The sequence below is a fragment of the Pan troglodytes genome, chromosome 15 (genome assembly GCF_028858775.2).
Source record: "Pan troglodytes isolate AG18354 chromosome 15, NHGRI_mPanTro3-v2.0_pri, whole genome shotgun sequence".
Classification (NCBI taxonomy): domain Eukaryota; kingdom Metazoa; phylum Chordata; class Mammalia; order Primates; family Hominidae; genus Pan; species Pan troglodytes.
This window is the reverse complement of record NC_072413.2, coordinates 21,207,914-21,484,861: the sequence shown is the minus strand read 5'-3', so window position 1 is coordinate 21,484,861 and position 276,948 is coordinate 21,207,914. Positions and strand designations below refer to the sequence as shown.

The window sequence follows — 276,948 nt, the reverse complement described above, 5'->3', positions numbered from 1 at the left end:
GGATGGTGCCTAAGAAGCCGGGGGAGGTGGAGAGCAGGGTTCTCTCTGCCCCTGGATTCAGCTTCCCTGCCCCTTGGTCCTCCTGTCACCTTTACCACAGTAAGGTTGTCCCCACTGGGGAAGGAGATGACAGAAAGGAGCCCAGGGAAGGGCAGTTAGCCAAACCCTGCCTGGGGAAAGGCACCAGGACCGGGGACTCGATAACGTTTGAAAACCAGCAAATCAAGGTCCAAACAGCACACGCATGCAATCCTATTGCTTCAGCGCCCACAGCTCAGGCCCACTTTTCTTTCTGGAGCAGAACTGGGGAGCAGAATGAGACTCCTGAGCTGAGAGACAGGATCTTAGGCCACAGGGAAGCTGCAGAGGAGAAGACAGACTGTGGGGAGACACTGCAGAGGGAGGAAGCTGCCCAAGGTGAGTCTGCCAAGGTCAGTCAGCGGAGGCAGTGGCTTGTGAAAGCTGCCCCCAACCCCCCTGCTCGGTGCACACCTCCCCACCCCTCTACACAGATTGCCACATGCCTGGGCCCCCAGGGCCCCCATCCCAGTGTTGCAAGATCCCGGTTGGGGTTGTGGGTGGAAAGGGGCCTCTTCACCTCCACCCCCTACCGTGCTCCAAGCCAGTGAGGGGACTATGGGATGAGGGGGGCTGTTCAGGAGACGCTGAGGCAACAATAGGCAGGGCTGGCTGAGGGCCTGTGCGCCTCCTCTCGGACAGGCCAGTCACTTCCCATCACCCTCACCAGCACCTCCTGTCCCCCGCAGACAGACCCCTCCTCCCGACTCAGCATGAGCTGCTCCAAAATGGGAGTGGCCCAAGCTGGACAGAACCCCTGGCTGACCTCTGTCAGCTGCTTCCATAAGCAGGCCTGGCCTGGCCTCAGAAAACCTCAGTGGCACATGAGAAATTCTCCCCAAGGGGAGAGGGTGGGGGTTTTCAGAGGAAAATGGCTACAACTTAACTTTATCAAAATGGCCATCAATTCTGACTTCAGAGAGCAGTGGAAAGGTCCCAGGGCCTGGGAAGGGACAGGCTTCTTGATAGGGAAAGACCCACCACAGAGCTGTAGCCTCTTGCTTCTCTTTTATTATTTATTTATTTATGTATTTATTTTAGGTCCAGGGACAGACTAGATTTTTCCCTTAGGTTTGCTTCCCTTTTAGAAGAAACAGGGCTCTAGGGGTAGGTAGAGGCAAGCCACGCATAGAATGGATCCATCCCCTACGCCCCATGAGCTAAGCTTCACCCTGGAGTCCTAAACTGTCCAAACCCCTATTGCTCACCCCCGCCCCCCCGGCACCACACACACACCTAGCACTGTCACCCCTGGCCAGGCTATCCAACCTTGCTGCAATCGGGACGGTTTGCAAAACGCCTTCTAGCTCCCGCTTTGTCACCATCTGAGGTTAGGACTGTACTCAGGAGATAAGCTCAGGCCCCACCCGCTCGTCCCCAGCGAGACTGCTGGCCTGCTGCAATCGGGACGGTTTGCAAAACCCCTGCTGGCTGCAGCTCTGTCACCATCTGAGGTTAGGGCTGCACCCTAAGATAAAGCCTAGCTCCTCCCTCCAGCCCTGCCTTCAAACCTCACAGGCAGCATGGTCCCAAGAAAGAGAGCTCCTGGGAGCCCACTCAGGGTCTGGAAGCATTACACAGGTCCAGTGCAAAGACCCCTTCTCCTTGGTCCTCCCCTCACCCCTTCTCCCCTCCATCCCCAGCCTCACCTTTGCATACTGTCCTCATTACCATCCTCTCCTCACTCTCCATCTACTCACCTTCTGTCTTCTATCCTCACGCTTCCATCCCTCACCTCCCTCCTGCCTTCTCACCACATTCATTTACTCAAAAAATACATACTAAACACCTACTTGAAGCCAAGCACTTTGTCATAGAAGCTATGGGACACATAAGGAGAACAGTCCCTGCCCTTTGGGGGTTTATAGATTAGTGAGAGTGACAAACATAAGACCACAAACAAATTGTGGGCAGTGTCATCTAGCAAAAGTAAAGGGGTGACTGATGGCCGATATTAACATGGGTACCTGATTTAAATGTGAGGGTCGGGAAAGGCTTCTTTGAAGGGATAACATTGGCGGATAGCTAAATGATGAGTAGGAATTCATCTGGCAAAAAGTGGGGGTTCCCAACAGAAAGAAAAGTACACGCAAAGGTTCCCAAGCAGGTCCTTCTCATTCACTGACTGAAGGCTGGGGGTGCAGGGCAAGATGCTGGGAAGACGCAGAGAGGCTTGAAGAGGCTGAGGCCAGAAGCTCCCTTAGATGGGATTCAGAGCATCAGAGGGAGAACCAGCCTTCCAAGGGAAGAAGACATCTCCTCTTTTTTAACAAGAAACAGAGGAGATGGCAACAGAATCAAATACAAATAGGTTTGTAGCAAGCCGGGGCTGTTCCTATCTTATGGCTTTTATTTTCACCATGAAAGAAGAGATAACCAAAAGTCACTGAGCAGGAGGGGAGGCTGGAGGTTTGAAAGTGTAAAATCCAGCCGGACGCAGCGGCTCACGTCTGTAATCCCAGTGCTTTGGGAGGCCGAGGCGGGCGGATCACAAGGTCAGGGATCGAGACCATCCTGGCTAACACGGTGAAACCCCGTCTCAACTAGAAATACAAAAAATTAGCTGGGCATGGTGGCGGGCACCTGTAGTCCCAGCTACTCAGGAGGCTGAGGCAGGAGAACGGTGGGAACCCAGGAGGCAGAGCTTGCAGTGAGCCGAGACCGAGCCACTGCACTCCAGCCTGGGCAACAGAGTGAGACTCCATCTCAAAAAAAAGAAAAAAAAGAAAGAAAGTATAAAATCCTAGTTGGTGAGGGTAGAAGAGGGAGCTCACTGCTGAGATTTCTGACTTGAAAGCGCCCAACTGAAGCTGACGATGACCACTTTAGAGTGACCTCTCCTCTGGGATGATTTCGTCCAGTGGTCCTTAGGTGCTTGAGAGCAAGTGCGGAGAAGACAAATGTTAGGTCCATCTAGAGTTGAGACTTAACCAGGGAGATGAGATGGAAAGGACAGACAGGGGAGAGGCGTTGAAGGCATTAACAAAAGGGGATTGCAGTGGTGAGCCTGGAACCTAAGGCAGAGAAGGTGAGATGTGAAGACGGGAAGGGCTGTGGTTCCTCATGAGCTTAATAGAACAGCTGCTGGGAGCCAGCTTGAGCAAACCACCATAAGGAAAGGAGATTCTATCAGCGTGGGATGTTTGATTCCGTTATTTCATAGGTGCTGCAGTTTCTGGTGGTGATAAGGCTCTGGGTATGGCCCTGGGAGAGGCTCACTAGGAGAAATAGACGAGATTGTTAGAGACAGAGGGTGAGGGAGCTGAGAGGCCAGCCTGCCAGGGGGAGCATCCGTATGAATGATGACCCCACCTGGACGACAGCTCTCCTCCTACCAGCCTCTCTCCACAGTCGATATTTCTCTCATCTCCACCCAGTTCCTCATCAACATCCTCTCTCCTTATCCCTAATTTCCTTCCACCACACCCTTTTTCTCTTCTTCATCCCATCCTCTCTCACTTCTGTTCTTTTGTCTAACCTCATCCTCTCTTATCCTTCCATCCTCTCTCCTTATCCCCATTCTCTCCTCATCATCTTCTTTTCTCCTCACCCTCTTCCTCTCATCACTACACACGGGAGAAGCAGGATTACACAGTGGGTTCAAGCGCGTGCTCAGGTGCCTAACTATGTCGGTTCAACTCCTATACTGCCACTTACCACCTATGTACATTGCCTAATTTTGCTGTACCTTGATTGTAAAATTGGGATAATAATAATGCCTACCTCATGAGGTGGCTGAAAGAACTATATGAGTATAAAGCCCTTGGGCTGGGCATGGTGGCTCACGCCTGTAATCCCAGCACATTGGAGAGACAAGGCAGGTGGATCACTTTGAGCTCAGGAGTTCGAGCCCAAGCAATATGGCAAAATCCCATCTCTACTAAAAATACTAAAATTAGCCAGGTGTGGTGGCATATGCCTGTAATCCCAGCTACTTGCGGGGCTGAGGCTGGAGAATCACTTGAACTCAGAAGGCAGAGGTTGCACTGAGCCGGGATCATCCCACTGCACTCCAGCCTGGGTGACAGAGCAAGACTCTGTCTCAATCAATCAATCATTCAATCAATAAAATAAAATAAAGTGCTTAGAACAACATGTAGGCACAAAGCTGTGCCCCATAAAGTGAATATTATTCTCACTCTTTCCCTACCTCTTTGCTCCTTCCTCCTTCCTCATCTTCATCTTCTTACCTTCATTACTGTCCTGCAACTACTTCATACCTCTTTACAGAGGCAGAGACAAATAAGACTCAGCCCCTGCCCACCATCTAGCAGGGAAAAAAATACAAAAATAAATGTCAGGATAACATAATAAGAGAGCTCCTTCGAACATGTGAAAGAAATGCTATTGGAGAACAGAAGATTTGAGAACTATCTCTACCTGGGGGAGCAAAGAAGTCTCAACCAGCAGATAACCTCTGGGTTGGATCTTGAAAGATGAAGAAGAATTTGCAGGGTAAAGAGAAGAATGATTAAAAATTAGCTGGGCATAGTGGCATGTACCTGTGGTCCTAGTTACTTGGGAGACTGAGGCGGGAGAATCGCTTGAGCCCAGGTTGAGGCTGCAGTGAGCCATGATCGCACCACTGCACAGGAGCATGGGTGACAAAGTGAGACCCTGTCTCAAAAAATTAAAAATCTAAATTTTAAAAAGACAGGAAGGATTTATTAAAATGCATGAAGTTCTTCCACCCGCAAGTTTGAAGTTAAGATCAGCCCATACCGTGGCCAGAGCACACCCTGTCTCAGTACAGCCACAGGGGAGCAGCAGAGCATTAGGAGCTGCAGACTTAGGCCAGAAAAACCTAAGAAATCTGGGGGGAAAAAGACTTCAGACACTTAGAGAAAAAGACTAGGTTTGCCTTAGGGAAAAAACAACAGTCCTCTAAAGATTTATACACATGATCGCGCCACTGCACTCCAGCCTGGGCGACACAGCGAGACTCCGTCTCAAAAAAAAAAAAAAAGATTTGTACACATGGTGATAATAAAAAAACAGGCCAGCTGTGGTGGCTCATATCTGTAATCCCAGTGCTTTGGAGGATCACTTCAGGCCAGGAGTTCGAGACCAGCTTGGGAAACACAGCAAGACCCTGTCTCTACAAAAAATTTAAAAATTAGCCAGGCATCGCGGCACACACCTGCAGGAGGCTGAGGTAGGAGGAGGGCTTAAGCCCAGGAGTTCGAGACTGCAGTGAGCTACTATCATGCCACAGAACTCCAGCCAGGGTCACAGAGCAAGACCCTACATCAAAAATAAAAATAAATTTTTAAAATATGCCAGGCATGGTGGCTCACGCCTGTGATCGCAGCACTTTGGGAGGCTAAGGTGGGCAGATCACTTGAGCTCAGGAGTTCAAGACCAGCCTGGGCAACATGGTGAAACCCTGTCTCTACAAAAAAATACAAAAATTAGCTGGTCACTATGGTGCACACCTGCAGTCCCAGCTACTCGGGCGGCTGGGGTGGGAGGACTGCTTGAGCCCAGGAGGTTGTGGCTGCAGTGAGCTGTGAGTGCGCCACTGCACTCCAGCTTGGGACAGAACAAGACCATGTCTCAAAAAAAATAAAATAGTATAATAATAAATCTAAGTAAATAATAAAAGAACAGTTCTCCTCTGCATTGACAGTGTATACAATATGTATTCTTTTTTTTTTTCTTTTTTAAGAGATGGGTGTCCGTCTGGGAGGTGGGGAGCGTCTCTGCCCGGCCACCACCCCGTCTAGGAAGTGAGGAGCGCCTCTGCCCGGCCGCTGCCCCATCTGGGAAGTGAGGAGCACCTCTGCCTGGCCGCTGTGCAATCTTCCAAGTGTGAAGTGACAGCCTTTCTGCAGGTGTACCCAACAGCTCCGAAGAGACAGCAACCATCGAGAATGGGCCATGATGACGATGGCGGTTTTGTTGAAAAGAAAAGGGGGAAATGTGGGGAAAAGAGAGATCAGATTGTTACTGTGTCTGTGTAGAAAGAAGTAGACATGGGAGACTCCATTTTGTTCTGTACTAAGAAAAATTCTTCTGCCTTGGGATGCTGTTTATCTATAACCTTACCCCCAACCCCGTGCTCTCTGAAACATGTGCTGTGTCCACTCAGGGTTAAATGGATTAAGGGCGGTGCAAGATGTGCTTTGTTAAACAGACGCTTGAAGGCAGCATGCTCGTTAAGAGTCATCACCACTCCCTAATCTCAAGTACCCAGGGACACAAACACTGCGGAAGGCCGCAGGGACCTCTGCCTAGGAAAACCAGAGACCTTTGTTCACGTGTTTATCTGCTGACCTTCTCTCCACTATTATCCTATGACCCTGCCACATCCCCCTCTCCAAGAAACACCCAAGAATGATCAATAAATACTAAAAAAGATAAATAAATAAAAATAAAATAAAATAAAAAGAGATGGGTGTCTCCCTATGTTGCCCAGGATGGCCTCAAACTCCTGGACTCAAGCGATCATCCCACCTCAGCCTCCCAAAGTGCTGGGATTACAAGCATGAGCCACTGTGTATAATATGCATTTTTTTATTTAGTATTTACCATAAACCACACACTGTTCTCAGTGCTTTATAAATATTCACTTACTTCTCAACAACCCCAAAAGTACAGTCACCCCTATTTTACAGATGGGAAAACTGGGGCACTTGGTCAAATTTACATATACATTTCTACAGATAAAAAGTGGCAGTGTTTACCTCCAGAGTTTGGGTGCGTGAAAGCCAAGACCCTGGGCCCCTGGAGGGTCACTGAAAAATCAGACATGAGGCAGATCGAGTAATAGGAAAAAAGGCATACACATTTATTTATTCATTTATTTAGAGACGGAGTTTTGCTCTTGTTGCCCAGGCTGGAGTGCAATGGCGCCATCTTGGCTCACTGCAACCTCCGCCTCCCGGGTTCAAGCAATTCTCCATGTACATATGAGAAACTCCAGAATGAAGACCTAACCCCACCCCCATGAAGTACAGCTTATATATCATCTTGAGGTTACAGAAAGAATGGTGCCTTGGATCCTAGCAAAACAGGTTATAGGAGGGGTGAAAAACAGGAATTCTGTTGAGGGGCAATAAATAATTACTAAGGAGAATGAATGGATCTGGGAACAGAGATTAACTTGTAAACAGTTCTAACAGTGAAAAGGCCTGTTCAGGTGTGGTTACATTCTTGGTCTTAGGGGAAGAAGAAAAAAACTGCTTTACTTGTTGAGTCTGGATCTTAGGCAGATAGGGCCTGTGCTTTGGGAGAGATGAGGGGTGTGGGTGTGTGTGTATGGGGGTAAGGCAGGATGGTCAGAGAGACCTTGAGGCTTCTTCTTCAGTTCAGCACATCAATGCTGTATTTTGGGTTACGGTTTCTGAGCCCCAACAGGTGTCTCCCTTGTAATCAGTAGTTTCAACCACAGTTCTGGCATGTGAAAGTATAAAATCCTTGGGAAGTCAGCAGCCCTACTCTAAACTCTAGTCCATGTCGGTCACCAATTAGCTATTAAAATATACTACCTAAAACAGCTGTTTCTTCAAAAGTTAAATAATGGGGTTAGGTTCTATGTCTTCATCCACACACTGAAGACCAGGCCCGAAGGGCTGTGCTGAGTGGTGTGGACACAAAGACCAACAGGAAGCAGGCTTACCTTCAAGGACTTCAGGATGTGGAGGGAGAGCCACTAAGCCAACAATTATAACAGAGGATGACAGTGTTCTGTTAGGAGCTGGGAGGAGAGGCCCCTCCTGTGAGGTGGTTCCCCACCCACTGTGCCAGGTGTGGAATTTGGGCTGGGGGTATTAAGAAAGGCTTCCAAGGGTAATTACCAGAAAGGTAGGAATTAGCCAGGCAGGCCAGGGAGAGGGGGCGGGGGGGGGCGGGTATCCAAGCAAGGGAAACAGGATGTGAAAGCACAGCATGAGCAAAGAAAACAGAGTTCCTTAAGAGTATCTTTGAATATTAATGTCCATTTTAAGAGTTTCTTGGCCAGGAGCGGTGGCTCACGCCTGTAATCCCAGCACTTTGGGAGCCCGAAGCAGGTGGATCACCTGAGGTCAGGAGTTTGAGACCAGCCTGGCCAACACAGTGAAACCCCATCTCTACTAAAAATACAAAAAAAAATTAGCTGGGTGTGGTGGCGGGCACCTGTAATCCCAGCTACTTTGGAGGATGAGGCAGGAGAATCGCTTGAACCCAGGAGGCAGAGTTTGCGGTGAGCCGAGATTGCACCATTGCACTCCAGCCTGGGTGAGAAGAGCGAAACTCAAAAAGACAAAAAAAAAAAAAAAAAAAGTTTCTTTTCCCTCCTCTGCATGCCTATAAGCAGCATCTGTGAAACCTAACAGACCTAACACAACGGCCTCTTACAGGAGGTGTCAGTCAACTAACATGTATTTGTTGAGCACCCACTAAGAGCCCTACATAGGTGTAGGAGATCCTAGAAGTCTTGTAGTTTAGTTAGAGGCCACCCAGTTCTGAAACCGGGGCTAGTGAAGTGCAGAAGCCTTGTTTGGCCATGTCCAGTGAGGCCAGCAGGCAACTACAAAGCAAAGAATATCTCTGTCCCCCACTTCCCCTATTATGGTGACACCAGTTTTCTAGTTCGGTGAAGGTTCCAAGGTTTTCTACTCAGAAAGGCACAAGAAATAGGATGAGGGATGGAAAGGATTAGGAAAGAGTTCCCAGCCACACACAGTGGTTCACACCTGTAATCTCAGCACTTGGGGAGGCTGAAGCAGGAGGATCACTTGAGGCCAGGAGTTTGAGACCAGCCTCGACAACATAGAGAGGCTCCATCTCTACAAAACAAACAAACAAAAAACAAGGAAAGAGTTTCATCATGGAAAAGGCAGGCTCCTCTTTGGAAAGGTCAGCTGAGGCCTCAGAATAACACTTCCCCTCCCCCAGCACTCCGCCTCTGGCACCTCTGGAAGAGGGTGGTTCATATCCAACCTCCTGGCAGGGAACTGTAGACTGAGTCAACAACATTCAAATCTTGAAAAAATAAGCAAGAGTAGTGGGGGGCATAGGTGAAAAATAGTAAAGAGAGGAAAGCCAGAAACAGTGAGCCAGGGAACAAGGGGACAGAAGACAGGATCCAGGCTGTATCTACGGAGAGACACAGAAGGGAGATGCTGCTGCTGCTGCTGCTGCTGCTGCCACCACTAGTCCTCAGGGTTGCTGCAAGCCGATGTCTACATGATGAGACACAGAAGTCTGTGAGCCTTCTCAGGCCCCCTTTCTCCCAACTCCCCTCAAAATCTCGCTCTTCCTCCCTCACCCTCCCTAGCTCCCGTGATCCTCAACCCCTACGAATCCAAAGCTGCTATCTAGGAGATCGTATATCAGATGGAGCTTGGGATCCTGAGGGAGAAGGGATGAGAGGGGGATCCCGAGCCCTGGCCGCAGTGAGAGAGGCCACTCAGCGAATCCAGGCTGTTCTAGCAGGTGAGTGAGGGAACAGAGGTGTCAGGGAGGGTTGAGGAGCAGAGAGGTCCAGGGGAGGAAGATCAACCCAGAAAGAGAACTGGAATTCCAAGATATGGGAGAAACTGACTTCTTGTCAAGTCCCTCCAGTGCAAGGACCCCTGCTTCTGAGTCGAGACCCTGCACAGTATTGCCACGCTGTCTGGGGAGACCCAGATATCCCAAACTACCACAGGTGAGTTCACGTCGTTGACAATGTATGTAATTCTTTTTCAGGGATACCTAGAAATGTCCTCAGCTCACCTACAGATATTCATTCTTATAGGTGCAGCCTCTTGAACCCAGGATACAAAGGAGAGAGTTGCCTGGGGGCAAAGGTGAGATTGAGTCAACAACACTGAAATCTTGAAAAAATAAGGGTGGTGGGGGGATACGCAGAGAGATAGTAAAGAGAGGAAAACCAGAAATAAGTACACCAGGGAAGAAGGGGACGGAAGACAGGATCCTGAGCAGGCTCACCTCTCAGTCTCAGGGATCTGGAGATCTGCAGCCTGCCATGACCATTCCAAGACCACCACCATCAGAGTTACTTAGTGTGCTTAACGATGTAGATTCTTGAGCTCCTCTCCCTGCTAAAATTTATTAAATCAGAGACTGGGGGTGAAGGGGCAGAACTCTATTCTAGCCAGCTGCCTAGATAACACAAAGACAGACCAAAGAGATTCATTCTCCCCTACTCCTCATACCCAATTTCCTACTGTTCCAGCCCATCTGCTAATGCAACATTTCACTCCCTGCCAGATTCCTGACACCCATCTTCGCGGTTATGCCTTGTGGCCGGAGCAGGGTCCCCCACAACTGGTCCAGCCAGATGGGCCTGGGGTCCAAAACACTGATTTTCTCCTGTATGTGCGAGTTGCTCACACTTCCAAGTGCCACCAAGAGGTGAAGTTCAAATCAAATTTCCTTTCCCTGCTGTCTCTCTCAATCTTAAATCTCATGAGGAGGGTTAGGGAGCATAAAAGCAGTTTTGTTTTGTTTTGTTTTGTTTTATTTTGCTTTTGTTTTCAGACAGTCTCACTCTGTTGCCCAGGCTGGAGTACAGCGGCCCAATCACAGCTCACCGCAGCCTTGACCTCCTGGGCTCAGGTGATCCTCCCATCTCAGCCTCCTGAGTAGCTAGGATTACAGGCATGCACCACCATGTCCGGCTAATTTTTTGTATTTTTTTTGTAGAGACGGGGTTTTGTCATGTTGCCCAGGCTGTGTCTCAAACTCTTGGGCTCAAGCAATCTGCCCACCTTGGCTTCCCAAAGTATCAGGATTACAGGCGTGAGCCACCATGCCCAGCCAAAAGCAGTTTTTATTAAGTTGTGCTTATTTGGGATAACTTAGGGAATGCTAGTAACGTTTGGGTAAAGGCTACCCCCACCCACAGCCATCCCTTGATACCACTCCTGCAGAGTTCTGCAGAGTCCCCTGGTCCTCCATTTTCAGAGAACTTCTTCTACTTGTGCTACCCTATTTTTCTCCTTTCCGGCCCTACCCTGTCCTGGCCCATCCACAGCCCTCTGTCATAGCCTATGCTGCCTGCTGCCAGCTGGACTCAGAAGACAGGCCCCTCGCTGGTACCATTGTCTACTGTGCCCAACATCTCACCAGCCCCAGCCTCAGCCACAGTGACATCGTCATGGTGACTGCTGCATGATGAATAGGGAGAAGCAAACAGGTTGCAGGGTAGGGGGCCAGGTTACTCAGTTTCCCATTAAGTCAAAGAACCCACAGAGGATGGAATAGAAGGTGCCTCAAACTCTAGGAAGAGCTGATTGGGCAGAGGGGTTATAGAGTGTTTGGTCAATCCTGCTGCAAATTCGGCCCCCTTACTGGGCTGTCATTTGTCCTTAGGCCACATTACATGAATTGCTCCATGCCTTGGGTTTCTCTGGACAGCTCTTCAAGAAATGGCGAGACTGCCCCTCAGGATTCAGTGGTAAATGAGAGGAATGAGGTTAAGGACTTTCCACCATCAACCAGAGGAAATTCACTATCTCATAACCTCCTTCCTTCTAATTTTACTTCACCCTTCCTAAGTTTTCCTCTCCTCGTACTGCCTTCTTCCCTTTCTGCAGTTAGAGAGAACTGTTCTACAAGGCAACAAGTGACAAGGCAAGATGAGTGGGGACAACTGCTTCTCACCACCCCAGCTGTTAGCCTCAGCCTGGCCAAACACTTGGGAGTGTCGGGGGCTTCCCTGGGTGTTCCCTTGGAAGAAGAGGTGAGAATGAGAACACCTTGGGGTGATGGAAGAAAGGAGTAGCCAGCTAACAACCAGCCATCTGCCACCTCCTCCAGGAGGGCCTTCTGTCCTCGCACTGGGAGGCCAGACTACTCCAGGGTTCTTTAATGACTGCTACCTTTGATGGAGCCCAGCGCACTCGACTCGACCCAATCACCCTCGCTGCCTTCAAAGACTCAGGCTGGTACCAGGTCAACCACAGCGCTGCAGAGGAGCTGTTGTGGGGCCAGGGTGAGAAATAAGGGAGACCTGCAGAGAGGCACTCATGACCCAAGTCAGCTCTGGGGGAAGTGGGAGGCTGGAGGGGTGTCTGTTGCTGATGTATAATCGAAGCTGTGAGGATAGCTGGTGCTGAAGGATGTTTGGGCTTCATTTGCTGAGGGCTCTCTTTCCTTCTCATCTGTCAAGCAGGATCTGGCCCAGAATTTGGCTTGGTGACCACATGTGGGACTGGCTCCTCAGACTTCTTCTGTACTGGCAGGTGTGTGTGCTGAGTGGTTAGGGGACTGTATGGCTGCCAGTGATTCTAGTGTCACTCTACCATCCATTCCACACAGTGGGCTGGGCTGCCACTACCTGCACCTGGACAAGGGAAGCTGCTCCTCAGACCCCATGCTGGAAGGCTGCCGCATGTACAAGCCCTTAGCCAATGGGGTGAGTAGATAAGAGAGCAGACAATGAAACTGAGTGGGTCTGGAAGGCAGTCAACTTCAAAGGCATCAGAACAAACACTATTCTACTTCTGACCTGCCCTTCAGAGTGAATGCTGGAAGAAGGAAAACGGATTCCCTGCTGGGGTAGATAATCCCCATGGGGAGATCTACCATCCCCAGAGCCGTTGCTTCTTTGCCAACCTCACTTCACAGCTGCTCCCTGGTGATAAGCCCAGGCATCCTTCTCTTACCCCACACCTCAATGAAGCAGAGCTCATGGGCCGCTGCTACTTACATCAATGCACAGGGAGGGGAGCTTACAAGGTGCAGGTGGAGGGCTCGCCTTGGGTCCCATGCCTTCCTGGAAAGGTTATACAGGTGGGTACCATGAGAGTAGTAGTTGCAGCATACTGGCAAAAAGAAGTCGGGAAATACTTGTATGGTGGTACTGTCCAACCTGTTTTGATGTGCATACAGTTTTCCTAAGTACCCACTGAGTCCATGACTCTGATCTAGAATATACATTTTCCTTAGAAGGAAGACTTGAACAGGTAAGGCAAAACCATATCCTGCTACCTATTCCCTTGCAGATACCTGGGTACTATGGTCTTCTCTTCTGTCCCCGGGGTCGGCTGTGTCAGACTAATGAAGATATCAATGCTGTTACTTCCCCACCTGTGAGTCTTTCAACCCCAGATCCACTATTCCAGCTCTCTTTAGGATTAGCTGGGCCTCCAGGACACTCTCTGGGGAAGGAACAGCAAGAAGGGCTAGCTGAAGCAGTACTGCAGGCTTTGGCGAGCAGAGGCGGCACTGGCAGGTAAGAGCTTGAGTATTTATACAATGGGCCAAGGAGAATCCCTAAGTCCTTTACTTTATGACTCTCCTCTGAAGACTTGTTCATCCCACTCTTAAGCCTGCATCTGTTTCATGAGATATACTCTGCCAGGAACTATATCTCTATTAAAAGATTCAAATGTCCATTTAGGTGCTATTTCCATGGCCCATCAATTACCACTAGCTTGGTGTTTACTGTGCATATGTGGAAGTCCCCTGGCTGCCAAGGGCCTTCAGTTGCTACGCTGCACAAGGCCCTGACTCTGACTCTCCAGAAAAAACCCCTAGAAGTGTATCATGGAGGAGCCAACTTTACCACACAACCCAGCAAGTAAGATATTCCAAGTACTTTCCTTTCAAATCCATGGAGTCCGGATGTTTGAAATTAAATTTATTAAGCACTCACTCACGTGTATATTGTCCTAGACAGGGTTGCGTTTCAGAGAACAAAGATCCCTAACACGATCATCCAGTCCCGTCACTACCTGACTCCCTCCTCCCATACAATAACACATTCCCCCATCTCTAGGACATAGGGATCTTAGTCCCCTCCCCCCACCTTTTTCTTCTTCTTTTTTGAGACAGGGTCTCGCTCTGTCACCCAGGCTGGAATGCAGTGGGGTGATCTCAGCTCACTGTGGCCTCGACCTCCCTAGGCTCAAGTGATTCCCCCACCTCAGCCTCCCAAGTAGCTGGGACTACAGGTGCACACCACCATGCCAGCTAATTTTTGTATCTTTGATAGAGACAGTTTCACCATGTTGCCCCAGCTTGTCTCCAACTCCTGAGCTAAAGCAACCCACCGGCCTCTGCCTCCCAAAGTGCTGGGAGCCACTGCCACCACTCCCAGCCCCCTTCCTTTCTTAAGCACTGTTAGGGATTGTGTCTAGCTACCTAAAGAACATAGACTGACTCTTCCCTTAAGCCACTTCCCTCGCTGCCAAGTTAGGTCTTCTTCCAATAATATAAGATGCTAGAAGACTTAGATCTTGATCTTATTTCTACTTTAAGGTTCGATAGTCCCTCTTAATGATTTCCTGTTTAGCTTAATGCTTGGATGAGGCGGGGCTTCATGAGCTCTATCTTTAAGGGTAAAGCCCCTTAGCCAGACGTGGTGGTGCGGCGTGCGCCTGTAGTCCCAGCTATTCGGAAGATTGAGGCTGGAGAATTGCTTGAGCCTGGGAGGCAGAGATTACGGTGAGCCAAGATCACACCACTGCACTCCAGCCTGGGCAACAGACCAAGACCTTGTCTCCAAAAAAAGAAAAAAAAGGTAATGCCGCTTTATCTACTAAGGCTAGGCATTATTCCATGCCAAATATTACCTTCTATGTTCCTAGGTTGCTGGTTACTTCAGACCATAATGCCTCCATGACCCACCTAAGGCTGTCCATGGGACTCTGCCTAATGCTGCTAATCCTGGTGGGTGTAATGGGAACCACAGCCTACCAGAAAAGAGCCACTCTTCCTGTGAGACCATCTGCCTCTTACCATTCACCAGAGCTCCACAGCACAAGGGTCCCAGTTAGAGGAATAAGGGAGGTGTGATGTTGCCCAGAACATGACAGGGGGTAAGGAAGAGAATAATTTCTTGTGAGACAACTGGATGGAAAATCTATTGTGTATACTTAATTTCTACTTTCTTTGGAATGCCTCTTTCCCTGGTTATCAATATTATATAGCCTGGCAATGAAAAAAGGGTGAAGTTTTACAGTTCTAAAGATCCATTCTTTATTTTGGTAGAAAAATAAACTGTTCAACCTGTAAATTGTCACTTATTTTCATATTGTTGTAAAGCAAACTTACAGAATAGGAACACCTGCTACCAGTTCCAAGAATATCACATACATATGCCTTAGAAAAAGGCCAGGTATGATGGTTCATGCCTGTAATCCCAGCACTTTGGGAGGCCAAGGTGAGAATGGATCGATTGAGGCCAGCAGTTCAAGACCAGACTAGAAAACGTAGCATGACCCCCGTATCTACAGAATAATTTAAAAATTAGCCAGATATTGTTGTGCGGGCCTGTAGTCCTAGATACTCAGGAGACTGAGGCAGAAAGATTACTTCAGCCTAGAATTTGAGGTTACAGTGATCTCACGCTCACTGATGATCATGCCACTGCACTCCAAACTTAAGTGACAACCCATGTTTAAAAAAAAAAAAAAAAAAGTCACCGCGAGTTCGATTCAAACAGTGTGAAGGAGGAAGCAACTAATTATCTCCCTCTCCTGATTTTTCATAATTTTATTAAATCATCACTAGGAAAACTAATGGTTTGGGTATCACACAATTACACTACAATCTGATAGGAGTGGTAAAACCGGCCAATGGAATCCAGGTAAAGTACAAAAACGCCACCTTTTATTGTCCTGTCTTATTTCTTGGGAAGGAGGGTTCTACTTTACACATTTCATGAGCCAGCAGTGGACTTGAGTTACAATGTGTAGGTTCCTTGTGGTTATAGCTGCAGAAGAAGCCATCAAATTCTTGAGGACTTGACATCTCTCGGAAAGAAGCAAACTAGTAGACTGATGAGCTGGATTGCTTAGATTGATAACATTTACAAAGAGGAGTCCAGTTGACATGCTATTAATGTTGAAATAACCATGCCTGTACTGGTCAGTGAGTTCAGTCAGCTGGTTGGAATACCAGTTCCAGAGCTTTAGGCGACACATTTGAATTGAGTTATCATTGTAGAGAGTCATGGCTCCATCAGCTATGGTTATCTTCTTTGGTCTGAATGCCTATCAGTCCTTACCAGCTGTAGCAGCCACTGCTTGATAAAACTTTGCCACGAAGTCTGGCTCACTGAACTCCAGCTGTCTGACAAATTCATTGCGCTCCTGCTCAGCCCAGCCTCGAAACCACTGATCCCAAAGATGTAGCTGGCACTCAAAGATAGAAGGTGGTCGGTCTGCCCCAGACACACTAAGCTGCTCCAGACTATCCAGCAGTGGTTGTAATTTTTCTGGCACTGCCTTAGCTACCAGGTCCTCTAGGAAACGTTCACGCTGGGGACCTGACCAATTGGCAAACCAGTGAAGAATACACTTCATCTCCTGGGAGGTGATGTAAGACATCAGAGGAGGGGAAGGGTTAGTATTGTGTGGTACTGAGGGTAAGAGAGATGGGAAGGATAGTGGCATTGAAGAGGATGACTCCAGTGGCATCCTGAAACATAAAAGCACTGTTATATGCTCTCCAGGTAGAGCAACGAAAATACAACTTTCAAGCAACAAGACATCTTACCACACTCAATTAGCATCTACAGAGAAAATTACTTTTCATGAATTCAAAGACCCAAAATAATAAGTCCTTTATTTAGATTATTATCCAACTACCTTAGAAAAATCACCAAAAATAACTTCATTTCCTATTTGCCTGCCTTTTTCAAACCCATTCTTCCCCACCCACTGTCTCCCTCCATCTTTCTTATAAAGAACCTAAAAATAACCAATATATTTCTTGTTCATTCTCTTCCTCTTACTTCTATGTGCCAGGTTGGGTAAAGAAAAAAACAATGATTAATGTTGGTCCATCATATCTTCTCCAAAATGAAAAAGCACACATTTTAAAATCTAGTACGTGCAGCTGGTCAAGGCTGATGCTAATTGTTTTGCAGCTATCAACAGTGGGGGAAGAAAGAAAAAACATTATTTATGATGAAAGAGCCTTCAATGTGCATATAAGCCTCTGAAATACGCCAACAACTCCATAACATCCGTTACCTCCTTACATTTCCTGTAAAGCACCAGGAAAAGTTAAAAAGCAGAGTAAGGCCCTTGCTCAAAATAAGGTAACGCATGAAAGAACCAGAAGCCCGGGTGTTTGAGACGTTCTTAAAAAAGAGTCCAGTTGGTTTGTTGGCTTAGAGATCTAACAAGTGTTATACTATTTTATGACAATCCATGTCTTTAAACAATTGTCCTTAATATTTAGTATGGGCCAGACGCGGTGGTTCTTGCACTTCCAAAGTAATCTCAGCACTCTGAGAGGCCGAGGCAAGAGGATCGCTTGAGCCCAGGTGTTCGAGACCAGCCTGGGCAACATGGCAAAACCTCATCCCTACAAAAAATAAAAAAATTAGTTGAGCGTAGAGGTGCCTACCTGTAGTCCTAGCTACTTAGGAGACTGAGGTAGGAGCATCACCTGAGCCCGGGAGGTTGAGGCTGCAGTGAGCCCTGATCGCGCCACTGCACTCCAGCCTGGGTCAGAGTGGAGGGACCCAGAGTGGAGTGACAAAAAAAAAAAAAAAAAATTTTTTTTTTTAGTATGGTATCTATTGGTGCCTTGCAATTTTTTTTTTTTTTTTTTTTTTTTTTTTTGAGACGGAGTCTTGCTCTGTCACCCAGGCTGGAGTGCAATGGCGTGATCTCAACCACTGCTTCCTGGGTTCAAGCGATTCTCCTGCCTCAGCCTCCCGAGTAGCTGGGACTATAGGCGTACGCCACCACGCCCGGCTAATTTGTTTGTATTTTTAGTAGAGACGGGGTTTCACCATATTGGCCAGACTGGTCTTCAACTCCTGACCTCAAGTGATCCGCCCGCCTCGGCCTCCCAAAGTGCTGGGATTATAGGCGTAAGCCACTGCGCCCGGCACCTTGCCACTGATTTTGCATCATGAATGCAACGGAAAGATCAGCCAATTTGACTTTAATAGTTTTCAGTCTCTTAAATCTCTAACGTATCTCTTAAATCTCTAAACTATTTGTCTGTGACCTATTTTACTGTTTGTGTTTCTTCTGCATCAAGTTGGAGGATTGGTAGTGACAAAGATAGAAGCCCCTAAACAATTAATATTAGTTCAAGTACCAAAAAAGTTCAGGGCGCTTGCATTTTCCAGTTCTTGCCCTACAGGAAGCAGTTCCTCCAAGGGAACTTACTCTCTTCTGCGGAGCAAGGAAGAACTTTCCCAGAATCTTGCCACATGGCTTCCAAGGCAAACTCAAACTCAAGTTCAGCGTCATAGATCAGTTCATAGTCTGGGTCCGAAGACACGGCGATGCCTCTTGCGCACCCCCACGGAGCTTGTTATTCCGATTCCGCACCAGCCCCCCGCCCCTCCCCAAAAAAAGCCTAAGATGGGAGTGGCTATGATTCAGAGGACAGAGGGCAGAAGCTGTTTGCGTTAAGGAGTGGGGGGCTTGCCCTATTAAGGTAATCCGCAAACACCGAGTCTGACCCGGCCCATAGAGGTACTTCTACCCCGCTTACCTCCCCTTTTCTCTCGGAGGGCACCCGAAGATTGTCACGAGTCCTTAGACTCCAACTACTGCCGCAGCTTCCAAATTTCCTGAAAACCCTAAGCTGGGCCAGCCCGGCAGCCCACGCACTTCCGGCCTCGGACCCGCCCCAAACACCCAAGCGCCCCAGCGCCTCATCTCTAGGTCCGGAAATAAACGAACATCTCCGATTATGGTTATACCAGGGTCGAGGGTTTCCGAATATATTCGATTCAAAGCTTCGGCAAGACGAAGAAAACCGAGCCTGAAAGCAGGGCGAGAAAAGGGGCGCTGCAGGGCGGATGGAAAGAATTGATTGGTAACGATGTGGAGACGGAAACATCCGAGGACATCCGGAGGAATCCGGGGAGTTCTGAGTGGTAATCGAGGGGTAGAGTATGGCAGTGGGCGGGGTCATCTCGGTACGTTCGAAGGGCGTTGGCGGAAATTACCGAAGATGCCCGAAGCCGTCGGGACGGACCCGAGTACCTCACGCAAGATGGCGGAGCTGGAGGAGGTGACTCTGGACGGGAAGCCTCTTCAGGCGCTGCGGGTGACCGACCTGAAGGCCGCACTGGAGCAGCGAGGCCTAGCCAAGAGCGGGCAGAAGAGTGCCCTGGTCAAGCGGCTCAAAGGGGTGAGGAGTCGGCGTTGCTGGGGTGTCGGAGGAGAGCGGACCCGGTAGAGACGAGCCTCTGCCGCGGCGCAGGCGCAGTATCCGGGCTCGGCGCGAGCTCGCTCAGGCCGCCAGCGCGAGCCTCTGGATCCGCGCGCACGGTGGTTGATGAGGTTCGCGCTGGAATGGAGATCGCGCCGGTTCCCGCCTTAACGGCAGCAGCGCGAGCCCAAATGGGAGGGTGTGCACTACTCTCCAGGAGTGTCTTAAGCTCCTTCCTCCTTCCCCCACCCCCTCCTTGTTTGTATCTGTGGTTTCAGCGCATGCGCTGCAGAAGGAGTTAAATCCCACTACAACCTACGGCGTTGCTGGCCTGAGGGGGGCGAGTTGGGCTGGGTCGGAGTTAGGGGTATAGTTGCGCGAAGGGGTGGATGGGGTTGGTATCGGTATCTGCAGGAATAGGACTGGGGTAGGGTAAAATGTCTGCTCGATTAGATGAGGAGATGAAGAGAGACCTTTATTTGAAGGGACTTGATGAGAGAGAGGTCTCTAATTTAGTGGCATCTAGTGGCAATTTGGGTGGTTAAGAGTTTGGTGAATATTGGTGAGAGAGGCGAGGCAGGTTGATATATATTGGGGATTTTGAATCGGTTTGAGTAGATTAAGGTGGGATTGTCATGAGGTAGGTGTAGCTCGATTCAAGTGTATAGGTTTGGTTTATAGAAGGGAAGATGAGGATGTCTTGGTTTTAATTAGAGTTCAACAGGATACGTGGCAGGTTGTGCAGATTAGGTCTGGGTTGGCTCCAGGGTTGAGTTGGCAGACCGTTGCTTATACAGAAGCTGATAGTTTTGTGTGTGTGTGTGTTTGTGTGTGTGTGTTTGTGTGGATGGACTAGGTTAGACCACAGTTTACAGGGTCTGTGGTCATTTTCTTCTGTAGCTTCCTCTTTGAAAATTTTATAAATTTGATAAATCTAGGTGCCACAGTACTGGAAATTATACAAATTGACTCTGGTACTGGGTAACCCTTTGACCAAGTAATTCCGTCAGGCAAAAACCAGGAGCCCCATGGCTGGTTTGAGTATTTTAAGTAATTTTACATGCATGATCAGATTTAGAAGGGGCACTTGGCGAAAGTGCAGAAGATAATAGGGATTTTAGTACTGGTTCTATTACTGATATTATGACATAGCCAGGTCACTGATTCTGTGTGCCTGCATTTTATATCTGTACATTTAGTAACAGTAACCATGGCTACCTTTATGGGTCTTCTGAAGATGAATGAGAACAGTGTTAGTAAAGGGTTTTCAGGTCCCTGGAAAAGGAATACAGTTTAATTGTGTGTATTTAAGTCATTGCGTTTAATTAAGAGGTTGTGGTAGAGGTGGGGGTTTGTTTTTCTTTTTTTTCCTCATCATTTCTGACTTTTACCCTTCTCTATACCAGGCTCTAATGCTAGAAAATTTACAGAAACACTCAACACCCCATGCTGCATTCCAGCCAAATTCCCAGGTGAGAAAGAAGGTGTATTCAATGGAGTGGGCCCTTTGGATATCCAGACACATGGAAGGACGTGGTGTTGTATATTTGATGCTTAAGTCCTCATGACTGTTTTCCTAAGTTCTCTTAGTCAGAAATGTTCTCAAACCAGGACAGTTGAATTCTAATCAACCCAGTTGTATACAAGGGCCTGGAGTAAAGAACAGAATCAGAGGCACTGTTAGTTTATAATAATTGAAATGGCATGTGCAGAAAGGTGTGGCTTCCATTAATTACGTGTAGTACAGAGATCTGAAGTCATTTATCTGCCATGAATTTAGGAAAGGTAGTTGATGTCTTTGAGTATAGATATGAAGTAGATCACCAGTATGGCAGTGTAGGGAAATAGTTGCTGATTAAGAACTCTTGTTGATGTAGATTTTCCAAGGGTTCAATCCTGTGTAAGTCACCCACCATTACTAGTGTTAACTACTAACTCAATGCACTTACTCATAAACATTACTAATACCTCCTTTACTTAGGATAAGAAACAACCTTTGGAGGCCTTGGTCTTCTCCATTTCCTTATCTGTAATATGAGAAACAGACTAAACCCATGGGTTTATAACGGCTCTCTTAGGGTTTTGTGGAGCTGCTTTGGGGAGCTTCCTAGGGGAAATACCTTTTTCCCAAGTAAGCAAGGCTCATACTCCTCTCTTAAACTAGATTAGATCTACTTTTACCTGCTTTTTAACTATTGAGTTTCTGCATAAAATTTTTAAATTATTCCACAGTTAAAATCCAAAAATTATTAGGCTGCACAGTCTCTTAAAGTTTCTTTCAGCTTTTAAAAATCCCCTCATTATAATGTGTCATATACTTAAAGGAAAAATCCAAGTCTTTGTTAAAGCAATAGTGTGCAGCCTCAGTACTAGATGAAGTCTCAGGATACTGTGGAAAACAAGAGAGCCCTCCTACTCCTTTGTTATCACCTCATTAAGCTGTAAGTATCATAATCTAGCCAGCATTCAGAGGTTCAATTAAGTACTTTAACAAGCATAAGAAACTGCATAAGTTAATCAGCTTAATTGTATTCCTTTTACCCATTGCATTTTAGTCTTTGAAGCTTTGCTTGTATTAACACAGGGGTTGTGCAGCAAACTTGCCTATTCTGTAATACACATGCAACCCACCCTTCAACAATGTCCATTGAGTGCCAAGAGACTCATTTCTACTTTAGGTGAAAATAAACCTTTACTATGTTTAGGAAACATGACTAATAACATAGAAAGTATTCAGGTTTTTTTGCTTTTTCAGTTCTAAATAGGACTTGCTAAGCAAGAAGGTTCTAGGGAGGAGAACTTGTGAAGAGAAAGCTGGAGGTCAGAAGGGCAACTTGGGAATCTGTATTACAGAAAAAAAAAATAGGAAAAGGCGTAAGCTCCTGTTACCAAGGATTTCCTTTCACCCAGACAAAATGGAGTTATAACTTTGTCTAAATGCTGAATGGATATCCCTTTTCTTAGTCTCTTGATTTCATACTTTTAAATACTATACTTGAATTTTGGAGTTGTTTGGTAAAATGTTTCCTGGATATGAGGCCGGGCATTGTGGCTCACGCCTGTAATGCTAGCACTGTGGGAGGCCAAGGCGGGTAGATCCCCTGAGGTCAGGAGTTTGAGACCAGCCTGGCCAACATGGCAAAACCCCGTCTATACTAAAAATGCAAAAATGAGCTGGTTGTGGTGGCACATGTCTGTAATACCAGCTACTCAGGAGACAGGCAGGAGAATGTCTTGAACCCAGGAGGCGGAGGTTGCAGCAAGCCAAGATCGCGCCATTGCTCTCCAGCCTGGATGACAGTGATAGTCCGTCTCAAAAATAAATAAATAAATAAATGTTTCCTGGATAGGTAACGGTTGATCTTTTGGAGGAACTGGCTTTTTTTTTTTTTTTCTTGAGATGGAGTCTTGCTCTTTAACCCAGCCTGGAGTGCAGTGGCACCATCTCAGTTCACTGCACCCACCACCTCCTGAGTAGCCAGGATGACAGACTCACACCACAATATGCCCACCTTTTTGTATTTTTGGTAGAGACGGGTTTTGCCATGTTGCTGAGACTGATCTTGAACTCCTGAGCTCAAGCAGTCTTCCCACTTCAGTCTCCCAAAGTACTGGGATTACAGACGTGAGCCCCCATGTTTCAGTCTTGATACTACCAAAAGGAAATTTTAGATTACCCTTTAGATAATGTTCCACGTAATCTAGGAATTTAGCCTAAAAGATATAATTACAGGAATTTTAATTTAAGGTTATTTGTGGCTGGGCACGGTGGCTCACACCTGTAATCCCAGCACTTTGGGAGGCTGAGGCGGGTGGATCACTTGAGGTCAGGAGTTTGAGACCGGTCTGACCAACATAGTGAAACTCTGTCTCCACTAAAAATACAAAAATTAGCCGAGTGTGGTGGTGCACACCTGTAATCCCAGCTACTCAGGAGGCTGAGGCAGGAGAATCATTTGAAGCCAGGAGGCAGAGGTTGCAGTGAGGGAAGATCACGCCACTGCACTCCAGCCTGGGCAACAGAGTGAAACTGTCTCAAAAAATAAAAATAAAGAAAAGTAATTTGTATACCAGTATCACTCTTTGGGAACTGAATATTTAAATAAAAAACTTATGTGCAGCTCTTCTTTTTGCCCTTTTTTTTGTGTGACTCAAGGCTATTCTGTTCTTCAATATAGAACTAACTTAGAAAAAAGCCTTCCAACATTTTAGTTATCTTTCTTGGGCGCAACTATAAGGAGTGGACCTTTGCTCCATGGAATGTTCTTCTTTGCATTCTCCTGGTTTGTTTTCCTAGACCCTCTTTTTTCATTTCCTCTACACAGATTGGTGAGGAAATGAGCCAGAACAGTTTCATAAAACAGTATCTGGAAAAGCAGCAGGAGCTACTTAGGCAGCGTCTGGAACGTGAAGCTCGAGAAGCTGCAGAACTTGAAGGTAAGCCCAGATTGTCACTTTTAACAAGGAGTTCGTCATTCTTATCCCTGTCACCAAGTAGATAGGCCTGTCTAACTAGACAATTTCAGAAATAAGTGAGGCTGAGACTGCTACTTACTTGCTTTCATAGCCCATGAAGCCAAGTGGTTTATACTATTTACTTTTGTCAGGGAAGAGGACACTTAATTTGACTGTCTTGTTAGAAGAGGATTCCTGCCAACAGGAAGAGTTATAAGTAAATTAAGCTACCATTTAGATGAAGTAGAGCTGAATCCCAGGGAGTTTTTTCTTTTTATACGGTGCTCTTTTTGGTATGTATCTCTGTATCTGTGACTTTGCCTGACCTCCTTCACTCCTCTACATATTCCTACATGCTGAGTCCTTCACTCCCTCCCTGCCCCGACCCGATCTGTACTTTGCAGAAGCTTCAGCTGAGTCGGAGGACGAGATGATCCATCCTGAGGGAGTGGCTTCCCTGCTGCCTCCTGACTTTCAGAGCAGCCTGGAGAGACCAGAGCTGGAGCTCAGCAGACATTCGCCCAGTACGTATCTCCCTCCCCACTGCGCTGTTTTGTCAATCCTGCGTAGTTGGTGGGGGGAGGTAGTTACACCTCCTTTCATGCTAAGCCTCCATGAAAGTCCCAGGGAAATTCTGTGACATTGATATTTGACATCTGTTTCTCATGGAAAGTATACCCTTTTTGAAGTCTGCTTTCACCTATATATTGTGTTACCTTCTCAGTGTTTTATGAAGCAGTGTGATTTTTCTTCTCATCTGTACCTCTTCAACTCTTCTACCTCTGAATTTGGCAACAGTCAACTCTTTTTCATCTCTTCACCAGTTGTGTATATTACGTGTTAACACATTCAGTCACCCTCTGGAGTTGGGTATCTGCTGTGGTTTAATCAACAAATTTTTATTGTGTACTTGTTGTATACCAGGCACATGCTAGGCACGAGGAATATAGTAAAGAAAGAAACAAGTCTCAGCCCCAAGAAACTTAGTCTAGTGAGGAGATGGACATTAGTTACAGTTGTTTTGGCTACTGTGCAAGGCAACGCAGAGTATTATGTGAGCATATTATAGTAGGGAGCTCTAACCTCGTATATGGGATTGGTTCAGGCAAGATTAATTAATTTCTTCACATTATAGAAAATATTAAGCACCCAGACTGGGTGTGGTCGCTCACGCCTCTAATCCCAGCACTTTGGGAGGCTGAGGCAGGAGGATCACCTGAGGTCAGGAGTTCCAGACCAGCCTGGAAAAACCGTGAAAAAGCCATGGCAAAACCCTGTCTCTACTAAAAATATAAAAATTAGCTGGGTATGGTGGCAGGCACCTGTAATCCCAGTGACTCAGGAGGCTAAGGCAGGAGAATCGCTTGAACCCGGGAGGCAGAGGTTGCAGTGAGCCAAGATTGCACCATTGCACTTCAGCCTGGACAATAGAGCGAGACTGTGTCTCAAAAAATATATAAAATCATGATAGGCACCCAATTTTGCATAATATCTCAAGCAAAAGTCTATAAATATAGCCTTTGTCTTTTGGGAACTACCTTTCTAAGTCAGTATACTTTGAGGAAAATATGTACAGGTTGAGCATGCCTAATCCAAAGACCCAAAACTTTTTGAGTATTCACATGACACTCAAAGGAAATGCTCATCAGAGCATTTCAGATTTTGGGTTTTCAGATTAGGGATGCTGAATCAGAAAGTATAATGCAAATATTCAAAAATGCAAAATCTAAAACACTTGTGATCCCAAGCATTTTGGAAAAGGGATACTTAATATGTATATAAGACGTGGATTGTTAGTACATATGTTAAACCAATGTGTAACTTAACAAGTATTTTGAATAATTAGTAGTGTTGAGGGGGATGCGGAATCCACCATAATCAGTGTTTTTAGGATGTATGGAAGTTTCCAGCTCTTCTGATTAATATAGAATTCCTTCATGGACTACACTTGATTTTAGTTAAAAGGCTGAGCAGCGATAGACTCTTCATGGAAATAGATTTTTTAGGAGATATTTAATGGTGGGAAAGAAATTTTCCAAAAGGCTAGAGAAAATAGAGAGCCTTTGAGTCTAGTTTTAAGGTCCTGTTTTACTCAGTCCCTGTTTTTCTTGATCCTAGTCTTAGACCCAGAAAGACATTTCTAGAAATCTTTTAGTAAGAAAATACTGGCCAATACTTTGGAATTATTAAGTTCCTTAAGGACCTCTTTTCTCCTGAAATATGAGAGTAGTAGACCCTCAGCTGATCCACTTTGCTCCCTGCGCCCTTTCCCCCTTGATTTTAAAGCCAAGAGGAAAGAGAAAGCTCTTCTAAAATTGTCGGTATTTCTTCTCACATAAAACAAAAAAAAAAAATTTATTGAATTCCTACTGCATACATATCTCTGTGAGAGTATATTGGGAGTTAGCACAGCGTAAAGTCTGTTAGGAAGAGAGAACAATTACACATAAATCGAACAATAGAAGATAGTATGTGACAATGATACAGCAATAGGGAACCAAAAGAGTGGAAGAGCTCTGAGGACTACAGTGATTAGAGAAAGCCTCATAAGGAGATACAGGATTTGAGCTGAGCCTTAGAAATGGTTTGGCAGAGAGGATACAAGAAGATATTTTTAGGAAGGAACAAAGTCAGAGAGATAGGAATGAAAATGGTATTTTTAAAGGAGAGGTAGTAGACTAATCTAGCCAGAGTAGAGTATTTCACATTCAAGAATAGTCAGCAAAACAATTTAAAAGGTAGATGAGGGTGATACACAGAGGGCTTTAAATGCCAGGCCAGTAAGTATGAGGGTTTTTTTTTTAGTTCTATAGGTAATGGGGGAACCATTGAAAATTCTTAATAGGACCATGATTTGATAAGGACCTCTCTTTAAAAAGAGAGGCTGTCAGTTCTTAATATAATTCGAAATGAAAATGAGAAATGATTTCTGAAATAGATTTCAAAAGCAAACATTTAGAGTAAGGGTAGCCAATCTTTTCAGTGCTTTATGTCATCAGTAAGACCCTGCCCATGGCTAATGATTGATGGAGGAAAAAAAAAACCCCAGACTTTAAAAAAAAAAAAAAAGGTGAAAAATAAATTGGAAAATATGAATGTGGTAAATTGTAGAGTACTGCTCATAATTGCCGTAAATGCTCTTCAGTGTCCTTTATGCCATAAACTTTTCTACCTCTGATCTTGGCTTAGATAAGAATCCCATTATAGATGTTGTACAAAATTTAGTTAAGGTCCTGAATGGAGTGGCCATTTGGAATTCTATCAGTGCTTAGTTGAATCAGCATTAACCCTAGTGTTTGTCCAGAAATCAGATTCTTCCAGGTATAGAATCTCAGTCTGCCATATGCCAGTATGCCATTGCAATGGCAGCTTATTTGTTGGCTTTGAATGTTTTGGGGTTGTCTCTTGAATAACAAATTTTGATTAAGTTTCCTACTAACATTTTTCTAAACGCTACTGGCACCTGAGGGAGATTTTTTATTTGTTTTAATATTACTATGTTTAAGAATATGGATTCCTGGCCCCTACCCAAAGAATCTCAAGGAATGGGAGTCCTGGGGCTCTACATTTTTTAAAAAGTCCCTGAGTGGTTCTGTTGACCAATTCATTTTATGAATGACTAACTGAAGGAAGAGTTGTTCAGTGTTATAATTTATGAAGATCTTTGGTTTATATTCCAGCATCCTCCTGTTTATATGCTATTGGCAAAATCCCAAATAGGAAGGAAGAATTGGTTTGTCCAGGTGTGGTGTCTCACACCTGTAATCCTAGCACTATGGGAGGCTGAGGTGGGAGGATCTCCCAGGAGATTGGCCTGAGCAACATAGTGAGTCCTATCTGTACAAAAAAATAGAAAACATTAGCTGACTGTGATGGCACATGCCTGTAGTCCCAGCTACTCGGGAGGCTGAGGTGGGAAGATTGCTTGGGCCCTAGCAGTCAAGGTGGCAGACAACAGAGTGAAACCATGTCTCAAAGAAATAATTGGTTTATAAAATCCTGTCTGACTTTCCCTCTTATGTCTCCATCACTTTCTTCAGATATTTCTAAGGTGTTAGGACTCATTATCCACCTACCATAGTCATAAATTGTCTGAATTTCCTTCTATATCATGACTGTGTGTACAGAAATTCTTACCGTCCTTAATTTTTTCAAAAAGAGCTCAAACTAAGAAAATACATTTTAAAATGGATATTCAGAATATTGATTCTTTAACAAAGGTGATTTTAGCCAGCCTTTGGCTTATAGAGTATGCCCCTCATTCCGTTTTCTCCATATTAAAACCTGGATGCGGAAATTCTAGAGAAATGCTAGGTAACTTACTTACAGGTCTAACATGAGTCAGATTTAGGTTTGGCATTGTTTCCAGGTCTGTATTCTCTTCATTCCTGCTTCTTATTCACACCTAAGGTTACCTTTTAGCCACAGGCTTTTCTTCGATCTCTGGCTTCCTTACTTTGGTCCCACAAATCCTGCCCAGGAATTTGTTTTCTAGGATGAAAAACTATTTCCTCTATAACCCTTAAACATTCTGCACTTTAATATATCCTGCATTGTCTAGCAACTGCCTTTTCCTTTCTGTGAAGCCTTCTGGCTTTGGACTCTCGGAAATCTAATATTTACCCTGACTTGTTTTTCGAATCCTGAAATGTATTTATTAGCCTGTTATCAGTATCAGCTCCACCCTTATTTAGCTAAAGCGCTCACTGTCTACACGTGTTACTAACATCTGGCCTAAGACATTCATTGTGGCCATGTTCTTATAATAGAAGATATCACCTTTTTCAGAAGTTTGTCTGCATCACATCAGCTCTTTCCAAGGAATTAGAGATTCCTCATCTCTTTATATTTTGCATTGCTGACTAATTTCTTGTTTCATGTCTGAGGCGCCTCCAGTTTCTGCTTTTATTGCAAAACAGTGATGACCAGAACTTTCTGAACAGCCCTGTTCATTTCTCCAGATCTCTTTGATGACTTACTACAAGTTCTTCCAGAGGAGTAATCATCCAGAAATCCTATCACTGCAGTTTTACAGTATCAAAAATAACATTATAATTCAATAAATAGCATATAATTCACAGTAGGTAGGTAAAGAGGCTGTTTTGCTTGTACATACTAATTTTAAAATTGCAACTCAGTTATTTGACTTTGTTGTTGTTGTTGTTGTTGTTGTTGTTTTTGTTTGAGATGGAGTCTCGCTCTGTCGCCCAGGCTGGAGTGCAGTGGTGCGATCTCTGCTCACTGCAAGCTCTGCCTTCCAGGTTCACGCCATTCTCCTGCCTCAGTGTCCCAAGTAGCTGGGACTGCAGGCACCCACCACCACACCCGACTAATTTTTTTTTTTGTATTTTTAGTAGAGACGGGGTTTCACCATGGTCTTGATCTCCTGACCTTGTGATCGCCCACCTCGGCCTCCCAAAGTGCTGGGATTACAGGCGTGAGCCACTGCGCCCAGCGTTGACTTTAACACATTTATCTCTGACCAACCTTGCACTTGCCTTTTTTTTTTTGGTGTGTGTGAGATAAATCAGCTTCTTTCACTGATACTTGGGAAGGAACTTTGCCTAACATTTATGAAAACTTTTTATTTTGGTTTTACTTATTTTATAACTTAGCCTATTTCAGATCACTGAATTATGAAATGAGTATTTCATTTCACTGCACTACTGTCTTACAGATATCTTCAAATGTTTGCTAAAGAGTCTGGCCTTTCACTATATATTCTAATCATATATCCTGTATGAACAACCATAACACAAATCTTTCTTCACTTACCCAGATACGAAATGGTATATACTCAGAGGTCCTTTTAATCAAATGATCATGAAGTAAAGTTTTACAAAATATGTGTAGTCTTCTAATTGATTTCATTAGTTTCATTTTGGGTTTTTTTTTTTTTTTTCTTTTTTGAGATGGAGTCTCACTCCGTCGCCCAGGCTGGAGTGCAATAGCGCCATCTCGGCTCACTGCAACCTCTGCCTCCCAGGTTCATGCGATTCTTCTGCCTCAGCCCCCTGAGTAGCTGGGACTGCAGGCGTGTGCCAGCACGCCCAGCTAAAATTTTTTTTGTATTTTTAGTAGAGATGAGGTTTTACCTTATTGGCCAGGCTAATCTCAAACTCCCGACCTCGTGATCTGCCCGCCTCAGCCTCTCAAAGTGCTGAGATTACAGGCATGAGCCACCGTGCCCAGCCTCATTTTGATTTTTTAATTATTATTACAGAAGCATTCGCCTAGTTCATTTTAGATTGTAAGGATATAGAAATAAGAGAGAAGGCCGGACATGGTGGCTTACACCTGTAATCCCAGCACTTTGGGAGGCCAAGGAGGGGGAGGATGACGAGGTCAGGAGTTCGAGACCAGCCTGGCCAACGTGGCAAAACCCCGTCTCTACTAAAAATACAAAAGTTAGCCAGGCGTGGTGGCGGGCGCCTGTAATCCCAGTTACTCAGGAGGCTGAGGCAGGAGAATCACTTGAACCCAGGAGGCGGAGGTTGCAGTGAACCGAAATCGTGCCATTGCACTCCAGCCTGGGCGACGAGCAAGACTCTCTCTCAGAAAAAAAAAAAAATAAGAGAGGAGATCTTGGGTTAGAGCTGCATACCATCTGCTTTATTTGCGCTATTACTATACAACATGGTTTTGTGTACAGAACCTTTTGTGCTTGTACTGTATTAACATTGAGTCCAATCTAGCTGATTAAGTATCTGGAATATAATTATCTTCCTGCTATTTTCTAAACTGGTTCTCATTGATGTTAGTATTGGTACTGTACATAGTTGATCTTTTTTGTTTTTTTGAGACGGAGTCTCGCTCTGTCGCCCAGGCTGGAGTGCAGTGGCGCGATCTCGACTCACTGCAAGCTCCGCCTCCCAGGTTCACGCCATTCTGCCTCAGCCTCCCGAGTAGCTGGGACTACAGGCACCCACCGCCACGCCTGGCTAATTTTTTGTATTTTTAGTAGAGACGGGGTTTCACCATGTTAGCCAGGATGGTCTCGATCTCCTGACGTCGTGATCCGCCTGCCTCGACCTCTCAAAGTGCTAGGATTACAGGCGTGAGCCACCGTGCCCGGCCGCCTAGTTGATCTTAATTCTGGTGGGAAATTTGGAAATCATCTAGTGCAGCCCCTCCTTTTTCTCAATCATGACATTTGAGACTCGGGCACAGTGGTTTATACCTTAATCTCAGCACTTTGGGAGGACCGGGGTGGGAGGATTACTTGAGCCCTGGAGGCTGAGGCTGCAGTGAGCCATGATCATGCCACTGCACTCCAGCCTGGGTGACAGAGTAAAACACTGTCTAAAAAGAAAGATATTGAGACCCAAATTACTTAAGTGATTTACCCAGTTACCTTCCTTCATGGAATTTGAGTGAAACTTTCAGTTTTACATGGATTTATTGTGCAGGATAACCTAGATTGGTGGTTTCCAAGCTTTTTAATAGAACTTTTTTTTTCCTTAAAAAAAAAAAAAAAAACCTCACCTAGTCCGGGTGCGGTGACTCACGCCTGTAATTCCAGCACTTTGGGAGGCCAAGGCGGGTGGATTGCTTGAGCCCAGGAGTTCGAACCAGCCTAGGCAACATGATGAAACCCCGTCTCTGTAAAAAATACCGAAATTAGCCAGGTATGGTGGCGTGCGCCTGCAGTCCCAGCTGCCCGGTAGGCTGAAGCAGGAGAATCGCTTGAACCTGGGAGGCGGAGGTTGTGGTGAGCCTAGATCATGCCATTGCACTCCATCCTGGGCAACAAGAGCAAAACTCTGTCTCGAAAAAAAAAAGAAAAACATGTGAGCTCATGCCTGTAATCCCAGCACTTTGGGAGGCCAAGGCGGGCAGATCACTTGAGGTCAGGAGTTTGAGACCAGCCTGTCCAACAGGGTGAAACCCCATATCTACTAAAAATACAAAAATTAGCCAGGCATGGTGGTGGGCACCCGTAATCCCAGCTACTCAGGAGGCTGAGGCATGAGACTGGTTTGAAGCCAGGGGGCAGAGGTCGCAGTGAGGCGAGATTACACCACTGCATTCCAGCCTGGGTGACAGAGTGAGACTCCATCTCAGAAAAAAAAAAAAAAAAAAAAAAAAAATCTTGAGCTCTAATACATAAAACCTAATAGACAGGACCCAATTCTGAAACCCCATCCAGTTGGCTTGAAGTAATTTCAGGAACTTTAGGGCGCTGAAAAACATTCCTCTAAGTATTTATTTCTTGAGTTTGTTATTGTGCAAATTCATATATTTCATCATAATATTTTGGTTGAAATTAGAAAGTAGTAGTAATAGGCAATCCAAAAAAATGGATACAGAACATAATGAAGTCTTAAACTTTATTCAGAGTAAGAACACTTTGTAGAAATAAGTATACTTCGTATTTGTACATCCCTGCTAGACAGTTTGAAGCCCCTGGAAATTATTTTGCATTTATTTGAGTTATTTATAATATGTGAATTGGCTTCGAGGTGTTGAAAATATTCTAGACGTGCACACCAAGAATTACCAATAAGACCCTGACCTAGTTAGGGCTTTTTGTAGTCTTTTCTTTAGTGTAGAAGTCAAAGAAACCGATACAGATATGTCTTGATAGGCTCATATGCTATAATTGGTTGGATATTAGAAAGCCTGATTTTTAAAAAGCCATGAATGAGTCTTCACTTCATGAATCTGACTTGATTCTTTTTCATTCAATAGGAAAAAGCTCCTCAATTTCTGAAGAGAAAGGTGACTCTGATGATGAGAAACCAAGGAAAGGAGAAAGACGATCATCTAGGGTCAGACAGGTAACTCAGATACCTCCTAAAGCATTACCTCTTCAGTAATGCTTTGGATATCTTCTCTTCTTCAGACTTTTTTTGAGTTCGTATGTCTCTACATTTAGGGGTTTTGTTTTTCTTTTTTGGGACAGAGTCTGGCTCTGTCGCCTAGGCTGGAGTGCAGTGGCACAATCACAGCTTACTACAGCCTCGACCTCCTAGGCTTAAGCAATCCTTCCACCTCAACCTCCCAAAGGGTTGGGATTACAGGCATGAGCCACTGCCTGTCCTCTAGATTTCTTTGTGGTTATCTTCCTTCTCCTCTTTGTCATCTTTTTGTTGTTCGTTTTGTCTTTTTATTTAGATCTGCTCTGCCTTTTAGATTTCTAAGTGAATATTTTTTAAAAGTTTAAATTTGAAAATTAGCAGGCTGCTCTGTATTCTTAAAGCACATTATTAGACAAGATATGACATAATTAACCATTCAATCAAAGCTTTAAAGTTATATGATATAACACTAAGTGGGCAGAATACAAAAGTGTTATGTGTAGTGTAATTATGACTGTACAAAGGAAATGATTAGAGGAAAGAACAAAAAGAAATATACCAAAATGATAAAAAGATAATCGTATTAATTGATAGTAGGTTAGTTCCCTTCAGCCCCCTATCCACCCTTTTACTTTCTAGATGTTCTGCTAATATTTTACTGGAAAAAAAAAAAAAGGGGGTGCTTGAAGCTAAAATTTAAACTACATAGAAGTAGCTTCATTATGGTATTTCTTTTGGTCACTTTGTTTTGATTCCCCTAAGGGCCACGTTAGTCATGATTGTCTCCTGTCACTCCTGTTTCTGTTGCTGAAAGTATATATCATTGAATTTCTCCTTCCTAGGGGTGTCTTCATTAGATACTTTCTCTCCTCTGTTGACTGTGAGCAAATACATTTGGAGCCATTGTGTATCTGTTCTTTCAGGCAAGAGCAGCTAAACTGTCTGAGGGCAGCCAACCTGCTGAGGAGGAAGAGGATCAAGAAACACCTTCCAGAAACCTAAGGGTCAGAGCAGATCGAAATTTGAAAACAGAGGAGGAAGAGGAGGAGGAGGAGGAGGAGGAAGAAGATGATGAAGAAGAGGAAGATGATGATGAGGGACAAAAATCTAGGGAGGCACCAATCCTGAAAGAGTTTAAGGAAGAAGGGGAAGAGATGCCTAGAGTAAAACCAGAGGAGATGATGGATGAGAGACCCAAAACAAGATCCCAGGAACAGGAGGTGTTAGAGAGAGGAGGGAGATTTACAAGATCCCAGGAAGAGGCTAGAAAAAGTCATCTGGCCAGACAGCAGCAGGAGAAGGAAATGAAAACAACATCTCCCCTTGAGGAGGAAGAAAGAGAAATAAAATCTTCACAAGGCTTAAAGGAAAAATCGAAGTCTCCTTCCCCTCCTCGACTGACTGAAGATCGAAAGAAGACCTCACTTGTAGCGCTGCCAGAGCAAACTGCCAGCGAGGAGGAGACTCCTCCACCTTTACTAACAAAGGAAGCATCTTCACCACCTCATCCACAGCTCCATAGCGAAGAAGAAATAGAGCCCATGGAAGGCCCAGCCCCCCCTGTCCTCATTCAGTTATCTCCTCCTAATACAGATACTGACACCAGGGAGCTATTAGTATCTCAGCATACTGTCCAGTTGGTAGGAGGCCTGTCTCCTTTGTCAAGTCCTTCAGACACCAAAGCAGAATCTCCAGCAGAGAAAGTGCCAGAGGAGAGTGTCCTGCCTCTGGTTCAGAAAAGCACACTGGCTGACTACTCAGCCCAGAAGGATCTTGAACCTGAGTCAGACAGATCTGCTCAGCCCCTCCCTCTAAAAATTGAGGAATTAGCACTGGCCAAAGGAATCACTGAAGAATGTCTGAAACAGCCATCTTTGGAACAGAAGGAAGGCAGAAGAGCTTCTCATACCCTTCTCCCAAGCCACAGATTGAAACAGTCAGCTGATTCATCCTCTAGCCGGTCCTCCTCATCTTCCTCCTCCAGTTCTAGATCAAGATCTCGCTCTCCTGACAGTTCAGGTTCTCGGTCTCATTCACCGCTCAGATCCAAGCAGAGAGATGTAGCCCAGGCACGTACTCATGCCAACCCTCGTGGTAGACCCAAGATGGGCTCCAGATCAACATCAGAGTCCAGATCAAGGTCACGTTCACGTTCACGTTCTCGTTCAGCATCAAGCAACAGCAGAAAAGTGAGTATGAGAGAATCCCGGGTGTATTAATGTTCTGTCATACTCCAGTGGTTTTCATTTCAGCCCCTGGAGAGCCTGTCATGATTTCTGAAAGGAATAGGAAAAGCCTCCTTTACTCTCCTTCACTGATTACTTTCTCCTCATTTCAGAATCGAATTTTCAATTAACTGATTCCCGAAATGGGGTTCTTTTTCATTTTGAGTCCCTTGATAGAATGTTGAATTTATGTACTCATCTCCTCCACTAGATGGAAACTTCTTGAGGATGTGGGCATGCCCTTTTACGTGTGTGTCCCAGGATCTAGCATCTAGTTAAAACTTAATAATTTGTTAAATAAGTGGTCAAGGAGACCACTAAATGGGAATAAACACAGACAAAATGGGAGTAAACACAGACAAAAAGGTCCAGAGTATAAAATTTGGTCCATGGAAACTGGAAAACTCAGCAATCTACTGAATATATACCATATACAATAATTTTCCTTGTTATGTGTTTCATTTTGTTTTAGTCTCTGAGCCCTGGAGTCTCCAGGGACAGCAGCACCAGCTATACTGAAACCAAAGATCCCTCTTCTGGTCAGGAGGTTGCAACTCCACCAGTGCCACAACTGCAGGTCTGTGAGCCAAAGGAGAGGACTTCCACCTCCTCATCCTCTGTCCAAGCAAGGCGTCTGAGTCAGCCTGAATCAGCTGAAAAGCATGTGACCCAGAGGTTACAGCCTGAGCGGGTAGGCTATTGTGACCCCTCCCTATACAGAGATGGAGGATTAAGCAAGATCTTCCCTCTTGTCTTTGCTATAAAACTTAAAAGTTAAGTCTAGACAAGGTTCAGTAGAAATGTAGTGGGTACCTGTTAATCCTGCTTAACTCATTTCCAGCTCCCTGGTTCATAGAAGTTCTACATGAGGCTGAGCAGCAGGGTTATCTCCAGGGCCCCCAGGGTCAATTCTTCCTCATAACTCCTCCTTGTATCTGCCAAAAGGAAGTCAGCCTTTTCTCAGTTCTCTCAAAAAAGAATTCTGTCAGAACAAGGATCACCGAGGAAAAGGAAAAAAATTTAAAATTCTGATAAAATGATTACTGGCATAAATATTCTTTAAGTACCTATTTTTAAGCCATGTTCCTTTCCTTATTCTAAAATGAAATAACAGATACAGAGGGCCGTGTGTGGAGCTGGTACTGTGTATGTCCTGCCCTGCCTTTTTCAGGCTCCAGGTAGAAGAAAAGGAACCAAGCAGATCTAAATGTTTTGCTCTGTTCGTTTTTGCTGTCTCCTGACAGGGGAGCCCAAAGAAGTGTGAAGCTGAAGAGGCAGAGCCACCAGCTGCCACACAGCCCCAAACCTCAGAGACTCAGACCTCTCATCTGCCAGAATCAGAAAGAATTCATCACACTGTGTAAGTGATATATCTCGACCGGGGTATAACAAGGAACTATGAGTGTGCGATAGTTCTTCGCTCCCTAGGGTTCTTTGACTAAGCAGTCCTAGTTTCCTTTTAAAACATAAAGGCAGAGCTTTATCTGGACAAAGGCTAGACTTCAGTTACTATGTTGGGAGCTGCCACCTTTAAGGTAACCTGAAAAGTGGTCGTCAGGGCACAAGGAAAACTCACCTGGGATCATCCAGCCAAAATAGTCAACTCCTTTAAGATTTAGGCAATAGAAGCTTCTGCTTCCACACTCAAAACCATGTAAGGGAATTGACTCAGGGCATCTTAATCTTTAACTCATGTTTACCTAGGAACCCAGTTTAATAAAGGATATTGAGGGTCTTAATAAAGGCACAGCTGGGTGCTATTTTTTAGTTTGTGCATTTTCCCTAGTTCCCTAGTTACTACCTGTCATTAAGCTATCCTAGTTCTGCTAGGATATCCTAGTTCTTACAGCATACAGTACAGCAAATTATGAAGTTCCTTTCAAGTCAGAAGTTTGTTCCTGGGCCCTTAAGACCATTTGATTGAACTTAAAATTTATACAATTAATGTGAGTTTTTAAAATCTTTATATTAAGTCCTAGAGAAATACTCATATCAGGTTAAATTAGAATTAAATAGGTATGTCATTCATTCTTCTGAGATAGGTATTATAAATTAAGAAGCCAATGAGCCAGAATTCCTGGCTTCAAAGTCTCCTGGGAAATGAAAAAATGAAGCCTTATGGGAATAAGATTGCGTAGCTTTTAGACATCAGGAACCCTGAACTGCTTTGTAGAATGTCCTGTGTAGACTGTTAGCCTAAAGTTATTCTATACTTGTTTTTATGCCATATTAACACTAATGCTACCAGTATGATTTCCCCTATATGTAATTGTCTAATAATTTATACTCTTCTGAGAGCTTCAAACTGTACTTTAACTCTGACTTTTGGAGGGTAGTGGGCAGGTGACATGATTTATCTCATTTGCCTGTGACTTTAATGATAGTTTTATAGACCTTACTATATAGCTTTTACCTGGGGGTATACCCTTGCTGAGGGGTATAATCCTTGTCCATTCTGACAGTCTTACCTCTGCTGCCATCTTGTGGCTGTTAACATTTTTTGTTTGGCAGCCAAAAGTTCACTCTACTTCCTTTGAAATTTTTTTGTTTTTCCCTTCTGGAATGGGTACGCTATCCTTTGGAAAAGGGTTTTTCTTCTAGGACCATAAAGTGAAAACTCAGCGGATTCTGGAAGGTATTCAGGATTTCCCAGCTACATCATCGATGAGGAAATGGGGTGACATTTTCTCTTCCATATCCCTCAACCAGACATAATACCTGCCCCCCTCCTCCCAATTCCATGGAGGTACATTTTGCATTCCATTTTACAAAAGCATGTCCTTTGTGAAATGGCAGTTTTGAAGTGGGTATTGACAGCCTGCTACTAATCGGGCCTGAGGAACTGCTTCCGATGCACCTTGGGAAGAAAGTGATTTTCTGAAAAGCTCTTTGCTAGCCTTAAAATTCTGTGGGTTTATGAGATCCTAGCAACAGAAAGGCATTTTATTTTGTTTTGAAGCAGCTTTTTTTCTGGACATTCCCATGCAAGTCCAGGGCACATGAAGCTTGGAGTCATAGAGTTTCCTGTCCCCCCACTCCAGGTAAAGGTGGTTTTGATCTTCATTTTATGACTGAGATAATTTAGTCACATTGATTCTAATAAGATGATAGGCAAGTGGCATCTTGGGCAAATACTTAGATTGTCCATTGTTGCCTAGGCCCGCTTCAGTGGAGTAGTGTATAGAAGGGAAATGCAGTCTTCACTGAGGAGCAGTTCACACACATCACTCGTACCTGCTTTCCTTCTACCTGCCTGTCACATGGTTTGTTCAACATTCTAACAAAACAGCATGCCCAGAAGCCTAAACCCATAGGCATTGGATCTGGTAAATAAATCTTTGAGAAGGTTGCATACATTTCTGGAGGCCCTACCACAACTGATTAACAACACCCTTCCTGGTCTCTTACCCCTCCAGAGTGTTAAGTGTGCAGTCTGGCAGCCCTCTAGAGCTCTGGCCAATTTTGAAAGCGTAATCAACAATGCTAAATGGAAAAGACCATTTATGGCAAGGCCAGGCGTGGTGACTCATGCCTGTAATTGCAGCACTTTGGGAGGCCAAGGCAGGTGGATCACCTGAGGTCAGGAATTCGAGACCAGCCTTACCAACATGGTGAAACCCCGTCTCTACTAAAAATACAAAATTAGCCGGGCGTGGTGTGCACCTGTAATCCCAGCTACTCAGGAGGCTGAGACAGGAGAATCGCCTGAACCCGGGAGGCGGAAGTTGCGGTGAGCTGAGATCACGCCATTGCACTCCAGCCTGGGCAACAAGAGCGAAACTCCGTCTCAAAAAAAAAAAAAATGGAAAAGACCATTTATGGTCTAACCTTGGTTTTTCTGTCTGTCTCAACAAGAAGTCATATGACTTAAAAAAACAGAGCAGTAAAGTGTTAAAAAAAAAAAAAAAATTAGACTTCAAGGACCTGTCACCATTTGGAAGAGATTGACTGACTTTTTGCTGTGTTTGGTTAAATCCATTCTGATTCTGATTGTGCCTGAGGAATTCTAAATTTATGAGGTAAGGTGTCTTTTTCATTGCTTGGAGCAGGAATTTGTGGGTCCTCAGTCCTGTTTCCGTTGAGCGCTGTTCAAAACTCTGGTCTTCTGCCTTCTATGGGTATAACAAAAATGTCCCCATATAGCAGAAAATAATGGTATTCTCTTTTTACTTAAAAAAAAAAACAAAAAACAAAGGGGAAGAAAGAAAAGAGGGGATTTGTTTGTGTGGGCAGCTGTATCATTCAGCTGTAGTTAATTCAGACCTGGATTTCTCTAGATACAACCTTCCTGTATGCACAGACCTAGCAGGCAATAGCAGTTTTAGGCTCTTGGTACAATGCATGTTTGTCCTTCTGCCTGTGTAGGAGGAAGGTAATGGTTCCTTAAGCCAATATGATGGTGTAATTGATATTCCCCAGGGGACATACAATGCCAATATCCCAAATGATGCATGAAAAAGCAGAATTTGTTGTCATCAATAGAGTTTGCTCCACTGAGAAATTATCTAAGGACATATACCCCAAAATCTTACTGTTCTAGGTTATCTTGGGGCCAGTATGCTTCTGAGGGTATCTAGTCCCACTGTTTCTTATTAAATTTTCACGTCAGTTTTTCAGCTCCTCGTGAATTTTCTATAATAACTAAAATTTCAACATATATGCCTATAGGAATTTCCTTTTCCATTAGCTTCTCTGAATCTCATATTCACATATGAGTTGTAATGTGATATTATTAGCCTCCAAATAGTTGTACCCTTTTCTTCTGGGCTTCTTTGTGTACTGTTTACTTATGGGTAGATATCCCCACTGCTTATTCTGTGCAGTTTCACAGACTGTTAAGCTATGTTGGGCTCTGACACATGGTTAACAAGGTTTTGGTACTAGTCCTGCAAGTAGATAGAGTCCATTTTGGGGACAGTTTCAAGGATTCCTCTTTATCTTTTTTCTTTTTTGGAGACAGAGTCTCACTCTGTCACCCAGGCTGGAGTGCAGTGGCCCGATCTCTGCTCACTGCAGCCTCCGCCTCCTGGGTTCCAGCAATTATCATGCCTCAGCCTCCTGAGTAGCTGGGACTATAGACGCGGCTGCCACACCCTGCTAATTTTTCTATTTTTAATAGAGATGGGGTTTCACCATGTTGGCCAGGCTGGTCTCAAACTCCTGGCCTCAGGCAGTCCTCCTGTCTCAGCCTCCCAAAGTGTTGGTATTACAGGCGTGAGCCACCATGCCCGGCCCTCATTATTGTCTGAAAATAAAATGTTCGGAATTGTTGGGTCCCACAGAATTGATCATGGGGAAATAGAAAACACACGCCTCTTGTGTCTTAAGAGGGTAAAGGAGAACGTGGTAAGATTCTTATTCTTAAAAAAAAGAAATTTTAGGCCGGGTGCGGTGGCTCACGCCTGTAATCCCAGCACTTTGGGAGGCCGAGGCGGGCGGATCACGAGGTCAGGAGATGAGACCATGCTGGCTAACACGGTGAAACCCCGTCTCTACTAAAAATACAAAAAATTAGCCGGGCGTGGTGGCGGGCGCCTATAGTCCCAGCTACTCGGGAGGCTGAGGCAGGAGAATGGCGTGAACCCGGGAGGCGGAGCTTGCAGTGAGCCGAGATCGCGCCACTGCACTCCAGCCTGGGCGACAGAGCGAGACTCCGTCTCAAAAAAAAAAAAAAAAAAAAAAAAAAGAAAATTTCGGCCGGGCATGATGGCTCATGAGCGCCTGTAATCCCAGCACTTTGGGAGGCCGAGATGCGCGGATCACAAGGTCAGAAGATCGAGACCATCCTAGCTGACACAGTGAAACCCCGTTTCTACTAAAAATACAAAAAATTAGCCGGGTGTAATGGAGGGTGCCTGTAGTCCCAGCTGCTCGTGTAATGGAGGGTGCCTGTAGTCCCAGCTGCTCGGGAGGCTGAGGCAGGAGAATGGTGTGAACCCCGGAGGCGGAGCTTGCAGTGAGCTGAGATTGTGCCACTGCACTCCAGCCTGGGCAACAGAGTGAGACTCCATCTCAAAAAAAAAAAAAAAAAGGAATTTTCAATAACAAAATTTCTCAAAATCAGCCACTTCTGCAGAGGCATATTAGCAGCTGAGAGTATTTTAGGACAGTGGATAAACAGCATTTTATTTGAGGATGGCTGAAGGTAACATTTTCTGTGGTGTAACATTCTTTGTGGGGATTCTATTAAAAATTTTTTTTTCTTTTTTTTGAGATGGAGTTTTGCTCTTGTTGCCCAGGCTGGAGTGCAATGGCACGATCTCGGCTCACCACAACCTCTGCATCCTGGGTTCAAGTGATTCTCCTGCCTCAGCCTCCCGAGTAGCTGGGATTACAGGCATGCGCCGCCACGCCCAGCCAATTTTGTGTTTTTAGTACAGACAGGGTTTCTCCATGTTGGTCAGGCTGGTGATCCGCCCACCTCAGCCTCCTAAAGTGCTGGGATTACAGGCGTGAGCCACCACGCCCAGCCAAAAAAATTTTTTTTCAATAAGAAAACTTTTAGGTTAGCAAGCATTTAGTAAGTGTCCACTTGGTACCCACAATGATACCCTAATTCAGAAATAGTTAGGGAACATTACTTTGTGTTAGGCCCTGGGCTAGGGGCCAAGAGATGCAATCCCTACCCTTGAGGAATTATGCAGGGTAGAGATGGGGGGCAGATAAAGTAGCAGTTATTATACAGAGTGATAAGGGCATTGCTGAAAACCTGTCATGCCAATCACTGAATGGCTTTGCCTCAGAAAACAAGCAGTCTACTCTTTTGAGGAAACTCAGACCCCCAGAGGTGGCATCAGATGAGATAATGGCCTATTAAGTGTGCATGTATTTTACATGTATCTGTACCTTCACTTGGGGTGTCCTCCAAGCCAGACTCTTAAGAGCTAACACTTAACTACACTGTTCCATGAAATAGGTATTGTCACTATGCCCACTTTGCAGATTACAAGACAGATATACAGAACCAGGAACTTGCCTACTATCACACAACTTTTAACAGAGTGGGGCTAGCCAGTCTGACTCCAGAGTCTTCACTCTTAACCCTGAGCAGACAGGGACCACTATGTGAAAGGAAACATTTAAAGTAATGTATAAATATGGCCACTTTAGCATGCAGTTGGCATTGTAAGTGTAAGATTTTAAGCAGCGGGGAGAAAATTTCATTCCTAGCTAAAAGCTCAAATGTTACACGAGACACTGAGCTTTGGTTCTCAGAAGTTTATCTTAGTGTAAACTTCTACTGCCACTAGGACACAAAAGGAACATCTCTGCAGTCAACAAATAAGCATTTTGAGTATCTACTGAGCACTTTTTGAATTATTAGCATCTGTTTCCCACTTTGGTCTAGTGAAGATTCCCATGATTAATATTTTCTGCTTAGTTCCCAGTCGCTTTCTGCCCAGCTGATCTCCCCCGCCCCATATAGCAGCACTCTCACTTCACTGTCTTATCTACTTTAGAGCCTCACCTTGGAGCCCTTGCTTCAAGAAGTGGCCTTCAAGCTTCAGCTACCCAAGGTCCCCTTGCCCTGTTTATCCTTTCTTTTTCTGGCCCGAGTGGACCCTGGGGCAGGGTGACCTTATTAAAGACTCTATAAAACAAAGTTGTCTGTCATCTCTTCAGAGACACCAACCCTGCCCCCCTTCTACTGGTATTTGAAAAAAGAACTCTCCCTGCTATCCACTTCCCTCCACCATCCCTGGGAAAAGGACATGTTGGAGTATTAACACGTGGTCATTGCCAGGGTGAGCAGCCAGTTACTGTAGTGATTGGATAGTGACAATTCCCATCCCACCTCCCTACCTGCAGCATCTGACTGGTTGGTCTGGTTTCAGTGTTCCATGCCTAGATTACTGGATAGAGGATGGTAGGCACATAAAACATTGCTCATGCCCCACCCTCTATCCAGCTTTCATTACCATCCTTCTTTAATCACTTTTCAACTTTGGCTTTATCGTTCTTATTTAATCCTTTTTCACTCCCACCTCTACTATTTGCCTGCCTTCTATTCTCTCTATTTTCTAGAATCTTCCAATCAAGCAGCTGTAACTTTACATGTCCTCCACCCAGCCCCCTCCCCTGCCCCCTGGGAAGACCAGGAGGGAGCACTCCAGCCCTGGGGGGTTAAGCCTCTGTAGCTGCTGTAACTTGAGAAAAGAAGGCCAGGCCTCTGGAGCCAGCAGTCAGCTCCCTGTGGCCTGCCAAAGGATAAGAACCTTGCTCACTCAGCTCCCTCCCTCTTTTCTTTCCCCTCCCCTGCTGCAGCAAGGCCCTCCCCCATCCGCACACACAGGCTGCTGGGTAAGTGGCAAGATGGCTCCCCTGCATGTCTCCGGCTGATCGCTGCCGCTCCGCCAATACAATAGAGCCAGCCACTACCAGCAGCCTGGCCCTCTTCCTCCTTCTCCAGAGAGACCAATCCAGCCGAACTCGGGGTTTGCCGTGAGGACTTAACGCTTATCTCTTAAAAGCCAGATCTGTTTTAGCCTCCCCGCACCACCACCACCTCCCCTTCCATTTACCATTTTTTGGATCCCCGGTTGCTACATCTCAATTTTCTCTCTCTGGATCGGGTGGCTGGGGAGGAGGTGGTGGGATCTTGGAACAAGGAAGGTGTGGTTTTTTTTCTTTATTTTTTTTAGGATTTTTTTTGTTTGGTTTTTGTTATTTCTTCCATTCCAGAAAGGGATAAACAGCACTTCCAGGGGGAGAAAAAAAATCATGTTATCAGAAAGCAAAGAAGGGTGAGAGCTTCACATTTCCATGTATGCCTTTTCCCCACCGCTCTAGCTCCCTTCATCTTCCTTCTCTTCCTCATGGCTTTCATTCCGTCTTTCGTTTTGGTTTGTTTTCAGTCATTCTGCTTTCCCCCTTTGTCCTTCCTGCCCAGTTTCTAATTGGCCCCACATGCCCTTTCTGTATGGGAAATAGATATTTTTTTTTGTATAAGCCTTTTCTCTAGATGTAAGCAGCTAAATCTCGTGTTTCTGTGGGGGCCTGTTTAGCTGGGGGCACAGTTCCGATTTTCCCCTCCCCCTAACCCCCCTAGTGCATCCCTTCTTGACTGCTCTAGGGAGGTTCTTCTGACCTCTGAGTGTCAGTCAGCCAGCCTGTTGGGAATGCTGACTTTTCTGGTGGTGGTTATCGGCCTGGGAGGCTTGGTTTCCCCTCTCCTGAGCCTTAGGCCTCTGATCATCTTGATTTGATTTTTTTTGCTTGGTGTTTGGGTGGTAGAGGGGGTGAGATTTGAGATAGAAGTTGGGGACGAAGACAGAAATCAAAGGTGGAAAGATAGTTTATCTGAAGTGAATCTCTGGGATTCTTTGCCTGAAATGGGAGCTAACTTGTGAGATTAAGAGTGGGAGAGTGGGTTTGGTGTTCGTGGGGGAAGCTGCCTGTGTGGGGGAGGGTGTGTCCTGACTAGGAGGCCTGCTCTCTTTATCTCTTGGAAGTTGGAATGAGGGAGTGGGAGAAACTGGGTGAAAGCCGAATGTAGGAACAGTTTCTACACCTCTGAGCAGGTAAAAGTGGCCCTAATCTTCTCTGAGCTCTCATACTCAATTCAGCAGTTTTAATTTTTCCTTTTGAATGAGAGAGGGTCCTTGAAGCTTGAACCTTCACCAGGCCTGCTGCTTCCCTGCAGTTCCCACCCCCTGCCCCGCACCCCCCACCCCCCACCATTTTCTCCATTCTGGTGTCTCCAGATCCTGAGGATCAGCAGGCCTTTACTTATTAAGCAGTTGATTAAACACAGGTCAGGCTTTTTTGCCAAAGCCGTGGCCATTCTTTCTTGTCTTTTTAAGGGAATCGGGCTTCCCTTCGTTTCTCGTGCAATTTTGCCATATAAAGGTGCCTTTGGCCAGGGAGACTGAGGCCACAGGGTTGTGGGCAAATCACAGTCACTTTTGTGGGACTATTTTCAGAGGAGGGTTTTTCTCCTTTCATATAAGAGTACTCTGGTGAGTTATTACCTGAGAATAGTTGGAGTCCTAACCCCACAAAAGACAACTTTTAACTCATCTGGGCAATGGGTAGATGTGGTTGCTGTGATCCACGCTCTTTCCCCAAGGAAAATCTATTTCCCACTTTTCCCATTGGGACAAGGTCTCTAACCTTGATCAGAAAAGCAGCCCTCCTAATCCCACCCAAGTGATGAGGCAGGAGGGTTTCCTGACCCAGTAACTAACATCTTGCTCTCTCTTCCCCTTGGTTCTTTTCTGCCCGCCCCCCCACCACCACTCCCCCCTCCTGTCAGTGAGGAGAAGGAGGAAGTGACCATGGACACAAGTGAAAACAGACCTGAAAATGATGTTCCAGAACCTCCCATGCCTATTGCAGACCAAGTCAGCAATGATGACCGCCCGGAGGGCAGTGTTGAAGATGAGGAGAAGAAAGAGGTAAACATCCAAGCCACCTATTGGGGCGGGTGGGCAGGAATGGACCTAGGGGAAAGAGTAGAGCACTCTAGTGATCCCTCTTACATGGTGGGTTAACTTAAAGGAGGGATGAGGCAGGGACTTGGATCAGAATAGGGCCAAGGGAGAATTCGCTGGTTTAGCAAGGGAGACCCCTTGTGATGGGGACAGGGCTCATTCATTTTCCTTTCCTTGTTGGGGAAGTAGTGCCCAGACTCTAGACGTTTGTAACTAACGGGAAAGTCTGATAATGGCCCTTTATCTAAGATTTATGTTCAGCTTTTCCTGCTGTCTTCCCAAGCTTCTCCTGGTGGTAACTCCTTTAGCTTTCCCTCCTTTTTAAAAGCCTGATGGAGCCCAACGCCATCTAGTGGACATTAGTGGTTCTCACCAGACCAGCCATGCTGAGAAATTTTTGTTCCTCCTCTGCCCCCCAGTGGTCTGACTGCAGAGATGTAGCTACTTAGAAGCCAGCACTTGTGATCCGGAAGGCCCCTTCTCAGTTACCTGTGACCCCTCTACCTCCTTTTTTGGCATATGTTATCTTGTGTCCTGCACCCACTTCAGGGGGCTTCCCCCATCAGAGCCAGCGAAGTCTTCTTGGCTCTTAAAGTAATTGAGACAGAATGAGCTGGGTTTAGGAGAGGGGTAACAAGGTGGGAGGGACTGTTGTGTGTGTAGCCTTTTTCTGGTGTGTGTTGCGGGGGTGGGGGCCGGTGAAAGTGATTTGATGTGCAGAATATTATTTATTACAAGGTCCTTCTTCCCCGTAAAACTTTGTCCAAGTACCTCATGTACGGTAATCCGCCCGTAAAATATAACCCTGCCCAACTGGCCAATCGCTGATGCCGCCTCTTCCTCTGGACCCACCCGCTGCTACTGAGCTGCCCAATCAGAGCCAAGTCTGCTATCCAGGTGTCTTGGCCAGAGGGGGGCATGTATATGGGCTCCTGTGATGGGCCCCCTTTTGCCTCCCTGTCTTGCTTACATCAGGGGGCCAAGAAGAACACTGTTCTGGAGAGACTTGTATTGAGCAAGCAAAAAACATTTGGAAAGGGGTGGACTTGCATCATCTCCCTACTTGGGACACCCCAAGAAGAGCTTGTGCCAGTGCTGGGGCGCCTGCCCACATGCCCTTGCCCTTTTGAGGACTGTGGGTTGCCTTGTTTGCTACAGACTGTTGGGATCCCCATCTAGGGCACCAAGACCTCCTAAAGTTTGTGATCGCAGTGCCATGCTGTAAAACACTGAGTGGGACCCTCTACTTAAGCTGTGACGACTAGGAACCGTGCAGAGGAGTCTAGGGTCTGAGCCCCCGGGGATTTAATGCTGATGACAGCCCAGCCCATGTGTCACCACTTGCTCATCAGATGGACTTTCCTTTGGTCCCTGTTGTCCATGGTGAAGGGCAGCATGTTGGTTGCTCCAACTTCTCCTCCATCCCTGGAGGCAGGGACTCATTTCATCCACCTGACTGGAACCACTGTCTCAGCTGGAGTCCCTGAGGAGATGCCAGCCACAACTCTCCGAAGAGAAGTTTTCTGACCTTGCTGCTGAATGTCTGCCAGGTCCTGGGGTATTCACCTACCCCCAGGCTACCTTCATCAGAGGCTCCATGATCCCACTCGGTGAGAGGACCCCCTCCCCAGTTACAGGCAGAGGAGAAAGGGACTCTGGAGTCATCACCTGGATTCCAAGTATTGGGTGGTGTTATTGCTGCAGCTTGCCACTGGTGGACATAGGGTCCTGCCTGCCTCTCACGATAAAAGGCAAGGATCATTCCTGCTACTCACAGGCCATCTCATCAGGGACTGCAAGATGATGTCCCTACAGGGCCAGGACTGATGTCTCTGCCCCTTTCCCCCCTCTATCCCTCGCTGAGCCTGGCCACCGCCAGTGAACTGTCTTGACATCATGGAAACTGGGCAGCGTCCCCCCACACGTTTCCCTCCCGCCCCCCCTGCGCCCCTGGGAGGACTCTGGCAGTGCCGTGCTGACTACCACGCCGTGCGCCCACCTTTTTTGCCAACCCAACCCCCCACCAATTGCACAGCGCCTAGCAGGGAGGGCTCATTCTGATTGGACCGGCGGTTGACTAGATACAGTACACAGTGAGGTGCGATTGGCTGAACTGAAGATCCCAGGTGTGAGATGGTACCTGGAACATTTGTCATATTCCTAGTTTATTTTCTTCTTTATTTTCTTCTTCTTTTTTTAATATTTTATTTTATTTTTTTCTATATCTTTATTTTTTCTGATTTCTTTTATTTATTTATTTGGTTCATGTTTTTCCTGTTTTAATTAAGACCTTTTTTTTTGTTTTGTTTTTCTCACTAACTTACCCATCGAGAGCGGCCCAGCTAGGGGTCAGGCTGGCCCTTAACAGAGACCAAGGAGACTTGGTTAGACGACACAAACGGGGCTGCGGGTGGGGGTGGATGGGAAAGGGATTTCATCACGAGGTTTCTGCCCTACCCTTTAGAAGAGTGGTAGAGTGGTCTTAGTTTTTCCAGAAATAAGCACCTACACTTAAAAATACTCTATTCCCTTTTTCTCTCTCACTTTTTTTCTCCCCCCCCCCCCCCATTGTCTTTCGTCATTCACCCACTGAGTGTTTGGGGTAGAGACTTGTCCCAAAGATGTCTTCTGGTCTTTGGCAGAGCCCCTAAGGCTTGAGCCCTGGTTGGAGAGGAAACAGTAAGACTCTGCTGGAGCTCCCTGCGGTGGCTGGAAAGTCTAAGGATCTCCTTGGGGACAATCTGCCCTTCATAAAAACCTTCCTTTATCAAAGACACCTTTGAGTTTTTTTTTGCTAGCACTTGGCTCAAGAGCCTCATCTCCAGTGGGTCTGGTGCTGCCCTTTTCCACAGTGTGGTGGGGGTCTGGGCAGTCTTGACATGACAGTCTGCTGTCCAAGCATCTCAAAGCCATTGTCAGTGGGCATCAGTCTGGCCATTGAAGAAAGGAGGGTTACCTTGTTGAAGTTGCCATCCAAAGTTGGTTTTCCTTGTTTCCTCGAGTTAGCAAGGAAGGACCTGGGAGGACTAGATGACCCAGTTTGGGGCACAGTTTGTTTGGCTTGGTGTCCTCTCGACTCAGACGGTGAAAGAGGGGGCATGACCAACATCTTTAAGGGGCTGAGAGGCTACTGAACTCCTCTTCCAGCTTATTTCTGGTTAAGCTAATACACAGGTGTGATACGGAGTAGATGACTTTTCCCTGCTCTGATGTTTAGTTTTATTTTTTTCTCTAACTTGCATTGATTCTGCTTCGTTTTTGCCGTTTGCCGCTTCTGTTTTGGTCTCTGTCTGTCTCTGTGTCTCTCTCTGTCTCTCTCTCTCACTCTATCTGTGTCTTTGGAGGCTAAGCTAAGACTGCCCCATCTAACCTCCTTCCCCCCTCTCTGTGGGGTGTCTCTCTTTCTCTTTTTTTTCCCCTTTTTCTTCTTCATACAGAGCTCGCTGCCCAAATCATTCAAGAGGAAGATCTCCGTTGTCTGTAAGTCTAGCCCCAAATCCCTGATAAAAGTCAGGAATACCATAAAAACCAGCATTCATTGAGAACCAGAATTTCATTCTCAGTGGCATTCTTGGGTCACTCCCTCCTGCCCCACCCCTTGTGCCTAGCAAATCTGAATCCTTTCCTATGTAGGGTTTCATTTTGGAATTCAAAACTTGAGACAATCCCCATCATATTGCTCCAGTCACATTTTAATGAGATACAGTGTGAGGTGTCTGAGACCATGTCCCATTTAGCCTTAGAGGCATTTATTCTTTCAGATACCTGAATACTCAACAAGGAATGAGTTTCAGGGACTCCTATGTGATGCTTAGCAGTTTATGAATTATTCTGGGTATTTTGTTGTTGTTTTTTTGAGACAGAGTCTCCCTCTGTAGTACCCTAGGCTGGAGTGCAGTGGTGCGATTTTGGCTCACTGCAACCTCCGCCTCCGGGTCCCAGTTCAAGCAATCCTCCTCAGCCTCCTGAGTAACTGGAATTAGAGGCATGTGCCACCATGCCCAGCTAATTTTTGTATTTTTAGTAGAGATGGGGTTTCACCATGTTGGACAGGCTGGTCTTGAACTCCTGATCTTGTGATCCGCCTGCCTTGGCCTCCCAAAGTGTTGGGATTACAGGCGTGAGCCATCGTGCCTGACCTTGTTTATGCGTTATTCTAAGAGAGCACCTGAGGAAATGAAAGTGCCCCACACCTCAAACTAACAATTTTAACATTTTCCCCAATGAGGAACTCTAGATTACAAAAGTATAATAGATGTTTATAACTTAAATATCAATCTGTAGTGTGAAAATTAAAGGAAGACCAGATCCCATCATGATCTTAGTTCTGCCTAGATGTTAGTATCACAGTGTTCTTGTTTCTTCTGCATTTACATGTCCTTCTCAGTTTTTCTTCCACACTACTTAAGATATTACTGTCTACCATTAAAAGTTTAAACGGCTCATCAAACTAGCTACCCCTCCCTTACTGCTTTTAGATCAGTGTTCAGTCTGAAGCCATGGTTTCCCCAGTTCCCAAATATGATTTCTTTTCTTTTTTTTTTTTTTGAGACGGAGTCTCGCTCTGTCACCAGGCTGGAGTGCAGTCAGTGGCACGATCTTGGCTCACTGCAGCCTCCGCCTCCCGGGTTCAAGCAATTCTCCTGCCTCAGCACCCTGAGTAGCTGGGATTACAGGCGTGCACCACAACGCCTGGCTAATTTTTGTATTTTTAGTAGAGATGGGGTTTCACCATGTTGGTCAGGCTAGTCTCAAACTCCTGACCTCGTGATCCACCCGCCTCGGCCTCCCAAAGTGCTGGGATTACAGGCGTGAGCCACCACACTCAGCCTCCAAATATGATTTCTTTAAGTTAACCTTTTACCAAAACTCCAGCCAGAGGTAACCTGTAGGTATTATGGTTTGAACTAGCAGAGGTCCTGAGACCATCTAACTGTTGGGTCTATTTCTTGGGGACAGCAGCTACCAAGGGGGTGCCAGCTGGAAACAGTGACACAGAGGGGGGCCAGCCTGGTCGGAAACGACGCTGGGGAGCCAGCACAGCCACCACACAGAAGAAACCTTCCATCAGTATCACCACTGAATCACTAAAGGTGAGGTGGGAGGAGCCAGGGAAGGGAGGATGAGACCTGTTAAGGTGGGAGTAGACATGGGCCCAGTGTAACGGGGTGGGGGGTATCTGTGTCCCAGAGCCTCATCCCCGACATCAAACCCCTGGCGGGGCAGGAGGCTGTTGTGGATCTTCATGCTGATGACTCTCGCATCTCTGAGGATGAGACAGAGCGTAATGGCGATGATGGGACCCATGACAAGGGGCTGAAAATATGCCGGACAGTCACTCAGGTAAGGCTTCTGCACCCCAGTGTCAGGGGAAAGGTGGGAGCAGTAGATGCAGAGCAGCTAGCTGAGGAGCTGAGATAAAGTCTTTGGAGGGAACTTCCCTGTCTGTGCAGAGGGTTGGGTTGACTGACACTTTCAGGGGTCAGACTACCAAATCCAGCTGGCTACCTGTTACAAATAAAGTTTGATTGGAACACAACCACACGAGTTCATTCACTTTTGTCTGTGGCTGTTTGTTCACTACAACATCACCGGAGTTGAGTAGTTGCAACAAACTATGTGGCCTGCAAAACCTGAAGTACTGCTTTGCTCTACAGAAAAAATTTACTAACTCCTGCCTTAGTTTTCCTCAAGGCAAAGTTGAGGCACTAACAATCCCAGGATCTGGTAGAAGTGAGCTGATAACGAAATACCCCTAGCGGAAGGAACATGCTAGGTTGACTGCTACTCTCACCAGGGAACCAGAGGCTGAAAAGAATATGCCAGTTTGGTGTTTAACAGACCTGCTGTGTTCTCTGACACCTTGATAGGTAGTACCTGCAGAGGGCCAGGAGAATGGGCAGAGGGAAGAAGAGGAAGAAGAGAAGGAACCTGAAGCAGAACCTCCTGTACCTCCCCAGGTGTCAGTAGAGGTGGCCTTGCCCCCACCTGCAGAGCATGAAGTAAAGAAAGGTGAGTGACATATTGTGAGAGAAATGTAATGCGGCTCCCTGAATTCTCAGAGCACCTCATTTGGATCGCTGAAAGCTTTGAATGTTTCCTGCCTTTCATTATATTTTTTCGTATATCATATCTTTCTCCTACATATTAAGTAAGCTACTTGAGGGCCAGATTTGACTCTGTTTAATCTTTGAATCTCCATGATGATGAGGTTAGCCTAGCACAGTACTTTGCAGATTATAGGTGCTCTCCACGTTTAGATTAAGGAGTGGCTGCTTGGTATAAAAGAAAGGGAACCGTGAGAGTTACATTGAGGGTGAAAAGAGCCAGTATTGCTTCCTACCAAAAGCTGTTCTTGTGGTCTTCTTGATAGTGACTTTAGGAGATACCTTAACTCGACGTTCCATTAGCCAGCAGAAGTCCGGAGTTTCCATTACCATCGATGACCCAGTCCGAACTGCCCAGGTGCCCTCCCCACCCCGGGGCAAGATTAGCAACATTGTCCATATCTCCAATTTGGTAAGTCATTGTTTCTCACCATCCCAGCTTGCTTAGTGGTTAAGTTTGAGCTTTAGGCTTATGCCTCCTAGGTTCCACTCATAGTTGAACTGGTCTACCAATAGATTAAGTTACTCACTGATCTTGAGTGAGTTACTTAACCTATTTACCCATCTAAAAATGAGGGGGAAAAGCTGTTGCCCTGCAGGGTTGTTTTGAGGACTTGCAGAAGGCCTCACATACAACGTCTCAATTAGTGCTGGGAAGCACCACCACTCTTCTCACATTCTTACTGCAAGGTTCCTAAACTCTCTGCCCTCCCCCAAACCTTGAAACTATACTCCTGTGACAGCAGCTCGGGAAATCTAAAGATTGGGTGGTGGTCTTGCCTTCTTCTAGACCCTGAAAGTCTATTTTCATTGGCAGGTCCGTCCTTTCACTTTAGGCCAGCTAAAGGAGTTGTTGGGGCGCACAGGAACCTTGGTGGAAGAGGCCTTCTGGATTGACAAGATCAAATCTCATTGCTTTGTAACGGTGAGGGGAAGAAGCTGATTCTATAGGTCATGGCATATATTTCCTTTTGTGACCAGTGTGGGCAGGTTTAAGGGTGTTGCAGCAAGTGGGAAGGGTTGCAGACACACTGTGACCCTCCATCTTCTCCCTTCCTCCACCAGTACTCAACAGTAGAGGAAGCTGTTGCCACCCGCACAGCTCTGCACGGGGTCAAATGGCCCCAGTCCAATCCCAAATTCCTTTGTGCTGACTATGCCGAGCAAGATGAGGTAAGAAACCTAGGGAGAGGAAAGAGAGGAGGGGCAGGGGAAGCCATTATCTGCTAGATTTCAGCTGAGATCCTTGCCAGACCTGCAGTCTCTGAGCTTCTGTTCTTTTCTCTTCTTCCTTGGCTTTGGTTCCTTTAATTGTACCATGGGCCTTCAAAGTGGTACCTGGGCTCCTTTTTTTTTTTTTTTTTTTTTTAAGACAGAGTCTCGCTGTCTCCCAGGCTGGAGTGCAGTGGCGCGATCTCAGCTCACTGCAAGCTCCGCCTTCCGGGTTCATGCCATTCTCCTGCCTCAGCCTCCCGAATAGCTGGGACTACAGGCGCCTGCCACCACGCCCGGCTAATTTTTTTGTATTTTCAGTAGAGACGGGGTTTCACTGTGTCAGCCAGGATGGTCTCGGTCTCCTGACCTCGTGATCTGCCCACCTCGGCCTCCCAAAGTGCTGGGATTACAGGCGTGAGCCACCGCACCCGGCCATCCTGGCTCCTTGAGTGGGAGTGATATCACCTCTATCCTAACTGTCCTTGTCCCTCCTCTCCCCACAGCTGGATTATCACCGAGGCCTCTTGGTGGACCGTCCCTCTGAAACTAAGACAGAGGAGCAGGGAATACCACGGCCCCTGCACCCTCCACCCCCACCCCCGGTCCAGCCACCACAGCACCCCCGGGCAGAGCAGCGGGAGCAGGAACGGGCAGTGCGGGAACAGTGGGCAGAACGGGAACGGGAAATGGAGCGGCGGGAGCGGACTCGATCGGAGCGTGAATGGGATCGGGACAAAGTTCGAGAAGGGCCCCGTTCCCGATCAAGGTCCCGTGACCGCCGCCGCAAGGAACGTGCGAAGTCTAAAGAAAAGAAGAGTGAGAAGAAAGGTAGGTACTTAGCTATGGGGTACGCATACCCACTAGTAGGTGGGAAAGGGACCCAGATGGGATGGGACAGAGGGTCAGATGCATCAAATCTGGTTCACTTTTTTCCACCTCAGAGAAAGCCCAGGAGGAACCACCTGCCAAGCTGCTGGATGACCTTTTCCGAAAGACCAAGGCAGCTCCCTGCATCTATTGGCTCCCACTGACTGACAGCCAGGTGAGTGCTCTTCTTCGTGCCCTGCTCCCTAATGGCACCGAGGCTTGAGGTCAGGGTGAGGGGAGATTCATGTGACTGCGAGAGTGAGTCGGCCCAAGTACTTCCTAGCTTTAGGATAAACTAAGCATCACAAAAAGGCAGTTTTCAGTTAATTGGTATAACATAGAGAAACCAGACTCAGGAGGGTAAAGATAGACACGCAGATAGCAGCTGAAGTTTGTGGATGTCTGGGAAGCTGGCTGTGCCGACCAGGCTTCTTAGCACTTGATTTTAGGCCGTGCGTGGTGGCTCACGCCTCTAATGCCAGCACTTTGGGAGGCTGAGTCGGGTGGATCACCTCAGGTCAGGAGTTCCAGACCAGTCTGGCCAACATGGAAACCCTGTCTCTACTAAAAATAACAAAAATTAGCCGGGTGCAGTGGCAAGCGCCCGTAATCCCAGCTACTTGGGAGGCTGAGGAGGAGAATTGCTTGAACCCGGGAGGCGGAGGTTGCAGTGAGCAGAGACCGTGCCATTGCACTCCAGCCTGGGCAACAAGAACAAAACTCTGTCTCAGACAATTAAAAAAAAAAAAAAAGAACTTGATTGTATTTAGCTGAGAAATCGTGTTTTATAAATTCATTTCCCTGCTTTTTAAGAGTTTTTGCATCTTTAATTTAGTTTCTTAGTAATGGGCCTTTTGGGAATTTTAGGCTTATGCTACTCAAAAAAGAGATTTGTTCACATCTACGCTGACAGTAGGGAGCTAGGGAAATACCAAGGGCCAGGCATGGATGGTGCCAGTACCTGTCAATGTGTGTAAAAGTTGAAACGTGGTGGCCAGGCATGGTGGCTCATGCCTGTAATCCCAGCACTTTGGGAGGCTGAGGTGGGCGGATCATCTAAGCCTCCATCTAAGCCAGGAGTTTGATACCATCCTGGCCAACATGGTGAAACCCCGTCTCTACTAAAAATACAAAACTTAGTGGGGCATAGTGGCAGACACCTGTAATCCCAGCTACTAGGGAGGCTGAGGCAGGAGAATCACTTGAACCTGGGAGTCGGAGGCCACAGTGAGCCAAGATAGCACCACTGCACTCCAGCCTGGGCGACAGAGTGAGACTGTCTCAAAAAAAAAAAAAAAAAAAAAAAAAAACTGGCCGGGCGCGGTGGCTCACGCCTGTAATCCCAGCACTTTGGGAGCCTGAGGCGGGCGGATCACGAGGTCAGGAGATCAAGACCATCCTGGCTAACACGGTGAAGCCCCGTCTCTACTGAAAATACAAAAAAAATTAGCCGGGCGTGGTCGCGGGCGCCTGTGGTCCCAGATGCTCGGCAGGCTGAGACAGGAGAATGGTGTGAACCCGGGAGGTGGAGCTTGCAGTGAGCCGAGATCGTGCTACTGCACTCCAGCCTGGGCGACGGAGCGAGACTCCGTCTCAGAAAAAAAAAAAAAAAAAAAAAAGGCTGAAACTAGGAGGGAGAGAGGTGCTCTAAGAAAGACAGGATGCAGTTGTTGAGCCCCCAACCCCTTCCTGTTTAACTGAAAAGCTGACCCTGAGCTAGGAGGCAGGGTCCAGGCACAAATGGAGGCTGTGACCAGGACTGAGCTGCCTATTCTCTGCCTTTCCTACCTGGCTACAGATCGTTCAGAAAGAGGCAGAGCGGGCCGAACGGGCCAAGGAGCGGGAGAAGCGGCGAAAGGAGCAAGAAGAAGAAGAGCAAAAGGAGCGGGAGAAGGAAGCCGAGCGGGAACGGAACCGACAGCTGGAGCGAGAGAAACGTCGGGAGCACAGTCGGGAGAGGGACAGGGAGAGAGAGAGAGAAAGGGAGCGGGACAGGGGGGATCGAGATCGGGATAGGGAAAGGGACCGAGAACGAGGCAGGGAAAGGGATCGCAGGGACACCAAGCGCCACAGCAGAAGCCGGAGTCGGAGCACACCTGTGCGGGACCGGGGTGGGCGCCGCTAGGTGGGAAAACACTAGAGCTGCAGGTACCAGCCACTCGGCCCCAGGGGGTTATGGCCACAGAGGGATAGGCACAGTCTCCACCACCCTGGAGCCAAGGGTCTTTCACATCACCTATCCCTACATACATACCAAATGGAAAAGTGGCCATCCTTTTCCCCCCAAACACACCCCCTTAACCTATCTCTTGGGACTTAGCCCGACCCTCCCTCTCATTTCCCATTAAGTCTGAGAGGCAAGAGCTAGGTTAGGCAAGGAGGTGGTTGGCCAGAGATGGGGAACAGCCAGGTGCCCCAGTCCTCTGATTTTTCCTCCATCCTGCTTACCACCTCCCTGGGTACTTACAGCCTTCTCTTGGGAACAGCCGGGGCCAGGACTGGGTCACCTATGAGCTGAATCAGCATCTCCTCCTGAGTCCCAGGGCCCCTGCAGTTCCCAGTCTCTTCTGTCCTGCAGCCCTTGCCTCTTTCCCACAGGTTCCACTTTCTATCCACCTTTTCCTTTTGTTCAATTTTTATTTTTATTTTTTTTATTATTAAATGATGTGGTCTATGGAAAAAAAAATAAAAATCTGACTTAGTTTTAAACTGTGTGAGTGGCTTTCGTTGGGCAGGTTAAGAAGCCACTGTGGATATCTGAGCGTGGACATCTGAGGATATCTGGGGTAGGAGTTGCTCTCATTCCATGTGTTCCTTTAGGCTGACTGCTTCCTGCTTATTGAACTTCCCAGGAAGTCTTTTATCCCCTGCCTTGGCCCTGACCAACCCAAAGCTGTGGACCTTCCTCATTCGGGAAGGCATGGAGCAACCTGTGTCCGTGGCGGCACCCCAGCAGGGCTAGGAGGGTGGGTCCTCTTCTGGTTCCTGGTCCTGTGCACGGTTAAATTAGGGATTTGGTCACCTGCCTGCCACCTTGGTGCCTCCCACAACTACCACCAGGGGGCGGCAGCTCCTCGCTCTGTTGGCCCTTGTAACCGAGCTTCCCAAGAAGGGCTCCACTGCCCGCCTCCGACCTCCCGCCGATGTCGTGCCTCTGTTCCCGAGCCGCTCCCTGGGCCCGGGCCTCGGACTCTCTGGACCCTTCTGCCGTCCTTAAGTGTCCCCCAGCTGACCTGCTACCGTGCTTTGCATGGGCTCTCAAAACGCTGCCGCCTCGCAGCTGGGATTCCATCCACACCAGTCCCAAAAGCCAGCCGGGAACCGGGAGCCCGGAGCCGGGTCTCTCCGCAGTGGGCTCCGAATTCCCCACCTCACCGCGCGCTCGCCCGTTTTCCGCTGCGGGCGGGGACTGGCAGCTTCGCGCTCCCGGGTGCACCCGCCCCGCCAGCTCTTCGGAAATGGCCTGGCGCCGTGGCCTGGACGTCCTCCCGCCCGAGTGCCCTGCCGGGCGCTGCGGGCCCGGTCCGGGAGGGGCGCCGCATCTGTATGCGCCCCGCAGCCCAGGAGCGCCGAAGGGGCGGACGCGCGGCACCGCCCCCGCCCCCGCCCCCGCCCCCGCCGCGCGGGCCCGGCTGGCCGGGGAGGGTCGGAGGCTGGGCTCTCCTCTCCCGCGCGGCGCGGAGCCGCCTCGCTCCTCCGCAGGCGGAGCCTTCTTCCCCCGCCCCCTCCGTCTCGCTCCCTTGTTCTCGCCGGGGCCGCTCAGACCTGCAGCGGAGCCGCGGCGCCCGCTCCAATCGGCTCGGGGCTGCGCCCCCGGGACCCGGCGACGGGGGCGGACGGGGGCGCTTCCCGCCGGCCTGGGCCCCTCGGCAGTGCCAGGTAAGGGCGCCTGCCCCGGAGCAGGGGTCGGGAATCCGCGGAGGGGTAGGAGGGGGCCCGCAGCCTGCGGGGGTCTTCGGAGGGGTGCGCTCCGTGGCTGGGAGCCCGCTGCCGGCTCCCTTCTCCCGCGCTCTGCCTCTTTCCCTTCTCCCCTCGCACCTCTCTCCCTCTTTCTTCTCTCGATTTCTCTTCACCCTTCCTTCTCTGCCTGTTTGCCTTCCTTATCCCTTCCCTCTGTCTCCCCAACCCTTCCCTCTCCCTCTTGTCCTTTTTCCATCTCCTCTCCCTCTTTGCCTTTTTCTTTCTCTACCTTTCTCCCCTTTCCTGTCTTTCTCTTTTCTCTTTCTTGCTCTCCTTTCCCTCCCTCTCCTCTCCCCTTCCTGCTATCCTGTTTCCCACTCCTCTATCCCCTTCCTTCTCGCCTCCTCATCCCGCCTTCTCTCTGGTCCCCAGCCTTCCTCCGGTTTCCCCCTTCCCTCGGGAGCAAAGGGACTGTCAGGTGTGTGTCTGCTCTGAGGGAGGAGGGGCAGAAGCCACAGCTACCTGAGGGGTCCTCCCCCCCGCCCCTAGGAGAAAGGAGAGCAGTGGGAAGGGTCTCCTCTCTAGCTCCCTTCCTGTGGCCCCTCCCTGCCTCCACCCCTCCTGTCTGCTCCTTCTCCCAGAATTAAGTTCCCGAGGCCTGGCTTGACACCCCCGAAGCTGAGGTCTGCCCCTGCCTGCCCGGAACTGCCCCGGGTGACCCGTTTCCAAGCCTGGCCCCTAGGACTCCTCTCTGCCTTCAGACACCCAGGCTGCTGCCCTGGTCTCTCTCATTCTGTCTCTTGCCACTGTTCTGTTTCTGTCTCTCATCCAGTCATTTCTCTGCCGGACAGTCCCTGAGTCAGTCTAGCCGTCAGTCATTATCTGTCTCTAGCCTCTGGGTGGACCTCTCTCCCCGGTCACCTCCCCCTGTCCCCCACCCTGTATCCTCTTCCTTCAGCTCTGGCTCCCAACTCCTGTCTCACGAGCCCAGTCCCCCTTCAAGGACTGCACTGGCAGCGTGGGCTGGAGACAGGGCCTGGAGAGTGGGGCTCCCCCTTGTGGGGAGGGACTTTCACAGACTCTCAGCCCTGCCTGAGGCTGCACTCCTTGTCATCTCATGCTGACCCTAGACACCTTAAGGCCACACCTCCATGAATCCCAACTCCGTAATTTTAAGCCCTTTCTCTGGTAGCCCCGCCTCCTCCAATACCTGGCTACGTGCCCAACCTGGGAGGACAGAGACCAGATTTGGGATTCCAAGCCCTCCCAGCATCCCCTCTCCTGTGTTCCTCCCCAGTTCTCTACTCAGAGTTGACTGACCAGAGATTTATCAGCTTGGAGGGCTGGAGGTGAATACATGCAGAGCCTGGGTGGAGGAAGGATCAGCCTCTCTGCTCTCTGTCTTAGTCTGAGTTCTGGGCAGTGGAGTGTCTGGTTCCTTGGAGGTCTGGTCTTCAGCATCTAATTTTGGGGGGAGGAGGGCTAGGGGTTTCCTTGAGCCTGAGCAGCTGCTTGTCCTGCAGGTGTGGATCCATGGGGTAGCCTCAACGCATCTGCCCCTCCACCCCAGCCAGCTCATGGGCCACGTGGCCTGGCCCAGCCTCAGCACCCAGGGCCAGTGAACAGAGCCCTGGCTGGAGTCCAAACATGTGGGGCCTGGTGAGGCTCCTGCTGGCCTGGCTGGGTGGCTGGGGCTGCATGGGGCGTCTGGCAGCCCCAGCCCGGGCCTGGGCAGGGTCCCGGGGACACCCAGGGCCTGCTCTGCTGCGGACTCGAAGGAGCTGGGTCTGGAACCAGTTCTTTGTCATTGAGGAATATGCTGGTCCAGAGCCTGTTCTCATTGGCAAGGTAAGGATGACCCCTCCCATGTCTACTCTGACACCAAGCCCTCAGGCCCTGCCCTGCAACTTCATCACTTCTGCAATGACCTTGGTCCCTCAGGACTCCCAACGCTCTACCCAAACCTAGACTCTTTAACCCTGTCTCTGTACTTGGAGCCCTCTGCCATCTTTTCCTGACCCCTGCAGCTGCACTCGGATGTTGACCGGGGAGAGGGCCGCACCAAGTACCTGTTGACCGGGGAGGGGGCAGGCACCGTATTTGTGATTGATGAGGCCACAGGCAATATTCATGTTACCAAGAGCCTTGACCGGGAGGAAAAGGCGCAATATGTGCTACTGGCCCAAGCCGTGGACCGAGCCTCCAACCGGCCCCTGGAGCCCCCATCAGAGTTCATCATCAAAGTGCAAGACATCAACGACAATCCACCCATTTTTCCCCTTGGGCCCTACCATGCCACCGTGCCCGAGATGTCCAACGTCGGTGAGCACCCCAGCTCTGAATGCCCCAGTTCCCGTCTTCTGGAGCTCTCTCACCTCTCCTTCCCTTCTTGTTGTCTGCCCCAGAACCTGCCCCCTTCAATTCAGCCTCCCTCGTATCTGCATCCCCCCCATCGGTTGTTCTTCCCCATCCTTCCCTGCTGCTGCTGAATGGCGTGCTGGCATCCCCCACAGGGACATCAGTGATCCAGGTGACTGCTCACGATGCTGATGACCCCAGCTATGGGAACAGTGCCAAGCTGGTGTACACTGTTCTGGATGGACTGCCTTTCTTCTCTGTGGACCCCCAGACTGGTGAGGATGGATCCTGGGAGCCCGGTGGGGCAGCCAAGGGGACAGACACCCTCTGACCAGCATCTCTCCCTAGGAGTGGTGCGTACAGCCATCCCCAACATGGACCGGGAGACACAGGAGGAGTTCTTGGTGGTGATCCAGGCCAAGGACATGGGCGGCCACATGGGGGGGCTGTCAGGCAGCACTACGGTGACTGTCACGCTCAGCGATGTCAACGACAACCCCCCCAAGTTCCCACAGAGTAAGGGGCCATTGCTGCCACCTGAGCCATCCTTTGATCACCCCACCCCTACAGTGTCTGGAGAAACCTTCCCTCCTCGCCTCCTCCCCAGCCAGATCCTGGGAGAATAAAGTGCTGTGGGGAGGGAGGAGGGCTGGGGACCTCTCTGAGAAGGTGTCTCCCCTCTGTCATCCCAAGGCCTATACCAGTTCTCCGTGGTGGAGACAGCTGGACCTGGCACGCTGGTGGGCCGGCTCCGGGCCCAGGACCCAGACGTGGGGGACAACGCCCTGATGGCATACAGCATCCTGGATGGGGAGGGGTCTGAGGCCTTCAGCATCAGCACAGACTCCCAGGGTCGAGACGGGCTCCTCACTGTCCGCAAGGTTAGCCTCCTGCCTGTTAATGCTTTCTCTTAGACCTGCCTCCTGCCGACCCACAGGGCACATAGTTAACTGTTCTTCTAGAACAGACTCAGGATCTCTCTGTTGGAGCTTAGAGATCATGGTCACCTCCTCATCCTTCAGATGAGGCCCTGGAGCTTAGAAAGAAGAAGTGATAGCAAGTCTATGAGGGAGCTAGGGGCAGACCTAGAGTTCCTAAGTAATCTGCTGTGCATCCTGACCACCAAGGCCACTGTCCCTCCAGTGCCACCTCTCCTCACATGAGGACTGAGCACTGCATGCATGTGAGGAGGGGACTTGTCACCTTCCAAGAGCCTGGGACCTGCCCTGGTTTCCACATGCCTCGCTTTTTCTCCCTCTCCCCTCACCATAGCCCCTAGACTTCGAGAGCCGGCGCTCCTACTCCTTCCGTGTCGAGGCCACCAACACGCTCATTGACCCAGCCTATCTGCGGCGAGGGCCCTTCAAGGATGTGGCCTCTGTGCGTGTGGCAGTGCAAGATGCCCCAGAGCCACCTGCCTTCACCCAGGCTGCCTACCACCTGACAGTGCCTGAGAACAAGGCCCCGGGGACCCTGGTAGGCCAGATCTCAGCGGCTGACCTGGACTCCCCTGCCAGCCCAATCAGGTAGGTGAGCTGGGGTGTGGGCTGGGGAGCCAGATGGCAGGCTCTTCCCACCCAGAGAATGAGTAAATGTGCCCCCTACCTTATAGCAAATCACTCATGTCCCAGCAAAAGCCTCCCTCCCTACAGCTGGGCTTGCTGGTCTGCAGGCCTGGGTGCCAGGAGAGAGCCGGCGGGCCTGGCTGACCACTCCTCAACCGTCTGTCCACCCCTCTGGGTAGATGATGGTGGCCCCTCCCAGTGGCAGTGCAAGCGGATATAGTCTCATTTGATAAGTGGATCTCTATTGATCATTCCCAAAGTGCTTCACAGTTTACCCCCTTGCTGACACTGAATTCTCACAACAGCGCTATGAAGTGGGTGTTCTCATCACCACTTGTTTTAGAAGCCAGCCATAAGTGGTCACACAGTTGGTAAGTGGCAGAACAGCCACTCTTTCCCCCTCCCCGGCCAGCATCCCTGTCACAGCTCTGTGAGGGAGGTACTGGTGTCATTCCCACTTTTCAGTTGAGTAAACAGAGGTTAAACAATTTGCCCTAAGTCACATAGCCAGTCCAAGGCAGAGCAGGGCTGAAACACATGTCCCTGGGTTCTCAGAACAGGGCCCAGAAGTCTGAGAGTCAAGGCCTGTTTATCCCGCTTCTACTCCGTTCTGTGTCTTCTCCCCCTCCCCCCGTGAAACCCAGTGGCCCTGAGTCTTAACAGGTGTTTAATGGTGGTGATCCCCCAGGGATATATGCCTTTTAAGGGGACTCCAACCTGAATTATGGCTCTGCCCAGAGGAGTCATGAGGTCTGACAAGGTGAACAGAGGGAAGAAAGAAGAGAGGGGGTGGAACAAGCTGTGGTCCCGCCCCAGATCAGCCCCAGCATGTCTCTCCCTTCCCCAGATACTCCATCCTCCCCCACTCAGATCCGGAGCGTTGCTTCTCTATCCAGCCCGAGGAAGGCACCATCCATACAGCAGCACCCCTGGATCGCGAGGCTCGCGTCTGGCACAACCTCACTGTGCTGGCTACAGAGCTCGGTGAGGACTCCAGGGCCCACAAGGCGGCAGCAGCCTCCTGGCCGAGGAGCTGTCCCTGGGTGTGGGGGTAGAGAAGGGTGCTAACTGCCATTGCGTTAGCGATGCGGCCAGTGTGCGGCCACTGAGTCCTAGCCTGGATCTGAGTCCTAGCCTGGATCCAAGTCCTAGCCTGGATCTGGGTCCTAGCCTGGATCCTTGCTACCAGGCAGGGCGGGCCTCCTGGTCTCCTAGTCCCCTAGGCTGGGCTGGGTGGGCACAGTGGGTGTGCCTGAGCATTCTCCTGACCCTCAATTCATTCCCTTACCTGACTTGCCCCAACCCAGAAATAAACTAGACCTTACATAGCCCCCAACCTGTGTACTGACAGACCCCATCCTGCCCACTCTCTGCTTCAGGCTGGAGCTGGGGGCCAGAAAGGGGCTGGGTACCTCCTCTGGTTGCTGAGTGGAGTGCACCAGCAGCCCCACCCCAGAGAAGCCCTGTTGGAAGCCCTGTGGGAATCCCCCAGGTAGGGGAGTGGACACCATAAGGAAGGGGAGGAGTGCCAGCTCCATATGCGGTCTCCCCCATCAGTCAGGCCAGCAGCGGGTTCAGCTGCCTCTGGGCAGCCCTAGCCCATACAGACAGGGAGACCTCCCTCCCCATCTTCTGTGAATGGTCCCTTATACCCCTGCTTATGCCTCAGGGGCTCCTCCACTCTTTTGTCTTCATACTGCATATGAAAACTGCCCTTGTATATGTGGATATCTGAATGTGTCAGTGAAGGGCTATATGAATGTGTACATGTGGGTATGTTCTCAGCCATGTGTATAATTCCAAATGTGGGGAAAGTATGTAGATATACACAAATATATATTTGTGGGTATATATCTGTAATGGATATATATGTGTTTACAGTTGAGTGTACAGAATTATATTTATATTAATTATGCATATGTGTGATTGATATATACAGTGGTATGCACATGTAGCTGTTTGTATGTGTTTTGTGTATGTGGGTATTTGTGGACAGATAATTTATTACTTATTGTTTATCAGGCACTATCCATCTTCAAAATGGATTCATTCATTTAATCATCACTACAACTTTATGAGGGAAGTATGATTATTTCCTCATTTTTAAACAATAAACTCAGGCAAAGAGAAGTTAAGTAACTTCCCAAGGTCACATAGAGATTAAGTGGTGGAGCTGTGAGACCCAGTCAGTGTGCAGAGTCTGAGCTGTTATCCCCACCGTACTGCCTCTCAAATGTGTTTAATGCTATGTGTCTAGGTTTATGTTTCTATACATGCAACTGTGTGCATAGTAGATATGCACAGATACTACCTGGCAGTGCACGTGTTATCTGTTAGTGCATGGATGTCTGTGTGGATGGCCGTGTGTGTGTCCGTGTACACACAGTATGTTTTTGGCTGCTTGTATATACACAGCTTTGTGTGCGTGTGCGTTTCTAGTCACTGTCTTCTCATTCTCCTGCCAAATCCTGCTCCTACCCGCACCCAGACATCAACTAGCAGCGCTGGGCCCTTACTGCAGGGAAGAAGTAGACCCCCTCCCCATCCTGTCTCTGGGGTATCCCAATCCTTTTAGCCAGGCGATCCACTCAGCCTCCCCTGCCCATGCTGCATCCTCAGCCCCTTTCACCAGGCCTAGTCAGCTATCCCTCTGCCTAGGGGAAAGACTAAAGGAATTGGGAGACCTGGCCTAAGAGAGGTGACAGGGAGACACACTTTGCATTCTCTCTTGGAAGGCACTGGCAGTGAGAAGCAAGGTAGGGTAGTGGTCGGGAGTCACCTGATGAAGGGATGGGTAAAGATGGGGCCTCTGTCTGGCTGTGGTACCCAGGCTGGCCTGGGCTCTGCACCCTGTAGATCATGCAGCTCCTTTCTACCCAAGATAAGTGATGCTCACTGCTGTACTACAGCCTCCCAGACCTCTGATGGGATGTGTGTGTGTGTGTGTGTGTGTGTGTGTGTGTGGTGTGTATATGTGTCTGTCCACCCCACTGGTGCTGTGCATGGCCTCTATGCGTGAAAATGCATTCTATGGGCACTGGGTGTTGTCGGGGGATGTGGCACCACATTCACTATGCATATCAAACATCTGCTTCATGTACATTGCATTTGTTTTAAATGTTGAGTGTACATTGGATATATGGTATGAATGTGTTTTGTATATTCATGGCTGTTGTCTGCATGCAACTCGTATGCACCTTCCCTCTGTCTTTCATTTATGCTGCATGTGCCCTGCATGTGGGTTATTGTATATGTGTATCATGGGTGCGGCATTCCTGTTGAATGTCTATTGTGTATCGCACATATCTTGGGAACTACATGAATATTGTATGCACTTGGTATTGTTCCATTCATTCTGCAACATTGTTTTCTACCTGTACGTTACATGCATATTTCATGTGTTTCTTGTGCATGCTATATGCTGCATGTGGCATCCATGCCCATGCACCACATATGTTACGTGTAAACTGTGTGGTGTGTGTGTGGCGTGTATGTTTTGGTGTTCTGCCTTCAGACAGTTCTGCACAGGCCTCGCGCGTGCAAGTGGCCATCCAGACCCTGGATGAGAATGACAATGCTCCCCAGCTGGCTGAGCCCTACGATACTTTTGTGTGTGACTCTGCAGCTCCTGGCCAGGTGAGCAACTGAGGCAGAGGGGTTGGGACGTCCAGGCCTCCAGCAGCCCACTCCATACAAGGCCTCTCTCTTCTTCCTCCCAGCTGATTCAGGTCATCCAGGCCCTGGACAGAGATGAAGTTGGCAACAGTAGCCATGTCTCCTTTCAAGGTCCTCTGGGCCCTGATGCCAACTTTACTGTCCGGGACAACCGAGGTAGGTGGCCTCCTACAGCCATGTCCATACCTGCCTCTGTCCCCCTCTCCTCCTCCTCCTCCACCCCTAGCCCAGCCTGCCTGACCCCTGCCCCACCTGCCTGGGCCTTCTACCCAACAGAAGATGGGTGTGGACTTATACTCATTCATTGGCTCTTTGTAAACCTTCCCCATGGGAAGCTGGCTCTATGGGCTGGACCTATGGGCTGGCTCTATGGGCTGGCTCTATGGGAAGCTGGCTCTATGGGCTGGACCTATGGGCTGGCTCTATGGGGGGCTGGCTCTATGGGAAGCTGGCTCTATGGGCTGGACCAACCCTACCTGGAAAGTGTCCCAGAAGATACCTCAACACCTTCCCTCTCCCACAGATGGCTCCGCCAGCCTGCTGCTGCCCTCCCGCCCTGCTCCACCCCGCCATGCCCCCTACTTGGTTCCCATAGAACTGTGGGACTGGGGGCAGCCGGCGCTGAGCAGCACTGCCACAGTGACTGTTAGTGTGTGCCGCTGCCAGCCTGACGGCTCTGTGGCATCCTGCTGGCCTGAGGCTCACCTCTCAGCTGCTGGGCTCAGCACCGGCGCCCTGCTTGCCATCATCACCTGTGTGGGTGCCCTGCTTGGTGAGTCAGGCCACAGTGGGACATAGCTGTGCGATCTGGGCCTGCAGGGGTGTGGAGAAGAACCAGGCCTCTGGACACAGGGAAATCCACCTTAGGGCTTGAACGACCCTCATACCTGGATTTTCCCACCACCTGATGCATCCAAGAGAAAAGCTCTGGCCTCTATCCGTGACCTGCCAATCCATAATGACAATGACAAGCCATAACAATGGTTTATTGAGCCCCTACTCTGTGCCAAGTATAGTGCTGGGCACGTCACTTGTGATATTTCATTTTATTATGTCAACAACCCTTTGAAGTAGATATATTTTCCCTATTCTCCACATAAGTAATCTAAGGGGCAAATTGAGGCTTCAGAGAAGTCTAGCAACTTCCCATGGTCACATAGCGAGTAAGGGCTGAAGTCAGGATTCAATGCAAGGTTTGCTAGATGTCAGCCCCTAAGCACAGGGCTTCTGTCACCTGATGGGTCAGCCTTTCACATGGAGACAGGCCGCCCGCTCCCGGCCCTGCTGGCTCAGGGCCTGTGTGCGCGCCTCTCGCGCAGCCCTGGTGGTGCTCTTCGCGGCCCTGCGGCGGCAGAAGCGAGAAGCACTGATGGTACTGGAGGAGGACGACGTCCGAGAGAACATCATCACCTACGACGACGAGGGCGGCGGCGAGGAGGACACCGAGGCCTTCGACATCACGGCCTTGCAGAACCCGGACGGGGCGGCCCCCCCGGCGCCCGGCCCTCCCGCGCGCCGAGACGTGCTGCCCCGGGCCCGGGTGTCTCGCCAGCCCAGACCCCCCGGCCCCGCCGACGTGGCGCAGCTCCTGGCGCTGCGGCTCCGCGAGGCGGACGAGGACCCCGGCGTACCCCCGTACGACTCGGTGCAGGTGTACGGCTACGAGGGCCGGGGCTCCTCTTGCGGCTCCCTCAGCTCCCTGGGCTCCGGCAGCGAAGCCGGCGGCGCCCCCGGCCCCGCGGAGCCGCTGGACGACTGGGGTCCGCTCTTCCGCACCCTGGCCGAGCTGTATGGGGCCAAGGAGCCCCCGGCCCCCTGAGCGCCCGGGCTGGCCCGGCCCACCGCGGAGGGGGGCAGCGGGCACAGGCCCTCTGAGTGAGCCCCACGGGGTCCAGGCGGGCGGCAGCAGCCCAGGGGCCCCAGGCCTCCTCCCTGTCCTTGTGTCCCTCCTTGCTTCCCCGGGGCACCCTCGCTCTCACCTCCCTCCTCCTGAGTCGGTGTGTGTGTCTCTCTCCAGGAATCTTTGTCTCTATCTGTGACACGCTCCTCTGTCCGGGCCTGGGTTTCCTGCCCTGGCCCTGGCCCTGCGATCTCTCACTGTGATTCCTCTCCTTCCTCCGTGGCGTTTTGTCTCTGCAGTTCTGAAGCTCACACATACTCTCCCTGCGTCTTCCTTGCCCATACACATGCTCTGTGTCTGTCTCCAGCCCACATCTCCCTTCCTTCTCTCTGGGTCCCTGTGACTGGCTTTTTGTTTTTTTCTGTTGTCCATCCCAAAATCAAGAGAAACTTCCAGCCACTGCTGCACACCCTCCTGCAGGGGATGTTGTGCCCCAGGTCAGTGCCCCTAGACTGTGGGGCAGGGCGGTGGATGAAGGCTCCCACTCCCCACTGCCTCTAACGTGGCTCCCCTGTCCTTACAGACCTGCCTGCATGGTTCCATCCATTACTCATGGCCTCAGCCTCATCCTGGCTCCACTGGCCTCCAGCTGAGAGAGGAACCAGCCTGCCTCCCAGGGCAAGAGCTCCAGCCTCCCGTGTGGCCGCCTTCCTGGAGCTCTGCCCAGCTGTCAGCTTCCCCTGGGCATCCCAGCCCTGGGCATTGTCTTGTGTGCTTCCTGAGGGAGTAGGGAAAGGAAAGGGGGAGGCGGCTGGGGAAGGGGAAAGAGGGAGGAAGGGGAGGGGCCTCCATCTCTAATTTCATAATAAACAAACACTTTATTTTGTAAAGCTGGAGCCCTGCTTCTGTTTTTGCACTCAGGTTTCTATACAAAGCTTCATCGTCCCAAAGGACGGGAGGAGAGGCCTAGCCTATTGCCTCCCAGTTCATTCTCCTTTCTCCTTGGGGGAAAATACACTTCACCTCCTTCTAGATAGGGGAGGACTTGGGTTAATTCCATGAGGGAGTAAGGAGATGATGACTCTACCCCACTCTCACCACCAACTTTCTGGGTCCTCTGTTGGTCTCCAGCGGTCCAAGAAAATTAAGATATAAGGATTCAGCCAGGCGCGGTGGCTCACGTCTGTAAATCCAGCAGTTTGGGAGGCTGAGGCGGGTGGATCACTTGAGGTCAGGAGTTCAAGACCAGCCTGGCCAATGGTAGAAACCCCATCTCTACTAAAAATACAAAAAATTAGCAGGGCATGGTGGCGCATGTCTGTAGTCCCAGCTACTCAGGAGGCTGAGGCAGGAGAATCACTTGAATCTGGGAGGCGGAGGTTGCAGTGAGCCAAGATCGCGCCACTGCGCTCCAGCCTGGGCGACAGAGCGAGACTCTGTCTCAAAAAAAAAAAAAGATATGGGGATGGGTCAGAGGGCAAGATGGGCAGGAGAAGTAGAGGGTGAAGTGTGAGAGCTGCTGAGAAGAGGGCCGGAGGGATAAAAGACTAAGAGAGGAAGGGGGATTCTGGACTAGGAAAATAATGGGGGTGGCAGGCAGCAGCGGGGATAAACCAGCCTTTCCTGGGGCTCGTAGTGCCAAGTGGGGAAAGGGCGGACCAGAGTGAGACAGTCACATTGAATCTGGGCCCGCTGCTCCCACCTTTAAGTCTCCCCTAGGCCATGGTCTTAGTCTTTGCAGAACACAAAGGAGGAGGGAGAGGACCAGGGAGGCAGGCTGTTGACGGACAGAAGCAGTCAACTAGGTGGGAGCTGAGCCAGAACTGCAATTATCTCCCAAAGTCCAGAGAAGGCGTCCACCCAGGAACCAGCATGAGAGCTCAGGCCTCTCAACTCCAGGGCTCCAGAGGCACACACAGGTAGGCGAGGTAGGATAGGTCCTTGTGACTCCCACTTCGTATGGGGTACTGGCAGCTGGGGAAAGCTGCTTCAATGTGAACATACCTTCCCTCATACCTTCCCCACCTGCTTGATAAGGACAAGCAGGAGGTAGGAGAACAAGGCCCCTCCCTCCAGTGCTGGAATTCAGGTCATTTACTCTGCTGAAGGCTGGAAGCCTGGACCTCTGACAGTCCAAGGGCTTGTGCAAGAGTGGGCTATCCCCCCGAACTCTCCAGAGACTGTGAGGAGGTAGGCACCACCCCAAGCAGGGCATCAGAAGGACAAGGTCTTCTGGTTCGGGGCAGGAAGGGCAAGATCTCCGCCCCTTTGGTCTCACCGTGATATCTGTATCAAGCCTTCAGGAATTAGTAGAGAAATGGGGGAAATGACTCATGGGCTACTCTTAGACAGTGAGGGGTGCATTGGAATGGGATGTTGGCCTTTGTCTGCCCAGCCCTCCCTAAGACTCTCCTAAGGTCCTCCCCCAAACTCATTAAAAACATAGCGGAAAATAATAGGGCAGAGGGAACCAGGCTTGTCAGCAAGACCCATGGGCTCATCTCTGGCCTCAACTACCTCAACCTCTGGAAGGACAGGACCTGTCAAAGGGAGTGAAGATGGGTGGGACTATGGAAGGAAAAGAGAGGAGGGTCCCCCCACCCTGAGTTCTGCCCTCCTGGTCTGGTTCTGCCCTCTTGGTCTGAGTTCAATTCTCCTGCTTGAGTCTGGGAATGGGGGTGAGGCGCCAAGCATCTCAGGGGGAGACAGCTGCACGCAGTTCACAGCCCACCTTTGGCTGCGCTCAGGTGGCAATCCCAGGCCCCAGGCCACCCCTCCCTGCCTGTCTTTTCTCACTTCCTGAGAGGCTCAGGATAGGGCTGGGAGGATGAGGAAGTAGAGAACTGCTGGCATGAGCCTGTCCCCCACGTCCTCTTTACTCTGGAGCACTCCCCAAAAGAAGTGATAAGGCCTGGCAGTCTTCCCGCTGAGAGGCTGATCTCCTTATTCAGGTGTTGCTCTTTCTCTTTCAGTCTGTTTCTTGTCTCTGCACACGGGAACTGCACACGCATCGCCTGCCACACTCATGTGTGAAACCCATCCTGTATCACTCACCTACACCTGGGCACAGAACTACATACACCTGTGGACATGAATATGCACCCTCTTATGCCGAGTCAAACACCTGAACGCCATGCAAAAGCTGCCCCTCCTCACATGCTTCCTCCAGGACTAGGCCGCTGGGAGCCCTGCCTCCCAGTTAGCAGTCCCAGAGTCCCACATCTCCTCCCCTGAGGCTGGGGAGTGAGCAAGGGGTAAAGAAGGGTGGCCGCAGAGGCCACTGGCCAGATTCCTTGAGCCTGGCTTGAAGGCCAGTCCCCCTAAACTGGACACCTTTCTGTGGTGTCCACCACAATTCCTCCCCACTGTGTCCTTTCTGGGGTTTTCCCTTCTGGAGCCCCCTGACCTTTCCTCCCCCACCCCAGTCACCCGCTCTGCACCAGAGTCTGGAGGTCTGTCTGCCCAGCTCCTGCCTGGAGGAATGCTTAATCTGGGGTGCAAGATTAAGGCTCGGGCCTAGGCTGGAGCCAGGGATGAGGGGTGTCCAAGAGGGAAGGCAGGCGGCTGTTATTCTTGGGACTGGAAGCTTTAGGATTGGATGTGAGGAAAGCAACTTCAGCACCCTTCCTTCAGGCCCTATCTCGTAGGTTAACAGTGCTTTCTCTCTCATTTGGCCAGGGCACAGCAGGGCAGTGGCCCTCCTGGAGGTGTTAGTCTGGATCTTCAAGTCTGGGCTTCTAGGGGAGTGAGAGCAGGGACAGGAGGGGCAGGAGAGGATGTGCTAGCCAGACAGTTCCCACTGGCACAGCCACCTCTCTCTTGTCTTCATTCTCCAGAGGGAGCATCAGGAAGGAGGGGCTGGAAAGAAGGCAAAGGGAAGAAAGGAGGAGGGGAAGTCTGGCAGCGGCGCCACCAGGCCCAGAAAGCTGGAGAGCAAGGGTGGGCTGTGGGGGATGGCTCCAGGCCTGGAAGATAAAGCCACATGAGCCACCAGGCAGGGGATTGGCCTAGCTACTTTCTCCCTCCACATCCCTCTCCGGAAGCCTGCAGGGAAGAGAGGAAAGGCAGGGCAGAGGGCCTGGGAGGGAGAGCTGTGCTGAAAGAGCATGGACCCTGGAGGAGAAGGCCTGGATCTAAGTCTCATCTCTGCCACTTACTGTGTGACCCTGGCAAGTCACATAACCCTTTGAACCTGATTCCTCTTCTGTAAAGAGAGACTCATTTTTACCTCAAAGGGTTGTGATGAGAACTGCATTCAGTAAAGGGATAATCATTCTAGTCATTATGGTCAAGTCAGAGAAGGAGAGCAGATAAGACAAGCCCATCACCATCCAAAGGGTGTCTATCACTACGCCTCGTTCTGAGAGGGGCTGCTCCCTTCCCGGGTGCCCCATCTTACCATGCTGACAAAGTGATCAGGAGAAAAAGACAAAGACGCTGAAGCTGAGACACATAAAGGACCGAAACTAAGAGAAACTAGGGATGAGATGATGGAAAAAAGCAGAGAAGATGGCAAGAAAAGAGGGTCTAGCACCTAGCATGCGTCTGGCATGCAGTAGGCACACTGCAAGTGTCGAATGAAAGACGGACTTGGTGCCAAGAAGGAGGCTGGACCAATCCACTGGGAGTCAATAGGAACTTGTTGGGCAGAGCCATAATAGCTCTGGCAGTCATGAAAGGACGGAGACTTGCAATAAATGAAGCCAGCAACCCATACAGGCTAGAGCCAGACGCTGTGAGGCTGCTGCCAGCGGGACCCTCCCCCTGCTGCCCATCCTCCCACCCACTCCCCAGGCCTACACCATCCCCAACCAAGTCCTGCTTCTCACACCGTCTCAGTCCCTGCTGGCATCCTGGAGTCTCCTGGTGTCATCTCCCCTGGCCCCACAGAGAGCTCTCTATCTTCTGCAGCTCTGTGGGCAGTGGCAGGCTCAGGATGGGCATGGCTGGCATCCTCCTCTGGCTCCGGCTCCAGGAGCTTCTGTAACTCCATGTACAGCACACAGGCATCACTGCGTGACACATGCTCCCATCCACTCTCCCGCACGTGGAAAAGGTCTACAGAGCCCCCTGAATAGGCATCACGGTGGGTGGCGTGGGCCACGGCGCAGCGAGCCAGGGCGTAGGCTTCCTGGGTGCTCATGTCGTAGCGATAGCCACGGTCTAGCACGCCGTAGGCATAGGGAGATCCAGAGCCCACAGAGAAGATGTCCCCCTGCAGGCGGGTGCCGTCGCTATAGACGTAGAAGAGCTCAGGGCCAGAGCGGTCCCAGCCGCAGAGGGCAGTGGCCACACAGAGATCCAGTCCCCGGTATTGAGACATCATGGCTGACAAGAGCTTGGCAGCACTGGCCACACTGGGCAGCTGACCCTCCCTCAGTTCCCGAAGCCGCAGCTCCCGCTGTAATACCCGATACCAGGTAGCACAGTCGGCAGAGGTGCCAGAGGTGGTACCCAGGAGGTGCTGGTGCACAGGGATGACCTTGCATGAGGCTGGACACGCCACATAGCTGCCACAGGAGGAACGCGTGTCAGCTGCAGCAATGACTCCATGACGGAAGCGGAAGGCCAGAGTGGTAGTGCCGTGGGCCAGTCTGGGGCCATGGATCTGCAGGAAGGTTTGAGGGTCACAACCCCGGGGCACAGCCCAGCCGCCAGCCCGAGGCAGGTGAGGTGATGGTCCCTGGGTGTCAGGGGACTGCCACTTGCACACATCCTGCAGAGCCATCCCTGGGGCTGAATGAAGTTTGGAAGAAGCAAGCCAGGAATTTGTGGCTGGGGTCTGGTGGGATAGGAGGGACGCTACAGAGAAGCTGGGCCACAGCCAGAACCGGCCAGGAAGGTGTGTGAGCTGACGCTTCATTTCTCCTCAACCCCCAATTCAGGCTTTGGGATTGGCTGATGGAGCAGCCCCCTTCATCTCAGAGGACAGCTGAAAGGAGACAGGATGAGGGCTGTAGAGTCTCCAGCACTAGGAAGACGCTGCCTTCACGGTCAGACCTTCACCTTCTGCTGCCCATGACGCATCTGAGAGTCACCCAAAGAGTCTCCTGTCTGTCATCCTCCAACTATCTGGAGGTGGGGGCGGGGGGCTGGGGTAATGCAAAGAAACATGGGCACAAATGGACGGAGCAGGGCTGGGCTCCTTGTTTCTCCCATGCGGGGCACTGGGCACATAGAGACAAATAAGGCCCTGTCCCTGGCCTGAGAGGGCTCCCAGCCTAGGACGAGGTAGACAATTCAGTGGACTGATGTGGTCAGAATACAGCGCTGTAACCCCACTGAGGCCGGAGACCTTGGTGCTGGGGACTCCCTTCAGAGATATGGGAGCAAGGAACTCAGCTCATACTTCAAACTCAAGGGAAAGATGGGGAAAGAAAAATGGACTGAGGCTGGGCACAGTGGATCACACTAGTAATCTTAGCACTTTGAGAGACCAAGGCAGGTGGATGGCTTGAGCCCAAGAGTTCGAGACCACCCTGGGCTACATATCAAGACCCCCATCTCTACAAAATATATATAAATTAGCCTGGGACAGGCTCGGAGGCTCATGCCTCCCAGCACTTTGGGAGGCCGAGGCAGGTGAATCACGAGGTCAGGAGTTCGAGACCAGCCTGGCCAATATGGTGAATCCCCATCTCTACTAAAAATACAAACAAAAAAAAATTAGCTGGGTGTGGTGACGCACACTTGTAGTCCCAGCTGCTCAGGAGGCTGAGGCAGGAGAATTGCTTGAACCAGAAGGCGGAGGTTGCAGTGAGCTGAGATCGTGCCACTGCACTCCAGCCTGGGTGACAGAGCGAGACTCCATCTCAAAAAAAAAAAAAATTAGCCAAGCATGGTGGCACATGCCTGTAGTCCCAGCTACTCAGGAAACTGAGGTGAAAGGATCACCTGAGTCCAAGAGGTCAAGGCTTCAGTGAGCCGTGATTGTGCCACTGCACTCCTGCCTGGGCGACACAGTGACACCCTGTCTCAATAAAAAATAAAGGAAAATTTAAAAAAATAAAAATAAAAAAGGCCGCACATGGTGGCTCATGCCTGTAATCCCAGCACTTTGGGAGACAGAGGCGGGCGGATCACCTGAGGTCAGGAGTTTGAGACCAGCCTGGCCACCATGGTGAAACCCCCGTCTCTACTGAAAATACAAAAAAAATCAGCCGGGTGTGGTGGTGGATGTCTGCAATCCTAGCTGCTTGGGAGGCTGAGGCACGAGAATCGCTTGAACCCGGGAGGTGGAGGTCGCAGTGAGCTGCCATTGCACTCCAGCCTGGGCAACAAGAGCGAAACTCCATCTCAAAAATTAATTAATTAATTAATTAAAAGTGGACTAAAGCAAAGACAAGAGAAAAAAGAGCAAGAGAACTTTGTAACAGCGGAGAGGAGAAAGAGGCTGAAATATCTTCCACAAAGGCAGATTGCTGAGGAATGAAGGAAACTAGAACCTGAAGGTCTCTTTCTCCCTTGCTTTAGAGATAAATATGTCCTTCTATCTGTATACAGAGAAGGCATTCCTGACAGTTCTCTGGCAGTATGTCTTTGACTTGTGTTGAAGTCCAAAGGATCTAGTGGCCTTCTAGCTCCTGCTCCCCCTTCTGCCTAATAGTTCACAATGGCAACAGAGTGGCTTGTAATTCCAGGGCAGGAGAAACAACTGATCTTAACTCCATAATGTTGAGTCTATAAGTCTTAGACCAACCAGGGGTGTTAGAGTGGTGGGGTTGGTGGACCCTGATGGCTGACCCTTCAGAAAGTCGAAGTCAAGGCCAGGTGTGTTGGCTCACGCCTGTAATCTCAGCACGTTGGGAGGCCAAGGCAGGTGAATCACTTGAGCCCAGGAATTCGAGATCAGCCTGGGCAACATGGCGAAACCTCACCTCTACAAAAAATACAAAAAATTAGCCGGGTGTGGTGGTGTGTAACTGTAGTCCCAGCTACTTGGAAGGCTGAGGTGGGAGGATCACTTGAGCACTCACTGAATGAGGCTGCAGTGAGTAAGATTGTGCCACTGCACTCCATGCACTCTAGTCTGGGCAACAAAGTAAGACCCTGTCTCAGAAAAAAAAAAAAAAAAAAATAGCCAGTTAATTGGGGCAGAGTGACAAGCTGCAACTACTCCAGCAACATATGCCGTACATATATTATACTAAACATTGCAGCTCAAGGTGGTGCTGTGGAAATGGATTTATTTGAAGAAACAGACCCACACACAAAGGAAAGAGTCTGGACCCTCCAGACATCAAGATGGTGGGGCTGTGGCATCATAGCTTTCTGGGGTCTCATTACTAAGGAAAAGTGTAAACCTGGCCATGGGAAAGTTGGAGAAACTCAAAGAGCATGCTAAGGTCCAACCAGTCCTTCTCTTCTCCTTGGTGTAGGACCACCAGGAAATCTTGCTGAAAGGTAAGAATATATCTTCTTTCTTTCTTTCTTTTTGAGACGGAGTTTCGCTCTTGTCATCCAAACTGGAGTGCAATGGCGTGATCTTGGCTCGCTGTAACCTCTGCCTCCCAGGCTCAAGCGATCCTCCTGCCCAGCCTCCCAAGTAGCTGGGATTACAGGCACCCTCAACACACCCAGGTAATTTTTGTACTTTTAGTAGAGACAGGGTTTTGCCATGCTGGCCAGGCTGGTCTCGAACTCCTGACCTGAGGTGATCCGCCCACCTGGGCCTCCCAAAGTATTAGGATTACAGGCGTGAGCCACTGCGCCTAGCCTAGAGTATATCTTCTTTCTAAAGGCTAAGTCTCAGACTCTTTATAGATGGATTGCCACCTCCCTAGATCAAGCCATTATCAAGTCAGGTCTGGACAGTTGAATGACCTCCTAATTAAGCACTCACCAGTCTCCCATTGTAATCTTACCCTCTACATGGACATGTTTTCCTAAAGTATCACTCAAATCCTGTGTTTTCTCTGCTAGAAAAACTTGGAGGGTTATAAGATAAAATCAAAACTACCTCTTCTATCCCAAGCTGGCATGTAAGACCCACTATGGTCCAATCTAAATCTATCTATCACAGGCTCTTTTCTCTCTATTCCTAACACATCTCCCACCTCCCTTTCACCTGTTTGAATCCTATTCCACAGTCTGGCTTAAGTACCACCTATTGTGAAATTCCTTCCCAGGTATGGGCTGAGAAAGGAGAGGCTGTGAGTGGACCAAGTCAGATTTAGAAAAATGAATCCAGACCTTGACAAAGCCATCCTGGACCTACAGCCTCTTTCCAATCTATATTGACTCCCTCGCCCACCTCTGAACCACAGCACTTATCATTTGTACTTCTCCTTAATGAGGTCCCCAGGAATAGGGACCCCAGAGCAGAGAACGCATGTGAGGTAAGTTGGGAATGGATTATGGAAGGCCTTGAATGCTATGCTGAGGAGCTTGAATTCACAAAACTTTTTTTTTTTTTTTTGAGACGGAGTCTCACTCTGTCGCCCAGACTGGAGTGCAGTGGCACAATCTCTGCTCACTGTAACCTCCGCCTCCCGGGTTCAAGCAATTCTCCTGCCTCAGCCTCCAGAGTAGCTAGGACTACAGGCGCGTGCCACTACGCCTGGCTAATTTTCTGTATTTTTAGTAGTGACAGGGTTTCACCGTGTTAGTCAGGATGATCTTGATTTCCTGACCTCGTGATCCGCCCACCTTGGCCTCCCAAAGTGCTGGGATTACAGGCGTGAGCCACCGCACCTGGCCCACAGAACATTTTTAAGCAGGTGAGTGTTAAGATCGAGATGATGTTTTAGGTTGGGCGGGGCGGCTGACGCCTGTAATCCCAGCACTTTGGGAGGCTGTGGCGGGCGGATCACCTGAGGTCAGGAGTTCAAGACCAGCCCGCCCAACATGGCAAAATCTTGTCTCTACTAAAAATAGAAGGAAAAAAATTAACTGGGCCTGGTGGCGCACGCCTGTAATCCCAGCTACTCGGGAGGCTGAGGCAGGAGAATTGCTTGAACCTGGGAGGCAGAGGTTGCAGTGAGCAGAGATCGTGCCACTGCACTCCAGCCTGGGCGACAATAGCAAAACTCAATTAAAAAAAAAAAATGGTGTTTTAGGAAAACGAATCTGATGCTGTGCAGAATGAATTAGAGAGTGACAATTTAGACCCATAAATCAGTTAGGAGAAGGCCAGGCACGGTGGTTCACACCTGTAATCCCAGCACTTTGGAAGACTGAAGCAGACAGATCGTCTGAGGTTGGGAGTTCAAGACCAGCCTGGCCAATATGGCAAAATCCCATCTCTACTTAAAATACAAAAAAAAAAATTATCCAGGCAATTCATCCTGGCTAACACGGTGAAACCCCATCTCTACTAAAAAATACAAAAAAAAACAAAAATTAGCGGGCATGGTGGCGGGCGCCTGTAGTCCTAGTTACTCGGGAGGCTGAGGCAGGAGAATGGCGTGAACCCGGGAGGCGGAGCTTGCAGTGAGCCGAGATTGTGCCACTGCACTCCAGCCTGGGTGACAGAGCGAGACTCCGTCTGAAAAAAAAAAAAAATTATCCAGGTGTGGTGGCACACACCTGTAGTTCCAGCTACTTGGGAGGCTACGGCAGGAGAATCACTTGAATCCAGGAGGTAGAGGTTGCAGTGAGCCAATATTGCGCCACTGCACTCCAGCCTGGGCGACAGAGCGAGACTCCATCTCAAAAAAAAAACAAAATAAGGAGAATATTTCAGCAATTCCAGAATGAGGACATAAGAAGCCAAAGGTGGTATCAGTTGTAATGAAAAAGAATGTGAGAAACACTGAAGTGGAAATAATCAACAGGACCATGCAACTAACTGGATATGAAGGAAAGAAAAAAGTTGTAAAAGATAAGCAAGGACTTCAAGCCTTTGTGACTAGAAGATCACTGCTGTCATTCTTTCAGGTGTTCATTTGGCAAATATGTATTAAGCATACAGTGGGTACAGAAATGAATAGTAAATACTTGTATTTAAAAGCTCACAATCCGGTAGGAGATAAATGTAATTTCTAACCAGGTAAAATGTAAAAGGGCCTTAAGAGAGGTACACATGCTATCAGTGGCAGAGTGAAAAACCACTGGAAGAAGGCAGAAAGACTAGTTGCACTGCAGGGGTGACTGCAAAATAATATATGCTCAGTAAACAGACGCACTCTGCATTTTCCACATCATCCAAGTGTGAAACACAAAGATCTCCTGTTTAATTCTATTCTGATGATTGGGCTTGGAAAGGGTTGCCAATTTCAGCATTAAAAATACAGCATAGGCCAGGCGCAGTGGCTCACACCTGTAATCCCAGCACTTTGGGAGGCCGAGGTGAGCGGATCACCTGAGGTCAAGAGTTTGAGACCAGCGTGGCCAATATGGTGAAACCCCATCTCTACTAAAAATACAAAAATTAGCCAGGCGTGAGGCCGGGCACGGTGGCTCATGCCTGTAATCCCAGCACTTTGGGAGGCCGAGGTGGGTGGATCACGAGATCAGGAGATCAAGACCATCCTGGCTAACACGGTGAAACCCCGTCTCTACTAAAAACACACACACACACACACACACACACAAATTAGCCTGTCGTGGAGGCAGGCGCCTGTAATCCCAGCTACTCGGGAGGCTGAGGCAGGAGAATCGCTTGAACCTGGGAAGCAGAGGTTGCAGTGAGCAGAGATCGTGCCACTGTGTTCCAGCCTGGGGGACACAGCAAGACTTGGTCTCAAAAAACAAACAAACAAACAAACAAACAAAAACAATACAGCATATGCAGAGTCTGCTGGGGGAAAGATGGGGCCGAACTGGGCATCAGAGGAAAGTGGAATTTCGGTGTTGATAGATGTTGCTGCTAGAATCCAACAAGGAAGGCCAGAGACGGACTTCATAGAACCATAAAGCAGGAGGCAACATTTCATACATATGCACACTTCCTGGTTTGTTATAGTTCCCAAAAGATTTGAAAAATGAAGGTGGGTGGAGGGAGGAAGAGGCAATGAAATATAGTATGTTCCTGAATAAAAGGCATCATCTTAGCAAGTTGAAGTTAGAGAATCTCTTGGTACATATTTATGCAGTCTCAACCGTCCTCCCGTCTCTGAGATGGTAAATTACTACTGACACTTATTCAGGTCTGAACTGAGAATCTAGTTTGTGGATTAACTGGACCCTTTGCTTTTTCTTCTTCCATCTGCCTTTTAGGCAATTCATTACTTATTCGAATCTCCACCAGAAGGTAGGAGTCAAGAGAACGAATATTGGATATTAATAACCGGTTACTGTTAAAGAAGGGTTGCTGTATGGCGACTGACAAGAGGTATAGCACTTTTATTTTGTTGCGTTTTTTTTTTTACCACTAATTGCTGTGGTTTAACTAATATAGGGAAATGGCCTCAGAACGGATCATTATTTTACCCAATTTTAGAAGGTGCCCTTAAACAAGATGGCAACCTCAGGCGCGTTAACAAGGTGCTGAAGCAGCAGCGATGTAACCTGTTGCTTGGACACCAGGCTGGAGTGGGAGGACTCACCGCTAAGGGTTCAGAACCGATTTTCAACCAGTCACGCCCTTCTCAAAGATGGCCGACCTCACTTCCCTTACGCAACATGGACGTTTTCAGTCACTTCCTGTGATTTTGAGGTTATTCTGATCCAGGACTACTTGCATGACCAAAGCCAAGATGGCAGGTACGTCCTTTTAGAATTTAAGGTTAGTGAAGCCATCTATTTCCCCGACCCCCTTCAGTTAAAATGGTCTTTCGCATCTGGCTCTTCTTTTTGGAGGCGTGCTTGCCAGCAGTCAAAATGGCTCCTTTCCGGAATAGATTTAATAGGAAGTGAAGCTGTGACGGCGAGGCGTTGCCCGGCCTATCTTTGCTAGGCGTTCTCGGAATTAGTTCTTTCTGCCCACACTAGACATGGCGCTTGCCAGCGTGTTGGAGAGACCGCTACCGGTGAACCAGCGCGGGTTTTTCGGACTTGGGGGTCGTGCAGATCTGCTGGATCTAGGTCCAGGGAGTCTCAGTGATGGTCTGAGCCTGGCCGCGCCCGGCTGGGGTGTCCCAGAAGAGCCAGGAATCGAAATGCTTCATGGAACAACCACCCTGGCCTTCAAGGTGTGGAGCCAGCCCCCTTGCCAGGCTGAGTACTGAACGCCCGCGACTTGCCTGGCCTCCCAGCCTGACCGGAGTTTGCGGTGGCCTTGGCCACCAACCCAGGCGGAGGCTGGGTCCTCTCGTTCGGACCGCAGCAGTTTTGCTGTCTCATTGGCCCAGGAGGCCCCTGTCTTTGCTCTGGTTGGAAAGGGTGGCGGTGGGGCCGGGGGTAAGTCGGGGGAGGAAGGTGAGGCCTCTTGGGTTGATTCCTAGGCGACCCCAGGTTGCTGCTGTTCAGGATCTTCTAGCTGGGAAAGGCCGCAACAACAATGAATCTTGGCCGAGGAAAGGCTATTGTAACCGTTTACCAAAGTTTTGGAAACTGGGCGGCCCCTCAAGGCAGGGGTAACTGAAACTGGCATGAAGGGGAAGCGTGGTGAGGGTAAGCATTGTACTAAGAATCAGACATTTGGGGTTCCTTGCCCTGCTCTGCAATAACTAGCTCTAGATTGAGAAATCATTTGATTTCATTGAACCTGTTTCCTCATCTATAAAATGATTTGTTTTGTTGTTTTTTTTTTTTTTGAAACAGGGCTTTTCCCTGTCGCTCAGGCTGGAGTGCAGTGGCTCCAGAGCCTCAGCCTCCAGAGTAGCTGAGACTATAGGCACACACCACCACGACAGGCTAAGTTTTTTTACTTTTTGTAGAGATGGATCTCCTTGTGTTGCCCAGGCTGGTCTCCAGCACCTGGCCTCAAGCGGTCCTCCCGCCTTGGTCTCCCAAAATGCCTGGGTTACAGGAGTGAGCCACCACGCCCATCCTATAAAATGAATTTAATATGGGTTATATCCATGTCAAGGGATTGATGTGAAGCTCGGGTGACATTAATATATGGTGAAGTATAGAAGTATACTGTGAAGTATAAAAGGACGGAGAAAGATGTGCTGGGTTTGGATTGATGCAAAAAGAAGTATGTAGGAGTGTTTTTGTGGTCTTATGTGGCCTGTTCTGTGTTTTCCTCTGATCTTAACAGTTCCGCCATGGAGTCATAGTTGCAGCTGACTCCAGGGCTACAGCGGGTGCTTACATTGCCTCCCAGACGGTGAAGAAGGTGATAGAGATCAACCCATACCTGCTAGGCACCATGGCTGGGGGCGCAGCGGATTGCAGCTTCTGGGAACGGCTGTTGGCTCGGCAATGTCGAATCTATGAGCTTCGAAATAAGGAACGCATCTCTGTAGCAGCTGCCTCCAAACTGCTTGCCAACATGGTGTATCAGTACAAAGGCATGGGGCTGTCCATGGGCACCATGATCTGTGGCTGGGATAAGAGAGGCCCTGGTGAGTTAAGCTGCAACCACATGATCCTTGGGCTGACACTACAGTGAGGAGGGGTTGGATGGACAGATGAATTAAAGGGCTTGGTGTCAATGCTGAAGAAGTGTAATTAGGTCCTTAGCCCTTCCTTCTCTTTTTTTTTTTTTTCCTGTTTTTTTAGACTGTGTCTCATTCTGTCGCTCAGGCTGGAGTGCAGTGGCATGATCTCAGCTCACTGCAGCCTCCGCCCCCAGGTTCAGGAATTCAAGACCAGCCTGGCCAACGTGGCGAAACCCCGTCTCTACTAAAAATACAAAAATTAGCCCGGCGTGGTGGCGGGCGCCTGTAATACCAGCTACTCAGGAGGCTGAGGCATGAGAATTGCTTGAACCCAGGAGGTGGATGTTGCAGTGAGCAGAGATCGCGCCACTGTACTCCAGCCTGGGCGACAGAGTGAGACTCTGTCTCAAAAAAAAAAAAAAGAATTTAAGAATTCGTTGAAGGCCGGGCGTGGTGGCTCACTCCTGTAATCCCAGCACTTTGGGAGGCTGAGACAGTGGATCACGAGGTCAGGAGATCGAGACCATCCTGGCTAACAAGGTGAAACCCCGTCTCTACCAAAAATACAAAAAATTAGCCAGGCGTGGTGGCAGGCGCCTGTAGTCCCAGCTACTCAGGAGGCTGAGGCAGGAGAATAGTGTGAACCCAGGAGGCGGAGCTTGCAGTGAGTCGAGATGGTGCCACTGCACTCCAGCCTGGGCGACAGAGCGAGACTGTCTCAAAAAAAAAACAAAAAAAAGAATTCGTTGAATCCCACATGTGGCAGTAGTGCTATTTCAAGTGTTCATTGGCCATGTGTGGCTTGTGGCTACTGTATTGGACTCTAATATATGGTTGTCCCTCAAAAGTTAGTCATTTCTCTTCTGTTTTTTTCTTTTTTTCTTTTTTTGAGATGCAAAGTTTCACTCCGATCGTCCAGTCTGGAGTGTAATGGCATTGTTTCAGCTCACTACAACCTCTGCCTCCTGGGTTCAAGTGATTCTCCTGCCGCAGTCTCCCAAGTACCTGGGATTACAAGTGCCCACCAGCATGCCCAGCTAATTTTGTATTTTTAGTAGAGATGGGGTTTCACCATGTTGGCCAGGCTGGTCTCGAAATCCTGACCTCAGGTGATTCACCCGCCTCAGCCTCCCAAAGTGCCAGGATTAAAGGCGTGAGCCGCTGCACCTGGCCTCTTCTCTTTTTTTCTTTAGAGAGTCTTTGGCCTAGAAGGGGCCTTTTGGGCTCCTCTCTTTTTTGGGGGGGTGAGGATGGAGTCTCGCTCTGTCGCCCCGACTGGAGTGCAGTGGCGGGATCTCAGCTCACTGCAATCTCCGCCTCCCAGCTTCAAATGATTCTCCTGCCTCAACCTTCCATGTAGCTGAGACTACAGGCATATGCCACCATGCGTGTCTAATTTTTGTATTTTTAGTAGAGACAGGGTTTCACCATGTTGGCCAGGCTGGTCTTGAACTCCTGACCTCAGGTGATCTGCCCACCTCAGCCTGCCAAAGTGTTGAGATTACAGGAGTGAGCCATTGCGCCTAGTCCTGGGCTCATTTCTTTTATTTCTTTGCTGGTTATAATCACCCTTACAATCATGCTAGGTCCGGTTCTGTCATCTCTGAAAATAAGTTCCTTAGCCTGTTTTTCCTTTGCAGCATTTAAGAAACTTGCCAGACAGTTCAACTTTGTATTTAATGTCATTTCCTCATCAGCCAGTTTTGAATTGCCCATTTAGTAAAGTTGGAGTATAGCTAGTCACCTTCTAATTTTCCCTTCCATATGCTTAAAAATAATTATTCTTTCCTCCTTTTGATTTTGCTTCATTCATTTACCTGCTTACTAAATACCTAGTTATCTTATAGAACAATTATAGGATACCTACCACTTTTTCACTTGCTTTCAAACGAGAATAGAAAGGGCTCTAGGGAGTATCCGCTTACTACCCAATGGAGGATGAAAGGAAATTAAAAACCAGATGTGAGAGAGGAGCTCAGTTTGTTACTTTGGAAATTGAGATGCTTTTCTCTGAAAGGTGGGAAAAGACAGTTCCATACATTTTACGTGATCCAGGGAAGCATTTTGGAAATGTTGCTTTGAACCTTTAGCTGGCGGATTTGTTCTAAGTGATGGAAACAGTGTAAAAGAGTACAGGGACCGGGTAACAAGGAAAATCCAGGGAGATTGAGCATCATTTAAACAGTACCTTCTTCAAGAGGCCTTCCTGATGACCCTGTCCCATTCATTGTGAGTCAGCCCCTTGCCTCATATTACAGTCGGCCCTTGAGCAACATGGGTTTGAATCACGCAGGTCCACTTATACGCAGATATTTTTCAACCTAATTCTGATTGAAAATACACATTCCCAGAATTTGAAACCCAAATATACAGAGGGCCAATTTATTTATTTATTTATTTATTTATTTATTTATTTTTGAGATGGAGTTTTCCTCTTGTCACCCATGCTGGAGTGCAATGGCGCGATCTCAGTTCATTGCAACCTCCACCTCCTGGGTTCAAGTGATCTCCTGCCTCAGCCTCCCGAGTAGCTGAGATTACAGACACCCGCCACCCTGCCAGCTAACTTTTGTATTTTTAGTAGAGACAGGGTTTCACCATGTTGGCCAGGCTGGTCTTAAACTCCTGACCTCGGGTGATCCACCTGCCTCAGCATCCCAAAGTGCTGGGTGGCGTAAGCCACCATATCTGGCCAACTTTTCATATATGCAGGTTCTGCAGGGCCAACTTTGGGACTTGAGTGTGCATAGATTTTGGTATATGCAGGGGTCTTGGGACAAATCCCCTTCATATACCAAAGGATGACTGTACTTAACCCAAGGCTGAATAAGATAAATACCTTTTTTTTTTTTTTATTGAGATGGAGTCTCGCTCTGTCGCCCAGGCTGGAGTGCAGTGGTGCCATCTCTGCTCACTGCAAGCTCCGCCTCCCGGATTCACGCCATTCTCCTGCCTCAGCCTCCCGAGTAGCTGGGACTACAGGTGCCCGCCACCACGCCCGGCTAATTTTTTGTATTTTTAGTAGAGACGGGGTTTCACTGTGTTAGCCAGGATGGTCTCAATCTCCTGACCTCATGATCCACCCGCCTCGGCCTCCCAAAGTGCTGGGATTGCAGGCGTGAGCCATGGCTCCTGGCCTGATAAATACCGTTTTTAAAAGAACCAGTTGGCTGGGCGTGGTGGCTCACGCCTGTAATCTCAGCACTTTGGGAGGCCGAGACGGGTGGATCACCTGAGATCAGGAGTTCGAGACCAGCCTGACCAACATGGTGGAACCTTGTCTCTACTAAAAATACAAAATTATTGGGAGGCCGAGGCGGGTGGATCACGAGGCCAGGAGATCGAGACCATCCTGGCTAACACGGTGAAACCCCGTCTCTACTAAAAATACAAAAAATTAGCTGGGCGTGGTGGTGGTCGCCTGTAGTCCCAGCTACTTGGGAGGCTGAGACAGGAGAATGGCGTGAACCCAGGAGGTGGAGCTTGCAGTGAGCCGAGATTGTGCCACTGCACTCCAGACTGGGCAACAGAGCAAGACTCCATCTCAAAAAAAAAAAAAATACAAAATTAGCCAGCTGTAGTGGCACATGCCTGTAATCCCAGCTACTCAGGGAGATGAGGCAGGAGAATCTCTTGAACCCTGGAGGTGCATGCCTGTAATCCCAGCTACTCAGGAGGCTGAGGCAGGAGAATCAATCACTTGAACCTGGGAGGCAGAGGTTGCAGTAAGCTGAGATTGTGCCATTGCACTCCAGCTTGGGAAACAAGAAAGAAACTTTGTCTCAAAAATCAGTCAGTCAATCAATCAATAAATAAAAAGAACCAGTCAAATGCGGAAGGAGTTTTGAGGAGGAAGAGATTACTTATGATGGGAGGAATTGGGGAAGACTTCATGGATTGGTGGTGGTTGTCCTGGATGTGAAAAAGGGAAAGGGAACATAACAAAGAAAGGGAGGAAAGAAGCACGAGCTTTTGAGGAGTAACTGAAAGTCCAGTTTAATTGGAACTAAGTGGGTGAAGGGGAATAGTGAGCCATAAAGCCAGAAGGGTACTTTGGAACCAGATGATGACCCCCCTCTAGGCAAGAGAGCATGGCACTGGGGCTGAGAAGGGGCCAGAGAAAGGAGTAAGGTAGACATCAGAATCACCTGAACCTGAAAACCAATAAGGGCAGTGGTGCTCAAGCTGGCTTGCATTAAAATCACCTGGGGGACTTAAAAAACAAGTTCCATACCTGTTTCCCACCCCACACCAGTTATAAAAAATACCTAGGGTAAGTCCTGTGCATTTTTGAAAAAAATCTTTGTTAGATGACTCTAGTGCACAGTGAGATGTGAGAACCACTGAAACAGGAAAAAGAGTAGTGGTGCTATTGGCAGAATTTCAGAAGACAGGAGGAAGCGTGGGTTGGTGGCGCACAAGAGAGATGAGTGTGGTAGGTAATGGAGAACCACTGGTATCTAAGTTTAGGAAGTTTGAATCTGCACATGATGACAAAGACATCCAGCTGGAGGGATCCAGTAGGCAGTTGGGATTGAACACTTTGTCTAAATTTTCATCTGTACCAAAAGTCAGCTAGTTTTTTCATAAAGGGCCAAATAGTAAATATTTTAGGCCTGCAGGCCTAAATCTTTGTCTCAAATACTTAACTCTGCCGGTGTTGCACAAAACAACCATAGACAGTATGGAAACAGTGGCTCTGTTCCAATAACATTTTAATTACAAAAATAAAGGCAGTTGGCCTCGCCAAACCCTGGTCTATACCAGCAATAGAAATATAATGTGAGCCATATATGTAATTTTACATTTTATACTAGCTATGCTTTTAAAATTAAAAAAAATTAATTTCAATATATTTTGTTTAACCTAATAAATCCAAAATATTATGTTAGCAGGTAGTACTAGTTCATTTCAAATGCTCAACTAGTCCTATGTGGCTAGTGGCTACCATATGGACAGTGCAGGTCTTTACAATGTGATTACAAACTCTAGGCTTTATTATCCTCCTGTGTAAAGTATGTCTTGTTCTCCAGATAGTCTAAACTCTTTGAGTTCTGGCATTATGGAGTTTGTTTTTCTGTCACACAGGCTGCAGTGCAGTGGCATAATCACAGCTCACTGTAGCTTCAACCTCCTGGGCTCAAGTGACTGGGATTATGGGGTCTTTTGATGGGGGAGTGGGGATTATGTTTTGTTTGTTTGTTTGTTTTTTGAGACAGAGTTTCACTCTTGTTGCCCAGGCTGGAGTGCAGTGGTGCGATCTCGGCTCACTGCAACCTCCACCTCCCAGGTTCAAGTGATTCTCCTGCCTCGGCCTCCTGAGTAGCTGGGATTACAGGCATGTGCCACCACGCCTGTCTAATTTTGTATTTTTAGTAGAGACAGGGTTTCTCCATGTTGGTCAGGCTTGTCTTGAACTCCTGACCTCAGGTGACCCACCTGCCTCGGCCTCCCAAAGTGCTGGGATTACAGGTTTGAGCCACTGCGCCTGGCCGGGGATTATGTTTTAAATGTTACCTTTCACAGTGTCTGAAGTTCTGTGCTTGAAACCTAAGTCATTTGGAATGTACTTGTTTTGTGGGTGTGTGAGAGGATCGGCAACATGGCAAGGTAGTTATTATAATATAAGGTGAGATGGGGTGGTATGTTGTAGAATCCTGGAGTCTTAATATTAAATTTTATTCCTTCAGGGTTTTTTTTTTTTCTGAAGACAGCATCTCAGTCTGTTGCCCAAGCTGGAGTGTGGTGGTGTGATTATAGCTTACTGCAGCCTGCAAGTCCTGAGCTCAAACAATCCTCCTGTTTCAACCTCCCACAGACATGCACCACCACACTCAGCTAGCTTTTAAAAAAATAATAATTTTATAGAAGTCCTATCTTGTATTTATGTTGGCTTCCCTGGGTTTCTCTTTTATATATATATATATTATTTTATTTATTTATTATTATTATTATTATTATTATTTTATTTATTTATTTTTTTTTGAGACAAAGTCTCGCTCCATCTCCCAGGCTGGAGTGCAGTGGCGCGATCTCGGCTCACCGCAAGCTCCGCCTCCCGGGTTTACGCCATTCTCCTGCCTCAGCCTCCTGAGTAGCTGGGACCGCAGGCGCCCGCAACCACACCCGGCTAATTTTTTGTTTTTTAGTAGAGACGGGGTTTCACCGTGTTAGCCAGGATGATCTCGATCTCCTGACCTCGTGATCCACCCGCCTCGGCCTCCCAAAGTGCTGGGATTACAGGCGTTAGCCACCGTGCCTGGCCTATTTATTATATTATTTTGAGACAGCGTTTCACTCTTGTTGCCCAGGCTGGAGTGCAATGGCGCGATCTTGGCTTACCGCAACCTTTGCCTCCCAGGTTCAAGTGATTCTCCTGCGTCAGCCTCCTGAGTAGCTGGGATTATAGGCATGTGCCACCACGCCTGGCAAATTTTGTATTTTTAGTAGAGATGGGGTTTCTTCATGTTGGTCAGACTGGTCTCAAACTCCTGACCTCAGGTGATCTGCCCACCTCAGCCTCCCAAAGTGCTGGGATTACAAGCATGAGCCACCGCGCCCGGCCTATTTTTTTATTTTTTTAAATTTTATTCTAGGTTTTAAGAGAACTACTGCTGGCCGGGCGAGGTGGCTCACGCCTGTAATCGCAGCACTTTGGGAGTCCGAGAAGGGCAGATCCCCAGAGGTCAGGAGTTCAAGACCAGCCTGACCAACATGGTGAAACCCCATCTCTACTAAAAATACAAAAATTAGCTGGGCGTGGTTGCGAGCGCCTGTAATCCTAGCTACCTGGGAAGCTGAGGCAGGAGAATCACTTTAACCCAGGAGGCGGAGGTTGTGGTGAGCCGAGATTGCGCCATCGCGCTCTAGCTTGGGCAACAAGAGCAAAACTCCATTCCAAAAAAAAAGAACTACTGCCTTGGCATATGAATTAGATATCAAAAGGGGTGATCTTTTTTTTTTTTTCCTGCTAACCTCATCTCCCTTTCCAGGCCTCTACTACGTGGACAGTGAAGGGAACCGGATTTCAGGGGCCACCTTCTCTGTAGGTTCTGGCTCTGTGTATGCGTATGGGGTCATGGATCGGGGCTATTCCTATGACCTGGAAGTGGAGCAGGCCTATGATCTGGCCCGTCGAGCCATCTACCAAGCCACCTACAGAGATGCCTACTCAGGAGGTGCAGTCAACCTCTACCACGTGCGGGAGGATGGCTGGATCCGAGTCTCCAGTGACAATGTAGCTGATCTACATGAGAAGTATAGTGGCTCTACCCCCTGAAAGAGGGTGGATGCAGCTGCTTGTGTTTCTTGGGGTGACTGTCATTGGTAATACGGACACAGTGACCCATCCTCCATCCTATTTATAGTGGAAGGGCCTTCAATTGTATCAGTACTTTTTTTTAAGCTCTGGCACATTGACCTCTATGTGTTACCAGTCGTTAATGAGCTGCTGCAGAGGTGACTATTTGTTTTACTTTCTTGGATGTTAACATTACACTACTCACTACTCAACCTCAGCCTGTGTTGCGTCTTTTGTCCACACTGTCCCTCCTCCAAGCACTTTTCAGTCAAATAAGCCAGGACAGTGGGAGGGAAGTGACTGTAATTACAGGAAACAGTGGTGTGAAGACATTGTCTAGTGAATACATTAATGTCCCCACTCATGAAGCTAATAACGGAGAAGGAGAGAGAGGCAGGGAGGAGGGAGACACTTCTCGATTTGGTTTACAAAGAGATGAAAAGTTGATGAGGTGGAAAGATGCACAGGGCTGTACCAGGCAGGGCTCCAGCGGAAAAGGCTGTCACCCTGTGGTGGGGGAAGGGAGGCTGAGGCTACATGCAGAGCGGAAGGGTGAAGAGGGTAAATCTTGACTCTTAAACCAACTGGGAAGGGAAGGCTTGGACCCTGGGAAGGGGAGGACAAAGAAGTGGCTGTGAAAGCAGTAGTAACCACAAGCTTGGTGATCCTTGTCCTTTTGGTCCTCCAGTGCATATGTGTGGAGGGGAGAGGGTAGTGATGGTGATTTTATAGCCTCCTGGTCAGGAAGCAGCACTAAATTGTCACTGGAATGTGTGGGTGGGGAAGAGGCCCTGCTGAGAGCAGAGAGATGGCTGATTTATCACACCCAGCACTATTGGGGCTGGGGGGAGTTCCCAAGCTATGGTGGCAGCAGATGGCAAGGCCTTCTGTTAAAGAGAAGACGGGGGATAGAGGAGGTTGATGGGAGAAACCTTTAAAAAATGGGAGCGGAGGACACAAACAATACCACCTTGTATTTAGTCAGAAGGCAGAAAGTGGTTGGTGAAGGTGACAACCCAGTGTCATGTTTTGAGACTGAGAGGTTTGGAGAGGTCATTCACAGAAGAAGAGGGGGTAAACCCTCCTCTCCTGTACTGCAGCTACCTTCCCTTCCCCCTCAGCCTTGTGCAGTCTTTGTATTGATTGATGAGGGCTGTCGGCCAGGAACTGATCGAGGCTTGTTAATTGCATTTGTCAAATGCAGGGAAATTGGGAATTAGTGAAATCGGAGAAGGGGGTTTGGAAAACAAATGACTCGTGCCTAAGGAAATTTTTTGCAGGAAAGTATCTCAGGAGCCCCTGCAGTCAGGGAGCTGCTGGTGTGGACTCAGACTACATGGTTGAAACAGGCAGGAGCTGGGCTGGGCTCAGTGGCTCAGGCTTGTAATCCCAGCACCAGCACTTTGGGAGACTGAGGCGGGCAGATCACTTGATGCCAGGAGTTTGAGACCAGTCTGGCCAACATGGTGAAACCTGTCTCTACTAAAAATACAAAAAATTAGCTGGGTGTGGTGGCAGGCACCTGTAATCCCAGCTACTTGGGAGGCTGAGGCAGAGGTTGCAGTGAGCCGAGATCGTGCCATTGCACTCCAGCCTGGGCAACAAAAGCAAAACTCCATCTAAAAAAAAAAGAAAGAAAGAAATAGGCAGGACCCAAGCTACATCTTCCTTCTCGTAGACTGTTGGGAAATGGTTAGCTGTGTGAGAAGCACAGGTAGGTCATCTTCTCCCACTTAGGACATTGGTTTGCAGATCTTTAAAAAAAAAAAAAAAAAAAGCACTCTTAGGAGAAATCCCAATGCCTGAAAAAAAATCAGAGGTTGAAATTGAGCTGAGAGTTCCAGAGCCTCCACCATTGAGCTTCCCCATCCAGCCACTCCCCGCAGCACCCTTTGTTAGCCCCATACACATACATAGTCCCTGGCACTTCTTGGAACCTCAAGGAACACAATTTGAACACCTCTTCCCTGGGAAACAGCCTTAAGGATAGAAAGAGAATTGAAGATTGGAATTTCCTTACATGACCCCAGAGAGCATAAGACCCCAGCTTTGGTCCATGAACAGAAAATTCATTCTGGAGAGAAGAGATGATCGTGAAACAATGCAACCCTTTGCCCTGTTTCTGTCTCACACTTTGCTTTGGCAGTGGTTTAGCTGTTTAACGGAAACACCTATTCTGCACTGGCAGAGTCCTTATGTTAGAAGAGAAAATGCATGTTCTGTTCTGGCATATCCCTGTTGATCTACCTTCCTGGGTCCTGGGTAAAAGACTCATTTAATGGAAGAGCTCGATTTGTGGTAGGTTTTTCTGGGAAGAAAGTAGAGCAGAGGTAGGGAAAAACTGCAAGTCTGTAGGCTAGTGGTATCCACCCTGTGCATTTGTGATTTCTTGCTGATGGTTACTGGGGGGAAATTGGCTTTGCAGCGATGTGTGTCTCCGCTTGTGTGGGAATGACGGATGCCGCATAGGATTGGAGAGATGCTTTTGAGTGGAGTGTACCAGTTCAGGGACTCCCATCAGATTCATTTCCCAGTACAGTCCTCTTGACAAAGGATGATGGAAAAGAAATCGCCTTAAATAGCTGGAAGATTAATTTCTCTCGGCAGTTCCCAGGCGTCCAAGGGACTGGGCTCTTTAAGTGATGTCTGACAATTTCTCTTCCCTCAACAGATAACTCAGTAAAACCAAAATCTGGCTCCTCGGGGTAGGTGATGGGACTAATCTGATTAAATAGGGAGCAAATACTCCTGGAGGCCCCTTGCTTTCTCTTGCTAGCCTTCCAGCATCTGCACACCAGGCAAGGGAGGGCTGTGGGGAGTAGCAGTGCACTGCGGGGTGAGTAGAATGTTCATGAAGGAAGGTGAAAAGGTAGGTGAGGATGTGGGGGAGGAGGGAGGAAGGGCACAGTTAACGCAAATCAAAGACTGAAGGATAATAGTTACTGAGTGTTCCTCTTTAGGCAAAACCAGAAGGTCAATGTCTCTTGATATCCTCCTCAGCTAGCAAATGAGAAAACTGTCAGAGCCATTTGGGGAGTGGAAGGTCACATCCTCCGAGGGGAAATAAAATAACTGATTTATTCTGGCCCACGGATTCTATGTGGTCTGTTAGGGGAAGGAAGAAAGAGGTGGGATGATAAGAGAATAAAGTAGAAAAAAAAAGGTGGATGGAAATTTTGAGGGGAGCATTTCCCTTGTGTCAGGAGTAACAAGGATAGGATGATTGGGTTAGGAGAGAATCTACATGACCATATCTAATTTTCGGTGGATACATTTAGGTTTTTAATTTTCTTTTATTTTTGTTTCTTTTGTTAGATCTTCCCCTGACCTGCTCCCAGGGCTATAACAGATACGGACTTTGAAACTGTATAGAGTATAGAGCAGTGCTCTATAATTTAAAATATACATATATTGCAACCAAGCACCTCTGCTGTTTTGCGTTTGTTTCTTGTTTGTTTTTATAAATTCTAGTTTCCCTTCAGGAAGCCAGAATCATACTGGGAATGCTTTAATTATAGTGGGCAAGAGGGAGCTCAAACAGCAATCAGAACTGCCCTGATCAGCAGCTGCTGCCACCTTCTACCTGACCTGGGCCACCCCTCTTTTTCCCCCCAAGTCAGCCTCCCATGCTCCCCAGGCGTGGCTTCAGAGCCAAGTTCTGGTTTCCAGGAGCTCTGCCCCCACTGAAGCATTTCAATAAAAAACATTTCTAAAATGTCCCCTTTGCAGTTGTTAGTGGGTCAAGCAGAAGAAATTCTACCCACGTCAGCTTCTTGGGCTTATTTGACCCAACTCATTTCTCCCAGAAGCTTTTGCCTCTGAGTTAGGTGCCAAGCTTAAGCTGGTATTTAACTCTTTATGGTCCAGATTAAGCTGTCATCAGCCATAAAGATACGACCCAGTTTATTTGAAAAGAAATAAGACACCATGGGTTCGACACGTTCTGATGCTTCCCATTACTTATCCCTGGCCTCATCTTAGGCTGTTCCTCCCTTTGCCTCGTTCCATGTTTTCTCTCTGCTCTCTCACTTTATAAAAATTCTCTTTCCTTTGCAGAGTTTAAATAAAAACCAATCAATCAATAAACCAAGGGCTGCTTATAGGCTTTACTGTAACAAGAAAAGGTTATCATTAGCTGCAGGGTACCCAAAAAGCTGGTATTATAGAGGAAGACAGATGGAATGGCAGAAAGTGAACTAGAGAGAACAAGAGACAAACCAGAGACAAACAGAAAAGCGACTCCCAGGCAGCAAGCGCGAGATTGAGCAAAGTGCAGAGGGAGATGTGAACGTGGCAGAGAAAGATGGATGGAGATATTGACAGGCAGAGCTGGACTGTGAATGGGGGGAGACAGGGAGTGGGAAAGGAGACTAAGAAGGACAGTGATAGAGAGAGTGGGCAGAAAAACAGGGAGGAAGGAAGCGGCTCGAAGCTAATGCACAGTGAAACATGTCCCCCTGGAGACAGATAATTTCTCCAGCCATACGTAATGAACACGTGCCTCTCTGTGTGTTGCCCCTGTACTGTCACAGTCACTTAAATTCTGCAAGAATCTCTCCATGTCTACACCACTTATGCGAGGTTGGAAAGAAGGTTTGGGCTCTCATAACCCCCATCTCAATCCAGCCAGGCCGAAGACAGAAAATTAGAAACCTGTGTCGTAAAAGTAACAGGGTGAGTGAGGCAGGATCACAGATCCAGTACCTTTGAAAATGTGTTTTTAGGTTCACTAAGAAGCCTTCTCTCCCCACACCTCCATACTCCCTGGCAACACACATCATACACACATAACTCATCCTCTTTTCTGCAAACATGCCTGCAGATCAGGGCCTAGGGTGCCTAAGTCAGGAGAGGGAAGCCACTACCTCCCAGGAAGACTGAGGAATAGCACATGTCAGGTAAGACGAGAAATAAGTAGGTCCAAATAGAAGTAGGTGTAGCCTACAAGGCACCAAGGTAGAGGGGATGTTTTTGCACGACCGCAGCTCTTTTCTCATTCTAGCCTCAACACCATCACTATCCCAGAGACACCTATGCACTCTAAGCCTCCCCATGCATACAGAGTTTCACACAATACACAGGCTTTTTTTTCACAGCAGCTTATCTCCAGCGGTGATGTGTGGTATTGTCTGATTAGAGGGAATCCTCTGAGCACCATGGTTATGTGGGAGGGCTCATAATCACCATGTCTCCCTTGAGTCTTGAGTTTGCGCTCATAGCTTAGTCTTTAGAAAAGAAAGCAATGGAGCATTTTAAACCAACACAACATATTCAGCATAGTCCTGCATTTCCAAGCACCTCCTAAAGAGGAAAAATAGGCATAAAGGTGGGTCAATCCAAGTGCGGTCCTTGGCTAGGGGTCAGCACTGTTCTACATCTCATTTAAACAGCCTTAGGGCCAGGTGCCATGGTTCACACCTATAATCCCAACACTTTGGGAGGCCAAGGTGGGAGGATCACTTGAGCTCAGGAGTTCAAGACCATCCTGGGCAAAATAATGAGACCCCCATCTCTACAAAAGATATTAAAATTTAGCCAGGTGTGGTGGTACATACCTCTAGTACCAGCTACTCAGGAGGCTGAAGCAAAAGGATCACTTGAACCTGGGACATGAGGCTGCAGGGAGCTGTGATTGCACCACTGCACTCCAGCCTGGGTGACAGAGTTAGACCCTGTCTCAAACAAAACAAAACAAATCAAAAAACAGCCTTAGGCATGTGCCACATCAAACAGCATCTATGTAGTGTCTCTGGTTGTTTCCTGGCATGTCTGCCTGCTTTTTCAGTTAAGCACTATAGTGTAGTTTTTACTTGTTCCCCCACAGTGTCTAGCATGCTGTTGGCTAGTCAGGAAAGATATATAATAAATGTACTTTTAATAAATGAATTAATGAGGCTAGGTGCATTAGCTCACGCCTGTAATCCTAACACTTTGGGAGGCCGAGGTGGGTGGATCACTTGAGGTCAGGAGTTCGAGGCCAGCCTGGCCAACGTGGTGAAACTCTGTCCCTACTAAAATACAAAAATTAGCTGGGTGTGGTGGTGTGCACCCGTAATCCCAGCTACTTGGGAGGCTGAGGCAAGAGAATCACTTGAACTGCAGTGCAGGCTGCACTGAGCAGAGATTCCACCAGCCACTATACTCCAGCCTGGGCAACAGAGCGAGACTCCACTACAAAAAAAAAAAAAAATACAGAATTAATGAATGATTGCCAGGCGCGGTGGCTCACGCCTGTGATCCCAGCACTTTGGGAGGCCGAGGCAGGCGGATCACCTGAGGTCAGGAGATCAAGACCAGCCTGGCTAACACAGTGAAACCCCATCTCTACTAAAAATACAAAAAAAATTAGCCGGGCATGGTGGCAGGCGCCTGTAGTCCCAGCTACTCGGGAGGCTGAGGCAGGAGAATGGTGAGAACCCGGGAGGCGGAGGTTGCAGTGAGCAGAGATAGCGCCACTGCAGTCTGGCCTGGACGACAGCGAGACTCCGTCTCAAAAAAAAAAATAAAAAATAAAAAAGACCAGCCTGGCCAACACGGTGAAACCTCGTCTCTACTAAAAATACAAAAATTAGCCAGGCGTGGTGGCAGGCACCTGTAGTCCCAGCTACTCGGGAGCCTGAGGCAGGAGAATCGCTTGAACCTGGGATGTGGAGGTTGCAGTGAGCCGAGATTGCGCCACTGCACTCCAGCCTGGGGAACAAGAGCGAGACTTCATCTCAAAAAAAAAAAAAAAAAAATTAATTAATGATTTCACTCTGGTGTCATTTTGCCAGTGGTTCCTACCCTTCTTAGCACTGTGACTCCCATATTGTTTAATTTTAAGATGCCGTTTGCTGCTCTTAAACATACTATGGGCCAGGCACGGTGGCTCATGCCTATAATCCTAGTGCTTTGGGAGGCCAAGGCAGGTGGATCACCTAAAGTCAGGAGTTTAAGACCAGCCTGGCCAATATGGTGATGAAACTCTGTCTCTACTAAAAATACAAAAATCAGCCAGGTGTGGTGGCATGCGCCTGTAATCCCAGCTACTCAGAGGCTGAGGCAGGAGAATCACTTAAACCTAGGGGGCAGAGATTGCAGTGAACCGAGATTGTACCACTTCGTTCCAGCCTGGGTGAAAGAGTGAAACTCTGTCTCAAAAAAACAAAAAAACAAAAACAAAAACAAAAAAACTATGAAACGCATATTAATTTTTAAAATTAAGACAAATTAAAATTACTTGTTTTGTGAATTTCTTTTTTTTTTTTTGAGACGGAGTCTCACTCTGTCGCCCAGGCAACATTGGCGCAATCTCGGCTCACTGCAAGCTCTGCCTCCCAGGTTCACGCCATTCTCCTGCCTCAGCCTTCCCAGTAGCTGGGGCTACAGGCGCCCGCCACCATGCCCGCTAATTTTTGTTTTTTTTTGTATTTTTTAGTAGAGACGGGGTTTCACCGTGTTAGCCAGGATGGTCTTTTTTGTTTTTTTTGGACTTTTTTTTTTTCTTTTTGACACCACTGCACTCTAGCCTGGGCGACAGAGCGACACTCCATCTCAAAAAAAAAGAAATAACATAAATGTAAAGAAGATAATGAAGAAGGCAAAGAGGAGAAAAATGAGTAGATAGATGCCAGCTATTATATGTAGAAGAAATAACAGAATTTGAAAAATCACCATTTGGCAAACCCCAATGCAAAAATAGGAAGGTGCAAGGTTGTGGGAGAACAGGATATTCACATTATCTAAGATAATCACTGTATTAGTTTGCTAAGGCTGCTATAACAAAACACCATAGTCTGAGTGGCTTAAACAACAGAAATTACTTTCTCCCAGTTCTGGAGGCTGTAGGTCCAAGATCAAAGTATCAGCAGTGTTGATTTCTTCTGAAGCCTCAGTCCCCTTGGCTTGCAGAGAGCTGCCTTCTCACTGTATCCTCACATGGTCTTTCCTCTGTGCACCACAGGTATCTCTTTGTGTCCAAATTCCCTCTTCTTATAAGGACACCAGTCAGACTGGCTCTACCCTAAGTGCCTCATTTAACTTAATCACTTCTTTAAAGACTCAGTCTCCAAATACAGTCGAATCCTGAGGTACTGGAGGTTAGGGCTTCAGTATATAAGTTTTAGGGGAACACATTTCAGCCCATAACAATCACTCTATTTATTATTAGTTTACTAATTAATTACAAATGGCAAATATACTTCTACAATAGAGACGTCTAGCAGACATGAATAAACTTGCAGTCACCAATAATAGAACAAACTGACATTATATGCCTCTTGATGTGATACAATAAGAAGTATATAAAATTACCTAAGTAATATTCTCGCTAAAAATGTTTAACCTTGGCCCTGATGTGGTAGCTTATGCCTATAATTCCAGAATTTGGGGAGGCCAAGGCAGGAGGATCCCTTGAGCCCAGGAGTTTGAGACCAGCCGGGGCAACATAGGGGGATCTTGTCTCTACCAAGTAATAACTTTTTAAAATTAGCAGGGCATGGTGGCATGCACTTGTAGTCCCAAGCTACTCAGGAGGCTGAGGCAGGAGGATGGCGTGAGCTTTGGATGTCAAGGCTGCAGTGAACTGTGATTACATCACTGCACTCCAGCCTGGGTGACACAGCAAGACCCTGTATCAAAAAAGAAAAAAAAAAAAAAAGCTTAACCTGAACCTAATCACAAGAAAACAGATAAATCAGATTGCAAATAATGTCCTGACTCTTCCAGTAGAAACACCACGAAAGATTCACACACACCCACATGGCAAAGGAGCACAGCACTTAGGTGCAGTGCTGCAGAATCCTGTCCCACGCATTGCAAATGAGCTTGTTCTCAGTCTTGGGACACTTGTAGATGTACCCTGTATCTTCACAGTACTTGATTTTCACAGTAACTGGTTGCCAAGGAGAAAAACCATAAAGGCACCTATAATCCCAGCACTTTGGGAGGCCGAGGTGGGTGGATCATCTGAGGCCAGGAGTTCGAGACCAGCCTGGCCAACATGGTGAGACCCCCGTCTCTACTAAAAATGCAAAAATTAGCCGGGACTGGTGGTGCATGCCTGTAATCCCAGCTACTCAGGAGGCTGAGGCAGGAGAATCGCTTGAACCCAGGAGACAAAGGTTGCAGTAAGCCGAGATAGTGCCACTGCACTCCAGCCTGGGTGACAGAGCGAGATTCAGTCTAAAAAAAAAAAAAAGTTAGTTGGGCGTGGTGACGGGTGCCTGTAATCCCAGCTACTCAGGAGGCTGAGGCAGGAGAATTGCTTGAACCCGGGAGGGAGAGGTTGCAGAGCCAAGATCATGCCACTGCACTCCAGGGTGGGCAAGAGACTCTATCTTAAAACAAACAAACAAATAGAAAACATAAGGGGTACAATTTCACAAAATCATTAGGTTTTAAGATGAGTGTGTGTATTTGAAAGTTTTGTGATGATTGTTTCTTTTCTTGTAGGTTGAAAGAAGCTCAAAGGCAAGAATGTTACTTTTGAATTCCCAAAGTTTCAATTGTAAACAAAAATGACTAAATAAAATATCATTCACAGTTTCATGTTTGTTTGTTTGTTTAGACAGAGTTTGGCTCTTGTCGCCCAGGCTGGAGTGCAATGGCACGATCTTGGCTTGCTGCAACCTCTGCCTCCCAGGTTCAAGTGATTCTCTTGTCTCAGCCTCCCAAGTAGCTGGGATTACAGGCACACACCACGAAGCCCGGCTAATTTTTGTATTTTTAGTAGAGACGGGGTTTCACCATATTGGCCAGGCTGGCCTCCAACTCCTGACCTCAGGTGATTCGCCCACTTCAGCCTCCCAAACTGCTGGGATTACAGACGTGAGTAAGCCACCGTGCCTGGCCTGTTATAGCATTTTAATTTATTTTGTTTTGGTTTTTGACACTTTTTTTTTAACTGATCTTAAGATGTTCCAGTTGCTTCTACAATTTTTATCAAATTTTTGCATCTAACAATCAAATTCAGAACTTTTTTCTTTAAAATCGAATCTACTTTCACTCCTGCTGCAATACAAACCCCTTCTCTCTTCTTTGAGGGCTGTTCTCTGCTGCCTGCCGTCTTCCTTTTCTGTTGTTTCCTTTGCATTACCTTCCACCTTTCTGTACCCTTTCTCAACTCTGAATCTCAGCTCTCTCATACTTTCCTCTCCAGTGTCTCTTAGGACATATTCTCAGCTAGCTGTAGGATTTCCTTCCGCTCCTATTCTAAGATGCTCTCCCATGTGTTAACGAATGACTGTCGGAAACAGCTTCCCGGCCTCACTCTAGGGGAAGTTACATTTCACTGCAGGGGAGGCCTCTTTCAGATCTCATTGAACAGAAACAGCTTAAAATAAAAGATCTGCTTGATTCAAAGCCAAATTAGCAATTTTCCTCAATCGACAAGTCATCTGTAAAGTCTAACATTTGAAATTTCAGATGTTTTAGAGTGAAAATTGTAATTTTTAGGTGAAAATGGTATATTTTCTCCCTATTCTCATTACCTAACAGCACACAAGTTCATTACTCAAACCTTCTACTCAAAGATTCTCCTATGACCATGGGGAAAATAGAAATTTAGGCCGGGCACTGTGGCTCCTGCTTGTAATTGTTTGGGAGGCCAAGGTGGGAGAATCACTTCAGCCCAGGAGTTCGAGAACAGCCTGGGCAACGTAGTTAGACTCTATCTCTACAAAATATTTTAAAAATTAGCTGGGCATGTTGGCACACACTTGTAGTCTGAGCTACTCGGGAGGTAGAGGCTGCAGTGAGCCATGATTGCACCACTGCACTCCAGCCTGGGTGACAAAGCAAGTGATCCTGTCTCAAAAAGAAAAAGAAAAAAAAAAGTCCAGGTGCGGTGGCTCAGGCCTGTAATCCCAGGACTTTGGGAAGCCGAGGCGGGCGGATCACCTGAGGTCGGTTGAGGTCGAGACCAGCCTGACCAACATGGAGAAACCGTGTCTCTACTAAAAATACAAAATTAGCTGGGTGTGGTGGTGCATGCCTGTAATCCCAGCTACTTGGGAGGCTGAGGCAGGAGAATTGCTTGAACCCGGGAGGCAGAGGTTGCGGTGAGCCGAGATCGTGCCATTGCACTCCAGCCTGGGCAACAAGAGTGAAACTCTGTCTCAAAAAAAAAAAAAGACATGGCTTTTCCAACTTAACTTTGACCTTTGTAGTAATGGACTCATAATTAAAAATATATCCCAGGAGACTGTATGGCAGTTATGAACATTCCATTGATCATCAAAGTGAAGACAGCTTGTCTTTCATGGACAGAACGAGAGCAAAAGAGGGTAACAGCAAGGCAGAGTGGGTTTCAATTTAGACAGAGACTAATGAATAGTCAAGAGCACAGGTTCTGTAGTGAGCACACCTGGGTTCAAGCTATGATTCCACTAGTGACCACCATTGAGTTAATTAGCTCAACAACCTCTAGGTAACTTACCAATCCCCCTCTGAGTCTCAGTTTTCTCCTCAGTAAAAGAGGGAGTATAATAGTACTTATCTCACAGAATTGATTAAATGAGATACAGAGTGCCTGGTACCAAGTAAACTCTCAATAACTGTTGATTTTAATAATTATTAACATTTCTGTTTTCCCTTTATCCTAACATTTTTGAAAATATATCACCTGTGGCTGGGCACAGTGGCTCATGCCTGTAATCCCAGCACTTTGGGAGGCTGAGGCAGGTAGATGATCTGAGGTCAGGAGTTCAAGACCAGCCTGGCCAACATGGTGAAACCTATTTCTACTAAAAATACAAAAAGTTAACCGGGTGTGGTGGCAGGCTCCTGTAGTCCCAGCTACTCTGGAGGCTGAGGCAGGAGAATTGCTTGAACCCAGGAGGCGGGGGTTTCAGTGAGCCGAGATTGTGCCACTGCACTCCAGCCTGGGCAACAAGAGCGAAACTCCATCTCAAAAAAAAAAAAAAAAGAAAATATATCACCTGTGCATTTGAGAATATGAGACGTCCTAGTACATTCTCATCAAGAGTTAATATTTAATATTTTCCTAGTGATCTCATGGCTTTATTTATTTATTTATTTATTTTTTGAGACAGAATCTCACTTTGTCACCCAGGCTGGAGGGCAGTGGTGGAATCTCGGCTCACTGCAACCTCTGCCTCCCAGGTTCAAGCGATTCTCCTGCCTCACCCTACTGAGTAGCTGGGATTACAGGTGCACACCACCACACCTGGCTAAGTAGCTGAGATTACAGGTGCACACCACTACACCCGGCTAAATTTTGTATTTTAGTAGAGACGGGTTTCACCATGTTGATCAAGCTGGTCTCGAACTCCTGACCTCAAATGATCCACCTGCCTTGGCCTTCCAAAGTGCTCGGATTACAGGCATGAGCCACCACGCCCAGTTAGGCTTGTGTTATTTTTTAGAAGTTTAAATGAAAAGCATATAAAAAGAAACACATGTCGGGCACAGTAGCATGCACCAGCTATTGGGGAGGCTGAGGCAAGAGGATCCCTTGAGTCCAAGAGTTTGAGACCAGCCGAGGCAACATAGTGAGGTCCTGTCTCTAAAAAGAGAAAAAAAGAAACACAGAAAGTCTATAACCCTTGAGAAAGTAAACACTAGCACCTCATTTTCAGGTAAAAGGCAAAGCTATTGCCTAAGCTAGGGTGCTGCTAGGGTGAAAACAACACTGAAGGCATTAGGCCTTTCTGCTGAGAACTAGATCCTACCAACAATGCCCTGGACGTTGAGAACCAACAATTTTATGGACGAGACCTGACTGATGGCCAGTGTCAAAATGTGTGTGTGAGTGTGTGTGTGTATGTTGAACAGCTTGATAAGACAGCTGGCTTGGGGGTTCAGGTCTGTCGCCCATTAGCTATGTAAATTTGTAGTAAGTACTCTCTGAACCTGTTTCTTGTAAAATGGTGATGCCACTAATCTAACTTTGCTACAATCAAATTATCTAATATCCAGGCCATATTTAATTTTCCCAAGTATCCTGGTAGTGTCCAGGATAGCATTTTTTCTTCTGACCCAGATCATACTTTGCATGTAGTTGTCATGTCCCTAGATTATTATTATTATTTGAGACGACGTCTTGCTCTGTCACCCAGGCTGGAGTGCAGTGGCACCATCTCGGCTCACTGCAATCTCCGCCTTCCGGCTTCAAGTGATTAATGTGCCTCAGCCTCCGGAGTAGCTGGGACTACAGGCATGCACCACTACACCCAGCTAATTTTTGTATTTTTAGGAGAGACAGGGGTTTCGCTATGTTGCCCAGGCTGGTTTCCAACTCTTGAGCTCAAGGGATCTGCCGTGCCGCTTCGGTCTCCCAAAGTACTGGGATTACAGACATGAGCCACTGCGCCCGGCCACAAAAAATTTATTTTTAAGTGGCACGATCTCAGCTCACTGCAACTTCTGCCTCCCAGGTTAAAGGGATTCTCCTGCCTCAATGTCCCAAGTAGCTGGGATTACAGGCGTATGCCACCAAGCCCAGCCAATTTTTGTATTTTTAGTAGAGACGGGGTTTCACCATGTTGGCCAGGCTGGTCTTGAACTCCTGACCTCAGGTGATTTGCCTGCCTCATCCTCCCAAAGTGCTGGGATTACAGGCATGAGCCACCACACCCGGCTTTATTATTTTATTATTATTATTTTTTGAGATGGAGTCTCGCTCTGTCCTCCAGCCTGGAGTGCAGTGGCGCAATCTTGGCTCACTGCAACCTCTGCTTCCTGGGTTCAAGCAATTCTCCTACCTCAGCCTCCTGAGTAGCTGGGACTACACGTGCGCATTACGATGCCCAGCTAACTTTTTGTATTTTTAGCAGAGACGGGGTTTCACCATGTTGGTCAGTCTGGTCTCGAACTCCTGACCTCGTGATCCGCCTGCCTGGACGACAGAGAAAGACTCTGTCTCGGAAAAAAAAAAAAAATAATAATAATAATAATAATAATACCTAAATTGATGCACATAAAGTGTTCAGAACAGTTAGTTCCTGCACAATAAGTGTTCACAAATTGCTACTTACTATAGAAGGGAAATTCTTGTGAGATGTGAGTTTCAGAATCTGTGTTTTAGCTAGAAAAGAAATTCACTTATTTGATCATAAATGATTTTTGGCCGGGCACGGTGGCTCACGCCTGTAATCCCAGCACTTTGGGAGGCTGAGGCTGGTGGATCACGAGGTCAGGAGATCCAGACCATCCTGACTAACACGGTGAAACCCCGTCTCTACTAAAAATACAAAAAATTAGCCGGACTTGGTGGCGGGCGCCTGTAGTCCCAGCTACTCGGGAGGCTGGGGCAGGAGAATGGCGTGAACCTGGGAGGTGGAGCTTGCAGTGAGCCGAGATCGGGCCACTGCACTCCAGCCTGGGCGACAGAGCGAGACTCCAACTCAAAAATAAATATAAATAAATAAATGATTTTTTTGGTCAGTGTTTACTAAATATCTACAATTATGCCAGCTACTGCAGTAAGAATCAAACAGTTCCTGGATGGAAAAACAATTTTAAGATATGATCACTGACCTCAAACAGTTTACTGGAGTGAAGTTACTAAAATATGTGAATCAAGGTAGAGTTACGTGCCGCTAACTGGAGTACACATGAAATTCATGCTGATGGGAGCGGAGAGAAGGAAGTAAGCGGTCTGTGCTGAAAGAGAATGGATAAAAATTGACCAGTCAGGGAAGGGGAGACGCATAATTCAGGCCAAAAAAAAAAAAAAAAAAGCCACTTGAGTAAAGGAATAATACAAGATTGATAAGACGAGCGTAGAGGGAACTAAGAACAAATATGTGCCCAGGCGCGGTGGCTCACGCCTGTAATCCCAGCACTTTGGGAGGCCAAGGCGGGAGGATTACTTGAGGTCAAGAGTTCAAAACCAGCCTGGCCAACATGGTGAAACCCCGTCACTACTTAAAAAAAAAAAAAAAAATAGCCGGGCGTGGTGGCACATATCCGTAATCCCAGCTACTCGGGAGGCTGAGGCAGGAGAATCGCTTGAGCCTGGGAGGTGGGGGTTGCAGTGAGCCGAGATCACATTACTGAAAAAAAAAAAAAGGCAGGGTGGGCACATCACCTGAAGTCAGGAGTTCAGGACCAGCCTGGCCAACATGGCAAAACCCTGTCTCTACCAAAAACAAAAAAAATTAGCTGGGTGCAGTGGCGCACAGCTGTAGTCCCAGCTTCTTGGGAGGCTGAGGCAGGAGAATCGCTTGGGCGGGGTGGGGGTGGGGGTGGGGGTGGGGGCGGAGGGGCGGAGTTTACAGTGAGTGAAGATCATACCACTGCACTCCAGCCTGGGTGACAGAGCGAGACTCTGTCTAAATAAATAAATAAATAACAAATAGGTGGGTGGGACCAGATTATGGGCGGCTTAAAATCCAGGTATACCAGCTGTCTTCCTGGAAATAAAGAGGAGCCATTTTAGTTTTGAGAATCTGGTCTGAGCCAGGTAGAGAAACTGGGAGCTCGGGCTGAAGTGTAAGACTTCCGAAAGATGTTCCATACGTGAATGTTCATTTAAACGTGGGGGTGTTAAGCAACACACGTGACCCAGAGACATTTCACCTGGAAACCGGAGTAGGGCCCACGCACCAAGTCCCTGATGTTTAATTGCAGTCTAGAATGTTACTGACTAGTTCACTCAATTTAACAAAGTGTCCGGAGGTCGCTCACTGGATTGTTATGCTGGTGAGTGGGCCTTGTTTCACTGAGAAAAAAAGACGGGAAAGGGTGACAGGACGGTGAGAAAGTGAAAGGGAGAGAGGTGGGAAAGGGGTCTGCCAAGGTCCAGGCGAGGTTGGGGGTCGGGGGTCCGGCGGCCCTCAGGGCCCCACCCCCCCACTCCGGGGTTGGCGCCTCGGGCGCGGCGCGTGTGCTTGCGGGCGGGGCGCCCCGCGGCCGCGGACGGCCAATCCGGGAGGGCGTCCGGGGAGGGGCGGGGCTTGCCGGCTCGGGCTCCGCGAGTCCTCCTTTTTGCACACACACGAATACAAAGAGCCATACGACCTTCGGGTATCCTTTTTCCATTTTTTTTCCTCCTTAATCTTGTGTGTGTTTTCAAATTTTTAAAAAATAGAGATCTGTAGCAGTGTTGGGGTGAGGAAACTGTTGCTAAGGGGAATTTGCTCTTTCCCCCATTTCTTTTTCTGTCTCTCTTCCTCTTTCTTTTTCCTGGTCAAGGTTTTAAATATACCAAGAAGTTGAGAAGCAGGATGGCCGTGTACAACCGTTTCCAGCCAAATTTATAGTTTTTTTTTCTTTTTTTTAAATCACATTTTAAGAACTGGTAGATTTTTGTGGTTGAGGGACTTTAAAAATTTAGCCGCTTGGGAAGTACAGAATTTTTTAAGCGGGCTGAAGGGATAATGTAAATTTCTGCCACAGGCAACATCGAAGGAAGCAGAGAGATTTGAGGCTCCCTCATAAAGCCGTTTGCGTGCTTTTTACACACCCACCCCCCAGAACCAAAACCAAGTGGCTGGGATGTGGCACTTGTCCAAGGCCAATAAGTTAATATTGGGATATTATAATGGAGACATTCATTTCCCTAGGGAAGGGGGAAAGACCTTAATTACAGTGTGTCTTTCACACACATTTTCATTAGAACATTTGTGTGTGTGTGTGTGTGTGTTTCTTGAAACAAATTTGTAAAGTTATAACTTGGGGTTATTTGTGTATATGTACAATATGTGTGTATATGTGCCATATCAGATTTTATTTTCAAAAGTGATAAATATATCTGGTTTTATGTGTGCAAAGTATCCCCTAGGATGTGAATTTTTTTTCCGTTGTCTTCCCAAATGTGATCAAAATATTTTGTGTGCAAAGCAGAGCTTAGAAGAAATCCTATGCTTAGCATACTTAGGCACTTTCTATGTGCATTTACTATATTTTTCTGCTCCTAAAGGATCAGAATAATGAATAATTAAATAATTGCCAAGGAGTATATAGTCCATGTGGCAAATGAGAGTAGGCAATTTATTGAATCTGTGGTTCAAAGCCTTCAGTGACTGTTTTGCCTAAGTGGTTTTGCTTTTTATTGTCTCACGTTCTTAAGTGTACAGCTGTGTATATTTTGGCCTTTATGTGTGGTTTGGTTGGTGTGTTCAGAAGGGAAGTTCTTTCTTGGCTTTTTGACAAAATGGTCGTTTATTGGTTGGAATATTCGAAAAGCTCCACAGCTGGCAAAGTATCAGGAAAAAAATCCAGTCAAGTGTAATTCTCAAAAACTGTTCATGGTGATGGTGATGGGGAGCCAAGAGGATGCAAAGGCAAATAATAGAAGGGATAAGAAATGCCTTTTGGTTATCATGTTGCATTTTTAGAATGGAAAGCTTCTCATTTCTAAGAGTCACAGAAAAAAGTATATGAATTAGAGAAAAACAGGCTCGCAGAGCAGAACCTCCTGTTATATGAGCCCTATTTTCACTTCATTCTGTTACAGAATCACTATCTCCTCATTAGAAGTTGTATGAAAAATATCTGTATCCAAATTTGTATTCGCAGATTGGAGTGAAAGCATAGGAGGTATATGAGGTGCTGAGGGAGAAACTGGAATGTCACAAATGCAGTGACAACCAGGAGACAAAAAAAAAAAATCTGTAGAATTTAAATTTCATTACAACAAAACTTCTGTATAATAATGCATTTCTATTACACAGCTAGCATCCTACTCTATTTCAAGCAGTATTTGACTCCTAAATACCGACTGCAATAAAGTTACTTGTACAAATTTATAACAAAAGTGGCCCTGTTTGGGCTTTCTGGGTTTCTTACTTGTGCTGAGTGTATTTTTATTCTCTAACAATTCAAGTCAGACCAGTGTTTAATAAATACTGGCTCGACTGTGGATTATTCCACAATTTCAGACCTGCATTTCTTTGAAATCTAGTCACATTTTAGTGATCTTTGTGATCACAACAGTGATGGGAGGTTTTTTTTTTTTGAAACGGAGTTTCGCTCTTGTTGCCCAGGCTGCAGTGCAATGGTGCGATCTTGGCTCACTGCAACCTTCGCCTCCTGGGTTCAAGCGATTCTCCTGCCTCGGCCTCCCGAGTAGCTGGGATTACAGGCATGTGCCACCACGCCGGGCTGATTTTTGTATTTTTAGTAGAGACGGGGTTTCACCATGTTGGTCAGGCTGGTCTCCAACTCCTGACCTTAGGTGATCCGCCCGCCTCTGCCTCTCAAAGTGCTGGGATTACAGGCGTGAGCCACCGCGCCCGGCCAGTTACGGGAATTTTTCATGGAGTTTTACGCTTTTTAGCTCTTTTCCACATCATTACAGGTCATCACATATACTTTTTACCTTACTTTTTAGCTTCTCAAAAAATAGGGAGAGCTCTCCCTGAACAGTGCAGAGCCCGTATCCCTGATTTCCTAGGCTATTTGATTTCTACATCCAGGAACGTAGGGTCATATCCAGTGTTCTTGCTTTTTCTTCCTAAGAAAGGAGAGAATTCCTCGCACATATATATCGTTGGCTTGGCCTTCCAAAGCAAAGCAAAACTAAACTCTGTTGATTTTGCCTGGGAATCCTCGGGGCCCCTAGTATTGGAAACTTCTTTGAACTGTGAGGAGCTGCTCATTTGCAGGTGACATGTGAAAGAAATGTAACCGAGGCCAGCAGTAACTAAAAGTCGGCCACCACCCAACGTGTGACGCTGATTTGTGGCCACTGTGCTTATAATCGTGTACACACAGGTTTGTGAGCAGCAGAGAACAAAAGCAAGTAAACAAAAACAAGCTAAAGATGGCGTCTGACGGCCTTGAAAAAGCCTCACAGTCTTGTCCCTCCCTGAGGAGGCCCCTCCCCTACCTGACTTTTTGAGTGACTGTTGTTTGCAGCCAATAGTGTCCGTGACCCTGCTCCCCAGCCATCGTCTAACCGCCAATCACCGGGAGCCAGAAGGCAAGCGGGGCGGTGTCTCCCCGCGTGCGCGCGCTGGCCGGGTACACGGGCAGGCGCCGCGGATAGTTCTGGCTCCCGCGCGCCCGCCTCCGCCTCTGCCTAGCTGAGTCAGCCCGTGCGGTAGCGCCAGGCACACGCGGTAGAACATCTGTAGGGCTGCAAAGCTGCACCTCCGCGTCAGTTCTCACGGCGAGCGCCGCCTTCAGCCCAAGTTCTCAAAGCTCTCGGGGCTACGTAGTCTACCCTCCCCGGTGACCCGGCGAGATCCCTAGCCGCTCCTCCGGCCGCTCTGCTCTCCGCATCCCTCGCGGGAATGACCCCCTTTACCCGGGACTCCCAGAGCGCACTGTATGGTAGGGCACAGTGGCGAGTCACCCTGTCCCCTGAGGCCTCTTGAGCAGTCGCCGATCTCTGCTTCCCGCGTCGCTGCGATGGCCTTTCCCGTAGCTGAATCACACTGACCCATCGGAAACGGTTCTGCCCTCCCTGGGGTCCACCTTGTCATCCTTGACTAATATTTAATCAACTAACATTTACCAAGTTCTCGCTGGCACGAGTTCTAGGAGCTACTTTTTCATTTTTCAGTTTCTCCATAAATGCAGTGGGTCCTTTAGGCAAACCTGAAATCGGAAATATTAATCTTACCAATGTAATCTTAGCAAATGTAAATAAAAAGGACTGTGCTATACTGGGTTAAAACTTCTCATCCTGCTATAGAAATATACGTGGAATTTTCAGATTACGTGGAATCCTTTAAAGACCGCATTCGGCCTTCTGGGTCTACAGCTCTCTTTTTTACCCCTAAAAATAAGGTCTTGGATTTTTTGCAGACCATTAGTCGAGTCACTCTTTTAAAATGTGGGAAAATAGTATTTTGTGGTATTTACTTAGCTGCTCTTGTGTGATAAGGAGCTCATTTCTGATAAAAATAGGTTTTGAGAGAACCTTTTGACAGGTGAGCCATTTTGCACCTTGAAGTGGAGGTGTAGGACTGACCAACACAGCAGAAGCTTTAAGTGGCCGTTTTCCTTATTTATTTCTTAAAATGAAGATTATGATATGAATTGCCATGCTTTCAGTAATCACATTTAAGGAAGTCTATTGCCAGCATGACCCTGAATGAGTCAAGCACCCATTATAAAAACATATATCATCTGAGTGATACCATATCATACACATCTATTAAATAGTGAGAAAACTTTTATTTTTCATAGTTTGGAGGTGAACTCAGTCATGCAGAAAATTCAAACTCAGAATGGGGAGAAAGCAAGCAAGGGAACTGCCAAGAGTATGATATATTTAGTCCTAACAAAAATGTGACTTGGGAGGAAAGGGATAGTTAAAATTATGGACAGTCTTACCCTGAACTGTCTGTCTAAAGGAGATGAATTGTCTTTTTTATCTAAATATTTATGAAAAATACCAAAAGTACTGGAAAGTACATTTTTAAGGCTCGTTTCACATGTATTTAAATTAGACCAATACTGAAATGAACCCCAAATGCTTATATTTTTTGCAAACCTAAGTGTGACATCTACTGTCATGTTGTGTTGGCAACGCGTCCCAAGATTGAAGATCTTTTTCTCTTTTTTAGACCTAGTCAGTTGTTTTCAGGACTTTCTACTTAAACATGTTGCCATCATTTGAAATTTAAAATGTTAAATAAATACACTTCTTCTCTAATATACTGGTGTCTCCTCTTTTTATTTATTTATTTTTTAGAGACTGGGTCTCGCTATGCTGCCGAGGTTGGTCTCAAACTCCTGGGCTCAAGCGATCCTCCTCCTCCCAAAGTGCTGGGATTACAGGCATGAGCCACCATGCCCAGCCATGGTATTTCCTCTCAACTGCCTCATTTCTGTCATTCTGGTGGTGGTGGTGGTGGTACCATCCTGTTACTCTTAGGCTTATAACCTTGCAGTTGTCTTTAACCAATTATCTCTATACCCCATCTCTATAACTCTGTCAATTCTCCTTATCTTACTATATAAGCGCCTTTGCTCTGACCTCTGACATGTACCCTGTTAAGTCCTGTAATTTTTTTTTTTTTTCCTCTAGAATGTCTTACTACCCTATCAGTTCATCCTATACATTGCTCAAGGCTCAACTGGAAGCTTTTCTTCTGTAAGAACTCTTTCTCAGTATGATTTCATTTTGTTAATGTTTCCATTATTTTGAACTAACGCCTCAGAAATTTTTCAGTCTATACCATATTATTAGGACTTGTGTGTATTTCACTTTGTTATTTATTTGTTTATTTATTTTTGAGACAGAGTTTCACTCTTGTTGCCCAGGCTGGAGTGCAGTGGTGCGATCTGGGCTCATTGCAACCTCCACCTCCCGGGTTCAAGTGATTCTCCTGCCTCAGCCTCCCGAGTAGCTGGGATTACAGGCATGTGCCACCACACCCAGCTAATTTCGTATTTTTAGTAGAGACAGGGTTTCTCCATGTTGGTCAGGCTGGTCTCGAACTCCTGACCTCAGGTGATCTACCTGCCTCAGCCTCCCAAAGTGCTGAGATTATAGGTGTGAGCCACTGCGCCTGGCCTCACTTTGTTTTTTAGATAGTCCATGTTTAGAACATCCCATGTTCTTTAGACATTCCCATCTGAAATACACTTTAAGTGCCTTATAGGTAGAGACTTTGTCTTCCTTTCATTTGAGTAGTGTGCAATGCATTTTGGTGAATCATCCTTTAACATGGACTTACATATAAAAAACTTTTGGGCCTGGGCACAGTGGCTCACACCTGTAATCTCAGCACTTTGGGAGGCCAAGGTGGGCGGATCACTTGAGGTCAGCATTCATTAGTCAGGTGTGGTGGTGCGCACCTGTAATCCCAGCTCTTCGGGAGGCTGAGGCAGAAGAATCGCTTGAACCTGGGAGGCGGAAGTTGCAGTGAGCCGAAATCGTGCCACTGCACTCCAGCCTGGGCGACAGAGTGAGACTCTGTATCAAATATATATATATATATTTTGGCCGGGCACGATGGCTCACGCCTGTAATCTCAGCACTTTGGGAGGCTGAGGAGGGCGGATCACAAGGTCAGGAGTTCAAGAGCAGCCTGGCCAATATGGTGAAACCCTATCTCTACTAAAAATACAAAAATTACCTGGGAGTGGTGGCATATGCCTGTAGTCCCAGCTACTCTGGAGGCTAAGGCAGGAGAATTGCTTGAACCTGGGAGGTGGAGGTTGCAGTGAGCCAAGATCGCGCCTCCACACTCTAGCCTGGGCGACAGAGCGAGACTCTGTCTCAAAAAAAAAAAAAAAAAAAAAAAAAAAAAAAAAATATATATATATATATATATATATATATATATGAATATATGAGCCTAAAAATATCTCCCCCCACTCACCAGCTCACCTTCTTTTTTTCTGAGCCGGAGTCTCGCCCTGTCTCCCAGGCTGGTGTGCAATGGTGTGATCTCGGCTCACTGCAACCTCTGCCTCCTGGGTTCAAGCCATCTTCCTGCCTCAGCCTCCTGAGTAGCTGGGATTACAGGCACGCGCCAGCATGCGCGGCTACTTTTTTTTGTTTTGTTTTTTGTATCTTTAGTAGAGACAGGGTTTCGCCATGTTGGCCAGGCTGGTCTCGAACTGACCTCAGGTGACCGGCCCACCTCAGCCTCCCAAAGTGCTGGGATTATAGGCGTAAGCCACGTGCCTGGCCCAGCTCACCTTCTTTAATGGGGGTATATGCAGCTAATGAAATTAATGTTTTGTTTTGAGTCATTTATCCAGCACTTAAGTAGTTACCTGGTTAGTAAATATAACGTGAAATACTCGTTTATTACCTGCTGATCCCAATATCTTTCCATATCTTAGAGTTTAGGTGAGAGACTATAGCAAGAGGCTGGGAAATGAAGTCAGCAATAGTGTCCATGGAAACCAAAAAAGAATTCTTTGAATGCCCATTGTGCTAGACCACACTGTACCTAGTTTTTATAGGCAGGTTAATTCAGGAAAACACCTATTTGTTGCCCTGAATGTGATGTTTTAAAATGGACATAGTATGGTAACATACAAAGTAGAAAAACAGAAGAGAAATTGAGGAACAAATTGAACTCACAATAGGAAAATACATTTAGCATTAAAAACTAGCATAAAATATTATCCTTAGTCTGAGACCAGGTCATGATAGCAGGTAAATTCCAAATACTCAATTACCTTTCTAATTTGCGTCATAGAAGGTTTTGTACCTATAAATGCATCCTCATAGACTTGAGGAATGTGTTGTTTGTTAGAAATTCAATATTAAATTTGGGGGCAAATTTCCCCAAATTATATTTCAAGCCATTGCATTTTATTCAAAATTAGGGAATCAGGAATCAAGATGGTGGCTCTCACCTGTGATCCCAGCTACTCAGGAGGCTGAGGCAGGAGGATGGCTTGAGGCCAGGAGTTGAAGACCAACCTGGGCAACATAGCAAGACCCCGCCTCTTAAAAAAAAAAGATTAAGGAATCAGGGTGGGTGTCCAGGTTGGGAACACAAAATGTTACAGGAATAACCATAATATCCAGCCGTTACTAGTGGAGCACTGACCATGTGCCAGCACTCTATAGGTGCCTTACATATATTACGTATAATCTTCACAAAAACCACTCAAAGTAGATAGTGATGAAGAAACTTGGTCTCAGAAAAGTGAAATAATTTACTAATGTTCACGCAGCTCATAAATGGTGCAGCCAGAGGAGAACCTCATTTTTTTTTTTTTTTTTTTTTTTTGAGATGGAGTCTCGTTCCATCACCCAGGCTGGAGTGCAGTGGCGTGATCTCGGCTCACTGCAACCTCTGACTCCTGGGTTCAAGCAATTCTTCTCCCTCAGCCTCCTGAGTAGCTGGGATTACAGACAAGTATCACCATGCCTGGCAATTTTTTGTATTTTTAGTAGAGATAGGGTTTCACCATGTTGGCCAGGCTGGTCTAGAACTCCTAACGTCAAGTTATCCACCCACCTCAGCCTCCGAAAGTATTGGGATTACAGGTGTGAGCTACCACGCCCGGCCACCCTTTTTTTTTTTTTTTTTTTTTTGAGACGGAATCTCGCTCTGTCGCCCAGGAGTGCAGTGGTGCGATCTCGGCTCACTGCAAGCTCCGCCTCCCAGGTTCACGCCATTCTCCTGCCTCAGCCTCCCAAGTGGCTGGACTACAGTCGCCCGCCACCACGCCCGGCTAATTTGTTTGTATTTTTAGTAGAGACGGGGTTTCACTGTGTTAGCCAGGATGGTCTCCATCTCCTGACCTCGTGATTCGCCGGCCTCGGCCTCCCAAAGTGCTGAGATTACAGGCGTGAGCCACCGCCCAGCCCTTTTTTTTTTTTTTTTTTTTAAACCTGCAGTACAGTGCTGTTTTGGAAAGATGACCAAGGAAGGACGACCAAGGAAAGACTATTTAAAGAAGAGGGAGCTGGGCGCAGTGGCTCACACCTGTAATCCCAACACTTTGGGAAGCTGAGGCGGGTGGATCACCTGAGGTCAGGAGTTCAAGACCAGCCTGGCCAACAGCGCGAAACCCTGTCTCTACTAAAAATATAAAAATTAGCCATATATGGTGGCACGTGTCTGTGATCCCAGCTACTTGGGAGGCTGAGGCAGGAGAATCACTTGAACCCTGGAGGCAGAGCTTGCAGTGAGCCGAGATCTTGCCATTGCACTCTGGCCTGGGCAACAGAGCGAGACTCCGTCTCAAAAAAATGATAAACAAAAATAAAAGAGAGGGGAAGAGCTTGAGGCAGGCTCAACACTGGTAGGGGTAAAAGCCTCTTGCAAGAAAGAGTAAGTGCGTGAGGCAAGAGAGTTTGGTACCAGAAAGGAGTTAGACAACTCAGCCAGTGTCCCAACCTGATGCATCTTAATTACTGATTTTACAAATACTGAACCCAGCTGGCAAGCATTTGAATACTATTATTTATTATCACCAAAACATTCTTTTGCCCGCAGCATCTATGTTTAAGAGCAAACTCCCTGCATGATGTAGGTTAAATAAAGAATTAAAAAGAAAAAGCTCTGCAGGAGCAGTGTAGGCCCTTATTTAGGAAGGAAAAGAATACATAAGTGATTCATCTATAAATTGACATAGAAGTGCTTAGTGCTTTCCTTTAACCTTTAGTTTTAATTTGGTTTAACCTTTAGTTTCAGGTTTAGCTGTGTCTCCCAGTGACTATAATGACAAGGAAGCTGTAAATGTATTTGAGTTAAGTTTTTGCGAGAAGTAAGTATCTGGCACAGAAAAAGCCATTTCTTCGATATAATGGGTGGAAAGAGCAAATTAAAGACTATTCTTTAATAACCACATGTAATTAAAATGCATTGTCAGATTTATGTTTTAGTACCTCAGAGGCATTGATATTGCCTGTTTCTGAAATGAGATTGCCTATTCAAAAAGAAAAAAGAAAACCCTCAATATATAGAAAATTCTCTTAACCTCCTACTCTTTTTTTTTTTTTTTTTTTTTTGAGGTGGAGTCTCGCCCTGTTGCCAGGCTGGAGTGCAGTGGCACCATCTCGGCTCACTGCAACCTTTGCCTCCCGGGTTCAAGTGATTCTCCTGCCTCAACCTCCCGAGTAGCTGGGGTTACAGATGCCCGCCACTACGCCCGGTTAATTTTTGTATTTTTAGTAGAGACAGGGTTTCACCATGTTAGTCAGGCTGGTCTCAAACTCCTGACCTCAGGTGATCGGCCCACCTCAGCCTTCCACAGTGCTGGGATTACAAACGTGAGCCACCATGCCCGGCTCCTCCTCTCCTTTTAATTGTGATGTTTTAATTTACAGGGTAAGAGAGAAATGCATCTCTCAGGGAAATTGTAAACATACTTAAGGTTTTGACATGGAGCATCAGAAGGATTTTTTTTCTATCATCAAGTATTATTTAGAAAATTACAATATTTATTAAGTTCCCGGGAGTGTTCTCAGTGGTACAAATCAACTTCTTTACCCCTTTTTTTCTCTCCTGGAGTAGTTTAGTTGCTTAACTACAGTAATTTAAAAGAAAGGCAGTTTGGTTTATCACTGACATTCTGGTTTCTCCTTTAATGGGGGCTGGTCATGCAGGCAAAGTGACAGCATAGCTGTTCAAACATTCCTGTTGAATTTTGGATCCACCCTTAAGGAGCTTGAGAAATGAAGATAAGGGGCCCCACGGGTGATTTCTCTGGGCTCCTGGCTGGAAGATTCAGGACAGCTAGTTTCCATTACAGAGGCTCATGGCCCAGGTACACGACTATGTGGGAAAGGGGGCTGTGCAGCCCTGGGTTACCCCAGCTCAATTCCCTGATCTTTTCATTTCATTTCCCTGCCCTCATCCCCAAAGCATTAATGATATAACAGTGAGAAGTTGGTGACATGCTGAGGGCTGCAGTGATGGATGTATTCCTTATTTAGGAGTGTTACTCTGAATGCATTTGTATGAAAATTACAGAGAGGGTAGAATCATGATTGTCATGATTGTTAATGTCAACAAAAAGTGGTATCAGTTAAAAAAAAAATACAACACTACATTGAAAGTAGCAATAACTGGATTCTGCTGTTATTCCTCTGACCTTGAAAAAGACATATAACTTCTCCGCATGTCTCTTCTCTGGACCTGGAGTAATATGTGTTTCCTAGTGCTGTTGAGTAGATGAGGTAACTTATGTGAAGTGTTCTGAACACCTTAAGGAACAATGTCAAAGCAATGAAATGCAGTACCATTATTACAGTAAAGATGGTGAGGAGGAGGAGGAGGAGACAGATCTACATTTTCTTCCTTAATCTTCTAATCTTTCCAGATGCCGGAAGGTCCTTCTGAATCCCTTCCCTGTTCCTTAGGTTGCACTAGTCGGGGGTTCCATGCTGGGGGGCAGAAGGAATGCTCTCTACCCTCTGAAACCGTTCATCAGGAAGGCCTTGATTTGTGATGTGCTAGGAGAGCACAGGATCTGCAAATAGAAGGCACCTGTCTTCCTTCTGCAGGCCGAGGAGAGGCCGCCATGGACTGTGTGCTTCTTCATGGCTTGTCTACTCTTCTTTCACAGACCCTACAGCTTGGGGCCTGGGCTCCTCTGACCATCCTCATTGAGAAAGGAAAGTGAGTCCAGAGAAGTCGATGCTTCCTACCTGTTGGAGCGGCCCAGCAGTGTAAGCGTGGTTGTTACTGCCCCATCCGCCATGTCCTTCAGTGCCACCATTCTCTTCTCCCCTCCCAGTGGCAGTGAGGCCAGATGCTGCTGCTGCGCCTGTAAGAGTGAGACTAATGGAGGCAACACAGGCTCCCAGGGTGGGAATCCTCCTCCCAGCACCCCCATCACAGTGACTGGACATGGCTTGGCTGTTCAGAGCTCAGAGCAGCTCCTGCATGTTATCTACCAGCGGGTCGATAAGGCAGTGGGTTTGGCTGAAGCTGCTCTGGGTCTTGCCAGGGCCAACAATGAGTTGTTAAAACGTCTCCAGGAGGAAGTGGGTGACCTGAGGCAAGGGAAAGTGTCCATCCCTGATGAAGATGGGGAAAGCCGGGCACATAGTTCCCCACCTGAGGAGCCTGGGCCTCTCAAGGAAAGTCCCGGGGAAGCCTTTAAGGCTCTGTCTGCCGTGGAAGAGGAGTGTGACAGCGTGGGCAGCGGCGTGCAGGTGGTGATTGAGGAGCTGCGGCAGCTGGGAGCAGCCTCAGTGGGGCCTGGGCCTTTGGGCTTCCCAGCAACTCAAAGGGACATGCGGCTCCCAGGGTGCACGCTGGCTGCCAGCGAGGGGGCCCCCCTGCTCAATCCCGTGAGTATGGCAGCAGAGGGCTGTTCCTCCTAGGTGCTTTTCCTGGCTTTTCACTCTTTTTCCTTTCTGTTCTTTTCTTTCCATCTTTAAACCTTTTGTTTGTATTTGTGATAAAGCAAAACAGTACCACGTTTCCTTTTCAGGGATAGTCAGCTCTATTTTCTTCCTGAACCATCAGCTTCTTTGGCAGAAGGTCATTTTTTGCTGTGTGTAGTGATGGGGTGCCCTTCCCTCTCTCTCAGTAGCTCCGCATGGCACCTTCTCTTCCACAGCTGTCTCGGCTGCTCCATGGACTCTGCCTCTCCTGGCGAGGATGCCTGCCATGCACAGACGGCTCATTCATATTTTATCGCAGGCCCTCTGCTTGCCAAGAGGAATTCAGTACAAAGAGAGATGGGAATGTACAGGGGAGAGAGGCAGAGGTGGAGAGAGGAGGAAAAAGTGAGAGGACAAAGATAAAGATAATAGAAGACAAGTATAGGGAGGGAAAGAGACAAGTAGAAATGAAGGGCTGAGGGAGGAGAAAAAGTGAAAAAAGGGAGCACAGAAGAAAGGTGAATCTATGTGGAAAGAGAATCTACACCACGGGAGAGAGACTATGAGGTAAGGCGAGGGGGAGGCAGAGGAAAGGAAATAAAATGGGAAATGAGAAAAAGAAATGGCCAACTGATTGTTAACAGTAAGAGAATAACATATAGGGAGAAAGAGGGAAGAAAAGAAGGAAGCAAGCAAGCATATCTTGTGAGCAGGAAAAGACATAGATGTACATTGTGCTATTTCAGTTTCTTTACTGCTTAAGGGCCATATGAGCAGGAAAATCCTGGCTGAGTAGAGTAAGAACTGCAGAATGTCACACATGGAAGTATGAAAAGGAGATGGAGCAACTATAGAGATCTTAGAGACAGGAAAATAACAGATGTGGTGCCACTTGAGAGACGGTTGGAGTTCTGTCAGCTCTCCACCTTATTCTCCGTCTGTCCTCTCTTTTTCTCCTCCCCCCACAACAAGACATAGACACCCAGTAAAGAGTAAAGGAGCAGAACACATGGAGTAGATGGGAGGGATGAAACTCCCAGCCCATCTGCTGGATCTGAGAAATGAATACATAAACCCCTCTCTCCCCCTCCAGTGTAACACAGCAACTGGTCATTGCTCTCCTGAAGGCACAGCCATATGGGTAATGGCCACTGCTGCTCACCCGAGTCTGTGGCTGGTCAGGACTCTCAGTGGTTCCAGCTCAAGGGAGGACCTGGAAGGTGGGAGGCAGAAAGGTACCAGGCTAGGCATTGCCCTGAGCTGTGGGTTCTTTGAGGCAGGAAAGGCTTCCAAGCTGACAGGATGGAATTAGATTTCACAGAGCAGAAAGCAGCTCACAGGTCTATAAATCTCAGCCTCCTCCCCCGCATCTTTCTGTGTGTGTGTGTGTGTGTGTGTGTGTGTGTGTGTGTTTCCCCACTTTCAGTATTTTGTTTTCTTGACTGCAGAAATCCCCCCTCCTTTCTTCCTCCCTCTCTCCCTTGCTCCCTTCTTCCTTTCCTGGCTCTGTATGTCCTTGAGTGAGGGCACAGGCAGTCAGGTAGATGTCAGGGGCTATGACAGTCGAATGTGGCCGGGGCAGGATCAAGGTGAGGGCATGGACTGACTCTGGGAATGGAGGATAGGTGAGGGGAGCTGTTGCTGCCAGTCTCTCTAGGGATTTCTGACTTTATATCTTCCTCCTTTGCTCATTTTTCTTTTATGTCTCCTCTTTATTGCTGTTACTGTTTTATTTTCTTACTCCTTCTCTTGCTTGGTTTCTTTCTTGTCATCACTTCTTCACCCAGTCCTTTCAGACAAAACACTTATCTAGCTACATTTCTTATATCCAAGAGCTATCCATAAATGACTACTCACAAACAGTGTCAGAAACATGCTTTCTCCTTGTGAGCAGCCCTATGGTAACAACCCAACATGAGAGGCCCTGTACACACAAGAAATATTTGCCCAACACTCATAGGAGTCCCAGAGAAACAAGCCATTGACCATTAAAGACTGTGCTGGAGTTCCCCTTCTTTCCACTTTCTGTTCACTATTCTTAGCCAAAGAATGATGGTTAACCAGGTTCCCCTAAGCCTGGCTGGCTAATAGGCTATTATTTTTTATGTTCTTAGCTGGTGGATGATTACGTGGCCTCTGAGGGTGCAGTACAGCGAGTTCTGGTCCCTGCTTATGCCAAGCAACTCTCACCAGCCACACAACTGGCAATCCAGCGGGCAACCCCAGAGACAGGACCAGAAAATGGAACCAAGCTGCCACCACCCCGCCCTGAGGACATGCTCAATGCCACTGCTGCGCTGGACAGTGCCTTGGAAGAGTCAGGCCCTGGGAGCACTGGGGAGCTGAGACACTCTCTAGGGCTGACCGTTTCCCCATGCAGGACCAGAGGAAGTGGGCAGAAGAACTCCAGGCGCAAGCGGGATCTTGTACTCTCTGTGAGTGAGCTCAATTTCTATAAATTTTTCTTCAGTCTGGAGAGATAAGTGAAGAGTGATGGGTGGGTTGATTTTAGGCCTCCCATATTGAATGAATGCTGTACTGAATCCTACCAGAGTGGGAGGGATAAGGAGAGAGGTTATTCTGTAACACTAGGGATAGGAAGTCCCCTGCTAAACATCAAGCTTTTAGGCTTTTCCAGATAATGTGATATCTTCCTTTATATCACATCTCCTGGTGTTCTTTTTTTTTTTTTGAGGCAGAGTCTCACTCTGTCACCCAGGCTGCAGTGCAATGGCATGATCTCAGCTCACTGCAACCTCCACCTCCCAGGTTCAAGCGATTCTCCTGCCTCAGCCTCCTGAGTAGCTGGGATTACAGGCACGTGCCACCACCCCCAGCTAATTTTTGAATTTTCAGTAGAGACCAGGTTTTGCCATGTTGGTCAGGCTGGTCTCGAACTCCTGAGCTCAGGTTATCCACCCGCCTTGGCCTCCCAAAGTACTGGGATTACAGGCGTGAGCCACCATGCCCAGCCTTCCTAGTGTTCTAATAATCCTGATGAGAAGATCTTTAAGGGATTGAGCAGATTGGTCACCAAAGGGTAACTCTGGAAATTGCCTGCAAATTAAGCTAGTGTGCAGAGTAAGTGACAAGGGGCACCTTGGGTGGAAAAGCAAGTGAAGCTGTCCTGAGGTAGTCTCAAGCTTCAGAGATGCAGAGAGTCACTAGACCTTCAGCTCAGTTATAGAGGTTTGGAGATTCCAGTCATTCCAAGAGCTCTTAGCCAGGAAGGGACTGGCCTGAACCAGGTCTGCCTCAACACTTCTTGGCGTGGCTGGGAGCCCAAAGAACATCCTGCTGAGCTGGGAGTCCCCATCCTGGCAGCTGACCAAACCTAGAGAAGTTCTAGGGCAGTAGTTCTCAACCTGGGGTGATTTTACCCTCAGGAGACATTTGGAAACATCTGGAGACATTTGTGATTACTACAACTGGTGGGTGGCCGGGGGCAGGGGAAGGAGAATGCTACTGACATCTAGCGGGTGTTCTGCTAAACATCCTGCAGTGCACACGACAGCCCCCACAACAAAGAATTACCCAGCTCAAAATGCCAATAGTGAAGAGGTTGAGAAACCTTCTTTAAAGTGACCACAGTCTTTGCGATCAACTCTGTACCCAAAAACTTCTTTTTTTTTTTCTTTCTTTCTTGAGACAGGGTCTCACTCCCATTGCCCAGGCTGGAGTGCAGTGGTGTGATCATGGCTCACTGCAGCTTCGACTTCCCAGGCTCAAGTGATCTCCCACCTCAGCCTCCCGAGTAGCTGGGATTACAGGCATGCACCACCATGCCTGGCTTATTTTTTGTATTTTTGTATTTTAGTTGCCCAGGCTGGTCTCACAAAAGCTTTTTTCTGACAACCATGGGGATATTGTTTTTAGTCTCGCTCTGTCACCCAGGCTGGAGTGCAGTGGCGTGATTTCAGCTCACTGCAAGCCTCCCAGGTTCAAGCGATTCTCCTGCCTCAGCCTCCCGAGTAGTTGGGATTACAGACTTGCACCACCACGCCTGGCTAATTTTGTATTTTAGTAGAGATGGGGTTTCGCCATGTTGGCCACACTGGTCTTGAACTCCTGAGATCAGGCAATTCACCCACCTTGGCCTCCCAAAGTGTTGGGATTACAGGCGTGAGCCACCATGCCTGGCTGGAGACATTCTTTAGCCATACAATGTTCATATTGACTATAATGAGTTTATAGTTACAATTTGCATAAAACCAGGATTTTCCATCACTTCCATTCCACTTGTGCCTGCTGCCTCCAGAGAGAGGTACAACATTGAGGCCTGGCTTCTTCCTTCCCTTAGGAGAGTGTGGTGGAACTGAAGACCTGCAGGAAGGACAGTATGCTCACTCACCATCATGCTCTCTCTATTCTGTGCTTGAGAAGGATCTGGAGGACTAGTCAGGGAGTTTTGCTGCCCATCATGGAGGAAGGTTTAAAATGTTCTTGTGGCAGACTGTGGGTTTAGAGGGGGAGGGACAGTTGTTCCAATCTTTAGCTCTGGGACGGAATCAAAGAGGCATCTCTCCAATCTGCTGAGGCTCTTGAGGATTGCTGCTAGGGATCCTGTGAACCAAAAGGATCAAACCAGAATTCTTAATTCCTTGGAATGCTGCAGATCCCAGCCACTCCTTGGGGAAATATTTTTAGCTTATTCAGGAGGTAGGTGAGCCAACAGCCTTTACAGCCCTCACACTTATTGTCTAGAGTATTTTCCCTTTCCATGTCAAGCCTGTTTTGATTTTTATCAGCGGATCTCTTCCAAGCCACTTGAGTTGGAAGCTTTGTAACTCCCTTTTTTCTTTCCCCTTTTTTTGTTTTTTGTTTTTTTGAAACTCTCCCAAATACTTTCTGAAACATTCGCCCATTCCTTTGTGATTCCTTAAGTGTGGACTACTAAGAGGTAAAATAACTATGTTGAATATGCAGCTAGTATAATAATGGTCCTTTTTACAGAGTGGAGACCCTAGCCATAAAGAGTTGACAATACTTTCCTAAGTTGGTATGGTGAATCAGCCATAGAGGTAGAAGGATAAATTGGGGATTTCTGAATATGGAGCTGAAAAGTCCTTGGATCAGGATATTAATCTGTCAGTTTGGGACTGGGTAACTTCCACTGACTGAGGGAGCTTGGGATGAAAATACAATCAGAAACAACTAAACTTAATTGAAAGACAAGTAAAACCCTGCATTAGGGCCGGGTGCGGTGGCTCACGCCTGTAATCCCAGCACTCTGGGAGGCCAAGGCGGGCAGATCACCTGAGGTCAGGAGTTTGAGACTAGCCTGGCCAACATGGTGAAACCACGTCTCTACTAAAGATACAAAAATTAGCTGGGCGTGGTGGCGTGCGCCTGTAATCCCAGCCACTTGAGAGGCTGAGGTAGGAGAATCACTTGAACCTGGGAGGCAGAGATTGCAGTGAGCTGAGATCACACCACTGCACTCTAGCCTGGGCGACAGAGCAAGACTCCGTCTCTAAATAAATAAATAAAGCCGGGCGTGGTGGCTCATGCCTGTAATCTCAGCACTTTGGGAGGCCGAGGTGGGCGGATCACGAGGTCAGGAGTTCAAGACCAGCCTGGCCAACATGGTGAAACCCCGTCTCTACTAAAAATACAAAAATTAGCTGGGAGTGGTGGTGCATTCCTGTAATCCCAGCTACTAGGGAGGCTGAGCCAGGAGAATTGCTTGAACCAGGACCCTGGAGGCAGAGGTTGCAGTGAGCCGAGATCATGCCACTGCACCCCAGCCTGGGCTACAGAGTGAGACTCCATCTCAAAAAAATAAAAAATAAAAATAAATAAATAAATAAATAAATATTTTAGGTGCTATTATGGGCAAAACTGGGAACAGATTTTGAAGCATCTAAGGCAAAACTTTTTCTTTCTTTTTTTTTCTTTTTTTGAAACACAGTCTCACTCTATTGCCCAGGCTGGAGTGCAGTGGCACGATCTCAGCTCACTGCAACCTCCGCCTCCTGGGTTCAAGCAGTTCTCCTGTCTCAGCCTCCTGAGTAGCTGGGACTACAGTCGCACGCCACCATGCCTGGCTAATTTTTGTATTTTTAGTAGAGATGGGGTTTCACCATGTTGGTCAGGCTGGTCTCGAACTCCTGACCTCAGGTGATCCACCCGCCTTGGCCTCCCAAAGTACTGGGATTACAGGCATGAGCCACCACGCCCAGCCGGCAAAACTTTTTAATGAGTGGAAATGTTCAACAATAGGATAAGCTGACTCAGAATGGAGAACTCATCATTAGATGGGTATAAACAAAGTGGAAAGACAGCCTGTTTAATGATGTGAAAGGGAGATTGGGTAATATAATATAGCCTCCACGGTCCTTTCCGATTCACGTTTCTGTTATTTTAGATTTCTGTTTTTCAGACCATGGTGTATATACTCCCGAGATTTGTGGTAACGCATGAGGAAATATATAAAGCCACAGACAAACCCGGGGCTTTTTCCTGGGTCATCAGTTTTACTAGCAGATTCCAGAAGATGGCCAGGCACGGTGGCTCATGCCTGTAATCCCAGCACTTTGGGAGGCTGAGGCAGGTGGTTCACGAGGTCAAGAGATCAAGACCATCCTGGCCAACATGGTGAAACCCCATCTCTACTAAAAATACAAAAATTAGCTGGATGTGGTGGTGGTGCGCCTGTAGTCCCAGTTACTTGGGAGGCTGAGGCAGGAGAATTGCTTGAACCCGGGAGGTGGAGGTTGCAGTGAGCCGAGATCGCGCCATTGCACTCCAGCCTGGCAACAGAGTGAGACTCTGTCTCAAAAAGAAAAAAGAAAAATTCCAGAAGACATTTTTATATTAAACAGGCCCGGTGCGGTGGCTCACACCTGTAATCCCAGCACACTTTGGGAGGCTGAGGTGGGTAGATCACAAGGTTAGGAGTTCGAGACCAGCCTGACCAACATGGTGAAATCCTGTCTCTACTAAAAATACAAAAATTAGCTGGGCGTGGTGCTAGGCACCTGTAATCCCAGGTACTCAGGAGGCTGAGGCAGGATAATCGCTTGAACCCGGGAGGCGGAGGTTGCAGTGAGCTGAGATGGCACCACCTGCCTTGGCCTCCCAAAGTACTGGGATTACAGGCATGAGCCACCGCGCCCGGCTGGCAAAACTTTTTAACGAGTGCACTCCAGCCTGGGTGACAGAGCGAAACTCTGTCTCAGAAAGAAAAAAAAAAAAAGAAAAGAAATACAAATACATTTTGAAGAAAAAGTTTAAATGTGCAAGAGTAGGGGCTGGGCGCAGTGGCTTACACCTGTAATCCCAGCACTTTGGGAGGCCGAGGCGGGCAGATCATGAGGTCAGGAGATTGTGACCATCCTGGCTAACACGGTGAAACCCCGTCTCTACTAAAAATACAAAAAATTAGCCGGACGTGGTGGCAGGCACCTGTAGTCCCAGCTACTCAGGAAGCTGAGGGAGGAGAATGGCGTGAACCCGAGAGGCGGAGCTTGCAGTGAGCCAAGATCGTGCCACTGCACTCCAGCCTGGGCGACATAACGAGACTCCGTCTCAAAAAAAAAAAAAAAAAAGGAAAGAAAAAAAGTGCAAGAGTAGGGGACTTCAAGAAATGTTCACTTGGCTGGGCGTGGTGGTTCATGCCTGTAATCCCACCACTTTGGAAGGTCAAGGCGGGCAGATCACCTGAGATCAGGAGTTCAAGACCAGCCTGGCCAACATGGTGAAACCCCGTCTCTACAAAAATACAAAAATTAGCCAGGCATGATGGCAGGTGCCCGTACTCTCAGCTACTCGAGAGGCTGAGGCGGGAGAATCACTTGAACCCAGGAGGCAGAGGTTGCAGTGAGCCGAGATTGCGCCACTGCACTCTAGCCTGGGCGACAGAGCAAGACTCCATCTCAAAAAAAAAAAGAAAGAAAAGTAAAAAAGAAATGTTCACTCGCAGTACTCCTGGTGTATACTTGCTTTCTCGTTGCTATCAGGGGTATGTTCATGGAAATGTTTGAGACCCTCTGCTCTAGTGATCACACTACTCAGGAGCAGAAGTAAGGCCAGGGATGATCCTGGAATCCTGACACACATGAAATGAAAAGTCAGGGAAGACCACACTAGAAATAGTAACTTGGATAGGCTCTTGGCTTAGAAAGGATTCAGGCAGAGAGCCCCTTAGGGACAATACCTTTTTACCCTAGGGACCAGAGGAGAGTTTTCATAACATCCACTCTTGGCTTGATTGTGTTTTCTTTTTTTCCTCCTAGAAACTGGTCCACAATGTGCATAACCACATCACCAATGACAAGAGATTCAATGGGTCTGAAAGGTATGGTCTCCTTGAGGAAAAAGACTTAGAAGGTACTTTGCTAAGGACAGGGAAGTAGAGGGGGATGCTCCAATACAGCAATGAGACTAAGGCTTTGATCTCACCATACCTTCTTAGGCTGTGGAGGGATTTGCCACAAAGTTGATTAGTGCTGGGTATCTCTGTTTGTCTGGCTCTTACAAAGCCGACAACTTTATTCATTCTCTTCTCTTTGTGGCAGCATCAAGTCCTCTTGGAATATTTCAGTAGTGAAGTTTCTTCTGGAAAAGCTCAAGCAAGAGCTGGTGACCAGTCCCCACAATTACACTGATAAGGAGCTAAAAGGTGAGAAAAACTGGTTTAACTCCTATGCCATCCTTTCTCCCCCTCTCCTCCCATTCCTCTTTCTTGGTCAGAGGAGAAGAGGAATAACAGAGATGATTAGGTGGTTTTGAAAATAGTGGATTTGAAACATGTTTTGGCTATTCTCACCTTCAATATATTCATAGAATTATCTCAAATTGCCTGTTTATTTCCCTCTCAGTCTGAAACGAAAATGAGAGAAGGAAAGGGCTAGAACACCATCATGCATTCTGTTTATGCAGGTCTTGCACCTAAGGTGTTACGAGGAGGAGGAATCTAAGGTGTTATGAGGCGGTGTTATGTTCAGAAGCCAGGCCTGCCCCTTGGTCCCTAAATATTATTTCCCAGGCTTTCTCTTTCCTTGCTCTCTTTTGTTATTTGTAGCTAACCCTGAAGTATTATGAAAGCTTCTGCTGAAAAAGTACTTGTAGAGCCAGGTAACGTGGCTCATCCCTGTAATCCTAGCACTTTGGGAGGCCAAGGCAGGAGGATTATTTCAGTCCAGGAGTTCGAGACTAGCATGGGCAACATGGCGAAACCCAATCTTTACCAAAAACAAACAAAAATAACAAAAATTAACTGGGTGGGGTGGCATGCATGACGTAGTCCCAGCTACTTGGGAGGCTGAGGTGGGAGGATTGCTTGAGCCTGCAAGGTGGAGGTTGCATTGAGCCGAGATCGTGCCACTGAACTCCACTGTGGGGAAACCTTGTTTCAAAAAAAAATTAAAAAATACTTGTAATCTTCCATCAGAGTGGCAATAGGGGTAGATTGTTGTTGTTTTTAAATTTTTTTTTAAATAGAGACTGAGTCTCACTATGTTGCCCAGGCTGGTCTCAAACTCCTGGGCTCAAGCAATCCTCCTGCCTCAGCAGGAGGCCTCCCAGAATGTTGGGATTACAGGTGTGAGCCACCACGCCCAAGAAGGGGTAGGTTTTATTTGGTGGAGGGAGCGGGGAGACACAGAAGCGATTGGAGTTGTCTTTTTCCAGTGGGAGATATTTGGGAGGAGTTAGTGTTGGAGATGGAGGTGGGCAAAGAAAGCTAAACCAATTAGCCGGCCACGGTGATGTGCACCTGTAGTCCCAGCTGCTCAGGAGGCTGAGGCTGGACGATCACTTAAGCCCAGGAGTTTGAGGCTGCAGTGAGCATGCATGACCATGCCACTGCCCTCAAGCCTGGGTGACAGAGCGAGACCCTGTCTCATAACAAAATCATAATAAAATAAATAAATAAAAAGAATCCTAACCAAAGAGGAGTGAATAGATGCTAATGCCTATGCCAAGAAAGCCCAGCATCTAGGCCACGCACGGCTGCTCACGCCTGTAATCCCAGCTCTTTGGGAGGCCAAGGCAGGTGGATCAGCTGAGGTCAGGAGTTCAAGACCAGCCTGACCAACATGGAGAAACCCCGTCTCTACTAAAAAGAGCCGGATGTGGTGGCACATGCCTGTAATCCCAGCTACTCGGGAGGCTGAGGCAGGAGAATCGCTTGAACCCAGGAGGCGGAGGTTGTGGTAAGCCGAGATTGTGCCATTGCACTCCAGCCTGGGCAACAAGAGTGAAACTACATCTCAAAAAAAAAAAAAAAAAAAGCCCTCATCTAAGTAGTGATCGCCAACCTCCCATTCAATAGTGTTAGGGCAGAAAAACGGGCTGAGGACCACTACTCAGAGGACCCTCCTTCTTGCTCCCTTCCTTCCCTCCCCGCCAGGAGCCTGTGTGGCCTACTTCCTTACTAAGAGGCGTGAGTACCGCAACTCCCTGAACCCCTTTAAAGGCCTGAAGGAAAAAGAGGAGAAGAAACTTCGAAGTCGCCGATATCGGGTAGGTTTCTAGGCCTTTCTTTCAAGATACTAAACTCTAAACCCTTTCCTAAGTGGGAAGGGCCAGAGGACATGGCATCTGAGAATAGGGTTGAGAGCCAGGAATGTAGGAAGATAGAGAAGAACAGTGAGCCAATGCTAAGATCTGACTTGGGGACTGGGTTCACTTAGGCACAGATTTTACACAGCCTTCCCCACCAAACCTTTTCCCCAAATCTAATCCATAGAATGTTTACCTTCCTAATCTATCTCCTGGGTTCCTGCCTTAGCTTTTTGCCAACCGATCCAGTATCATGAGGCATTTTGGACCTGAGGACCAACGTCTGTGGAATGATGTGACAGAGGAACTGATGTCAGATGAAGAGGACAGTCTTAACGAGCCAGGTGTGTGGGTGGCCCGCCCTCCCCGTTTCCGGGCCCAGCGCCTCACAGAGCTCTGCTACCACCTGGATGCTAACTCTAAGCATGGCACCAAAGCCAACCGTGTGTATGGGCCTCCCTCAGACAGACTGCCTTCTGCTGAAGCCCAGCTCCTTCCACCAGAACTTTACAATCCTAATTTCCAAGAAGAGGAAGATGAGGGAGGGGATGAGAATGCACCTGGCTCCCCATCTTTTGACCAGCCCCACAAAACCTGCTGTCCTGACTTGAACTCATTCATTGAAATCAAGGTGGAAAAGGATGAATAAAATCTACAGCCAAGAATAACTCTGGCTTCCGCCATGCCCCATGTCTCAGAAATAGGTGGCCATGGGGCTTCACAAAATAATGAGATGCTCTGTGCAGTCTGAGAAAGCAAATTTGCCTCTTTTCTTAACAGTCTCTACTGGGGAAGCAGAACACTGGTGGGATAAAAACTTATCTAGAAGGGGAGAAACTCCCTCCACTGTGAACAGTAAGCCAGAATATGCTTATTCCTCAGCATAAACAGTATCTCGGAGAAGCCTGGGATGAGAAAATGAGGAGGATGGGTCCAAGAAACATGAGGCCTTCTTGACATATGCCCTGTCTCTGAGTTGTTTCTGCCCCTGCCCAGTTCCACCCAAAGCTCTGAGGAAGCAGCCCAGGTTGTACCTTTTGCTTCCCTGTGACTACTTGTCTTGCTCTGCAGTGGAAACCGAACATGACCAGTGCAGGTTAATACCGCCACCTGGTGGGCAGTTTCAGTCATGAGCTTGAGTCTTCTGACCAAGGGAACACAAGTTCTATCCCTATTGGGGAATTGGGATCCTGATATAATAGCTATTGTTTATTGAATTACATGAGGAAAATTTTACTATTCCTATCTTACAGATGAGGAAATTAAGCCTTAAAGAGTTCCCGTGTCTCACCGGCAGCCTCTCTCTCACTATGTGACCAAGCAAAATACACAGCTTTGTAGCTGTTTCTTGGTCCTGTCAGCCAAGCTGTATTTTGAGGAAGAGGTGTGCATTTTGGATGGATTGAAAAGCAAAAATGGCTTTACATTTATTCAGTCTTATAACAAACATTGATCGCTTTACTAGGTGTCAGGTACTGTGCTATGGATACATTGTTGATAAGGTTGGATGCTGTTCAGAGATTTTTTTAGTTTGTTTAGTCAGGAAGCCAGGCAGTGGAGTAGGCAATGAAATGAACTGTGATAAGGGTGACCATGGTGGAGTGTAGTGCACTATGGCAATATACAGCAGGGGTAGCTAACCTACTCTTGCAGTCTGGAAAGGCTTCTTCTGAGAGGGTGTAATGTCTAAACTGGGGAAGAGTTAACCAGAAGGAAAGGGGAGGCTAAGAGAGTGTTCCAAAAAGGGAACTGCAGGTACAAAAGTCCAGGGGCAAGAGAGAGTACAGACAAGGTCCAGTTCTACTGCAGACTGTTTTGGGGAAGGGATAATGCTAGAGGAGAGGCTGGAGAGTGAGACAGACCTCATAATACAGAGTACAGACTTCAACCCAAGGGCAGTGAGAAATCATTGAAAGTTTGTTTTAGCAGGGAAATAAAACGACAGGTTTTGCCTACAGGCAGTCCCCAACTCACGATGGTTCGACTTAGGATTTTTCAACTTTACGATGGTGCGAAATGATTCAGTATGCTCCTCACCTTATGATGCAGTTACATCAGATAAACCCATTTTAAGCTGAAAATATGGTGAAGTTGAAGAAGCACTTCTGCCTTACGATATTTTCAATTTATAATGGATGGGTTTATTCAGACATAACTCCATTGTAAGTCGTAAAGCTTCTGTACTGAAAAAAATCACTTGACCTCAGGGTATAAGATGGATTGCAGGGAGCAAGCCTTGGCCAGGAGACTTTTGCATTGGTTTCGGAGAGGAAAGACGGTGACTTGACATATATAGTGGTGATGAGGGGAGGACAGATTTGGAAGACGTTTAGGAAGCAGAATTAATAGAACTTGGTGATTGATAGGACTTGGTTGGATTTGAGGTTAAGGGAGAAGGAGGACATAGGGTTGACGCTCAGATTTCTAGTTTAAGCAGCTAACAGGATTGTGCCATTTACTCAGAGAATGTTAGAGGAGCCAGTTTCATGAGGCAGAGAAGGTGAGATCAGTTTAGGATATTGGGTGCTTCTGAGACAGCCATTGGAGATGCTAGTAGTTAGTTGAGTTTTTAATTCCAAGAAAGACTGGGCTGGAAATATGGATTAGGGAGTCACCTGTGTATACAGATTATAATTAAAGTCTTGGGGACGAAGAGGGCCTTTGGAGATCCCAGCTCCAGTTTAGACTGTGGAGAGGCCACCTGAGGTCATGAGCACTATTGGAGCATGCCCTATTAGCATGTGCGTCTTCTACTTCTTCCCCTTCACTCGTCTCTGCTTCCAGTTATCCCTTGAAAACACAGGCTGTTCATCCCAATTGTGCCCATTGTTACCACCAACTCTTGCATGGGCCTCCTTTAATGGCCTCCCAACATTTCATAAGATTTCCTCTCGCATCCTCACCCCAAAGGATCAAAGCTTCCAAATATTAGTAGTTGTGTGGATATTTTGGATGTAATTGGAAGGAAGAATCAAGGTTCTCCTTCCTCATCTGGACACAGGAAAGGAGGGAACACATTATGGTTAATTCTGAAGATGTTGCTCACAGCATGTTCTAGATGCAATCCGATAGCTCCCCTCTGTTCCTAGTGCTTTCAGTCCTCCCTGCTTCCAGTCTGGTAGGAAACTCTCCTCAGGATCAGAGAAAAGCCGTGGCCTTGACCAGGGAAACAGAGAGGCTGATTCTCAGGGGAGATGAGGTCAGGGAGACAATGCAACTAGGACAAAGAAGCCAAGTAGTTTGGCACAAATTAACTTCCCAAAAGATATTAACCTCGTTTCTTTCCACATTCCCTAAGGCTACACTAAGATTATAAAAGGTGTTCAAAATGTTGAGATGAAAATAATATGCATGACTTGTTTGCATATAATTTTCATACTCATTTACTATCTAAATACAAAGGAGTCATTTTCCTTCTCCATTCTACTTCCTCCACCCCTTGCCCCTGATGTTTTAGTCTGGGCAAAAGTAGTTGGCTGGTTTTTAAAAAAATTTTTTGAGACGGAATCTCCCTCTATCGCCCAGGCCTGAGTGCAATGGCACAATCTCGGCTCTCTGCAACCTCCGCCTCCTGGGTTCAAGCGATTCTTCTGCCTCAGCCTCCCAAGTAGCTGGGACTACAGGTGCACGCCACCACACCGGCTAATTTTTGTATTCTTAGTAGAGACGGGGTTTCACCATACTGGCCAGGCTGGTTGCAAACTCCTGACCTCGTGATCCCCCCGCCTCTGCCTTCCAAAGTGCTGGGATTACAGGCGTGAGCCACCGCTCCCGGCCGTTGGCTGGTATTTAATTAGGTATGTTTAGCTTCATCTAGGGTTTCTTTTAAAAAAAATTATTATTTATTTTTGAGAATTTTTTTGAGACGGAGTCTTGCTCTGTCGCCCAGGCTGGAGTGCAGTGGCCGTGATATTGGCTCACTGCAACCTCTGTCTCCCGGGTTCAAGCGATTCTCCCGCCTCAGCCTCTCGAGTGGCTGGGACTATAGGCATGCGCCACCACGCCTGGCTAATTTTTGTATTTTTAGTAGAGATAGGGCTTCACCATGTTGGCCAGGCTGGTCTGAACTCTTGACTTCAAGTGATCCGCCCGCCTCAGCCTCCCAAAGTGGTGGGATTACAGGCGTGAGCCACCGCGCCCGGCTGCTTCAGCCAGGGTTTCTTTTCCTTATTCTTGATCCTTTTAAAATAGTCAATATCAGCCTCTTTTCCATCCTGATCATTTTCATTTGCAATTTCCTCTACACGGCATTTCTTTTCTTCCTCTTAATACTTACTCTGTATCACCAGTCTTCTGTGGACCAAAACCAAAGTGAGAAGGTGTTCGCTAGCCCTAAAACCAGGCCTTCGATCTCCAGTCACCTGAAATGAGAAAAATCTCATTTCCCAACACCAGGGGGTGTCTGTCTATCCCTCTAACTGTCCTACCCTTAAGGTAGAGATTAGTCCCAAACCTTTTCCTCACTCCTTTTCACTGCTTCTACATACACATTATCTCTCTTTCCCTCCCTCTCAAAGTAGAGATTAGTCCCATTTTCCTGACTGCTTTTCACTGCTTTTACAAACACAAAATTTCTCCACCATCGCAAAACTTTTGGGTCCAGAAGGTGGTGCCTTTTTATTGCAGTTTATCTGTTTGTCTCTCATTCTCTCTGGACAAGCTTGTCCTTTCCTTTGTCTGCGCACCCTTCGGTCTCTGCATCGTCCACACTCCTCTTTGCTCCTCAGCTCTCTCTTTCTTTCGCTACCTCTTCCCTCTTCCACCTCTCTCTGTGAGCTTCGTCGCCTTTCAGGGCTATCTTTACGTACACGTCTCTGAACCTCTTTATGCATTTGTCTTCTTTCTCTCTGTCTTCCTCTTTATGGCTCTCTCCTTGTCTCACCATTTCTGTACCAGTCTCTCTCCATCTCTCCCACAGTCCCCACGCTGGGAACAAAGTCACGGTGCTAGCGCAGAACATGCCTCCTGTCGTCCAGTCCCGGGACGCGACACATTCCACCATGCCCCTCCGCGCATTCCAACTGCAGACAAAGAGTCCCCGTCCCCTACCCCCACACTCTTTCCTGTTCCAATTCTTCAGTGTTGTAGGGGCAGCTGCCCCAACTGCCCCTGCCCGCCTCTCACGTCCAGTCCGCGGGTCTCCACGTCCAGTCCGCGGGTCTCCACGTCCAGGGCAGTTAGCGCCTTTCGCTGCACGCACACCAGCTATCCCTGCGCCGACACCCCCGGCGCTCTCTCACACACCGCGCTCCGCCCCCCTAGGAAAGTAGATCCGGCCAGGCAGACAAAAGTTTGGGAGAGAAGTTCGGTCTGTGGCTAGCGTGAGAGCTAGGGGGGCGGGGGCCGGGGAGAGTGGGGCAGTCGGGCGAGTCGACGCGTGAACAGATAGACCTGCGGACTGGACAGCCGCTGCCAGAGACCCTGCTAGCCCCGCTCAGCCCCAGATGCGCGGGGGGACGCAGCCCCTCCCGCTGGGGGATGCTGTGGGATTCCTGGCGCAGGGCATCCAGGCCGCCCGCTAAGCCCCTGTGCCTCCCCTGTGCCCCTGGGGAACCAGAGTCCGGCTGCAGGGAAAGAGAACCGACCGCCGAGACGCCGCAGGGTGCCAGGCGGGGAGGGGGCGAGAGGCCCCAGGCCCGAGGGCATGGAGCGGTTAGGAGAGAAAGCCAGTCGCCTGCTGGAGAAGTTCGGCCGCAGAAAGGGTGAATCTAGCCGGTCTGGGTCTGACGGGACCCCCGGGCCGGGCAAGGGGCGCCTAAGTGGGTTGGGGGGACCTAGGAAGTCAGGGCCCCGAGGAGCTACTGGGGGACCTGGGGATGAGCCGTTGGAGCCGGCCCGGGAGCAAGGTTCCCTGGACGCTGAGCGAAATCAGCGCGGCTCCTTTGAGGCGCCGCGCTACGAAGGCTCTTTTCCCGCGGGGCCGCCGCCCACCCGGGCCTTGCCTCTACCTCAGTCGTTGCCCCCCGATTTTCGGCTGGAGCCCACGGCCCCGGCCCTCAGCCCCCGCTCTAGCTTCGCCAGTAGCTCGGCCAGCGACGCGAGCAAGCCGTCCAGCCCCCGGGGCAGCCTGCTGCTGGACGGGGCGGGGGCTGGCGGAGCTGGAGGTAGCCGGCCCTGCAGCAATCGCACCAGCGGCATCAGCATGGGCTACGACCAGCGCCACGGGAGCCCCTTGCCAGCGGGGCCGTGCCTGTTTGGCCCACCCCTGGCCGGAGCACCGGCAGGCTATTCTCCCGGAGGGGTCCCGTCCGCCTACCCGGAGCTCCACGCCGCCCTGGACCGATTGTACGCTCAGCGGCCCGCGGGGTTCGGCTGCCAGGAAAGCCGCCACTCGTATCCCCCGGCCCTGGGCAGCCCTGGAGCTCTAGCCGGGGCCGGAGTGGGAGCGGCGGGGCCCTTGGAGAGACGGGGGGCGCAACCCGGACGACACTCTGTGACCGGCTACGGGGACTGCGCCGTGGGCGCCCGGTACCAGGACGAGCTAACAGCTTTGCTTCGCCTGACGGTGGGCACCGGTGGGCGAGAAGCCGGAGCCCGCGGAGAACCCTCGGGGATTGAGCCGTCGGGTCTGGAGGAGCCACCAGGTCCTTTCGTTCCGGAGGCCGCCCGGGCCCGGATGCGGGAGCCAGAGGCCAGGGAGGACTACTTCGGTGAGTGAGAGAAGTGGTTAGGGACGGGAAGGGACCCGTCACGGTATTCGGTTCTCCACTGCCCCGACGGCCCAAAGTGCCGGTGCCCCGGGGTCCAAGGTGAAGACGCGGGACTAGGAAAGAAGCAAGAGGGATGGATGGGGGCGGCCCCAGAGCACTGTTCCCTTCCTGCTAGTTTTCAAATGAACCAGGGCTCCTTATTTCTGCTAAATTCAACCCCCCTGGTATCTCGTGAGTCCGTTTCTCAAGCATTTGAACCTCGGTTTTTTGCGGCAGGAGGCCTCGTAGGGAAGGGACCAAGTGGGGCAGTGAAGGCGCATCCCCCCCAACTTGCTCCCCCCTTCACGGCGATGCCCCTGGAGGTTTGTGCGCGCCGCGCCCCCACCCGGGCCCAGGCTCCGCCCGCAGGAATTCGGAGAATGCGCGGGTGGGGGGGCGGGGCAGGCTGGCCGCGTGCGTGCCGACTCCTGCCCGGGCGCTCCAGGTGCCCGCGGGCGGGGCGGCTGCCGCCGCGCGGCGGAGGGGTGGAGTTCGGGGATGGAGGGGCGCTCCCTAGCATACGCGGAGTAGTGGCGGCTGTCGGGGAAATGGAGCCTGGGAGACAGGATGGAGCGCCCTGGGACCCAACTGCTGTCCCTCCCCAGTCCTGTTGGCTAGGTGCGTGCGTGGGCATTTAATCAGAGACCCAGTAGTACCAGCTTCTATTTTCCCCATCCTCCGGAAGTCAGGGCAAAAGTCATGACTACTGGGACACCATTACCTCTGGATGGATAACGACTCTGTGTTATTGCCAGAAATAACTTGGCCTTGAATTCTGGCTATAACCTCTCAGAATTCAGGCTAGAAGTAGCCTGACACTGTTAAGGAAACCTGGTCGCTGTCTCCCTCCCCTACTCTGTTCAGGAAGTATTGATTGATTATATGTCTCAGCTATGAGGAACATTAGGGTCTTGAAAGATCTTTTAGTCAAAATTCACAGGCACTGCTACACACATAAAAAACTTCGAATCTGATTGTGATTGGAAAGAAGTGGCAGGCTTACCCCCTAAGGGCTGTGGGCCTCTTTCACTTTTCCAAGCATCTCTTCTTACCACTCATGCCCCACTCCTGGACCCCATGCTGTAGAACTCTATGGCTAGAAAAGTGAATAGGAAGAGGAACGCGGCCAGGGAGGGATGGTTGGGTAGGAGGTTCAGAGGTAGCAGGGCGGCAGGCTATAAGGGCATAACTCAACCCCCAACCTCCACCCCCATTCTTTTCCCCACCTCCAAATCCACCGAGAGGAAAGCCCAGAGGAGATGATGCCAAACCGCTTTGATCAAGGAAGACTGAATGACAGGGCCCATTTAGCAGTTTCATTTTGAGGCCCAGGAGAGGTGGCTAGTAAAGAAGTCTTTTTGGCTGAACCATCAGAGCCAAAAGGAAGAAAGGAACTCAGAGAAACTGCAATAAAATGGCAGGAAGAACATAGGTATAGATATGCTGGGTTAGAGGAGGTGAGGCCAACGTGCCTGAGCAGTTTCGTTTGCTTTTCCCATAACGTCCAAGGTTTCCTAAAGAATGGCTCCGACAGGACCCCCTGGCATGGCAATCTTGGGGCAGATCTTCACTTCCATGAGGAAGCCACATTTTGAATTCAGAGATGGGGGCCCCTTCTCCTTGGGAGTCAGGTTGCCTCCTTTGACAGAACCCCTACATACCCTTGTGCCGCTAGCCCCAGCTTGACTGTACCCTCCTCCTGCCCCTAGTAGGGGCCCTCTTCCTTGGCTTCAGCCTTGCCCAGCTGCCAGAGGGTGGGAGCAGGACAGGCCTGGGCCCATCAGTTGCTGCAGCTGCTGCACAGGCTCCCAAGCCCCTGGGCAAAGACTGGGATGGGCCCCAACAGGCAGGGAGTGTGGCAGCGTGCCGAGGGGGAGAGGTGGGGCAGGCCCGTTGGGATCTGCTCCCCAAAGACAGGCCCTAGCCCTCACTCATGGGCCTGGAATTGGGGAGTGGAGGGAGGGAAGAACACACCCAGGAAAGGCAAGTCCCAGAGCCAGGTGTATATATCTTAGTGGGGGATTTTGGGGAATAGCAAGCAGTTCAGTTCTGTATTCTTCCCATGATAGAAGGTGACTAGGAGGCATCAGGGGCTCTGCTACTCTCCCTGCTTTCCTGTTCAACCCTGGTTCCTGGAACACACCCTGCATTCTCAGCAGCCACCTCCCCACAGGAATCATGCTCACATGGTCCCCTCTGCACGGAGCCCTCTGCCAAGCCAGATCCTTTTCTCCATCCTTGGAAGTCTGCAGTGGAGAGAAATCATTCTATAACTGAACAGCTCGTTTGACTGATGGGAAACTGAAGTCCCAGAGACGATTTCTGGGCCTAGCCTGCTTTCTCTAGAAAGTTTTTTCAAGTCTGCTGCTGAGCGCCTGTGGACTGGCATCTTTGACCATTCATCCTACACACTGCAACAGAGATCATACCTTGCCCGTGTAGTCTTTTCTCCCCAACAGAAACTAAGCATCTGAATGCCAGGGACCATATCTTCGACTTTCTCCAGGTTTCCTTAGGTAGTGGTGCTGTGTTAAGCACAAAACAGATGCTCAGAAAATATCTGTTGAGTAATTAAATAAACAAGAATGGATCTGCTCAGCCAAGATCTTGCTGCATCTCATTACTCGTTATCTTCTCTACTCAGAAGGGAGCCCATCAAAGGGAGACTGTGACCCCTGGCACATCAGGAAAGGGCAGTCAGGAAAGCTTGGGAATCCCTGGTTTTGACCTGGGGGAGTAGAGTGTGACACTTTTCTCTTCTCAGGCACCTGTATCAAGTGCAACAAAGGCATCTATGGGCAGAGCAATGCCTGCCAGGCCCTGGACAGCCTCTACCACACCCAGTGCTTTGTTTGCTGCTCTTGTGGTGAGTGTAGCCCCAATACTCAAGCACTCCCCTCCCCTTCCCACATACACACTTACAAGTGCTACGGGGAACAGGAGGAGAGCTTGTGCCTCTTCATTTGCTCACAGAGCAGCTGTTGGATCCCCACCAAGTGTCTGGAGGTCCGCAGCTGCTCTGCCTCTCTTGCTTCCCTGTCTGTCCTCTACTTGGCTCTCCCTCCCCCTGGTGGGTCTCCTTTCTGGAGTCCCTCCTTCCTTCCTCACCTCTGTTTCTCCCTCTCGTGCTTCCCTGCTTGCCCATCCTGGACTTGCCTGGCCCTCCAGCTTCTTGGTGGGGCTTGGTCTTGGGCAGCCAAGTTGCCTGGGGCGACAGTGAAAGACTGGAATGTGGGGAGGGTGGGGGCAGGCTGGGGGAGTGGGGAGCTGTTTGGGGCGGAGAGGGGGGTTTTCTCTTGGCTGGTCAGAGTTCAGCCACCTCACTGGAGTGCAGGCCACCGGGCCATGCCAAGCTGATGACATCACGCTCCAGGAATGCCTGCCACTGTTAGCTCAGGAGGCCCACTTGGAAAGGGGGGATGCTCCCAGCGGCCTTAACTGCCCCCCTCCCCTCCCTTATTACCCCCTCCTTACTGCTTACCCATTCTGATTCCTTTGCTAAACCTTTAATCTCCTATCTCTGCCTGTCTGACTTCAGCACTCAGCTTTTCTCACTCCCCCAGTTTCTGCCTGGTTCTCTTTAGGCTCATCTGTCTGTCTATCCTTCTGTTTACAGGGCCTCTTCTGGCTATATCTCTTTCCCTATCTTTCCTCCCCTGTGTCTCATGAGCTTCTAAGTCAGCTTTCCTAACCCACTGGACAGAGTTGGAAGTAGGGATTTTGAGGGGAAGAAGGCAAAGGTGGGAAAATTGCTCATGCTCCACCTGTTCTCACTCCTTCCCTATCCCTGATAATGTAGACACCTGGGAGCAGTTCCTGGGGGTTGGTCACATGGGGAATTGTCCTGCCTTGTCTGCTGGAAGAAGATCCTGGGTTGTCTCTTACCCCAGTGACTCTGGGTCCCTCTAAGCTTAGGGAAGCAGCCTTATACAAACAGGAGAGGGGACCTGCTTTGCTTCCAAACAAAGCACTTTGTCCTTCTGCAGTAACTCCAGTCCTGACCTCCATGGAGTCTGTCCCTGGAAGGAGACAGGCATTTGAGAGCAGGATAGATATGCTCAGGTAAAGAGGCTTCTAGGTTGAAGGGTCCCAGAGGGAAAGGCCTGTTAACAATGTGATTCTCTCTATGCAAATCATATAGCACCTTATTAAGAGCTCATGTATTCCAGCACGTAGTTGGCTTTACTCTCCCAGGTGGCTTCCTATGCACTGGAGAGGAAGGCAGTTTGTTTAGGGGAGGGCCCTAGAAAACTGTTAAGGAGGCAGGAGCTGGAGGAGCAGCAAGCAGAGGAGAGGGGAAGTTGGCTGGAATGAAGCCAAAGCAAATTGGAATTGCATCAGATGGAATTTTTGTGTGGGGAAGGACAGACAGCAGTTAGGAGGAAGAGCACAAAGTCCAGGTTTAAATATATTATGCAGCAGCGGGGAGCAGTGACCCCAGAAGTCTTGCACCTGGGCTGTGGGATAGGTTCCAGCCCCTTCTCTATTGTTTCTAGGGCGAACTTTGCGTTGCAAGGCTTTCTACAGTGTCAATGGCTCTGTGTACTGTGAGGAAGATTATCTGGTGAGTAAGGGTCACCTGGACCTGGAATTGGTTTCCATACTGACCCCCTTCTTGGTGGCCCATTGGAGTACCACCCATCATTCTCAGTTTGATAACAGCCTCCGTTCGTCTTGTCTTTTACTTTAGTTTTCAGGGTTTCAGGAGGCAGCTGAGAAATGCTGTGTCTGTGGTCACTTGATTTTGGAGAAGGTAAGTAAAGTGCCTTCAGCTGAGGAGTCTCACTGTGAGGCTGAGGAGCGGGATCAGGGACTAAATGGATATTGAGAGAAGGTTGGGGAAAGAAGCCTGTCACCAGATGAATCACTTTCATCCCCTTCCTCCCCAGAGCAACTGTTTACAGTGGCTTCCCTCTGCCTATGGGATCAAGTCTGGGCTCAAAAGCCTGTCAACCCAGGCTTCTATGACCTAGCCCCTCCCTAACTCTGCAGGCACAGCCGGGCCTTCCAGCCTGAGCTAGGAGTGTGGGGTCCTGAGTCTTTTTTTTTTTTTGAGACAGAGTCTCGCTCTGACAAAGTGGCACGATCTCGGCTCACTGCAACCTCCGCCTCCCAGGTTCAAGTGATTCTAGTGCCTCAGCCTCCCAAGTAGCTAGGACTACAGGCATGCGCCACCATGCCTGGCTAATTTTTGTATGTTTAGTAGATACGAGGTTTTGCCATGTTGGCCAGGCTGGTCTCGAATTCCTGGCCTCAAGTGATCCTCCTGCCTCAGGCTCCCAAAGTGCTAGATTACAGGCGTGAGCCACCATGCCCAGCCTGGGGTCCTGAGTCTTTTTTTTTTTTTTTTTTTTTTTGAGATGGAGTCTCACTCTGTTGCCCAGGCTGGAGTCCAGTGGTGCGATCTCGGCTTACTGCAAGCTCCGCCTCCTGGGTTCACGCCATTCTCCTGCCTAGCTGGGACTACAGGCGCCCGCCACCATGCCCGGCTAATTTTTTTGTGTGTTTTTAGTAGAGACGGGGTTTCACTATGTTAGCCAGTATGGTCTCGATCTCCTGACCTCGTGATCCGCCCACCTCGGCCTCCCAAAGTGCTGGGATTACAGGCGTAAGCCACCGCGCCCAGCCAGTCCTGAGTCTTAATCCCCTTTCTGCTACTGGTTAGAATCACTTGGGACTCAGTTTTCTTTTCTGTAAAAACAAAAGATAGGATTAAATCAGTGATTCTCAATCATGGTAGCCTAGCAGATCAGCTGGGAAGAACTAAAAAACAAAACAAAACAAAAAACAGTGTTTGGATCCCATCACCACAGATTGTGATAATAGGCCTGGAGGAGGGCCAAAGCATTGATGTTTTTTAAAAGCTGCCTAGGTGATCCTGATATGCAGCCAGAGTGAAACACTGCTGGCCTGAATGCTCTCTCAGGCACTTTTCAGGGTCTCCGCCTCCATTTTACGACTTCTTCACGGACATTACATAGCATTGTTCCGGGAGTATAGCAGCGGGTTGGATGAGGTTAATGGGAGTAATAAGGAGCATAATGGGCAGCTGGAGAGCTGGGACTGGAGGGAGACTGATTCTCTTGCTACCCCATGAGCCAGATCCTACAAGCAATGGGGAAGTCCTATCATCCAGGCTGTTTCCGATGCATTGTTTGCAACAAGTGCCTGGATGGCATCCCCTTCACAGTGGACTTCTCCAACCAAGTATACTGTGTCACCGACTACCACAAGTGAGTCCGCCCCTTGGGATGCGGTGTGGAACTGGGTCCAGGGATTCCCCAACCTCAGCTCATCTCTTCCCTCTCTCTTTCAGAAATTATGCTCCTAAGTGTGCAGCCTGTGGCCAACCCATCCTCCCCTCTGAGGTCAGTATGTCTGGGTTCTCCTTCAGGGCAGCCAGTGCCACTGCCTTTGGGGAGGGGATAGGGACATGCTGCCTGGCCTCCTGCCGGAAGTGGTAGTGCCAAGGAATGTACTCTGTGAAGATTCCCGTGTGACTCTGCCTCTTGGGGTCACCACCCTGACCCTAACATCCGGGCCTGGACATGTCTGAAAGCCTAACTGGGCCCAGGCTCCATCTCTTCTATCCCAGTCCAGAGGAGGAGACTTTCTTTGAGGTCGAGGTCACCAGACTGCAGATGTAGGGGCTGGAAAAAGGTGGGAAGACTCCTCAGCACTGGTAGGAAGGGGTCAGAAATGATTTAAGCTGAGTGTAGGGGATGTGCCTATGGAGAGAAACCAAAAGCCAGTGAGGACCAGATCTTATTGGATCCCCTTGTTCCCAGCCTAGCCTACTTTATTTATGCCTCCTGTCCCCTTCCCTTCCCTTTGCTTCCCCCACAACTGAGAGACGCAGGTAAGGCCAGGGCTGTTGTACAGAGGGAGTGTGCTACATGGGGGCAGCCCAGTGAAGGAGATGAGAGTTCTGGTAGGATTTGCAGAAGCATCTTAAAACTACAGGTGATTGCAGAGAGACTCTGGGGGCATTTGTATGATCTTCCCATGGGGTGGGAAGGGTTGTATATGAGGGAAAGGTGGAGGTGAGGCAACATGCTGCTCTCATCTCCATGGGGGTCTGCATGTTTCAGGGCTGTGAGGACATCGTGAGGGTGATATCCATGGACCGGGATTATCACTTTGAGTGCTACCACTGTGAGGTGAGTGTTGGGGTTCAGCGGTGCTGGAGAAGAAGTGGAAATGGGGAGAGGGGAGGAGTCAACTCCTGCAACAACCAGACATCTATGGGAGAGGTGTAGGGCATGGGAAACCAGAAAGATACTGTGACCTATCTTCAGTCTCTTTTTTGTCCTCCAGCCACTCTCTCTGGTCCAAGTAGCTTAGTCCTTTCTGAATCTGACTCTCCCAGAGTCAGGACTTTCTAAGACTAGGGACTCTGGTCAAACTTCTTGAAAGACAGGCTTGTGTCATTATTTCTGCTGCAGCAGTGACACCTGGTGTCCAGCTGAGGTATTAGTATTTTCTCAGATTGCTCTTCCATCCCTTCCATCCTTCCCTTCCCACCCCATCCCTTTCTTCCAGTTACTGGGAGTCAGGTGTCGAGCAGGGCAGACTCCTAAGATACCCTCAGTGTCCAAGGTGCCTAGGCTGAGGTGAACTAGGTGCCTTCTTCCCTAGGACTGCCGGATGCAGCTGAGTGATGAGGAAGGCTGCTGCTGTTTCCCTCTGGATGGGCACTTGCTCTGCCATGGTTGCCACATGCAGCGGCTCAATGCCCGACAACCCCCTGCCAACTATATCTGAGCTGCAATCACTGCTGCTGCTGTCACCCTGCAGACAAACTGCTGTGGCCAGTGGGCCCCTCTGAGGCCAGCCAAGGCAAAGAATGCACTCTGCAGGCCTGGCAGAAGAGTCCTCTGGGGAGGACCCCAAGGGCCGGAGACCCAAAGATCATGATATTCCAAATGGATTGTGGAAGAGAAACCTTATATTTACCAGGGTGGGGGCGACTGGCCTTTTTCCCATGTGTGCAGTCTGAGCTTAGGCACACACAGGAGGGTTCTAGGACTTTCTGAACATCTGATTCTGTATCTTCAGTATATATATTTTGTTTGTTTTAGAGATGGGATCTCACCATGTTGCCCAGGCTAGTCTTGAACTCCTGAGCTCGAATGATCCTCCCACCTTGGCCTCCCAAAGTGCTGGGATTACAGGCGTAAGCCACTGTGTCTGGCCTAGTGTATGATTATGCATGAGTCACGCAATGTTCTGGTCCTGGATTCCAGGAGTAGAGGACCTAGCTTTAAATCAATTAGTTTCAGCTAAACTGACTAGAACCAAATCAAAGTGTAATTCTCCCTCCAGCTCCCCAAACCCCAGAGTTTTGGGGTTGTGGTTGATGCAGTGTGGGATGTCCCTGAGAGGTAGCAAGTCTAGGGTGGTGAGTTCCTGCTAGGCAACCAAATTTAAGCTCCTCACTTTTTGTGACACATGGTGTCAGATATGGGGTCCCGCACCTATATCTGGATGAAGAGGTAGAAACTCTGGACCTCATTAATGAGTTATTTCTTGGCCTTCTTCTAAGGACTAGGAGAGCTCCTCATCTGTCTGAGAATGGGGACCAGCTCTGAGTGGGGTTGCTGCCTGTATTCCCTGTTTCTCAGGGACTTACATGGGTCTGGGGAGGCTAGGTAGGTGATTGTACGTGGTTGCTCTTCTCCTTGGCTGGGGGAGGTAATGAGCAGATCTCTGTGGGTGTGGAGCTTGTTGGGGGGATGTCTAGGAAGCTTCAGCTTAGCCACATTCCCAAGTTTAGGTGCACTGAGCCATATAGCCCAGTGTATGCATGTGTGGGTGTGTTCATGCACACACTCTCTCTCTGTCTCTCACTCTTACTTTCTTACTCTCTTCTCAGGTCACTTGTACACTTGGTTTCCTAGTAGAAGCTCACTTGCCACCTCTCAGAGGGGTCCTGGATTGCATCCATCACAATCCCAAAACTAGAGTTGGGGGGTACCTGGAGGGAGCAAAACACTGATTTGATACTAGTCAGTTTGCCTGAAACTAGTTCACCTAAAGCTAGATCTCTTAAAACCAATTTACTGAAAACTTGTTTGCTTAAAGTTAATGACTTAATGACTAATTTGCCAAAAGCTCAATTCCTATTTTGGTGTGTTTATATCCATTTAGGTGTCCTATTCTTTTTTGTCATGCTTTGGATATTTCAAGGATTTATATCTATTCATCCAAGAGTACTTCTGAGTTATTATCAGCAACATAAATTTATCAAATTTGCAGCACTTTGTAAATGATGAGATTGCTTCCTACCTTTATGGATGTCTTTTTCTATGTTATCTACCATTCAAAAACTTTTTTTAAAAGTTTAAAGTTTCTAGCAATAAATACAATTGGTACAGACATTTTGTGTATCTTTTTTTGTTTCTTAATCCAATATTCCTTTACAAATTAAATGCCTTGAAAAATATAATGGAGTTCAATGTGATTTTGATGCTTTGGTCTAACTTCTACATTCCTACTGTTAAAAAGGCCAGTATATCTTAAACAAATGAATAGGCATGAGGCATATTCAGTTGACTTACAATGAAAAGTTATACAGACAACAGTAATAACTAAAAGGGTGAATCTGCTAAATCCTTTTGAAATGCTGCAGATTTGATAAATATTTATTTTAGACTAATTGGTTTTAGGTGAATTGGTTTTAGGCAAATTAATTTAGTAATCTTTGATCTTTAGTCTTCATTTTCTGTCACTCAGTGAGTTTCTTACTGGAAATGATGACTCCTGACAACAGAATTTCCACATTTGGGGGCTATTCTAAGGTGACTATGCCAGCCAACCTGGGAAATACATAAAAGAGATCTCTGAGTGAGAGGGAAAGAGGTCAGATTTATACAACTGAGTGCCAGAGGGGAAAATGCACCTTGTTGGAGTGAGAAATGTTCTGAAACTGAATTACTTCTTGTACAGCTGAGATCGCTTCTTCTGAACTATTATTAAATAAGTGAATACAAAGGCCCTATGATGGGAAATCCAGACAAGCTTGTGTAACTTTACATCCATCCCCTCAGGGATTTTTTTTTTTTTTTGAGACAGAGTCTCACTCTGTCACCCAGGCTGGAGTGCAGTGGCGCTATCTCGGCTCACTGCAAGCTCCGCCTCCCGGATTCACACCATTCTCCTGCCTCAGCCTCCCAAGTAGCTGGGACTACAGGCGCCCGCCACCACACCCGGCTAATTTTTGTATTTTTAGTAGAGACGGGGTTTCACTGTGTTAGCCAGGCTGGTCTCGATCTCCTGACCTTGTGATCTGCCTGTCTCGGCCTCCCAAAGTGCTGGGATTACAGGCATGAGCCACTGTGCCCGGCTCTCAGGGTTTTTTTTTTTTTGACAGAATCTCGCTCTCTTGCCCAGGCTGAAGTGCAATGGTGCAATCTCAGCTCACTGCAACCTCCGTCTCCTGGGTTCAAGTGATTCTCCTGCCTCAGCCTCCTGAGTAGCTGGGATTATAGGCAGGCGCCACCACACCTGGCTAATTTTTGTATTTTTAGTAGAGACAGGGTTTTGCCATGTTGGCCAGGGTGATCTCAAACTCCTGACCTCAGGTAATCCGCCTGCCTCAGCCTCCCAAAGTGCTGGGATTACAGTTGTGAGCCACTGAGCCCTGCCTCTTTTTTTTTTTTTTTTTTTTTAAAGAGTTGGGAGTCTTGCCCAGGCACAGTGGCTCACCCCTGTAATCCCAGCACTTTGGGAGGCTGAGGTGGGAGGATCATGAGGTCAGGAGATCAAGACCATCCTGGCCAACATGATGAAACCTCGTCTCTACTAACAATAAAAAAATTAGCCAGGCATGGTGGGGTGCGCCTGTAGTCCCAGCTACTTGGGAGGCTGAGGCGGGAGAATCGCTTGAACCTGGGAGGCGGAGATTGCAGTTAGCCATCGCGCCACTGCACTCCAGCCTGGGCAACAGAGCAAGACTCCATCTCAAAAAGAAAAAAAAAAGGCCAGGTGCGGTGGCTCACACCTGTAATCCCAGTACTTTGGGAGGCCGTGGCAGGCAGATCACGAGGTCAGGAGATTGAGACCATCCTGGCTAACACGGTGAAACCCCATCTCTACTAAAAGTACAAAAAATTAGCCAGGCGTGGTGGTGGGCTCCTGTAGTCCCAGCTACTCGGGAGGCTGAGGCAGGAGAATGGCGTGAACCCGAGAGGCAGAGGTTGCAGTGAACTGAGATCATGCCAGTGCACTCCAGCCTCGGCAACAGAGCAAGCCTCCATCTCAAAAAAAAAAAAAGAGTTGGGAGTCTCACTCTGTCACCCAGGCTGGAGTGCAGTGGCACAATTATGGCTCACTGCAATCTCTGCCTCCCGGGTTCAAGCGATTCTCCCGCCTCAGCCTCCCAAGTAGCTGGGACTACAGGTGTGCACCACCATGACTGGCTAAGTTTAAAAAAATTTTTTTTAGAGACAGCATCTCACTATGTTGCCCAGGCTGGTCTTGAATTTCTGGCCTCAAGTGATCTCCCACTTTGGCCTCCTAAGTCACTGGGATTACAAGCATGAGCTTCTGTGCCCAGCTCCTGACCCTTTGTTTCTTACTCTGATTTTGGCCTCTTCTGTTCCTGATCCGACTCATTCCTTTCTAGGTCTGTGCTGATTGTCCTAGCCTTGGGGCTCCCCAAGACTCTGTTCTTGCCACTGAGGCTACTTCTTCCTGAGGAAAAATAAATGATAACAGCTGATAAGGGCAGGCCATGAAAAAAGAGCAGTCCTAGCCACCCCAACACCATCACTGGCAGGCTCCCAGGTGTACCCTGCATCACAAGAGCTTCCCTTCTTCCTATTTGCTGGGAGACTAATCCTCCTCAATATTTCTATTTAGTATTTACAGTTTTTTAGTATTTACAGTTGATGATGAAAGATTTGTGGGGTGCTGCCAAATATACATCGAAAGGTAGACCTTGTTTGGCCAACTTGCCACCTGATTTAATCAACAACTACTAGTGCTGAGATGCAGAAAGGGGGAAAATGGAGGAATTATGGACCAAGTCTGTCTTTATAGATGACAGTCACAGGACAAGGGTTAGGCTTTGACTGCAGACTTCAGTCTTTGCTCTGGCCAGCCCTGTTCACCACAGGCCTGAATGGGTTATCAAAAATAAAGCTGGTGGCTGGGCGCGGTGGCTCACATCTGTAATCCCAGCACTTTGGGAGGCTGAGGCAGGTAGAACACCTGAGGTCAGGAGTTTGAGACCAGCCTGGCCAACATGGTGAAACGCTATCTCTACTAAAAACACAAAAAATTAGTCAGGCGTGGTAGTGGGAGCCTGTAATCCCAGCTACTCAGGAGGCTGAGGCAGGAGAATGGCGTGAACCTGGGAGGTGAAGCTTGCAGTGAGCCGAGATCATGCCACTGCACTCCAGCCTGGGCGACAGAGCGAGACTCCGTCTCAAAGAAAAAAAAAAAAAAAAGCCGGGTGCAGTGGCTCACACCTGTAATCCCAGCACTTTGGGAGACCGAGGTGGGTGGATCATGAGGTCAGAAGATCAAGACCATCCTGGCTAACACGGTGAAACCCTGTCTCTACTAAAAAATACAAAAAAATTAGCCGGGCGTGGTGGTGAGTGCCTGTGGTCCCAGCTACTCGGGAGGCAGAGGCTGGAGAATGGCATGAACCCGGGAGGCGGAGCTTGCAGTGAGCCAAGATCGTGCCACTGCACTCCAGCCTGGGCAACAGAGCAAGACTCCATCTCAAAAAATAAAATAAAATAAAAAATAAATCTGGTGATGGTTTTCTCTCTGCCTTACTCCTTAGAGAGTATCTTCCCCTCCACCACTTGGAGCTCTCTCAGGACCAGGGAAATGGTAAGATGCCATTTATAATCAGGCTGGAGACTGTCCGCAGTCAAGGAGGATGTAGAGAAAGACCTACTTCCAAGCACATAAAGCCAGCTGGATGAGAACCTTCAGACTGTACCTATAAAGAAGGGAATAAAAAGAGGAAAAGGGGCCGGGCGCAGTGGCTCACGCCTGTAATCCCAGCACTTTGGGAGGCCGAGGCCAGCAGATCACCTGAGGTCAGGAGTTCGAGACCAGCCTGGCCAACATGGTGAAATGCCATCTCTACTAAAAATACAAAAATTAGCTGGGCATGGTGGCGGGCACCTGTAGTCCCAGTTACTCGGGAGGCTGAGGCAGGTGAATCGCTTGAACCCGGGAGGTAGAGCTTGCAGTGAGCCAAGATCAGGCCACTGCACTCCAGCCTGGGCGACAGAGCAAGACTCTGTCTCAAAAAAAAGGGGGACCGGGTGCGGTGGCTCAGGCCTGTAATCCCAGCACTTTGGGAGGCTGAGGCGGGCAGATCACGAGGTCAGGAGATCGAGACCATCCTGGCTAACACGGTGAAAACCCCATCTCTACTAAAAATACAAAAAATTAGTTGGGTGTGGTGGCGGGTGCCTGTAGTCCCAGCTACTCTGGAGGCTGAGGCAGGAGAATGGCGTGAATCCAGGAGGCGGAGCTTGCAGTGGTCCGAGATCACGCCACTGCATTCCAGCCTGGATGACAGAGTGAGACTCCATCTCAAAAAAAAGGAAAAGGATGGCCAGGCACAGTGGCTCATGCCTGTAATCCCAGCACTTTGGAAGGCTGAGGTGGGAGGATCGCTTGAGTCCAGGAGTTCAACACCAGCCTGGGCCACATAGTGGGACTCTGACTCTACAAAAATAAAAAAGTTAGCCAGGAGTGGTGTCGTATGTCTGTAGTTCCAGCTGCTCTGGAGGCTGAGGTGGGAGGGTCACTTGAGCCTGGGAGGTTGAGGCTGTACTGAGCCATGATGGTGCCTCTGCACTCCAGCCTGGGCAACAGAGTGAGACCCCTGTGTCAAAAAACAAACAAACAAACAAACAAACAAACAAAACAGAAAAGAACCAAAGGACTGAAATAAGATTAGAAGAAACAGGTAAGCTAAGGCGTTATTTAGTTTTGTGATGTAGAAGTTCCCATGACCCCAGAGTTGGTCTGGGGTCATTCAGAGCCCTTATGGTAAAGTTCCATGAAAAGAGTCTTAACCAATCTCAGTTCTCTCTGCCCTCTCCTACCTTACAGTGAGGAATACCTAAGAATGGGTTTCTTGCTTCTATAGGGGCCTCTGGAATATCCACACTTGGCACTGGTTGTGAAGGACTGAAGTTTTACCTTGAAAACATGAGCAAATTTTTACTGGGACATATAGATTAGACCAGAATAACTGTGATGATAGGAGAGTCATCGGAGACAAATTCTGTTTACTGTGGGTGTCATTTCACCTACAATTGACCTTACTTGGAAAGCATAGTGCTAATCCACCGGAAGGGAACCAGAGTACCATCCAAGCAGGGAGCGATGGTTAATAAAAGATACCAGTCAGGCTTAGAGGGTTCAAACCAAGTGGGATGTGATTTTCGAGATAACCCAGTCACCTCATTTTACTGGATGAAGAATAGAAACTGAGTGATGATGTCACTTTCCCAAGGTCACACAGCTGGATAATGACTTTCCAACTTTTGAAGACCAATAAAGGGCCGTTTGCCTTCCTCCCTTCTTCCACCCCCTTTCATAGGGATTCCCACAGCACAAGTAAACTGTAAAGGTTTACGTATTGTAAATGAGATAAGCACTTCATTATGATAGAGAATTAGGGAACTTTTAGTGGGAAAGCCAGGGAACACAAGCAGCAATAATGAAAACGTCTGGTTCTTACCGATGTTTTTTTTGTTCATTAGGACTAGCAGTAGCCAAAGTACCTTTAAAAGCACACTAGGAGAAACAGGGTGGGTGCAGTAGCTCACGCCTGTAATCTCAGCACTTTGGGAGGCCAAGGTGACTGGATAATTTGAGGTCAGGAGTTTGAGACTGGCCTGGCCAACATGGTGAAACCCCTGTCTCTAATAAAAATACAAAAATTAGCTGGGTGTGGTGGCTCATTCGTGTAGTCCCAGCTACTCTGGAGGCTGAGGCACGAGAATCACTTAAGTCCAGGAGACAGAGGTTGCAGTGAGCTGAGATTGCGCCACCACACTCCAGCCTTGGTGACAGAGTGAGACTCTGTCTAAAAAAAAAAAAAAAAAAAGGAGGCAGGGCGTGGTGGCTCACGCCTGTAATCCCAGCACTTTGGGAGGCCAAGGCGGTTGGATCACCTGAGGTCAGGAGTTCAAGACCAGCCTGGTCAACATGGTGAAATCCCATCTCTACTAAAAATATAAAAAATTAGCCGGGTGTGGTAGTGGGCGCCTGTAATCCCAGCTACTCAGGAGGCTGAGGCAGGAGAATTGCTTGAACCCAGGGGACGGAGGTTGCCGTGAGCCAGCATGGTCCCACTGCACTCCAGCCTGGGTGACAAAGTGAGACTCCGTCTCAAAAAAAAAAAAAAAACACATTAGGAGAAGCAAAGGAAATATACTGAGAGTCCCTGTCCTTGAGGAGGTCACAGTCTAGCCAGGGAGACAAATGAACGCATAAAATGACTTGAAAAGATTACAAGCAACATGTCAACAATTGTAAAGTAATTATTAGAAACAAAAGGCCAGGCATGGTGCCTCACGCTTGTAATCCCAGCACTTTGGGAGGTGGAGATGGGAGGATTGCTTGAGGCCAGCCTGATCAACATAGCAAGACCCCATCTCTATTCAAAAATTTTAAAAAGGCTGGGCGTGGGCCAGCCATGGTGGCTCATGCCTATAATCCCAGCACTTTGGGAGGCTGAGGCAGGTGGATCACCTAAGGGTGAGAGTTCGAGACCAGCCTGACCAACATGGAGAAACCGTATCTCTACTAAAAATACAAAATTAGCCGGGCGTGGTGGCGCATGCCTGTAATCCCAGCTACTCGGGAGGCTGAGGCAGGAGAATCACTTGAACCTGGGAGGTGGAGGTTGTGGTGAGCTGAGATCATGCCATTGCACTCCAGCCTGGGCAACAAGAGCGAAACTCGGTCTTAAAAAAAAAAAAAAAAAAAAAAAAAAAAAAAGGGCTGGCCGTGGTGGCTCACGCCTGTAATCCCAGCCCTTTGGGAGGCTGAGGCAGGTAGATCACTTGAAGTCAGGAGTTCGAAACCAGCCTGGCCAACATGGTGAAACCCCGTCTCTACTAAAAAACAAAAATTAGCTGGGCACGGTGGTATAAGCTTGTAACCCCAGCTACTCGGGAGGCTGAGGCAGGAGAATCACTTGAACCTGGGAGGTGGAGGTTGTGGTGAGCCGAGATTGCGCCACTGCACTCCAGCCTGGGCGACAGAGCGAAACTCTGTCTCAAAAAAAATAAATAAAAATAAAAAATAAAAAATAAAACTGGTTGCCAACATTTATAACAGAAATTTCACATAAAAATCTGGATATTTTATATGAAGAGCTGGATTTCTAAGGTTTTGTTTGTTTGTTTGTTTTTTTAATAATCAGAAGATCTGTCACCCCTGAGCTTCCATTCCCACATGGCAGCAATCATTCTATCATGACTCTGGACCCATCACCACTCTGTACCCTAAGGCATTAGGTCCAGTTGTCCACTGGGACTGAATGATGGCTGCTCCTTTGTTTGGTGTAGTCTCTTCTTTGTCAGTCTCCACCACTCTGAAGTCTGCACCCTTCACACATTATTTACCCTCCTGGCTCCTGTAGACTTTTGGGTCAGTATCCCATGATTTGTATGATTCTGATGGGCTCCCTCCCCATCAAACCTTCCATTATTAATCATTTGAAGAAAGCAATAAATTAGTTTTGAAATGCTGCCCAAGAAATGCATCCATTTCAGAATTATCTGTGCCTGGGTTTTTTTATAAGGCAATTCAGTCATGGGAAACCCTGATGGAATAATCTACTTGGCTACTATGGCTGCATACTGCAAATTAACTGAGCAAAATTTCCCTTCGATAAGTGGAATATAGAAAGTCTACTAAGTTGCTAACTTTCTCAAGGTTTTGCTTTTTTTGCCATAATACCTTAATCATAGGAGGTGTTTCAAAATTCACAATGTGTGTTCTTCCCAAGCATGAAACTCCAAATGTCCTTTAGTTGTTCTATTTCTCCCACTGGTTCTGATATAATTTTTAAAGGAGAATATCTCTTTCATGTGCAACTTGGTATAAAACAGTGTCACCACCAGCTTAAAATCCAAGGAGGCCGGGCATGGTGGCTCACACCTGTAATCCCAGCACTTTGAGAGGCCAAGGTGGGCGATCACGAGGTCAGGAGATTGATACCATCCTGGCTAACACGGTGAAACCCCGTATCTACTAAAAAATACAAAAAATTAGCTGGGTGTGGTGGCGGGTGCCTGTAGTCCCAGCTACTCAGGAGGCTGAGGCAGGAGAATGGTGTGAACCTGGGAGGCGGAGCTTGCAGTGAGCCGAAATCGCACCACTGCACTCCAGCCTGGGCGACAGAGCGAGACTCTGTCTCAAAACACAAACAAACAAAAATCCAAGGAAAGCTGGATGCAGTGGCTCATGTATGTAGTGCCAGGACTTCGGGAGGCTGAGGCTCAAGAAGATGGCTTGAGGCCAGAAGTTCGAGACCAGCCCAGCAACATAGTGAGGCCCTGTCTCTACAAAAAATTTAAAAAACTACTGGGGCATGGTGGTGCATGCCTGTAGTCCCAGCTACTTGGGAGGCTGAGAAGGGAGGATCCCTTGAGCTAAGGAGTTTGAGGCTGCAGTGACCCATGCACTGCAGCCTGGGTGACTGAAACCGGTGCCACTGCACTTCAGCCTGGGTGACAGTGAGACCCTGTCTCTAAATTAATTAATTAAAATCCAGGGAAATACTTTTATCACCCTGGCACACGCTTTCAAGTTATAGCAGCATACTCAATCATTATAACAAGAATTGCCCACCTTGTGCTTCATGTCTAGCTTTTCAAAATGATACTGGTCTTCCCCTCCTGAATCAGTTTCCTTTATGGTCTCATATTCCTTTAAAAATGGTTTCAATCTGTCCCATTTTTGAGCCAAATTTCTTAGCTTTTCTTTGAGCTCTAAAATTTTCTATCAGGTCTACTTCATATACTAGTTCACAATAGTGTCTCAAAGTAAAACCAGGCTCATTCTAGTTTGTATAACAGAAATTTCTGTGAACAGACAGGCAACCCTTGAAGCCTCAAGGGCCTAGCTTTGAAATCCCCTTGGAGGTGTTAAGCAATTGAAAAAATGGCACATTATGAACATTTGTTCTAAAATTTTCATTTGATGTCATAGGTTGATTACATATTTTTTTATCCACTTGTTTTCTTCTTAAATTATGTGCTTACAATAGGCATGAAATTTTCTAGCTTAATCATCAATAGTTGTAGCTCTGAATACCTTCATTTTCCAGTGAACAACCTTGAAAATAAATCTAAAATCTCTTGACTGCATGTAAAATTTTTTATTTCTGAAACTAGTTTCTCAGTCCATATAATATCAGAATGTATTCAAATACTTTCAAAGTGATATGGCTTATTTTTCAAGTTTTTCTAAATTATTGATCAGTTAAATATGATTCCAGCCAGTCACGGTGGCTCATACGTGTAATCCCAACACTTTAGGAGGCCAAGGCAAGTAGATCACTTGAGCCCAGGAGTTCAGGACCAGCCTGGAAAACATAGCAAGATACTGTCTCTACTAAAGACAAAAAAGTAACTGGTCTTGGTGGCATGTGCCTGGAATTCCAGCTACTTAGGAGGCTGAGGTGGGAGGATCACCCGAGCCTGGGAAGTCAAGGCTGCAGTGAGCTGTGATCATACCTCTGTGAGACAGAGAGACACCCTGTCTCAAAAAAAAAACAACAACAGTGATTCCAAGTTCCAATGCTATTTTAATATCTTAGCTTTGCAACTGGTTATTGAAGCCCATATTTTTAGTGAGAACATATTCTACTCAAAGATTTCTATTGGTATCATAAATACTCACAGTACTCACAGTACTAAATACTAAATACTAGTACTAAAATACTCAGTACTAGTACTCACAGTACTAAATACTCACCTGGAATTTCTCTCTGGAATTTTTGTTTCCCGGCCTTAGTGTGGGAGGCAAAGTGCCTGCAATGTTCTTACAAATCTCCATTCTCTGCAATTCTAAACAATGCAGCAAAAGAATGTCCAAGTCTGAAAGGTTATGTAGACTTTTTCTCAGACTCTCATTTACATTTATCACTAAATTAAAAACATACATGAATAGTTTTTAAAAGACCAGGTCAACAGCAATGTCTGAAACGGTAGAGTTGGATTGAGGGCAGGAGTTATGTCTAATTTATCTTCCTACACCCCGACCTCCCACCCTTACAGGAGTCTAGCTCAGGAATACTTGAGTATGTTCTTGGCTTTATCATTAAAGAGCATTTAAGAAGTGAATGATTGTATTTTGCATATGGCATAACAGAAGGTGAGATGAACAACACTAATGAAAGGATAGGCCTATAAAAGCCAAGCATTCCATGGAATAAACAAAGCTATGTAAGGTATTTGTAGTGTGGGGGTGGCCGAAAATTCGTTTTTCAACAAATAAGTGCCTCACTGGAACTCGGAACCAACAATTAAGTATGGAGATAGGTACCCTGGGGCTGTTAGAAGCACCTCCTTAAATATAAACCCAAACAAATTAAGGTTTTGTTTTTGTTTTTGTTTTTTTGACACAGAGTCTTGCTCTGTTGCCCAGGCTGGAGTGCAATGGCACGATCTCGGCTCACTGCAACCTCTGCCTCCCAGGTCCAAGCGATTCTCTTGCCTCAGTCTCCTGAGTAGCTGGGATTACAGGGCACCTGCCACCACTCCCGGCTAATTTTTGTATTTTTAGTAGAGACAGAGTTTCACCATGTTGGTCAGGCTGGTCTCGAACTGCTGACCTTGTGATCCGCCCACCTCGGCCTCCCAAAGTGCTGGGATTACAGGCGTGAGCCACTGCACCTGGCCCAAATTAAGGTTTTAAAGAGGATTTCATATTTATCAGCAATAAAATGACATTAACTTAAAAATGAATTGGTTGGGCGTGGTAGCTCATGCCTGTAATCCCAGCACTTTGGGAGGCCAAGGTGGGAGGATCACTGGAGCCCAAGAGTTCGAGACCAGCCTGGGCAACATAGTGAGACCCCAACATAGAGAGTACATCTTTATTTGATTCAATTTACATAAGATTCTAGAAAGTCCAAACTATTCCACAGTGACAGAAAACAGAGTTGATGGTTGAGTAGGGCAGGGAGAAGCTAGAGAAAAGAATTACGTATGGGCACAGGTAAACTTTTAGAGTGTGATACATATGTTCACTATCTTGATCTTGGTGATGGTTTCACACATATATAGTTATATCAAAATGTATTGAATTGTACACTTTAAATACTGTGTGCCAAAATACCTCAATGAAGCTGTTTTTTAAAATTCTGGCAAAAAAGAGGGAAAGAGAAGGACAGAGGGAGAGAGAGAGAGAGAGAATATGAATGAATTCTAGGTCCTTTCTTACAATTCTTTCTTGTTCAAGGACACCGGATGGTGTCTGATTATAAACTTTTTTTCCCAGCACTTCACTGCACTCTTTTTTTTTTTTTTTTTTTTTTTTGAGATGGAGTCTCTCTCTGTCGCCCAGGCTGGAGTGCAGTGGTGCAATCTCCGCTCACTGCAAGCTCCGCCTCCTGGGTTGACGCCATTCTCCTGGCTTAGCCTCCTGAGTAGCTGGGATTACAGGCGCCCGCCACCACGCCCAGCTGATTTTTTGTATTTTTAGTAGATACGGGGTTTCACCGTGTTAGCCAAGATGGTCTTGATCTCCTGACCTCGTGATCTGCCCGCCTCGGCCTCCCAAAGTGCTGGGATTACAGGCTTGAGCCACCGCACCCGGCCTTTGCTGCATTTTTAACTGCCAGGATGGACTATAGGCTTAACTTTCTAGTCTTATGTAGAGCTGGCCTATAAAATCCTTCACTTCGGTTGGTCCTGTCTCCTCTTGGACCTAGAATGCAGTTTATACTCCCCTTGTCTCTGCTTCCATTTGCTGGGATGTTTCCTTCATTCTAAATGATCCAAATTTTCTCTATCCTTTCAGGCCCAATGAAAGCAAGATTTATTTCATCTATTCTATCCTATCTATTTCTGCAGAAAGAATTCTGTACCTTCTTCATGTTTCTCTAGTATTTATAATCTAAACTGCTCTTTTGACACCAGTTTGCTGCCTTGTATTATTTGCTTTTCATGTGCATACGTCTTATCTTTTAGATTATGAACATCTTTGGGGCAAGGACTGGGCCATATTTAGCTTTGTGTCTCTCCCAAGGCACTTAATAGGTGCATAATAAGTGTCAATTTAAAACACCTCACTTTTAGTCTTTCCAATGCACTTTCTCAGCCATTATCTCATTTGATCATTACATCGACACTATGAGATTGGAGGAGCTAGAAATAAGTTATTTCCTCCTTTTGACAGATAAGGACCCTGAAGCCCAAGGTCACACAACTTGTAGAGACAGAGATGGAACAGATAATTGCACATGAAGGTCTGATCCAATTCAAGGCTTCTTTGCATCACTATCCCCTCTGTCCTCCTACCTGAAGACAGCTTGCTCCATCCTTCACCCCCTCATTCCCCAAAGTACTTTAGCCAAAGCTTCGTAGTACCATATTAGAGAACTTGACAAATCTGGGAGACAAAATTTCGGTAGATTTCCGATCAGCTATGAGTCACCAAAGCATACTTGCTATTTTGTTCCAAGTGCCGTTTGCTATGGACATTATGCCTGATATTTAACTTTGCTGTGCTTCAGAGTTGAGGAAGCATAAATGATTTTTAAAAGCTTCAGAAAATGACAGCAGTTCAATATTAAGCATGAAAGGTGGCAGCTGATGAGCTGACCAAGAATATAAAATTTCTTCACTGGACCACATCATTCCTCTATGCATATTAATAGAATTCTGTAGCTGGTACTGAAGGAAAAGGCGAAACTCCCCATCTCTCAGCACACCTAACGGAGATTCCTTTCCTATCACTCCAGGCTATCACCTTATCTGATGTAAAAGATGTGATATACTTGGCACAGTTTACTTAGTATTGCATATTTTCTTTTTGTATTTTTTTTTTGTAGAGATGGGGATCGTCTCGCCATGTGGCCCAGGCTGGTCTCGAACTCCTGGGCTCAAGTGATCCTCCTGCCTCGGCTTCCCAAAGTGCTGGGTCAGGCATGAGCCACTGCACCCCGCCTAAACATTTTCTTTATTTTTAATTTTTATTTATTTTTAATTTTTTTCGAGACCGAGTCTCACTCTGTTGCCCAGGCTGGAGTGCAGTGGCACGATCTCAGCTCACTGCAACCTCCGCCTCCTGGGTTCAAGCGATTCTCCTGCCTCAGCCTCTGGAGCTAATTTTTTGTATTTTTAGTAGAGACGGGGGTCTCACTAGGTTGGCCAGCCTGGTCTCAAACTCCAGAGTTCAGGTGATCCGCCCGCCTCAGCCTCCCAAAGTGCTGGGATTACAGGCGTGAGCCACCATGCCCAGCTCTTTATTTTTTTAAATTTATATTTTTGAAATAATTCACCGAAGGTGTGGGTGGGAGTGAGGGTTGGGTTTAAGGTTAAGACAGGTGGGCCGGGCGCGGTGGCTCATGCCTGTAATCCCAGCACTTTGGGAGGCCGAGGCGGGCGGATCACGAGGTCAGGAGACTGAGACCATCCTGGCCAACGTGGTGAAACCCCGTCTCTACTAAAAATACAAAAAAATTACCTGGGCGTGGTGGCGCCCGCCTGTAGTCCCAGCTACTCAGGAGGCTGAGGCAGGAGAATCGCTTGAACCCGGGAGGTGAAGGTTGCAGAGATCGCGCCACTGCACTCCAGCCTGGCAACAGAGCAAGACTCCGTCTGGAAAAAAAAAAAAAAAAGATTAAGACAGGTGAAAGATATTTGGCCGGGCAGATTGCTTGAGGTCAGGAGTGCGAGACCATCCTGGCCAATATTGTGAAATTCTGTCTCTACTAAAAATATAAAAATTAGCCAGGCGTGGTGGCTCGTGCGGGTAATCCCAGCTACTCGGGAGGCTAGGGCAGGAGAATCGCTTGAACCTGGGAGGTGGAGGTTGCAGTGAGCCGAGATCGTGCCACTGCGCTCCAGCCTGGGCAACAAGTGCGAAACTCCGTACCCCCAAGAAAACAAACAAACAAACAAACAAACAAAACAGGCGAATGAGGAATGCGCGCTAATAGGGAGTCTGTGGTGGGAATTCGAGAGGAAGGTGACCCTGAGGAAGCAGTGTATGGTGCCCGGCATGAGCTGGGCTGGGCTGGGCGACAGCGCCTCAGAGCCAGGCCCTAGTGAGGAGACTCGCAGGACGCGGCTTGAGTGGCAGGTCTGGGAAGGTTCCTTCCGAGAGCTATTGGGACAGGTTTAGACCCCCCAAATGGCGACCTCGAACTTAACCCTTTGTGCCTCAGTTCTCCCCCTCTGTAAAATGAGTGTAATGGTGACTTTCTCACAGGACGCTTTAAGAACTAAACGAGGCCTGGCCGAGGGCGGTAGCTCACGCCTGTAATCCCAGCACTTTGGAAGGCCGAGGCGGGTGGATCACGAGGTCAGGAGATCGAGACCATCCTGGCTAACACGGTGAAGCCCCGTCTCTACTAAAAATACAACAATTAGCCGGGCGTGGTGGCGGGCACCTGTAATCCCAGCTACTCGTGAGGCTGAGGCAGAGAATTGCTTGAACCCGGGAGGCGGAGCTTGCAGTGAGCCGATATTGCGCCACTGCACCCCAGCCTGGGCGACAGAGCGAGACTCCGTCTCAAAAAAAAAAAACAAAAAAAAACGAGGCAAGGCAAGCAAAATGCTTGGCGTAGTGCCTGACTCATCGTAGGCCCTCAATAAATGTTAGCAATTACTACCGTTTTCTCAGCATCTGCCCTTCACTGGGGAGGCACTAATGAGAAGGGGCAAAAAAGCCTTTCCGAGACCATCCTGTTTCCCAGTCCGGGTTCCACTACCCGAGCATGCGAACCCAGGGCGTTGGGAACCCAGCGCGCACCCGTTGAGGGGCGGGGCCTGCCGTTCCCGCCTCGAGTGTGGCCCCGCCTCCACCTCCTTCGTCGCATCCTCTAGTGCACTTTCGGCTCCTTCCCCTTGCCGGGCCTTTCAGCTTGGTCTTTCCGGGCCTCGCTTCCCCCAGCCCCTGCGCCCGGCCCGAACGAGAGGTTCCGGAGCCCCGGCGCGGGCGGGTTCTGGGGTGTAGACGCTGCTGGCCAGCCCGCCCCAGCCGAGGTTCTCGGCACCGCCTTGAGAGCTTCAGCTGCCCCAGGGTGTGCAGGTTTGCTTTAGAGGGTCGGCGGGCGGAGCTTCGGGGAAGAGGAGCTCTGGGAGAGTCATTCCGGCCAGTGGCCGGAGACCGTCGTCGCTCTTGGGAATCCTTGGCCGCCCAGACAGAAGGGAAGTAGGCGCCGGAGAGCCCGTTCTGCATTTTGATTCATCTCGGGCCCTGTAAGGGTCATATCTTGTGAAAATACCTGTAAAATCAATTTAACGTTCAGTGCAGCGTGTAAAGACAGCTCTAAGAATTTAAAAGACGCCTGAGTCAGAACATTTAAATGCTTGGGTCCCTGTAGCAGCGTTTTAACACGTCTGAGTGCAGAGGGTGGAGAATCGAGCCTGATTGCCGTTCACGCCCTGTAACCTTTAAGAAGGGTAAAGAAAGGCACCCTAAAAAACGCAAGGGGACACTTACCCTAGGGGGGGACGAACAGCTGGCTTTTTGAAATTTGGGTTGGTCTTCATTTCCAAGTCCGAAATTTGCCTGCAAAACTTTTTATTTGCAGTCATAGATCAACGATAAACAGAATTGTTAAAACACTGAGCTTAACTAAGTAGTGGCTTTTGTTGACAAGTCGATTGTGTTATTAATTCTTAATGTCTCATCCAAGGCAGGAATCGTTATCTCAGTTTTGCGGGTGGGAAAAGTTTGGCACAGAAAAAAGCATTTTCCTTAAGTTCTCAGAAGCAACGGCCGGCCGAGCTGCAAATTAAGTCCCAGCATTCTGCCTCCTCAGCTGCGTCCCCCTCTAGACCATGTTAGAAAACAAATGAGTAGTTACTTTGATGTTACTCATAAAACGATCGAGTAAACCAAATGTTCTGTAAACATGAAGCGTTAAATCATAATAACCTTCAATGCCTGTTCAGCTTTGGGAGGCTGAGTTGCCCTTTGGAGTTTGATACCTTGCAGAGAGGAGGGGCAGAGCAAAAACATGAAAAGTAATGTCAAGGGAAGATTTTTGTCTCCTGAGGTCAAACTGTGCCCATCTTTACTGCCCCTGTGTTGGTGTCATTCCTTTCAGCGCACTCCATGTTCTGGCAAAACACCCACAGCTCACGTTCTCGTTGTAGCCACATTACGCCTTTGCATTACTCTTTTGCCACTGACCTCACTGTCAGTCTTCTTGTCACGCTGTTTCCTCCAGGTGCTCTTTTCTTAGGCTGTTATGTGAAAACCAGTTGTTCAAGTGTGGAATGATTTGTCATTCCTGAAGGATGATTCTAGAGTTAATGATAAAAAAAAAAAAAAACTACCAACAGATCTTAGACAAAAGTTAAAGAAGCACAAAAAAACTATTATGGAATTTGATAGCTGAGTTATTTGGGGGGAAAAAGTAGACTTTGATTTTTTTCCCTTTTCCCCCAGTTCACTCATAACTGGGAAGCTGCAGCTCAGTTTTAACTTTGGCATAATGGTGGTGGTGGTGGAGAATCCTCTTGTTTAGACTCAGTGAATTGGAAAGTTCTCTTTTTAGGAGGCTCCTTTTGGACAGCTTGGAGCAAGTGGAAACACGTGTGCTTAGAATGTGACATGTTTTGGCACTTGTAAATCTGTTTGTCCATAAAGCTTGTGTAAGAGCTTGGGACCCAGGATGTGTGGTATAGGCCGTCTGTAAAAGTCATCCTTGAGGTTCCTTTCCAGCTTGTGGACAGCAGAAATTTGAACGTAAGGTAGTGTCCTTGGAGCAGCCAGCTGTTTATTCATCTTTTTGTTTTCTTTCACTTCTTGGTTCCACAGATTAGAATCCCAAGAAAATCAAATGGCATCCGGGGATTTCTGCTCACCTGGAGAAGGGATGGAAATACTTCAACAAGGTAAGAGTAGCCATTTGCAAAAGGTTTGATGATTTATCCAGAGAGGTCTTATCCAGGTTCTTGCCTTTTCTAGTAAAAAGCATTTATTGGCTCACACCTGTAATCCCAGCACTTTGGGAGGCTGAGGTGGGTGGATCACGAGGTCAGGAGATCGAGACCATCCTGGCTAACACGGTGAAACCCTGTCTCTACTAAAAATACGAAAAATTAGCTGGGCGTGGTGGTGGGTACCTGTAGTCCCAGCTTACTCCAGAGGCTGAGGCAGGAGAATGGTGTGAACCTGGGAGGCGGAGCTTGCAGTGAGCTGAGATCGTGCCACTGTACTCCAGCCTGGGCAACAGAGCAAGACTCCAAAAAAAAAAAAAAAAAGGATTTATAAGTTTCCCCAGTATGGTTTTCCTCACAGAAGCATGTGTTTCTGAGGAAACTGGAATACATGAAGATCCTTGAACACTCTCTTATTGGAAAACAGACTACACTAATTCCTGTTAATGTTGGTTCAATATCTGCTTGTGTAGTAGGCTAAAAACTCAAGATGCTCCCATGCTGATGTTAGCAAGCATATTATAAAAATAACGGTAGCCAGCAAATTCCTTGAAGGTGTCCTTCCTACCTGTGTCTTAAATATTCTCATATCTTAGTCTCCAAAATTTCAGATCCTTCTATATCCTGAGTTCTTTCCATATCTCAGATCCTTTCTATATCTTGAATCCTTCAAGAGCTTGCATTTTCTATATCTTGACTATTTCCATATTGGATGCTTCAGTACCTTAGGGAAAAAGAGAGATTTCTTATTTCCCAAAAAGACTTTGGGTATAATGTTCCAAAGAATGAAAATTTGGGTGTTTTGGCAAGTAGAGGTAAAAGACCCCAACAGAGAGCATATGGAAAAAGAAATGGAAAGAAAGCTCCTTGAGCATATGGAAAAACCAGAGGATCTCAATTTCTTACACTTTTTTCTCATGCCTGTGCTGTTTTGTATCTACATGGGTTACTCAACTCTACTGACAATTATAAGTATTTGGGCCAGCTGGCCAGGTGTGGTGGCTCATGCCTGTAATCCCAGCACTTTGGGAGGCCAAGGCGGGCGGATCACCTGAGGTTGGGAGTTTGAGACCAGCCTGACCAACATGGAGAAACCCCGTCCCTACTAAAAATACAAAAATTAGAGGCTGGGCACGGTGGCTCACACCTGTAATCCTAGCACTTTGGGAGGCCAAGGCGGGCAGATCACGAGGTCAGGAGATTGAGACCATCCTGGCTAACAAGGTGAAACCCCGCCTCTACTAAAAATACAAAAAAAAAAAAAAAATAGCTGGGCGTGGTGGCGGGTGCCTGTAGTCCCAGCTACTTGGGAGGCTGAGGCAGGAGAATGGCGTGAATCTGGGAGGTGGAGCTTGCAGTGAGCCGAGATCGTGCCATTGCACTCCAGCCTGGGTGACAGAGTGAGATTCCGTCTCAAAAAAAAACCAAAAAACAAAAAATATTAGCCAGGCATGGTGGCGCATGCCTGTAATCCCAGCTACTCGGGAGGCTGAGGCAGGAGAATCGTTTGAACCCGGGAGGTGGAAATTGCAGTGAGCCGAGATCACGCCATTGCACTCCAGCCTGGGCAACAAGAGCAAAACTCCATCTCAAAAGAAAAAAATAAAAAAGAATTTGGGCCAGCTGTGGTGACTCACACCTGTAATCCCAGCACTTTGAGATGCCAAGGTGGGAGGATCACTTGAGCCCAAGAGTTCAAGACCAGCCTGGGCAATGTAGTGAGACCCTGTCTGTAAAAAAAAAATTAGCCAGTCATCGTGGTTTGCCTTGTAGTCTCAGCTCCTCAGGAGGTGGAAGGATCGCTTGATCCGGGGAGGTTAAGGCTGCAGTGAGCTGTGATTGTGCCACTGCACTCCAGCCTGGGTGACAGAGTGAGACCCTGTCTCAAAAAGAAAAAAAAAAATTGGTTATTTGAACGTTTAACTTAACTCTAAGTGTATTCTGTTAGTCTTGTTTATGCGACTACATATCACATCCAAAGTTGGAACTTCACGTGTTGTGTTTTTTTCCCCCTACTTCAAGAACTCTATTAATTTTGGATGAATGAGGCATTTTGTGTATTGTGATTCCTACTAATGGTCCCTTAATTTTTATTCTATTTGTCTAATATGTACCAACTGCATTTCCGTTTCCTAAGATCTTAGTTTATTACTTATTCCCCCTTAATATCCTTGTATATAATATAAATGCTTGTTACCTTGAATATTACCCTTGTTTATTTGTGGATTTTTAAAAAATCTCATTAGATTTAGCAATCTTTCCTATAAAAATCCTAGGGGTTTTTTGGAAGTATTAAGTTATGCTCAGTTATGTAAAGTAAGAGTCCACACCTTTTTTGTTTTTTTGTACCTGTGGGGACATGATGTTAAGTGTGCAGCAAACAACTTCCTCCTTGTAACCTGAGTAAAGAGGACCTGTTACAGAACCCATACTTCAGCAAGCTTCTCCTGAATCTCTCACAGCATGTGGATGAGAGTGGCTTAAGCCTCACCCTAGCAAAGGAGCAGGCTCAGGTAAGGGCTTTGGGAGAAGAGATAAGAAGAAGGGAAAATCCTGAGAGAGAGGTTCCTACCTGAGATTTTTTGGATTTCTAGGCATGGAAGGAAGTTCGACTGCATAAGACAACATGGTTGAGGTCTGAGATTTTACATAGAGTCATTCAAGAGTTGCTTGTGGACTACTATGTGAAGATACAAGACACAAATGTAACTTCTGAGGACAAAAAGGTGAGGCAAAGGCTGGGCGTGGTGGCTAACACCTGTAATCCCAGCACTTTGGGAGCCCGAGGCAGGCTGATCACTTGAGGTCAAGAGTTTGAGACCAGCCTGGCCAACATGGTAAGACCCCATCTCTACTAAAAATACAAAAATTAACCAGGTGCAGTGGCACATGCCTGTAATCCCAGCTACTCGGGAGGCTGAGGCAGCAGAATCGCTTGAACCTGGGAGGCGGAGATTGCAGTGAGCCGAGATTGCGCCACAGCACTCCAGCCTGGGTGACAGAGCGAAACTCAGTCTCAAAAAAAAGTGAGGTGAAAGAAATGAGGTGGGGGTTGGTTACCAGTTACAGGAATGACCAGGCCAACTGTGGCTTTGTCTGATGATGTGACCTAGGGGAAGTAGGAGCTTTGAGAAATGGTTTGTCAAAAGAGAAATGGACTGTAGTTATGGGGAAGGAGTGGATGTGTTATCAGAGTTTGAAATAGAAACATTGACAGAAGTCACTCGCAGCTGAGTTATCTGAGGGGGGATGATATATTTGAGGGCTTTGAAAATATGTGAAAAACTGGTTCATAAGGATGGAAGAGGTGGAGTGGGAGAAGTTTTATAGTTGCCTCTTTTTGTTTTTTATTCTCTCTCTCAGTTTCATGAGACCCTTGAACAGCGGCTGCTTGTAACTGAACTGATGCGGCTCTTAGGTCCTAGCCAGGAGAGGGAGATACCTCCACTGCTGGGGCTGGAGAAAGCGGACCTTCTGGAACTCATGCCACTCTCAGAGGTTGGCGGGGAGATATTGGAACCAAATAAATGAAATGGTTTAATTTCTCCCATATCTTTAAAATGTTTTTTTTGTCAAGCTTTATTGTTTTTGTAAAAATGATACACATTCAGGGTGGTCAGACTCAAATAAGAAAAACGTTACACAGGAGCAAGTAAAAGCTGAAATACTGCATCTAGAAGCACAATATTATTATAAACAGCTTGACATAAATGGTATTATACCCTTCATGCTTATATAGAGAGTATAAGGCCGAGTGTAGTGACTTCCGCCTATAATCGTAGCACTTTGGGAGGCTGAGGCGGGAGGATCACTTGAGTTCAGGAGTTCAAGACCAGCCTGGGCAACATAGTGAGACCTCGTCTCTACCAAAAAAAAAAAAAAAAAAACAAAAGCCAGGTTTGGTGGTGCACACCTGTAGTCCCAGCTACTCGGGAGACAGAGGCAGGAGGATGACTTGAGGGTGGGAGGTCAAGGCTGTAGTGAGCTGTGATCATGCCACTGTACTCCAGCCTGGGCACAGAGTGAGACCCTGTCTCAAAAAAAGAAAAGTACAGTCTATTTTCATGTAATATATTTTGGATTTCTTTTCAAGTCAATACATAAATGTAAATAAGATGATAGCTTCTATAGCATTGTTAGCAAAGTATCTAGGCACATAGTGCTTAGTGTTATGTCATCAGTTTAAATCTCTGCTAGGATTCTATTATATGGATGTAGAATAATTTGCTTAACCTTATTGGTGGATATTAAGGTTGTTTCCACATTTTTGCTGTTAGAAACCACAGGGAGATGAACATGCTGGTTCATATGTGTCTTTACCTTTGTATGATTATTTCTGTAATGCTGGTGCTAAAAGTGGGATTCCTGAGTCAGTGCATACTCATATAGAATATTGGTACCTAATGCCAAACTGCTATCCAGAAAGGTATTTTCAGGGCTCCTGGATCCCCCATGTTCTCACCAACATGGGGTCTTGACAGTCATTTTATTCTTCGCTAATTTGATAGGTGAAAAATGAGTCTCTCTGATGTCTCTTGATGCATTTTCTTTGGCTATTATTGAGGTTATCATCATGTATTCATTGGCTGAGACGTCCTAGTTTTTACAGTCTATTCGCATTTCTGCCTTTACTTCTATGACTGTAGGATTTTGTGTGGATGAGGGCTCGGCTACAGCAAGAAGTAGAGGAGCAGCTCAAAAAGAAATGTTTCACTCTGCTCTGCTACTGTGATCCCAATTCAGGTGAGTGCTAGCTGTCTGTTCTGCTCACAGCTGGACTTCAGGGTTCCTGGTCTGCTCTTTTGAGCATAATATATTTTGATTTTAGATTTGGGACAGAGGTTTAGAACCATCAGAGATGCTTATTTGTTTTGTTGCTGGTAGAATAAAAACAAGGACTTTTTGTTTTTTTGTTTTTTTGTTTGAGATGGAGTTTTGCTCCTGTTGCCCAGGCTAGAGTGCAATGGCGCCATTTCTGTTCACCGCAAACTCCTCCTCCTAGATTCAAGCGATTCTCCTGCCTCAGCCTCCCGAGTAGCTGGGATTACAGGCATGCGCCACCCCGCCCGGCTAATTTTGTATTTTTAGTAGAGATGGGGTTTCTCCATGTTGATTAGGCTGGTCTGGAACTCCCAACCTCAGGTGATCCGCCTGCCTCGGCATCCCAAAGTGCTGGGATTACAGGTGTGAGCCACCACGCCCGGCCAAAACAAGGACCTTTGTAAGGACTCTTTTTATTCAGCAAGATACTGAGTGGGAGTGTCCTCCTGCTGCAGGGAAGGATGAGTTCTCTCAGGAGGTTCAGAATGGTTTAGGGAGGAAAGTTCAGACTCATAGAACACCTTATACTCTCTGTATAAGCTTGGAGGGTATAATACCATTTATGTCAAGCTGTTTATAATAATGTGTTTCTAGACGTAGTATTCATATTTCAGCTTTTACTTGCTTCTGTGTAATGATTTTCTTATTTGAGTCTGACCACCCTGAATGAATGTGTATCTCTTTTTTTTTTTTTTTTTTTTTTTTGAGACGGAATCTCGCTCTGTCCCCCAGGCTGGAGTGCAGTGGCGCAGTCTCACCTCACTGCAAACTCCACCTCCTAGGTTCACGCCATTCTCCTGCCTCAGCCTCCCGAGTAGCTGGGACTACAGGTGCCCGCCACCACGCCTGGCTAATTTTTTGTATTTTTAGTAGAGACGGGGTTTCACCGTGTTAGCCAGGATGGTCTCAGTCTCCTGACCTCATGATCTGCCCACCTTGGCCTCCCAAAGTGCTGGGATTACAGGCGTGAGCCACTGTGCCTGGCCCTGAATGTGTATCATTTTTACAAAAATAATAAAGCTTAACACCTGAGTCTGAACTTTCCTCCCTAAACCATTTCTTTTTTTTTTTTTTTGAGGCGGAGTTTCATTCTTGTCGCCCAGGCTGGAGTGCAATGGCGTGATCTCAGCTCACTGCAACCTTCGCCTCCGAGGTTCAAGCAATTCTCCTGCCTCAGCCTCCCAAGTAGCTGGGATTACAGGCGCCTGCCACCCTGCCCAGCTAATTTTTTTGTATTTTTAGTAGAGACAGGTTTTCACCATGTTGGCCAGGATGGTCTCAAACTCCTGACCTCAGGTGATCTGCCCGCCTTGGCCTCCCAAAGTGCTGGGATTACAGGCATGAGCTACCACACTTGGTCTCCTTAAACCATTTCTATGACTTAAGAATTAAGGTCCGGGCCGGGCGCGGTGGCTTACGCCTGTAATACCATCACTTTGGGAGGCCGAGGCAGGTGGATCATGAGGTCAGGCGTTCGAGACCAACCTGGCCAATATAGTGAAACCCCGTCTCTACTAAAAATACAAAAAATTAGCTGGGTGTGGTGGCGGGTGCCTGTAATCCCAGCTACTTGGGAGGCTGAGGCAGGAGAATTGGTTGAACCTGGGAGGTGGAGATTGCAGTGAGCTGAGATGGCGCCACTGCACTCCAGCCGAGGTGACAGTGAGAGACTCCGTCTCAAAAAAATAAAAAGAATTAAGGTCCAAATCTGGAATCAAAGGTAAGAGTGAAGATAATTTATTTAATAATTATGAGAACCAGACGCCCCTCCCCCCGCTTTTTTTTTTAAAACTCTGTCACCCAGACTGGAGTGCAGTGGTACAATCACACCTCACTGCAGCCTCGACCTTCTGGGCTCAAGTGATTCTCTCACCTCAGCCTCTCAAGTAGCTGGCACTACAGGCGCAAAGTATGCCTAACTAATATTTTAGAATTTTTTTTATAGAGACAGAGTCTCACTATGTTGCCCAAGCCGGTCTTGAACTCTTGGGCTCAAGCAATCCTCCTGCCTTGGCCTCCCAAAGTGCTAGGATTGCAGGCGTAAGCCACCATGCTCAGCCCAGAATGGGGCCATTTTTAATAGATTATTAGAAGAAAACCTGTCATAAGGCAGGATTTGTGGGTCTAGATACAGGATAGGGGCACTGGAAGGTTGCTTTATGGGGATTGTAGCGATTAGGGTTTTCCTGTCAGTCCTCTGCCCCTTTGCTCAGATGCTGACAGTGAAACCGTGAAGGCAGCAAAGGTGTGGAAACTCACAGAGGTCCTGGTGGGTGAGCAGCAGCAGTGCCAGGATGCCAAGAGCCAGCAGAAGGAGCAGATGTTGCTGCTGGAGAAGAAGAGTGCTGCTTACTCCCAGGTTTATCAGGGCATGGGACAGCCCCTTTCCTTTATCCTGACCCCAGGAGCACTTTTGGGGAAGACAAAGATTCCTGATCTACCCTCCTTTCTACTATCTTTATTTATGCCCTCTTCTTCCTCCATCTTGGGCTCAGGTGCTTCTCCGCTGCCTCACTTTGCTGCAGAGGCTTCTTCAAGAACACCGGCTGAAGACTCAATCCGAGCTAGACCGCATCAATGCCCAGTACCTGGAAGTCAAGTGCGGTGCTATGATCCTTAAGCTGAGGTGAGCTGTGACCCCTGTGGATCTTAAGGGATTCTGTCTCACGTATCAGCCCTCTATCCCTTACCCTAATCTCTTTCCTCTCCCTTATCCTAGTGCCTTGTGGGTATCCAGTAAATGTCACATAGCAGTATTAGCTTTTGGATTACCCAAAAGCTTTCAACATCCTTGAGACTTTTCTTTTACAGTCTTCTGAAATAGGCACTTTACTGTGAGATCAATTGCTTGGGAATTCAGAGTGACCTTGTTTATCCTATCAGTGCTTAGCCCACACCTTGACCGTCGGCAGGTACTACGTCCATTCCCAACCCTGCTGCTATCAGGGACCTTCTGCCTTGACATTTCTTTCTTCCCTCTGTCAGGATGGAGGAGCTAAAGATTTTGTCCGACACTTACACTGTTGAGAAAGTGGAAGTTCATCGTCTGATTAGGTGAGAACTCCTAAGAGTCTGGTACAGCTGTTCACAGGTGGTTCTCACATTCCCTAAACTCGTTTATTTAAAGATGTTGCCATTTTTGGCTGGGCACAGTGGCTCACACCTGTAATCCCAGCACTTTGGGAGGCCGAGGTGGGCAGCTCGCTTGAGTCAGGAGTTTGAGACCAGCCTGGCCAATATGGTGAAACCCTGTCTCTACTAAAAAATACAAAAATTAGCTGGGCATGGTGGCATGCGCCTGTAATCCCAGCTACTCGGGGGGCTGAGGCAGGAGAATTGCTTGAACCCAGGAAGCAGAGGCTGCAGTGAGCCAAGATCATACCACTGCACTCCAGCCTAGGTGACAGAGCGAGACTCCATCTGAAAAAAAAAAAAAAAAAGTTTTTCATTTTTGTCCACTACTTTCTGAGGAGCAGCACCCTTATATTGTACCTTCTCTGCCCGGGCTCTTAGGGACCGTTTGGAGGGAGCCATTCACCTACAGGAGCAGGACATGGAGAAGTCAAGACAGGTCCTGAACTCCTATGAGGTCCTTGGGGAGGAGTTTGACAGGCTGGTGAAAGAGTACACCGTACTCAAGCAGGCAACAGAGAACAAGCGGTGGGCCCTCCAGGAGTTCAGCAAGGTCTACCGTTGAGCTCTGGCAGGGCCAGGAGACATGGCTTCTGCATAGCTGCTGCCTCCTAATCTTCCTGCTACTGGGACCACCTTCACCTGGGGCTGCCTTCACTACAAGGGAGTGTGGAAATGCTTACGCTTGAAACACTGCAGTCATTTAGGCACTCTCCTGATTTCTCTTTATTTTTTATGACTGGGCCTCTTCTGGAAAATCTAGCAAGGAGATTTATATAATTTTTATGCATAGCTGTGTGTCAGTGTCAGCCCTGTATTGTATTTGATTATCTCCTGAATAAAGTTATGATATTATATCTTAGGATTTTAGTCACTTTCCTTGGGCAAAGATTGAAAAAGAACATTGAAGGCTATATGGGTAAGGAGCGGGGAACTGAGTGGATCCAAATAGAAACAGATACATGATGCTTATGCAAAGAGTAAGAAGTAGACATGCCAGCTTGCCTACATCAAGTCTTAGAGCCTTCATTTTGGAAGAGTACAGTGGATTAAATTTGGGCTTGCTCTTGAAGAACTATAATCTCCAGAGGAGTGCTAGATACTCAGGCAGGTAGGGAACTATTTTCTCACTATGGGTATCAGTGTGGGAGTTATAATAAAGCAGCTGAGGCTGGGAGCAGTGACTCACACCTGTAATTCCAGCACTTTGGGAGGCCAAGGCAAGAGGATCACTTGAGCCCAGCTGTTCGAGACCAGCCTGGGCAACGTAGCAAGACCCCTGTCTCTGTGAAATTTTTTTTTTTTTTTAGACAGAGTCTTACTTTGTTGCCAGGCTGGAGTGCAGTGTCGTGATCTCAGCTCACTGCAGCCTCCGCCTCCCAGGCTCAAGCAATTCTTGTGTATCAGCCTCTCTAGTAGCTGGAATTAACAGGCATGCACCACCATGGCCAGCTAATGTTTGTATTTTAGTAGAGACAGGGTTTTACTATGTTGGTCAGGTTGGTCTCAAACTCCTGACCTCAAGTGATCCGCCCACCTTGGCCTCCCAAAGTGCTGGGATTACAGGCATGAGCAACCACACCCAGCTGAAAAAAATTTTTTTAATTAGCAAGCGTGATGGTGTGTGCCTGTAGTGCCAATTTCTCAGGAGGCTGAGACAGGAGGATCACTTGAACCCAGGAGGTCAAGGCTGCAGTGAGCCATGATGGCACCACTGCACTCAGCCTGGGTGACAGAGTGAGACCTTGTCTCAAAAAAAAAAAAAAAAAAAAAGCAGCCAGTGGCCAGCTCAGTTATAGGAAAGGACACAAGCCACTTGTGTTCCTGGTTCCCTTGGTGTGGTTTGAGAGCTACATTTTTCTCTAAAAGCAGAGGTTTGGAGGAGATTCCCCCTGAGGAACCAAGTTCAACAGTCTACTTAGCTTAGAACAAGGCAGAGTCCTGGCTGGTGTCAAAATAGGGGACTGTGGACAGAAACAGAAGGCCTCTACCTTTATTTAGAAGAGCCTACTCAGTTTCTGAAACCACTTTCCAAGGAAATTGTCTTGGGGTGATGGTCTGGATTTATTTACAAGAACAATTAATGTCTTTGACTCAACTTTTTTTTCTTTTTTTTTTTTTGAAACAGGGTCTTACTTTGTTGCCCAGGCTGGAGTGTAGTAGCAAAAACATGGCTCACTGTAGCCTCAACCTCCCAGGCTCAAATTATCCTTCCACCTCAGCCCCACAAGTAGCTGGGACTACAGGCATGTGCCACCATGCCCAGCTAATTTTTGTATGTGTGTGTGTATATATATATACATATATATATACACACACACACATATATACATATATACACACATATATATACATATATACACACATATATATACATATATATACACACACATATATACACACACATATACACACACACACACACACACACACACACACATATATATATATATATATATTTTTTGAGACGGAGTCTCGCTCTGTCGCCCAGGCTGGAGTGCAGTGGCACGATCTTGGCTTACTGCAACCTCCGTCTCCCGGGTTCAAGTGATTCTCATGCCTCAGCCTCCTGAGTAGCTGGGATCACAGACATGTGCCACCACACCCGACTAATTTTTCTATTTTTAGTAGAGACGGGGTTTCACCATGTTGGCCAGGCTGGTCTCGAACGCCTGACTTCAGGCGATCCACCCGCCTCAGCCTCCCAAAGTGCTGGGATTACAGGTGTGAGCCACTGCGCCTGGCCAATTTTTATATTTTTTGTAGCAATCAATTGCTCAGAGATTCAGAGTGACTTTGTTTATCCTATCAGTGTTTAGCCCACACCTTGACCATCGGCAGGCACGGTGTCCAATCCTAACCCTGCTCCTATCAGGGATCTTCCACTTGACATTTCTTGCTTCCCTCTGTCAGGATGGAGGAGCTAAAGGTTTTGTCCAGGTTGGGCGTGGTGGCTCACCTGTAATCCCAGAACTTTGGGAGGCTGAGGTGGGCGGATCATCTGAGGTCGGGAGTTCGAGACCAGCCTGGCCAACATGGTGAAACCCTGTCTCTGCTAAAAATACAAAAATTAGCCCGGTGTGGTGGTGCATGCCTATAATCCCAGCTACTAGGGAGGCTGAGGCATGAGAATTGCTTGAACCCGGGAGGCGGAGGTTGTAGTGAGCCAAGATTGCACCACTGCACTCCAGCCTGGGTGATAGAGCAATACTCCATCTCAAAAATTAAAAAAAAAATAGATTTTGTCCAACATGCCACTGCACTGCAGCCTGGGTGACAAAGTGAGACCCTGTTTTTCAAAAAACAAAATTGAATTTTTCAGTAGGCTGGTAGTTACTGTGTTAGTGCAGATATAGAATATTTACATTATTGCAGAAAGTTCTGTTGGACAGTGCTATAAACCTATATTTCCTCAAAACTGGAAGTAGGTCTACAGACTTGATTAGATTTGGGTTAAACAATTTTGCAAAGAATACTTAATAAATGACATTACATACTTCACATTACATCACACTGGAGACATCAGGTCAGAATTTTTCACTTAATCATGCTGAGTTTCATTGCTTGGTTAAGGTGGGAACTGTCAGATACCACATAGTGGTATTTCTCTAGTGTTTAAAAATCCATTTTCTCTTTGTAAGTAGCAGCTGGAAATGAATTTCAAAAATCTCAAAATAGTTCTTCCTGATACTTACAGTATTTAGCATTTCTTCAGTCAATTAGTTTTGGTATACTAATCATCTTGGATCATACTAAGTTTTAGCATTTGAAATAGTAAGGATAAAAACTTTTACAATGGACCTTGAGGCCGGGTGCAGTGGCTCATGCCTATAATCCCAGCACCTTGGGAGGCCGAGGCCAGTGGATCACTTGAGGCCAGGAGTTCGAAACCAGTCTGGCCAACATGGCTAAACCCCATCTGCACTAAAAGTACAAAAATCAGCTGGGCGTGGTGGCACATGCCTGTAATCCCAGCTACTCGAGAAGCTAAGGCGCTTGAACCCAGGAGGCAGAAGTTGCAGTGAGCCGAGATCGCACCAGTGCACTCCAGCCTGGGTGACAGAATGAGACTGTCTCAAAAAAAAAAAAAAAAAAAAAAAGGACCTTGATGGGGTACAGTGGCTCATGCCTGCAATCCCAGCACTTTGGAAGGCCAAGGCGGGTGGCTCACTTGAGACCAGGATTTCGAGACCAGCCTGGCCAAGATGATGAAACCCCATCTCTACTAAAAATAAAAAAATTAGCCAGGCATAGTGGCACATGCCTGTAGTCCTAGCTACTCGGGAGGCTAAGGTGGGAGGATCGCTTGAACCTGGAATGGGGAGGTAGCAGTTAGCCACCACTGCACTCCAGCCTTGGTGACAGAGTGAGACTTTCTAAATAAATAAATAAATAAAAACCGTGTCCTCAGTGTTTATAACCTATACACAGTAGTAGACACACAAAACAGTCTAAGAACATAAAGTAACAAGTAGTGCAAATACATATAGTTGCAAACAAGAAGTGAATCAAGAATAGAATTTGGGGCCTTGGTACAGTGGCTCATGCCTGTGATCCCAGCATTTCAGAAGGTCAAGGAGGGAGGATTGCTTAAGTCCAGGAGTTTGAGACCAGCCCGGAAGCATAGGGAGAACCCGTCTTTACAAAAATAATTTTTTTTTAAATTTTTGTTTGTTTGTTTGTTTTGAGACGGAGTCTCGTTCTGTCGCCCAGGCTGGAGTGCAGTGGCACAATCTCGGCTCACTGCAACCTCTGCCTCCTGGGTTCAAGTGATTCTCCTGCCTCAGTCTCCTGAGTAGCTGGGACTACAGGCACCCACCACCACGCCTGGCTAATTTTTGTATTTTTAGTAGAGACAGGGTTTCACCATATTGGCCTTGCTGGTCTCGAACTCCTGACCTTGTGATCCGCCCGCCTCGGCCTCCCAAAGTGCTGGGATTACAGGCATGAGCCACTGCACCTGGCCAAAAAAATTTTTTTTAATTAGCTGTGCATAGTGGCATGTGCCTACATTTCCAGCTACTCAGGAGGCTAAGGTGGGAGGACTGCTTGAGTCTGGGAGGTTGAGGTTACAGTGAGCTATGATCATGTCACTGTATTACAGCCTGAGTGACAGCAAGATTCTGTCTCAAAAAAAAGAAAAAGGAATAGAGTTATGGAAAAAGCAGCGAAGATAGAGAAAAGGAAAGAAGCACTATGGGAAGGCACAGAGTTAAGAATGGGCAAATTATGTACCAAGGAGAGCTTTCATTTCAAGTGAACAAAATTTGAAACAAATATCCTATAGCTTCAATCGAGAATCTGGAGAGCTGGGGTTTGAGAAACATTTCAATTTCGACTGCCTGAGAAATGGCTTCCAAGGCAGTGGTCCTCACCCTGGCTCTCTAAATGGCATGGGGATGGAGAGTGAGCTATTTCTTGTATTCTTAAAAAGCCTAAAGAAAATGGGCTGAGCACAGTGGCTCATGCCTGTAATCCCAGCATTTTGGGAGGCCGAGGTGGGCAGATCGCCTGAGCTCGGGAGTTAGAGACCACCCTGGGCAACATGGTGAAACCCCATCTCTACTAAAATAAAAAAATTAGCTGGGTGTGGTGATGCGTGCCTGTAGTCCCAGCTACTCAGGAGGCTGAGGCACGAGAATTGCTTGAGCCCCGGAGGCGGAGGTTGCAGTGAGCCAAGATCGTGCCACTTCACTCTAGCTTGGGCTACAGAGTGAGACTCTGTCTCAAAAAAAAAAAAAAAAGAAAAGAAAATGGAACATTTGCTTGCGACAGTTCTCCACACACTTTTTTTTTGAGATGGAGTTTCGCTCTTGTTGCCCAGGCTGGATTGTGCAATGGCGCGATCTTGGTTTATTGCAATCTCTGCCTCCTGGGTTCAAGTGATTCTCCTGCCTCAGCCTCCCAAGTAGCTAGGATTACAGCATGCGCCACCACACCCAGCTAATTTTGTATTTTTATTAGAGATAGGGTTTCTCCATGTTGGTCAGGCTGGTCTCAAACTCCCGACTTCAGGTGATCCACCTGCCTCAGCCTCCCAAAGTGCTGGGATAACAGGCGTGAGCCACCACCGCGCCCGGCCCTGCCCAAACTTTTTTTTTTTTTTTTTTTTGAGACGGAGTCTTGCTCTGTCACCTGGGCTGGAGGGTAGTGGCCCGATCTCAGTTCACTGCAACCTCCGCCTCCTGGGTTCATGCCCTTCTCCTGTCTCAACCTCCCAAGTAGCTGGGACTATAGGCGCCCACCACCACGCCCGGCTAATTTTTTGTATTTTTAGTAGAGACGGGGTTTCACCGTGTTAGCCAGGATGGTCTCGATCGCCTGACCTCGTGATCCGCCCGCCTCAGCCTACCAAAGTGGTGGGATTACAGGTGTGAGCCACTGCGCCCGGCCCAAACTATTTTTAAAAAAATCTTCATTGGCTTAAAACTAGAGCACATGCAGGCTGGGCGTGGTGGCTCACGCCTGTAATCCCAGCACTTTGGGAGGCCGAGGCAGGTGGATCACCTGAGGTTGGGAGTTTGAGAGTTTGAGACCAGCCTGAGCAACATGGAGAAACCCCGTCTCTACTGAAAATACAAAATTAGCCGGGCGTGGTGGCACATGCCTGTAATCCCAGCTACTAGGGAGGCTGAGGCAGGAGAATCGCTTGAACCCAGGAGGCAGAAGTTGCGGTGAGCCGAGATCGCGCCATTGCACTCCAGCCTGGGCAACAAGAGCGAAACTCCATCTTAAAAAACAAACAAAGAAACAAACAAAAAAAAAACAACTAGAGCACATGCTTTGTAAAAATACTCAGAACAGAATTATATACAGTAAAAAGTAAAAGATTGAACCATGCACCCTCAGACACCCCCCACACAAATACCCTATTACTCCAATCCACCTCCCCAGAGTAACCAGAGTGATTTGGTGTGTAGATCACTGTGTGTCAGATCTGTTTCTATAAATATGCAACCATATGTACATAAATATTAGCTAATATTAGCTGGGCATGGTGGTGCTCTGATAGCCCTAGCTACTCAGGAGGCTGAGCCTAGTAGTTAGAGGCTGCAGTGAACTATGATTGTGCCAAGGTACTCCAGCCCAGGTGACAGAGCAAGACCTTGTCTCTAAAAATCAAATCAAGAAAGAAAAAGTTTTTAAAATGTGGCTAATATTATTATTAGAGTATGGCTGTATTATCATTTAACCCTTCCCTTCACGATATTAAGGTTGTTTCCTTCTTGCCCTGTTACAAAAATGCTTCGTTGGATGTCATTGCACATATATCTTGCTCAGGTGCCTTTGCTTTCTGCTGGTATTACAGTAAATCAGTATATTAGTTATTTTATGGGAAAAATAAACTTTTTTTTTTTTTTGGAGACAGAGTCTGACTGTTGCCCAGGCTGGGTGCAGTGGCATGATCTCGGCTCACTGCAACCTCCGCCTCCCAGGTTCAAGCGATTCTCTTGCCTCAGCCTCCCGAGTAACTGGGATTACAGGCGCGTGCCACCACATACAGCTAATTTGTGTATTTTTAGTAGAGACAGGGTTTTGCCACGTTGGCCAGGCTGGTTTCGAACTCCTGACTTCAGGTGACACGCCTGTCCTCGGCCTATCAAAGTGCTGGGATTACAGGCATGAGCCACTGCGCCCAACCAGAAAAAAATAAACTACTGATTGAGCTTATGAATGTAGTCTGGTAGAAAAAAAAACTTTCAAAACAGTTCCTTCGTAGGGGAAAAGGAACAAAAATCATGTCCACTGTGGCCTGAGGGAGCACTACAGCTGTTTCTCTTGGTTCATTCATTCTGCACATTGACTGGAGGTGGAAGATTTGTTGGAGGTGCCCTTCATACATGCTGCTCTCTATTGTGGCAAATATGGGAAGGAGCTTTGGAGGACAAGTAGAAGGGTCTGCATGAAAGTGACAGCTGAGGGGCCGGGCGCCATGGCTCACGCCTGTAATCCCAGCACTTTGGGAGGCTGAGGCAGGTGGATCATGAGGTCAAGAGATTGGGACCATCCTGGCCAACATGGCAAAACCCCGTCTCTACTAAAAATACAAAAATTAGCCAGGCGTGGTGGTGCACACCTGTAGTCCCAGCTACTCGGGAGGCTGAGGCAGGAGAATCACTTGAATCCGGGAGGCAGAGGTTGCAGTCAGCCGAGATCGCGCCACTGCACTCCAGGCCTGGCAACAGAGCGAGACTCCTTCTCAAAAAAAAAAGAAAGTGACAGTTGAGGGTTAGCATCTTGGACCTTAGCTGCTCTCTTTCCCTCACACTGCTTAGAAAAGATTTGCATTTACTGCCTCCCTTCGTTCTTTCACAGTCGAACCTCTCTTTACTTGCCTCTTACCACATCTGATAAGTCTTATAGATTCTTCCCTTGTAATGAGAGGCAAAGGAAATCACCTTCAGAACTTGGAATAGGATCAACTCTGGGACTCTTGGATAAACAAAATCTGTTCCCTGAATATTTTCAGTGAAAGGTGAATATGGAGGTGTCCTGGGGAGTGACTGCATTCTTCCTCGGCCACCACAAACAGGAGACCCAGCGCCCCCTAAGGGCCAGCTTTGGCATCTCCAAAGGAGAAGGGTGCCCCTCACCCTATAAAGAATCTCTCCATATTGGCTGGGCGCGGTGGCTTACGCCTGTAATCCCGGCAATTTTTGGAGGGGAGGCTGAGGCAGGCGGATCACTTGAGGTGAGGAGTTTGAGACCAGCCTGGCCAACATGGTGAAACCAGGTCTCTACTGAAAAATACAAAATTAGCCAGGTGTGGTGGTGTGCACCTGTAATTGGGAGGCTGAGGCATTATAATAGCTTGAACCTGGGAGGTGGAGGCTGCAGTAAGGCGAGGTGAGATGGGGCCACTACACTCCATCCTGGGCGACAAAGCAAGACTCTCTTTCGAAAAGAAAAAAAAAAGAATCTCTCCATATTATCCATCTTGAAGGACCTGGACTAGGTTTTGTTAAAGGAACTATCAGGCTTCCTTATCCCTTGAGACAGCAAAAATATGAGTGAATTTACAATGGACTAAACAATGTGTAGAAATAATTTACCCTAAAAGATGGTTTGTTTTTGAGTTGCTGAGGTCCAGCCAAAGTGGCTAACTTCTGGTCTCAGGAAAAAACAACTGAAGTTTGGAGAGTCCTAAATTTACCAAGCCTGGCTAAATAATGTGTAACCAACAGCAAATGACCTGCCTAGGATTTAGAAAAGGGTTATCTAAAGAGTAAGGTTGGCTGGGCGCTGTAGCTTATGCCTGTAATCCCAGCACTTTGGGAGGCCGAGGCAGGTGGATCACCTGAGGTCAGGAGTTTGAGACCATCCTGGCCCACATGGCGAAACCCTGTCTCTACTAAAAATACAAAAATTAGCCGGGCATGGTGGCTCGCGCCTATAGTCCCAGCTACTCGGGAGGCTGAGGCAGGAGAATTGCTTGAATCCTAGAGGCAGAGGTTGCAGTGAGCCGAGATCACACCACTGCACTCCAGACTGGGCAACAGAGTCAGACTGTGTCTCAAAAAAAAAAAAAAGATCTATATATGATTTATTTTAAAGAATTGGCTCATTGGCTCATGTGATTATGGGAGCTGGCAAGTCTAAAATCTGTAGGGCAGGACAGCAGGCTGAAAACAAGCAGAAGTAATGCTACCGTTTTTTTTTTTTTCCAACTTTCATTTTAGGCTCAGGGGGTACATGTGCAAGTTTGTTACATGAGTAAACTGTGTGTCACTGAGGTTTAGTGTATGAATGATCCCGTCACCCAGTTAGTGAGCATAGTACCTGATAGGCAGTTTTTCAACCGTTGCCCCCCTCCCTCCCTTCCCCTTCTAGCAGTCCCCAGTGTCTATTTCCATCTTTATGTCCGTGTGTGCTCAATGTTTAGCTCTCACTTATAAGTGAGAACTAGTGGTGTTTTGTTTTCTATTCTCACATTAATTTATTTTTCTTTCTTTCTTTCTTTTTTTTTTTTTGAGACGGAGTCTTGCTCTGTCACCCAGGCTGGAATACAGTGGCATGATCTCGGCTCACTGCAACCTCCACCCCCTGGGTTCAAGCGATTCTCCTGCCTCAGCCTCCCGAGTAGCTGGGATTACAGGCGCCTGCCACCACGCCCGGCTAATTTTTTTGTATCTTTAGTAGAGACGGGGTTTCACCATGTCGGTCAGGCTGGTCTCGAACTCCTGACCTCAGGTGATCCACCCGTCTTGGCTTCCCAAAGTGCTGAGATTACAGGCATGAGACACCATGCCCAGCCCAGCCATGACTTTTTCATTTTCATTTTTTTTTTTTTTTTTGAGACAGAGTTTTGCTCTGTCGCCCAGGCTATAGTGCAGTGGCACGATCTCGGCTCACTGCAAGCTCCGCCTACCGGGTTCACGCCATTCTCCTGCCTCAGCCTCCCGAGTAGCTGGGACTACAGGTACCCGCCACTGCGCCCGGCTAATTTTTTGTATTTTTAGTAGAGGCAGGGTTTCACTGTGTTAGCCAGGATGGTCTCGATCTGACCTCGTGATCCACCCGTCTCGGCCTCACAAAGTGCTGGGATTACAGTTGTGAGCCACTGCGCCCGGCATGACTTTTTAATAATAGCCATTCTGACTGGTGTGAGATGGTATCTTATTGCGGTTTTGATTTGCCTTTCTCTAATGATTAGTAATATTGAACATTTTTTCATATATTTGTTGGCAACATCTATGTCTTCTTTAGAGAAGTGTCTGTTCATGTCCTTTGCCCAGTTTTTTTGTTTGTTTGTTTTCTTTTTCTGGGAGACAGGGTCTTACTCTGTCAACCAGGCTGGAGTGCAGCTGCAGCCTCAACCTCCTTGGCTCAAAGGATCCTCCCACCACAGCCTCCCTAGTAGCTAGGACTACAGGCACGTGCCACCATGCTGGGTTTTTGTTTTGTTTTGTTTTGCGGAGACGTGGTCTCACTCTGTTGCTCAGGTTAGTCTGGAGCTCCTGGGCTCAAGCAGTCCTCCCACCTCTGCCTCCCAAAAGTGTTAGGATCACAGGGGTAAGCCACTGCAACAGGCTGAGAAAATTTTAAAATATTTGTTTCTTTTTTTTGTTTTTTTTGTTTTTTTTGAGAAGGAGTTTCGCTCTTGTTGCCCAGGCTGGAGTGCAATGGCGCTATCTTGGCTCACCGCAACCTCCGCCTCCTGGGTTCAAGCGATTCTCCTGCCTCAGCCTCCCAAGTAACTACAATTATAAGTGCACCACCAGGCTCAGCTAATTTTTTTGTGTTTTTAGTAGAGATGGGGTTTTACTATATTGGCCAAGCTGTTCTTGAACTCCTGATATCAAGTGATCTGCTGACCTTGGCCTCCCAAAGTGCTGGGATTACAGGTATGACCCACTGCGCCCAGCCTTTTGAGATAATATATTTAAAGTGCCTGGCATGTGGTAGAGCTTAATTAATATTAGCCTGGGCAGGGTATGGTGGCTCATGCCTATAATCCCAGCACTTTGGGAGGCCGAGGTAGGTGGACCACGAGGTCAGGAGTTCAAGACCAGCCTAGCCAAGATGGTGAAATCCCGTCTCAACTAAAAATACAAAAATTAGCCAGGCATGGTGGCGGGCACCTGCAATCCCAGCTACTTGGGAGGCTGAGGCAGAGAATTGCTTGAACCCGGGAGGTGGAGCTTGCAGTGGGACGTGATTGTGCCACTGCACTCCAGCCTGGGTGACAGAGTGAGACTCCATCTCACAAAAATAAATAAATAAATAAATATTAGCCTGGCTAGGACTATCATGTTATTGTTATGAGGCAAGAATGATTGCTGAAGACTGGATAGCTACACAAGCCTATAGAGAAGGAGGGAGGCCTTGGCTAGACCTTCAAAAGAAAGGACATAAGCACAAAGATCAGGGAGAGGTAACAGGTTTATTTATTTTTATTTTTATTTTTATTTTATTTTTTTGAGACAGAGTTTCACTCTTGTTGCCCAGGCCGGAGTGCAATAGCGCGATCTCGGCTCACTGCAACCTCCGCCTCCCGGGTTCAAGTGATTCTCCTGCATCAGCCTCCCAAGTAGCTGTGATTACAGGCATACACCACCATGCCTGGCTAATTTTTTGTATTTTTAGTAGAGACAGGGTTTCACCATGGCCAAGCTGGTCTTGAACTCCTGACCTCAGGTGATCTGCCTGCCTCAGCCTGCCAAAGTGGTGGGATTACAGGCGTGAGCCACCGTGCCCGGCCAAGGTAACAGGTTTTATATGTATTTTAAAAAATATTTTACGTGTAATATAAACACGCTTATACAGAACATTTGGAAAATACAATTTTTCCACATAGTTGAGGTCATTCTGTGTGTAAAATTTGTAATGTGTGTCTCTTAATGGCATGTCATAAGCCTTTCTCCATGTTACTACATTTTCTTTGACAACACTGATTTTAATGGCTGCTGAAGATTTCATTGAGGCCGGGTGTGGTGGCTCACGCCTGTAATCCCAGCACTTTGGGAGGCTGAGGTGGGTGGATCATTTGAGGTCTGGAGTTCAAGACCAACCTGGCCAACATGGTGAAACCCCGTCTCTACTGAAAACACAAAAATTAGTTGGGCAGTAGTGGCGTGCACCTGTAATCCCAGCTGCTTGGGAGGCTGAAGCAGGAGAATCACTTGAGCCTGAGAGGCAGAGGTGTCTCAAAAAAAAAAAAAAAAAGCCACCACTCCCTGGCCTCTTTCTCCTCTCTCTTTGAGTTTTCCTTGCTTTTCTTGTCTGATTTTTATTGCAGATTAACAGTAGAATTATTTTATCAAGTAACAAAAGATTCCATTAGAATTGTGATTGAATGGGCCGGGCGCAGTGGCTCACGCCTGTAATCCCCCCACTTTGGGAGGCCGAGGCGGGTGGATCACGAGGTCAGGAGATTGAGACCACCGTGGCTAACACGGTGAAACCCCGTCTCTACTAAAAATACAAAAAATTAGCCGGGCATGGTGGCGGGCGCCTGTAGTCCCAGCTACTTGGAAGGCTGAGGCAGGAGAATGGCATGAACCTGGGAGGCGGAGCTCGCAGTGAGCTGAGATCGTGCCACTGCACTCCAGCCTGGGTGACAGAGTGAGACTCCGTCTCAAAAAACAAAAAAAAAAAGAATCATAATTGAATGTTGTAAAAGTGAGAAATTGAGAAATTAATTTGGTAAGAATTTACATCTTTATAAGATTCATTATTTTCTAAGATTATGGCTTGTGTCTCCATTTTTTTTTTTAGTCTTCTATTTTATCTTGCAGCAATTTTTTTTTTCCTTTTTGATAGGGTCTTGCTCTGTCACTCAGGCTGGAGTGCAGTGGTTTGATCACAGCTCACGGCAGACTCAACTTCCTGGGCTCAAGCAATCCTCCCACCTCAGCCTCTTGGGTAGCTGGGACTACAGGTGTGTGCCACAATGCCCAGGTCATTTTTTTTTTTTCAGATGGAGTTTTGCTCTTGTTGCCCAGGCTGGAGAACAATGGCCCGATCTTGGCCCACTGCAACCTCCGCCTACCAGCTTCAAGCAATTATCCTGCCTCAGCCTCCTGAGTAGCTGGGATTATAGGTGCCTGCCACCACGCCCAGCTAATTTTTGTATTTTCAGTAGACATAGGCTTTCACCATGTCGGCCAGGCTGGTCTCGAACTCCTCACCTCAGGTGATCCACCCGCCTCGGCCTCCCAAAGTGCTGGGATTACAAGCCACCGTGCCCGGCTGCTAATTTTTTTTTTGAGACAGGGTCTCACTCTGTCGCCCAGACTGGAGTGCAGCGGCACAATCTCGGCTCATGGTAATCTCTGCCTCCAAGGTTCAAGGGATTCTCTCGCCTCAGCCTCCCGAGTAGCTGAGATTACAGGCATGTGCCACCACACCCAGCTAATTTTTGTATTTTCAGTAGAGACGGGGTTTCACCATGTTGGCCAGGCTGACGCCCAGCTAATTTTTAAAAATTTTTTGTAGAGATGGGGTATTGTTATGTTGCCTAGGCTGGCCTTGAACTCCTAGGCTCAAGCAATCCTCCTGCCTCGGCCTCCCAAAGTGTTGGGATTACAAGCATAAGCCACTGTAACCAGCCTATAATTTTCTTCATGTCAGTTTCTCACATTTTTCAGTAAAGATAAATATTTTATAGTAGTGTTACTGTTACCACTGTGAATGGGAAAATAATAATCACAATAGCCAATATGTATTGAAGGTTTACTATGTGCAGGGTAGCTTCTAAATGCTTTACTATGTTAACTAATTTAATACTCATAATGACTTTATAAGAGCTATTATTTACATTCCCATTTTGTGGATGAGAAAACTGAGGCCAGAAGGGTTAGGCTCACAGTCCTAGTAAATGAATGAACAGGGCTTTAACATCTTGCTATCTGGTTTAGCAGGCCATACTCTTAACTATCATATTATTGGGATTTTAAAAAATCAATAATGTCTTCTAACTGGTTAATCTTAGTATATGAGAAGCTACAGATTTATTTTATACTTGTCTTACATCAAGTTATTTCTCTGCATTCTAGTATTAATTCTCATCATTTTAAAATGGATTCTTATGCATTTTCTATGTGTACAATCATATTATCTACAAATAATGATAAATTTACCTCTCCCTTCCTAAAAGTTGTAACCCCTTTTTTTCTATTTCCAATCTTATTATATTGGATTTTTCAGAATAATATTAAATAACTCAGTGATGAGACTAGATATTCTTGCATCTTTTTTTTTTTTTTTTTTTTTAAGAAAAGGTCTCATCGTGTTGCCCAGGCTGACCTCGAGCTCCTGGGCTCAAGGGATCCTCCCATCTCAGTCTCCTGAGTATCTGGGACTACGGGCACTTACAACCATGCAGGGCAGCTCATTTCATCTTGACATAAGTTGTTGATCTTATATATACACATATATGATGAATATCAAAACTATTTTTTTTTTTTTTTTTTTTGAGACGGAGTCTCGCTCTGTCGCCTGGGCTGGAGTGCAGTGGCGCGATCTCGGCTCACTGCAAGCTCTGCCTCCCGGGTTCACGCCATTCTGCTGCCTCAGCCTCCCGAGTAGCTGGGACTACAGGCGCCCGCTACCACGCCCGGCTAATTTTTTGTATTTTTAGTAGAGACGGGGTTTCACCGTGTTAGCCAGGATGGTCTCGATCTCCTGACCTCGTGATCCGCCCGCCTCGGCCTCCCAAAGTGCTGGGATTACAGGCGTGAGCCACCGCGCCCGGCGAATATCAAAACTATTAAGAATATTTATGGCCAAGTGCGGTGGCTCACGCCTCTAATCTCAGCATTTTGGGAGGCCAAGGTGGGCGGATCATGAGGTCAGGAGTTTGAGATCAGTCTGGCCAATACGATGAAACCCTGTCTGTAATAAAAATACAAAAAAAATTAGCCGGGCATGGTGGCACACGCCTGTAGTCCCAGCTACTCGGGAGGCTGAGGCAGGAGAATTGCTTGAACCCAGGAGATGGAGGTTTCAGTGAGCCGAGATCGCGCCACTGCACTTCAGCCTGGGCGACAGAGTGAGACTGTCTCAAAAAAAAAAAAAAGAATATTTATAGAAAATGCAGTTAACATACTGTGTTCTCTTCCTTGACAATTAACAACCGTCAAATATTTTTTGTTTGGTTTATTTCTGACCTATTCTATAAAGAAATTTCCTAATACCTTTGTGTTAATTATTGGTATAAACCCTAATTGGTTGTATTATATAATTACTATATTAACATACTGTTAACGTTTTATTTATTAATCTTAAATATTTTAGGAATCTAACATTTATATCCATAAGTAAGTGTCTATAGCTTTTTTGGGAGTGTTATTTCTGACAGGTTTTGATATTAGATGTGTTCTGTCTTCATAAATAAATTGGGTAGTTTTCCATCTTTTTCTATGTTCAGAACAGTTCCTGCTTTCTATTCATTTTGACAGATAAACACTGTATAATAGAGATGACAAAAAAGAGAATGCAAATCTGCACAGATTATTTTGCCTCAGTAACTCTGCCACTTTCATAGCTGGAGGACAGCCTTGATTGTGAAAAAGCAATTTGGAGCAGTAGGAGGGTCAAACAGGCCATTATTTTGGTGTTGAAGAGTGTGGCTGGCTGGGCAGGCACAGAGATGAGTGAAGGTGGGCCTGGGGAGGGAGGCAAGCGCTGAGGGAGGAGGGGAGCACAGTAGAAGATGCCAAGAGGTTTTCAATGGGCTAGAGGTGTTTAAACAAGGACAAAAGAACAAGATAAGGTGGAAGAATTGGGCCTGAAAGCGAGGAAAGCCAGGGGGATAAGTGGGAGCATTATCTGGGAGTGGGTACCTCTTTCTTCCAGAAAGTCTCCAGTGCTCCGGCCTATTGGTCATTGGCTCCTGTTGGAGAAAGTAACATTATTTCTCACCCAGGGTATTTGCCCTTCTGTCCCACCATTTCCCTATCTTCATCTCAGCCAAGGCAAAAGTCCCATAGTATAACAGTGATTCACACACTTCTGGGCCCAAAAACTCAGCATGCAGAGCAGAGCAAAGCAGAACATAATGTAGACTTCACCAACTTTGACTTAACGCCTAGGGACAGGACCTGTTCAAGGCGCTCTATTTCTCTTCATTCCTTCCCTTCTTGCTCCTCTACAACTCATGTAGACAGACCCACGGTTACATGCTGTGTTTTATGGCACAGGAAAGTGCTATAGAAAAGGCTGAGAGCAACGTGGTATGGAGTTACTGAGAACTGTTCAGCATGATGCTAGCCACAATGCCGAGGCCATTTGGAATGAAAAGACAAAGACAACACAGACCAAAGAAATTCAGCCCATGTAAACTTACTTTAGGGTCAGTCAGAAATTCTAGGTTCTTTTTACATGAATCCTTTAGAAAATTACTTTAACTGATGGCAAAACTGACATTATTGTTTTATAGATTGTCCTCTCTCCCTGTCACCCATGATGGGTTAGTTAACAACCAACAGAGCAGCTACCTGCTTGACATCAGGAGTGAGATGCCAGGAGCACAGATGGTCCACAATCTAGACAATTAGCTTCTAAAGAAGAAAAAACATCTAACAAGTCTTCTGTGAATGTAGAGTTTGGCTGGGCACCACTAGGGCAGAGAACAAGCAGACCTCCTCAACAACTCTTTCTTTTACCTCTTAAAATGCCAGTGAAAGCGGGGCGTCATGACTCACACCTGTAATCCCAGCACTTTGGGAGGCCGAGGTGGGTGAATCACGTGAGGTCAGGAGTTTGAAACCAGCCTGGCCAACATGGTGAAACCCCGTCTCTACTAAAAATACAAAAATTAGCCAGGCATGGTGGTGCACACCTGTGGTCCCAGCTACTTGGGAGGCTGAGGCAGGAGAATTGCTTGAACCCAGGAGGTGGAGGTTGCAGTGAGTTGAGATCATGCCACTGCACGCCAGCCTGGGCGACAGAGCAAGACTCTGTCTCAAAATAAAATGAAAAATGAAATATAAATAACTAAAATGCTGGTGGAGTACTCACCCACTTGCTGAGAACAACCATTTATTGGAAAGACCTGGAGGGAAGAATTCCAAATAAATTCTGTAGATACTCCAACTCTAAGGAGGGGGAGCATAGTGACTTCCTTCCAATGAATACAGTATGGAAAGTTGGGGCCGGGGAGAGGGTGGGAGAGAATCACTTAACAGTGGAAAAACTGGATAAACTACTTCTTTTCAGGTGATCAAGGTCAACATTAAGTCATAAATCATGTTCATAGTATGTACCCTTGATATGATGTGATTAAAATAGCACTTTTTTTTTTTGAGATGGAGTCTCGCTCTGTCACCCAGGCTGGAGTGCAGTGGTGTGATCTCGGCTCACTGCAGCCTCTGCTTCCCAGTTTCAAGCAGTTCTCCTGCCTCAGCCTCCGAGTAGCTGGTATTACAGGCGCGTGCCACCATTCCTGGCTAATTTTTGTATTTTTAGTAGAGACAGGTTTCACCATGTTGGCCAGGCTGGTCTCGAATTCCTGACCTCAGGTGATCTGCCTGCCTCGGCCTCCTAAAGTGCTGGGATTACAGGCCTGAGCCACTGCCCCCGGCAAAAACAGCACTTTAACTCTGTGACCTTCCTTCCCAAAACACAGTCTAATCATGAGACAAACAGACAAATTCCAATAGAGGGGCATCCTACAATATACCTAACCAGTACTCCTCAAAACTACCAAGGTCATCAAAAACAAGGAACATCTGAGAAACTATCATAGCCAAGAGGAGCCTAAGGAGACATAGCAACTAAATGTCATATGATATGCTGCATGGGATCCTGGAGCAGAAAAATAGTAACGATAATAGTGGACAAAAGCACCTCCAATCCCTTCAGGCTTCATGGAGCTTTTTTTTTTTTTTTTTTTTTTTTGAGATGGAGTCTCGCTCTCTCGCCCAGGCTGGAGTGCAGTGGCGCGATCTCGGCTCACTGCAAGCTCTGCCTCCTGGGTCATTCTCCTGCCTCAGCCTCCTGAGTAGCTGGGACTACAGGTGCCTGCCACCACACCTGGCTAATTTTTTTTGTATTTTTTTTAGTAGAGACGGGGTTTCACTGTGTTAGCCAAGATGGTCTTGATCACCTGACCTCGTGATCCGCCTGCTTCGGCCTCCCAAAGTGCTGGGTTTTTTTTTTTTTTTTTTTTTTTTTTTTGAGACGGAGTCTTGCTGTTGCCCAGGCTGGAGTACAATGGCATGATCTAGGCTCACTGCAGCCTCCACCTCCCACCTCCTAGGTTCAAGTGATTCTCCTGCCTCAGCCTCCTGAGTAGCTGGTATTACAGGCGCACGCCACCACGTCTGGCTAAATTTTGTATTTTTAGTAGAGATGGGTTTCCTGATGTTGGTCAGGGTAGTCTCGAACTCCCGACCTCAGGTGATCCGCCCGCCTCGCCCTCCCAAAGTGCTGGGATTACGGGCGTGAGCCACTGTGCCCAGCCTGGCCTTCATGGTGCATTTTTTAAATGCTTTGGTTTTTCCGACTTTCCTTTCCTCCTCCCCCCGCCCCGACATTATTTTGCTCTTGTTGCCCAGGCTGGAGTGCAGTGGCGTGATCTTGGCTCACTGCAACCTCCGCCTGCCGGGTTCAAGCAGTTCTCCTGCTTCAGCCTCCCGAGTAGCTGGCCGAGTAGCTGGGATTACAGGCGCCTGCTACCACGTTTAGTAGAGACGGGGGTTTTTCATGTTGGCCAGGCTGGTCTCGAACTCCTGACCTCAGGAGATCCACCCGCCTCCGCTTTCCAAAGTGCTGGGATTACAGGCGTGAGCCACCGCGCCCGGCCGGTTTTCCGGCTTTCATTCTTTTGGGGCACTTGCATTGCACCCAGGGTTCCCCAGAACTTATCCTACCCCACACCCTTTTCGTATTTCCTATGGCTCTGTCCCCAACGAGCTATGGTGATCTCAGTCGCATGGCCTCAATTCTTTTCTTCTGGCGACCTCCATCCAACTTTCTATTACACAGCGCCCCCTAGACGTTCAATTCAGCATGACCAAACCCAAACCCTGATTTCCCAAACCCTCTTTTCGCATTTCTTGCTCACTGCATGGACAGAATCCTAGGCATCACCCCCTACTTTGCTTTCTCAGGACTCCTTGCCAGTCGGTCCCTAAGTTCTGCCAGCGGCGCCTGCGTGGGGTCTCTTGTACCGTGTTCTCCTCTCCATCCTTGCTGCCGAGCCCTCAACACCAGTGGGCCCCCTGCCTTCTGGAGTTCCCATTTCCCTCCCTATGTCTTTCCTTGCTTCCTTCCTTTCCATCTCTAGCAGCTAATGACATGAGAAAATGTAGATTCTCTCTGGCCTCCATGCCAACCAATTTCATGACTGCTGCCCACTGTAATTAATGAATTCCTTTTCTCTATCTTGAGGTGTGTGTGTGTGTTTAGGCGTTTATTTACACCTTTTGTGTTTGAAACACAAAACACTACTTCCTAGAATCACTAGGAAGTAGTAGCTGAGTTAGCAGTTTATTTTAATATGTAACATAGTAAGGTGACAAAGCTCATTTTAATAGCACCAGCCATTAACCCAGTTTTCTCAGTGTTCATATGGACGTAAATAATGACACAAGAAAAACACTTTTGAGGGTAGTTACGGGAAAAGCTGACATTACATGGCTGCATAACCCAACCGACTCAGGACCTGATAATGAAAGCGTGAAGATAATAAAGCATCAAACTGCGAAAGGAAAGGAAAATTACAAAATGCTCACGCAGCGAAGCTGCGAGAAGCCCCACCGAGCCAGCCAGGAGTCGAACCTGGAATCTTCTGATCCGTAGTCAGACGCGTTATCCATTGCGCCACTGGCCCCGAGATAGCATTGTTTTTCTCCGTGATGATACTTCAAGGTTATACTGCAGGGTTTCATGGGAGGTGTAGTCTCTCAACGGAGTTCTGCAGATGTACTAAGCATTCTGGGAGATTGAAGTTCGTCAGGAACCAGACCCTGAGATTGGTGGATCCATGCCGTACGCCACTGTGCAGCCCGCGGATTGGCAGGAAAAGCCACTCCCCATCCCTCCTGTTCGGGAGCTGTGGCAGACGCTCTGGTTGTTAAGGCGACTCGTCCCGCCTTCTGGGGCACTAGTTTGACTTTGTGATTGGCTACTAGTATCAAGGAATCCCGGCGTGGACAGCGCGAGGAGAAAGATGGCGGCGATGGCGGTCGGGGGTGCTGGTGGGAGCCGCGTGTCCAGCGGGAGGGACCTGAATTGCGTCCCCGAAATAGCTGACACACTAGGGGCTGTGGCCAAGCAGGGGTGAGGGCCGGACCTCCACGAGCGGAATGCGGGGTCCGAACTCGGGGACGGAGAAGGGCAGACTAGTCATCCCGGAGAAGCAGGGGTGAGGGGGTCGGCTAGGATGAGGAGGGGAGAGACTATTACTCTTTGGAGGGGAGGAGCCTCGGACCCAGTAACGTGAGGAAAATAACTTGTGGGAGGCCTGTGGTCACTGAGTCCCAAAGTTGGGAGAGTTGTTGGGTAAACTCTAAAGGGCCCTGGAGGTCGCGATTATTGTCTGGGAGTGGGAGGAGGTGTTAGGGGGCAAGGGAGAGAAGAGGCTAATCTTGACGGGGGAGGCATGGGCAGAACTGGGGCAAATCTGGATGTGATGGTCTTGGAAACATAGTGACACCTGAGGAGAAAAAAATTCTACTTGTGGATATCCATCATTTTCTCCTTACTCATATGTCCCATGGCTGTGTTTTAGGGAGAAATTGAGGCACAGTACAGCAGAGTTGATATCCCCCAAGGTGGTCTGAACTCAGCAGCCTAGTAGGCTGAACTGATGGCAGCTGAAAGGGCTGTGCAAAATCAAAATAGCCTAAATCCAGTTGCTTGGCTCTCTGGCACTGCTGCTCTCTTTACATGATTCTGGGTCTGTCGCGGTTGTAGGTTTGATTTCCTCTGCATGCCTGTCTTCCATCCGCGTTTCAAGAGGGAGTTCATTCAGGAACCTGCTAAGAATCGGCCCGGTCCCCAGACACGATCAGACCTACTGCTGTCAGGAAGGGGTAGGGACCATCCCATATGCCCCTTAATTATTAGAGGCAACAACAACTTCTGCTTTATCGGGGCCCTCATTCTCCTCCTTTTCTGACTTGGATATATTTGTTAGTCCCTGGGATATAGATAACTTGTTTTCTCCTTGCTTCTCTATTCTGCATCAGGCTATCCCATGTCTATGTAGAAAAAACCTTTGTCTCTCATTTCTACTCTTGATTCCCAAAACTAAAAATTGAACAAGTAAAGTGCTGAACCTTATTCAGTATTTGTCTTTCTTGGGTGGGGGAGTGCAGACTGGAATACGCTAATTGTGGGAAAGCTTTCTCCATGGATTCGTCCAGACTCAAAAGTGGAGAAGATTCGCAGGAACTCCGAGGCGGTAAGACTGTTTGACTTCTCTGCTGGATTTTTCTAACCAAGCTGGGTGGGGAGAGTGGTCCCCTCCCATCCCCAATAACTTGGTAAATTAACTGATAGAATGAAATTAAAGCTATTAGGCTGGGTGCTGTGGTGCACACCTATAATCCTAGCACTTTGGGAGGCTGAGGCTGTAGGATCACTGGAGCTCGGGATTTCGAGACCAGCCTGGGCAGCGTAGTGAAACCCCATCTCTATAAAATATACAAAAATTAGCCAGGCATGGTGGTGCATGCCTGTGGTCCCAGCTACTCAGGAGGCTGAGGAGGGAGGATCAGTTGAGCTTGGGAAGGTCAAGGCTGCAGTGAGTGGAGACTGTGCCACTGCACTCCAGCCTGGGTGACAGAGTGAGACTTTGTCTCAAAAAAAAAAAAAAAAAAAAAAGCTGTTTGCTTGTTAGCTCAAACTTTTCCTCTTCATCTCCGTTCCAGGCCATGTTACAGGAGCTGAATTTTGGTGCATATTTGGGTCTTCCAGCTTTCCTGCTGCCCCTTAATCAGGAAGATAACACCAACCTGGCCAGAGTTTTGACCAACCACATCCACACTGGCCATCACTCTTCCATGGTATAGCTGAGGGGCTCCTTTCCTGCTGCATATCATAGTAGTCAGATTGTGCTAAGTACCTTCTTGTGCCTAGCCATTCAGTGAAGGGTGTGTTTGGCAGAATTGAAGTATCAGTATTGGCGGGCACAGTGGGTCATGCCTGTTATCCCAGCACTTTGGGAGGCTGAGGTGGGCAGATCACTGAGCTCAGGAGTTCGAGACCAGCTTGGGCAGCGTGGTGAAACCCTGTCTGTATAAAAACCAAAACAAAAAAACACAAATTAGCTAGGTGGGGTGTCACACGCCTGTAGTCCCAGCTACTTGGGAAGCTGAGGTGGGAGGATGACTTGAACCTGTGAGGCGGAGGTTGCAGTTAGCTGAGATTGCACCACTGTACTCCAGCCTGGGTGACAGAGCCAGACCTTGTCTCAAAAAAAAAAAAAAAAAAGGTCAGTATTGCGCACCTCTCCATCTAAAAGTGGTATGAAGAGAGTTTCAAAACATGTAAATGTAATTATTTTGGAAACTTACGTAAGACAAGGCAGATATTTACATAAGGATCTATATATAAGGTACATGTTCACTTACAAAATTACAAATTGGGAAAAGCATATAAAGGGATTAACGAGGTCTGGATGAAGTTTTTTTTTATTGAGGGAAACTTTCTGGACCCAATGAGTTCAAAAGAGAGTTCTAAAAGGGTGACTGTTCATGTGCAGTTCTGGATGCGGGTACCCTTGGTGGCACCAGAGGACCTGAGAGATGATATAATTGAGAATGCACCAACTACACACACAGAGGAGTACAGTGGGGAGGAGAAAACGTGGATGTGGTATGTCTCCCTTTGCTGCTGTACCAGGGTGCAAGGGATAGGGTGAGGGGAAGTACAGGGTGCAACCTGTAGGGAGGTCTCCTTGAGCTGTGGTGATTGGTCGGCCATATCTAGTTGACTGTACTTTTCTGTATTTGACTGAACAGGTGGCACAACTTCCGGACTTTGTGTGACTATAGTAAGAGGATTGCAGTGGGTGAGTCCATGAGAATCCTGGGATGGGTGTGGCTTCTCTTACCTCCTGTGAATAAGAATCAGGAATTTCATATATAGTATACAATTTTGCTACTTCCCCTCTGTCTCAGACTGGCTTTCTCTTAAAGAAGTAAACAGATTTTGCACAAAGGAGCAAGGAAGGGTTTCTTGCTTGGCAGTGGTTGACAGTTTCTCTTTTGCCTCGTGTAGCTCTTGAAATTGGGGCTGACCTCCCATCTAATCATGTCATTGATCGCTGGCTTGGGGAGCCCATCAAAGCAGCCATTCTCCCCACTAGCATTTTCCTGACCAATAAGAAGGGATTTCCTGTTCTTTCTAAGATGCACCAGAGGCTCATCTTCCGGCTCCTCAAGGTGAGTGGTAGGAGGGTTCTAAATGTAGTCCAGCTATACATCTTGCCTTATTTACCTGTGTATGATCGTTTTTTCCTGTGAGGCTGACTCTTTTTCTTTGGTTTCTGGGGAGCAATTTCAGTGAAGTTGGGAATCTTGAGAACAAAAAGGTAAATGCCAGTAGTAGCCCTAGAAACCTTTCAAAACAAACCAAACCTCATGAGAACTTTGCAGAAGGTTTCATTTAGGACGTTACAGCAAGGATCCATGAGGCTGTTTGGGTGTTGATACTTTTATGGCATAAGAGGGCTTTTTCTTTTTTCTTTTTTTTTTGAGACAGGGTCTCATTCTGTTACCCAGACTGGAGTGCAGCCGTACGATCTCAGCTCACCAGAACCTCTGCCTCCCAGGCTTAAGCGATTCTTCTGCTTTAGCCTCCTGAGTAGCTGGGATTATAGGAATGCACCACTACTGCCCGGCTAATTTTTGTATTTTCAGTAGAGACAGGTTTTATCATGTTGGCCAGGCTGGTCTTGAACGCCTGACCTCAAATGATCCACCCGCCTCGGCCTTCCAAAGTATTGGGATTACAGGCGTGGGCCACCACGCCCGGCCAAGGGGGCTTTTTATAAGTTTACTGAAGCCTCATGCTGCCTTTGTTGGTATTGGGACAGATGCTAGAGAACTGTTGGTCTGGGCCAGGTGCAGTGGCTCGCGCCTGTAATCCCAGGACTTTGGGAGGCTGAGGCGGATGGATCATCTGAGGTCAGGAGTTTGAGACCAGCCTGTCCAACATGGTGAAACCCCGTCTCTACTAAAAATACAAAAATTAGCCAAGCATGGTGGCACGCACCTGTAGTCCCAGCTACTTGGGAGGCTGAGGCAGGAGAATTGCTTGACCCTGGGAGGTGCAGGTTGCAAGTGAGCCAAGATCACGCCATTGCACTCCAGCCTGGGCAATAGAGCGAGACTCCATCTTTTTTAAAAAAAAAAAAAAAAGAGAGAACTGTTGATCTGGGCCTTATTTTACACTAGGGCTCTTTGGCCATATACCATAATATTCCAGAATCTTGGTTTGAGGGCTGTGTCTGATGGTCTGACTTTTCTCACAGTTGGAGGTGCAGTTCATCATCACAGGCACCAACCACCACTCAGAGAAGGAGTTCTGCTCCTACCTTCAATACCTGGAATACTTAAGCCAGAACCGTCCTCCACCTAATGCCTATGAACTCTTTGCCAAGGGCTATGAAGACTATCTGCAGTCCCCGCTTCAGGTGGGTCTGGAGTGCACTGAGAGGAGGAAGGTGGGATGGAAAATGTTTCTTGAGAATATATGCCTCCAAATCTTACTAAAGCTCAGAAAGCAGTGGAAAGTTTTTGATATTTTAGTGCATTGTCCTTTGCCAGAAACTGGCTAACTTTGTCCTTTTCCTCATTCATCAGCCACTGATGGACAATCTGGAATCTCAGACATATGAAGTGTTTGAAAAGGACCCCATCAAATACTCTCAGTACCAGCAGGTACTGTGTGGTGCCCAGGGTGAGGAAAGCACAGGGCCAGCATGACCTGGGGAGGATGGGATTACAACCATGGGATATTCTCTCCTCCCTCCAGGCCATCTATAAATGTCTGCTAGACCGAGTACCAGAAGAGGAGAAGGATACCAATGTCCAGTGAGTGCTTTCCCCTCAATCTCAGGGACTTGCATACCTATATCTGTATATGCCAAGTCTGCTTGACTCTTCCCTTTCTTTCTTAGGGTACTGATGGTGCTGGGAGCAGGACGGGGACCCCTGGTGAACGCTTCCCTGCGGGCAGCCAAGCAGGCTGACCGGCGGATAAAGCTGTATGCTGTGGAGAAAAACCCAAATGCCGTGGTGACGTGAGTAGCAACCTGCTTGCTGGGAAGTTAGTCCTCATTGCCAAATTTCCTTAACATCTCTCCTTACCTTATTGTCTCTGTTTCAGGCTAGAGAACTGGCAGTTTGAAGAATGGGGAAGCCAAGTGACCGTAGTCTCATCAGACATGAGGGAATGGGTGGCTCCAGAGAAAGCAGACATCATTGTCAGTGAGCTTCTGGGCTCATTTGCTGACAATGAATTGTCACCTGAGTGCCTGGATGGAGCCCAGCACTTCCTAAAAGGTGCCCCCAGGTTGGGGTGTAGGTGGAGGGTGATGATGGGTGAGACAGCAACCTGGGAGGAGGGTACAGGGTTTAGGGGAAAGTGGGTTGGACCTGGGTCACATCATATGAGTTTGAGAGCCACTGCTTCACTGCCTCTGTGCCCCTAGCAAATGAAGTCATCTCTCCAAACCTTAGTGTTCATATTTGTAAAATGAAGGGAGTGGGCTGGGCGCGGTGGCTCATGCCTGTAATCGCAGCACTTTGGGAGGCCAAGGCGGGAAGTCAGGGGTTTGAGACCAGCCTGGGCAACATGGCGAAACCCCATCACTACTAAAAATACAAAAATTAGCCAGGCGTGGTGGTGCACGCCTGTAATCCCAGCTACTCGGGAGGCTGAGGCGCGAGAATCACTTGAACCTGGGAGGAGAAGGTTGCAGTGAGCTGAGATTGTGCCACTGCACTCCAGCCTGGGCAACAGAGCGAGACTCCATCTCAAATAAATAAATAAATAAATAAATGACATATGTACCCTGAGCTTAGCTTTCATCAGGAACTTTTGTGGGACTTTGTGACCCCACAAAAGTTAAGAACCACCAGATTAGACTATCTTGGGTTCTTTCAGTTTTAATCTGTGTGACTCTGTAAATTAACCTAGAAGTGGAATCCTCCATGACAGTAGTTGGAAGCAGGCTGGCTTAGTAATGTGACAACATGCATTTGTCTCTTTCTTCCATGCCCATGCCAACGTTGGTTGGTTTTGACATGGGAGATTTGATCCTTCTGATCCTTCAGTTAGTACAGACATACCATTTCCCTCCCTCTGGAACTAATTTGACTCTCCTGCTGTGCAGATGATGGTGTGAGCATCCCCGGGGAGTACACTTCCTTTCTGGCTCCCATCTCTTCCTCCAAGCTGTACAATGAGGTCCGAGCCTGTAGGGAGAAGGACCGTGACCCTGAGGTAAAGAACCACTCTCTCTGGAAAGAAGTGGTACTCTTTAGTCCTCTTCTTTTTCTGTATTTGCATCAGCTATTTTCTTCTGCTGGGGATGAAGAGGTGAAGGAGAAGTTAGGGATTGGGGAAGCACTAAAGTAAAACTTTTTTTAATCCTTGGGGAAGTAGTTCTCTCTTGTGTGTCTTCCCCAACACTCTCTCTCTCTTTCTGTCTCTGACAGGCCCAGTTTGAGATGCCTTATGTGGTACGGCTGCACAACTTCCACCAGCTCTCTGCACCCCAGCCCTGTTTCACCTTCAGCCATCCCAACAGAGGTAGGTTCTTTTATGGCTGTCCTCTGACTAGAGGGGTGCGGGCTTCTTCCTTCCTCCTGCTTTCTTCCCTTACTGTCCCTAGTCTGCCTTATCTACTCTTCCTTTCCTGGGTCTTGCTCATGCTTTATCAAGTTGTCTAGAGCTTCTGGCCCCTTGTCACCCACATAATTATTTCCTGACAGATCCTATGATTGACAACAACCGCTATTGCACCTTGGAATTTCCCGTGGAGGTGAACACAGTACTACATGGCTTTGCCGGCTACTTTGAGACTGTGCTTTATCAGGACATCACTCTGAGTGAGTGTCTATGGCAGTAGATGGCAGAGTATGAGGGTGTGCTTCCTGGGCAGCTTATATGTACATGTGTCATTTAGATTTATGGGGGGCCCAGTGCTCAATGAATGGAGATCTTTGTTTGTGTGATTAGAGAAGAGACCCTCTTCAACATAGGCAAAAGGCACAGCCATGGAGACCTCTGTTTTTTCATTATTTTGTCCACACAGGTATCCGTCCAGAGACTCACTCTCCTGGGATGTTCTCATGGTTTCCCATCCTCTTCCCTATTAAGGTAGGAACTGCTTTTAAGACTCTGTAGTTAAGCAGTAACCTTTGCCTTCGGTGTTGTGCTTCTTTCCTTCTCCCAGGAAGATAGTTGACTATGACTCATGTTCTCCTGATTTCATATGCTCTTGGATCCCAGTGGTAGGTGTTGGGAGTATTTGGAGTGGCCTTCTGCCTGGCTTTCCCGCATCTACTCTGGCTACTCTTCTGTCTGTTCTCTACTTTGAGCAAGAGTCATCTTTTAAAAACTCAAATTTGATCTTATCTCTCTTGCTGTCTTTTTTTTTTTTTTTTTTTAAAGAGACGGAGTCTCGCTCTGTCGCCCAGGCTGGAGTGCAGTGGCGCAATTTCGGCTCACTGCAAGCTCCGCCTCCCGGGTTCATGCCATTCTCCTGCCTCAGCCTCCCTGAGGCTGAGACTACAGGTGCCAGCCACCACACCCGGCTAATTCTTGTATTTTTAGTAGAGACGGGGTTTTACCGTGTTAGCCAGGATGGTCTCGATCTCCTGACCTCATGATCCGCCCACCTCAGCCTCCCAAAGTGCTGGGATTACAGGCGTGAGCCACCGCGCCTGGCCTGATCTTATCTCTCTTTTTTGCTTAAAACTCTTCAATGCCTTCCCATTGTCTTTAGGATAAAAGTCAAAATCTGGGACATTGCTTGTAAGACTTGATGTGATCGAGTGTTTGCTTGCCTTTGCAGCTACTGTCCCCTTGCTTACACTGCTTCAGCCTTATGGACCTTCTTTTTGTTCTAATTGTCTATCTTCTTTCCTACCTCAGGCTTTCATGCCTTTCTCTTGCCTGTAGAGTTCTTTGCTTGTCTCTTCACACAGTTAACCTATCTTCTAGGTCTTCTTTAAACATTTTTATTGTGAGATAAACTTTCTCTGATCTCCTAGACTAGGTTAGTGTTCCCTTTCATAGGTGTTTTTCTAGCACTCTGTACATGTTCACAGCTCTCACCACACCTTTGATTATTTGTGTTCTGATAGGCTTCAAATAACTTTCATGAGGGTTGGGACAGTCTTGCCATGTTTATCATTTTATCTCCACACCTACCTTAATACATTGCCATGTATAATTCATAGCTTCACCCTGAACCTCCCTGTCTTTCTCCTTACAGCAGCCCATAACGGTACGTGAAGGCCAAACCATCTGTGTGCGTTTCTGGCGATGCAGCAATTCCAAGAAGGTGTGGTATGAGTGGGCTGTGACAGCACCAGTCTGTTCTGCTATTCATAACCCCACAGGCCGCTCATATACCATTGGCCTCTAGCCCTGCGTGCAAGTGTCCAGAGCCTTGGAAGCAGCTTCAGGTTCTGCTCCTGTAGTACAGAAGGTGCAGTACATCTATGGGCTGTGATTCCCCTTGCCCATCAGAGAGGAGCATTTCAATCTGCTTTCCTGCCTTACATCAAGGTGGGCAAGGGATTATAATTAATTGCAGGGCTGAAGCCACCAATCTATGAAGACCTCAGGCCAGGGGGTGAGGAATTAGTGCTGGATTTGAAGCTACGCACTCAGCCTCAAGAACTCCCTGGAATATCCCTGAGAACATGGGGTTTGAATGGATTTTCAGCCCTTCTCTGTTCTTGTTTTGATGGTTTTGTGTAAGAGGAAATACAAATAAAGTTATAGCCCTTTACTGCACGACCATGCTGCCCTCTGCCACTATTTTCCCACACCTCACTTAGACCCGGGCATGTTCAGATCTGTCCTCTTAGCCTATCCAAGACCCAAAGGGGCCTAGTTGTATTCCCTACTTAGGAAGCTGAGCAATGACTATAGGCCTTTCTGACTAGCTACAGTGAGCTCTTGTCCATTAGAACCTGCAGTTAGGCTTTTCTCTGGGGAGGAGGCATAGAGTTTGCCACCTTGGAAAAAGATGGAATAGTGAGTGAAGCCAGTTTCTCTTCTGTATTCTTGAGCTACTGCACGGGCAACTGGTTACCTCTCCTTTGTTACCTCTTGGGAAGACTGGAATCCATCCAGGAATCTCCAGCAAGAAGCTACCTGTTTTTTTTTAAAATAAAACCACAGGGTTACAGTTTGAAGTCCTAAGAGATCATCTAGTCCAATTTTCCATTTTACAGAGGGGGAGTTTGAAATGGGTACAATGATGTGATATTAGTATCCAAGTCAGAATTGGAAGTCAGGTCCTCCGACTCTGGCTCTCCCCATGTTATAACCAGCTACATTTTTGGTAGCTACAGTAGACCACAGAAGTGTCTAGGGGCTCCTGGAGGCCCCTGGAAAGTGAGGGTGGACATCAGTTCCTTCTTTCCGGTTAGAGGACTCAGTACTGCTACATCCAAGGAGTCACCTGAGAAACTTTCAAATTTACCCTTGCAGTGGGAAATGTGGGGGTACTGATTTGAACGGAAGTTATGACCTGTGGGAGCAGGCCATGACGATAGGGCAGAGTGTGGGCCAAGACAAGTCTGTGGCAAGATCTGCTTTTCCCAGGTCCCAAGCACCGAGGTCAGGAGAGGTGGTCGGGAGGGTTGTTTAGGTAGCCGGCTCAGAACGGGGATTTCGAGTTCAGCATCCCCGGACGTTAAACAAACGCCGCTGTTCTCTACAAAGCTTAACCTTAACGACCGACGTGACTCCTTCGGCAAATCCGAGTAGGGACGGCCAAGGATGTAAATTGTGCCTCCTCGTTGGCTCCGCCCATCGCACTGGTCTAGTCAACGCGAGCACCAGGAGTGGGGTTGGTGGCTTCTTCACTCCCGTTTTCAGTCCCGTTTTCCCCGCCCTCCGCAAGTCATTTAACCAATGAGAGAGTGATGGGCGGCTACCAAAGGACGCTTCCATTTTCTGGAGTCTCTGAGGTTAGCCAATCAATGGGAAGTCGGTGGTTGCTAAGACGCATTTGAGTTTGCTCCACCCATACTTAGGACTTTAGCCAATGAGAACCTGTACTTTGGACGGTTGCCGCGAAACCAGTGAGATTATTTCCAACGCCGGGGAGTCTTGGCGCATGCGCAGATTGGGGAAGGTTCTGGAAGACGACAGAGCTGCCGCCATTTTGCGGGAAGAGGAGCCGCTGTACCTGCAGTGCTGCTTTTCTTGCCTAGACTCTAGGAACTATCCGAGCTCCACTCCCCACAACATACTCAAAGGAACGGAGAGAACCAGGACCCCCCTGCGGGGACCCGGAACTGGTGAGAAACCCCAAAACCCGGTCCCCACCGGACGTCACCAATGCGTGACGTTGCTGCACGGCGCCTCCCTCTGACGTCACTGGCAGAAAATGGCGTCACGAAGAGATTCAGGCGAACTTTTAACATTCCTTTGTTTGTTTTGACCTGGAAGTGTTAGCTACTTAAATGTAGCCCACTGCCACGATTTTAGAGTTGGGCACCCTCGTGGCTGTATCTTGCACCGATAAAGATGCGGTTTCTAGAATCCTGTGATTTTTCTTTCCGGGTCCCTGCAGCCGTGACACTTAGGGTCGCCCACACTGGAGAGGGAGCATCGACCCTCCGCGGCCTGAGAGGACACGCATCATCAGTTTCAGCCACTCGCACCACCATTCAGAGAGAGAGAAGGGAATTGAGCTTTCTTCCTCAATCTCTAGTCTGTCGAAGATTCATGTTCACTATGTTGATCTTTATGGGCTTTTCCCATTTAACTTTTTCAAGCACTCATTCCAGTAGGCGTATTATGATGCCACATATGAAGATTGAGCCCTGGGACACTGGCTCCCGCAGAGATTGTGCCAGTTGGTTGCCTATGGGACCTCTTTTTTTTTAATTTTTTTAAGGCGGAGTGTCGCTCTGTCACCCAGGCTGGAGTGGAGTGGCGCGATCTCGGCTCACTGCATCCTGTCTCCCGGGTTCAAGCGATTCCCCTGCCTCAGCCTCCCGAGTAGCTGGGATTACAGGCGCCTGCCACAACGCCCGGCTAATTTTTGTATTTTTAATAGAGATGGGCTTTTGCCATGTTAGCCAGGCTGACCTCGAACTCCTGACCTCAGGTGATCCACCCGCCTCGGCCTCCCAAAGTGCTGGGATTACAGGCGTGAGCCACCGCGCCCGGCCTATAGGACCATTTTTTAAAGCTACACAACATGGGGAGGGTAGTCCTTCAAGTAGCTTTTATCGTTCTCATTGTTACTCTTTTGTTAAGCTGCCTTCAGTTTGTAGGTGTTTGTGCCCAGCTAAGTGATCAGACCCTGGGGATGGCGCTACCATCACCCCTGGGGCTCCAGCTTTTCGTGAATTCTTCCCGAATTGGTCTGACAGTGGTTCTCTCTGCTCCTTTAGCAGTGGGGTCTACCTGTTGGCTTGTGCTATGACGAGGTCTAGGAACTGACGTGATTGTGGGTCTCTAATACTGTTTTTGGAGCAGGATGGAAGAAAACATACTCTGTATGTGGATGAGATTGAGTGGACCTTGACCCATAAGTTGGGACATGAAGAGAGCGTTTGAAAACTACCAACCTGGGCCGGGTGCAGTGGCTCACGCCTGTAATCCCAGCACTTTGGGAGGCCGAGGCGGGCGGATCACGAGGTCAGGAGATCGCGACCATCCTGGCTAACACGGCGAAACCCCGTCTCTACTAAAAATACAAAAAAAAAAAAAGAAAAAAGAAAAAGCTACCAGCCTGAAAATGCATAGTGTTTGCTACCTTATTGCTTTTAGCACATCTAGAAAGACACTAAACCCAGTGAGATTGCAAGTTTCAAAATATTGTGTTGTATATGGCTTTGCTTAAACGGATATATTTGTTTCTGAGTGAAAACTTTTTACGTAGAGGTTTATTTGTAGAGGCTTGTAAACTTAAGTGTAAGTTTTAGTGTGTGTGTTAAGTTGTTCTTACCCCGCATTAGCACTCAACAATGAGCAGTTCTTGAAATCAAGCATTTCATTTGGAGGGGAAAAAGCAGATTGTAAAAAATAGTTCATAACAGAAAATTTGTGTAGACTTGGCAGCCAAAATGACTGAAACAGCTTGAGTATAAAAAACTTTTTAGGCCGGGCTCGGTGGCTCATGTCTGTAATCCCAGCCCTTTGGGAGGACTAGGCAGGCGGATCACCTGAGGTCAGGAGTTCGAGACCAGCCTGACCAATGTGGAGAAACCCCGTCTCTGCTAAAAATACAACATTAGCCAGGTGTGGTGGTTCCTGCCTGTAATCCCAGCTACTTGGGAGACTGAGACAGGAGAATTGCTTGAACCTGGGAGGTGGAGGTTGCAGTGAGCCGAGATTGCGCCATTGCCCTCCAGCCTGGGCAACAAGAGTGAAACTCTCTCAAAAAAAAAAACAAAAACAAACTTTTCTTTTTAGAACTATTTTCCCATAGTGTATATTAGTTTAATACTTTTAAGCATACACTGTACATGCCTCAGATATAGGAGACTCACAATGAGGTTTAGCTAATGGGACTGATTATTTTGATAAACATATGAGAAGAACATTCATGTTCAGTGAGTATATATTTAAAAGTAGTTATCTTGGTATACTGTGTCCTTTTTTTTTTCCTTTAAAGTTAATTACAAACCGTATGAGAAGTAACCTGATATAATAGATATAATGTTAGATTTGAAGTCAGAAAACCTTTCTGATCAAGAATTAGCTCCTCTGGCCAGATGTAATCCTAGTACTTTGGGAGGCTAAGGTGGGTGGATCTGTTGAGTCCGGGAGTTTGAGACCAGCCTGGGCAACATAGTGAGACCATGTCTCTACCAGAAAAAAAAAAAAAAACCCAAAATATGAAAAGTTAGCCTGGCATCATAGTGCACACCTGTGGTCCCAGCTACTGGGGAAGCTGAGGTTAGAGGATTGCTTGAGCTAGAGAGGCAGAGGTTGCAGTGAGCCGAGATTGCAACATTACACTCCAGCTTGGGCAACAGAGTGAAATCCTGTCTCAAAAAAAAAAAAAAAAAAAAAAAAATTCTTCCCTTTGAGCTGTGTGACCTTCTCTGTTTTGGGGATTGAGACAGAATCTCAATCTGCTGCACAGACTGGATTGCAGTGGCATGATCACAGTTCACTGCAGCCTCAACTTCCTGGGTTCAAGCGATCCTTCCATTTCAGGCTCCCGAGTAGTTGGGACTACAGGCACGCACCACCATGCGTGGCTAATTTTTACATTTTTTGTAAAAATGGGGCCTCACTGTATTGCCCAGGCTGATTTTGACCTGGCCTCAAGCCATTCTCCAGCCTTAGCTTCCCAAAGTGCTGAGATTACAGGCGTGAGCCACCCCCTCTGCCTGGCCCTTGAGCTATGTATGACTTTGAGCAGTTCAAAAAACCTTAGTTTTAAAAAATTTGGGTATGAATCATATATTACCTGTCTGCAGCATTTGTTACCTTTGATTGCTAAATAAATATAAAGTGTTACTGGAAGAAGTAGAAGGCCAGGCACAGTGGCTCACGCCTGTAATCCCAGCACTGGGAGGCCGAGGCAGGCGGATTACCTGAGGTCAGGAGTTTGAGACCAGCCTGGCCAACATGGTGAAACTTCGTCTCTACTAAAAATACAAAAATTAGTGGGACGTAGTGGCGGGCACCTGTAATCCCAGCTACTCAGGAGGCTGAGGCAGGAGAATCGCTTGAACCTGGGAGGCAGAGGTTGGCGTGAACTGAGATTGTGTCACCGCACTCCAGCCTGGACAACAGAGCTAGACTCCTTCTCAAAAAAAAAAAAAAAAGCCAGGTGTGGGGCTTATGCCTGTAATCCCAGCACTTTGGGAGGGCGAGGCGGTCGGATCACCTGAGGTCGAGAGTTTGAGATCAGCCTGACTAACACGGAAAACCTGGTCTCTACTAAAAATATAAAATCAGCTGGATGTGGTGGCGCATGCCTGTAATCCCAGCTACTCAGGAGGCTGAGGCAGGAGAGTTGCTTGAACCTGGGAGGCAGAGGCAATTGAGTTTACTGGTTTTTATGTATACCAATTTGATTTGGGTTTAATTTCCATTTAAGCCTTAAATTTGGCTCCAAGTAATTTTTCTCTAAGAATCTTCTCTCTCCATAACGTGCTTAGCACAGTGTCTAGCAGTTGTAGGTACTGTAAGTCATAGAATCATAGTTGTAATTATTACACTTATTTAATTGTCAAAATAGGATATGGACTCTTAGGGCAACCAGGGCAGCATTGTTGCATAGTGCATTAGCTGCTTTAAAGAGGACAAAGTTCCTCTTTTTTTTTTTTTTTTGAGATGGAGTCTTACTCCATCTTACACCCAGGCTGGAGTGCAGTGGTGTGATCTCGGCTCACTGCAACCTCTGCCTCCCAGGTTCAAGCGATTCTCCTGTCTTAGCCTCTTGAGTAGCTGGGACTACAGGCGCCCACCACCATGCCCGGCTAATTTTTGTGTCTTTAATGGGGATGAGGTTTCACCATATCCGTCAGGCTGGTATTGAACTCCTGACCTCAGGTGATCCACCCACCTTGGCCTCCCAAAGTACTGGGATTACAGGGTGAGCCACCACGGCTGGCCAACAAAGTTCTTACAGTTATGAAAAAGTCTGATTATGATAGCCTCCTTGCATAGAAATTCCTCAGGTTTTTTTTTTTAACGGCATGATTGAGGTACATTTAATGGGCACACGATAAAACTGTATACATTAAAGTGTACACTTTCATGCGTTTTGATATGTTAAACACCCATGAAACCATCACTCCCAAAGATTTGTTTGTTTTTGTATTTTTGAGACAGAGTCTCGCTGTGTCATCCAGGCTGGAGTGCAATGGCGTGATCTTGGCTCACTGCAACCTCTGCCCTCTGGGTTCAAGCAATTCTAGTGCTTCAGCCTCCTGAGTAGCTGGGATTACAGGTGCTTGCCACCACACCCGGCTATTTTTTTTTTTTTTTTTTTTGAAACAGAGTCTTGCTCTGTCACCAGGCTGGAGTACAGTGGCACGATCTTGGCTCACTGCAACCTCTGTCTCCCGGGTTCAAACGATTCCCCTGCCTCAGCCTCCTGAGTAGCTGGGACTACAGGCGTGCGCCACCATGCCCAGCTAATTTTTGTGTTTTTAGTAGAGATGGGGTTTCACCATGTTGGCCAGGATGGTCTCGATCTCTTGACCTTATGATCCACCTGCCTCGGCCTTCCAAAGTGCTGGGATTACAGGTGTGAGCCACCATGCCCAGCAAATTTTTTTTTTTTTTTTTTTTGAGACAGAGTCTTGGTCTGTCACCCAACCTGGAGTGCAATGGTGCCATCTCGGCTGGCTGCAACTTCCGCCTCCCGGGTTCAAGCAATTCTCCTGTCTCAGCCTCCCAGGTAGCTGGGATTACAGGGATGCGCCACCATGCTTGGCTAATTTTTGTATTTTTGTATTTTTTTTTTGAGATGGAATCTTGCTCTGTCACCCAGGCTGGAGCACAGTGGCGCGTTCTCGGCTCATTGCAACCTCCACCTCCTGGGTTCAAGCAGTTCTTATGCCACAGCCTTCCAAGCAGCTGGGACTACAGGTGCGTGCCACCACGCCTGGCTAATGTTTTGTATTTTTAGTAGAGATGAGGTTTCACCGTATTGGCCAGGCTGGTCTCAAACTCCTGACCTCATGACCGTGCCCAGCCTTAATTTTTATATTTTTAATAAAGACGAGATTTCACCATATTGTCAGGTTGGTGTCAAACTCCTGACCTCAGGTGATCCACCTGTCTTGGCCTCCCACGGTGCTGGGATTACAGGTGTGAGCCACAACTCCTGGCCCCAAAGTTGGTCCCAAAGTTTTTCTTGTGCCCTTTTAATTTTTTTTTTTTTTTTTGAGACGGAGCCTTGCTCTGTCGCCCAGGTTGGAGTGCAGTGGCGCGATCTCGGCTCACTGCAAGCTCTGCCTCCCAGCTTCATGCCATTCTCCTGCCTCAGCCTCCCGAGTAGCTGGGACTACAAGCACCCGCCACCACGCCCGGCTAATATTTTGTATTTTTAGTAGAGACAGGGTTTCACTGTGTTAGCCAGGATGGTCTCAATCTCCTGACCTCGTGATCCGCCCGCCTCGGCCTCCCAAAGTGCTGGGATTACAAGCGTGAGCCACCGCGCCTGGCCTTCTTGTGCCCTTTTAAAATCTTTTTCTCCCAGCCCTTCCCCTTACTCCTATCCCTAGGCAACCATTGATCTGCTTTCTGCTTTCTTTGATATAGTGATTAGTTTGCTTTTTTTTTTTTTTTTTGAGACTGAGTCTCACTCTGTCTCCAGGTTGGAGTGCAGTGGCACAATCTTGGCTAACTGCAACCTCCGCCTCCTGGGTTCAAGTGATACTCCTGCCTCATGCTCCCGAGTAGCTAGGCCTACAGGCGCGTGCCACCACGTCCAGCTAATTTTTGTATTTTTAGTAGAGACAGGGTTTCACCATGTTGGCCTAGATGGTCTCGATATGTTGACCTCGTTGTTGACCTGGTGATCTGCCCGCCTCGGCCTCCCGAAGTGCTGGGATTACAGGCATGAGCCACCGCACCTGGCCTAGTTTGCATTTTTAGAATTTTGTGTAAATGGAATTGTTCATTGTGTACTTTTTGGGGGGGGGGGCTGGTTTCTGTCACTCCGTGTAATTATTTTGAGATTCATCCATGTGTGGGTTGATAATTCCAGACCAATAACATTTGAATAATTTATCCTATTGGTTTTCTTTGGTATTTTCTGTTTTTCTTATTTGACAAACTGGTGGTAGACAGCCTGGGTAAAGGCAGTTTCTAGATGTGAAAGCTTGGGGAGGCACGTTTTACCTTGCCTGCCAGAGAGAAAGGTTTCAAGATGGGATTGGTCGAGCCTGTCTTAATCATCATATTTCTGAGTTACCTAAACTGTAGTTGGTATTGGTTAGAAAATGCTCAGGGATAAGCCCCTAATTATTGGTGTTCAGGGTATGCGGAGAGGAAGACGTTAGGGCAAATCTGCATTTTGGTGTTGCTTTGACTTGCTTCTGATTTTTAGTCTTGCCTCTTTATCTTTTTATTGGACATAATGCGCCTATATTTGTTTATTATTTTTTCGTTTTATATTTTTCTCACATCTGTAGCAGCCAGGCCTGTTTTTATTATTTAAGTTTAAACCAGGTATTTATTCAGAATTTTGAACAGTAGAGTGGAGACCTAATGTCTATTTTATAGTGAACAGTAGTTTGGCTACCATCATTTTCTCTTCATAGAACAGGATCAGTGTTGTATTTTGTTTCTTCCTAGATACTCAGTTTTCTTCTATATCCTTGACTATTTTTTTATGTATTGTTTTTTGTGTTTTTTGTTTGTTTGTTTTGTTTTTGAGACAGGGTCACACATTGCTGCCCAGGCTGGAGTACAGTGGCGTGATCTTGGCTCACTGCAACCTCCACCTTATGGGTTCAAGTGATTCTCCTGCCTCAGCCTCCTGAGTAGCTGGGATTACAGGTGTGTGCCACCATACCCAGCTAATTTTTATATTTTTGGTAGAGGGGGTTTCGCCATGTTGGCCAGGCTGGTCTCAAACTCCTGACCTCAGGTGATCTGCCTGCCTTGGCCTCCCAGAGTGCTAGGATTACAGGTGTGAGCCACCGCGCCCGGCCTATCCTTGACTGTTCCAAGCCACAAAGTCGAACTAGTTCACATCTATAGGGTGTAAAAATAAACCTAGAGTAAGTGACAGCTGGTAAGGTTTCTTTGCAGTTCAAGAAACAGAACTGAAATCTGTATATCTTGAAGTCTCTTTCTTGGAGTGGGAAAGAAATGTGTGGTGCTGGAAAAATATAAAACAGATTCTTACATATTAATATCCTCTCCCCAGATCTGACAGGATGGCATCTGATGACTTTGACATAGTGATTGAGGCCATGCTGGAAGCTCCCTATAAAAAAGAAGAGGTAATATTTTCCACCTCACTCCTGGAATTGGGTTAATGAGAAAGAGTAGTTGTCGATCATCACTTTCAACTTTCAACATTTTATGAATCCTCTTTCCCTGCTTATTTATTATGTAGAATAACTAATCATAAAAGGCATAGTCTTAGTAAGCTTTGCTGGAGACTATGGTTAAGAGCCATACTTTTAGAGACAACCTCAGAAACTGGAGTGGGCACATAATGTGGTGTTGGTAATCTGTGCTTTGCTCAAAACTCGAAGTGACACAGTAGAAAGTCACTGTACCTCAGACCTAGCACCAATTTCTTTTTTTTTTCTTTTGAGACAGAGTCTCGCTCTGTCGCCAGGCTGGAGTGCAGTGGCACAATCTTGGCTCACTGCAACCTCCGCCTCCTGGGTTCAAGCCATTCTCATGCCTCAGCGTCCCAAGTAGCTAGGATTATAGGCAAACACCACCATGCCCAGCTAATTTTTGTATTTTTAGTAGAGACGGGGTTTCACCATGTTGGCCAGGATGGTCTTGATCTCCTGACCTTATGATCCACCCACCTTGGCCTTCCAAAGTAATGGGATTACAGGCGTGAGCCACTGCGCCCGTCCCAGTTTCTTTTTTAATATATTTTTTATAGAGACAGGGTCTTGCTATGTTGCCTGGGCTGGTCTCGAGCTCCCAGGCTCAAGTGATCTGCCTTGGCCTCCCAAAGTGCTGGGATTACAGGAGTGAGCCACTGCACCTGGCCCACTTAACAGCAATTTGCTTGCTTGCTTGCTTGCTTTTCCCTCCCTCTGCCCTCTCCTCCCATCCCTCCCTCCTTCTCCCTTCCTTTCCCCCCCACCGCTTTCTTTTTTCCTTTCTTTTTTTTTTTTTTTGAGATGAAGTTTCACTCATTGCCCAGGCTGGAGTGCGGTGGCGCGTTCTCAGCTCACCACAACCTCTGCCTCCGGGTTCAGGCGATTCTCCTGCCTCCCAAGTAGCTGGGATTACAGGCATGTGCCACCACCCCTGGCTAATTTTGTCTTTTTAGTGGAGATGATTTCTCCATGTTGGTCAGGCTGGTCTGGAACTCCTGACCTCAGGTGACCCGCCCGCCTTGGCCTCCCAAAGTGCTGGGATTATAGGTGTGAGCCACCGCGCCCAGCCTCTTTTTTTTTTTTTTTTTTGAGACAGAGTCTCACTAGGCTGCCCAGGCTGGAGTGCAGTGGTACAATCCCAGTTACTGCAACCTTTGCCTCCCAGATTCAAATGATTCTCCTGCCTCAGCCTCCCAAGTAGCTGGGACTACAGGCGTGTACCACTATGCCTGGCTAATTTTTCTATTTTTAGTAGAGATGGGGTTTCGACATGTCGGCGAGGCTGGTCTCAAACTCCTGGCCTCAATTGATCCGCCTGCCTCAGCCTTTAAAAGTGCTGGGATTACAGGCGTGAGCCACTGCCCCCGGCCTAGCACCAATTTGTAACTCTCCTGGGAAATGTTAGTGGAGCAGATGTTGGGTAACTGAAGTTTGACATCAAAATCTGTCATGCTGATCTCTTCCTTTTAGGTAGTTTCCTTGATTCCTTTCTTACTCCCTTTGTTAGGAAATAAGGGTGCTGAAAATCTGGCTAGATAATCAAGTGGTTTGATTTATTCCTTGTCCACCTTTGTTCCTTTGCCCATTGGAATCTGTGTGTCTGCCACCTTATACCTTGTGACATTTTCCTGGTGAATGCCTCAGGATGAGCAACAAAGGAAAGAAGTTAAAAAGGATTATCCTAGCAATACCACCAGCAGCACCAGCAACAGTGGCAATGAGACCAGTGGAAGCAGCACCATCGGGGAGACAAGCAAGTGAGTGTGGGAGGAAGAAATGGGTTGGCAACTTGGGGAAGGGAAACAGTTTTGTCCATTGGAAAAATAACCAGAATAGGGAGATTGTTTCTGTTAAGACTGCTGACTGTTAGTAATGGCTCCACTTAGGTCATGAGAATAATGGTGACTTGATTTAATTATCTAGTCTTCATTTTCCAGTGTAGATTTGTGGATTAGTCCTAGCATCAATATACTTCATTTGAATAAAATACCAAGAGGGGCTGGGCGTGGTGGCTCACACCTGTAATCCCAGGACTTTGGGAGGCCGAGGTGGGTGGATCACCTGAGGTCAGGAGTTCGAGACCAGATTGACCAACATGGTGAAACCCCGTCTCTACTAAAAATACAAAAATTAGCTGGGCGCGGTGGCAGGCTCCTGTAATCCCAGCTACTCAGGAGGCTGAGGCAGAAGAATTGCTTGAACATGGGAGGCAGAGGTTGTAGTGAGCCGAGGTCGCACCATCGCACTCCAGCCTGGGAAACAGAGTGAGACTCTGTCTAAAAAAAAAAAAAAAAAATAGCAAGAGGACCCCTGATTTGGAAACACCAGGTTTTGCTTCGCATTAGGGGGAAAAATGGCCTCTTCAGATGCCTGACAGCTTTCAGGGCTGTAAGTTGGTATTGTGCAATTGCTGTGAACCACTGCTGGATCATCTTCGGGTCTTTGGTTTTTTCATGCTTTCTGTTTCATTCTGGCCTTACTGTAATTCCTTTTCTTTGGCAGCAATAACGAAACCTTCTCTTTAAGAATTTACACTCCTGACCTGGCGCGGTGCTCACGCGGGGCTCATGCATGTAATCCCAGCACTTTGGGAGGCTGAGGCAGGTGGATCACTTGAGGCTAGGGGTTCAAGATGAACCTGGCCAACATAGCGAAACCTTGTCTCTACTAAAAATATAAAAAATTAGCTGGGCATGATGGTACATGCCTGTAATCCCAGCTACTCAGGAGGCTAAGGCATGAGAATCGCTTGAACCTGGAAGGCAGAGGTTGCAGTGAGCCAAGATTGCACCACTGCACGACAGAGCGAGATTCTTTCTCAAAATTAAAAAAAAAAAAAGAAGAATGTACTCTCTTTCACAGGAAGAAGAGGAGTCGGAGCCATAGTAAAAGCAGGGATAGAAAGCGCAGGTCAGTAATTCTGGGCCAGGCACAGTGGCTCGTATCTTTAATCCTAGCACTTTGGAAGCCAAGGCGGGAGGATCACTTCAGGCCAGGAGTTCAAAACCAGCCTGGGCAGCATAGCAAAATCCTGTCTCTACAAAAAATTTAAAAATTACCCAGGTGTAGTAGTACATGTTTGTACTCCCAGCTACTTGGGAGGCTAAGGCTGGAGAATTGCTTGGGCCCAGGAGTTCGAGGTTGCAGTGAGCCGAGATTGCAGCACTAAACTCCTGCCTGGGCAACAGATGGAGAACCTGTCTCAAAAAAAATAAAAATAAAAATAAAAAATTAAAACATTTAGCTTAAAACACAAACACATTGTACAACTCTACAAGTTTTCTTTATGTCCTTATTCTATAAGCTTTTTTCCATTTTTAAATTTTTTTGTCTTTTACTTTTTAAACATTATTGTTATTGTTGAAAACTACGACACAAAGACACATGAGCCTAGGCCTGCAGAGGGTCTTTCACCTCCACATCTTGTCCCACTGGAAGGTCTTCAAGGGCATTAATACACATAGAGTTGTACTCTGCTGTAACAGTGCTTTCTTTAGGAGCACCTTCTGAAGGACCAGCCTAAGGCTGTTTTATAGTTAACCGAAGTAGAAGTAATATATTCTAGAATGATAAATATAGTAAATACATGAATCAGTGACATCATTACTTTTTATCGTGAAGTATATACTGGACGTAATTGTTTTATTTTTAAACAATTTTTAATTGATGCATAATGTATGTAGTTTCTGGTATGTGTGAAATTTAATACATATAATTTGTAAAGATCAAATCAGTGTACTTGAGTTATCCTTGACTTAAATGTTTATCTTTTCATGATGCTAGGAAACATTCAAATTATTCTCTACTAGCTATTTTGAAATGTATAATAGATTATTGTACACTGTAGTAATAACCCTACTGATTTGTTGAACACTGGGTCTTATTTTTTCTTTTTTTTTTGAGACCGAGTTTCGCTTTTGTTGCCCAGGCTGGAATGCAATGGCGTGATCTTGGCTCACCGCAACCTCTGCCTCCCAGGTTCAAGTGATTCTCCTGCCTCAGCCTCCTGAATAGCTGGGATTACAGGCATGTGCCACCATGCCTGGCTAATTTTTTTTTTTTGTTTTTTGAGGCAGAGTCTCACTCTGTTGCCCAGGATGGAGTGCAGTGGCGCGATGTCGGCTCACTGCAACCTCCGCCTCCCAGGTTTAAGAAGTTCTCCTGCCTCAGCCTCCTGAGTAGCTGGGATTATAGTTGTGCACCACCACACCTGGCTAATTTTTGTATTTCTGGTAGAGATGGGGTTTCACCATGTTGGCCAGACTGGTCTGGAACTCCTGATCTCAAGTGATCCACCCATCTTGGTCTCCCAAAGTGTTGGGATTACAGGCGTGAGCCACCGTGCCTGGTCTAATTTTGTGTTTTTAGTAGAGACGGGGTTTCTCCATGTTGGTCAGGCTGGTCTCGAACTCTCGACCTCAGGTGATCCGCCCGCCTTGGCCTCCCAAAGTGCTGGGATTACAGGCGTGAGCCACCGCGCCCAGCCCTGGGTCTTATTTTTTCTATTAAATGATATATTTGTATCCATTCATCTACTTCTGTTCATTCCACCCACAGCCGCCATCCTTCCATCCTTCCATCCTTCCCAGCCTCTAGTAAACACTAGTCTTTCTATCTTCATGAGATTCACTTTGTACATAATCGGATGTGCTGTATTTTTATACAACTGGGAGTGCAATAGGTAATAGTTTGGTTTACACCAGTATCACCACAAACACATAAGTAATACATTACGACATTACAGTGGCTGTAACATCACTAGGTTATACGAACTTTTCAGCACCATTATAATCTTATGGGACCACTGTTGTATATGCACTTGGTTGTTGGCCTAAACATGATGTGGGCATGACTGTAGTTGTTTCCCTCTGTAGTCGTAGTCGAGATCGGGATCGGTATAGACGGAGAAATAGTCGGAGCCGAAGTCGAGGTCGGCAGCGTCGTCACCGTAGCCGTAGCTGGGATCGTCGACATAGTAGTGAGTCGCGAAGTCGGGACCATCGTCGTGAGGATCGTGTGCATTACAGGAGTCCTCCACTTGCCACTGGGTATCACTTTTTGCTAATAGATTCACTTTTGTATAATAATCTGGATAAAACAACAAATGCACTATGAACCCTGCTTGAGGGTGCTTATTATAACACATTGTGATTGGCAGGATACTCAGGCACAGAAAGGGTTGGTATTCAAAATTTACTGGCGTGGTGGCTCATGCCTGTAATCCCAGCACTTTGGGAGACTGAGGCCAGAAGATCACTTGGGCTCAGGCATTCAAGACCAGCCAGGACAACATGGCGAAACCCTGGCTCTACAAAAAATGCAAAAATGAGCTAGATATGGTCATATGTGTCTGTAATCCTAGCCACACAAGGAGGCTGAGGTGGGAGGATTGCTTGAGCCTGGGAGGCAAAGGTTGCAGTGACCCGAGATGGCGCCACTGCACTCCAGCCTGGGTGACAGCGGAAACCCTGTCTAAAAAAAAAAAAAACAATGAGATGAGGTACTGGAATCTGGTTTTCTCACCATGGAAGACCCAGCATTGGACCAATGAGAATAAGGTTTCACCTTTTGTTTTTCTCTATTCTTTAGTTATAGGTATGGACACAGTAAGAGTCCTCATTTCAGAGAGAAGAGCCCAGTCAGGTGGGTTGATAATGAACACTGTTTTAGGGATTGTGAGGTATGAATAAAAGGTTATTTGAGCCAAATTACAGGAATGTGTAATACTTGAGGGTTAGCTGGAGAACAATGACCAGGTATTGGGAGGGCTGGTCTCAACACATTTCACTCTTCAGGGAGCCAATTGATAATCTGAGTCCTGAGGAGCGTGATGCCCGCACAGTTTTCTGTATGCAGTTAGCTGCCCGAATTCGGCCTCGAGATCTGGAGGACTTTTTCTCTGCTGTAGGCAAGGTAACCCTCCCACCTTAGTTTTCTTCTGAGTAGCTTAGCTTGTATCTCCCTTTATGCCCAACTCAGGATTTCTTTTGCGTCCTGGATAGGTTCGCGATGTACGTATCATCTCAGATCGGAACTCACGTCGTTCTAAGGGCATTGCCTACGTGGAATTCTGTGAAATCCAGTCTGTGCCACTGGCCATTGGGCTGACTGGGCAGCGGTTGCTGGGAGTGCCTATCATTGTACAGGCTTCACAGGTGAGCAGGCTGAGAAACAGACATAAGATTTTAAGGGGAGAGGGAATGTGGGACATGACCCATCATTTCCTCCTTCCCCAGGCAGAGAAAAACCGACTGGCAGCCATGGCCAACAACCTGCAAAAGGGCAATGGTGGACCAATGCGCCTCTATGTGGGTTCCCTGCACTTCAATATCACTGAAGACATGCTCCGGGGCATCTTTGAGCCCTTTGGTAAAGTGAGTAGAAGTGAGAGAAACCTCTGAAGGGAATTGGAAGAAGTGGGGAGGGTGAGTGTTTGAGTGTACTTCTCTGTTGTGCCTGGCCGTGATTAACCTGCTGCATACGTCATAGTGGGCATATGAGTCTGTGCTGTGAAAGTTTGGCTCCATCTCTATTCATGTGCTTGGTGGACAAATAAGTTAGACACAAATCAAATAATAGGCCAGGTTAAGAAAGATTTAAAAATACAAAAATTAGCCAATGTGGTGGTGCACGCCTATAGTCCCAACTAGTCGAGAGGCTGAGGTGGGAGGGTCACTTGAGCCTGGGAGGTCAAGGCTGTAGTGAGCCTCGGAAAAAAAAAAAAGGCCACCTTTTACCAAAATATTTCTACTGACTAATCTTTTTTTTTCCGAGACAAGGTCTCACTCTGTCACCCAGGCTGGAGTGGGTGAGACTTTTTGAGACTCTGTCTCAAAAAAAAAAAAAAAAAGCAGTCTGGTAGGAAAGATTGAAGATGTGGGCTAGTCAAAAGTTTACTGATAATTTCTCACTCTTCTACTACAGATTGATAATATTGTCCTGATGAAGGACTCGGATACAGGCCACTCTAAAGGTTATGGTTTCATCACGGTGAGTCTCTAGTCTTTTAATTTTTTTATTTTACTTTGGGTTTGTCCACTTGTCTGATTTTGCAGCTTAGCTTCATCCTCCTCCTTTAGGAACTGTCTAAATGACCCATAAACCCTGGTGCCTGAAGCTTGGACTAGCCTTCTACCCCTTGAGATGAGTGCATTGCTTGAGATCTTGGCTTTGCTCCTACACTCTGTCAGTGGCCCTGGTATGGGGGTGTTCAGGAGTTCAACCAGCTTCCCTGGTGCTGCAACTTGGCTCTTTGGGTAATAGTAACCAGGCTGCAGCTAAAAGGTTGGGGGTGTGAGGGAGGTTAGGTATGGACTTTTAAAGACATGCTTTATAGAATTGATGTTTCTCATAACAGGGATGGGAATAGGAAATTATACTTCCCTCTGGTGCTACCCCGTTTGAAGCAATTTCTGCACCGAGAAGGATCAGTTATTAACGTAGCACTATGGGGAGAATAGTGAGGCCACCTAATTATGGGCAAGCTTCACCTTTTCCTGACATTCCAACAAAATGGTTGCCAATTCCTATAACTGGTTCTTCCAGCCCCATGTGACTCCAGGCTGAGAACTGGCTGCCAGCCACAAAGTCTGATAGAAGCTTGTATTTTCTGGGCTTAAACCAGGCAGCATACACTCCCACAGTTACCCACAGGGCAGAGGGCAGTAGGTTGTATTCTGTCATTGGAATTGCTCACCTCAAAAATATCCAGTAAAGGCAAGCCATGTATAACACCTGCCTAGGAACTGTCAGTACCACATGCCAGGCCCTAAGGCAGGTAATGCTGCTAGCTAGCTAAACAAGCTAGCTGTGGTGTTGACAATTCTGTGGTGGCAAGTAACTTTTGTAACCTTTTCTCGCTCTCTGTGTGACTGAGATATGGAAAGGCTTCTGTGGGGCATTTTTGCCCTTGCATTGTTGCCTTTTGGGTCAACAACCTTGACACTTAAACAAACAGCAGACTGGGAATCCTCTTTGTACCAGTGTGTAGCTGGGTGCTGCTGATAAAAGGGACTAGAGAGTAAAGGCCTTCTGGTCAGCAGGTCACTTAGTCAACAGCTCTCGTGTGTATGTGGGGGTGTGCGTTCTGCCTTGCTGTCAGCACTAGGGTGTGTTCCCTCTTAAGCCTGGAATTAGGAGTTCCAGATTCCTAGTACTTAACTAAAATTTGGCCAGGCGCGGTGGCTCACGCCTGTAATCCCAGCAGTTTGGGAGGCCAAGGTGGGTGAATCGCCTGAGGTCAGGAGTTCGAGACCAGCCTGACCAACGTGGTGAAACCCCATCTCTACTAAAAAATAAAAATAAAAAAACTAGCTGGGCATGGTGGTGGGTGCCTGTAATTCCAGCTACTCGGGAGGCTGAGGCAGGAGAATTGCTTGAACCCAGGAGACGGAGGTTGCAGTGAGCTGACATGGTGCCACTGCACTCTAGCCTCAGTGACAGAGTGGGACTCCGTCTCAAAAAAAAAAAAAAAAAAAAAATGACTAAAACTTACTAGGATAGAGAACTGAATTAAAAGCCCAGGAGCCTTGTTCTTAGCTTGTCTTCCATTTGATGTACCCATTTGTGAAATAACTTGTCAGGCTAGGTTTCCTACAATAATAAAATTTTGCATTGTTAGATTCTTAATGGAGCTGAAAGATTGAAAAGTGACTGCCATTGAGTCCGTTGGAAAAGGTCCTTTTCAGAGAACCATTTTGAGGTGATGGGCCTAGGTCATATTTTCTGGGAAAGAAAAGTTTGTACCTCAGTGAGCATACAATTTTCCTGGGATAGTAGGACTAGGGAGTGTTACTGGGTCTTTGAGAGCATGTCTTTGGTGAGTAGGTGACTAACATGGCCTGGGTTTCTCATAGTTCTCTGATTCTGAGTGTGCCCGGCGGGCCCTGGAACAGTTGAATGGGTTTGAGCTTGCTGGTCGACCTATGAGGGTTGGCCATGTGACTGAGCGACTGGATGGTGGCACAGACATCACTTTTCCTGATGGGGACCAGGAGCTGGATCTGGGATCAGCAGGTGGACGTTTTCAGCTCATGGCAAAACTGGCAGAAGGTAAAATATCTCCGCAAGGTGAAGATTATGGGGTTGAATTTTAGATGAAGGGTTGGGGCTTAATCCCACCTTTTCTTTTCCTTTTAGGCGCTGGAATCCAACTGCCAAGCACTGCTACTGCTGCTGCTGCTGCTGCTGCCGCCGCCGCCCAGGCTGCTGCCTTGCAACTGAATGGAGCAGTTCCCTTGGGGGCCCTGAATCCAGCAGCTCTGACTGGTAGTCTTGGACATGGGAAAGGAAGGGAAGGTTTGGGGGTCTGGAAAGAAGGAGTGCGCGGTGCTTGCTCACTCACTCTGCCTGTCTTTGTTCTAGCTCTGAGTCCAGCCCTGAACCTTGCCTCCCAGTGTTTCCAGCTCTCCAGCCTCTTTACCCCCCAGACCATGTGAGTCTCAGGGTCTAGCTCATTCTAGCCTTTGATTATTCTCTTTCCTTTGGCTTCCCATTTACCTCTTCTTTCCACAGGTAAATCAGTGGCACAGTATACTGCCTCCTTGTGCCTCTGGATCCTGCCACTTCACATCTACTCTTCCATGGCCCCATTTCTCCATTTTGTGGACCAAGCCATCCTGAGGGCATGGACATTGTCTCTGAGGAAATTGGGGCCACCCTTAAGATACCAAGAAGAGCTCCTGCCCATGGTCCCACTGGAAATGGACTCTGCTGAGCAAAGCCGCCAGTTGAAGAGAACAGAATCCACACCTGCATTGAATACCTGTTTCTCCATGCGTATCGTCTCTGAGATTACCTTCTTGCCCTTTCCAACACCTTAGTGATTCCTCAATTCCTCCCCCATTGGGAAGGCCATAGGGCATTAACTGAAGGAACTGACCTCTCTCCTTTTCCTGTACCTTTAACCTTTAGTCTGTCAAGGAAAACCCTTAGGACCTCTGAATCAAGAGGACTGAGTTTGTGGGTGAACCTTGAAGGTGCTCTTTCTGCTACAAGGGCCCTGGGAGATAGCATGGACGTGCATTGAGAAGCCAGCCTCAGACCTTAGCTTGAAGCAGCTTGAGGCCAGACCTACTGTAGGCTCGGCATCTTGCTAGGAGGCATGGAAGTGATCTATCCTGCCAGGAGGCCTCAGAGTGATCTGTCCTGCCAGGAGGCGTGAGAGTGATCTGTCCTGTGAGGCATTTAGGGGCTTTCAGGAATTTAGTAAAAGGTGGAGTATGCCTTTCCAGTATCTTCCATCTTCCTTTGTATACTTGTCCTTCCTCCCATTTCCTCCCTTTGGCCCGAGGCAGGAGGATGGAGGGAGGCTGCTACTCTACCACTTCTGTGTGCCTCTACTGTGGCCTCAACCCTGGCAATTAAAGCTACTCCCATCCCTTACCTGGGCATGTGTGAGCCCTTCTCACTGGATTTTATACCCTTGTGTCTGTGTACATAAATATATATACATATATATATATATATATATATATAAACTTTGTACAAAAGGCAAGCCTCCTCCTTGTGGCAGCTGTTGCCCATTTGTGTGTGGTCTTTGTTGTGTGTCTGACAACTTCTCATTAGCCCAACTTATGATGTTTCTAGGGATATAAAACATTAGTAACATCATTGTGTTTCTTTTATTTATTTAACCACCTTTAGAAAGAAAAATGAAAACTCACACCTGGGTGGGGTTCCCATTCTGTATCTGCATTACACTGTTGATCTATGGTTGTCTTCTCCGTCTGTCTTCATCTTAACTATCTCCATCCCAACTACCCACTGGACAGAATTACCCAAACAGCCAAGTTGCAGCACCAGGACAGACTTAGACTTAACAGCCTCCTTCTCTGTGCCTAATGACAGATCTTATCTTTCCAGCAGATGGCACTATGACAGTACTGCATTCTACACTTGTTTTTTTCTAGTGGGGGGGGGGGGGGGGTTGTGATCTTGAAGAGTTAAGTACCAGAGCTAAGCTGAGCTTTCTGAACTCTATTGGCCTTTGTACCTGCCTTTGACCCTCTTTGTAGTAGCAATCCCAATCCAATATCCAAAGGGGTTTGGGTCTTGTATAACAGCAGGGTTCTCCTGACCTGATGTCTACTGTTGTTCCTCTGTCAGTCCCCTCAACTCCTGCTTTCCATGTGGCTCTGCCTGGGATAACACAGGCCTGGGACCAGTGAATTCTAGGGAACTGAGTATTCCAGAAATACCTCTGTGAAAGGGAAGGTGCACCTACCACTGTCTTAATAATAAGGGGGTGGGAGAGCGGCTGTCTCACCCAGCTTAGGGACCAAATGAGAAGGCCTGAATTCAGGGGCAGGGCTCTGTGGGGCTCCTTTTTTGATCTCTATGGCAACAAAATGCTAAGACTTTCTTATGCTAAAAATATGGATAATTGCTGTTAGGTTTTAATTTGTCAGCTCTCAGACTTCTAAGCCAGTGATGTTAGCCTCTGGGGTTGCTTTTAACACAAAATCATTTAAATACTTGAAGCCTGCTTGAGTCATAAAAGGCCAGTGGGACTCTAGCTCCTAAGTCTGTTTGCTGCTTCTGTAACAATAGCACAGACTAATTTGTAAAGAAAAGAGGTGTAGGCTGGGTGCACTGGCTCACGCCTGTAATCCCAGCACTTTGGGAGGCCGAGGTGGGTGGATCACGAGGTCAGTTCAAGACCAGCCTGGCCAACATGGTGAAACTCTGTCTCTACTAAAAATACAAAAAGTAGCTGGGCATGGTGGTGGGTGCCTGTAATCCCAGCTACTCAGGAGGCTGAGACAGGAGAATCACTTGAGCCTGGGAGGCAGAGGTTGCAGTGAGCCGAGGTTGCACCACTGCACTCCAGCCTGGGCAACAGAGCGAGCCTCCATCTCAAAAAAACAGAAAAGTGTATTTCTCACAGTTCTGGAGGCTGGGAATTTCAAGAGCATGGTGCCTGCATCAGGTGAGGGTCATCCCATGGCAGAAGGGCACAAGGTAGAAATGAGTACATGAGACAAAGGGACCATGGGCCAAACTTGCTTTCTAACAGCCCTCTCTCATGATAACCTGCTCTGTGATAGTGACATTAATCCACTCATGAGGGCTCTGTCCTTGTGACTCAATCACCTCGTATTAAGCCCCATCTTCAACATTGTTGCATTGGGAGTCAAATTTTCCAATGTGAACTTCTGGGGGACACATTCAAACCACAGCATTTCTGATTCTTCCAGGCCTAGATCTCACATGATGTTGCTGTTCTCCTGGTTACCACCCCCATCCCTTCCCCCATCTTATCCTAGTTTGCTTTCTGGACCTGGGGGGAAGGGAAGGAGGATGCACTATTTTTAGGTAGAAGCTGCTGGCTATGACCCAGCACCCCTACAGTTATTGATTTGGCTTCTAATGTATCTTGAGAAGTGCAGTGGGTACCGTTTTTGTTAGTCATCCTGAGGCCATGAACTGGGTCTTCTCATGGCTGGCTTGGCTCCTTCAGACTATTATAAATATCCACAGGCCTTGCCTCCCTGCCTTCCTCTGCTTGGTTTCCTTATGTTTCCATCCCCTAGCTACCTTGGCCTTCCTACACTCGGATCCTTCCACCTCAGTTCTTTCTTGTTCTTAGTTCCTCACATAGCCTCTTGCTGGGAGAGAGACAATGTTGGAAGTAAGGACGTATCTAAGACAATTTCCAGTCTTACTCCATATAAGGTGATGGTATCTAGTGACTTACAGTTGCTGTCGGTGTGTGACTCAGTGCCTTCTTGTTGCTCATCCCTCCATACGAGGTGGTTAGAGTGGAGAGAAGCGGGCAGTGAACAGACTCTGGGCCCAGCTTAAGGTAAAAGAAACTTCCCTCAACATCTACCTGCACATGGTGGCTGGTGGCGTAGGGGTGACATTGTGATCTAGATCCTTTGCCAGCATAGTTAGAATTTCCCTACCAGTCTTCAGTTCTAGAAAAGATTCTCACCTGATTTTTGACTTCCAGTCTATGCTTCTGTATTCACTAAGGTGGCAGCATTTCCTCCCTGTTCTTTAAACTGCTGTGCTCTTGACACAGGAATTCTGCCTGCTTCCTCCGACTCCCAACAACCCCCAGATAGGAGTTACCAGTAGAAGCAGAGGCTTGACCTGTGAACTTTTAGTCCTGGAGCATATCATGAAGGGAATTGAGTAAAAACCTGAAGGATGGAATTATATCACAGTCCCTCTTTTCCGTGTAATGGAAAGGCTTTAGTGAAAATCAGGCAGCAACACTTGGACAGTGAAAAGAGACTCTGAAAGGTGAGGTGACAGGAGGTGGCATAATGGTCATTGTTAACACTTATGCAAGGTTGGTTGTAGGTTAGGCGTTCTAATCGTGTATTAAGTCACAAAATCCTCACAACAATCCTCTCAAGTAGTTTATTATCTTTACTTTGTAAACAAGGAAACATATCCAAATAAGTTAAATAATTTTCCCCATAAGCACAAAGTTAGCAAGTTAGGAATTCCAATCCAAGTACTCTCGCTTCAGATCCCTTGATCTTAACCTTACCTGCCTCTCAGCACCACCATGGAAGACAAGGCCTTGGAGTCAGTGAGGAAGTGTCACTTTTCCTATCCCTGTACCCATAGCTCTCCGTAGACTCAGAATTTTTCCACTGCCATGTCTTTGCTTATCTTGAGTGACAGTGTTTGTGGGTGAACCTTGAAGGTGCTCTTTCTGCTACAAGGGCCCTGGGAGATAGCATGGGCATGTGCATTGAGAAGCCAGCCTCAGACCTTATCTTGAAGCAGCTTGAGGCCAGACCTACTGTAGGCTCAGCATCTTGCTAGGAGGCATGGGAGTGATCTAACCTGCCAGCTATTTCTCTTCCTTTCCTCCTTCTGCTGATCAAAGTCCTGTCCTTTAAGACCCTGAAGCTTTCCTAGGTGGAGTTAATCTCTCTTTTCAGTATTCTTTGTCCTCTTGTGGGTCATCTTACTCTACTTTTATTTAGTAAATAAAATAATTGCAATAAAAATTATTTTATTGAAAACTCCATTACTTGATGGTTACAGCCTGATGAGGCCAGACTTGGATGTCTTTCTCATGATTGCTTTGCCTTGCACATATTAAATGTCTGTAGAATTGAATGAATGCTGTTCATTAAAGTGTTAAAGTCAGCACCAGGGTTTCCAAAGGCTGCCCCTTCTAGGCTGCTTTTCCCAGCAGCCTCATCCATTCCTTCCTCACTCCACCAGGAGAGAAGATGCAGCTTTACTCTTTCTGATGTTACCATGGTAGCCTGTGATACTTTCTTTCTAAAGTGCTGCTTGCCATCCACCAGAGACTGATGTTTCCATGGCAACCAGGTGAAGGCAATAGTCACGAGCTGGATGCAGGAAAGGAATTCCGGTCTGAGAAGCTGCGTATCTGAATCTTCTAGCTTCAGACATCCTTTCCCCTCTCTCGTAACTTTTGCACTTTATATCCAGGACTGGTTTGCTCTCTGGTGTGCCCTTGGTTGAGAGAGCTCTGTGAAAGTGAGGTGAAGCAGACCAACCAACTTAGATCATGTGGGAAGGTGGGTGCAAGGAAAGAGCTGAGCAAAGATCACTTCAAAAAGTTGGATGAAGTCTATTAGTTGTTCAGATGATCTGTTCTCAAGAGCCCTTAAGGAGTTGGCTGGAGTTTCTGGAGAGCCATTAAGCAGTTATTTTTGAGAGCAATGGGTAGATGGATGAGGTGCCTGAAGACTGGAAAGCAGCCAGCAGTGCTGGATTGTAGAAAGGAGAAACAATGACCTTGGAAATCGGAGACCTGTCAAACTTGCCAATGTTCCAGAAAGGATGGGAGTTTCAGTCAGCTTTCAGGCATCAGGAAGCCTACTTGCTTAGAATTAGTGGTGCTAAGAATTCGCCTCCTCAACTCCTGAGCATAAGCAAGCTAGGGGACCTCCACCCTGTAGCCGAGTGTCACACTCTGGAACCACACAGCATGGTTCAGATCCCTCTTCCCTCACAAACTAGCTGAATAAGCTTGGGTAGGTTACTTCACTTCTCTCACACTTCATCTGTAAAAAGGAAATGATAACACCTATCTCATAGGGATGTTGTGAGAATTCATTGAGAAAGGTTTGGAACTTGGCTCATTACTGTCCTCAGTATTTTCACTCCTCTGGATGCCTACTCACTCGATTTTCTAGCTGACTTCATTCTCCCCAACTTTAGAGCTCAAGGTTTATGGGGAAAAGCAAGGGCGGTGCAATGGTGAAAATAAATCTTCATTTTTAAATAAATAAATTGTTCCTGCACTGAAGCCCCAAGCTTACAAGGTCTTGGGTCACACACAACCTGCCTAGTTTTCAGGAAAAGAAATCCCACTAGCCCAATCTCTTTATGCTTGAGGCTCTGTCCACATAGTTAGATTTTAACCAGATGGTTTCGAAAAGCCAAAATGAGCCCCCCTCACAGGTACCTTCAAGGTACCTAACACCATTAGCTTTGTCTGGCAGGGGAAAAATACCAGGGCACTCTGTTTTGTTTTGTTTTGAGACAGGGTCTGGCTCTGTTGCCCATGCTGGAGTACAGTGGTGCCATCACAGCTCACTGCAGTCTCAACCTCCTGAGCTCAAATGATCCTCTTGATTAGCTGGAACTACAGGTATGTGCCACTATGCCCAGCTTTGTATTTTTTGTAGAGATGGGGTCTTGCTATGTTGCCCAGGTGGTCTCGAACTCCTGGGCTTAAGTGATCCTCCCTCCTTAGCCTCCCAAAGTGCTAGGATTATAGGTGTGAGCCACCACAGCTGCCTGAGAGCACCCTCTGTTACCACCCTTTCCTTAGTGTCTCAGCCTCCCCCAAGCACCTGTCTTTGTTGGTCTCCAGAGCCTAGCCCTACACTGGCATTTTCCTTTCTGAATAAGTATTTTATTTATTTATTTATTTTTATTTTTTCTTTGAGATGGAGTTTCGCTTTTGTTGCCCAGGCTGGAGTGCAATGGTGCGATCTCGGCTCACCGCAACCTCTGCTTCCTGGGTTCAAGTGATTCTCCTGCCTCAGCCTCCTGAGTAGCTGGGATTACAGGCACGCGCCACCACTCCCAGCTAATTTTGTATTTTTAGTGGAGACAGGGTTTCTCCATGTTGGTCAGGCTGGTCTCGAACTCCTGACCTCAGGTGATCCACCCGCCTTGGCCTCCCAAAGTGCTGGGATTACAGTCCTGAGCCACTGCACTGGGCCTTATTTATTTATTTTTAATTAATTAATTAATTTTTTTTGAGATGGAGTCTTGCTTTGTCGCCCAGGCTGGAGTGCAGTGGCGCGATCTCGGGTCACTGCAAGCTCTGCCTCCCAGGTTCATGCCATTCTCCTGCCTCAGCCTCCCAAGTAGCTGGGACTACAGGCACCTGCCACTATGCCCGGCTAATTTTTTGTATTTTTTAGTAGAGATGGGGTTTCACTGTTTTAGCCAGGATGGTTTCGATCTCCTGACCTAGTGATCCGCTCGCCTCGGCCTCCCAGAGTGCTGGGATTACAGGCGTGAGCCACTGTGCCCGGCTGGGCCTTATTTATGTATTTTTCTGAGACGGAGTCTCATGCTATCACCCAGGCTGGAGTGCAGTGGCATGATCTCTGCTCACTGCGATCTCTGCTCACTTCAACCTCTGCCTCCTGGGTTCAAGTGATTCTCCCACCTCAGCCTCCCGAGTAGCTGGAATTACAGGCACCCACCACCATGCCTGGCTAACTTTTGTAATTTTTTTTAGTAGAAATAGGGTTTCACCATGTTGGCCAGGCTGGTCTCAAACTCTTGACCTCAAGTGATCCACCCACCTCGACCTCCCAAAGTGCTGGGATTACAGGCGTGAGCCAATTGCCCGACCTGAGTAAGTATTTTAAATCAGCACAGGTCCTCTGCTTAAAGTCAAGTTGTAATTTGAACACAAAAATGGAAAATCATGCAGTAAAATACCATCGTGGAGCTTCAATTGCCAATCTTTCCCCCAACCTTCCATCAGATGACAAAACCCAAAAAAGTGTCACCCGTGAGTCCTATAGAAGGCACGTTGGACTTTGTAGACCATAACTTAAATTTTTATCTCCAAATGGTGCTGTGCTTTGAGAGTTTAGCAAGCTGCTTTGATGCCTAAATAAGGGGCCAGGACATAGGTTGCAAAAGGCATTACTACTTCCACTGCTTCTCTGTATAATGCTTGAGAAATTACAAAGATCTTTGCTCTTTTATTTAGTCCTCATGACTTCACTATAAGGTAGGTATTCTTCATTTTAGAGTTGGGATAGCATAGCTGAGTTCAGCAAACCAGACAGGTTAAGAGTGACTTCATCCACAGACCCCCATCCAGGAAACATCCTGAGCACTAATTGAAAAGCATTCAAGGGCTTACTGAATTTGCATTCACATCTGGAGTTTTCAAGGCCACTAAGCTGTGGAAATTTGACATCAATATTCAAATAGATGAAAAGGGACCTTAAGCATATCCATCAGGGAGTCACCGAGATGATAAAGGCCTGAGAAGCAGTATGCTCTTGTCCGGCATTTGTGTCCTTTGACGACTGCACCATCCACCCAAATTTTGCTGCCTTCTTTATAGGAAGGGCCTTTTCCTCATGTGGTGGGCTGCCCACTGTTTCTTCTCTGTGCATTTGCTCATGTAGTTTGACCACAAGGAATGCTTTTCCTTCTTTCTCTCAACTATCTATAGCCTACATATCCTTTAAGGCCCAGTTTCTAAAATATGTCTTCCAAATTTACTGTTTCTTCCATTCAGAATTCCTGGAGCACATGAGATAGCCCCCAGTTAGATAGAATGTGGTATTGTTTGCTGCTATTTTGCCTGTTTTGTGCTGTATCACCTCATCCATCTCCCCAGCTTAATTGTAAGCTATTTGAGGGGCAGAAATTGTGTCTTATTTGTATTTGTTTTCCCCATTGGGCCCGGCACACTGATTGGCATATTGCAGATGTTTAGTACTTGAGAGAAACAAAATGTCTTCTAGCATTTGTGGATGAAAGATTAAAATGTCCAGGAAAATTTACTTAGATTGATGTGGATTGAAACTATATTAGATTAATAAAAAGATGCGTGTGTGTGAACTTCCTGGGAGTGAGGGTTTAACCCAGAGGACTTCCACATATGACCCCGGCAGTTTTTCAGAAGAGAAGAGCCCCTGTTCCAGTCTCTCTAGAGGGCTCAGATGCAGCACGGCCTAAAAGCTCATCTGTAGGCAGAGGCCCAGAGTGGAAAGATTTCCAGATGCAGGACTCCCCGTTCCTCTGACCCTCAGGGGAGAGCACACAAAGTCTATGCTCTGGGCCAATGAGGGGGTCTTGTGGGCAAAGGGGAGTGGGAGTAGCAGGGGCTGGGCAGGGGCTGGTAAGGGAACACGGACTCCAAGACAAAATTGCAGTGGTTAAGAGATGCATGAGGACACAAAGGACCTTACCTGGCATGGCAGCTCAGGTCCCAGTGCCCTTGGCTGACCTCTCACCCCAGCCAAGATCAATGGCTCTACTTTGCCTTGAGAGAGAAAGAGAGAATGGCCTGGCTCTCAGAGAAGGCCTCACCTCTCCCAAGTCTGGCGGGAGCCTGGCTTCAGCTTCCGTCTGTTCTGAGCTATTCCCTGTAGGCGTCTGGAGGGAACACACAGATGGGTCGGGCTGATGGGACTGGCTGAGTTGGGGGAGGGAGGCTCATGGTGTGTGGCTCCCCTCGTGGGGGAGGTCTTGCCATCATGGTCTTCCATACACGAAAGACATGTTTTAAGCTTCTGCCACATAAAAGGCACTGGGCCTTTCTTGTTCCTCATCCTCCTCTCTGGCCACATCTGACCATTGGTGATACTCTCCTAGAAACCCCTCCTCTGGCAGCAGTCACAACAGGCTCAATCCTAGTTCTCCCACTACCTCTTTGGCAGCTGCTTCTCCACCTTCTCCATCTATATACCCCCAGGATCTCCTTGTTCCCTCTTCTTTCTCTGGACCCCTAAGGCTTTGTTTTAAATTATTTTGTTTCTTTTTTTTTTTTTTTTTGAGACGGAGTCTCACTCTGTCGCCAGGCTGGAGTGCAGTGGCGTGATCTCGGCTCACTGCAACCTCTGCCACCCAGGTTCAAGCGATTCAGCCTCCCGAATAGCTGGGATTACAGGTGCCCACCCCTGCGCCTGATTAATTTTTGTAGTTTTTAGTAGAGATGGGGTTTCGCTATCTTGGCCAGGCTGGTCTTGAACTCCTGACCTCATGATCCACCGGCCTTGGCCTCCCAAAGTGCTGGGATTACAGGCGTGAACCACTGTGCCCGGCCTATTTCGTTTCATTTTTGAAGTGGTACTAAATGACACAGTTAAAAGTTCCAAAGGTAGGCCAGGCGCGGTGGCTCACGCCTGTAATCCCAGCACTTTGGGAGGCTGAGGTGGGTGGATCATGAGGTCAGGAGTTCAAGACTAGCCTGGCCAAGATGGTGAAACCCCCGTCTCTACTAAAAATACAAAAATTAGCTGGGCGTGGTGGTGGGCACCTGTAATCCCAGCTACTCGGGAGACTGAGGCAGGAGAATCGCTTGAACCCAGGAGGTGGAGTTTGCAGTGAGCTGAGATTGTGCCACACTGCACTCCAGCCTGGGCAACAGAGCAAGACTCTGTCTCAAAAAAAAAAAAAAAAAAAATTTCCAAAGGTAGAAAAAGGGCATACAGCCTGGACGCGGTGGCTCAGGCCTGTAATCTCAGCACTTTGGGAGGCTGAGGCAGGCGGATCACCTGAGGTTGGGAGTTTGAGACCAGCCTGACCAACATGGAGAAACCCCATCTCTACCAAAAATACAAAATTAGCCGGGTGTGGTGGCACATGCCTGTAATCCCAGCTACTCGGGAGGCTAAGGCAGGAGAATCGCTTGAACCCAGGAGGCGGAGGTTGCAGTGAGATCGCGCCATTGCACTCCGGCCTGGGCAACAAGAGTGAAACTCCGTCTCAAAAAAGAAAAGAAAAGAAAAGAAAAGAAAAGAAAAGAAAAAGGGCATACAATGAAAAGTCAGCTTCCCATCCTGGTCTTCTCCTCACCCAGTTCCCCTTCCCAGAAGCAGCCAGTACCATCTTTTTTTTTTTTTTTTTTTTTTTTTTTTTTTGACAGAATCTCACTCTGTTGCCCAGGCTGGAGTACAGTGGCATGATCTCGGCTCACTGCAACCTCCACCTCCTGGGTTCAAACAATTCTCCTGCCTCAGCCTCCCAAGTAGCTGGGATTACAGGCATGTGCCACCATGCCCAGCTAATTTTTGTATTTTTAGTAGAGATGGGGTTTCGTCATGTTGGCCAGGCTGGTCTCGAACTCCTGACCTCAGGTGATCTACCCGCCTCGGCCTCTCAAAGTGCTGGGATTACAGGCATGAGCCATCCTGTGCCTGGCCTGTAACAAACCCTTTTGTGAATCTGATGAAATTCATGAACCCTATTCTCAGACACAGGTATGACTACACAAATACATCAGATTGTATGTACCATTTCACAAGACGCAGACTCCATCAGTAGTCTGGGGTAAGGATCCCAGCCTGTACTGCACCTTCTCCCTTAGTATAATTGTGGATCCCCTTGCAAAATGAAAATACAGGGCTCCTTGTTCGAAGAATTTTAAGAACATAACAGCAGAACATTAAACTAAGCTTAGGGCCCTATGTGACTGCACAGGTCACCTTTTCTCCTTGCTCTTCTACTACTATCTTTATGGTAATTATTCTCAAATCTGTTTCTCTTGTCCCAACTTGTTCTGAATTTCAGATTCAGTTCTAGAGAGCTGCTGAAACTCTATATAGATGTTCTTCTAGCATCTCAAATTCAGTGTCTCCAAAATGGAGCTCCTTACTCTCACTACCTCCTCTGCCCCTTTACTCCAAGTTCTGCACCATCCTCTCACCACCTACAACTTTTTCCTCTCTTTATACTCATCCACTAAGTTGCCAAGTCCCATTGATTCTGACGCTCAAACCCATGCCTCCTTCCTTTCCCACTGCCACCCCCCTCAGGATGACCTTTCATTATCCTCTGTATGTATCACTGTTAACTGGTCCCTAAACTCAGCTCCTCAGGACTTGCCTCTGCAGCTCCAATCCATACACACCTCTCCCAGCCTCCTCTTCCCAAAAGACCATCCTAATCATGACTTCCACATTCAGATACCTGCAGTGACTCTCCCTGCCTACAGAGTTGGGCACAAACTCTTTTTCCTGGCATTTAAGGTCCTTTACAGTGGGACTCCAAACCTTCTTTTCCATGCTCATCTCTTACCCCTCCTCTTCATGTCCCTGAGGTTTCAACCCAACTGTACAGCCATCTGGTCCCTTAATGGGCCCAGTGTGTTTTCCTGTGTTTTAAAATTTGAGCTGCCTCTGTTCATGGTCTTCAGAATTTAGAACTTGCTTACTCCACTATAGCCATGTAATTTCTCTGGACCTTTCACCACAGCCACTGCACATGGCCCTGCCCATTGTGTCCCCGCATCTTGACTGCTGTCCCCTCTTTCTCTTCCTCCCATCCTTATTGGAAAGGGAGCCTCAGATGCAAAGCTGGATAAAATCATCATTAAGTATCAAGCAGAGCCAGGCGCGGTGGCTCACGCCTATAATCCCAGCACTTTGGAAGGCTGAGGCGGGTGGATCACCTGAAGTCAGCAGTTCAAGACCAGTCTGGTCAACATGGTGAAACTCCATCTCTACTAAAAATACAAAAAATTAGCTGGGCGTGGTGTTGGGTGCCTGTAATCCCAGCTACTTGGGAGGCTGAGGCAGAAGAATCACTTGAACCCGGGGGGTGGAGGTTGCAGTGAGTGGAGATCGCACCATTGCACTCCAGCCTGCGTGACAAGAGCAAGACTCCATCTCAAAAAAAAAAAAAAAAAAACAGTATCAAGCAGACATGAAATCCCAACTCTACTGCTTACTGGGTAACCTCAGGCAAGTTACTTACACTCTGTTTCTTCTACTGTTAAACAGGTAGTAACACCTTATATAGGTTTTTTTTTTTTGCTTGTTTGTTTTTTGAGATGGAGTCTCACTCTGTCGCCCAGGCTGGAGTGCAGTGGCACGTTCTCAGCTCACTGCAACCTCTGCCTTCTGGGTTCAAGCTATTTTCCTGCCTCAGCCTCCCTAGTAGCTGGGATTACAGGCACCTGCCACCACGCCCAGCTAATTTTTGCACTTTTTAGTAGAGATGGGGTTTCACCATATTGGCCAGCTTGGTCTCGAACTCCTGACCTTGTGATCCACCCACCTCGGCCTCCCAAAGTGCTGGGATTACAGGTGTGAGCCATGGCGCCCGGCCCTTTTTTTTTTTTTTTTTTAAAGAGACAAGTTCTCGTTCTATCACCCAGGCTGGAAGGCAGTGATTGCAGCTCACTTCAGCCTTGAACTCCTGGGCTCAAGTAATCCTCCCACTTCCTGAGTAGCTAGGACTACAGGTGCACTGCTTTTTTTTTTTTTTTTTTTTTTTTTTAGACAGGGTCTTGCTCTGTTGCCCGTGCTGCAGTGCAGTGGTACAATCACAGCTCACTGCAGCCTTAACTTCCTGGCTCAAGGGTTCCTCCCGGCTCAGCCTCTCAAGTAGCTGGGACTATCTGAATGACACCACACCCAGCTAATTTTTTGTAAAGACAGGGTTTTGCCATGTTGCCCAGGCTGGTTTCAAACTTCTGAACTGAAATGATCCTCCTGCCTCAGCCTCCCAAAGTGCTGGGATTACAGGTGTGAGCCACATGCCTGGCCAATTTTTATATTTTTTTTTTTGTAGAAACTGGCTCTCACTATGTTTCCCAGGCTGGACCTTATATAGTCTTTAAGGAATTAACAGATAAAATGTATAAAGTCCTAAGGATAGTGCCATTATTCATCTTATTGTAACTACCCATGCTGGGATGGTCCCCTTGGCTCCTCCCCAGCTACAAGGACTCAGGAAGCATTGCAACCCTCTTTCCATCAAGTTCTGGGAGGCTGTGTGGGGTAGAATGGAGGCTGGCCCTCAGGTGCTCAGGTAGCTGTATTGTATGTCTAGGGGTGGTGAGGGGAGCTGCTGCCTCTGCTCCCTTTGTTCAAACTCATGGCTCAGGCAGCAGCAGGCGTGGGCGTCCCCAGGGGAGGCAGTGACAGTTTCAGTACTCACACGGGCTTTGCAGGTGACAGCTGGGGCTGTGGAGCCCTGCCAGAGGAGGCACAGACAGACCCCCATCAGGCCACAGCTGATGGGCTTCCCTGGTGGATATGGGCCCCACTTTGAACCAGCCCAAGTCAAAGCTGAGTACCGCTGGGAGCTAAATGTAGCCTCTAGCCTGTTCCCTGCAGGATAGAGTGGGGGTAAGGAGATGAGGCTCAGAATCTAGAGATTTGGTCCCACTGTGTCACTAATTTACAAATGACTTCTAGGAGGTCCCTGTTCCTCTCCAAGCCTGTTTGCTCATCGGCAAACGCACGAAGTGGACCTGATTATCTGTAAGGGCCTGTGGCCCTATGACATGGACTACCCCAGGCCAAGTCAGTTCCAGAGCCTCCTTAGAGAGTTAGGTTCCTTGCTCCTCTGGGCCTGAGTTTTCTGGTGGGTAACAGCAGTTTCCATCAACACCCATTCCTTCCCCAAAGACTCCAAGAACAGAGTCAAAAGTGAACAGAGGCAGTACAAAAATTCTTTATTGAAAAGGGAAAGGGTGGCCCCTTGCTGGTGCCCCCCTGGCCCTGGCCAAAAGGGGTTGCCACTGCTCAGCATCTGAATGCAGAAAGTCTGTCCACCCCTTACCTTTAATAACCTTAAAGGGGAAGTGCCGTGGTGGACTGGTAAGTCAAGAGAATCCATCTCAGGAACAGCACTTCCAGGCCCTTGCCTTTAAGAACTCCTTAAAGGCAAAGTGGACACATGCCGCACCAGATGAGAGCCAGAACGTTTTCGGGAAGGTCCCTGGAGGAAGTGTTTCCGTGTCTTTACCTTTAAGACTCTCTTAAAGGTGAGGCATGTTCACGCAGCGTACAAAGGAGGCAAACTCCGTCAAGGAGTCTACGAAGCACTTTTCCAGATCTTGCTTTTAGAATCTCTTTACAGATGAGGTGGCCAAGCGCGAATTAATAAAAAACAAAATACCTTGCAGAATTATTTTTCTTCCCGACCCAGCAGAACCCGCCCCGCTCACCGGCCGCCTTCAGGTCTGCGTCCTCGCCTTCTAGGCGCCCTGAGGCCCAAAGGTCCAGAGAACGCGTGGGGGCGGGTGTGGAGATGCCGCCTAGCGGCCCCGGGCCGCCCCCGGCGGTCACACCGGGGCATCCTGGGAGTTTTTGGTTTCCTAGACGGCCTCCACCAAGGAAGCCGGACGGGGGCGGGGCGGGGCGGGGCGAGGGGGCGAGCGGAGGGCGCGGTGACCATGGCGACCGCAGTGGCCATGGAGACCGCGGCTCAGAGCACCGAGAGGTCGTGACACGACCTGGAGCGCTGCTTGAAGAACTTGGCGTTGCGCGGCACCAGGTTGGCGAGGAACCTCTTGGCTTTCTTGGTGAGGCTCTCGCGGCGTGCAGGTGGCGCAGAGCCCTCGGGGCTGCCCGGATCCGGCCTCTGGCCTCCGGCGTGGTTTCGGCCCCGCCGCAGCCGGATCTGGCGCACCGCGCCCTCGAAGAGCTCCCTCGTGTTGTGGTGCAGTGCGGCCGACGTCTCGATGTGCTTGCAGCTCAGCGTCCCGGCCAGGTGGCGGCCCTCTGCAGGAAGGCACCGGCTCAGGCGCCCGCTGGGCTGTACGGGACCCGGGGCGAGGGTGGGTCTAGGGAGGGCCTGGGCGTGCGGTGGCAAGGGATTGGTACTAGTGAATCTTGCAACCGAGAGAACATGGCTGAGCTCATATGGTGGGTCTGTGGAGGTGCGAAGGAGAGGGAGAAGGAGGCCTAGGAGAGAGGTGAGGGGAAGTGACAAGAAGGGATTCTCAGGGTCCTCGAGTGGGGCATTGGGAGTGTCCCCCTAGCCTGGGTCTGATTGCAAGTGAGTGCGTCCGCGATGGTAAAAAGGCCTTAGGGAGAAGAGGTGACTTGGAAGGGAGAGCATTCCCCTGAGATCGCAAGTATGGAATCTGTTCAGGATACACACCCTCCAGTGATACCTCCCGGGAGCGGGCCAAGTCGCTCTTGTTTCCAACGAGGATAACGGGTAGGTCGTGGTGCGGCCTCCCAGCCCGGAGCCGAAGTAGGGTCTCTGGAACTTTGGAGAAACTCCGTCGGTCGGTGACTGAGAAGACGATGAGAAAGGCGTCCCCGGTCTGAAGGCAGTGGTCCCGCAGCCACCCTCCTGCATCCCCCTGCAGACGGGCAGAGGAACGTTAGGGCTGGAGGCATAGGAGATCCTGTCCAGCACCTACACCTCAAAGAGGAGGAACAGGGCTGTGAGGCAGAAAGAAGCCACCTGCTTAGGACAGCAGAGCTAGTTAATGGCAGAATCTCCCTACCCAGAGTGTTTGTGGAGGAGGAAGAAATTAGTAATATGAGGATCCTAGACTAGGGTAGCCATCCTAATTTCTTAAGCTTAAGCCCTTGATTCAAAAATGAATATTATTCACACGTCTGTAATTTGGCCTCTTATTTCTACATAGTAACCTTTATGTCCAAATATTCAGAAGTCCTCACTTTTTTCCCCCTTCCCTGATATTCCAGATCCCTGAGCTCTTGTCTTGTCACATCAGATTCCTTCAGGCTGAAAAATTTATGGATGGAGTCAATTTCAGGGTGTCCAGCCTAGCTTGGAGCCGCAGGGTTTGTCAAATTCCCATCCTAAGTTTGCTCTGAGTCAGAAGATCCTGGAAAGACTGTGGGTCTTAACAGCCACAGGCTGTAGTGTGGGCCTTTGCTTTCTGAGGTGATATGAATGAAAGGTCAGGTTCCAGTACATGTGGAAACCAGGACCAGCAGTCCCACCAGCCTTCAGCCAGACTTTGCCCTTCCCCAGTTCTCCCAGCTTCATCACCTGCCTGCAGACACATCTTAGTTCTCACCTGTTCCCAGATGTCATAAACGACTAGAGTCACTTCCTCCTTATCCACCATGATGCGTCTCTCATAGGTATCCTCTGCTGGGAAATAGGGAGAGGGTATAAAGTCCATTAGGAGGTTTCCCAACATTTGTGAGACCTGGTAACCAGGGACACCTCAGATCTCAGCACCAGGGAACCCTGCCCCTCTTCAGGGAGGCTGCCACAGAAAGCATTGGAAAAGCTTCTGTTAAGCTCTGTCCTTCAGGGGCTGCTCAGGTCACGAGCACTTCCTTCCCTGACCAGGGCCCCAGAGCCCCCTCAACCCCTGGAGGGCTTCCCCAAATACCTGGGTTCTCCGGTTCATGAGCACTATCTCCCTGGAGACCACCAAAAGTGCCTGCTAGGGTGCTCTTGCCCACGCCGCTCTCCCCCACTAGCATGACCTTGAAGATGCCATCCTTTTGAGCAGGGGCTGCCTCCCCTGAGCCCAAGGAGTCAGACGAGCCAGAGGATGAGGCCTGAGGTGGCCAGTCAAGTTCATCTACAGCCTGGGCCCGCCGGAGCTGGTGCTTGTAGGGGACAGGCATACTGCCTCTTCGTCTGGGGGCCCCAGGGGCAGAGGGTAACCCGCTCCGGTCCAACTCTGCCAACAGTTTCTCTGACTTCTTTAGTAGCGTGGCATCTGCTTCTAAAATAAAATGGGAGGGCAAAGAAAAGGAAGCTATGAGTGGGATATGCTCAACCATATGCAGAAGGCTCAATCCAGGCTGTTCCAGTATCAGAGGCCCAGCTACACCCACTTGATGACCATTACCCAGAAGGAACTGAGAATGTCTGGCCTGACCTCTTACACTAAAGTCTCCAGAAGCCTGAACTGGAGTTGACATGATAGCTTCTCCAATGCGGTCCCAACCCCAACCTATTCAAAACGTGCCCCATGCAGGGAAGGGACCTGAATGCAGGCTCACATACCCACTCACACTTTACACTGATACACAGGCACACCCCCAGACTAGGCCTCTGGCCCTGTACGGTGGAGTTGGGGGAGGTTTGGGGAAGCTGCCTCTTTTTCCATCAAGAGGCCCTTCCTCCTCCTGTTTCCAGCACTGGTAATCCCCAAACTGAGGAGCAGAGAGGATGACAAGCTGAAACTGCTGCCCAGTGTCTGGGGAGTAGGTATAGCAGAGTAAAAAACTTTGTAGTGAGCTTCTTCCTAGGAAAGGGCCTTTGCTTTTTGAGATGATGTGCGTGCTGGGTCTCTGTGGGTTCTCTGTGTGTGTGTGTGTGAGAGAGAGAGGGGCTGCTGCTTCCCGTGGCCCTGTAGGTGAGCATCCCTCATTGCGTGGTTGGATGTGAGAATCCTGCATCCCTGTCTGTCCCTGTGAGTGGGAGAGAATATTGTGTTCATAGAGCAGTAGAAGTAGAGAGAGAGAGATTTTGTGTGTGTGTGTGTGTGTGTGTGTGTGTGTGTGAGCGAAAGGGAGAGTGACAATGCGCGGGTCAGGGTAACTGGAGGAGGACCAACAGACACAACAAAGGGGGCTAGAGGGAGGCTGGAAATAGCCCAGGATCAATACTTGGCCAGCAGCCAGGGCCTCCAGCAGCCAGAAGAACCCTTACAATAGTTCCCCGGGGTAGCCCCTGCCTGTGATTCCCAGGCTTGTGGGCTGCCCCTTTCCTCTCCCCTTCCTTCTTGCCTGTTCCAGCCTCAGGAATGAGGCTGAGCTAGGGGCCATGTACCAGTTTCTCAAGCAAAGCCCTGGGAGTGCTGGGGGAGGGGGCATTTAGGCAGCTCTTCCCCTCCACCCTAGCCCAACCCCAATCCCTTGTGTGAGCAGGGGTCTTCTCCACTTTCTCAATTGCTCTTCTCCTCTTGCTGACTGAGCTCAAGCTCCCTCAACCCCTAGTTCTGACCTCCCCACCAAAGCTTCAGCTCCCACCCCCATGGTTTCAGCCGGAACCTGCCCAGGTTAGCCCTCACCTGGTGTGGGCGTCCCTGGAGGGGAGGCCTGGCGGCTGCCAGAGGGGCAGAGTGCTGTGGTTTCTGTGTCCATGTCCATGTCTGTGTCCAGGTCCGTGTGCATCAGTGTGCGTGTGCGTGTGCAGCCCAGCAGCTCGCAGCACCCTCTCCCTCACTCAGCAGCACTGTCAGCTTTTCCCTTTAAATACCACCCCCCCCCCCCGACACACACACACATGCCCTCCCCCCTAGACACCTGGGGAAATTGTCCCACCCCCTGATGAGGTCACACATGCTAATGAGCAGTGATGTCAGCGGGATTCCCTCCTTTCTGCCCCCCCTCCCTTTTCTTTGTGTCGCTTCTCTCTGGGAGCACACGCACTGCAGAGCTTGGTTGAGTTATGACAGAACAGTCAAGGGGCAGAACAGACAAGGGTTGCAGGGGGTGTCAGTGGGTAAGGGAGCTCAGGGTGACAGAAGGCAGGGACCTGGGGACGTGAAGGTCTTTCTCCAGCAGCCAGGACTACGCATCATTTGTCTTTGTATTTCCAGACCCCTAGCCCAGTGTCTAGCCCAGAGAGCGTGCTCAGTGGCTGCACAGGGGCAAGAGGCAGAAAGATTAAAAGCTGGTCTGAAAGACAAAGAGATACAGGCCAAAAGAGGTGTGGGGACTGAGGGTCAGCCACCCTGCCACCTTTTCCTTCTCCACCCTGCCTCTTCTGGGCTAAGAGCCACGAAAGTACTCATTTCCCAGCCCCTAGGCAGATGCGGGCTCTGAGGAAGGAAATTCAGCTGCTTCATTTGGGCAGCTTCATTTTGCCACTAAGTTGAGGTAGGGGCAAACCATTGTGGAGACTCTTCCACCTTCTCTCCCTGCCAGGCCCACCAAGCTAACGATAATCAGAGCAGGAAAAAAGGGTGAGACAAAGCTAGCTATCTCAAACACGAGGTTCCCAATCTTAAGTGGGTGGGGAAGGGGGAGTGCCAGCTACCCCCCAACTCCCCTACCCACTGTTAATGTTTTTTGGTGCAGCTGCCAGGCCTTCTGGGCTATGCAAGGCAGGTACGCAATGGGTGATGTCTGCCTGTTTTGTAGGAAGCCCAGATAGCACATCTCTTTTACCGTTCTTTTTCTGCCCAGTTCCCTTTCCCTTCAGGTTCCTTCTCCTGCCCCTTTCCTTCTTGTCCTCCTTCCTGACACCCTTAAGCTCCCAGACACACGTTCTGATTTCCTTTCCTTGCCCCATTTTTGCCAGATGCTGTGCTAAGTACTTTCTTGCATTATCTCCTTTCATCTTCTTGAGCCCAAGGCCCACAGTGGTAGGTGGGTGCCCTGTCCCTAAAGCAATCTTGCAGCTGGAAAATGGGAACACCAGGAATCCCACCCACATATTTCCAGTGCCAAGGATTTTTCATTTCTACACTGTGCAGCTTTCCTTCTCTTAAATATTCCAACTGTCTCCTATTATTGGGAACAGTCTATATTGCAATCCTCAGTGGACTCTTCCAATGGAAGAGGCAAAGAATAATCTTGGGAACAATGTGCAGTGACACTTCACTTATTTGGAGGTCAGCTATAGGGCAACAGTGCAGGGTTTGAGGGAGCAGAAAGGACCCCTCAGCTGCTAAAATACTCCTGTGCTTTACTCACTGGGTAGATTATCCAGTCCTCAGTCATGGCCTACTTACTTTTACTTTTTACTTACTTTTATTCACAATTTTAACGTGTCCATGTGTGTTCCTGTACTAGTAGATTAGAAACACATTTAGAGTAGCAAGTGACCCCTTGTAGTCAGGGAGGCAACACCACACACACACAAAATAACATTTAAAGCACTCATATGCATTTTATAAGTGGTCTAAGGTCATTTAGCATAAAAGCAAATAGCTCCCCGTGCCCCTACTGTTACAACTTCAGAAGACACTGCTGGAGAAAAGCCATTGGTTTCTGTGAATGATCCTCAGTTATGCAGAAAATTATTATATTGCAGATATGCTGAAGACAAGTGTAACATTTTAGAATGACTTCCTTCCAAAATGAGTATTTTTATTTTTTTCAGAGGGAGGGTCTCACCCTATTGCTCGGGCTGGACTGCAGTGGTGCGATCATGGCTCACTGTAACCTCAACCTCCCGGGTTGTGCACTTGCCCGTATCCAGGCTCCCTCAGGAATGGGAGGTCCCATGGAATGGTGGGACAAGGGTGAGATTTGGAACGAAGCCATGCTGGCTCTAAATCCACCACTTGGTAGAGACTGGGCCAGTCTTCTGATTTCCCTAAAGCTCCTCCTGAGCTTGCAAAATGGGGTTTATGATGCCCATGGCCCAGCTCTGTTGTGTGGGTTCACTTCAGGTGATGAAGAATCTGGCATCATCAGGCACTCACTTTTTTTTTTGAGATGGAGTCTCGTCTCGCTCTGTTGCCAGGCTGGAGTGCAGTGGCGCGATCTCAGCTCACTGCAACCTTTGCCTCCCAGGTTCAAGTGATTCTCCTGCTTCAGCCTCCCGAGTAGATGGGACTACAGGCACGCACCACCATGCCCAGCTTATTTTTGTATTTTTAGTAGAGACATGGTGTCACCATGTTGGCCAGGATGGTCTTGATCTCTTGACCTCGTGATCCGCCTGCCTCGGCCTCCCAAAGTGCTGGGATTGCAGGCGTGAGCCACTGCGCCCCATCCAGGCACTCACTCTCTAACCACCTAGGTGCTTCTGCAGCCTTGGGCTGTGTGGCTGGGGGGTCCTTCTCCCCTCCTAGTGAGGTCTGGAGCTTGGTTCAGGCCCATGTTTTTTTTTTTTTTAATCTATTTATTTATTTTGAGACCAGGTTGTGAGACTGGCTAATTTTTAGTATTTTTGGTAGAGACAGGGTTTCATCATGTTGCCCAGGCTGTTCTTGAACTCTTGGCCTCAAGCGATCCGCCTGCCTTGGCCCCTCCAAAGTGCTGGGATTACAGGTGTGAGCTACTGCGCCTGGCAGAATTTTGTTTCTTAAGGACTGAGTTCTGGTATCTTCTTTTCTTTTTTTTTGGAGGAGTCTCGCTCTGTCACCCAGGCTAGAGTGCAGTGGCGCGATCTCCACTCACTGCAACCTCCGCCTCCCGGGTTCAAGCAATTCTTCTGCCTCAGCCTCCCGAGTAGCTGGGACTACAGGTGCATGCCGCCACACCTGGCTACTTTTTTGTATTTTAGTAGAGACAGGGTTTCACCGTGTTGCTCAGGCTAGTCTCGAACTCCTGAGCTCAGGCAATCTGCCTGCCTTGGCCTCCCAAAGTGCTAGGATTACAGGCGAAAGCCACCGTGGCCCAGCCCTGGTATCTTCTTTTATCTTAGGCTCTAGACTCTGATTCACAGCCTGAACCCTATCTCATGCTGAAAACACCTCCCACCTTCCCACCAAGAGCCTTAACATGGGTCCCACACCGCTAAGACCAAGCACCTTGGATATTGGTATCTATCCTGATGGAATTTTAGGTTGCCTCATTTCTTTTTTCCTTGGGCCCTGGTGGAAATAAACCTGAGTGACTGCTCCCCAGTGCCATCACTTGGGCAGGACACTCTGTCTTAGTTTCTCCATGCTGCCTGTACAAGGTCAGTCCCCTATCCCGGCTAGCTTGGGGCTTCACTGTGGCTGACAAGAGTATTATTACTACCTACACCTCGTACAGCACACAACCAGAACCTAGAGAAACTTCTTTCAGGCCCACTGATCTATAAGCACAGGCCTCCTTAGTGAACTCTGCCCTAAAGTCCTCCTTCCAGCATTTGGAAGCATTCCACCATGAGGAGCAGTTTTACCTTAAGTCTTTGTCCACTTTCAGTTTGCAATACCACTAGGAGAGAAAAGGTCTGGATGAAGGGATGAAGATATCAGGCTGCAGGTATTTGAGGTGGCTATGGGGGAAGAGAAGAGCAAAGGAGAGGGCAAAAGACCAGGCTATGGAGAGGCAGGGGAGGGAAAATCACTGCTTCACTATTTCCATTGGGCCTGACGCTGAGTGGACCCTGGATTGTTTGCGTTTGGGAAGGAGGGCCCAAAGGGAGAACAGTAAGCAAGAACCAGGTTCTCTAGAGCCCTCTCCCCAGTCGCTGGAGAGGGTCTGCAGTGAAAGGAGCTCGGGTCTTCCCTGAGCCAAGGTGCCAGGGTCCCAGAACTGCACATGGGCCCACACCCCTCTCTGCTACTTCCTCAGGCTCTTGCTCACTAGAAGAGAGGAAAATTGTGCAATTAGTGCTGGTTTGAGGAGGCTGACAGGGTGTAATCAACAGGGCCTCTCCACCAGGTGTGGGGCTAGGCTGGGTGATGGGCTCTGCCAGGCGTGGAGCTAGGCTGGGTGACAGGCTCTGCCAGGTGTGGGGCTAGACAAGGAGAGCCTGAGGGGAGCCTCTTTCCCCAGGGACTGGCTCCGTTAGGGAATTCCTCAGTTTTGTTCCTGAGGCATCACTCCCACCCCCACAGCTTCCTTCTACATCTTCTGCCTCGATCTTCCTTCCAAACTCTGGGGCAGCTTCTGTCACTTTGCTCACTAGGGGCTGGGTTCCAACACTGCTTGCGAATCATTCCCTCCATCACCCACCCCAGTGCTGCAGCTCTGGCCGCTGCTTGTGCTCTCAGGCCCAGGGTCTTGCCTGTAACCCTTGGCCTCTTGTCTCCTCCGTTTGCTTGTTCTGTGGACACTCCCCCTGTCTAGAATTCACAGCTCTATTCCAACTGCTGACAGCATTCTTTTGGTTCCAGTTTGGGCCCTCTTCCAGGAAGACCTCTTGGATTTGGCCATGGTGATGCCAGCACCACACACCCTGAATGTTTGTGAATTTTCCCTCCACTCACCTTTGCCTGCCTTGAGGTATCCTGGCTGAGAATTCATCTGTCTTGCATAGGACAGACTGCTAAATGCCTGGTGGGTGTGGAGGGTGGAGGGTAGGAGTCATGACTCCTGTGTCCCACCAGGGACAGCTGCTCCTATGATCTGGGCTCAGGGAATGCTCCATAAATGAGAACCTTCCTGACCGCAGGGCCCAGCTGGCTCCCCTGACTTCTATGCTGGCAGTGAGGAAAGAGGCCCTGGAGTCAGTCATTGCAGAGCTGGGCCCCAGGCATTTGAGTGGAAATGGAGAGGATTGATCCTTAGGGTTCCTAGAATTTTCTTACCTTCTGTGTGGTATAAAAATCAAGAGTGCAGTGGTTGGGAGATGAACAGGAAGAGGGCAGGAGGTAGAGGGCCAAGCAAAGGGCTCCACAGGGAGGAGTGGGATGAGGTGAGCATAGACTGAGATGGGCAGAGGCGGGGCTCAGGCTCGCAGCTAATTTGCAAAATTTTGAGATGTATGATTCCTTTATTTTTGACCTCAACTTACTGAGCAATGCCGTAGCTATGGAATAGAAGCATTTGTTGCACTCTTTTTGTGAGCCAGGCCCTGTAGGAGGGATTGTGGATGGCAAAACCTCAGGTTCTGCCCAAATCCTCCCCTTGGGGGCTGGAGGGTCTCTAGTTAATTGGCATTCCGGTGCTTAAGGCCACTTTTGGGTAGAGGTTTGGCAAGGATGGAGTGTCCAGACCTATGATCCTCTAAGAACTTTACTTTTTAAAAACAGCCACCCAAATGGTGGTGGCGTGGGGAGCAGGTGGTGGTGAAGGGACTGGGGTGTCTGGCCATGGCCATGTACGGAGGAGACTCTGTGAGCCCTCTCCCTGCCTGAGGGACACCTAACTTTATAGCAGCTACATAGGGTCAACAAGAGGCCCACCAAGTCCCTGAAATCCAGGGACAGGGAAGGAAGTGGTGGAGGGGAGGCTGACCCACCTCTAAAAGGCTGTGCCACTATGAGTAGAGCCCCCAGGGGAGAGGCCTCAGTAGAGCCCCCAGGTCCCCTCAGGTAAGCAGTGGCTCATCCTCTGCCTCAGCTACCCACACCCCCGGCTCAGCCAGTGGCACCAGTAGCACATCATCCTCATCTTCCAGGGCCAGGACTGCTGTGTGGGGTCCAGGGGGGCTCCGGGTTGGTCCTGGGGGCCCCAGGCTGGGCAACAGGCGGCCTCGCAGGGCCTGCACCACTCCAGACAATAGTGATGGCTCTAGGGGCAGTGAGGGCAGTGGCCCTGGGGCTTCAGGGACAGTAGTGGGGGCTGGAGACGTGCTAGCAGATGGGAGGGGAGCCTTGATGGGCAGTGGGGGTGCCTGCTCCCCATCTTGCCCACCCACTGCCCCGCCCTCATGGGCTGGACCTGTGCCACCATCTAGGGCCTCAAGGGGAGCAGCAGAAGGTGTGACCTGGGATCTGGCCTCAGAGGCCCGAGCCGGGGTGTTGGTTCGAGGGAGCAAGCCCCAGCGGCGGAGACGGCGTACCAGGCGTCGCATCAAGCGGCCCCGCTGACGACGGCGGGCACCTGGGCCACCTCCTGGAGTCATATCCTGGCGTAAGATCTGTAGCAGAGAACGCAGGTTGCCCAGCACTGAGTTCTGCAAGGAAATGAGGAGGCCGCAGAGTCAGAGGGCCAAAGGCTGAATGAAGGAGGGTACAGGGGCGGGGCCACAGCAGAACTGGGACCAGGAGGTGCTAGGGTTGTGGGGAGTGACTTACATCATTAGGATTCTCTGTAGGAAAGTCTTCTACAGGTGGGATGGCACCCTGGGCAATGAGCTGCCCGTAGGAAGGGGGTGCCTGCTGCTGCACAATCTCAGCCTCCATCCGGGAGAGGGGGGCAAAGATGCTAGAAGGAATGAGGACTGCTCAGTCACTGGTAGTTCTCGGCCAGAGTAGACCACCTCAGCCTGGACAGTCCTCCCACTTCCACACCCGGGCCAGGCCAGCTGGAGCTGTGCCATGGCTTTCCCAAAGGTCATCTGAGGTCCCTCCTCCCTTGAAACTGCTTTCAGGATCTGGACCTGTCCCTTACAGGACACAACTGACAAGCTGATCATGGGAGCCTCTCCCCAAGGTGGGCACTTTCGTGGTCTCCTGTAGCTGCACAGCCCAGCCTCACCCTCAGGGTCTACTCTTCTACTGCCAGCCCCACTCCCACTGACCTGTACTCCTGGGTGCGAATGGCATAGAGCTTGCAGGTGCAGCCCAGGGCGATGACCAGGAGCAGGCCGCACACTAGGCTGCCAATGACTGCAGCTGTAATGACCTTGCGGGGCAGAACATAGGAGCAGTCCCACTCATCACTGCCGTCCGCACAGTCTGGCTGCCCATCGCACACCCATGTCTCATACACGCACTTCTCGTCCCGGCATCGGAAATTGCCAGGCTGGCAATGCCGACAGCGTCTCTCATCTGCTCCATCGGCACAGAAAGTCTGGTAGTTGCAGCGGTCAGCAGGCAGGTAGCAGGCTGTGGCACCAGAGGTGCCAGCAGCCCCGCAGGGGAAGTGTCCAGGTGGGCAGCCTGGGCAGTCCTCCTCATCTGTGCCGTCAGCACAGTCCCATGAGCCGTCACAGCGCTGTGCCTCACTGTAGCAGCGCTCACCTAGGCCTTCGCCAGCTCCCAGGCCAGAGCCTAAGCCACAGGGTCTGTCCCAAGGCAAGCAATAGCCCCGCACATGGTAGGTGGCATTGAAGCCACGACCATTGCTCCAAGCAACTGTGTGGTAGGACACAACAGCCTGGCCAGACAGTGTCTCCACAGTGACAGCCTTGCCATTGCTGAAGTGGGTGAGACTACGCAGTAGTCGGGAGCTCTCAGGGGGCCCAGGGCCGTCATACACATGCACTGCATCTCCAAAGCCCAAGTCCAGGGCTGTGAAGCGCACGGCCAGCCGCCGGCCATCATGGGGGTCCAGCAGCCAATGGCAGGACTGGGGGTGGGAGACTGAGGCTAGGTGTGTATATCCAGGAGAGGAGAAGACCCCATAGAAGTCCTCCAAGGTGAGATTGCAAGGCAGGGAGGGGACGGGTCTTGGGGTCAGGCCAGGGAAGGGGTCTGAGCTGCAACCTGCTTCATCAGAGCCATCGCCACAGGCATCAACCCCATCACAGCGCTGGACAGCAGATACACAGCGGTGGTTCAGGCACTGAAACTCTTCCTGCAGGCACATCAGCCAATCTGCAGAGGCACCAGGGAGAGGGGCTGTGAAGCACCAGAACCCTCAGGATCCTCCCCTTCTGCCTGGGGCTTTCACTGCCTGCTCCTCAGACATCCCTGTCCAGCCTACCTTGGCTGTAGGAGAGCAGGAAGCCCTGGCCCATGGGTGCTCTGGCCCCAGCATAGCTGTAAGTGATGGTGACGTTGCCCCCGGGCAGCTGCAGAGGGCTGGGAGGTGCCTCACACAGGGAGATCAGTGGCTGGAGAGGGGAGCGTAGGGTTAAGCGCTCTGAGCCACAGGCCAGGTGTAGCTTCTGGAACCTATGGGAGTAGAGGAGAGCAGGACATGAGATACTCTTGACTGCTGCTGGCTTTCTCCTCCCCTGGTGCCACCAGGCCCCTTGTATCCCAGGAAGCATAAACGTCTGCTTATCCATGATCTAAATGGCCAAATGAAAACTCAGTTAGCCTATTTATTTATTTATTTAGAGACAGAGTTTCACTCTTGTCACCCAGGCTGGAGTGCAATGGTGTGATCTTGGATCACTGAAACCTCCACCTCTTGGGTTCAAGTGAGTCTCCTGCCTCAGCCTCCCAAGTAGCTAGGATTACAGGTGCCCGCCACCACACCTGGCTAATTTTGTATTTTTAATAGAGATGGGGTTTCACCATGTTGGTCAGGCTGGTCTCGAACTCCTGGCCTCAGGTGATCCACCCGCCTTGGTCTCCCAAAGTGCTGGGATTACTGGCGTGAGCCAGCCACCATGCCCGGCAGCCAAATTATTTTTAAGTCAATGTAGTCAATGGGGATCTTCCTAACATGGTAGGAATACCTCATGGTATCGCCATGAGACCATAAAATATATCCTAGAGCCCTTTGGAAAAACTGACTTGTGTTCTGGGACTGAGTTAAGAAGAGGTGCACTGCATTCCAGTTGTTGTAGGACTGTCACCCAAGTATGGTACCAGCAGTAACTGGTGATTACCATACAGTTCAATTAACCAGAACTCACCATCTTATCCCACCCTACTGTGCCAGATGTGAGACCTGGGTTGGTTCTCCATGGCATTCTGATCCCTTTGCCCCACCAGCCTCTCCACAGATTGCCCTCTCTCTTTGCCTACCCCTTTCTGGGTAAATTCATGGAAAATGAACTATGTGAGGCAAATAGCCAGGTACTTAATATGATCCCCAAACAATGACCAAGGTCAGGGGAGCCTGGGGTGACTTGGAATGTTTAAAAGATCCAGAGAGGCTGAGGAATGTTCTAAGCTGATTAAGGAGTAGTTCTGAATCTCAGGCAGGACATGCAATGAATGGAAGGACTCTTCAGAACAGTTCTATCTGAGCTGAGGACCGTTTGCAGAGGGGCCTCTGTCCTTTGGAGATGCGCAGGACCCAAGCTAGATGTCCACTCCAGCCCAGCTCCACCTCAATTCACTGAGTCTGACCCAGAAAAAGTCAGACTTTTAGGGCACACTAGGCCAAATCAAATTCTACTCTTTACCTGTTGACAAGGATGGAAATTCCATAGAGAAGTGATCCCTGAATGGGCCAGGCCCAGTGGCTCATGCCTTTAATCCCAGCACTTTGGGAGGCCCAGGCGGGTGGATCACTTGAGGTGAGGAGTTCAAGACCAGCCTGGCCAACGTGGTGAAACCCTGTCTCTACTAAAAATACAAAAAAGTTAGCTGGGCATGGTGGCGGGCACCTGCAATCCCAGCTACTCGGGAGGCCAAGACAGGAGAATCGCTTGAACCCGGGAGGTGGAAGTTGCAGTGAGCTGAGATCGCGCCATTGCACTCCAGCCCGGGTGACAAGAGTGAAACTCCGTCTCAAAAAAAAAAAAAAAGAAGTGATCCCTGAAGACTTCCAATGGAGGGGAAGGGGCAGGGGAGAAGAATGGGTTCTTGCTCTTGTTCTGCTTCTCACCTGATGGTGACAGTCTGTTCCTTGCTGCCCAGGATAAGCCAGGTGCAGTTGGCAGGGGAGGTGCGGCTGTCCCGGACCAGGGGCCTCTGTAAGGTGCCCTGCACTTCTAAGAGCACTGCTGGGGGGTCCTCACAAGCTGGAGAGAGGAAGGTAGGACACGGGTAGTAGACAGCCCCTTTGCATCCCACCCTTCCCCTTCCGCTTGGAGGCTTGAGGTTTCCAAAAGTCTGGGCTCTGCAAGGAGGAGCAGAGTATCTGCCCCTGCCCACACACAGCCTAGAGTTACAGCCTTCTAGCTTCGCTCTTTCTCTCCACATTCTTCATAGCTTCACCAGTAAATACTAATATCACGAACAATTCTGACGTCTGCTTTGTGCCAGCCACTGAACCAGGAGGAGCAGGAAATACTGCCTGTACCCTCAGGGAGACTACATCCTGGTTAGGACGATCAAGCATAGATATTCCCAGAAAAAATAAAATAGTACATAGCAACTACCAGATGAAGGTCCACACCGAGCCTCAGCTTCCTTATCTATAAATAAAGGCTAAATTATCTCCCCTCTAAAACTTTGGTAGGTCCCATGGAATTCAGGGAACAGAGAGTCCTTCTCGAGTGCTCCCTCATTCCCAAGCCCACGGAGCCCCAGAGGTTCCCTCAACTCACCATGATTTGGAAAAATAATCCGGTCTGGATGGGCCAGAGCGCCTCCTAGAGGAGGAACGAGAAAGGGCAGGAGCGTGAGACCCTCCTTAGGAGTTTTCTTCTTCACCTGAGCAACTCAAGGGAGCCATCCGGGACTTCCGGGCAGTTAATCCGAAGAGGGAGTGGGGGGCGGGAGAGGGCTGCGGCGTGGGACTTCCATGGAAGGAAGGTCCGGCAGCAGGGCCTTGTGGGGTTGGTGGGGTGATCTAGGGGAAGCCGGAGAGAGGACCAGGGCCCAGCGGAGCAGCTGAAGACTTCCTGGGGGTTGGGGCCGGCAGTGCTGGGGGTGGCGGCAGGGGCTGGGGGGAATGGGCAGGCAGGATAGAGTGCGGGGCCGCACTGGAGGGAGTTAGAGCTGCTGGCCCGGTGACAGAAGGCTGGGGGTTGGTATCGTTTCGGTTCTTACCAAGGAGGAGGAGGAGGAGGAGGAGGGTGGCCAACAGCATCCTGGGCTGTCCAGAGGTGCCGGAAGGGTCCCGGAGCTTCTGTGGTCTACCCGATGGGGTCGCGGCGGAGCCCCGGGCGCCCAGGCTCCCTGGTGCCGCCTCCCCAGGGGGGCTCCATGGCCCGGGCTCGACCCGTGCTCTGGATGCCAGGGCTGGGGGCGGGGAGGCGGCGGCAGCCCGGGAGTAGGGGCGGTGCCTTTCGCCAACTTTGGAGTTGTTTTCTCCGGCCGCCGCCGCACTCTCTCTCCCGGGGCCGGCTCCCGAAGCCCCGGGTCTCGGCACTGGGGCGCGCCCTCGCCTACAGCCCGCCCGCAGGCCGCGAGCGCCCCTGGTCTGGCCTGGTCGCCACCTGCCGGGGTTTGAGACCACTTCCTCTTCGGGCCAAACTTTGCCGACTGTCAGCCCCCAGGGCCGGCCGGGTGCTGCTCCACTCCTCCAGCGCGTCCAGCCAGCGGAGCGCGACAGGGAAGCGGGGGAGGGGAAGAGGTGGCTCGGCCCGGCGCCCCGGCCCTTGCCCAGGCGGTACCCCCGCCCGCCCAGGGGTTGGAGTAGCCGGGGCGGGTGACGAGCCCGGTCCCACCCCTGCCAATCAACGCACGGGCCACACCCACTTGCTCGCCTTAACCCCTTTCCCGGCCCTGCCGGACTTGTCAGACGGGCCCTTGACTTGCAGCTTCAGCTTCCACATTTAACCCTGCTTTGTTTAATCCTTGGGGTGTAACACGTTTGTCGTTACAGGACATGTTTGTCGTTACAGGACATGTTTGTCATATGTTTGTCACACGTTTGTCAAAGGACGTCTGCTTATTCCATAACTGTGATGTCTTTCCTTTGGGCCCTAAGCTCTCAGTACTTTTCTTGTCCCAGGGTCTGAGATCCGGCAGCACTTTGCGGAGTGAGACTTTATTACAGCTATTACCACACGGTACGGTAACTATTTGTTCGTCATTCCCGCCCCCGCCCCGCCCCTTCTCTGCAAACTGAAACTTCTCGTAGGCTGGGGCCTAGACTGTTTACCTTTGCACCTACAGGGCTTCTCTCCTGCTGAGACACAGGAAGAACTCAATAAATGGTAAATAAATGAATAAGTACGCCTTCTCCATTTGCTGGCTGTGACCTCCAGGAAATTACTTAACCTCTCTGTTCTTCTCAGGTATAAAATGAGGCTTATGATAGTGCAACTTCCTCTTAAGGTTGTTGCTAACATTTAAGGAGAGCAAGTTCCCTGACATACAGGAAGTGCTCCATATCTGGTAGCAACTATTATTATCAGTCACAGAAGGTGTTTCTAATTTGTGTGAGCTGGAGGTTACCGATTTCCTGTGGCACTGATAGATAACATTAATAAACAATATTGAAGCTCAGAATTTTCAGTGAAAAAATAAACACAACAAATAGCAAACAATTTTAGATTTTTCCACTTTTCAGGCACAGATCTAAGTAAGCACTTTACTAAATACTTAGGAACTATTTTAGTATATACTAAATACATTAACACTTTACAAATATTTGCGGGTTTAACCCTCTAAACAACCCTGTGAGGTACATACTATTATTACTTCCAATTTCCAAGGTATTCCGAGAAATGCAGGCACAGAAAAGTTAAGTATTTTGCCCAAGATCTAGTACAGTGGGCCCTCCATATCTTGGGTTCTGCATTCGCAGATTTAACTGATCGTAGATGGAAAATATTGTCAGGGGTGGGGTTGGGGGAATTGAGTGGAATTGCATCTGTTTTTGTTTGTTTGTTTGTTTGTTTTTTGAGGCGAAGTCTTGCTCTGTCGCCTAGGCTGGAGTGCAGTGGCGTGATCTCTCACTGCAACCTCCACCTCCTGCCTCCCGGGTTCAAGCAGTTCTCCTGCCTCAGCCTCCCGAGTAGCTGGGATTACAGGCGCCCGCTGCCACCATGCCCGGCTAATTTTTGTATTTTGAGTAGAGACGGGTTTCATCATGTTGGCCAGGCTGGTCTCGAACACCCGACCTCAGGTGATCCACCCGCCTCGGCCCCCCAAAGTGCTGGGATTACAGGCGTGAGCCACCACGCCCAGCCGCATCTGTTTTGAATATGTACCTAATTTATTTCCCTGTCATTATTCCCTAAACAATAAAGTATATTGACTATTCCTATATGTATATTTGAGACAGAGTCTTGCTCAGGCTGCAGTGCAGTGGTGCGATCTCGGCTCACTGCAACTTCTGCCTCCCGGGTTCAAGCGATTCTCCCACCTCAGCTCCCCCGCCCCCTCGCCCCCAAGTAGCTGGGATTACAGGTGCGCGCCGCAACGCCTAGCTAATTTTTGTATTTTTAGTAGAGACCGGGTTTCACCATGTTGGTCAGGCTGGTCACGAACTCCTGACCTCAGGTGATCCGCCCGCCTTGGCCTCCCAAAGTGCTGGGATTAACAAGTGTGAGCCACTGCGCCCGGCCAGGGTTTGAACCCAGGGAATCTGGCTCTGGACAGAGTGCACATTCTGATCTTAACCACTTTCTCCCCTCTACAAATGATATAAAATAGTTTTTTTTTTTTGTTTTTTTTTTTTTTTCTGAGACAGAGTTTCACTTTTGTTGCCCAGGCTGGAGTTTAGTGACGCAATCTCGGCTCACTGCAACCTTCACCTCCCGGGTTCAAGCGATTCTTATGCCTCAGCCTCCTGAGTAGCTGGGATTACAGGCATGTGCCACCACGCCGGGCTAATTTTTGTATTTTTAGTAGAGACGGGGTTTCACCATGTTGGTCAGGCTGGTCACGAACTCCTGACCTCAGGTGATCTACCCGCCTTGGCCACCCAAAGTGCTGGGATTATAGGCGTGAGCCACTGCGCCTGGCAATTTTAATTTTTAATTTTAATTAATTTATTTTTTGAGACAGGGTCTCACTCTACAAAATTGTGTAGTTGCACAATTTTGGCTTATTGCAACCTCGACCTCCTGGGCTCAGGTGATCTTCCCACCTCAGCCTCCTGAGTACTACAGGCGTGTGTCACCATGCCGGGCTAATTTTCATATCTTTTTTTTTTGAGACGGAGTCTTGCTCTGTCGCCCAGGCTGGAGTGCAGTGGCGCGATCTTGGCTCACTGCAACCTCAGCCTCCTGGGTTCAAGCGATTCTCCTGCCTCAGCCTCCCAAGTATCTGAGACTAAGGCACATGCCACCATGGCAGCTAATTTTTTGTATTTTTAGTAGAGACGGGGTTTCACTGTGTTAGCCAGGATGGTCTCAATCTCCTGACCTTGTGATCCGTCCGCCTCGGCTTCCCAAAGTGCTGGGATTACAGGCATGAGCCACTGTGCCTGGCCTAATTTTTGTATCTTTTGTGGAGATGGGGTTTACCATGTTACCCAGGCTGGTCTTCAACACCTGGGCCAAGTGATCCTCCTGCTTCGGTCTCCCAAAGTGCTAGAATTATAGGCATGAGACACTCCACTCAGCCTATTTATTTATTTGTTTATATTTAATTTTTTTTTTTTTTTTTTGAGACAGTCTCACTTCACTGCCCAGGCTAGAGTGCAGTGGCACAATGTTAGCTCACTGTAACCTCCACCTTCCTGGCTCAAGTGATTCTCAGCCTCCCAAGTAGCTGGGATTACAGGCGCCTGCCACCATGCCTGGATAATTTTTGTATTTTTAGTAGAGACACGGTTTTTGCCATGTTGACCAGGCTGGTCTTGAACTCCTTACCTCAAGTGATCCACCTGCCTTGACCTCCCAAAGTGCTGAGATTACAGGCATGAACCACTGCATTCAGCCCTATTATTTTTATTTGATTTGATTTGAGATGGAGTTTTGCTCTTGTTGCCCAGACTGGAGTGCAGTGCACGACCTCAGCTTACCAAAACCTCCGCCTTCCAGGTTCAAGCAATTCTCCTGCCTCAGCCTCCCAAGTAGTTGGGATTACAGCCATGTGCCACCACGCCCTCCTGGCTAATTTTTGTATTTTTAGTAGAGACAGGGTTTCTCCATGTTGGTCAGGCTGGTCTCGAACTCCCGACTTTAGGTGATCTACCTGCCTCAGCCTCCCAAATTGCTGGGCTTATAGGTGTGAGGCACTGCGCCTGGCCGGCCCTATTATTATTATTATTATTTTTTTGAGCGGAGTCTCGCTCCGTCACCTAGGCGGGAGTGCAGTGGTGCAATCTCGGCTCACTGCAAGCTCCGCCTCCCGGGTTCACGCCATTCTCCTGCCTCAGCCTCCTGAGTAGCTGGGACTACAGGCGCCCGCCATCACGCCCGGCTAATTTTTTTGTATTTTTAGTAGAGACGGGGTTTCACCGTGTTAGCCAGGATGGTCTCGATCTCCTGACCTCGTGATCCACCCGCCTCGGCCTCCCAAAGTGCTGGGATTACAGGCGTGAGCCACCGCGCCCGGCCCCGGCCCTATTATTTTTAAAGGCTAATCAAATAAGCAGTGGGAGTGGAAAAGGAACAAAGAAATCTGTAACTGATTGTGATCAACTAGTTGTGAACACCACTGTAACAAGCCAGCCAGAAGTTTTCTTTTTTGTTTGTTTGATTGTTTTTTGCTTTTTTTTGAGACAGGGTCTCACTCTGTCGCCCAGGCTGGGGTCCAGTGGCACGATCTTGGCTCACTGCAACCTCCACCTCCTGGGTTAAAGCGATTCTCCCACCTCAGCCTCCCAAGTAACTAGGATTACAGGTACGTGCCACCATGCCCGGCTAATATTTGTATTTTTTGGTAGAGACGGAGTTTCACCATGTTGGCCAGGCTGGTCTCGAACTCCTGACCTCTGGTCGTCCACCCACATTGGCTTCCCAAATTGCTGGGGTTACAGGTGTGAGCCACCGCGCCCAGACTCAGAAGGGTTTTCTATTAATGACATTTATTGTTGTAGGGCCTTAGTTGGGCCTGATACCATAGAGTTGGCCATAAAAAGGCTCTTCTTCCACTTGGACCTTGGTCCCACGCCCTAACTCTCTCTTTGCTCCCAAGATTAATGAGAAGATTGAATAGAACTGTGAAGGTGGAAGCCAGGGATTTTTGATATCTTCAGGGATCCTGAAGCTAATCTCTCGAATCTCATGCAGATTGGGATTGGGATAACTATAAATGACAAGCCCAGGAGTTTTGAGACAAGCCTGGAAAACATAGTAGGACCCCGTCTCTACAAAAAATACAAAAATTAGCTGGATGTGGTGGTGTGCATCTGTAGTCTCAGCTACTTGGGAGGCTGAGGTGGGAGGATTGCTTGAACCCATGAGGTTGAGGCTGCAGTGAGCCAAGACTGCACCACTGCACCCCAGCCTGGGCAATAGAGTGAGACCCCATTAAAAAAAAAGAAAAGAAAAAGAACCCTGAAGGTGAGAGGCAGATGCAAAAGGAAGCAGGGCAAAGAGGTTGGGGAAATTGAAAATGTTTATGTCCTAAAAGTGGTCACGGAAGTTTCAGCTGAGCACTGGCTATATTCTTTTTGGATGCCTGGAATTCTTAAGACTTCACTTTAGCTTCAAGGAGCTTACAGTCTAGTTGGAAAGAGAGATCAGATACATAAATTAACAATGCCAGACAGCCATGGGGAGTACCCATGGGAATGGGCATCTCAGGGAGTAGGAGTTTGGAAAGGAAGCAGGAAAGGTGGTAGTGAGATGGGAAGAGTTATGGGGGTGAAGAAAGGGGGAAGAGAACCCATGGTCTGGAATGCTGAATAAACTGAAATTTGCAGAAAATAGTCAAGACCTGTGCTGTTGGGCATAATCATCATCAGGAATAAATGGCACCCAGGCAGAACACACTTTCATTCTGTAAATATTTAAGTGCCTTCCAAGTGCAAGACACTGTGGCAGACACTGGGAGTTAATATTCAAGATTGAATGCAAGCCAAAAAAAAAAAAAAAAAAAAAAAAGATGAGGGAAAAATTCAAGACGACCTAGGTCTTTATAATGAGTTTAAGCTTTAATTAGCTTAGTGAGTTTCAGTGTTCAGGTCCATAAAAATCATATCCTAAATGATCAAGTACCTTTGGGAATGGGACTGTGGAAATATTCTTGGAAATCTTTGAGGAACCATGAAAAATAGTGAAAGTAGTGGGAAATGGACAGATGTTTATTTTTAAATTTTTATTTATTTATTTGTAGAGATGGGGTCTTGATATATTGCCCGGGCTGGTCTCAAACTGCTGGCCTCAAGCCATCCTCCTGCCTTGGCCTCCCAAAGGGCTGGGATTATAGGCGTGAGCCACCGTGCCTGGCTGATGTTTAGTTTTTAAGATGATAATATCTAACTTTTATAGAGGACTCACCATATGTTAGGCACGGTTCTAAGCACTTCACATACATTATCTCATTTAATCCTGACCACATTAGGAAGTAGGTGTTATTTTTTGTCCTCATTTTTTAATTGAGGAAATAGACAGTTTGACACTTTGCTCAAGATCAAAACTACTAGCATCTGCAAGAGCCAAGACATAAGCTGTCTGAATCAGAAGCCTTGCTGTTAAACATGGTAGATTCTAGAATCTTCAGAGCAAGGAATCTAACACCTGGCTAATTTCTAGAATGGATGCCAGTCATTTACTTGTCTGTGTTCAGATTAATCCTGCTGCCTCTTCCTGCAAACTGCACTTCCCAGGCTCTCTGGCCAAGTGACTTTGGGCTAGATTCAGCCAGCAGGAGGCACTAGTGGGAGACTGGAGGGGAGGCAGGGAAGGAGGACCCAGGGCGGGCCCCGTCCCCTCTGCCTCAGCTTTGTCTTTAGCAGCAGCCGTGCATCTTCCATGGTTCTAGTTCCCACTGGGTAGCCTGGCTTCTTAGGTGCTGGTGACACCACCTCCTCCCTTTGTTCCTCCAGCTTCCTGCTGTTGCTTATCTCTGGGCTACCTCACCATCTCCTTTTGGACTTTTAGCAGTTTCATCATATTTTTCTCATTCTTTGTTAAATTTCTTCTACTGAATTAACTGTTATGGATTGTTTACCTGACCAGATTCTGACCCATGGAGGTAATCATCACTAGTACCTGGCATAGTTCACCAACTAGACACATCATTCTAAAATCATTCTTGGCTGGGGGTGGTGGCTCATGCCGGTAATCCCAACACTATGGGAGGCTGACGTGGGAGGATTGCTCGAGCCCGGGAGTTTGAGACCAGCCTGGACAACATAAGGAGACCCCATCTTTACAAAAAATAAAAATAAATTATCCAGGCATGGTGGCACATGCCTGTGATCTCAGCTACTTGGGAAGCTGAGGTGGGAGGATCACTTGAACCAAGGAGGTCAAGGTTACAGAGAGCTGTGATCCCACCACCTTACTCTAGCCTGGGTGCATTCCCCATCTCAAAAAGAAAAAAGTTAATTAATTAAAAATAAAAATCGACTGGGCGCGGTGGCTCACGCCTGTAATCCCAGCACTTTGGGAGGCCGAGGCAGGCAGATCATGAGGTCAGGAGTTCAAGACCAGCCTGGCCGACATGGTGAATCCCCCGTCTCTACTAAAAATATAAAAATTAGCTGGCCAGGTGCGGTGGATCATGCCTGTAATCCCAGCAATTTGGGAGGCCAAGGTGGGCAGATCACTTGAGGTCAGGAGTTCACGACCTGCTTGGCCAGCATGGTGAAACCCTGTCTCTACTAAAAATACAAAAAAATTAGCCAGGCATGGTGGCGGGCACCTGTAATTCCAGCTACTCGGGAGGCTGAGGCAGGAGAATCGCTTAAACCCAGGAGGCAGAGTTTGCGGTGAGCTGAGATCATGCCATTGCACCCCAGCCTGGGTGACAAGAGTGAAACTCCGTCTCAAAAAAATAAATAAATAAAATACAGGCTGGGCGTGGTGGCTCACGGCTGTAATCCCAGCACTTTGGGAGGCTGAGGTGGGTGGATCACCTGAGGTCAGGAGTTTGAGACCAGCCTGGCCAACATGGTGAAATCCCGTCTCTACTAAAAATACAAAAATTAGCTGGGTGTGGTGGCGGGTGCCTGTAATCCTAGCTACTTGGGAGGCTGAGGCATGAGAATCGCTTGAACCTGGGAGGCGGAGGTTGCAGTGAGCTGAGATCACGCCGCTGCACTCCAGCCTGGCGACAGAGTGAGACTTTGTTTCAAAATAAACAAACTAACACACAAACAAAACCAAAAATCAGCTGGGTGTGGTGGCAGGCACCTGTAGTCCCAGCTACTCGGGAGGCTGAGGCAGGAGAACTGCTTGAACCTGGGAGGCGGAGGTTGCAGTGAGCCAAGATCACGCCATTGCACTCCAACCTGGGCAACAGAGCAAGACTCCATCTCAAAAAAATAAATAAATAAAAAGTAAAAAATAAATAAAAGTACAAATCAATTTCTTTTTTGGGAGTATTACTTAGTACCATAAACATAGACTATCTAGATTTAAGCCAATAGGAAAATATGGGCTGAATGATAATACGATTAGTACCCTCAAGTTGAAATAGGTATTCATAATGCACACATCAAAACTGATGTCAATCTGCAGAGTCCCAGTCAACATATACAAAAATTAATTAAGGCCGGGCACAGTGGCGTACGCCTGTAATCCCAACACTTTGGGAGGCTGAGGTGGGCAGATTGCTCGAGCTCAGGAATTTGAGACCAGCCTATACAAAATGGTGAAACCCAATCTCTACAAAACACAAAAATTAGCCACTGCTCTCCAGACTGGGTGACAGAGTAAGACCTTGTTTTAAAAAAAAAACAAAATTATATGAAGATGTAGAATAAGAGTTAATTAGATTTTAAGATGACATGAATTGGAATTGGGAGCTAGAAGACAAAATAAGGAATCGAAAGATTTTGACAACCTAGGATGATGGATCTGAGAGATCTACGATGACAGAGGAGATAAAAATGCAAAATTCAGGCTGGGCGCGATGGCTCACACTTGTAATCCCAGCACTTTGGGAGGCCGAGGTGGGCAGATCATGAGGTCAGGAGATCGAGACCATCCTGGCTAACAAGGTGAAACCCCGTCTCTACTAAAAATACAAAAATTAGCTGGGCGTGGTGGTGGGTGCCTATAGTCCCAGCTACTCAGGAGGCTGAGGCAGGAGAATGGCATGAACCCAGGAGGCAGAGCTTGCAGTGAGCCGAAATGGCGCCACTGCACTCCAGCCTGGGCAACAGAGCGAGACTCTGCCTCAAAAAAAAAAAAAAAAAAAATTGCAAAATCCTACAACTTAGGTTAAAAACACCAACTTACAGAAAGGACAGGTAGCTTAATTATTGTTTATGTAAAGAGGAATTAAGCCCAGAAACTTGGGAGGCTAAGGTGGGAGAATTTCTTGAGCCCAGAAGTTTGAGTCCAGCCAGGGCAACATAGCAAGACCCCTTCTTTAAAAATAAAAACTAGGAGCCTGGCACGGTGGCTCACACCTGTAATCCCAGTGCTTTAGGAGGCTGAGGCAGGTGGATCACTTAAGGTCCAGAGCTCAAGACCAGCCTGGTCAACATGGTGAAACCCCGTTTCTACTAAAAATACAAAAATGAGCCAGGTGTGGTGGCGTGTGCCTGTAATCCCAGCTACTTGGGAGGCTGAGGCAGGAGAATTGCTTGAACCTGGGAGGCGGAGGTTGCAGTGAGCTGAGATCGCGCCATTGCACTCCAGCCTGGACAACTCCATCTCAAAAATTAATAAAATAAAATAAAATAAAATAATAAAAACTAGGGGCCAGGCACAGTGGCTCATGCCTGTAATCCCAGCACTTTGGGAGGCCAAGGTCAGAGGACTGCCTGAAGACAGGAGTTTGAGACCAGCTTAGGCAATATAGCAAGACCCTGTTTCTACAAAAAATAAAAATACAAATAAATTTAATTGACAGATTAGAGATTTCTGCTGGTGCTGAATGAATTAGCATGGCGTGGTTGCATAAAAGCTAACATATTAGAGAAGCAGAACTGGCCAGTACTGCCATTTATCAGGTGAATGAACTTGGCAAGTTTTTACTTTTCTATGCCCAATTTTCTCCATGTATAAAATAAGGATGATGCTAATATTAGTGTTTTAGTTATCTATTGCTGCATAGCAAATTGCCCCAAAACTTAGGGCTTAAAACAGTGACCATTTATTTTCTCACAGGTTTTGTGTGTCAGTAATTCAGAAGCAACTTAGCTGGGTGATTCCGACTTGGTGTTTCTCATGAAGGTGCAGTCATCTGAAGACTTGACTGGGGCTGAAGGATCCATTTCCAAGATGGCTCACTTATGTGCCTGGCAAGTAGGTATTGGCTGTTGGCAGGAGGCCTCAGTTCCTCCCCATATGGGCATCTCTATAAGCTGTTTGAGTGTCCTCATAACATGGCAGCTGGCTTCCCCTAGAATGGGCAATGTAAGAGAGAGCAAGGTGGAAGTCACAATGCTCTTAACACTCAGTCTCAGAAAGCACACCCCATCATTTCTGCAATATCCCTTAGTAACACAGGTCTGCCCTATGCATTGTAGGAGGAGATTACACAAAAGCACAAATATTGACAGGTAAAGATCATTGAGGTCCATCCTGAAGGCTGGCTATGCTAGTCTACACTAGTCTACCCTCTGGCTCCCAAAGGTTCATGTCCTTCACAAATGCAAATCTGTTCAACCCTCCCAGGGGACTCAAAAGTCTCATCCCATTACAAAATCAGCTTGAAGTCCAGAATCTTGTCATCTAAAACAGGCCTCCAGGTGAGGTTCTTCTGGACTAATTCCTATGTACAGCTCCTTGAGTAGCTCTTCTTGATCTGAAGACCTATGAACTAAAAAGAGAACTCATATTCCCTGTCCTACTCCTCCATCACCAACATACAATGATGAGATGTGGGAAAAGCATAGGATTACCTCTACAAATATTTCTATTCACAAAAAGAGAGAGGTCCGCCGGGCATGATGGCTCACACCTGTAATCCCAGAACTTTGGGAGGCCAAGGCAGACGGATCACCTGAGGTCAGAAGTTCGAGACCAGCCTGACCAACATGGAGAAACCCCGTCTCTACTAAAAATACAAAATTAGCTGGGCGTGGTGGCACATGCCTGTAATCCCAGCTACTTGGGAGGCTGAGGCAGGAGAATTGCTTGAATGTGGGAGGCAAAGGTTGCAGTGAGCCAAGATCATGCCGTTGCACTCTAGCCTGGGCAAGAAGAGCAAAACTCTGTCTCAAAAAAAAAAAAAAAAAAAAAAAAAAAAAGGCCAGGTGCAGTGGCTCATGCCTGTAATCCCAGCACATTGGGAGGTCGAGGTGGGCAGATCAGGAGATCAGGAGATCAAGACCATCCTGGCTAACACGGTGAAAACCCGTCTCTACTAAAAACACACAAAAAAATTAGCCGGGCATGGTGACAGGGTCCCGCTACTTGGTAGGCTGAGGCAGGAGAATGGCATGAACCCAGGAGGCAGAGCTTGCAGTGAGCCAAGATTGCACCACTGCACTCCAGCCTGGGCAGCAGAGCTAGACTCCGTCTCAAAAAAAAAAAAAAAAAAAAAAAAAGGAGAGGTCCCTGGGGGCAGGGAAAAAAAAGGATAAATAAATATAGGAAGTAGTTGCTATTCTATAGAAAAATACTGAAGGATACAGGTTGGCTGTTCCTTGAGTAGAGCTCAGGGCCTGAGCATAATTTCTCATAGCTCTTGGCCCCAGCTTTGGGCTCTTTGTGCTCTGCCCTCTGAGCCACCTTTCCTTTTTATAGAAAGGCTCATGCTTGCAGCTGTGTTGTTTTCTCAGCCTGCTTTTGCTGCAGAAGTGTGGGGGTCAAGACTGGGCATGGTGGCTCATGCCTGTAATCCCAGCACTATGGGAGGCCGAGGCAGGTGGATCACTTGAGGTCAGGAGTTCGAGACCAGCCTGGGCAACATTGTGAAACCCCGTCTCTACTAAATATACAAAAATGAGCCAGGCGTGGTGACACACGCCTGTAATCCCAGCTACTGGGGAGTATGAGGTGGGAGAATCACTTGAACCTAGGAGGTAGAGGCTGCAGTGAGCCAAGATCATGCCACTGCACTCCAGCCTGGGTGACAGGGTGAGGCTCCATCTGAAAAAAAAAAAAAAAGTTTGGGGGTCCAAAAACTTCTTATTTTGTATTCCCTCTATCTGTTTCAATACAAGCTGGTAGCATTTCTGCCAATACAATTTTCTTAAAACTTTTGCGAATCTCCAGTGAATCTTATTGGGGTTCACTCAATTAGATAACAGTCATACTCACAAATCTCTTTGAGATAAACTCTTTTCTAACTCAGGCTTCAGTTTAGACTGCTGAGGGGCAACACTCATAAGCTTCTTCTTTTTTTTTTTTTTGATGGAGTCTCGCTCTGTCACCCAGGCTGTAGTGCAGTGGCGCAGTCTCGGCTCACTGCAACCTCTGCCTCCTGGGTTCAAGTGATTCTCCTGCCTCAGCCTCCTGAGTAGCTGGAACTACCAGTGCCTGCCACTGTGCCTGGCTAATTTTTGTATTTTTAGTAGAGACAGTGTTTCACCATATTGGCCAGGCTGGTCTCGAACTCCTGACCTTGTGATCTGCCCGCCTTGGCCTCCGGAAGTGCTGGGATTACAGGCATGAGCCACCGCGCCCAGCCATAGCTTCTTTTTAAAATTTTTTAGAGACAGGATCTTTCTCTGTCACACAGGTTAGAGTACAATAATACAATCATAGCTCACTGCAGTGTAGAACTCCTGGGTTCAAGTTATTCTCCTGCCTCATCCTCCGGAGTAGCTATGACTACAGATGCATACTTTCATGCCCACTATTTTATTTTTATTTTTATTTTTTTGAGACGGAGTCTCACTCTCTTGCCCAGGCTGTAGTGCAGTGGCGTGATCTTGGCTCACTGTAACCTCCACCACCTGGGTTCAAGCAATTCTCCTGCCTTAGCCTTCCGAGTAGCTGGGATTACAGGCATGTGCCACCACGCCCGGCTAATTTTTTTGTATTTTTAGTAGAGACAGTGTTTCACTATATTGGCCAGGCTGGTCATGAACTCCTGACCTTGTGATCCGCCTGCCTTCGACTCCCAAAGTGCTGGGAGCCACCGCACCAGGCCCATGCCCACTAATTTTAAAAATTTTTTTGTAGGATGGGACCATGCTATGTTGTCCAGGCTGGTCTTGAACTCCTGGCCTTAAGCAATCCTCCCACCTCGACCTTCTAGAATTCTGGGATTACAGGTGTGACCCACCATGCCTGGCTCTTAAGATTCTTAAAAACTATATCGTTAGGCTGGGTGCTGTGGCTCATACCTGTAATCCCAGCACTTTGGGAGGCCGAGGTGGGTAGATCACATGAGGTCAGGAGTTTGAAACAGCCTGGCCAACATGGTGAAACCCTGTCTGTACTAAAAATACAAAAATTAGCCAGACATGGTGGTACGTTCCTGTAGTCCCAGCTACTCGGGAGGCCGAGGCAGGAGAATTGTTTGGACCCAGGAGGCGGAGGTTGCAGTGAGCTAAGATCATGCCACTGCACTCCAGCCTGGGTGACAGAGTGAGACTCTGTCTCAAAAAAAACCAAAACCAAAACCAAAAACCAAAAACCCCAAAAACCATATTGTTAGACTAAATGGTTTCCTGAGTACCACCTTAGATCCTTCTGATATTAACAAAGCATGTTACACTCAATCTTGGCTTTGTCTTTATACCATGTTTTCCTGAGAGTGCCCTGAATTTGATATTTGCCCAGAAGCTATTTAAAAAATTTAACATCATTTACTGTCTGGAGAGGCTGAGAATTTTAAAATCCAAAAATTCCTGGCTCTCTTTTTGTTTTTCTTTTGAGACGGAGTCTTGCTCTGTCGCCAGGCTGGAGTGCGATGGCGAGATCTTGGCTCACTACAGCCTCCGCCTCCTGGGTTCAAGTGATTCTCCCGCCTCAGCCTCCCGAGAGTTGGGACTACAGGTGAGCACCACCATGCCCAGCTAATTTTTGTATTTTTAGTAGAAACGGGGTTTTACCTTGTTGGCTAGGATGGTCTTGATCTCTTGACCTTGTGATCTGCTCGCCTTGGCCTCCCAAAGTGCCTGGATTACAAGCGTGAGCCACCACGCCCGGCCTCCTGGCTCTTTTTAAGTGGTATTTTTTTTTCTTAGCTATCTATCTCGCACTTTACTATAAGCAGCAAAGAAGAAACCAGGTGTTAACTTCAACATTCTCCCTGAAAATCTCCTTAGCTAGATTTCCCATTCATTAATTACAATTTTTACTTTCCATGTTACTACACACTAACTATAGTTGCTAAACTTGCTGAATAACGAGAATCCTTTTTCTTCCAGTTTCTTTTTTTCTTTTTCTTTTTTTTTTTTTTTTGAGATGGAGTCTTGCTCTGTTGCCCAGGCTGGAGTGCAGTGGCACGATCTCAGCTCACTGCAAGCTCCGCCTCCCGGGTTCATGCCATTCTCCTGCCTCAGCCTCCCAAGTAACTGGGACTACAGGTGCCCACCACCAGACCTGGCTAATTTTTTGTATTTTTAGTAGAGATGGGGTTTCACTGTGTTAGCCAGGATGGTCTCAATCTCCTGACCTCGTGATCCGCCTGCTTCGGCCTCCCAAAGTGCTGGGATTAGAGGCGTGAGCCACCGCGCCCGGCCTCTTCCAGTTTTAAAACACATTTTCCTCACTTTCCTTAAGTCTTCACTGGCCGCCTCTTCAAAGGCCATCATGTCTGGGTATGGTGGCTTGTGCCTATAATCTCAGTGACTTAGGATCAGTTGAGGCCAGGAATTTGAAATCAGCCTGGGCAACATAGCAAGACCCTGTCTTTAAAAAAAAAAAACAGGCCACTGTGGTTCTACTAACTGTCGCTTCCAGGCATTTTAGACTTTCACTAACACTCTTCTCAAAGTCTTTCCAGCTTCTGCCCTTTGCTGAATTTCAAAGTCATTCTTACATTTTAGTTGTTTGTCACAGCAGCACTCCACTTTTAGTACCCAAACCTATTAGTTATCTATTGCTGAATGAGAAATCATCCCAAAATTTCACAGCTTAAAATATACAATAAACATTTATTGTTGTAATCATTTTATATTGGCCAGGAATTTGAAAGTGACTTACCTAGATGAACCTGGCTCAGGATCTCTCATTAGGTTGCAGTCCAGATGTTGGCCAGGACAGTAATCATCTGAAGGTTTGACTGTGGCTGGAGGATCTGCCTCCAAGATGGCTCACTCATATGCCTGGCAAGTTCATGCTGGCTGTTGGCAGGAGGCCTCAGTTCCTTACCTGTGGACCTCTCTATAAGACTTCTTGAGTGTCCTGCAGCATGGCAGCTAGCTTTCTTCAAAATGAGTGATCCAAAAGACAGCAAAATATATTTTTGATTTTAGATTTTAGATTTTTGTATAATGTCTTTTATTGCTTATTATTCTTGGAAGTCACACACTGTCACTGCTGCCAGACTCCATTAGAAACAAGTCATTGGCCAGGCAGGGTGGCTCACACCTGTTATCCCAGCACTTTGGGAGGCTGAGGCAGGTGGATCACCTGAGGTCAGGAGTTCAAGACTAGCCTGGCCAACATGGTCAAAAATTAGCCTGGTGTGGTGGCATGTGCCTGTAGTTCCAGCTACTCTGGAGGCTGAGGCAGAATTGTTTGAACCCGGGAGTCGGAGATTGCAGTGAGTGGAGATCACGCCACTGCACTCCCAGCCTGGGTGACAGAGCAAGACTCTATCTCAAAAGAAAAATAAATTAAAAAATATATTTATTTAATATATAATAATAATGAGTATTTATAATAATATATAATAATAATGAGTATTTACACTGTACTAAAATACCACGTCCTTCCTTTACGCCACTGCAGTCTTCCTTCCTTTCAGTTAGAGTATGAGCCAAAGTCTTTACAATGACTTACAGGGTTTTATGGGATGTCACCCCGTGACCTGTCTGATCTCCTCTTCTATTGCTGTCTTCCTTGCTCATTCTGTTCCAGCCACACTACCTTGTTCACTAAGACATGAATATGGGAGCCATGTACTCACCTCAGTCTTGGCATTTACTTCTGCTTTTGCTTGGAATGCTCTTCTTCCTGAGAACCACTTGGTTTGTTCCCTCATATCCTCAGGTTCTTGGTGGGGCCTTCTCTGACCCCAGTGTATAAAATTACACCCCCAACAATGTCTATCTCTCTTCCTCAATTAATTTTTCTCCTTAGCACTTAGCACTATCTAATAAACTATTTTATTAATTCATCACATTTATCCCTGCTCTTCTCACAAGAATGTATGTTCTATGAGGGCAGGGTCTATTTGTTTACTGCCGTATCCTCAGTGCCAAAAACAATGTCCAGCACATAGTAGGTATTCAATAAATGCTTTTTGAGTGAATGAATCAGTGACCACTAGTGACAGGCATCACATAGATGATGTCTTTTAATCTACTCAACTACCCTTTGTATTATTAGCTCCATGTTAAAGGTGAGGAAACTGAAGCTCCAGCAGGATATATAACTTGCTGAAGGTCCCAACCAGTAAGCAGTAAAGACTAGATTCACACACTAATTGCCAAGTCCAGAGCCCTTGTTCCTAGCCACTACCTGTTACTGCCTCCTCATATACTGGAAGCCACATTATAAAAGATTAGTGAAATGAAATAATGCGGAGGAAGGTGACAGGAATGTTGAAATGTCTCTAAGTCATGTCATATGATAAGCTGTTTATGAAACTAGAAATGCTTTTCAACTAAAGGAAAGCTTAACCTTTATTTTTATTTTTTTATTTATTTTTTGAGACAGGGTCTTACTCTGTTGCCCAGGCTGGAGTGCAGTGGCACGATCATGGCTCACTGCAACCTTTACCTCCTAGGCTTAAGCAGTCCTCCCATCCCAGCCTGCCAAGTAGTTGGGACCACAGCCCGGCGCCACTATGCCTGACTAATTTTTGTATTTTTTGGTAGAGACGGGTATTCACCATGTTGCCCAGGATGATCTCGAACTCCTGAGCTTAAGCAATTCTCCCACCTTGGCTTCCCAAAGTGCTGGGATTATAGGCGTGAGCCACTGCACCCGGCTGGAGAGCTTAACTTTAGTGAAAACTAGATTGAAATATTTGACAAGCTGTAGTGTAGAACAAGAATTTGTTTATTCTGTATACTCTGAAGGCCAGAAACTGGAATTCATGGAGCAAATAAAGTCAGTCTACTTCCTGCTTGAGGTACAGAGGCTGAGGGCAAGTGTTGATATAGAGGGATACCTGTCGGGGGCCATCAGTACTCCTTGACAACTCTGTGACTCATCAGTTTCAGGATGGCCCACTTCACAGAAGACAGGGGCAAAGGAAGCTTATTGAAGTAAGTTGTCTCGCTTTGTTGCCAGGCTGGAGTGCAGTGGCACAATCTGAGCTCACTGCAACCTCTGCCTCCTGGGTTCAAGCGATTCTCCTGCCTCAGCCTCCCGAGTCGCTGGGACTAGAGGTGCGCGCCATCATGCCCAGCTAATTTTTGTATTTTTAGTAGAGATGGGGTTTTACCATGTTGGCCAGGATGGTCTCGATCTCTTGACCTCATGATTGGCCTCCCACAGTGCTGGGATTAGAGGCATGAGCTCGTGAGCCACCGCACCCTGCCAGGCTTTTTTTTTTTTTTTTTCCTTGAGACAGAGTTTTTTGCTCTGTTGTGCAGGCTGGAATGCAATGGTGTGATGTCGGCTGACTGCAACCACTGCCTCCTGGGTTCAAGCGATTCTCCTGCCACAGCCTCCTGAGTAGCTAGTATTACAGGCATGCGCCACCATGCCCAGCTAATTTTTGTATTTTTAGTGGAGACAAGATGGGGTTTCACCATGTTGGCCAGGCTGCTCTCGAACTCCTGACCTCAGGTGATCCACCCGCCTCAGCCTCCCAGGGATCCACCCTCCTCAGCGCGGGAGCCACCGCGCCCAGCCGCAGTTCAATTTTTTATGTGGGGTGGGAACACCCCTTGGAAATTTGAGCGTAACCTCAAATCATGTCCATTTTTTGAGCCTCTGGTATATTAAAAAATTAAGGCTGGGCCCAGTGGCTCATGCCTGTAATGCCAACACTTTGGGAGGCCGAGGAGGGCGGATTACCTGAGGTCAGGAGTTTGAGACCAGCCTAGCCAACGTGGTGAAACCCTATCTCTACTAAAAATACAGAAATTAGCCAGGCATGGTGGCGGGTGCCTGTAATCCCAGCTACTCAGGAGGCTGAGGCACGAGAATCGCTTGAATCCAGGAAATGAGGTTGCAAATGAGCCGACATTGTGCCACTGCACTCCAGCCTGGGTGATAGAGCCAGACTCTAAATAATAATAATAAATAATAATAATAATAACAACTAAGAAATGCTAAGATGGTTTTGATAATACTTGGTATATTTAAACATTTAACAAATACAAACTTGGTACAAACAACACAGCTATATAGTACTATTTACAAGAACCAACAGGAATTTTTTTAACTACAAAATTAGAAATTTAAGGGCCTTTATAAATGTGAGGCTGAGACCAAAGGATTCTCATGGCACCAGGGTGAGGACGAGGACAGGGGCGTGGGTGCAGGTTAGAGGTCCCTCAAGAGGCATGGGTGTTATCTCCAAAAGCCTCGGGGAATTGGCACAGAAATGTCCCACTCTTAGATAAAGGGGACACAGGGGCCTGCTTGTCTTGGTCAGAAGGAGTTCTGTGATAGCATTCTGCAGTCCAGGAGTGCAGAGTCTCACCTGGACTCTTACCCTGGGACCCCGGGGACAGGCATCCTGGAGTGATTCGTGTCTGAGGCGCCCACAGGGGGGCAGTGTGACAACTCAGAGGCGCTCCAAGGAAAGGGCACAGAAGTGCCAACCTTCTCCCCTCCCGCGGACCATCTGTCCTGTACCACCCGCCGCCCCCCCACTCCCTGTCCTTTCCTGGAGTTAGTGAGGGCTGCCCACCAACCTCCACACAGGGACAGCAGACGGAAACTCTGACATTTCCCTCTCTGCAGCTGGAAAGCTAAGAGCGGCTTGTCTGCCCGTCTCGCCGAGTCCCACCCCTTTAAGTACAGGTGTCCAGGGTGGAAACATGGAAAGTGGAACAGGGGAAGGAACAGGCTGGTAGTGCCCGTGGCCCTGGCGGGACTGGCTTTGCCTCTGCCTCTCAGTTCCCTAGGTTCGGTTTGCAGTCCCAACATCCAGCACAAGGGGGCGCTACCACCCTGCAAACCCTGCCCCGCGGGTCTTGCACATGGAGTGGGCGCAGCCATAGAGAGTGGGATGTGTTCCTCTAAGTCCCTTACCCAGCTTTCCTCCTCTCAGAACCTACATGCAATCTTGTGCAGGGATGAGGTGGGGAGACCTCTGGAGCACAGGCCAGCAAAGCAGAGGAGAGTTTGGGGAATCTGACATAGAGCTTAGAGGGATAGAGGGAAGAGAGGCCTCCTGGCTGGGCCCTCCAGGTCAGAGTCTAGGTGTGGGCTGGGCTGGGAGTGCAAGCCAAAGGCTGGGTATTTCCAGAAGAGTTGGGTCAACACAACCCGATACCAACCACTCCCAGATTAAGGGCAGGCAGGGAGTGGAGAGTTGACACCTAAGCGGGAGGGGATGGGGCCTACAGGGACAAAGTAGGAGTTCTGGGGGTATGAACCTCTTTACCTCAATATATTTTTCTTTTTTAAAACCTTTTAAAGATTGACGTGATGGTTGGTCTGAAGGTAGTGTGTTATCTCAACTGATTGCTCACAGTCAGTTACAGATCAAACTCCTTGTTCTGTTCTTTTCCCCCTTCTCACTACTGCACTTGACTAATCTAAAAAAAATCATAATAAGGTAAAATATACCATGAAAGGCCGGGCACATTGGCTCACGCCTGTAATCCCAGCACTTTGGGAGACTGGGGCGGGCAGATCATGAGATCAGGAGTTTGAGATCTGCCTGGTGAACGTGGTGAAACCCTGCCTCTACTAAAAATACAAAAAAAAAAAAAAAAAAGAAAAAAGTTAGCTGGGTGTGGCGGGCGCCTGTAATCCCAGCTACTCAGGAGGCTGAGGCAGGAGAATCATTTGAACCTGGGAGGCGGAGGTTGCGGTGAGCCGAGATCGCACCATTGCACTCCACCATGGGCGACAGGGCGAGACTCTGTCTCGCACACACAAAAATATATATGTACCATGATGCTCACAAAGTGCACTAAGTTTAAGTGTTCAGCTCAGTTATTTGAGTTATGTATTCACTACTTATGTGTCCATAATATGTACATATGTATACAATACTTATGTAATCACAACTACCACTGGTAATTCAATTCAACAAATTTTATTGAGTGCCTCCTGTGTGTCTAGCACTATTTTACCCGTTTGTAAGAAAAGTGAGGCTAGAACCTGTTTTCCAGTGGCTGTGATAGGGTTGGTATTATGAATTATAGTAATTCCTTGACAGAACTATACCATCACCTGGTATGAGAGAGCAACATTGTGTGATCTACTCACAGTGACCGTCATCTTGGACTCCAGAATGGGAAGAATTGTCTGCCATGTCTGAATATACTAACTCACAGAACTCCAGGGTACAAAACTGGAGCCAGGAAATAGAGTCAGGGCAGCCATACTCCTAGCACAGAGTCAGGTGCTGAGCAGGCGAGAGAGCCTTTTGGGGAATTGATCCTGCTCTCTGGCCTGGTGCTACATGTCTCTGTAAGTTGGGCAATGAGTGATGTCTTTGACAAACCAAAGTGAAATGGAGCCTGTTGCGTGTGTATGAATCCACTAGGCCTTCTGACACGCCAGTCTTTTTTCTCAGCTTTGTGGTCAGCCTGGCCTTGCCTCACCCAGACCCCATCCTACTCCAAGTCAGGGAAGTGCCCCTAGCAGGAAACTGAGTGAGTGAGCAGGATGTGGCCGGTGATGAGGCAGCTCCCAGACCTGGCTGGTCCCTGAGTCAATGAGCTACTTCGGGCACTCAAAGGAAGCCCTTCCGCCCATTCATTACTTCCACCGCCTCTTCTATCACCTCTACCATCCCTCCCTACCCAGGTGTGGGTCTTTGGAGGCAGGGAGCTGGTCTCCTTCTTCTGTAAGTCACAAAGGAATAAGGGACTCTGGGGCAAATGGCCTCAGCATGGAGGCAGAGGAGGCTGCTCCTTGGGGATGCCAGTGACTGCCCTGGCCAGGGGGTTGCCAGTAATCTTGCTTTGGAGTCCCTAGGGCCAGGACTGGTGGCAGGGTAGGACAGAGGGGGCTGGGCCTGGCTGGGGAAGGCTGGCCTGGAAGGAGCTGAGCCATCGGCCCTGGGCCAGGGTGGAAAATATGTGTGTGAGCTCATTTGGAAGGTGGCTTCTGGCCAGTCAGGCCTGCCTCCCTTCCAGGCCCTGGCTGCCCAGCCCCTTGCAGGCGGCCTCCGGTCTCCCTACTTTCACAAGACTGAGAGAGGAGGGCAGAAACCCCCAAGGCTGGGGCTAGGTGTGCAGACTTGAGCTTTTAAAAGAGGTGTACTCAGATTTGGGTTGGTAGGTAGGAAACGGGACAGGAGCTGCAGGACGACGGAGCAGCCTTGGCTGGAGTTTCCTTGGGGACTTTGGGAATGGGCACCACCCCTGAAGCCCCCCTGCTCCCCCATGCCCTTGCACAGAAACATTCACCAATCCCACCCTTCCCTTAGCTGCTGCCATTGTCTCATTCCATCCCTTTGGCTTCTGAGTCTTGGTGCCACCTTCCTTCCTTCAGAGTACGGCTCCTGTCCCCAGGAAGGGAGGCGATGGGCTGGCAAAGTGGGGTCCTTTTCCCTCTGCACTCCTATCCCCCATAATATTGCTGCACAATAAGCAAATACAGCTGGGTGCTCACGCCTGTAATCCCAACACTTTGGGAGGCCGAGGCAGGCGGATCACCTGAGGTCGGGAGTTCGAGACGAGCCTGACCAACATGGAGAAACCCTGTCTCTACTAAAAATACAAAATTAGCCGGGCGTGGTGGCACATGCCTGTAATCCCAGCTACTTGGGAGGCTGAGTCAGGAGAATCGCTTGAACCCAGGAGGCGGAGGTTGCGGTGAGCTGAGATCGTGCCATTGCACTCCAGCCTGGGCAACAAGAGTGAAACTCCGTCTCAAAACAACAACAACAAAAACCATAATAAGCAAATACATATGTGCTGACAGATCCCCAGAACACACACTGCCATGAAAACGCCCAGCTACCCAGGGTCCATGCTGGAAGAGACACCAAGAGATTGCCAGGATCTGCCAGTATAGAAAAATAAATAAGTAAATTGGAAAGATCTGGGTTTTAAATGTGGACTAACAACCTGTGACCTTGACCAAGTTATTTATCTTTCTGGGCCTCAGTTCCCTTATTTGTTAAATGGGGACAATATTAGTGCCTGTGTCACTGTGTGTTGTAAGGACCTCAGCAAATGTTAGTTTCACCATTGCTGGAAGGGAAGGAGGGATACAGAGTGGAAAGAGACCACTGGAAAGTCTGTCAGATTGTGGGGAGAAGGGGCCCTGGGGGAGGGACAGTGAAGGACTGGCAGAGCTAGCCAGATTGTGTTTTGGGGTCTGGAGGGGTGTGGGGGTGTCTCTCTGCCCAGTCCTCTCTCCTCTAGAGGACCTAGCTCCTCTTAGATCTTCCCTTCCCTTCCCGCTGACCCAGCGCCTGGCCGGCAGCCCTGGAGTCATGGGCCCAGCTGGTGCCAGGAGCCCTGGAGAAGGGGAGGTGATGACAAGGGAGTCCGTGGCCCCCCTCCAGATGTGTGGGGTGCAGTCGTGGGCAGAGTGCTGCTCCTCCTCGGCCCTTGCCCCCCGTCCAGCGTCTCCTTAGCACCAACTTTCCTGGGTTCTGCCCAAACCTCCTTGAAGATTCCCCTTGGCTCCCTCCTGGCTGCTCCAACTCACATGTGCTGCTTTCGAATAAAGGAACTTGGAACCATAGAAACTGGGTCAGGCCCAATGGACAGATCGGGGTAGGGCCAGTGAAAGCCGAGTTTGCAGGTCTTTCAGAAGCCACAGAGCCCTCTGCTCTCCCCTCACCCCAGCCTGACCTGGCGGTTTACTCAGCGGGAACTTGTGATCACTAAGGCACCTCCCAGGGTCCCCGGGCAGCCTCACTGGGGTGGATCAGGCAGGCCCAGGCACGTCAGAAGCACGGGACCCTGCCGCCTCCACCCTGAAATTCTCTCCGCTTGTGAAGCTTGTTTTAATTTTAATTTTATTTTTTTAAACCAGTCAAATTTAGCAGTGGGGGGTTTTATAAGCCCATCTTCTACCTCTTTCCCCTTTGTCTCTGGTCCTCCATTCCCATTTCTCCCCCTTGGCTCCAGAGAGCATCTTGTGATTCCAGAATCAGGGCCAAACAATTTCCTCGTGATGGGGAAACCGCACTCCAGCGCGGGAGCCCTAGGCTCCCCCTCCTCTTCTCTCTGGCAGTCCCCCCTCCCCAGGCTCCTCCACTGGCTCCAGCTGTGTTTTGCAAAACTCCCACTGGATAACATCTGTAATTGCCTCCAGATGTGGACCACAAAAACACAAAGGGGCCATGAGCTCATCTTTGAGTTCTTTGCCACCCGCACAGACCCTACCACCCTCAGATGCCCCTGACTTCCCCTGCCACCTTATCAAGGTCCCCATCCCCTCCGGTAAGGGTGGTGGTGAGGTGGTGTCCAATTCCACCGAGACACACAGACTGCCAAACAGCTGTTGGCAGGGGAGGCGCAGGAGGCCAGGCGTAGGGTCAGGGTTCCTGGCAGGCAGGAAGGTGGGGTACCCCTTCTGCCAAAGCAATCACACTAACCAGCCCTGAATAGCAGCTGGATAGACTGACTGGCATAGATGGGGCCAGGACTCTGCAAGGCAGGCGGTGGAGGGAGTTTGGGCTGGAGCCCAGGGTGGGCTGGGCGGAGGCAGGAAGGGAAGGGGGGTGAAAAAAAGGGGCTGCTCTCCTCCAGCTGAGCTGACTCAGCACTGAACTGATTCCTCCCTCCAGGCTGGTTTCAGAGGAAGGGTGGGTGGATAGCCTGGGAACCCTGTCTGGGGCAGGAGTTTCTAAGGAAAGAGGAAGCAAAGCCTTGTTATTCTGCCCTTCCAACCTGACCATCCTGGTTCTTCCGGGCAATTGGGATGAGATCTCTGTTTGGCCAGAGACAGGCTGCTCCTAGCAGGCCCCGCAGCAACACCTCTCTCTCTTTCTCCCTTGTCTCCTTCTGTCTTAGCAGCAGAGCCCCAGGCCTGGAAGAGGCTTCTTAGGTCCTGAGGGCTCGGATAAAGCCAGTGAGCCCAAGGCCGAATATGATCATGGGAATCCCCCTGCCTCAGGCAGAGAGGCATGAGGAAACTGAGGGTCTGCGGGTGGATCACAGGACACGGTAATGCAATTTAGGAAGATTTTCCAAGTGGCCTCAGCTTGACCACTTCCTCTTGTCTCTGAGCCTTGGGTCTCAAGGCAGCCTTTTAAGCCAGGTGGTGGGAGAGCAGCTGAGCTCTGTCAGCCACCCCGCTGCCCCCTATGGGTATGCCCTGCTCCCCAACTCTGGCCCCTGAATCCCTTTAGTCCACTAAGAATAAACATACTCCTTTATGAAAAATGCCAAAGCCCCACCTCATGGAAAACGCTGCTCATGACGTGTGCCCGCCCCTCATCCAGCTCCTCTCACCCACAGCCCGTCACCCTCTACAGAGCTCAGCCACACAAGGAATGTGAAACACAATTTATTCTTTGTGGAAAGGTTGAACAAGGTCAAAATTGTCCTTAGAGGGCACCGACCCAGCCCCGCCCTGCAGGTTCCTGGGGTCAGACGCCTCTGCCCCCCCACCCCCACCCCTCCCCATGCCCCTTGTTAACAAAAAAGGAACGATTTGAATGGAATTCATATATAATAATTATAATAAAAATATACATTAAACAAAACAAAAAAACGAACAAGACAGAAATCTAGCCGAACTGCCAGCACCGTTCACCCCATTTCCCCTACCCCGTGCCCCACCCCCCCGACATCCCTCTCCTCTTGCTCCCTCCACTGGGTCTCACTCTCCCAAGTCCCCGGTACCATGGCCACCACCTTTGGTGGCCCAAGGAGACTTCAATGGGTGGGCTGGGTGGGGGAGCGAGAGGGCAGGCCACTGGTGAGACAGGCTTGAGGGGTGCTGGCACCAGGGAAGCGTGGATCCAGCCTAAGCGAGCCCCAGCTCCTGCCCCTCACTGAGATGGTGAGCAGGCCGGGACAGCGTGGCCAGCCAGGCCCTGTGGCCTCTCGTGAAGCCCCTCGTTCCTCGTTTGTGTGCCTTCTCTGCTCCTTTCTCTGGGCTGCCCCACCCTTCCCCTCCACGCTGCCTGGGCAGCAAGGACAGGGACCAACAGGAGCAAGTGTGCCTTCCTCAGGGCCCTTCCTGAGAGCCCCACAGCCCACCCTGTGGCCCCCTGCTTGGCTTGGCCTGGCCTGCCCGGCCCCAGCCTTCCAATGCTGCTGCACGTCCTCATTTTCCTTTTTGGTCCCCTCCTGCCCCCTCTGGCTGTTCTGCCTTTGGGCCTCAGCCCCAGCTGCCTGAGTTTGGGCAAGGTTCTTTCTCTGTGGCCTTCAGGCTCACCCCCAGGGCTCTGACCCGGGCCTCTCCCACCGGCCCCACTCTACCTGACAGCTGCACCCCTGGTTTCAGCTCTTCTAACTGTGAAAGCCCCATCCAAGGCTAACATTCGAGAGGCATAGGGCTGCTAAGGGTTTCTTCTGCCCATTTAGTCCCCAGTGGCTCAGGCTCCTTCCTTGGAAGTTCCCTGGGGTAGGTGAGGCAGAGGCAGATCTCCGAGGAACTTGACTGACTGAGCAACGAAGACCCTCTCTGAGTTTTCCTCCCAAGGTCTTAGGGTGGCTTGGCAGTCCCCACCCCCTCACACTGTCTCAGGGTCTCTACCCTCAACAAGATTAGATTCCTTTTAGCCAGAAAGAGTAGTGAGAGGCTGCCAATTGGGTACACCTGGGGCTTTCAGGGCTGGAGTGCCCAGAGCCTCCTGAGGTCAGAGTTCAGAGGTTAAGGTATGTCAGGGGATGGAAAAGGAGCAGATGACCCCATTTGACCTTTACCAGCGAGGTCTGAGGGTCCTGCCTTCAAGTGCAGAGCCCCCAACACATTCAGATGGGGCTGGACAGACACAAAGCTACAGGGTTCCCCTGAGGGGCAGAGGCTGGAAAGGGCCGCCCTCCCACTCAGCCCTCAGGGGACCTATCTAGGGAAGATGCAATGCCGGGGCAGGAGGGAGGGAGGCGGTCAGGGTGAAGGAGGCCAGCCAGGGGACAGAGAGAAGCAAGGAGGCTGCGGGGAGGGGGCTCGGGACGATGGGAGCAGCCCACCCACCACCACCTGCTGCCACTGGCCTTCAGAGGCAAAGTCCTTGTGGTAGGAGTGGGCGGGCCGGCGGTGGGCGTCAGACCTTGTCCAGCAGGGAACGCTGGCAGTAGAGCAGTCGCCTGGGGGTCCCATGGCGTCTGAAGAAGAAGACTGCAAGGCCCACCGCCAGCACCAGGAGCAGCAGCAGCACGGGCAGCACCACGGCAGCCGCGCTCACCGCCCCGCCGCCCTCCTCGTCCACCTCAATGATGATCACCTCCGTCTCCTCCTCAGTCCCCTCATCCGGCCGGCCTCCCGATGGGCAGCCCATCCAGTCCCTCAGGGCTGACTTGGGGTAGCCCGGTTCTACCTTCAGCTTCTGGTTGTTGAATTTCCAGTATTTGTTCCCCTTGTAGAAGTAAGTGAAGACTGCAGGGAGTGAATCAGAAGGTGGTAAGGAAGGGAAGACCCAAAGAGAGGAGAGGAGAGGAGCGAGGGAAGCTCTGTTAATGTGAGGGCAGCTGAGCTTCCCTCCACCTTCGTGAGCATCAGCTTCCTCAGCTGTAAAATGGGGGTGCTTATAGTACCAGGTTGGAAGGTGGTGGGGATGAATGGGCACCACGTGTGGAAGCACCTAGCCCAGCGCCTGGTATGTGGTATTATCATCGCCATTGTTTTCCACACAGCACTCCCTCAGGCTTCCCTCCCGCTCTTCCTCAACTCCCTATTCCCATCCTTCTCTCAGCGACACCTTCCCTTGCTCCTCTCACCTTCATCGCTGCCCATGAATGACCCTCTGGGAGACTCAGGGATCCCTTCCCAGACTTTGATGTTCTTGGGGTACTCGCTATCCACTGCCCTGAGCTCTTCGTTGAAACGGTAGTACCTGGGGAAGGGGAAAGGAAGGGCAGTGGCGGACACTGGGCATGTCCTCAGGAGGCACAAGACCCGGACCGAATCCACCAGTGGGCAAAGGATAGCTGTGGACAGGGTGGGGACAGGGGTTTTGAGTAATGAGGGCCTGCTGCTGAAAGCGGCGGAAGGTGGGGGTGGAAGGGAGGGCCCAGGCTGCAAGGAGCCACCAGTAGCCCTAATGACAGTGCCTGGCTGCTGGGGTGGAGGCACAGTGCTGGGGGCAGGAGGCGCCAAATGACCAGGTCTGGAATGACCCGGTCACATCCCACTCACACGGTGCCCAAAGGAGGCTGCCCATTTCTAGGCAACAGCAGAGGCTCAGCCAGCTCCTTCTCCAGGGAAGCATGTTGGGGGTAAAGTGGGTCTTTCTCCAGAACTGAGGGAATTTGGGGTGGTGGTGGTTTCTGAGGGAGGCCTGGGGTTAAGGGGTTGAGGTCTTACTTGTTTCCACGGAAGAAGTAGGTCTTTCCATTGGGCATCCAGAAGAGAGCAGCATCAATCTTGTCGGTAGGCAGCCCTCGGCCCAGCTCCTTAATGTGCTTGGGGTAGCCAGGTTCCAGGGACGCCTCATCAAACACCCAATGCTTGTCTCCTGGGGAGGACAGGAGGGCAACGTCTGGGTTCAACTTAGGCTCTAGGGACTTTAGAGGAAATCAGCTCCTCTAGGGAGACCCTCCTCACTCCCAAAGACTAAAGTGGAGTGCCTGGTTACCTTTGAAGAAGACGAATTTGCCATCCTTCCTCTCGTAGGCAGTGTTGATGGACGCAGGCAGGCCCCGCCAGAACTGGCCAATGGGCATTGGGTATCCATCCATCACTTGGTTATTCCTCACCCGCCAGAACCAGCGCTCCTGGAAGCCGGTCAATGCAGGAAAAGTCCATTATGTCTTGCGGCCTAGGTCTCTGGTTCAGTCCCCAAAGCTCCCGCACTGCTGTTTGTTCCTCAGTTTTAGTTTTTAGTCCAGCTGTTGTCACTTCCACCCAGCCGCCCTACCACAGAGTACCCCCCCGCCTTTTTTTTTTGAGATGGAGTCTCACACTGTTGTCCAGGCTGGAGTGCAATGGCCCTATCTCGGCTCACTGCAACCTCCACCTCCCAGGTTCACGTGATTCTCCTGCCTCAGCCTCCCAGGTAGCTGGGATCATAGGCGCCCACCACCACACTTGGCTAATTTTTTGTATTTTTAGTAGAGACGGGGTTTCACTATGTTGGCCAGCCTGCTCTCGAACTCCAGACCTCAGGTGATCCACCTGCCTTGGCCTCTCAAAGTGCTAGGATTACAGGCATGAGCCACCATGCCCAGCCCATAGGGCCCTTTTGTCTTTCAAACCAGCCCACTTCTTCTCACCTTGAAGACAAACATCTCCCCTCGGAGCATGGCCACGGTGTCAAAGTTCCCGTCACAGATGTTGGGCCCATAGGTGGGGTTTTTGGGTTTATCAGGAACAGAAGGCCGGGAGGTAGTCCTGGGTTGAGGGGGCATCTTGGTGGGGAACCCTGACTCACCCCCTGGGGCAGAAAACACGAGGGGCATTTCAGACTTAGGAGGAGAGAGGGGAAGGAAGGACAGACAGATGGGCAGACAATACCCTTGGAAAGGTGTGGCTGGGCTTCTAGGGGAGGCTGAAGCAACCAACTGGGAGGCGACACAAAAGATGGGCTCAAAAGTGGAGCCGATAGAGGCAGGGGCAGGGTGGCAGGGGGCGGTGCGGAGACTGCAAGGCATAAAAGAGGGGAAATGCGTAGACCAGGAGGGAACAAGCAGCAGAGGAGGGAGCAGGCGTGGGTGTAGACTACTCGCCATAAAGTTGCTGGATGCCCCGGCGGTCATCATCGGGCAGCACAAAATTCTCCGTGTCCATCCACTGGTAAAAGGGTGCCATGATGGCCGAGGGGTCACTGGAATGCTCGAGCCCCAGGGCATGGCCCAGCTCGTGCACAGCCACCAGGAAGATGTCATTTCCTGGAAGGATGGGGACAGTGACGATAGCAGCCTGAGTCCCTTCCCTCAGCCTCCCTGCTTCCCCACCAGCAGCTTTGGTTTCACCTCCAAGCCTGCTGCCCATGTTTTCAATCCAAAGTGGCCAAATTCTGAGGTCTAGCTTTTTATCTGGTATTTAAGCACAAAGCCAGTCAGCAAGCTCCTCTGGGTGGAGGTGAGAGAGTGCTTGGAAGCAGGACCCCCATCCCGGGAAGACCTGTGTTAAGGGAAGCCAAGGCCCTCTCTAGTCCCCAGTTTCTCCCGGGAGCTAGACATGACATCGGTCTGGAAAAGTGGGCAATAAGGATGCTTTGAAGTCTTTGACTGGAAAGCCAGTCAGTGGGTGAGAGGGGGGACCAGATGTAAATAGCTCAAACAGGACTCCTGCTTTTGTCAGAAGTTAGACCAGAAGGTCTTTGTGGTCCCTTCTAGCCCGGAGATTTTGGAAGGAGGGAGGGGAACCACCCCTACAAATGACTGTTGGCTTTTTCCAGAGTAAGTCCCAGGGATACTTGGCTCACCATTCAGATCCTCATTCCTGACAGTCCAAGGCTCGGCAGAGTCAAAGTGGGTGTCTCCTCCAATGTTGGGGCCTGGGAAGTAGGCATGGGCCAGGAAGCCGCCCTCACCATCGAAGGGCGTGCTGTCGCCATGGAAGCCCTCGGCAAAGAAGATCATGATGTCGGCCTGCTTCTCATGGCCCTCACGGATGTAGGCATAGGGCACCTCGCGGAAGCGCAGTGGTGTGGCACTCTCCCACACGCGGAACGCCTTGCGAATGGCCTCGTATGTGGCATACTCGCCCACCTTGGGGGTGTAATTCTGGATGCTGAGGTCCAGCCACGTGGGGAGAGGATGGGGTGTGTTAGGATAAAGAGGGGCAACATTCTCCTTCCCTGCACTCTCCCAGGTCTGACTGTGCTGCCCAGCCACCTCTGCCTGACCCAACTCTTCCTGCTACCTCATGCACAACGCCTCTGTCTCAAGAACAAGGGATCCTCAGGCTTTGGCTCTCTGGCACTGGGGTGCACCCTTGATGGCTACACCTCTCTCAAGGATGAGAGCCATTTTCCTCCCCACTCCCACGGATGCTTCCCAGGAACTGAGGGGAGTGGGGCAGGGGGTCTCTGAGTCCCCGCATAAGCACAATGGGTAGGAAATAATAACCAGATGTGAGAAAGGTTGCTTGCCTGTTGGACTCACCAGAAAGTGATTTCATTATGTTGCCATTTGAGACCCTGGATGGCGTAGCGCTTCCTTCGAACATTGGCCTTGATCTCAGCCCCAAACTTGTCTGGAACACCACATCGGGGGCGCCTCATGGCCCTGGAGTGGGTTTGGGTGCGAGGATTGGGATCAGTGCAGTGTATGAAAGAGAAAGGTCTCCACGATCAGTGTTGGGTAAGACTTGCTGTGTGTCAATGTGGGGAAAGGCCAAGGTTATGAGGTCAGGGTGAATATGAGAGGGTCAGGATCAGCACGTGGGGGATGAGATATGGGGGGGTGGGGTGCACAAGCCAGGCATTCAGGTAGGAACATTTCTGGCGCTGGCATTGTCAGTGGATGCTAGGCAGAACTCCTGCCAGGGTCTAGCACTTACTTCATGGTGTCTGCATCAGCTTTGCCTGTTACTTGCAAGCCGTAAAACTTCTGCATGGCAGCGATGGCCGCTGAGAGTGACTGGGGTGAGCGCTGTGTGTGGGTACGTAGGTCCCCGGGAGGCAGGTAGCCATATTGCTGTAGCCAGGCCTGTAGGGAAAGGGGTATGGCTTAGAGTGTCCCCACCTGGCCCATGGGGTGCCTCTACCTCCCCGACAATGCCCAGCATACAGCCTTGGCTTGGTAAGGAAAGGGCAGGGGGTTCCCAGCTTGGCTCCGGCAGCAGGTCTGGAGGAACTCCCAGGCTAGACCTGATCTCTGGCCCAGGCCCCTCGGGGCTATGGCTTGTCCCCTCGGGGCTATGGGCCCAAACAGGCTTTTGGCTGTAGCTCTCTTGAAAATGAGAGAGAGCCCTGGTGGTTTAATGGGGTTCTGAGATGTCTTCTCAGAGCTGTGATTCCTTCTAGCACTTTTCTCCCCCATGTCAGTGTTCTTACAAATATAGCGTGTTCCACCTGGGAATGGGCTATGCCCATGATGTGTGGGGAGGGGTGTTGACAGGCTGAGTGAGCTCTACTATTGGGCTTGACCTGAGGCCCTCCTGGGATGGGAGTGCCATGTCCCCAGGACCCTCACAGCTGAGATCTTTTTAGAAAGGAGGGCAGAAAAAAGAGCTAGAGCTAAGGCTGGCTGCTACAAGGGGAAACTAGGAACTTGGGATGTGGTAAGAGGTGTGATCCAGCTGAAGCCAGGATCCTGCCGCTGTCCTTATCCAAGCAGCATCTGACCTATGGCTTGGAACCTAAAGGCCTATTTAAGATTCTCAGCAGAGGCCGGGCGTGGTGGCTCACACCTGTAATCCCAGCACTTTGGGAGGCCGAGGCAGGCTGATCACGAGGTCAGGAGATCGAGACCATCCTGGCTAACACGGTGAAACCCTGTCTCTACTAAAAATACAAAAAATATTAGCCAGGCACGGTGGCGGGCGCTTGTAGTCCCAGCTACTCGGGAGGCTGAGGCAGAAGAATGGTGTGAACCCAGGAGGCGGAGCTTGCAGCGAGCTGAGATTGCGCCACTGCACTCCAGCCTGGGAGACAAAGCAAGACTCCGTCTCAAAAAAAAAAAAAAAAGATTCTCAACAGAGGAAGTGGGAGATGGGGTGGAGGAGGAGACTTGGTGACTGTATTTTATTTCAGGTATGTTGTGAATTGGTCATAATATAAAGGCTGGCATATTGCCTTAAATTAAATTAATGTTAGGTTTTTGGTGTTTGATTAAAAGGTACACACACTGCAAAGCCCTGTTGAGGAGAAAGTCAGCCTTTATTGTAAGAACAATGGAGTATTTTCTTAAAGCCTCAAAGTAAAACAAGCCAGGCTGGGCGTGGTGGCTGACGCCTGTAATC

At 48.3% G+C, this 276,948-nt stretch overlaps 14 protein-coding genes, 6 long non-coding RNA genes and 1 other non-coding gene across 61 annotated transcripts in view; 11 read left to right on the top strand and 10 right to left on the bottom strand.

Moving 5' to 3' along the window:
* The first annotated feature begins 9,140 nt into the window (after positions 1-9,140).
* On the top strand, positions 9,141-14,911 carry CIROP (ciliated left-right organizer metallopeptidase). The gene is made up of 16 exons (XM_024348650.3): positions 9,141-9,498; positions 9,628-9,712; positions 9,803-9,854; positions 10,279-10,422; positions 10,549-10,626; positions 10,714-10,809; positions 11,045-11,170; positions 11,383-11,467; positions 11,607-11,752; positions 11,830-12,004; positions 12,185-12,254; positions 12,331-12,427; positions 12,532-12,804; positions 13,017-13,246; positions 13,415-13,594; positions 14,604-14,911. Exons 1-16 carry the CDS (start codon positions 9,183-9,185, stop codon positions 14,809-14,811), a joined length of 2,361 nt encoding a protein of 786 aa, XP_024204418.2. The 5' UTR covers positions 9,141-9,182; the 3' UTR covers positions 14,812-14,911.
* Positions 14,912-15,605: 694 nt separating this feature from the next.
* C14H14orf119 (chromosome 14 C14orf119 homolog) lies at positions 15,606-18,613 on the bottom strand. 2 transcript variants are annotated; one of them, XM_003952441.6, is made up of 2 exons: positions 18,481-18,613; positions 15,606-16,437 (listed from the first exon to the last, which is right to left on the bottom strand). In XM_003952441.6, exon 2 carries the CDS (start codon positions 16,434-16,436, stop codon positions 16,014-16,016), a length of 423 nt encoding a protein of 140 aa, XP_003952490.3. In that variant the 5' UTR covers position 16,437; positions 18,481-18,613; the 3' UTR covers positions 15,606-16,013. The 2 variants fall into 2 exon arrangements, with proteins under 2 accessions (XP_003952490.3, XP_009425763.3); XM_009427488.5 differs by lacking the exon at positions 18,481-18,613 and adding an exon at positions 18,150-18,263.
* Positions 18,590-55,958, top strand: ACIN1 (apoptotic chromatin condensation inducer 1). Of its 14 annotated transcripts, none has more exons than XM_016925873.4 (19): positions 18,590-19,125; positions 20,553-20,618; positions 23,472-23,583; positions 24,006-24,125; positions 32,293-32,381; positions 33,326-34,591; positions 35,100-35,318; positions 35,872-35,987; positions 44,883-45,024; positions 48,498-48,540; positions 50,020-50,153; positions 50,251-50,403; positions 50,931-51,072; positions 51,434-51,579; positions 51,985-52,092; positions 52,233-52,340; positions 52,886-53,210; positions 53,324-53,424; positions 55,048-55,958. In XM_016925873.4, exons 1-19 carry the CDS (start codon positions 18,814-18,816, stop codon positions 55,372-55,374), a joined length of 4,029 nt encoding a protein of 1,342 aa, XP_016781362.2. In that variant the 5' UTR covers positions 18,590-18,813; the 3' UTR covers positions 55,375-55,958. The 14 variants fall into 14 exon arrangements, with proteins under 14 accessions (XP_016781362.2, XP_016781365.2, XP_009425767.3 ...); XM_016925876.4 differs by having other exon boundaries at positions 18,629-19,125; positions 50,023-50,153; positions 50,287-50,403; XM_016925875.4 differs by having other exon boundaries at positions 18,727-19,125; positions 50,287-50,403.
* Positions 37,587-37,985, top strand: LOC134808344 (uncharacterized). Its single transcript, XR_010151073.1, has 2 exons — positions 37,587-37,668; positions 37,786-37,985. It is a non-coding gene; the product is annotated as an uncharacterized LOC134808344 (long non-coding RNA).
* A 1,029-nt stretch (positions 55,959-56,987) lies between the features above and the next one.
* On the top strand, positions 56,988-66,690 carry CDH24 (cadherin 24). The gene is made up of 12 exons (XM_016925878.4): positions 56,988-57,128; positions 58,673-58,997; positions 59,177-59,471; positions 59,663-59,782; positions 59,856-60,023; positions 60,201-60,388; positions 60,780-61,033; positions 61,920-62,056; positions 64,587-64,708; positions 64,792-64,903; positions 65,271-65,519; positions 66,067-66,690. Exons 2-12 carry the CDS (start codon positions 58,797-58,799, stop codon positions 66,564-66,566), a joined length of 2,346 nt encoding a protein of 781 aa, XP_016781367.1. The 5' UTR covers positions 56,988-57,128; positions 58,673-58,796; the 3' UTR covers positions 66,567-66,690.
* A 3,790-nt stretch (positions 66,691-70,480) lies between these two features.
* PSMB11 (proteasome subunit beta 11) lies at positions 70,481-72,492 on the bottom strand. The gene has a single exon (XM_522799.8). It carries the CDS (start codon positions 72,448-72,450, stop codon positions 71,413-71,415), a length of 1,038 nt encoding a protein of 345 aa, XP_522799.5. The 5' UTR covers positions 72,451-72,492; the 3' UTR covers positions 70,481-71,412.
* Positions 72,493-78,746: 6,254 nt separating this feature from the next.
* PSMB5 (proteasome 20S subunit beta 5) lies at positions 78,747-88,528 on the top strand. 2 transcript variants are annotated; one of them, XM_016925871.4, is made up of 3 exons: positions 78,747-79,232; positions 80,674-80,980; positions 88,009-88,528. In XM_016925871.4, the coding sequence occupies exons 2-3, from the start codon at positions 80,785-80,787 to the stop codon at positions 88,293-88,295; spliced, it is 483 nt and encodes a 160-aa protein (XP_016781360.1). In that variant the 5' UTR covers positions 78,747-79,232; positions 80,674-80,784; the 3' UTR covers positions 88,296-88,528. The 2 variants fall into 2 exon arrangements, with proteins under 2 accessions (XP_016781360.1, XP_016781359.1); XM_016925870.3 differs by having other exon boundaries at positions 79,194-79,660.
* Positions 88,529-102,794: 14,266 nt separating this feature from the next.
* LOC129137048 (uncharacterized) lies at positions 102,795-111,054 on the bottom strand. The gene is made up of 3 exons (XR_008539193.2): positions 110,981-111,054; positions 107,722-107,804; positions 102,795-102,920 (listed from the first exon to the last, which is right to left on the bottom strand). It is a non-coding gene; the product is annotated as an uncharacterized LOC129137048 (long non-coding RNA).
* C14H14orf93 (chromosome 14 C14orf93 homolog) lies at positions 104,203-127,435 on the top strand. 6 transcript variants are annotated; one of them, XM_063793219.1, is made up of 9 exons: positions 104,255-104,369; positions 109,243-109,308; positions 113,321-113,399; positions 115,203-115,932; positions 118,083-118,403; positions 124,206-124,267; positions 124,488-124,591; positions 126,323-126,435; positions 126,704-127,435. In XM_063793219.1, exons 4-9 carry the CDS (start codon positions 115,336-115,338, stop codon positions 127,121-127,123), a joined length of 1,617 nt encoding a protein of 538 aa, XP_063649289.1. In that variant the 5' UTR covers positions 104,255-104,369; positions 109,243-109,308; positions 113,321-113,399; positions 115,203-115,335; the 3' UTR covers positions 127,124-127,435. The 6 variants fall into 6 exon arrangements, with proteins under 6 accessions (XP_016781358.3, XP_063649292.1, XP_063649293.1 ...); XM_063793222.1 differs by lacking the exons at positions 109,243-109,308; positions 113,321-113,399 and having other exon boundaries at positions 104,216-104,285; positions 114,957-115,305; positions 115,618-115,932; XM_063793223.1 differs by lacking the exons at positions 109,243-109,308; positions 113,321-113,399 and having other exon boundaries at positions 104,235-104,369; positions 115,203-115,305; positions 115,618-115,932.
* Positions 119,991-136,480, bottom strand: LOC107968121 (uncharacterized). The gene is made up of 5 exons (XR_010151071.1): positions 136,272-136,480; positions 135,593-135,723; positions 124,739-124,791; positions 124,377-124,584; positions 119,991-120,531 (listed from the first exon to the last, which is right to left on the bottom strand). It is a non-coding gene; the product is annotated as an uncharacterized LOC107968121 (long non-coding RNA).
* Positions 131,530-142,543, top strand: AJUBA (ajuba LIM protein). Of its 2 annotated transcripts, XM_016925867.4 has the most exons (8): positions 131,530-133,124; positions 135,928-136,029; positions 137,660-137,727; positions 137,854-137,916; positions 139,266-139,396; positions 139,480-139,531; positions 140,255-140,323; positions 140,802-142,543. In XM_016925867.4, the coding sequence occupies exons 1-8, from the start codon at positions 132,119-132,121 to the stop codon at positions 140,925-140,927; spliced, it is 1,617 nt and encodes a 538-aa protein (XP_016781356.1). In that variant the 5' UTR covers positions 131,530-132,118; the 3' UTR covers positions 140,928-142,543. The 2 variants fall into 2 exon arrangements, with proteins under 2 accessions (XP_016781356.1, XP_016781357.1); XM_016925868.3 differs by lacking the exons at positions 135,928-136,029; positions 137,660-137,727; positions 137,854-137,916; ... (2 more) ...; positions 140,255-140,323; positions 140,802-142,543 and adding an exon at positions 135,337-135,538 and having other exon boundaries at positions 131,834-133,124.
* A 14,630-nt stretch (positions 142,544-157,173) lies between these two features.
* On the top strand, positions 157,174-168,101 carry HAUS4 (HAUS augmin like complex subunit 4). 6 transcript variants are annotated; one of them, XM_009427483.5, is made up of 10 exons: positions 157,179-157,594; positions 159,165-159,241; positions 161,657-161,799; positions 161,881-162,012; positions 162,650-162,784; positions 163,933-164,029; positions 166,321-166,466; positions 166,603-166,733; positions 167,093-167,161; positions 167,621-168,101. In XM_009427483.5, exons 2-10 carry the CDS (start codon positions 159,187-159,189, stop codon positions 167,802-167,804), a joined length of 1,092 nt encoding a protein of 363 aa, XP_009425758.1. In that variant the 5' UTR covers positions 157,179-157,594; positions 159,165-159,186; the 3' UTR covers positions 167,805-168,101. The 6 variants fall into 6 exon arrangements, with proteins under 6 accessions (XP_009425760.1, XP_009425758.1, XP_003314304.1 ...); XM_509845.8 differs by having other exon boundaries at positions 157,189-157,424; XM_009427482.5 differs by having other exon boundaries at positions 157,191-157,416.
* On the bottom strand, positions 159,649-187,609 carry LOC134808343 (uncharacterized). Its single transcript, XR_010151072.1, has 3 exons — positions 187,466-187,609; positions 183,526-183,575; positions 159,649-160,010 (listed from the first exon to the last, which is right to left on the bottom strand). It is a non-coding gene; the product is annotated as an uncharacterized LOC134808343 (long non-coding RNA).
* Positions 187,445-187,517, bottom strand: TRNAR-ACG (transfer RNA arginine (anticodon ACG)). The gene has a single exon. It is a non-coding gene; the product is annotated as a tRNA-Arg (tRNA).
* On the top strand, positions 187,585-196,672 carry PRMT5 (protein arginine methyltransferase 5). Of its 6 annotated transcripts, none has more exons than XR_673963.4 (18): positions 187,639-187,966; positions 188,603-188,721; positions 189,007-189,092; positions 189,562-189,696; positions 190,395-190,507; positions 190,654-190,703; positions 190,913-191,076; positions 192,168-192,329; positions 192,499-192,576; positions 192,671-192,729; positions 192,816-192,938; positions 193,025-193,200; positions 194,034-194,143; positions 194,359-194,452; positions 194,635-194,751; positions 194,958-195,022; positions 196,143-196,358; positions 196,467-196,669. XR_673963.4 is itself a non-coding variant. In NM_001280364.1 (18 exon segments), coding segments are annotated over 18 exon segments (1,836 nt in total). In that variant the 5' UTR covers positions 187,842-187,856; the 3' UTR covers positions 196,473-196,672.
* A 221-nt stretch (positions 196,673-196,893) lies between these two features.
* Positions 196,894-197,774, bottom strand: LOC129137046 (uncharacterized). Its single transcript, XR_008539190.2, has 2 exons — positions 197,612-197,774; positions 196,894-197,032 (listed from the first exon to the last, which is right to left on the bottom strand). It is a non-coding gene; the product is annotated as an uncharacterized LOC129137046 (long non-coding RNA).
* Positions 197,775-197,856: 82 nt separating this feature from the next.
* RBM23 (RNA binding motif protein 23) lies at positions 197,857-223,941 on the top strand. Of its 9 annotated transcripts, XM_024348648.3 has the most exons (15): positions 198,036-198,186; positions 203,334-203,455; positions 205,746-205,821; positions 207,535-207,647; positions 208,753-208,800; positions 210,765-210,938; positions 211,480-211,533; positions 211,686-211,803; positions 211,893-212,045; positions 212,127-212,264; positions 212,815-212,880; positions 214,746-214,941; positions 215,029-215,157; positions 215,254-215,323; positions 215,404-223,941. In XM_024348648.3, exons 2-15 carry the CDS (start codon positions 203,334-203,336, stop codon positions 215,405-215,407), a joined length of 1,461 nt encoding a protein of 486 aa, XP_024204416.1. In that variant the 5' UTR covers positions 198,036-198,186; the 3' UTR covers positions 215,408-223,941. The 9 variants fall into 9 exon arrangements, with proteins under 9 accessions (XP_001159475.3, XP_063649295.1, XP_016781352.2 ...); XM_001159475.7 differs by lacking the exon at positions 203,334-203,455 and having other exon boundaries at positions 197,857-198,186; XM_016925863.4 differs by lacking the exon at positions 208,753-208,800 and having other exon boundaries at positions 198,003-198,186; positions 215,404-216,380.
* Positions 223,942-229,482: 5,541 nt separating this feature from the next.
* Positions 229,483-234,139, bottom strand: REM2 (RRAD and GEM like GTPase 2). Of its 2 annotated transcripts, none has more exons than XM_009427474.5 (5): positions 233,798-234,139; positions 232,163-232,504; positions 231,839-231,915; positions 230,941-231,148; positions 229,483-230,558 (listed from the first exon to the last, which is right to left on the bottom strand). In XM_009427474.5, the coding sequence occupies exons 1-5, from the start codon at positions 233,898-233,900 to the stop codon at positions 230,263-230,265; spliced, it is 1,026 nt and encodes a 341-aa protein (XP_009425749.1). In that variant the 5' UTR covers positions 233,901-234,139; the 3' UTR covers positions 229,483-230,262. The 2 variants fall into 2 exon arrangements, with proteins under 2 accessions (XP_009425749.1, XP_522796.2); XM_522796.7 differs by having other exon boundaries at positions 231,839-231,912; positions 233,798-234,134.
* Positions 234,140-239,092: 4,953 nt separating this feature from the next.
* LRP10 (LDL receptor related protein 10) lies at positions 239,093-245,581 on the bottom strand. Its single transcript, XM_509843.8, has 7 exons — positions 244,844-245,581; positions 244,399-244,443; positions 243,735-243,870; positions 241,932-242,122; positions 240,805-241,822; positions 240,359-240,488; positions 239,093-240,237 (listed from the first exon to the last, which is right to left on the bottom strand). The coding sequence occupies exons 1-7, from the start codon at positions 244,881-244,883 to the stop codon at positions 239,650-239,652; spliced, it is 2,148 nt and encodes a 715-aa protein (XP_509843.2). The 5' UTR covers positions 244,884-245,581; the 3' UTR covers positions 239,093-239,649.
* Positions 245,582-245,722: 141 nt separating this feature from the next.
* On the top strand, positions 245,723-255,008 carry LOC107968120 (uncharacterized). The gene is made up of 3 exons (XR_001709028.4): positions 245,723-245,808; positions 245,915-245,955; positions 254,926-255,008. It is a non-coding gene; the product is annotated as an uncharacterized LOC107968120 (long non-coding RNA).
* A 14,412-nt stretch (positions 255,009-269,420) lies between these two features.
* Positions 269,421-276,948, bottom strand: part of MMP14 (matrix metallopeptidase 14) — an 11,367-nt gene continuing 3,839 nt past the window's right edge. Inside the window, exons 2-10 of the mRNA XM_001157686.8 lie at positions 275,545-275,693; positions 275,148-275,270; positions 274,466-274,773; positions 273,765-273,926; positions 273,312-273,472; positions 272,675-272,813; positions 272,404-272,554; positions 271,818-271,933; positions 269,421-271,476 (exon numbers count right to left, since the gene is read on the bottom strand). Of these exons, the coding sequence (XP_001157686.2) occupies positions 271,145-271,476; positions 271,818-271,933; positions 272,404-272,554; positions 272,675-272,813; positions 273,312-273,472; positions 273,765-273,926; positions 274,466-274,773; positions 275,148-275,270; positions 275,545-275,693 (1,641 nt within the window). The 3' untranslated portion in view covers positions 269,421-271,144. The remainder of the gene's footprint in view (positions 271,477-271,817; positions 271,934-272,403; positions 272,555-272,674; positions 272,814-273,311; positions 273,473-273,764; positions 273,927-274,465; positions 274,774-275,147; positions 275,271-275,544; positions 275,694-276,948) is intronic.

Bases quoted from the DNA above. Each gene is read 5' to 3' on its own strand.
- CIROP (XM_024348650.3), top strand. From the start codon at position 9,183: ATGCTGCTGCTGCTGCTGCTGCTGCTGCCACCACTAGTCCTCAGGGTT. The intron at 10,627-10,713 runs GTGATCCTCCCA...TTTTTTTTGTAG, and splicing joins CCTTGACCTCCTGGGCTCAG to AGACGGGGTTTTGTCATGTT. The intron at 12,805-13,016 runs GTGGGTACCATG...ATTCCCTTGCAG, and splicing joins TTCCTGGAAAGGTTATACAG to ATACCTGGGTACTATGGTCT.
- C14H14orf119 (XM_003952441.6), bottom strand. From the start codon at position 16,436: ATGCCACTGGAGTCATCCTCTTCAATGCCACTATCCTTCCCATCTCTC.
- ACIN1 (XM_016925873.4), top strand. From the start codon at position 18,814: ATGTGGAGACGGAAACATCCGAGGACATCCGGAGGAATCCGGGGAGTT. The intron at 35,319-35,871 runs GTAGGCTATTGT...GTCTCCTGACAG, and splicing joins AGAGGTTACAGCCTGAGCGG to GGGAGCCCAAAGAAGTGTGA. The intron at 35,988-44,882 runs GTAAGTGATATA...CCCTCCTGTCAG, and splicing joins GAAAGAATTCATCACACTGT to TGAGGAGAAGGAGGAAGTGA.
- CDH24 (XM_016925878.4), top strand. From the start codon at position 58,797: ATGTGGGGCCTGGTGAGGCTCCTGCTGGCCTGGCTGGGTGGCTGGGGC. The intron at 58,998-59,176 runs GTAAGGATGACC...TGACCCCTGCAG, and splicing joins AGCCTGTTCTCATTGGCAAG to CTGCACTCGGATGTTGACCG. The intron at 60,389-60,779 runs GTTAGCCTCCTG...CCCTCACCATAG, and splicing joins GGCTCCTCACTGTCCGCAAG to CCCCTAGACTTCGAGAGCCG.
- PSMB11 (XM_522799.8), bottom strand. From the start codon at position 72,450: ATGAAGCGTCAGCTCACACACCTTCCTGGCCGGTTCTGGCTGTGGCCC.
- PSMB5 (XM_016925870.3), top strand. From the start codon at position 79,463: ATGGCGCTTGCCAGCGTGTTGGAGAGACCGCTACCGGTGAACCAGCGC. The intron at 79,661-80,673 runs GTGTGGAGCCAG...TGATCTTAACAG, and splicing joins CAACCACCCTGGCCTTCAAG to TTCCGCCATGGAGTCATAGT. The intron at 80,981-88,008 runs GTGAGTTAAGCT...CTCCCTTTCCAG, and splicing joins CTGGGATAAGAGAGGCCCTG to GCCTCTACTACGTGGACAGT.
- C14H14orf93 (XM_016925869.3), top strand. From the start codon at position 115,336: ATGTCCTTCAGTGCCACCATTCTCTTCTCCCCTCCCAGTGGCAGTGAG. The intron at 124,592-126,322 runs GTGAGAAAAACT...CCTCCCCGCCAG, and splicing joins CACTGATAAGGAGCTAAAAG to GAGCCTGTGTGGCCTACTTC. The intron at 126,436-126,703 runs GTAGGTTTCTAG...TTCCTGCCTTAG, and splicing joins TTCGAAGTCGCCGATATCGG to CTTTTTGCCAACCGATCCAG.
- AJUBA (XM_016925867.4), top strand. From the start codon at position 132,119: ATGGAGCGGTTAGGAGAGAAAGCCAGTCGCCTGCTGGAGAAGTTCGGC. The intron at 137,728-137,853 runs GTGAGTAAGGGT...CTTTTACTTTAG, and splicing joins ACTGTGAGGAAGATTATCTG to TTTTCAGGGTTTCAGGAGGC. The intron at 139,532-140,254 runs GTCAGTATGTCT...TGCATGTTTCAG, and splicing joins AACCCATCCTCCCCTCTGAG to GGCTGTGAGGACATCGTGAG.
- HAUS4 (XM_009427483.5), top strand. From the start codon at position 159,187: ATGGCATCCGGGGATTTCTGCTCACCTGGAGAAGGGATGGAAATACTT. The intron at 159,242-161,656 runs GTAAGAGTAGCC...CATGATGTTAAG, and splicing joins GATGGAAATACTTCAACAAG to TGTGCAGCAAACAACTTCCT. The intron at 162,013-162,649 runs GTGAGGCAAAGG...TCTCTCTCTCAG, and splicing joins TAACTTCTGAGGACAAAAAG to TTTCATGAGACCCTTGAACA.
- PRMT5 (XM_009427450.4), top strand. From the start codon at position 187,857: ATGGCGGCGATGGCGGTCGGGGGTGCTGGTGGGAGCCGCGTGTCCAGC. The intron at 190,704-190,912 runs GTGAGTCCATGA...TGCCTCGTGTAG, and splicing joins TAGTAAGAGGATTGCAGTGG to CTCTTGAAATTGGGGCTGAC. The intron at 194,144-194,358 runs GTAAAGAACCAC...TGTCTCTGACAG, and splicing joins AGAAGGACCGTGACCCTGAG to GCCCAGTTTGAGATGCCTTA.
- RBM23 (XM_024348648.3), top strand. From the start codon at position 203,334: ATGGAATCTTGCTCTGTCACCCAGGCTGGAGCACAGTGGCGCGTTCTC. The intron at 205,822-207,534 runs GTAATATTTTCC...TGAATGCCTCAG, and splicing joins CTCCCTATAAAAAAGAAGAG to GATGAGCAACAAAGGAAAGA. The intron at 208,801-210,764 runs GTCAGTAATTCT...TTCCCTCTGTAG, and splicing joins AGCAGGGATAGAAAGCGCAG to TCGTAGTCGAGATCGGGATC.
- REM2 (XM_009427474.5), bottom strand. From the start codon at position 233,900: ATGCACACGGACCTGGACACAGACATGGACATGGACACAGAAACCACA. The intron at 231,916-232,162 runs GTATTTGGGGAA...CCTATTTCCCAG, and splicing joins TCATGAACCGGAGAACCCAG to CAGAGGATACCTATGAGAGA. The intron at 231,149-231,838 runs GTGAGAACTAAG...GCCCGTCTGCAG, and splicing joins TTTATGACATCTGGGAACAG to GGGGATGCAGGAGGGTGGCT.
- LRP10 (XM_509843.8), bottom strand. From the start codon at position 244,883: ATGCTGTTGGCCACCCTCCTCCTCCTCCTCCTCCTCCTTG. The intron at 242,123-243,734 runs GTGAGAAGCAGA...CTACTCCCATAG, and splicing joins GAACAGACTGTCACCATCAG to GTTCCAGAAGCTACACCTGG. The intron at 241,823-241,931 runs GTAGGCTGGACA...GTGCCTCTGCAG, and splicing joins CCTGCTCTCCTACAGCCAAG to ATTGGCTGATGTGCCTGCAG.